The sequence below is a fragment of the Agelaius tricolor genome, unplaced genomic scaffold, assembly GCF_023055355.1.
Source record: "Agelaius tricolor isolate 1412-34295 unplaced genomic scaffold, bAgeTri1.0.p SCAF_16, whole genome shotgun sequence".
NCBI classification, from domain to species: domain Eukaryota; kingdom Metazoa; phylum Chordata; class Aves; order Passeriformes; family Icteridae; genus Agelaius; species Agelaius tricolor.
Genome location: NW_027269276.1, coordinates 20,105,437 through 20,350,283, shown reverse-complemented (window position 1 = coordinate 20,350,283; position 244,847 = coordinate 20,105,437). Strand labels below are relative to the sequence as shown.

At 40.7% G+C, this 244,847-nt stretch overlaps 4 protein-coding genes and 2 long non-coding RNA genes across 10 annotated transcripts; 3 read left to right on the top strand and 3 right to left on the bottom strand.

Moving 5' to 3' along the window:
• Positions 1-30,642: 30,642 nt before the first annotated feature.
• Positions 30,643-34,977, top strand: GCNT3 (glucosaminyl (N-acetyl) transferase 3, mucin type). Its single transcript, XM_071442032.1, has one exon. It carries the CDS (start codon positions 32,885-32,887, stop codon positions 34,166-34,168), a length of 1,284 nt encoding a protein of 427 aa, XP_071298133.1. The 5' UTR covers positions 30,643-32,884; the 3' UTR covers positions 34,169-34,977.
• A 4,263-nt stretch (positions 34,978-39,240) lies between these two features.
• Positions 39,241-43,782, bottom strand: GTF2A2 (general transcription factor IIA subunit 2). The gene is made up of 5 exons (XM_071442039.1): positions 43,650-43,782; positions 43,213-43,348; positions 42,637-42,741; positions 41,207-41,333; positions 39,241-39,549 (listed from the first exon to the last, which is right to left on the bottom strand). The coding sequence occupies exons 2-5, from the start codon at positions 43,282-43,284 to the stop codon at positions 39,524-39,526; spliced, it is 330 nt and encodes a 109-aa protein (XP_071298140.1). The 5' UTR covers positions 43,285-43,348; positions 43,650-43,782; the 3' UTR covers positions 39,241-39,523.
• LOC139597065 (uncharacterized) lies at positions 43,771-48,484 on the top strand. The gene is made up of 3 exons (XR_011681498.1): positions 43,771-43,895; positions 45,131-45,452; positions 46,755-48,484. It is a non-coding gene; the product is annotated as an uncharacterized lncRNA (long non-coding RNA).
• On the bottom strand, positions 45,982-62,395 carry BNIP2 (BCL2 interacting protein 2). Of its 5 annotated transcripts, XM_071442034.1 has the most exons (13): positions 60,855-62,395; positions 59,328-59,550; positions 58,130-58,267; positions 57,492-57,622; positions 56,719-56,786; positions 55,760-55,933; positions 53,773-53,949; positions 53,026-53,128; positions 52,777-52,908; positions 52,047-52,133; positions 51,817-51,915; positions 50,383-50,418; positions 45,982-48,482 (listed from the first exon to the last, which is right to left on the bottom strand). In XM_071442034.1, the coding sequence occupies exons 4-13, from the start codon at positions 57,539-57,541 to the stop codon at positions 48,434-48,436; spliced, it is 975 nt and encodes a 324-aa protein (XP_071298135.1). In that variant the 5' UTR covers positions 57,542-57,622; positions 58,130-58,267; positions 59,328-59,550; positions 60,855-62,395; the 3' UTR covers positions 45,982-48,433. The 5 variants fall into 5 exon arrangements, with proteins under 5 accessions (XP_071298135.1, XP_071298134.1, XP_071298136.1 ...); XM_071442033.1 differs by lacking the exon at positions 59,328-59,550; XM_071442035.1 differs by lacking the exons at positions 59,328-59,550; positions 60,855-62,395 and adding an exon at positions 58,858-59,297.
• A 19,461-nt stretch (positions 62,396-81,856) lies between these two features.
• LOC139596627 (uncharacterized) lies at positions 81,857-243,951 on the bottom strand. Its single transcript, XR_011681377.1, has 5 exons — positions 243,933-243,951; positions 169,665-169,765; positions 162,825-162,936; positions 83,327-83,443; positions 81,857-82,233 (listed from the first exon to the last, which is right to left on the bottom strand). It is a non-coding gene; the product is annotated as an uncharacterized lncRNA (long non-coding RNA).
• Positions 172,063-175,275, top strand: FOXB1 (forkhead box B1). Its single transcript, XM_071441005.1, has 2 exons — positions 172,063-172,363; positions 172,786-175,275. The coding sequence occupies exon 2, from the start codon at positions 172,810-172,812 to the stop codon at positions 173,770-173,772; it is 963 nt and encodes a 320-aa protein (XP_071297106.1). The 5' UTR covers positions 172,063-172,363; positions 172,786-172,809; the 3' UTR covers positions 173,773-175,275.
• Positions 243,952-244,847: the final 896 nt, after the last annotated feature.

Here is a 244,847-nt window from a genome sequence, read left to right as displayed (position 1 = left end):
GTCTCACTAGGTAAATCTACGTCCCCCACACCAAAGCGGTCCTTCGCTGTTACTCTTCCATAACATTAGAGTTGAAAAGGAAATGGATTAAGGAATATACCTCTAGAGCTAAGCACTCCATTTTTTCACTTACTATGACAAAACCAAAAACATGCAAGACTAAGAACAAGGCAAAATATGTGGGATAGAAGGAAAAAAAATAACAGGTGACAGGTGTACCTCTCCCTTATCTAGAAACACAAAGAATTCTCACCTAAAATCAGCCTACTACAGATTATGTGCAATCAGTGACATATATAGCAACCCCGAATCAGTAAGAAATGCCAGCTGTAAACAATGTAATACATTTTGCACCAACACACCCAAAGAAGTACATTTGGTAACACTTGAAGGCAGTTTTGCCGATATGCATTTTCATATAAGCAAGTAAAGGTTCATGGTAAGGGAAAAAAACCAGATCTAGTTCTCTGATGGAGCCTTAACATCAGTTTAGAATATTGTTGAAAGCCCCAAAAGAATCTCATCTTACCTTTGAAAAATATTTCCTTCTGCAGCTAATGTGAAAAAACAGGCCAGGAAAAAACCATTTGAAGAAGTTCCCAACAGTTGTACACATAAACTTTTGCTGTAAATGCACTGAACTATTAGCTTTTGGCAAACCATGACTGGCAAAAACCAAAACAGTTTTGTCCAATACTGTTTTGGGCCTGCACAAAATGAACTCTGATTTTCCTTAGAGAAATTCTTTATGCTCATGATTGAAGATTACTTCACCCCAAAACAAAAAAACCCCATGAGCAGAACAGTTCCTTGGTTTCTTCACGAGTGCAAAGTCCAGCATTCTTTAAATGAGGCAGAGAAAAATAAATTGTGAAGTGTATGGATAACACACCCAAAAAGAACCATAATTACAGAAAGACATACTTTTTTCCTTTAGGTGCCTGTCTGTACAGATTGTCCTACAGGCGATTGCCAGCCAGGAAGAGTTCTCTCTGTAAAAGAAAGAACAGTTTAGCAGAGTTTTGCCAAAATCTCTAGTCCGTTTGCCTTGCAAAGGAAATTAATTAGTGAATATGAGACCCTCAGGTGGCTGCTCTAGATCTCCCAGGACTGAAAATACTCTAAAAGTAGTCAGAGAAGCTATGTAGTGCCAGATATTCAAACAGAGAGAGATGTGAAGGCTCTAGCTAGCCCCACAGAGCCGGGGACTCATTTAGATGGTCACTGCACAGGAAGGGGCCAGTTGTCTGTCAAGCAAAGCCAGAGATGCCAGCAAAAGTCTGAAGGGATTAGCAAAGGAAAGGGTGGCCAGGTACATGCAAGAAGAGGCTATCCTTTGAGGCCTGGAAATTCCTCATTCTTCATCTTTTCTTCCTACAAGCAAAACTTTCTTTTACGCCACCATTATGGGAAAACAGACATGTTTCTAAGAAAGTCCCAGATGAAGTGTGAAAATGCAGAGATGCTGGATTTAGATCAAGTGTACTTTGGGGCTATTATATTCTACCTCCATGGAAGTGGTAGTATCTCACAGTATTTCACAGGAAAGAGTTATTTTGTAGAAAATTATAAAAACACAGAATTCATAACATTTAGCAGAAAAAATGAGCTTAAATGAAAATCTGCTGAATCCTCAGCTTGGGGAATGAGGTTTCCTCCATAGCATTTGCTGTATATCTCCTTGACATACTTTGATGTTTTCTTCAGCCATCATACTTTTTTCTTCAGCCTATCCACATTTCTACACCTAACTGAATGCAGGAAGTTCTTTAGAGGACCACAGATGTGCTGCAGCTAAAAAAATTATATAAATACATATATCTATGACCAAAAAAAAAGGTGGAATAAGGTACCTAATCAGGCTTCATTGGTCTGTAAGGTATTTTGCCTTTATAAAACAGCTTTGTTTCTATTCCATGTCTTTTGTCTTTAATATAATGAAGCATCCACTTTAATCTCCCCCTTCAGAACACACAGAAACTGGGACAAAGGTGTTAAAGACAAGGTATATAGTACAATTTAAACTATATCCAATAGAAATGCAAATTGGATCCCTTTCCATTGCAAGTGATACTAAATACAAATGGTAAGCACAACATACAGTCCTCTTATTTCTGCTAATACCTGTTGCAGCACACATCACAGCTGAGATGGCCACGATGCACAGAGTATCATCATAGAAGTTCAGAAAGCTTCAATCCACACAGAGTAGCACCACATCACTGCAGAAGGCTGCAAGTGTCTGCCTTTCTTATTCTTCAGCCCAACCTTTTACACCCCTCATGCTGATGCATTGCCCCTGGGTGCCCTCTGCTCCCTTTGGTGGTTGCTCAGTGCCCCTGGGCACTCCATGGCTCATTGCTGGCAGTGCTGCTCACCTGCTGCTCACAGCTGCACCCATTCCCAATTACCACAACCTGTGTGCCTACACATACCCATCTGCAAGACCATTAGAGACTAGATGCAAATGGACAGACAAAAGTTTCATCTTGCATACTAAGATAAAGAAATATCTATTATGCTTAGAGTCCAACAGAAAGTAGTTCAGAAACTGTAGCTCTGTCTAATGCAGCAAAGACACAGTCAACTATCCCCAAGAAGAGAAACTCCTCTAGTCATCTTTTATGGCTGCTACATGAGAAATAGCTCTTAGTGATGGTTGGTCTGTAGCACCTGGAAAGTTTCTAATGAAATACCTCTTAATAAGAAGTATTATTCTATTTTAACACACAATATCCACAGAAAAATATTTCCTTGAAGGTTTAAGAAGAATCTTCTTTAACTATAGGTATAAATTAAAGCTTTAAATAAATAAAACCACAGACACAAGGAGGCCAGTTAAAAAAGCAAGAAGAACATACGTTATGAATATTTAACTTGAACTAGAAAGGAGGGGTATAACTATTTTTTTAGCTGGTTTTGAGTAGTTGTAGCTAGTAGTGCATAAAATTAGGGTTACTATGAGTTGCTGCTTTCCCTCCTTATGTTTATAGAAATCAAATCATCAGAATCTTTGCTGCTCAGTCCTGCACTGCTTAAAGCACACTCTGCAGGCCAGGACAGAATAGGGCAGGACAAGAAATCAGACTGGTTACCTCTTCTTTCTTCTGACCTGTGAGACTGGGACCAAGAAGACGTTATTTCCTAATTAATTTGATTTTTAAATCTCATTATTATTGTCACTGAAATCAGCAGCATTTCTTGCCAGCCAATTGCTTTTACGACTTGTTGACTCTGTAAATATCTACTCAACAGGAACACATTTTTCTGTCAGGTCAGCTGGGAAGTTTATTTCTCCTGTCATTACATCAGATTACTATTTTACAGTTAAAGACAGATTGTTATCAGCCCTCAGAGACTTTAAAAATAATACAATATGGTTCCTGACACTCTCAAGCAGACTGATAAATGCCACCCACACAATTAGCAACACTTTTTATGCAGCATGCAAGAAGATTTGTTCTACAGATGTTTTGGAGTTAATTCTGCAGTGAAACCTGTTCTGGTACAGAACAGAACCACCATGGCATGACACTTCTCCACTGAAACTTGCAGCAAATCTTCAATGCCTTTGCAGTTTACTGTAGAGAAAAATAGATCTGGAAGTTGTTTGTCACAGACAAAGGTAGCATAACATTCCAATTGAAATTTTTTTATTTCTTATTTCTAAATCAAGTTGAGTAGCTAAAAGGTCAGCACTGCATGCATAAGGAACACAGTAAGCATTCCTGATTTATAAATAATATGGGAAAGTTTTGTTTTGTGAGAGTGACCAGACTTTTGGCTGATATTTCAGGGGTGGAGTAAACTTCCTAATCCACTGGATCTCCATGAACATAGAGGTCTTTCAGTACAAAATTTAGAACTTGTAGAAGATAACTGCCTATGTGCTATGACCGAGTACTTGGAACAGTCAATTCTGGATATGGACAATAATCCGGCAATGAAGATCATCTCACCTGTCTTTAATAGAGCATTACCATATTGCTGTGAAACAGGGGACTTGTTCATTTACCAGATAAACCAACAGTAGTGCAAGAACATCCCTGAGCATTCCCAACTCCTCCTGAATTGCAAGCTCCTAATATATTTTTCACATCTATGCAGATTGGCAGAGCAATACTGTTCCAAAAATCATAGAACCAATTAACAGACTTGTGGCAATTGGTTTGAAAAGAAAGAAACTACAAATTTTAGTAACTAAAAGTTTTTACAAAGTCCTAAGAATAAAAAGTGGGAGATAGATTCTGCTCAGTTTGCAGGAGCCTTGGAAAGAGCAAAGAAAACACCGTCTTTCAAAAGTAGTAGCAATGTCAAATATTTTACTACTGAAAGGTAAATTTTCTTTTGGATTATTGTGTTCAGCCTGAAAATGCTATCTAGGAGCAGAAACTGAAGAGAGTCAGAAAGACGTAAAGAAAGAACAGATTTCTATGTGAAGAGACAGTACAAACTAAATAGTTAATAGGACAACAGTAGTGGGCTTCTGTTATCCTCAGTGGGGAAATTCAAAGAAGGATGTTATTAAAATGAACCCCAGTGACTGAAATTACAATACTTCCTCTTCCCTTTTAACACCTTAATTGCATGGCTGTAAGAGTAACTTAATGGTCCAAAGACTGCTTCAGGCTTGAAGCAGAAATTATACATTGGTCACACTGAATTAGCAGTTGTCATAGGGATTTTGGAGACCATTATTCCCTGTATGTACCAACAGCTCCTACTACATTGATGTGGTTACAAACACTCTGAGAGGAAAGCTGGCCCATTATGTGAACATTGTTGCAAAAAGATTATCTGATTCCTCATCCTAGATGGATGAAATAGAAGTTTCCAACACTGATTGATTGAAGAACATGAGAGAACACACTGCTATTAAATCAAGGCATGGCACAGACCAAGGGGCTACAGAGAGCAATACCATTCCCTAGGAATCCTCTGCTTCAGAGCATGGACAGGACTGGCAATGAGGCCATATGGACTTCATTCATGCCATGGATGGATCCATGGTTAACCACACACACAACTTGATCTCTTCAGAGATCATTAGTGCTATCTAATACAAGAGCGGTCTAATACAGGTGTCCAAATTACAAGCCTGCACTCATTATAGTCATGGAGCCTTTAGAGGACTCCCAAACCAAAACCTACCACTCTCCATTGAGTGTTAAAGAAGGCCAGACTGCTGCTGCAAACACTTAAGTATAAATTATTATATTTCCACTAGCAGCAAAATACAGTGGGTTTTCTAAAAAACTCTGCAGGAGGGAAAAAGCCCTGTCTGAGGACCAAATGAAAAACCACAGAACACCTCACATTTGAGTAATGACACAATGACACAGTATATACCTGCATCAAGGCTTTATAGGCTCACCCTTCCTGATGAATACAACTGAAAATGAAAGAACAGCTCCCTGGAAACATTACCTGCAGGGATGTCTCATCACCAGATTCTACAGCAGACTTAAAACAAGGTCATGAGATTAAGAAGCGTGAAGGACAGAAAGCCAGAAGACATGGAAATGCTTTATCCCTTCCTGGAGCATCTGCCACCTATCTCACAAGGAGGAGAATGTGACATTTGGGAAGCACTGCAGCTCCATGGCAGAGCAGAGGAGCCCAAGAACACTCTGTGTGATGCATGTAGGTCAGTGGAGCATGGAAGAGAATGGGATTTCTGAAAGAGCCTTCTAAGCAACAGCTGAGGATCAGCGTAGAAACCAGTCCTGTGCAGGTTTGTGACAACACTAGTGACTGACAATTACTAATATATGTGCACTCAACAGCAATGAAATATCACAGCCCTGTGTCACATGAACAGTAGTGGTTTTTACAGGAACTATGAAAACAAGATAATAGGAAAACCCCTGATATTTTAAATAGAGTGGAAAATTTGCCCACAGAAAAATGAAAAAGTTAATTACCAACCATCACAATCAGAAATTAATCTACTGCAATAGCAGGTTTGCTCTTCTTCCCATCAGTTAGAGAAGGAAGGTAACCTAAGAAGTGCAAAATTAGGTGTTCATAGAGCTAGTTTTGCAACTGTTAGCTCAAGATCCAGAACCATGGCAGAGTGCTACACATTTCAAGACCAGCTCGTAAAAGAACGTTTCTTGCTTTACCCCACAAAACTCAAACCCACAGAAAAGAGTATTATTCAGATAAGAGATATTGTAAAACCCCTCTTCAGTGGTAACCAGTCCCTAAATCAGCCTTTATGTTCCTGCTCAGTTCTTTCCCCAAATAGAACGGAAAATAAAAATCATCACTTCCTTACTCCTCCCAGACATTTAAAAAAAGAAAATTAAAATATTGCAAACAAATGACTGAGTACTAACAGGCAGTTAATGACCAATACTTAGTTGCTAACACCTCCTTGATTACAAGTATGTGTTTACCCTTTGGCTCAGCACAGGGCTATTACTCGACCCTGGAGAGGAAAGGAAGGTTTTCTGGACAGAAACAGCAAGCAGGAAGTTCTTTATATCAAAGGAGACAAACCTGTTTGTTAAAAAAACCCTGATGCGCATCTCAAAACACAGAAGGGCAGGATGCTTTCTAAGGCCAGTCATTACTGTGGGGTTTACTCCAGGCTGAAAATGACTCATTTATCCAGTTCTCTGGTGAAGTTCAGAAACTGGACAGTAAGAGAGAAAATCCTGAGTCCTTATTGCTGCTCTTGCATTTCTCAGTTCTTATTCCCTTCTCCTCAAGCAGGAACAGGCCATATGCTGACTAAAAGCAATCAGAGAATACATTTGAGCAAAAGATTCTACAGCATTAGCCCCATCCCCTTTGTCAGGCCAGTTTTCCACACTGTCCAGCGCTGCCAAATCCAGTAGAGCTTAGCCCACATGTACAGACTATGAAAAGTGGGCAGCTTCTACCAACAGAATTTACTGGAAGTGTTACCTAGAAAAAAAAATCTCACCAAAAAAAATTCAGCTTTGGCTGAGAGTACAGAAGATCTAATTAAATAGTTGGGTTTTTTCCTTCTCTCCAGGAAAAGAGCTGAGTTAGGTCCCATCAGAGGTTTGCTGATAGAAGGGATGTTTAATGGCAACACCATCCAGTTTGCTCTTACACATAATGCAGACATTCTTAACTGAGAGAGGGTCTGTGAATCTGAGATAAGATTTATCCTCTGAAGAAGTGACTTTTCACAGTTACCCCATTTGTGCTGATTTTGAGTTGTGGGTTTTCAATTTGAAGGGAGCACAGAGCACACTGTATGGCTGGAGTTTACTTCAGGACACTTAGCTATGACTCACCACAGTAATTTTGTGACACTACTGAGCGAACAAGCACTCCCTGGGCAGATGGGTGGATGCCACACATCAGTACAGGATTTAATGACAGGAGGAATCCCTGGGCAGATGGGTGGACACCACACGTCACTCCAGGGTTTAATGACAGGAGAGGCTCACATGCAGCAGTTTCAGGGTTTGCAACATGCAGAACGTTGCCAAGCACATGTTCAGGAGGCTGGATGCTTCCTGGAGACACTGCTCTCAAAGCCAGAGGCTTTACTTGCACATGCACATTTGGTATGTGAGATACTCCCAAACAAGCCACAGCCCAGGCTCCAGCTCCAATCAGGGTGCTCAAGCAGAATGAAACAAGAGTACCAAGTCTTCACATTACACTGTTCCAATTTCTGGGAGAAACTCAGGATGTATTCAGGGTGTTTTAGAACCAGAAAGAAAAGAAGAGGCAGAAGGACAGTTACATATCCAAGTTTCTCTCCTGCTGCAGATCAACTTAAGCTGAAAGACTACATCTGATCTTCCCACAGCAGCCACTACAAACATTCCTGTGGCAAAACCAAAACTCATCTCTCTGCTTATGGGAGAGAAGAAAAGCAAGTAGCAGAAAGAGAGAAAAAAAATAAAAAGAAACATAGTGAAAAATTAATTTCCTAAAAGACAGCGTTCAAGATGGATTGCCCTCAAATAACAAGGCAGGACCTTTGAGACATGAGTCGCAGTTGTACGTGTGACTAAATGCAAGAGGCACATGGATAAGGCTGATACTGACTGTGGGGAAGTCAGCAGCAAAAGCCTCACATAACACAAGATTAAGTTCTCAAATGAATAGGATTCTTGTACATATAAAATTCAGGGATCTCTATGTATTACAGAAAAGCATACCTTATGCCTCTACAGATTTTCATGAAAATAGTTCTTGTGTAATTTAAGAGAGTTTTCTCTGAGACACCTCCTGATTGACACTGCTCTAACAGATGACACTTCATGGAAAGCAATTAGGCATGTATTCACTTTGGTAATTTCAGTCTGTCAACATCTGTTAAGACTGACTTCATTTAAAATTAAACTTTCTTAGGGCAAATATATTTTTGCCATCAACTAGAATTCTTTCATATAACTACAGCCAGAACTTGCACTGGCAAGCCTGAAAATTTTATAATTAAACCAAAATATGTATAGACACAGGGAGAACAGAGATAGCAGAGTGACAGCAATGTCTGTTGTGTGGGTTTTTTTTGGTTTTTTTTCCCCTCTATTGTCATGCAAGGATGTTATTTTCTGATACATATACATAGCAATGTACAGCTGTTCACCATGAGCCTGGATTCTACAGTTGCAATAAAATATGATAAGACTAATTTTCACCAATTTTAAATAGAGAGGAATTACTATCAACAAACATTAAACATTTCACATTACACATATGCTGGTTTGGCCCTGCACATATGGTGCACATATGGTGCAAGTGTATCACTGTGGTGCACACAGGTCTGGAGATGCAGGTTGGAGCTGTCCACAGGGACACAATTTATTTCCAGAGATCATTATTCTTCTACAATTAACATACAACAGAATAGAATGAAATCAGCTTGCTGAAGAGTTTGCCTTTCCTAATTTTGGCTTTTCTGTTTCTGGGACTGCTACTGTTACTCCTCTGAGATTTACCAGCCCATTGCTCACAGCCTGAAGAGCAGAAAGCACATGGCACAGGATAAACAGTCAAACACACTTCACACATTATTCCAGTAGATGGGTCAGAGGCACTCTCACCTTGATTTTAAACAAAGAAACATAACACAATGGGGCTTATACCTAGTTTTTACCACAATGTATATGTCATACCAAGTGGGAACCCTGCAGGAAGACTGAAATCAGCCCATGAGACATACCACTACCTTCAATAAGACTTCTATTTCTGAACCAGCATTCTTTCTTTCCCTGCACTCAGCAAAAAGATTAAGCCTTCATTGTAAGGAAAAAAATAGCCTTTTAAATTATAATATGCTCTCATTCTCACAATTGTCTACAGAAAGTGTTCCAGTGGCCTTTGGGACTGAGAAATTTGACCTGCAGTTACAGGTTCTTCTCTTACTTTGATCCAAAGTGCCTCAAATGGCCTAATTAAACGTATCCAGTAAGTGGCATGAAGGCTGTCTTGCTCTGCTGAACCTCAGAGGGTAAAAGAAAGCATGAACATCATCTTCTGCGGAAGGCAATCTACTCCATACAACTGATGCACTGGTCAGAAACTCTGTATTTCATTGTTTTGATGCTGGCAATTAAGTGCAAACTACTTATTATAAAAGAAATCTCTTAAGGTTACTAAGGTTAAGAACATCAGAATGTGAAAAAAATTTTGATCAATTTTGTCTATATTTTGATGTTTATATATAATATAATTATACCATTAAAGTATATTTAACAGACTTAGAATAGCTATTCCCCTAAATAAGAGAGTTATTTGGCTTAGGTGAACCATCTCTGTTAAAATGATCATCCTAAACCTACTCAAACACTCCCTAGAGTTGACTTGTATTGATTCTCCATTCTCCTGCCTCTAAAACAAATTCCAAAAGTCACACAAAAATTAAAACCTAACTGGACATAAATATAAATAACTGCTTCAGTCATCCTTAGTCCCTTTTACTCATGTCAGCTCACAGATAATACATTGGTATTTTATATTAAAATTACCAGGCAACTAAAGCATGTGCTTACACCCAGGCTTTTTATTTCTTGCACAAAATCACAAAATTAGAAATTTTCATTGGTAGTAATTCCTATGAAGTTTATAAGTAACTTCAGGTTTGGGAAAAGGGCTTAAATACAACTCCCTTCCTTCCCAATCCAAAATATTCCCAAATGATAGCTGTCTGTTCTGACTTGTGCAGCCTCACCTTGAGTCCTGTGAGCAGCTTTGGGTACCAGAGCATAAGAAAGACATTAAGCTATTTGAGAATGTCCAAAGGAGGCTACAAAGATGGTGGAAGGTCTGAGGAGGCCGTGCAAGGAGCGGCCGAGGGCACCTGGAGGAGACGGAGGGCAGCCCTCACTGCAGGTACAGCACTGACCTCTGCTCTGTGCTGACCTGACAGGGCCTGAGCAAAGGCCCTGAAGCTGGGTCAGGCAGGTTTAGGTTGGGCATTAGGGAAAGGTCCTTCCCCCCGGGGGTGCTGGGGCACTGGAGCAGCTCCCCAGGGCAGTGGTGACAGCAGCAGCCCCACAGAGCCCGGGGGTCTCGGGCACAGGGTGGGGCTCCGAGCAGAGCCAGGAGCTGCACTCGAGTGATTGCTGTGGGTCCCTCCAGCTCCAGAGAGTCTGTGACTCTATAAACTGGCACTCACTGTCAGGAATGCCGTGATCAAGATAGACTCAAACCCAGATATTATTTACAAAAGGAGGAGTAGCTTAAGACAGACATCCAAGAGAATGTACTCTTAAGAAAGAGAGGCATAAAGAATATATTCTTTGGGATGGGAAATAGAGCTATGAGCTTTCTCTGTTCTGAAAATACATTCAGTATTAAAACATCAAAAGCTTTTTCAAAACACATTTTAAACTTAGATAAAGTAGTGGGTAAATCTTAATTGACTAGATTTAGTTCTCTAGAATTTAATGATACTAAGAAGACAAAGTTGAAATGGCTGTAAAACACTTATCAGATGACAGTGAAGGTCAAAATAGTACATTTCACTCTCAGTTTTCATGGACATTATGTAACTTATCTGAAATTCTACTCTTAAAGCAAAAAGCGTTTTATAAAATTTTCCTCCTCCTCCTCTTTGACAGTTAGAAAAAGAGCAAGGGAGAAATCAGATTTGCATGGAATTGATTCTGACTCATTAAATGAAAGTTTTTAAGAGTCAGTGAAACAGTATTCACCTAATACTCATGAGCTAATACAGCTCCTCCTCTCAAAAAAAATCAACCTCCTAGGTATGGCAGCTGCACTGTTTCTCAAGAAGCTCCCTCTGCACTCACAGGGGTCATCACTCCTAACTCCAAGTCACATGTTTTATAAGCCTTCTTTCAGAGCAATTCATTAGGAAGAAACAGTATTTCATAGCAACCTGTTTCCTGCTATCCACATTACATTTCTCAATGTAACATGAATTTACCTGTCTGAATGAGGAAGACTGAACCTTTCATTAGTCAAATAACCTTCCTCACAATTATCAAGCAAAACAGAATCATCAGCTAGTTTAGTACCACAGATGAATTTGGGTAGAGAAAACAGATGCAGTAATTATCTCTAGCAGATCCCCTGTGAGCTTCCTATGGGCCACTGCCATTTGCTGTGTGTCTTATGCCCATAAACCAGAAGCAGTGCAATGTCCCTGCAGGGAGTTTGGTCTCTGCAGTAAATCATGAAGGAGTAGAATTTAGATAATAGTTCCTTTCATCACTATTCCAATCTGAAATAGAGCCTAATAATGAATTAATTCCAGCAATTTATGGTATTTTTATATTTTTAGACACAACTTGCCAGTGAGATATTCAAATCGTGGAAAGACAAACAGCTACTTCAGCAGGCCTACACTTGCACTGTGTGCAAAAAACCCTACAGATCATACTGAGGTCAGCATTATGCTTTAAAAAATCTGCAATTTCCTTCTTTTTTACAGTGGTAAAGGTAGAAATAGAAAAGAAACCTCATTCATCTACATATGTATATACACAATTAACCTACTGTTAAACCAAAGCCACTCATTTTGCAAGAACTGTACAGAAGCCAAAGTCCAGGTACAAAAATAACAACTCCAACATTTATCCATGTGAATCAGTAGTCTTAAAATTTCAATATAACACATTTATCCAATTCCCTGTTATCAGCAAAGGTGGCCACCTCTGTTTAAACTAAAGAAAAATAGGAGAAATCAGAAAGCTACCTCACCAAAATGTTTAAAAGCAGATAATTAGACCCATGTATATAACCATTAGAGAGACAAAACCCTGCCAATAGCAGGCAATTCAGATCAGATTTCAAAACAACTGCTTCAAGGTAAATTTCGTTATAAGCATCACCAAGAGGAAAGATATGCAATAACACAAAACCCCTTGTAAACATTCCAGAAAAAAGAATTCAGCTGAAGCCAAAGGAATTGAGCTGCCTGGAACTCATTTTAAATCAGAATTCCCCCTCATCCCTTTTCTGTTTTTATTTCTTAGGTGCAATTTAAAATAATAATAAAAAGAAAATATAGCCTTCAGATGTATACTGGCAGCTCTGCTTTGGACAGGTAGCACTTTATGGTCTCTTCAGCGTCTTTACTGAGATATTACTACAAACAAATGGCAGATTTCCAGACAGTAAATTGCTTTTATTTCCACTTACCTCATCAGCAATAGCATACTCTCTACTCTTCCTAGAAGATAGTTTTCTGCTGTTTATGTTGCTCTTTTTGCCCCTGGAGTGGGGGCCACCCAGGTCTCTTAACCTGAGAACTCTTTGTTGGGTCTTTGCAATGACTTGAATTTGGCACTGTCAAGTTCTTCCCCTGGCTCTTTAGCACTACAAATCCAACCCAAGCTTACCAGACCTGCAGCCTGATCACAGTCTCAATCTAGCATTTCAGAGATTTACTGTCACCTATGGAACAATTCCATAATTTGCTAAATCTTCAATTCTGTGATTAAGTAATCCTGACTTTGCAGGCCATCTTTAAGGAAGATCTCTAGTCAATACTTTTGAGGCAGCAGTCTTCAAACTCCTTTTTCCTATAATGTTCTAGGGGTGCACTGTGAGGCACCTCACAGAAATGGAACATTTCAGCCCAAAGTGTGTCAAAGGTATTTCCCAGTGGCAATCACAGCAGGGAAATTCTTCCTCTCCCACAGGCTGCAGTGCTGGATTTGTGCTGACTGCCACCAGCCCTGTCTGTGCTTAGTGAAATGAATTCAGGAGGACTTCACTGAAGTGACCTGAGGTAATGCTCTGATTGGGGAGGGTCTCACTGTAACAGCTGCCTTGACCAGGACCACAATCATAACAAACATGCACTTCTGAAGGGAGCAGAGGCCATTTTGTAGGGCTGTCAATGGAAGGAAACTATACTGGGCCATAAAGTAAGAAAACAGAAAGAAACAGACTCTTGGATTGGTTGTGTGCTTTCTCCCAGTATTATGTGGGGTAAGATTCAGCTCTCTGAAGCAGCACCATCCAGGATATTTTATGTTCCCCAAGGATAGTTACTAGGGCTGAGAATGACTTATCAGAGTTACAGCTCTCTGCCAGGATTAAGGAGTTCCATAAAGGAGAAGAAAGAAAGAAGGAAGAAAGGTGTTCTGTCAGTTTGGATTGCTTCAGGCACATGCTGCTCTAACAAGGCAGGAAATGTCCTGTGTAATCTCTAAGCATGGCTCAGCTGAAAACACTGTGAGGGAACCTAACAGCAGCAAATGCAAAGTAAACAAGCTACTGGTGTTGAAGAAAAATATTAAAATATTTTAAAAGGTAAGTGACCTGTGACTATTATATAGACCTTTCTGGGACACTATGCTAGCTGCTTAAGTACATTTTGTAAGAGTGTAACAACTGGCAAGTAAAACTGTATTTGAAGAAAAGTAGATGGAAGAGGACTTTATCCAAACCAAGTTGTTAAAATAGTCTTTTTCTTATTTCACGTGAAAAGCCTGTGTTAGAACTTCTAAGTCGATCTGAGGCAATCCATGATAGAATTTCTAAATTTTTAAATGTATTTTCCTTTTTTAAAAGTAGCTTGAAGTAGCAAAAAACCAAACCAAAACAAAAACCCCAAGACGTAGAGTCAACTATTTCAACATTGGGGATAGGGGGGAGGAATAAATCCATTTCTCAACTTAAAAGTTTACAGGTTTGATAGTTTTATTCCCCTCCCCCCAATTCTAGTTCCAATAATATTGCTAATAAATAGATAGTTGCTTATTTAAAAGCACTCTCAGATTATGACTGCATGAATCTCAACTATATAGCACAGTCTTTCTGTATAAACACCAGTCTTGTTTCTCTCTTAGGAAATTTTTCTCAAAATTATACTTTATTATTTAAATGAGAGGTATAAAAATGTGACACAAAATGTAAAATGGTATTGGGAAGTGGCTGGAGAACAGTTGCTTTGCTCTTTAGCTTCTACCTTCAGAATGGAAATCTGAAGCAAAGAAAGATTGACTAATAATAGCAGTTAATGAATATATAAGTAGGCTGCAATTAATTAAGTAGATATGCTGCTTTTTAAAACTTCCCTTCTGTATTACAGTCTTCCTTCTTATCTCAGTTTGCTCAGTCCAACTCTTCTGACAGCTATTGACAGCAACAGCCAAAAAATACCCCAGGTCTTCCTACAGAAACCCTACCAATACTGACTGCTAAATCCAGTGGTGCATGTCAATTTGATGACTCATGCCTCTTATTTCATTTTAATCCCCTTTCCTTTCATGTTGATGAACTGAAGTTGTACAGTTTCATTTCAGCCTTCTCCCCATGTACCTAAGACTAAGTAGGACAAGCAGAAAAGCCCCCACTGGCTGTCACTGGCAGCACTTGTGCTGTTGTGATAGCAGCCTTTAACAATTTATAGTCTCTAAAGCTTCAATAGAAGGAACAGAGACAGGAACAGCTCTCAGTAATGCCACTCTGCTTGCCACAGAGTAATAGGATTTAAGATAGAATTAACCTGTTTTCTCTTTCCTTTTGCTTTCTTCCCTACAATGCTGAAGTCTGTAGAAATGAGAAGAACGGCCACATTTCCATTTTGAGTAGTGCACTAAACAGAACCAAAATAGACATACAAATAGGACTGAAGAGCTTGATATTTGTGATATTTTTACTTTCCTGCTCGAACAGAGTAACTGCACTTGTGGCTATGATTAAGGCTGTTATTCTAGGTGACCATACCAGATTGTTTGTTCATTAATAATTTAAAGGTTATACCAGTTTGTCTTACCATGTGTTTTGGTAGAGACTGTGTTGTGGTGTGTTTTATGCTTGTTCAGTTTTCCCCCCATTGTTCTCTCAGAAGGTCCTGCCCTGTTACCAGTTTGTGTCAATCCCCAAACCCCTCCCCAGTTGTCTTGGTTACCAAATGTATCTTTCTTGTTCCCCCACCCTGGCAGCCTGCCTGTCACTCGACACCCCTGCCTCTTTTTCTAGAGAGTTCGGGCCAGGGTGTCGGGGGATTGGGTTAGGGGCCAGGGTCCCTCCCGCAACTGTGTTTGATGGGTTCTCCGATTATGCCAATCCTCAATGTATCCCTCTCTGATTTGCTATCTTTCACCCCTCCCACCCTCTGTAAAACCGAGGCTTTCCCTGCCTCGGGGCTCTCAGCTTCTTCCACCGAAAACTCCACGTTTCCCTACCACTAAAACCACCCCCGCCGAAGAAACTGAGGGTCGCCTCTTCATTTCATCCTGCGACTTCGGAGCTCTCTACTGCGGCCACACGTCCGCAAGGCTTGACATCGCCTTGGGCACAAGGCCCTGACTCCGGGTTGGGGAAGTGCCTGACTGGCTGGAGGTTGGCTGGACACTTATTTAGCCTGGGCGTTTCACTTTCCATCGGCCACCGCTCCAAGACTGGAACTGTGCTTGGACAGGTATTTCTATTACACATTTCTATTAAGCATCTGCAGCTGCCTCCAACTTAACTTGGGTTTGGATACTTAAACACGGGGATTTGAACTCTGTGTGCAAGCAGGCCTCTGAAATACACACTATTCTTAAAGAGGGAAAAAAAAAAAACCAAACAAAAAAGTAAACCCTAAAGGTCCTAGAAATTATGGTACCTCTTTCAGGACTAGTAGTGCTAAACCAACTCCTATACACAGCTCTAATTTAAGAAGTGGTGGGATCTAAAAATTTACTCTCATGCTGATTGATATTCCTTGACATTTGTGAACTTACACCTACAAATGGGCAAAGCTACAACAGTAACATGAACACAGTTCTCATTCATCCAAACAAACGTGAGAGGGTAAAACTGAGTCTGTGACATACTAGACTGTGGTACGTGTTTCCCAAAGCTAACCAAAGCTGGTCTAGGCACTTTGACATTTATGAATTTATACTTCCCACTCTCAGTCCTTACTCAATTATCTGGATATACAGCCACCTACACTAAGCAAGTCATGGGTGAATGGGTGAATGTGAGAGATAAGAGCATTTCTTCACAGAAAATTGGGGTATTTGGTTTTGTGAAATACTATTTACAATACAGTTAGTGTCTGAAAACCAAATTAATTCCAGTTTTGCTTTTTTACTATGCAGCAATGAAAAACAACTAAATTCTGAAAATGTCAGTTAATTGTCAAGTTATATTTAACTACCACGTTTCACTTGTAAGGAAACATCAATTTGAATAAACAGATGGTGTTGCTATGGGGTTGCCATCACAAGTAAAAGCACACATTTAACTCTGAAAATGGCAGATACAAAGGACAAGAAAATTATATGCAATGTTGGGCATTTCTAAAAGCAAACTATGGTTATTCTAAATCTTTGCTTCATTTCTGCACTCAATAACAGTGTCTTACTGTTATGATGACTTGATTCCTAAGAACTAAATAAGAATTAATAACATTAATAACATTAATAATATTAATCCTCAAATAATATCAGAAGTATTTGCAACTCTAGTTCCATTGCTCCCTGCCCTGAAATCCCTGGGAAAGGAAATCTACAATTTTGGTTACTTCCTCAAATCATTTAGGTAGCTGGGAGTCTATTGAAAATAGATTGTTGTGCTATTTCAGGATCAAGGATGCCATTGGCCAGCTAATGGACTTAGTCAATGTTACTTCAATGTTGGAAGAGAGATTTTTCAAAAGCTCTCAAAATAAAGAAATGTGTAGAGTATTTGAGTTCCTCCAAAGAAATGCAAAGGGAAGGCCTGTTTAGATATTTATGATGCCTGACATTACTTGTATCAGGAGTTGAACTTTACTAAAACTGGACATCATGTTAGGAGAGAGGCACTGTTTTATTTCCAATAATTGCTTTAAAACTACAACAACTAGGCATTTTTTCCAGACTACAATGGGACTTTCATCGGTTTAAACACTCAAATAACATGAAATTATATAATTTAAACATTCAAATAATTTCAACATTCAAATTCCAAGTTAGTACCAAGAGGAATGAAAAGGGAAGCATGGACAATTTTATCAGCTGCTTATGTAAGTTAATAATTGCTCAAGAATGCTGTAGATAATGTTGACACTATACTTGCGGATTACTTTGAGATTTAGAAAGTGGTTGGTTGTTAGATTTCATTTTGGCCTTGTTGGTATTTCACTCAAATACACATAGTAAAAAATTAAGTATAACCAATCTATTCAGCAATATATAATAGAGCGTTTCCACAAACTACTTCTGATATGTAGAAAGGACTGTGATTATTATTTATTTCATAATTTCCCACTGCACTAACACAAGGATAGGCCTGCAGGAAAAGTTTCTCCCTTGAAAATATTACCACCAGCATATCACTGCACTACTGTCTAGGAAAGAATAAAATATAGCAAACAGGAAAATTCCATTACTGACACAATGGCCTCTTCATATTTCAATGTCAGAATCTTAATGAAATTTAAGACAATTTATAGCATTTTATGTACAACCACAAACAAGTCAACAGAAGTGTGGAATCACTGAGCAAAATGAGAGCACAAAAGAAAACTGTAACAAATTAAACTGAATTCTAAAAAGACTACTGAAGTATTGATGGCGACCACATTTAAAGTGTGATACAGTAAGATCAAAATGCCATGTATTACACTGGACAGAGGTAAATATGCTTTCCCTGTTTACAACAAATATACAGCGAGAAAACTTACCTACCTTCCTACAGATACCACACAAATCACAATTCAAAAGCTAAAATTCTGGGTTTGTTCAGGAACAGAAGTTTCTATTGATTAAAACCAGAAAATTGTCTTTCTGCACTTAGTAAACATCCAGTGCTAATGGTAAAGATGGGACATTTTTCCTTCAGTACCAAGTATCACAAGCTTGGCAACAGCCATTCCCACTTTCAGGGGTATTTCCTTTCTAAGGTATAATTGTTAGATTCTTACTACCTGAGAGAGAAGGTACCATAAACCATTCCAATTCACAGGTAGAAAGGACCTGGCTCAGTCCTTAGTCTGTCTAAGGACCCTGGGCAGAACAAATCCCCAGAGCAAGTTGCCCATCACGTTTGTTTTCATTCCTCCTTTCACGCTCTTTTGTAGAATTATGAGCTGCCCTGTGGACTCCTTCCTTCAAAGTGAGATGTAATGCACTTTATTTGCATTACACCTGGCAGCAATTACAAAGCTTTTATATTTAAATGATAATTAAAAGAGTGTGAGCATAAATAGCTGCATGTAAGTAGAACCTTGTCAGATCCAGATTTATCTCTATGCAGAAGTACTAATGCAGCATCTTTTGAAGCCATAAGTATTACAATGGAGATCAAGCAGCACAATCACCAGTTCCAGTGAGTTCATTGTGCCCAGTATGTAATTATCTTTCCAACGTGCTGCAGATCATTACCACTAACCAGAGATTAGCACCCATAACATTTTATCCAAAAAAATTAAGCATGCACACAGCTTCAGTCTATCTGCAAAACCAAAGCTGTCCAGGAAATTATAAATAAACGGATTTATGTGCTGTATCTATGATACTGTAAATAGCATGTTATTGTAGTAGGTATAAACTACCTTAGAGCATTCAGCCAGGAGTTGGTTTGTGAAGTTTTTAAAATTCTTACAGCAAAGAAAGAAGCAGCACCCTAGAAAAAGCAGCTTAACTTCAGTCACCAAGTTAATGAATGCATGCAAATTGAGATTCCTCCCCACTCCTCTCAGAGGCAACACTTCCTGCTCTTGCAATTTTATCATGACTCTCACTATTTTTAGTGCTTTGCTTAGAGTCTGCTACTGGAATCATGTCTGAGACTCAGCATTAATTTTAAAATAAAACATTTCCACTCCCCTGCATCCTGAGAAAAGCTTGAAAGTGTGAAACGACTGCAGCCTACAGGCTAAAAAACTAGAAATAATACAAGAAATTCTGGGTGGGTTTTGTTTTGTTCTTTAAAAAGCTCACAATATCTAAACTGATTGCCTGAGTGGCAGGAGCTAGATAATGCATTGATTCCTCATGGCTGACTGTTCCTCAGAATCTTCCCAGAGCAGATGTAAGGCACATCAGCAATTTTACATGGAAGAAAATATTCGGTGCCACTGTCACTGCTCTTTCTATGCAGGGGATATTCTTACTCTTCAGAGTACCAATACAGCTTCTCTTAAAAGTCATACTTTGAAAGAGAACATTTGGCCTTTTGAACTAAAAAGAAATATTATTTTGTACACAAAGTGCTCTTGGTTTCTCTTCTCTGAAAGCTAACTCTTCTGCAACTAAGAGCATTTTGCTTAAGACAATAAACTAAACAGTTATCTGCAAGAAACATGTAAACACATGTTAAGGAATATAACATCAGGCCTCTTAGGGGAGAGATGATGCTTAATATTTGCTTTTACACATCAACTTGTTTTTAATTATACATGCAGTTTGCATCTAAAATAGAAAGTTAAACAGATTATCTGCTTTTATCTTAGGTGATTTAGAGGCTTTTTTGAAAAGGTACCGCTAGATGGTGCAAGAGTTTAAGTAATTCATAAATGCACAGCTAGTCCCCTGCCTCTTCCCCGCCCCAGCAACACCTAGAGACAACTTAGCACTGCCAAGCAAACAGAGCTTCTGTGATTTGTATTTGGCAAAATTGCTGACTTTAGCCCTAGAGGCAATAACTCACTCCCTTCTTTGGTATTTCTTTCAAAGAGGAGGAAGTATTTGGTCGTCTGAGGGAAAACTGGTCCCTAAATGGCTGTGACCTCCCTAAGGCTCTGGGACCTGGGAGCTCTGGGAGGAGGGAAGTGACCGACCACTGCAGATCAGAGTGGACAGAATGCTGCTCTTGATCTCGAGAAAAGGCAAATTCAGCTCCCTCATCTGCTGGACAGACTAACTCAGCAAACCCAAAAAACAAGTCTCAACCTCATTGCACCTCAGTTCTCATCTGGAAATAAGTTCATGGAGTGTTTGTTAGCACTTCCAACCTCAGAGGGATGCTGAGAGGAAAAATACATTTTTAAATTATGCCATGTTCCAAAACAGTGAAGTGTTATAGTATATATATGATGCCTTTACTGGTGGTGAAGAATGACTGGATTTTTATTTTAGTAATTTTGGTTAAACATTTAACAAGAGTAGCAGGAACCATTAATTACAAATTAAGTTAAACTGACACGTTGTCATCTTATTGCAGGGGTTCCATACTGTTGTCTCCTTATCACAAAAATTCCAAACCTTCCTGGTGTTTCTCATGGGCAGCTCCTCAGAGCACTGACTCTTCTTCACAAAGTAGCCACCTCACTTCAGTTCCCTTCTCAAGGGGCCACCCCACCCTTTTATAGCACTCTTCTTCTCATTGGTTCAGCTGTGGCCTGGTAAAGGCAGGCCTGCTCCTAATCTTTGATAATTGGCCCAGCTGCAACTCCTTAGGGGTAAGATTACTTTCTACACTATCATTATTTTCTTATATTCTGTCCCCCTACAGTGATATATAAAGCAAAATGTCTTCTCCAGTTCTACATGCACAGCATAGGAAGATGTGAGCTTACTTTGTTCATGACCAGCAGAACTAGAAACCTAATGTGTGCACTATTCCAAGAAATATTTTTTTAATGATCATCAGTAATGGGATTATAACCAAAGTTTTGCATAGTATACATAGAAGCCTATAAGAATAAGGAAGTGTTGGATAGGTAACACTGGGAGTAAGTCATGTAGACAAGGTAAATTTTCTATCAGGCAGTAGACGTCAAAGAGACTATTTAATTATCCAGGCCTGCGAGATAACACATGGAAAGCACACGCCTTCATTGCACAGGAAAGAAACCTCCACCCAGCCACAGCTACCCACCAGGTGAACCTAAAAACCCCCCAAAGCCAAACAAAAACCTGCTGAGTAACACACACCTACTGGGAGATTGTGACTAATACATTAATAACTAAGACCTGAAAACCAAGATAGCTGAGAAGATTCTTCTCGCTCTGAATACATTCATGGGATAAAATTTCCCAGGAGATGACAGGACTTGTGACTTTCATTATAGGAAAGAACATTTCTTGGATATGTGTTATACATTTAGCTGTCAAGCCTTTTACTGTTCTAAACAAAACCCCACAAAATCAGTCATCAAGTCTGTAACTCTGCCAGATTAGCAAAGAGAAACTGAACTGACAGTGTCAGAAAGGTATGACATGATTTACCAGGAATCCAACTGCCCAGAAGGGATACCAAATGTACCTTTTTCCCCTTGCACTGCACTGAACAGAATTGTGTAGTAAATATGCCAACAATTTAAAAACAAACATGAACAGAGCTGTTAAGAAATAGAGTGGAAGTCCTACAATAATCAAGAAATATGATTATTGATGGAAGAAAATGAAGAGCAATAATCCAGTTACAGTCAAATATTTTTCTCATACACCATATAAATTCTTTATACAATGGAATAAGGCAGCTATATAATAACTAAATAGCTTGAACAATGATGTAGCCTCTTTGGGTTGACAGTATTCCTACAGGAAGTAGAAGAAAATCTTTTCACCTGAGGATGAGCAGAAGCCACAAATCAATAATGAGGGCACATCTGCACTACAAGGCATTTCCCAGCACACCATGTGGTCTGTGGCACTGTGAAAGTCCTGTACCACCACACCAGCAGAGCTGCTGGCCTGTACTGAGAGCAGCTCATCCTGAAATGCCACCCCCTTAAGTGCCATAGGGAGAGCTGACCTAACCACATATTTCCATGCTGGCAAAATTATGTTTACAGTGGAGGGTTTGCTAAGACAGGTATTTTGCCAGGCCAAGTCTAAACTTAAATCCCCACAAATGCAACTACCCATTGGTTGTATGGCTATTGAAATGCCACCTTCAATATCTCCATCTCAGGGTACTGCCTTGGGCAACTCCCTAACTCAGCACACTTGACTTCTTCTGGAGGACGAAGCCATTTCAGCAAGATCTGTCCTTTGTAAGACTCCTCACATCTAAACTGGGTGAGAATCCTGTTCTATTCCCTTCCTTTTCCTTTCCTAACAAAGCTCTTCCACTTGGTTGCAAATTTGGCCTCCATCCTCTTTGTTCCAATGCTGCTGCAGACAGAGGCAGAGCAGGGGACAGGTTGAAGAGAAACAAGGAACAGGGCCTCCAACCCACTCTGAATCCCAGCATCAGCTAGCCCCAAAATCTGCTGTGGGAAAGTCACCTTGGTTGCCCTGTGAGCATGACTGCTGGCAGCTCTCTTTTGAAGCCAGGCTGTTAATTTCATTATCAGCCTCCAAGTGACAGAATTTTAGCTTAATTTCTCTGCCACAGGATGATGCTTGTGGCCATTCTGGACAACAGCAGGGATATAGGTGACCCAGCCTTGCAACCTTAGAGAAGCTGTGTCAGAGAGCATTGCATGACAAACTCCAGGTCAACCCACAAGGAATTACATACAGCACACTAAAACAAATAGAGGCCAGGCTGTGGCACTTATGCTTTTCCTGGATCCTCCCATCCTGAGAACAAACACAAGACAGCAGGGGAAAAAAAAAATCTGACAGATAAGCTGCTCTTGAGAAATCTGCTGGCTAAGGTGAAGCTGTCACAAAAGCAAACAAGGAAAGACTGAAGACAAGACACAATTTCCATGCCAGCTTTGCCCAAGGCTGAAAAGAACTGTGACAAGCCACAGAAGAAGAGAAAATGGCCCCAGGCTGCATCAGGGGAGGTTTAGACTGTGACAACCAAAAGTGTGGTCAAGCACAAGAACAGGCTCCCCTGGAAAGTGGTTGAGTGACCAGCCCTAGAGATAAAAGACTGAATGTGGACAGTAAAAGTGAGATGTGGCACTTTTGGACATGGTTTAGTGGTGGACTGAGCAGTACTGGGCTGACAGTTGGACCTAGTGGTCTCAAAGGCCTTTTCCAAGCTAAACAATTCTATGATTGTGCAATAGAGACTACACCAGCTTCTGTAGGAGGCAGATTTCCAAAGCATGTATTGTATATCCAGTGCTCTGATAAAGTTCATAGGTCCTAGTCAGGGAAGATACTAAGTGCACATTTTTCAGCAGATCTTATATATTCGCAGACTTGATCCCTCTGGGTGCCCAAGAACATTCATGAGCTAAAATGCCAATCTAAATGAGGAAGATTAGCTTTATGATTAAGGTTTATGTACTCACATGGCACCTCATACTGTAGAAGAGATTACATAGAGAAAATATTTAACTTAGGAAAAACCCTGTCAGACACGGAACATCACTTCCACAAAAGGAGTACAAAAATGAAGATCAAAAATTTACATTACATTGCTTTAAACCAAAGCAAAGTCTAAAAATGAAAACAAATCTTATTCCCAGGCTAGCACTCTGAACATCCTTGTCTTCTCTGAAGCAGGAACAGTCTCTCCTCTTTTTGCTTACATTATTTCTTTATTGTTAGAGTAATAGTGCTGAAAGAACACTGAAATATATGCCCAGATTCTATTCAAACTGCACCTTTTCTCAAAGTATTAAATTCTGCGAAATATGTAGGCTAATTGAAAGATGGCATGACCAAAATTTATGTCATTAACTAGGATGAAGCAAGGTCAGACAACATGGCTAAAGAAATTATCTGAAAAGCAGTTTTTCTTTTAATCAAAAAATTACAACTTCTAGATTGTCTAAAAGTTCAGATTTCATCTACATACAGGCACATTTGTGTTGTACTGGTCACTAATGTGAACTTGGAACAGTTATCTAAGTAAACATCAGAAGAGGCAACTGAAAGTGTTCCCTTTTCTCTCTCACACACACAAACACACTTTTTCCTTTTTAATCCAAAAGTTTTCTATTTTCTAATAAAAAGCATCACAAAGTATAAAAAAAAAAGCATGGAAAGAACTGAATGAATGCATAATTTGTCTGGAAAATTACTTCATTTTAGCTATTCTAGTAACTTTAAAAGAATTATTACCCAAGAATAGGCAAAAACTGATGAGCTCCCATTAAAAGAATTTCTAGTGTATTCCTTTCTGGAGTTTAGGTAAATTCTTGTGGAAGTAAGTATGAGGACTGCAGAGAAAAGACAGTCTGTTGTCCCTGTCTCACGCCTTTAAGAAAAGCTTATGTGACTCTGACTTCTAGGTCACTGAAATGATCTGATAGAGAGAAGAGAGTAAGTGGAAATCTTGACTCTTTTCTGATATGCCTGCTCTCATTACTCAGCCATCCTGCTAGCCGTGACAAGGGAGCTCAGAGCAAGCAGGGCCATCCCTCCTTTAACCACCAGGTGAGTGGGCTTATTGCATCCAAAAAGGTGCTAAGCTAAAAGCCATGGTGTTCTTTAGGAAGGAGACATTGAGTTATTCTTGCATTACTAAGCAGGCACTTGCCCAAGAACATTGTATTCACATATTTTAAAAACATAAAACTCATTCTGTAGTAATTTATGATTCTGCAAGGTGACAAAAACAACTTTGTTCATTTCATAAAATGAATTTAAAATCTACAGGAGAAAAGACAGCTGATATTGCTTGAACAACATACATGTTTGTATACAGCAAAACAAATAGTTTTTAACTTAAAAAGATTAAGTTAACTTTGTCACCATTACTTTGTGATTTGATTCAAAAACAGTGCTGCACAAACTAAATAAAACCACTCAGAACCTGTAATGTTTGAGGAGAGTTTTGACACAAAATTGTTCTTTCTTTCTAACCAGCAGTACTGGTCTTGGTGATTATTTTAGTCATGTTTATTTATTTTTCCTCTTGAGAAAAACAACTTCCTTTTCTTTTTGCTTCCAGTAGCACTAACCTATATATACCCATTAAAACACATTCTGTGTCTCAGCAGGATAGAGATTTGGACAGATGGGAGTATGTGTATATAGGAAACAGTAATTTCTAGCTGAGGGAGACGCTTCAAGGATATACAAAAGGTAACAGGCAATGTGCTATACATACCTTCGGTGTCAGAGGCAGTGTCTAGTCCCAACATTCACTGGGAGACAGAACAGGATTTGTTACTATGGATGAAAGTTCTCCCTCACAATGCCTTGGTGTTGATACTGCTCAGCTCCTCACTGGAAACCATTGACAAGCTATAAAGAAGCATAAGGAGTAATTAGTTGACATTTAACTAATAAGACATATACAGCTTTTTCACCATAATAGAGTGTAATTCTATCAACTATCACACGGGACACTGCTCAGAAGAGGCATATTATCTTTATATGTAAACAATATAAATATAATTAACTTGAAGTTCAGAATTAGTTACTGGCAGAATGTCTCACGCTCATTATTTGAATCATCTGCTGGAAACAATAGAAGAATTTGAAATACAGTTGAACTCTTCACCCAGAGTTGAAAAACAGGCCTAGTCAATGGAATTTAGCCAGTTCTCTGAGCTGTAAATTAACTTCAATTTTGTTAGAAACACAAGGTGAGAGTGGAAAAGTATTAGAGGCAGATCCTGCAATATACTGGATTTGCCAGATCCTCTGCCAGCTGTCAGAGAGAAGGTGTTGCTGATGCACCCAGTAATTTGGCAAGGCTATATCTGCTTCAAGTGCTTGTCTAATTTAGTCCCACTGTTAGGCCATTCAGTTGGTGATGAGGGTTTCAGAGTCCAGCACTGCACTCTGGCAATTTTTCATGGATTCTGAAGTTGAAAAGAAAAGCAAACAATGCTGAGATGACTCTGAAATACAGAGGAATTGCTTTTTACAAGTATGACATGCTTCAAGTGTTCTTTTTTAGGTGATTTGAAAGCAAAGAGTTGCTTGGGTTTGGTTGTTTTTCAGTTGTTTTTTTTTTCTTTTCCTGAAGACTTCTATCCTCCCTTCATCTTTACTCACCTTGCGCTAAAAATGCTGGAGTTGCAAAGTGGGACTTGTGCACTTTGCAGGTATTATTTACATCTGCAGCTGAAACTTGGCACTCCATCTAGAATGCTTTTGACCCCATTGGCAGTTTTAAGCATACACAAAGTATTAGTACTGAACAAAGTTGATGGCCTGAGATAATCCCAAATTAATCATTAATGGAAGCTCCAAACACAGCTGGAAACCAAAACATTGGACACACAATTTAAACCAATCCTCTTACGGAGAAAGGAAAGAAAAATGGACTTCTACCATCATCCTAGAAAAGATAATAATTTGTTCAGTCTTACTTAGAAAACTCTATGGACTACCAAGTATTTAGCATTTGTTCTGGGTTTTTAGTACCTTGTTTCAAACAAGAATTTTCCTAACCCAGTTTTCAGCTCACCACACCTGTTATGGAGGTAATAGAAGCATGGAATTCTTTGGGTTCAAAAGGCAAAACTACCCAGATAATAATGCCAAAACTACCCAGACTGTAGCACAGGGTATCCTCCTGTGTGTGAAGGTTTTCCCTCTTTTTTGGTGAAGAGAGTTTAATCTGTGATGTGTATTTTTTATTCAAATGAACACAACAATAAACATCACATTTCCTGACCCAATTCTTTTCTACGTGTTAAATATTCACACTAGTGAGTATATATGTGCCTGTCAAGTCTTAGCAGTAAAGAGACACAGCCATATTGCTGGTCAGATTTACAGTTCCAGTTACACTAACACTCATATAAGAAAAAAATATATCTTTAAAAAAGGAAACAAACCACCAAGCAGTTGATTGCCAATACTCTGCATTTCCTCCTGCCCATTAGCTTTAGCAATGGTAGCTAACACCTTGTGTCAGCAGCAGGTGGACAATGCCATCTGTATTCTAGGAATTCTGTCCCACACTGGCACAGCACAGGGTATCCTGCCACAGTATCAGTCAGGATTTACACATCAGTGCTGGGATCTCGCCATTTTAAATGTGGAACAGTGTAGCCCTTTTTGCTGTATCATTTCCAAGTGGTTTCCAGGAGATCCATGAACCATAACCTTCCTGAAATAAAGGAACATTAGTGCTCTTAAAGAACACTTTGTTTCAGTATGGAATCTATTGTTTGCTGAAATATACCCTTGCAAAGGGTGGTAGTTTTCTTGGCATTCTTTTTTTAGCTTTGTTTTTTGTAAGTTTGCCTGGGGAAGATGGGAGGGAAGAGCAGTTCCAACTCACTAGCTTGGTTGAATCCAGTCTTTATTGGATTGTCCAATAAGTGTTTATTGTCCAATAAGTGTTCCACAATTAGTCAAATACATATTTTACAAACATTCTAACTTTTTATGCACTAGCATTTGGCAAAATCTTTCTAGCCTAACCATTTTTATATATACACCTCAGGAGTCTGATATGGTTTTAGTGACAATTCCAGTGGTTTTTCTCTGAAACAACCCACAAAATTTCATCTCAGTTGTGACTAAGAAAAATGATCTGAATATTTTTTAACTGAAAATATATTTTATAGTACCACGTCACTCTTCTGCAAGTTGCCTAATAACTAGAGATGCAAATATTCAAATAGTTATTTCATAATCATAAAGACATTGGCTCTATGAATTTCAATTGCCAACAGAGATGAAGTGATTAATAGCTACTTGTGACAACAGCAAAATTGCTTTAAAAAGGTGGGTGAAATGTCCTGGAAACAGCTATTCACAACAGCAGCATTAGACAATACTGAAGTAATCTAAAGACCAGCAAATCACTGAAACACTCTCATTCAGGTATATGGGCTATTCCAACAAGAGAAGTTAAGACACTGCACATTTTTAGCTAATATCAGAGCAAAGTTGAGCTCAAAGGTTCAGGTAAAAACTATGAAATTATCTGTTTGAAGTAAAACACAAATACACTTCTCTTCTTCCTCTCCATCTGATTTCAGTGAGAGAGTGCATCAATTCACACACTCCCACTCAGATTTATTGTCATTGTTATATAAGCTGGACTTTTAAAACACCCTCACCGCTGAAACACAGAAGAAGTAGAAAAAAAGACTTCATCCAAATCTCGGACTGAAAATAACATGAAGAGAGGGACATGCCAGTGTTGTGTCTTTATAAGACTAAACTACTACTCCCCTCCCACTGTTAAATTTGTAATTAAGGTGTTTTACCATAGGCCTATATTTTGGTACTCCTTCAAAGTACACTATTTGCCTAAAACAAGTGCCAAAACCATGGAGAATGGCATCACTTTATAGGCAGAAAATGCATGCCAGAAGGTTAGAAACTATTGGGGGTTTCGGCTTGTTTTGGGGGTTTTTGTGTTGTATATTTTTTAGTAAGAATAGTAAGTAGAAATACATATGCCAATCTTTGATTTACTGACATCTAGCACTACACCATAACCAGCTTTGTTCACGAAGATAAGCTTAGTCATGCTCATTTGCACACACTGAGGAGCATGATCTTCAGTCAGCTAAATCAATATTTTAGTCTTTGGACAGTAAATGCTCCTCAAAACCCATCTCCTTCTTTGGCCCCCTCTGCAGGGGCAGGACACAACAGCACTTCATAGGTGCCCAAAGAAAGATGCAATTGCTGTCTGCTGCATCAGCACCACAGATGCAGCACAAAACTGTTCCAGAATACAGATCCACATACTGAGGTAGTGACTACTCGGAGGTGGGATGCTCAAATACCTCAGTGGTTCTAGACCTCAGCTGTTTAGCTGCTGTACAGAAAGCTTCTTTTTTGCTATTGCAAACTTTTTCCCTGGAGATAGTTACAGCAGTGTGAAAACATCACAGACAAGCTGTAGAGACATGTTATAAGCATGAAAAGAATGAAACAATAAGCAATAAAAACCTTCAGGATTTTCTCTGACATAAGTGCAGCTAGTGTTCCTTCTAGCTTTGTACTAGGAAGCAGAAGTGTCAAGTGTATAAGGGAATTCTAAAGGATGAAAATATGAAGCAAATAGATCACCTGAAATAAGGAAAAAATGGTACTACAATCCCCACAACAGCATTCTCCCCTAAAAAGTAATTACACATTGACTTTTGCTGTGAATGTATGGCAGAAAAAGTAGGGCGCTCAAACTATTATGAAATACTTGGGCTTCTTTACAGGATTGCAGCCAGAAGAAGGGCAGAACGTGGCAAGAACTTCAGACAGAACTGAATAGCCCACAACAACAGTTCCAGATGACAATCACCTTTCCCCAATTGATTCCTTGTCCTTCCCTTGTAATGCATTCTATGAGTGTGAAGGTAAGGAGTGCTCTGTGTGAACCCTCCAAGCATTGAAGGAAAATTTACTGAACTCAGCATTAACTATTCAGCAACTGGATCAAGTCCCAGTCCAAAGTATTCTTAGCCAGCTGTGGGACATTCAAGGGCGACTGTCACAGCACATGTCACCAGTACCTGTCACCAGCAGTTGAGAGGGCCATAATACACAGCATCCCCATACAATTCCAGAGAGCTTCGGCCCATACAGAGTAACATTGGAAGGCTTCAAGCATCTGCCCATAAAGAGTAACAGCATGTCACTTCAGAAGGCTGTCAGCATCTGCTCTTCAGCCCAACCTTTTACACCCCTCATGCTGATGCATTGCCCCTGGGTGCCCTCTGCTCCCTTTGGTGGTTGCTCAGTGCCCCTGGGCACTCCATGGCTCATTGCTGGCAGTGCTGCTCACCTGCTGCTCACAGCTGCACCCACTGGGGATGAGGCTGGGCCCCACTCCCAATCACCACAAACTGTGTGCCTACAGGCAACCAGACCAGCTGTAGGTCTAAACATATTCAAATATTTCTGGGCAGCCACAGAGACATGAAAGCAACAATCTCCATGATACAGAGGCTTTGGACATGATCTGTGTGTCAGCCATCACTCTGTGCATGTGTCTGTGTACTGTGGCAGACTCTCTACTTGTGACCAAATCGAACTGCACAGAACATTGAAAAATTGATAAAAGTTCTACCACAGCACAGAAACACCTAAAGTTCAGAATACTATTTAGACAGCTGAAAACAAGGCAAGAAACAAAACTAACATGCTTTTAAGGGTAAAAGACAAAAACCTTTCTCAGTAACATTTGTGTCTATTTCAGGAAGTTCCTTATCTCTTAAGAAATAACCTCTCAAATAGGACAGTTATGATGGGGTTTTCATTGTGGGAAATGCACAAAATCCATTCTTTTTGGTTCTTTATTCCTGCAGCCCTGACCTCCTCTATCATCTGTCTAAAAGAGTTTTGTTTTCTGTTTTGTTTATATTTCCCATGATGTATGAAGCAACCCTTTTGTAGAAACAATGCAGCATGAGCTAATGCATTTATGATCCCCAGTATCACTGTGTTTTCTTTGTGTTACGTTCTTCAAGAAAAAAACAGGTTTTCTTCCCCCAGGACACAGTTCAGCTCACAGTGCTGGCCACCACAGTCAGAAACAGTGCCCGTCTTAAGAGTGGTTTAAAGGAAATTCTTTTAAATATCTTTACCAGCATCATCCTATTTATTTGTCTGTCTCTTCAGCAATCTGTATAAGGTGAGTAATGCCTTGTCCCTATTTTGCTTTGTTATACAAAATGTAACTGAGGAAACTCATTATACCTTATGAGCAGTGTTCAGCTGTTGTGTAAAATTTCAAGTAGCCAATACTACCCTATAGACGATACGTCAATTATGATCATCTGCTTTGGCTTTTTTCTAAGCCATACTCACTTATGCTCTTAGTCCAACAATTTTGTCTTGGATCAAAGCAGAAATGCTCTGACTTCAGTAAAAGTGCACCAGAGGTCCAGAAAGAGCAAAGCAATGAGCCTGCAGCTGTAAGGTGAATAGCATCAGGCAGTGCTCAGTTAAATAACAGGAACTGGTATGCATGCTACAAAAAATATTGTGGCTTGATATTTTACTTACTGCTTTTTACTGGTACCTTTTCATGTCCTTTCTGAATCAAGTTTAGAGGTACTGCATGTACTGCTTTCAAACCATTTTTCACAAACCAGCAATGAAGTAGAACTCAGAAAGGAAAATTAACATCCAACAGTTTCTTCAAAGATGAACTTGACCTCTATCTTGTCATCAAACTGACCCAAGACTGCTTGTGGGCACGCAATCTCAGCAGCTTGTAAAGATAGTTTGAACTGTTAGACAGTACAGGACTGTGACACATAATTCAGTTGAAAGTAAATGGAAGCATACAGAAGAGGAAGTCTGTAATCAGACAGTTTCAAGTTTCAAAAAACAGAACCTCCACAAGGTTCATCATGTTAAAGTTTTACAGATAAAGTGTACATATACAATATACTTATATTTGTGTAAGGTTTATTTCTTTTGAAACCTCAATACTTCCTTGTTCACTTCCCATCTTTGCTTTGTTCACTTTCCCACTCTGGAGTATGTGCTAAATACTCCATATAAAAAGATCACTGAACTTCTGGTGTCTTAAGATTCATAATGAGAAAGCTATCACGAAATTTTCCAAATGTTTATTGGTAATTTTAAAATGATAAATCTCAAAACTATAAGCCAAACACAATCCCATGATTTTTAGATAAGTATCACAATACCAGCAGAGACAGTTAAAAAAAATCTGAACAGCCAAGAAGATGGAAATGTAATTTATTCTCCATTTCTGACATAGTTCAAAGGAAATTTTTAAAAGATTTTAAAAAGAACAGTTCTTTTGAAAAGAGCCATTACTATTAACACAAATAACATTCCGTATGTGAACACAAATGAAAAAAGTGGAATACAGTGTTTCACAAGAGGATACTGTATCTTACTAAAAGATGTACTTGATAGAAAATTACATACAAAGTATACCTAGGAAAAATTTTGCTTAAATAGCAGTCAGTGACACTATCACTAATTTTGCTTAATAATACTTTATTACATAACCAAAAATTAAAGGAAGATCAGAGCCAGCCCCAAGTATTTTTAGGTGTGGTCCTACAAACTAATTTTACAGGCCTCGAGTCAGGTTAGGTATTTCTCACATAACTAACTAATCCAAATAACTCCGGGGAGAGGCAGCAAGCTGATGGGTTTAGGTTACCTATTACCTATAAACCTGTATATAGGTTATAGTTGTATAGATATACACCTATATCTACATGTCTCTGACACCTCACTTATACCACAGAAGTTCAGGTTGTGCAGACCCTTATCTGTTTCAGGAGTCAAACTGTCTGGACTTTGTAACAAACCTGCTGCTTGAAGTTAGTAGAGCCGATAACACCCACCCCTTCTCCCATCAAAGTTTTCGTAAAGATATTAGCACACATCCTCCCTATCAATCAGAACACTGGAAAAGCAGGTTAGACACCAAAGTACTCTAGTAAATCTTTTTTAAAAGTGCTTTACAGAGCGTCGAATTCTAGAGGAATTTTCCTTGCGTTACGCGCTGGACGGGGGTAAGGTGAAATATCATCTTTTAAACAGACACAGAAGATATAGAACCACCCCCAGTGTTGATAAAACCCAACAGAGCCGAGCCACGCCACGGGGAGGGAGGGAGGGGACTGTTGTTCACCTGCGGTCACACCGGGATCGCCCGGGCACTGCTTCCCCACCTCCCGGAGGCAAGCAGGTGCCCAGCTGCCGGGCAGCTCCGTGCAGCAGCGCCTCGGGCTCCCTCTCGGCAGCGCAGCCCGGAGCGAGGGCAGACCCTGCGCGGGATGCCGATGCCGTGGTGGCAGCGGGCCCCGGCGGCGCGGCGGCGCTGGGCGCTGCTGCTCGGGCCGCTGGCGCTGCTCGCCGCCGCCTTGGCGCTGCGCGGCACCGTCCGCCCCGGCCCCGCCGACCACCCCCGCCTCTACCGGGCGCTGGAGCTCTCCCCCAGCCGCAGCATCAACTGCTCGGGGGTCGTCCGCGGGGACCAGACAGCCATCCAGGAGGCGCAGCTCTACAACCTGGAAGTGGCGAACAGAAGGGCTTCACCGACGCCCGGCGAGTACCTGAACATTACGAGGGACTGCAGAGCCTTCAAGGAGACCCGGCGCTACATCGAGTTCCCGCTCAGCCAGGAGGAGGAGGAGTTCCCCATCGCCTACTCCATGATCATCCACCACAAAATCGACATGTTTGAGCGACTCCTGCGGTCCGTCTACGCCCCCCAGAACGTTTACTGCGTCCATGTAGACAGCAAATCCCCGGCCGCCTTCCAGGAGGCCGTTAGGGCCATTGCTGCCTGCTTCCCCAATGTCTTCGTGGCCAGCCGCCTGGAAAGCGTGGTCTATGCCTCCTGGTCCCGGGTGCAGGCCGACCTCAACTGCATGCAGGATCTCCTGCAGAGCCCTGTGCCATGGCGCTACCTCATCAACACCTGCGGCACCGACTTCCCCATCAAGACCAACGCCGAGATAGTCCGGGCGCTGCAGCTGTTGCAGGGCCAGAACACCATGGAGTCCGAGAGGCCCTCGGCCGCCAAGAAGCAGCGCTGGGAGTATCACCACGAGGTGGGGGAGACCATCTCTCGCACTTCCCAGAAGAAACTGCCCCCACCCCACAGCTACCCCATATTCACGGGCAGCGCCTACAACGCCGTCACGCGGGACTTCGTGCGGTACATCTTCGAGAACCCCACCGCACAAAAGTTCCTTGAGTGGTCCAAGGACAGCTACAGCCCTGACGAGTACGTGTGGGCCACCCTGAACCGCATGCCGGGGGTGCCCGGGGGCACACCCCTCAGCGATAAGTTCCAGCTCTCGGACATGAACGCCCTTCCCCGCCTGGTCAAGTGGGAGTACCTGGAGGGGGACGTGAGCAAGGGCGCGCCCTACCCGCCCTGCACCGGCCGCCACCAGCGCTCCGTCTGCATCTACGGAGTGGGCGACGTGCCCTGGATGCTGCAGCAACACCATCTCCTGGCCAACAAGTTCGACCCCGAGGTGGACGATGTGGCCGTCCAGTGTCTCGAGGAGTACCTGCGCCACAAGGCCCTGTACGGCCGGGGGCTCTGAGAGGGAGCCGCGGAGACTCTGCCAGGGACTGCTGCCTTCCGTGGGCCACTCCAGCCGACGGCGCCTCGGGGACGGCGGGAGAGGATCCCCCGGGCCCTGAGGGGCCCACGCCTCGGCGCGGCCCCGAGGAGAAGCCTCGCGGGCGGGCGCGGGGCTACGGCCCCGCCGAGGGTCGGACGAACGGACAGACGGACGGGATGGCCCGGCGGAGGGAAGGCTCAATTCCGTCCTGCTCGGCTCCTGTCCCGCGGGGTCCCCTCACGGGGATTTTTTTTTTAAAAATCTATTCAAGTAACTTTCTTGTAAGTAAACACTCACCTTTACAAATTTAAGGTCTACAGTGGAGAATTAGCATTATACAACGAACATCTGAAGCAATCCCAAACACCAGGCTACATTTAGATGAAGTTATGACTGCAGTCACATGGATCTTTGAAACATTGATTTAAATAGGATGAGAAGATGAAGTAACTGACTGGAAAAGGTGTCATTGCAATTTTGTTAGACATTTTAAAGTGAACTTGGTTGCAAAATAGTGATTTTTAAAATGCCATGGTGATTTCACAGACAACAACAGCAGGTACTGGGAAGAAAAGGTCTCAAACATAAATACCCAATGTATCATTGGGCATTTGTTTAAGAAAAAAGAGCCAATGAATAAAATTACGGATCCAGGGGGGAGCTGTTTCCAACTTACCTAAGCAGGCATTTGCTAAAGAGATTAAAGCTTTATGCTAACCTGATGGTAACATACAAGTTTTTTTAATGGTTTCAGCAGCAAATTCAACATTAAATAGAAATTATCTCCATGTCTAGTTCATTCTTTTAGAATAAACAAAACTTCTCTGGTGACTTAGGGTAAGAACTCAAGTCTCCCACCATAGAAGACTGCATCAAACCACTGCTGCCTAACCTGATTTTGGTTCTTAAAACTCTTCTGCTTACTTTAAATTAATACATGTTAGTTCAAAATGGCAAACTAGTGCCAAGGGGTTCATTGGGGGGCTGCGATACGTTCAGGTTTCTGGACTGAAACAGGCAGAGAAGGGTCACCATGTTTCTAGCTGTGGCAAAGGGTTGTCTTTTTCCCTTAGAAAATGGAGGGAAAATGTGCATATTCCTGGAGATAAAAAAATCCCCATACTTATCAGTTTTAAGAAATTGCATCAAACCCAAATCCATCCATGAAATGGATGTTTGTAAAAACTAAATTATTTATTTCTTAAAGAACAAAGGTGTTTGGGGGGCTGGAAGGAATCCCAGCTTGAAATAGTGAAAGATTATTGAATGAGGGCATTCTCCAGTATTTTGCAAATATACCTGTAGAGAAAGAGACATACTTACAAGTTACTTACAGACTTGTAAGGAATTTTTGTCCCCTTTACTTTGTAAATATGTTTAACTTCTTCAGCTGTTCCTTCTCTCAGAAACATGAAGTATTGCTGGTACACACTGCAATAACAGTGTTTCATTTGTTGCCAGACACAAAAATGTTACAAACGGAGAGACAGAGACAAGAATTTACACTGCAAAGTGCCACTTCAAATCTGTTCCATGGTAAGCCTTTTAGCAAAGTCAAAGTATTTTTTTCTTTTAATGTTACTCACTGCAATTTTTGCCCTTCCTGGTTAGACGAGAATCTAAGCATTTATCCAGATTTGAAAGAGTTTGCTCATAGAATGTGAAGACATCAAGAGAAGTCAGCATACCATAAAGCCAGTTTGGTGACTCAGTAGGAGGGACAGCAGTTATCTAACACAGCCTAGGCAGCCCCTCCTGTTCAGAGATCACTGTTTTGGATGAAAATGACTGTTTTGGCATTATTACCTGCAGAGGCAAACAACTTGTAAACCTCAACATCCAATTTGCTTGATCCATGGGAAATTTCCTGTTTCTAATGGTGTTACTATCCAGAATTCCCCTCAGATGATTTGGTTGTATAAACAAAGGCTATCTTATGCAAATTTATTTTCAAATCACTTCTTTTAGTAGTGACCTAACTTCTTCTGAAAGAATGAGCCTACTCCCAAATGCTTAAGGTGAACTAAGACAAAAGGATTCTTACAAAGGCATGTTCTCAGCATATCCTCTTTCAAAGACATTAGGAATATCATATTTATGAGTGCAGTCATACATCAAAACAGTGATATGTCTCTGCCATTAGAAATGGCAGGAAAAACCACCACTCAACTCTAATACAGAACTTTGCCTTCCAGAGATGTCAAAGGATGTTAGAAATCAGATAGCTGGCATCTTAGAAAGTTGGCAACAGAGCACAGAGAAATCCTGTAACTTGCCAGTTAGTTGTAGAACTGAAAAAATAATGAATTTGGAATAGAGTAGGACCAGCCCAAAGTAATAGAATCATATCAGATTATAGGACCACCTCCAAAAATAGGTTAAACCCCATATGAAATTAATCAGTAAAATCATGGGCTGTCCAATTGGAAGCCATATCAGAAATATTAGCTTTGTGTAGTAAAAAATCTACTTCTGACACTTCTGTCTACAATTGTGAACTAAAAACTTGAACTCTAGATAAGCCACCACTTGTTTAAGGAGGTAATATGCTGCAAATTTACCTTTCAAGAAGTGCATGGGAGGCAGATGAAACTATAGTTCTGAGATTTAATAACAGATTTATTTTTCTGGTTTAAACCTGTCTTTATGTTTTATTTCCAACTGCCTTTTACTTTATTTTTACAAGAACAATGTGGTTTATTACATACTTACACAACAGGTCCATAACAGCTCTTTTTAGCTTTAGTTAGGGGGGTTTATTTCCTTCTTGCTTCACATTTGATAGTTTATATGATCACCTCTGAGATGCCCTATAATAAAGAGATGGGTCAATGAAAATTAATTTGGAGGAAAACAGGTAATAAATTCTAAAGGAACAAAAAGTAGACATGAACAATATGAACACAATAAAGGTATCTGCAGTCAAGAGTAAAACTGATTCTGGGAGCAGGGTTAGGTTGTTCTTTTACTTCTCACTGCAAGAGCAGTGACCATTAAATGTTAACTAGCCTCTGTGAACAATATTCCACTTCCTTAAACAATGCAGGTTCTCCTAGCACAAGATACAAACAAAACGTTAGTAATTTACAGATATATTATCTCCTAGTCCATAATGGGTAATCCTAACAAATGCCACTCTAGGTTACAGCAAAGACAAAGTTCACATCTCCCAGTACACTCTTACTAAGGTAGCATTCTCCTACTTTCCTCCCCACCCCAAGATTTCTGATTACAGAAAAGCAAACCCAGGTCAGCAGGACTTTGACTGAAATCCTACCCCCTAAGCTGCCAAGATCCTTAAACACAAGTATCTGTAACACTCTCCTCTATCTCACTGTGCCTAGTCATCATGCAGAGGTACATAATGTCCTGATTAAACTTGTCTTCTGGAAATTCATCATAAATTCTTCCTCCTCTGCACTTTAAATTTGTGCCTCTCTGATAACATTTGAAGTCAGGTATTGACATCCTTGACTGAGCAAACAGCTTACATCAGATAACATCCTGGTTTGCACACCTATGAAATTGGTAAAATCCTTTTTCTTGGAAACCATGTTTAAACAGGCAGTCATCCACAGCCAGTTCAGCACTGATATTTACTCTTCCCTTCAATTTCTTTAAGTTAATCTACTTCCTAAATAGAAACATCTATTCCAGTTCAATGTCAAGGTGCAAAGATATATTTTACTTTCTCTCTGCTGCTGAGATGTGGAAGCAATTGTGATCTTTCTAAATAAAATCGACAAATAAATAAATAAACAGAACACCACAGGCAAAGAAGAACCAAATAGGCAGCAGCAAGTGTGCTGATGCTCTAGCAAGTGAAATTATGTGTCTTCCACTGGATATTACAAGTTTAGTACAACAGAAGTGCGGTTGATACTTTTAGTTGTAAATTCAATCTTCCAAGACCACAAAGTACATTAATCACATGAACTTTGTAGGATTATCTGAAATTCAAACACAAAAAAATAGCAAGTGGCAAGAAAGTTATGGAGAAAAGCAACAAAATGCAGAAAGAACATTGGCACCAGACTACCTTAACTTCCCTTTGCTCCTTGCTCCTTCCATGAACTGAAACAACCTCCACAGAAGGAGTAGATCCAGCACCTGGACAAACACCATCCCGGAAAAATGGTTAAAGTCTGGAGCAACAGGACAAGGGGGAATGCCTTCAAACTGAGAGAATGTAGGTTTACATAATGGGAAGGAATTCTTCCTTGTGAGGGTGATGAGACAGTAGAAGAGGTTGCCCAGAGAAGCTGTGGCTGTCCCATTCCTGGAATTGCTCAAGGCCAAATTGGACAGGGCTTGGAGCAACCTGAGATAGCAGAAAGTGTCCCTGCCCATGGCAGGGGACTGGAATTGAGATCATCCTTAAGGTCCCTTCCAACCCTGGCCATTCTATGATTCTAATGCACACTTAAATGGAACAAAATAAAAGATAAAATTATTTGCATTAGGAGAGTCAAAAGGCTACAGAGAACTCAAAATGGAGAAGTTTGTCTAGAGACAGGAAGAGATTACAAGCAGTTGGAGGTCAGAAGAACAAATTTTTATACTTGTATGGGTTGAAATTCAGTTACCACATGATTATTAGAGAACAAAAAAAGTTTAAACCTAGGAGATTAACTCTGATGTAGAACAAGAGAAGACAGATACACATTTGCATCCCTTAAGTTAAAAACAGATACTTATTGTGCAATTGAAATAAGAGTAACTTGTCTGCTCTTTTAGTTTCAAAAATGGTTACTTACCAATTTGCAGTGCGCAGCCAAGGGCACGTAGCAGAACTATTTATAGACAGAAATCTGCAGTCACAAACACACAAACATGCTGCCCAGCAGGAGCTGCTAAGCTTTTGCTGATGTCCTCCTCCATCATTCTGTAACAGACATTTCTTGCAATACCTAGCAGTGCAACCGCAGTTACCCTGCAACTAAAAGACTTTTTAATTTGCAACATTTCTCTAAACACACTTAGAAAATGTTGGGGAATATGGTATGTTAATGCTAGTTTTAACCAAAGTTTTCCAATGATCACTCTTTCAAAAGTTTTTAAATAAAAGTTTATTACAGAAATTATTTTGAACAAAAGAAAAAGACAACAGTATCTCTTGTAATTAAAAAAAAGGTAACATTATATTCATGCCCTATAAGGTGAAATGAAGAAATGCTACAGGTATTTCTTCCGCTGTCATTCTGTGATGCTTTCTAGTATGGATTAATTCACATCTGCATCACAGGAATTGAGTATGATCAGTCCCTTTCCATGCTTCTCTCCAGAAAGTGCTGCATATTAACAGAAAATATTGCAGACAAACCACAGGTCTATTCATTCTGCAGTATTGGAACCAGTGTCTAGGAAAGAAAAGAGAAAGTGAGACAAATACACACCCCCACTGAAAACAGAGAAGCAAGAACTTTCTCTAGTATCTTCCCCAAGTTCTAAAGCATTCCCCAAGCATTTTAGAACATGTTCTGTACCTACCCTATTGTCTCTACTGCTCTCAATGCCATGCATGAACTGCTTGTGCTGTTTCACCTCACTTAGCAACACACACCAAGAAGAGCCAGCACAAAACTCCAGAGATGTATTAATATTAAAAATAATAAAAGCTTTGCTCTAACATGTAACAATACACAAACCCTTTACTGCAGTCGCCCACAAGCACATCTGGTTATCATCTACTAAGGAAAAATGTTTCTTCAAATCTGGCACCATAAGCTCTGGTGGAGTGTGGGCTGTAGCTTATCATGTATTTTGAAAGAGGTACATGAATGAGCATGATCTTCATAAAGCAACTCAAACCAATTCTCTGTTCTGACCTTTTGTCAGAATCACCAATTAACGCCAGTGTAGTTTTTGATACACTACCATTACTACTTTCTTGTTTTTAGAGTTGTGGAAAAAGTACGTAACTCAAATATGGAGAACAACAAGCCAGCGTTTAGTACTGTTCCTTCAACAAGTCAGCTTCTCATGGGAAAAAAAAAAGGTTGTAGTGTTAATAGCAACTTCAAGTCAGCCAATTGTTTAAATCTCATCTGCACAATTTATCAGGAATGAAAATGATTAATACTTGGAACGTAAGGTTTCCTCCACTAGCTATAATAAGCACACAAAAACCAAGCAGTAAGATTATATGCTTGGCTAATACTAGAAGTTGAGAAAACAATAAATCCTGTCAAATCTTTAGAACTACAATTTGAAGGGACTATTGTAAGCATGCCAGGGTCAGGAAGCCATGAAGAACCTGTTTCAGAGGTCTATGATGCATTTAAATAAAGGCTTTTCCATGCTCAGTTCCTGCTTTTAGCATCACTCTCTGAGGATGAAACAAGCAGCACCATTTCACACAGCTTTAGCAATACTCTGCCACATTGATAGTTTTAAAAGTTATAAAGCAGCTTGCCACAAAAGTAACTGAATTACTTTTTCCAGTAAAGAATCTCAAGGGACATGGACAAAAGTAATCCAGTCAAGCAGATATGGATTGCAAACTCCCACAAGCAGTGTACAAACAGAGGGTCTGTTAGGCAACAAATAAGTCTTATGACTTGCAAATGCATGCAAAAGCTTTCCATGGGTTTGTGTCTCCAGAGAATGACTGCTTAGACACTTTTCTCAGACAATTCCTTGCTCAGACAGTTGAAGCACTCTTCAGATTCAATAAAACATGGTGCTATCCCAACAAATAGGTTAGTACTAGAAAACTCACCAGACAGAAAATAAAGATTACTTCTGATTTTCTAATTGCTCAAGTATTATTATGTACTTCCCAGCCACAGGTGCACAGCAGTCCCTAACACGGCTCTACCTCAGTGCCTATGAGTCAGGGAAGCATTTAGCTGGCTTTTGTTTCATCTCTCATCAGACGTTGTAAAAGGGAATACAGAGCCCTACTTCCATCTAAGTCATACAGTCAACCTGGCTTTAGTAAGACACTCGGTCAAATCTCTCTAAAAACAATCAAGACTCATGTCTCAACCTATTTATATCATGTTTCATACTTACTTTTTCCATCACATGCTACAATTTTCACTTTATCCACTTTCACAAGTTCGGTGACCTCCCTAAATTCCACGTCATTCAGTACAAATGTCCATACATTGTCACAGAACCTGTATGTGTTCAGAGACCCCTAGAAAAAGACAAGAGACATTTGCTATAGGACACATCTCAAAGGCAACAGAAAATATGATGAGTATCTACTGAACCCTGTCCCTTCTAGAACAGATTGCTACAAAGCCAACAGTGGACCTGAATGCATACAAACTGGCAAGCAAGCAATTCTGAGGAAAACTGGAGTTTAAATGCCCTCCAGTGGCTGAAACTCTCAAAACCACAGAGTGACATTACAGAACATCCAAGGGGAGGCTCCTCAGGTAGGCAAAGAAGTTTTACAATATTTTCAATGTATACAAAGGATCAGTAGCAGGAAACATTTCTTAAAATATTGGACCATTAGAAAAATCAGATACAGCAGTGATCATAACAATGTGTGAATTCTGCAACTGGTTAAACAAAGTGGTAGCTTAAATAAAAAATCACTACAAAACTGACATATATGACATAAAGGGGTATCCCTCTTATTTGATGTATTACTGAGGATGTCAATATGGAAAACTTCTGACCTTCACTTTTACATATTTTAAATTGACATTTTTGAACTTCGAACTTAAGCTCCAGGTAACATTTTTTAAATTTACCCACTAAATACATGCTAAACTGTTTTTTATACCATGCTACATATGCAAAGCAATTTAAGTGTGCTAGAGAAATTATGCATTTTTAACATCTCTATATTGTTTAAAAATCTAGTCTTTTAGGAACCCACATTGTGAACGTGTTCTACATAGACTGTAGAGTAGTATCACAACAAGTTAACACGAAGCTGGGTTTTGTGTTTTTTTTTTTTCCTTAACATTACATTCAAGTTGACGTTTAACAACTTGCTGGCTATCTAACATTAATTAGGGTGGCTGAATGGGAACACCACCCAACTTATTTTTCTACGATACCTACAGAAAATAGCTACAAAATGATCCAGTGAAAGGGTGGATCTAAAACTCTCTAGTCTCTCTTCACATTACCCATGTGGCTGAAAATCTGGCCTCATCTCACTTTTGCTAGGGACAGCTGTGAGAAGCAGACGTCTCCCTCCTCATCTGCAAGACACTGAGGATGGCAACGTTATCCACCAAAAAAGCAATTCCCTCTTCCCTGTTTTCATCATCTGATTTCTGTATTTATTCAAAAGATCCCTGGCAGAACAAGGTAACAAGCCTTACAGCTGCATACAGAATACACATGTAAACAGTCATTATTAGAGCCAAAATGAACCCTCTTAAGTTCTTGCTAAGAGCACATGGCTTTAAATGCCATTCTGCATCAACACTTAGTTGCTGTATCTCATGTAAAAATTTAAGATATCATTTCCTTACCCTGAAATTGACTCTGTTCCTGACTCGCTGTGCCAGTGCTGAATTTATAGCTTTATCAAACTGAAGTAGCACCTGAAGGGCCAACTGAGGTGTGATTTGCTGTGACTGAAGTAGTTGAAAAGAAAACAAGTTTTGAGTTGTAAGTAAGCTCAAACATGCAGTAGAAGTTAAAAACATCAAAACAAAGTTCACTTCAATGAAGCAGATCTCTAGAAGAACACTCTACAAAAAATTATGTTCCTGTATTTATTTCCATTTTTATATTTCAATCCAGTATTACACAAAGATCTCTTATAATAAATATTTATTGGAAATAACTAGAGGAACAGCAAATTGACTCCAATGTTCCAGTTAATCTGGCTGTTAATTTACATAAGACTGTGCCACTTACATAAAGCACTTTCCTTTACCTAAAATACAAAGCAAAAAACATCACAAGTGAATGTAGCACCAAACCCTAACGATTTCAGTCAGGAAGTTTCCCAAACCTTGGCCATAAGTACCCTGACACAGGAACAACAAAGCCGTTTGGATAAAAACTTCTGTCTTTATTAAGCTACTCGCCCAGGCCCCGACCTGTATGAGCTCATCCAGACTCTCCTGAAGGCTGTTGCCCAGTGTGGTGTTCCTATACAGCTGGTACGCCATGGTTCCCTGCGAGGGCTGGACACGTCCTGTTCATCCACGGCTGCGCGCCTGGGCTGTCCTCGCTCTCATCGAAAACAAACAAAGGTAACAATAAAACCCTGCACGCCCCACGGCCCAGCCCGCCGGGCACGCACAGTATAGAGAGCACCCCGCAACACCGCCCGACCCTCGGGCGCGCTCCCGGCGCCGCACAACCGAGAGCCCGGCCCGGCTCCGGGAGCCATCCCGCCCGGAGCCATTCCGGGCGGGAGCCGGGCACCGCGCGGCCCCGCCGAGCCCCACCCGGTCCCGGCCCCGGCCCCGACCCCGCCGCCGCCCCCGGGGAAGCGGCCCCGGCCCGGCCCCGCGCCGCCATCGGCCCTCACCGCGCGCGGCCGGAAGCGCGGCCCCGCCCGGCCGGCACGGCCCGGAAGCGGAACGGGCCGGGGCCGGGCCCAGCGGCGCCCTCACGGCTCCGGCCGAGGCCTGCAGAGGGTACAGCTGCGGCTCGGTAAATACAGCCGGCAGTAAAGACCCACATCCACACACGTGCTCATCACATTACCCCGACACGCCTCGGAATGCAGAAAACAAGCTAATTTAAAAAGAAAGGATGGTAATATTCTTAAGAGGTAGGTGAAGTCTTCTACTTACATTTTTTCTAGTAGAGGGAGAAAGGAAAATAGTCACATCTGTGAAGAGTGCTACTAGCCCAATAAAGCCAGTTCTATTATCCATGACTCACAATCTGCTTTTGCATGATTACTACAGCTTCACTTTGTTAAACACTGCACGATTCCCATTATCACCCACAATAAAGTTTACAGACACTAATTGACAGTGTAATCATTCTAATGTACCGTTCAACCATTACAGCACCTACAGCTCAGGTCTTTCTTGTTAATAAATAGGTTTTGTTAATGAAAAGAAACATTGCAGAACTGCAGAACCACGGGTAAACTAAGCATCTGTTGTCCATGAATGTTTATTTGTAATTATTAACCTGCAATTCCATCTTACCAGTATTAACTAGCAGTTGAGCAAGCTAGAGTAAGGAATATGGTAAGATAAGGACGTTTGGAAAGCACTCTGATAGCTTCTCTGCAGATCATTTTCAATACTAAAAAAATTCATGTAAATCGGAGTAATCTGGGCAGTTCTAATTGCAAAACTGAAAAAAAAAATCTAGTTGAGCAAAGAATGGCTTTAATTTCACTGATTTCAGTCATGCATGAAGGGAATGATGAAAAACTAACATGACTGCACCCTCCTCACAAATGCTATTTTTTCCTGTTAGTTTAATATGGGTAATGGGATGTGATAAAAGAAACAGGGTAGTTTAACATAGAATTTTGAAGCCAGGAAAGCTGCAAGATGTCTTTCAGAAGATTAATATTTAAATATTCCTTACATTTCAGAGTGTTACTCTGACTAAAAGAAGGTGTCCTTAAGTATAATTAAAGCACTTGTTTCAAGTGTCTCTGACAAACATTAAGTGAAACAAATCCTCTTGAGAATGACCTGCATCCACAAGGACTGAGTGAGAATTTCAACTGCAAGATTTGTAAGGCTTCTGTGGTTACAATAAGCTTGCAAGCTGTTATCCCTCTCCTCTCCATTCCTCATATGAGGTTTTTGAGGGAGACTGGAATGACTTGAGAATTCAAGTCATTTCCAAAGACAACAGCTTTTGAGAGGACATGGATTTAAACCACCTTTCTAGATACTAAATACTGTATAAATCTGTAGGATACACTGACAAAAATTTGACACTGAAAGAAATACGCTTTTAACCAAGAAACTTTCTCCCTTGTGACAGTTTTAGTTGATAAAGTGCCTATTCACAACGTACTTCAATATTTTTCAGCCAATACAGACATTTCAGCAGACAGCATCAGTGAAGCTGACATCACCAAGCAACACCACCTTCTCCTGGCCCATGACACACCTGCAGGTCCTTCATAAAAGATTCCATTACTACCACGTGTAATCTAACCTCGAAGTATGACACAATTAACTGCTGGAAGTTTTAAACTCTCATTAGAGCATTCAGGGTATGATGCAACAAAGCTGCTGAAACAGACACAGGCTCTAATATCCTACTGGACTGCAGTTTGGAGTGTAGCTGCTGTCTCTCAGTACAACGTTCCTCACAGCAACTGGGGCTGTTCTTCATTTGTTTACTGAAGGTAAAGGAAAAAAACATACCAAAGTGTGTTGTTATGAACAAGGTTACAGATTATTCTAGCTAGTTCTACCCTTTTTGGAATAAAAGTTCTTCAGTCTGCTTCAGCTCTAAATCCTTTCCCATTACCCTCCAACAGAACATGGCTCTGCCATATTACACAGATCAAAAACATTCAAGCAAATCCAGAGTCTACTCACATCAGTTTTTAATGACACTTTCTCCAGAATCTCTTTCCCACTTCTGAATTTACCCCATTGCAGAAATCATCAGGAAATGTCACATCAAGAGGCCACTGGTCCCAACATCTCTATTTCAGCTGTGCACAGCAATAATGAGATACATAATGACTTATTACTACATATATAAATATATATAAACCAATGAGACCTCCAAATCAGAGGTAAATCAGTGACTTGTGAAATTTTTTCTTGACAGGGGTCAGCAAATTCTAGCAAAATTACTCTTACTTTTAGAAGGAAGTGCCATTGAAAGGTGAATTCCCTCCAAAACTGTATCTTATCACAAAGTGATTCAAGTTTTGAAATAATTTTTATTTAAGCATGACATTCCAACTTTTCAGGTTTTTAAATATTAAAATATATTACATTATATTATAAATTCCAAAAAAGTTAAGTTTGACAAAACATTATCCATAGCTTTGGGACCACTTTGCTTTTTGTAAACATCCACCTCACCACTAAATGATGAGCTGCAAGGAGGCAGAGGGGAATAATATTTTAATACACTTCTTTCTCAAGCTGCATATCTTTAGAGACAGAACAACTGCTGTGCTGTATACTCATTCACAACAACTTACACTAGAGAAATAAACCATTTATAAGCACATACACATTTCCAACAGAAACCATACTACTGCAGCATGAAACTGTAGAATCCTTGGCCACCAGGAAACACAATAACAATCCCATCGTTTGGTAAATGTGGCATATACAGAGGAATGGCTAGTCTGTACTGCACTATACACACAGGAAGCCACAGGACACAGAGAACTACAATCCCTCCATTAAAAATATAATTTTACTGAGACCAATGCTTTTATCAATTAGGAAAAAATGGAAATGAGATAATCAGAATGCTTCCTGTTTAGCTTAGGACACGTGCAAACCCAGAAAAAATCAGATTTGCACGGTCGTACAGACCCCACTGTGAAAGTATCAGAAGTAAACAAGGCTGCAAGAGCTCCATGTACTGACTTGAACTTTACAATAATCTGTGTCAACATCAAAACTGAAGCAGGAGATAAGACAGCCCCAAAGAAAGTGCATTTGTGTTCTGCTTTCAGAGCAAGATCCAAACCTGATGGCATGGAAGCAAGGTAACTTGGCATTGATATTATCTCTGTTGTGTGAATACATCCTGCCTATCAATCTCCTTGAAACTCTGATACAAAAACTACTGCAACAAAAGGACTTTGATCTTGAGATGAAAGTATCTGAACTGCAGACTTAAGTAAACCTCCAGAGACATGAGCAGTTTTCCCTCACCTGACATCCATATACTCTCAGAGTCTATGCAGGTATCACTGGAGACAGTGGATTAATTGTTACTTGGTAAGTCTTGACCACAGAATATCTCACAACTGCTATTTATCAGTGTCATGTAATAATCTGGTTGAACATAACTTCTTTTTTTATAAGATAACTGAGTAACATTAAATATAGTTAAAAATTATATTTTTTAGCATTAAGACAAAATTGTGAGCACAATAAACACCAAAAGCAAAGATTTAATATACTTGCTACAACATTATATTGCTCAACTCCTGAATGAATTTATTTGCGTACACTTGCCCTTACATGGAAAATGCAATGTTTATCAAAAGATGTTACAAACTTTTACAATGTATCAACCAGTGCATTACTGTTGTCCCAGTAAGCCTAGACACACTAGTTGTATGTCCAAGAAGACCTCTTGCAGACACAGATTTACCACCACTGTGGGGAGTGAAAACACCCCAACCTTTAAAACACTTCTTAAAAGATAAATTAGTGCTGGTATCATGTGCCTAACAACTTTAGAAATGCATGTTTCATCTACAAGAATGACACAGGTAGCATAAAACTTCTCATATTTCTGCCCAAGACATGGTATTGTGGCTAGGATACCTGTGTAGCTCCCAGGTTCTACTGAGCATGACCAGAGTTCCCATCAGTAACAATCAAGATTCACCCACAAAGAACTGCAATGAACCCATTTTCTACTGCTAGCTGAGACAGTCTTGACATACTGAAGCAGAATCTAAATTCACAACTTCAACTGAAAAAGGTCTGGTATCTCACCAGTCAGTTCAGCTTTTGTGGCTTAGGCTTAAACCTCCTGGCCAACAAACTGCCACCCACAGAACCGCAGTTCTGCATCCTGAATGATGCACTGAAAGACACCAAAGTTGAAGCTTACTCTGGTGAGGTAAAGGAGTGAGCTTGTGTAAGGGAAATGAACAAAAATAAGGATCTCTGTATTTGCGAATGCCAAGTTAATAATGATTGTTAATATCCGAACAGGTTTTCATGACAACAAAGAAATGCACTTGACCATTTACAGCAAAACAGATTTATACAATAAGAACAAGTAACTTAAGGCCTTGTCCACCTGCAAATGAATTCCTTCAGCAGGTACACACAATATACTGTTCAGTCATAAAAATATATATATTATCTCTTTCCTTTAACATTTAGGTATATAAATATTTTACTGAAGAACATGCATCATTTAGATAAACAGCTGCAAGAACATCCTCTGAAAACATAGGGTTCTTTGCTATTTAGCAGTACGAAATGATTACATATAACAGCAATTAAAGTCAAGACAAACCAATACAGCAGTAAGCAGTTCATGGTGTGCTAATCCAAAGCACCTTTTGCAACAGATTATATAATACATACACACAGAGAATGCACTGTAATGGAGCACAAACAGCATCCTTCCATCTGCGCATTCTTCAGTCTTGTTTGGACTCCAAACTTACTGTTCGCTTTTCTGCTCTTGTTTTCCATTCAGCTCTTGGTCAACTCTGCTTACCAAAGAAAGCAGTAAGATTAAACTATGTTAACATAGTTTGACAGCTCATATTATTAAGAAAAAAATATTAACCTTAACAGGAAAACACAAAGCTTTTATATGGGAAAAGTTTTAGTAAATAAATATTAAATTAAGGTTTTCATTTAATGTAGTCATGATGTTTGGGTTCTTTTCAATATCTATTTTCCTACCACCCCCTAAAAATTAATTAAAATTGTTAGCAAACCATTTAAGAAACTACAGCACTTGAGAGGAAGCATTTGAAAAGTGCAAGTCAAGTTTGACTACAGAGGAAAAAAGCATGGCCTGTGCTCAAAGTAACAAATGCAAACAAATACAGTACATGTAACATGACAATACTGGCAAGCACTACCACTCTGATGAATTCATAAGCACTGAATTAATTACCTTCTTGGCTTAATTACTCTAACTTTAAAGGTAACAGCACTAGTTGAATTAACAAAAGTGAAGAGGCTCCTTAACTGCAATAATTTTTCTATTATGTTCTAAGACTCTTGCAATTACCCTGGAAAAATTCACCATCATGCTGATAAAAGTGGCTTTGATTTTGTACCTTATTTCTTACTATCTGCCTTGGGACCAGCAAACAAAATGCTGCTTTGCAGAAACCAGGGGATGATTGGATTGGAACCCCTGCACGAATTGTACTTTTCCTCTTTACAGTAAGAACAAGCTACAGTCTTGATAACATTTTCTGGCAAATAAGTTGTGCATGGAGGTAAATTAATTTTAAAACCAACAGCAGTTCTAAAGTGAAAGATTAACAATCTGTCTAACATACCTATAACTATAACCAGCCAGTTTTTCAAAATGAGAGAAACAGTGACAGCTCCTCTGGGCCACAAACCCATGAAAAGGAGCTGCTTTCTACCTGATTGAAGGCTCAGTATCCAATTCTGCCTGTGATCTCTATATCTAATTTTCACTGAAGAACATATTACTTTTTACAAAAGTGGTGGTAGTATAGGTGAAGTTATCAACAGGGATACAAAAAAGTGCTTGTTCTACTGTAGATTTTTTACATTATCACTTAATTGGAGTAATTCCTGAAGAATGTTCAACACATGACTAGATTTACATGTGAGCTTCCAGAAATAATTTAAATTCCTTTTACTTCAATCTCAGTGTTCCTCTACCCAATTTAGACAATAAGCCTTCCTTAATAGTTAGGCACACAAAGGAAAAGTAATTTAAAAAACTCCAAAGTTAGTAGCAAAATCTTTCAGTCAATTTGTTAGTGAGTGAAAAAATAACATATCCATTCAAAAAATTCATCAGCTGTGAAATAGCTTGAATAGTTAGCAGGAGACTGGAAATTAACAAAGTGTTTATTGGGAAGGAACGTAGGCACTGCAAATACAAACAGCACTAAAATACTAATTTAGATTGCATCTATGCAAGTTAATAACTAAAAAGGTAGCAAATACCAAAAATACAAGATTAAGTATTAGAACTTCTTACAGAGTTGCATCTCTGCTAATGCATAGCTACAGCTTAGCACTAAGTACAGCTCATCTCCAGAGATCAATTCCTGTTAGAAACAATAACATTTGCTTTAATGGGTTCATACAGAAGCACTACTTTTGCCTCTTCAAGTTGAGAACCCATGTATCCCCTTAAAAGTGAGCATCTCACATAAAGGTGTAATAGAAACTATTTACAAATAGCTGTCTGAACACCCAGGGTGAGTTCTTACAGATCCCATACTGCCTGCAAGTACAGTATAGTTGCTGTCATGCAGAAACACTTGGGCACTAGTGCATGTTTATATTTACAAATGCTTATTCCTTTATGCAAGCCAATCAACTGGGAGTTAGTTGCAGTGCAAATTGTCTTATATAGATGCAACCCTAATCAAAAGATGAATATACCTTTTCTGTTTCTTTCTAAATTTTTCTTCTTCATACCTTGGTGAGGAAAAGTTTTATTTCAGTAAATATAACATATAAAAGCCAAAATCAACAGAAGCTGCAAACCAGTTTTAGCGTCAATGGTCTGCAGAAACTTAATTTTGAAACTGACATAATTAAGAAAAAACCACAGTGTACCTCCAACATTTATTAGCATTAAACAAAAACCATTAAGATTTACTTACTACAACATAACAAATGAATTCAATACGACCTCTTGTACAGTGTTAGCATTCATCAATAAAACTTAAAGCCTGTATCCATGACAGTTTGAAGCCAGATATAATCCTCCACAGAAATCTGAGAATTAACTCTTTAAGTTAACCATGTCTAGACTTTGCAGAACAGTTAAAGGTTCATCAATACAAAGAGAAATCTTTTAAAACTCAGAAAGACAGTCTGAATATTCATAAGACACCCATAAAACCCCAGAGAAAAAATTCTAAAGACAGCACAAGGCTGCCTCAGCTTTGTCACATGTTTCACTCCCACCCCATGAAAACTGTTTTTCTGTCTTACAGAGAGTTAAATTGTGGAGCTGACAGCAGCTGGATGTCTACTGAAATAAGCAGCCATCTGCAGGGGGCACGAGGCTTTGTCCAGCATGGCTGTGCCCTCAGTGCCACCTTCCCCCAGTTTGTGTCACCTATTACAATGCAGACAACACAGGGTTCGTGTGTCACACCCTCTAACAGGCTGTCATCAGGATTGTTAGTGTTTTCATCTGGTTTTCTTAAGACCCAAGTTTATGGTTTCTACTCTACTACTGCATTCACAAATGCTTTTGACAAAAGGATCATCATCTTGTTTGACAGCAGAATTGTGCTGATATTAAAATGGCTATCTTTATCTGGATGGGAAGGAAAAAAAAACTTGCACTGATGCTGTCTTCATTTCTTTACAAAGTAGTTTAGAACTGCAGGGAGTAGGGATTCAGCATTTTCCCCATCACTGCTTTTCTTTCAAATGAAAACCCAATCCAAGTGATATTTCAGCACTTAACTTGTTCCACATTTTAATTAAAACACTTTAGAAGACTTATAAATAACTTCAGCATCAACATGCCCACAATTTCTCACTCACAAGCCAGTTTAATACACCCACCAAGATGCAGAACAACTGGAATGAGACCTTCTCTAGAAGGCTTAATTTACACACAGCTCAGTAATTGCACAAAGCTCACTGTGAAAATGACTATACATGAACATTTTGGCTGTCCATGCTACTCCATTCCAAACTGCCTTTAGCAATGAGGTCTAGCATGGACACTCCTCCTAGACAGAGCAATAATCTCAGTTAAGTCATTATGTGCCAAGTGTTACATTCGAACCAAACACTGATTACAACATCCTAAACCATGATCAGTGTAGAAGATGTTGGAATAATAAAACGTACTGTTTTATGCATTCTGGGATGCCAACGTATTCCATGGGGATGAGTTCAGCTAGTTCTGCCAGGGTAAAGACATACCTAATTTTTTGGCTGAATTTTGAGCTGTGGAAGAACAAATGCAGGGTACAGTTACAACTCTAAACATTTTTCATTAGGTCAATATTAAAACAGTCTTTTAAGTTCAAAGCAAACAGTTGTCAGAATTATTTATGAAAAAGCTCCCAGAGCATTACCTTATAAAAGGTTTTGTGATGGCCAGGAGAGTTCTGATGAACCAGGAAGGATGAACTATGATCAACGATTTCAGATTTTTCCTTAACCTGAAGGATTTAAACAAGGGATAATTACTGGAACAAAAAGGCAGCATGACCAGGGGTTTTGGAATATGTAAGAAGTATGTTTTTAGAAGCACAGCTGTCACATAAACACATGTATTCTGTATAGAATAAACATGTATTCTGACATCCCATTATTAGAAGTCAACCTCCATCAGAGGAAAAAATAGTATACAACTGTAAAATAAAAACTAAAGATTCAGTATCAATTTGACAAGGAAGTAACATTCCAAGGAGAAGCTCCTCTGAATATCTTTGCAGATAAAGTAGTTCACAAAGGACCTCTCTTATTAATCATATCTAATACATTAAGTTGTAAGGATATTCTACAGGATAACAATATTCAGTATTCTAAGACTACTATTTTCACTAAAAAAAACACCCTGAGAACAACAGCCACAAAAAGCATACACAAAACCCCCAAGCAACAAAAAAATCCACCACACAACACTACCAGGCATGTTTGTAGCATCATCCCACATTGCCTAGCTTAGGATAAGGTTTTCAGTACACCAATTTCCTTCATCATCAAATCTTAACCAGAAGAAGCAGTTTTTCCTAAAAACTGCTATCTCTGTCTATCTCTGAGCATGTGAATATTATAAAAAAATATTGCAGAGCTTCTTACCTTCTATCAATTTGCTGGTAACATTTCCTAAGCCAGCCTAAACTTGGCATTTTTCTCCGTGTTGTTGCACCATTCAGGTACACTATCATATAGTTCTCTGCTACTAATAGCTCTAAAGTGCCAATTACATACCTGGAGAGACAAACAAAGAAAATTTCAATATCCACAATCTTCATCTGAAAGTAATTCCTAGTAGTGCTCAAATATATTAAAAATAACAAAAACCCAGAAAGGCAGAGGATGACTTACTTAAATAGATTGTCCATTAGGTATCTGTAGTTAGGCTGGCTGCTCTCAGGCATGAAGCAAACAGCAAACACAACAATGGCATTTAACCCATCACCATAATAACCTAAAAAGAAATAAGCAGCAGTAGTGACAAAGGTGACAATACAGTGACTACATTTACACAATCTTAAGCATAAGCTTTTTCATTATTTACCTTAAAGAGATGTACACACATCCATCTGGACACATTCATACAGTTACAGAAAACATCAAGGTCTCTTTTTCAAGTTTGTCTACTTCTAAAGCAACAGCTGAAGCTGATGTTAATCAAACACTGTATCTATAACCAACATTTCAGTGTACAACCTCAGTAGATTTGATAATATCTTATGTTCTTAAAGTTTAATCAACTTTTCTTCCAACCTAAACTTCACAGACTGTTGGGAAGAGCCATGACTTTATTTCTGCTTTACTAGATGGATAGTTAATGTTTTCAATAGTCTAGAAACCAAAAACTTAGGTAGCAGTGACACTGTAGGATAGAGTAAATATATCTTATTACATAGGTGCATTTTAGTACACGTGACCATGAGTACATTTTGGAACTTTAGTTTAATAGGGAAAAAATTATTTTATCAACCATGTCTTAACACTGCAACAAATTAATTACTACAAGTCTTCATGCCCAAAGCTCTTCCTGTGCCCCTCCAACTCATCTTAAAGAAGTAGTTGCATAACAGCTCCCCAGAGCACATCACCAATCCTTACCACCATGACTGATAACTTTTTTGTACGGTTCAATTGCCTTCATGTCCACCCTGTGGTCCTGCTCTCCGATCCGAAACATTCGCCAGCGGCGACCATCATCCTTCTCCTCTGCCACAGTGTACTCAGCCAGGGAGCCTTTCCTAATGACATCAGTAGTTTTTGGTTTTGGAAGATCATCTACCAAAATGAGAACATGTTGAAGACCCATTATGAATACCATGCATAGTGACAATCAGCTACAACACAAGTTAACCACTTTGCTATCTAATCTATTTTGGTATTCTTCAGCCAGTCAGACACACCCGCTGATATCGTGGATATTTTAATTAACACACTCATGTTCGCAGTTATCTGTTGACTGCAATTTTCTCTATTACAAGTATGTGAAAAATTTCCATTCATGGAGAAGCCTAATTAATTTAGGCTTTCAGAACACAGACCCCAATGAATTTCACCAAAATAAACAAAGTGGTTAACTCCAATGAGAATTACAGAGGTTGATCACAGATTTACATGAAGCATGATTCAAAACATTGAGGTACCTTGCAAGCAGACATGCAGACAAATCTATAGGAAATTAAATCTAATTCACATGTGCAATCAAAATAGATGAAATTTTTGCTGACAGGAATCTGTAAGACAATTTGCTCCAATGAAATTATGATTCTTGACTTTGTTGCATGGACCTTACCCAAAGCGAGAAAAACCTACTGCAAGTTAGTTGTCTGTTCCCGAAACAAAGCTGTTAATTGAAACTATCCTTCCAGGAAAATGAAGGCAGCAGCATTAAAGGAAGAAAAGACAGAAACCCTTTTCAGCCACTTTTAAAAACAAGACACATCCGGAACATTTCCTTTGCATCACTGCAAAAGCAACCATAAACACCAATTCTTCTTTAAAACAGTGAAAATCCTTTTACAAATTTAAACACACAGTCTCTGTTAAGAAAACTTCCACTGCAATATGCCTTTAGCTATTTAAAAACCAAAACCACCTCCTTATTCTAAAGAGTGTTTATTTCTCCACAGGTAGTGTTTCAAACATAACAGTGAACAGAGAACTTCAGGAATTTAAATTATTTTATTTTCAGGATGAGAAAATAATAATTAAGTTTACATATTTACTTATTAGGGACATTCCTAAACCATGAAGTTTACAGATGTTAGAGACTCCAACAATTTGCTCAACACAACTGTTCTTGGCTTCCATAAAGAGGGCCTTAAGACATCATTAAACTCAAAGTTTAAAATTTGTGCTTTAACTCCTACACAAAACACTTCTCTGAAAAAAAAAATTGTTAGAATCTCCAGGTTTTGTCTATAAGATGTAACACCTATTAATGTCTTAAAAACTGAGATCATTACTAGTGTGGCTATAGCTACTTTAAATTCCTATGAAGCAATTTCAGAATTTCTTGACATAAAATAGGGGCTCTTTTACTGCCTCTAGTCAATCTGGAAATATGCATACTCTAAGGCTACTGAGCTTCTGTCATTGTCACCACAGGAGATTTGAGATCAGGTGTTAGTTAGTATTTTTAAAAATACTATTCAGTCCTCCTTAAATTGAAATTCATCAATTTCTGAGTAGGTAATCTATATCCCTTTGTTTGGCTCCTTCCATTTAAAACTCATTTCTAACACATATAAAATACCTTGGGTACTTTTTTCTGTTGTGTGGTTCTTAAAAACTTACTGCAATAGAGGATTTTCCATAACTTCAGGGCTTATAGATGCATATGTAGATGATGTTCACCTAAGTTTACCTACAGTTACAGCTAGTAACTGCTTGCCTGTTTATTGATCAGATGAGGTCTGACTTGCTCTTTAAAAAGTCACTGCATCTATTTCTAATTCCTAATATAATCACTACCTTTGTATTTCTCCTCTTGTACTATTGAGTCACAGCTATTTCTTATCAGAGAAACAGTCAACCTGCACACAAGAAAATATTTTAGAACATCAGACAAAAGAACCAAAATACTCACCTTCCCATTCAAATTCATTGCTATTTTCTGAAGGAGTATCTAAATCATCCAAATCAATCTCTCCACTTTCATCCAAGTCATCAGAAAAAACAGATTCCTCACTGGGATCCAAATTTAAGCTAATATCTGGAGCCATTAGTTTCTTCCTCAATTTGGTTCCATTACCCTCTGTATCTAAAGAAAGCAAATTAATTTTTTTAAAATTATTTTATTATTTTTATTGCTAAAACAAGTTTAAATAAGCATATTACCAAGACAGAAGAGCACAGTTCTTTCTCATAATGCATTATAAATTAATGCCCATAATTTAAACAAGCTATCTTTGGAGTAAGACTTTAATAGGGGATGGAAAGAACAGCAGGTAAAAGTTCTCAAATTACCCATTGCACACACACAGTCTGAGCAGGGTGGCAGACACTACTACACCTGCCTGCTGCATGCAGGTGTCCCAGGAGTTGCTCCAGATATTACACTGAATAAATCTCACAAATAATACAACAGATTCATGTCCCTAGCACTTGCTTTTGTTAGGCTTCAGTGACATCATAACTATCTTTGATAAAATAGAAAATTATATACCAGCTGAAAAAAAAAAAGACTGACAGACAACAGTGAGGACATAAAATTAAAGAATCTGTTCTGTGAATACACAGAATGCTTTGAGGTAAAAGGCAAATATTAGCATGATTTAGACAGGAGTTGAAAGCAAGGAACAAAATCAGATTACCAATCTGGCACTGGAAATACTGTAAGTAAAGCAGAGAGACAAAATCCAAAAAAATTTTACATGTAAAAACCTCCAAAACTCCAATCAATGAAACAAAAACAAAAATCCAAAAAAAAGCAAAACCCCAAACCCCCAAAACAAAACAAGCAATAAAATCCCCCCACACCAAGGAGCTTTAAAGCAGCCATTTAAAGAGGAAGCAGTCAGCTGGACTGGAGTGGAATGTTCTTACCAGCTTCGTTTTCTGTTCCAGCTGCAGCCAATGCATCAGACTCAACAGGATCATCCTCTGGCAGGGGCCTGGGACACAAAGAAATTATTGTTACAAACCTGCTTTAACTTTTTTTTTAATGCCATATATTAAGACTTACACATTACTACAAAAACCCACTGTAAAGATAGTACTGAATTAACTTTACTTATGCAAGCCTAAATGCAAGATTTCAGTAAACAAACACCAAGGCAGCAGAAAATTCCTTTACAGCATTCAAGTGACCATCCCATCCTGTGACAAATACCAAAACACTGACTACTACCAGTGTGTCATCCTTAAGAAAACTTGTCATATTCTTGCTTGACAAAATTTGATGTGAAATAAATTACAGAAGTAGTTTAATCATGTTATCATAGAAAGCATCTAGAGCTAATTTTTTGTAGGCCCAAGCATCAGTAGCAGCATTAACTTTTAAAGCCTTTCCTCGGTATTTTGCTTAATGAAATATTTGGGTCATGAGGCACTGGGAGTAATATGCAAACAATGTAGTTGCAAAATATTTTCACAGGAAATAAACAAAGCCAAGCTTACAAATCTTCATTTAAAACCACTGGAAACGTCAACAGTGGCAATCCTGAAGAAATATGCCACAAAACCTTTTCAAAACTGCTCTATTAATGGAAATCACTGCAAGATTATTACTGAGTATTAGTTCACCAAGAAGACCAAGAGGTAGCTTATTGCTGATGTTATGTGTTTGATCCAAATTACTTTAAAAAAGAATTCAAAACCTTGGAAAATCTTCATCTTGCCACTCTTCCTTAAACTCAACCCCTTCCATTCTCCAGCTAACTTCAATTGCTAACAGAGACTGCTGATCAGGCAGAACCTCTGGTCTTCAGCACAACGGGTTAAAGAGGAGCTGCAGGAACATAACAGAAGGTGTTAGCTCAATACTGTGGTAATTCCCATACTTCCAACACATCCTTTAACTTATCATCAAGATGAGGTATTATGCAGAATAAAAAAAAAAACACCACAGGGAAAAGTTTTTTATTTGTTTCCATTTTACTTTTTTTTCCCCCCCCCACAAAACTGCTTGTGGGAATGGTTTATCATACAGTAATTTAGGTTGGAAGGGATTTAATGTAGTCAAGGAAGATCAACCCCTCAGTTAAAATTAAGACCTTGAGCAACCTGTTCTATCATTTATGATTACACCAGTTCACTCAGATTAACAAAATGTAAGAAACCAGATGTATATCTCTCTAGATTCTATAGGAGATAATTAATAAGTGTATATTTTGAGAAAAAGTCCAGATGATCAGATCTCAACTACAAGCCATTTAAAAAGAAAAGAAAAAAAAAAAAAAAGCAACCCAAACATTTTAAAGATAACTATTTAAGGCAGTGTTTTTGGAGAACTCACCCTATGATGTGCAAGTAAAGCTGTCGTTTTTCAGGCTCACCCATCACCAGCAACGAGGAATCCCCAATAATAGAACATGGTAGACCATTCTGCTGACATAGAAGTCCAAACCAGTTGAAGCTCTTGGCTATGTTGGCGCTAAAGATTGGCAGAAACAGGTAAAATTATCGGTGAAGGTATTAAGAAAACTAACATCCATCAAAATAAGAAACCATGATATTTTGCAAAGAACCAATCAACACAGAACAGCAGCAAGTACAAAGTTTGAATGCAACCAATACTGCTTATTAACCCAGAGATTGTGGCAGTGTTCACAGGGGTCTGAGGATGAGGGAAGAGACGGAGATCTGACTCCATGTTTCAGAAGGCCTGATTTATTATTTTATGATATATATTATATTAAAACTATACCAAATGAATAGAAGAAAGGATTTCATCAGAAGGCTAGCTAAGAATAGAAAAGGGATGAATAACAAAAGTTTGTGTCTCGGACAGAGAGTCTGAGCCAGCTGACTGTGATTGGCCATTAATTAGAAACAACCACATGAGACCAATCCCAGATCCACCCGTTGCATTCCACAGCAGCAGATAACCATTGTTTGCATTTTGCTCCTGAGGCCTCTCAGCTTTTCAGGAGAAAAAATCCTAAGGAAAGGATTTTTCATAAAATGTGTCTGTGACAAGAGATATAATTTTTTTTACATGGGTGAAAACCAAATTACACTTACTGTTCTGTAGGACCAGCTTTCCTTTCATGACAAATCCAATTTTTTCTTCTCCTGACCTGATTTTAAAATGTCCTGCAATGCTTAAAGCTACGCTATGCAAGTTGATTAATAAAGAAAAATTAAGTGATCTTTTCGTAAAACTGCAGTGCTATGAATTAAACACTAATGATCTCAAGTTAAGCCTGTTTTACTGACATTTCCCTGCTTCACTCACCCAGGAAATTTAAATAAAATTTTTAGAAGGTAGGAACCTAGTTCCTCTTCAGGGCCAGACTTCCCCTGTTTGAGACATTCAGTACCTGCACCTCTCAGCTGTTGTTCTTCAGCAGTGTGGAGAAGTTGCCCCATCCAGTGCCCTCCCAGCTCTCCCTGTTTGTCCTGACTAAAGCACTGCTTGGAAACAAGTCCTGCCTCTCACCAAGCTGATAATGTTCTCAGCATACAAGGTGTGGATACTCCTGGCCACCAACCTGCTGGCAGCTGCAACAGTGGGTTTGAAATATTTGCTCAGAGGGAAGGTCACATTTGGATCAGCAGTAACAGTGAATGTGTGCAGAGCTCTCTATGCATTTGTTTCAGGACAGAGATGAAGCCCAAGGAGTTTCCCCAGGGCCCTCAGCAGTCAGGAGAAGGCAGTGGTTACCAGCAGCATGGAATGAACCAGCTGGTGCAAATATGCAGGTGACTATAAACCTGAAAGAAAACCTTAACTCATGACTTCAGTCTTAAAGGACAAAAAATTGGCAGTCAAAACACCCAAATATCACCCTCCCCAAGACTGTCACTGTGCTGGTGGCTGTAAGATGCTCCCCTTGACCTGCACCTATCCAGTTCTCAGACACCTGAAAGCAGGGCTTTGCTCCAAGACTTGAACAGTTTTCTTCCCACACTTTTGAAGAATAGCAAACACCAAGTAACACCTGTTAATTCCAAATGGACAGCCTTTCAGTGCAGAAGCATTTCTAACTGCACTTACTTCATCACACTGGGATAAGCCTGTTGTACTAAGAAAAGAGTTTAAAAGCTACTGGTGCTGTTATCTAAACCTAAGGTGCTTTTATGGAACACTCCTCACACCACTTGCAGAATTCTCATCAGCAGCTTCTCATTGAGGTAGACTATAAAGCAATCATTTGCTAAGTACCACACAGGACACCTGAACGCAATTTACAAGGCAAGCTTGGAGTTCAACTTCAGATAAGTCTGAATTTAGGTTTTCAGCATCCTACCTAACACCCAGACTACTAAGTAGCTGGTTTGGATGTCTTGACTTTAAGTCTCACCAACAAAAGCACTATCATTTGTCAACTAGAAGAATGAGAAATTAAGAAGGAAGGGTAACCTTTTCAAGAAAGTTAGGAAAGTGATGACTTCTGAGTTATTTCACATCAACAAATATAAATGCTTACTAGCAGGCAAAAAAAAAAAACAAAACCTACTTCTGCTTATGCAAACTAAAGCTGAGTTTAGAATACTCCTTCTACTCTTGCTGTGGCATTGCTGACATGTTTTTAAAATGCCAAAGCCTTTTTAATTAAGCTGTAAATCTAAAATCTAAAAATGTAACTTGGAAAAATGTAAATTTTAATAATGCAAGTATTTATCAGTCATATAGAAAAAAAGCAAATCATTTCTACCTGACCCTAGCACACTTCATGGCCAGCTCAAAAAGGTTTGGTTTCTAAGAACAGCAAGCCTGATCTTATCCTCCATTGCTCATTACTTTCTATTTTGCATAAAGAAATGGAAGATGGAGAGTTATCTAAAGGTCAGAAACTTCAATACATCAAAGAATATCTGAATGTAGGGTTGCCAGGAGGTTCTGCTCTCTTACTGGAGCCACTAGACTTTAGGACTCTTCAATGCCTTTTATATTTTTAAGTATCTCAACAGGCAAGTTATGGTATTACAAAAAAGGAACACATCACTCAAACCCACTGCTCTTTCACTACAGCTAATGAACAAATTTCCATTCCAGAACAGCAGGTCAAACCTACTTAAGTTTGCATCTGAAGAATGTCACTGCTGGCACCAGAGGTCAAACATCAGTGTTTTCATCCTTTTTTCTTAGAAAATAGGTAGTTTTCAGAGTTCTCTCATTAATACCAAGCTGCCTTAGCTGGTTGGTTCTGGAATATCAAGTACAACAATGTTAAGAAGTCTGTTAAAAATTGCCATTTATAAAAATTTACAGTAGAGCTAAACAGAGACTTGGGTCTGTCCCAAATACCCAAAAAACTGGGTGGCAGCAGAGGTGGGACAGAAGGACAACAGAAAGCATGAGATCATTTTATTCATGAAGTTAAAGGCTGCTTGCAAAAATTGTTATTTAAGTTTTCACCTTTGAGTTCTCAAGCAAATAAACAAATAACTACAAGCCAGACATTTCCAAGGTCACATCTGCCTATCCAATACTAATACCTATATTCAGTACTTGATCAGCACCCTCGCATCTAAAATAGAATAAATACAAAGTTTTAACTTTGCAGGACAATTTCAATGTCATGCATTTTTACTAAAAATTTACATTTTTACCTTTTTTCAATGTACCTGATAAGCAAAGAACAGAAAACTGTTCCACCTCAAAATGTCAAAATCAACTTCAAAACAAGGTTAGCCTACATTCTACCCCCCACATTTCACCTTTATTGTATCAACAGAAACATTAACTGAGTGTCAAGTTAATTCCAGGTTTCAGGCGCTATTAATTCCAGGTTTAAGGCATTAAAGAGGTGCTTTTAAGAGTAATTTTCACATTTGATTTTAAAGCAAGCCTCAAGCAAGGAACAGACACATCTTCTGGTACACAAACCCACAGGATGCAGCTCACTGCAATTTCTAAATTCCAATGATCTTTAGAACGTGGCCTGATTGGCCATAAATCCAAGACAAGTTTCCCAAACCTGAAGATGGCCCTCCAGACTTCACCACTTGAAAGTTTGCAAAATGGGACCATGCAAGAACTATAGTTAATAACAGATCAATTGTCTCCTTTCCTCTCTCTCTCAGCATCAAAGCACAGAAAAGCCAGACAACTAAAAGAGAAGACTTCTGAAAAGTCTTGCTTTTCTCCTGAGGATACCACTTTTAACTCCACATCCAGAGCAACAGAAGGGTCTGTATTTATGCACCACTCAAACTTATTTAAAGGTAAACACTAACTTCTAAGAACTTATACCCTGCCCAGATATTCCTTTGTGGGACTTAAACACGCATACAAGTCAACCAGAAATAATCAACCACTATTTAGCGTATTGCATTAGCAGCAGGAAATCAGGAGGAACTAAGACAAAAGGCACTAGAAAGCAACTCTGACTTCCGTGACACGGCTCCGTACTGCGCGTTCGCTACGCCTGCAGCGGAACAGCCACGCTATGCGAAATCCTGCGGGGCGGAGCAGGGCAGGCGATTTTCCCCTCGCAGATTTACGCGTTCACAGCCCTTCCCTGTGCAGCGGCAGCGGGGCGGGGGAGCGGCGGGCGCGGCCGAGCGGGGCCGAGGAGCTGCCCGGCCGCGGGGTCTCTGCTCAGCGCCGCCGCCGCTGCCCCAGTTAGGCCACAGCGCTGAATCCGCCGCCCCCTGCGCACCTGCGGTCGGGCCGCGGCCCCACCTCGCCCCGCGCAGCCCGGCCCCGGCTCCTGGCCCGGCGCTCCCGCCCCTCCGCGGTCGTACCTGACGGGAGCGGGAGCGGCAGCGGGGCCGGGCCGCGCTCGGGGCCGCGCTGCGCTGCGCGCCCGCGCTCACCCGGAACCGCATCCGCCGCCCGAGTCACGTGACAGCCCGGGCCGCGCGCTGCTCGGACACTCGTGCGCATGCGTGAGCAGCGGGGACGGCGCTCGCGCCGCCGTGAGGGCGGGCGGGGGCGCAGCGGCACAGAGCGGCCGCCGTGAGGGCGGGACTAGAGCGACCCCGAGAGAGGCTCCCAGTCGCCGTAAGACTTACCTGGCGTGCCCGACTGCGTTGTCCAAACGCTCCTGGAGCTCTGTTAGCCTTGCTGCTGTGAGCACTGCTTGGCGAACCTCTTCAGTGCACTCTCCGAGTGAAAAGCCTTTTCCCGATACCCAGCCCTGCCCCAGGCGTTCCCTCAGGCCCTGTCCCCGGCCACAGAGCAGAGATCAGTCCGTGCCCCTGCGCTGCCCCTCGGGAGCGAGCTGCAGCCTGAAGTGAGCTCGTCCGTCAGTCTCCTCCAGGCTGAACTGGCCAAGTGCCCTCGGCCGGCCCTGCTGTGCCTGAGGGACGGCACCGGGCCGAGGAGCGCTGCCACCGCCCGGGAGCGCGGCGGGGACGGGCCGTGCACCGGGCAGTCCTCGGCTGGCCGCGATTAACGCTAATTAGCTGCTATCCCTGTGCTCGGTACCGCCCTCCCCCACTGCCCGTGCCGCAGTCGCAGGACTGACCCGAGAGCCCGAGTCCTGGGTCGCCCCTCGCGGGACAAGGGATGGAAAAGGTCAAATCCACTCGCGGAGTTGTTTGTGCAGGGCTGGAGTGCCGTGCCTGATGCTTCAGGAGCCCAAGAAGGTGTGAGATGAGTGTCAAAAGCACGAAGGAAACCTCCTGCATGAGGGAAAAGAGCATAGGTAATATCAGCACTAACACAGCGGTAGCCGAAGTACCGAGGAAAACCTCGGAATCGCCACACCATTTGCAGCTAACAATTTCACCTGTATAAACACAGCATCCGAAACACAGATCTTCATCACAGTAAAATCACGGAAAGGTAGATAAATCTTTTTTCTTTTATCTCTTTCACGTTCCAAATTGTAATAGTACTAAGTTTAAAGCTAGAATTAAAGCTCTGGCTGAGGTTTAGAACTTTCCACTAACACATAATATATAGACAGCTACTGACTTGATCACAGCTGATCTATTGCCCAATAGACACAACAATAGCAGCAAAGTTTCTTTTATTGTAGGGTACTAAATGAACTTGGAATTAATGTGACTGATATGCAGAAGTGTGGAAGGAATTAAAAAGGGATATAAGGGTGCAAAAAATGCATGGAGGAAAACATGAGAAAGAAAAATACCACTAAAGAAAACGCAAGCACCACCAACCAGCAAATAAAAAAAGTACAAATAACGGGAAAGAGCACAATTATGAAGGTATTTTAATTAGAATATTGAAAATACATTCATAAAGAACTAGTATCATGCACAGCAGATGGCCTGAGGGCTGTATACATTATCATGTAAAAGTTACAAATGTAAAGGAAGAACTAGCTTAAGTATAAAGAAATCACGTTTTAAGAGAAAAATTAATTTTCATCTTAAACACTTTCAATACTTTTTAAAATGTGCCTCAGTTGCTGATAAACTGAAAAGTGTATTCAAAGAGCACAAAACTCATCTGCAGGACTCCGCTGCCAAACTCGGGTCACAGTGGTCAGAAAGTTGTGTAATTTCCCATCTCTTACACGGGGTGGCACAAGATAGCTGGAAATCCATCAAGTGTTCAAATTGAACCGAGAAAATAAGCAAACAAAAGGTCGGAGCCAACTACTGGGGAATGTTGAATAATTATGTTTTTAAACATAAGATAATTGCAAATATAAGCAGTTTCTGACATGAAAGCATTACCAAAGAGAACAGGCTTGAAGGAATAAGGCTCTGTTTTATGCATTATGTCCTGTGCGTGGGGAAAATCAACTGTTACACAATTTTGGGGTCTGACATAATTGACAATTAACCTTTAAATAGAAATTAGTCATCAAAAGTAGCAGAATACAAAACATTCCCCTTTTTTATAGTCCTTTCACATTTTTCGTATTAGGAAAATATTTTCTAGTAATCTAAGAAAACCCCATCAACTGGGTGGAAATATCTCCCTTTAAAGTGGTTCAAGCAACAGCTCAGAAATTTTGGAACTTGAAAACATTAATTTGAAAGTCTGTCCCAGTGGGGGTGGATGTGGAGACTGCATTTGTACAGAATTCCTCCTTTCCATTTTCCCTATACAGGAAATCCAGATACTTTAGTGTGGGTTTGGTTTTTTTTTTTTTGTTTTTTTTTTTTAGCTTTATTTTGCCCTTTTTTGATGGTAAGTTTTTTGGGTTGTGGTTTACTTTGCTTTTGTAGTCCATAAAAATAATTTGGCTCCTGCCTTGGACAACAGTGATATGAAATGACAAGATCAACATGTTAGCAGCTTGCAGATACCTGGATAAGAGGTAGGTGCTGTATAATATTCTGCTTCACTTCTGATATTTCTATCATCTCCTCTTTAAAGCCACTGTGTTGCACTCAGTTGTCCTGCTGCAATGACAGCCGAGTTTCACAGTCTTTGCATATCATAAGCTAAGTTATTGATCCAAAAGTCTGTGTCCCTGTGTTCTTTCTTCCCAGGCTTCCTGAACTACTTCAGGTGCAGCTCACAATGCTGTAGTGGTTTCGTTTTTAAGCACACTCTCACTTCACATCCCCTAACACACCCCTCTGGTGTTTTGTATTTTCCATCTCTGGCCAAGTTCTAAGCCAGGTCTCCATGAAGAACTTGTGTTTGGAATTCAGCTGCAGAAGTACAAAAATACAATGTGCATCCTTCTAAGAGTCAAACAAAATCCCACACATTTGCTATTTCAAGGCCATAGCTATTACCTACATACAACCTACTGATCCTCTCTGTGTATTATTTTCAGAGGGTTTTATATCTTTTTCTCTATCAGAGAGCATCACAGAGTGTGGCTACAATCAGCCATACTGGTGTGAGAGGAAGAAAGAACCAGTTTGCTACCTAAGAGAAACTTTCTGTCTGTGTTTGGAAGGGAGGGGATGTATAATGATTGTTTTGTTTACAGAATTTGTTAATGTCTTTAAAAATTTGTTAATGTCTTTCTATATTGCAAGTGAAAGGTACTAAATACATGACTATTCATACCATATTTGCTAACTTCTATCCCCTCAAGAAAAGTGAGTATTAATCCTGAATTGCATTTTGGCTGAAAATTGGAGAACCTATTAATTGTGGGAATAAGGCATAAAAACAAAAGCAATAGATCTCTTGCATCTCCTTCCAGGTAGGTACCACTAGATAATTCCAGTACAGCAGTAGAATTGCAGAGCAATGTGTGGTTGTATACCATTAATTCAACATTCCTAAATTTGTACTGAGAAGTGTGCCTGTCTCAGAAAAGGGAAATAGTTAGATACAGATAACTTTTGTTTTCTGAGGTTATTTTCTGCATATTTATTTTTGACATGGTAAACATTCTTACCTTTCTGTGCCTTATAAAAATGTCTGATCTTTGCCATTTGCAGTATTAAAGTCTGCAATAATGCTGTGTTAATATAATTTTTATCATATTGTGGTCTAAATCCAGTATCAATTGTGGATGACTCACACCAGGAAAATGTTAAGCATAATCAAAAAAATCTGCAGCTTCCTTGATACGAAACAGTTGAGTTCTCAATTTGTGTTTCTGTGTGCTGCGATGGTCAGGCTGTAATTCCTACCTACGTGCAGGACGGATTCAGTTCAGCTCACTTCCAACAGCTCCTGCAAAAAACCACAAAACACATGAAGTGCCCTGTTACACGGACAGAAGATATCTTTGCTGCTTGAGCTTGAGGGGAAAGCTGGGTACAATTATATATTCTTTTAATTATTCATGACTTGGGTCTGAAGTGAATGTGTATACATTTTTCACTTATTCACTTTATAAAATTCAAAACTAAGCCCAGGAGCAGTTTTATTCTTGGCAGCATGACAAGTTTCCTTTCCTCAACGAACCAGTCAAAGGAATTGTTCCTCAGAGAGTTTGTCATTCTCACATATCCCAGAGAGGCAGGAGGGAAGCTGGCATTCATTACGCCCCTAGCCACACATGTGTGTGTGCTCTCTCTCCTTCTCTCTGACTGTGACAACAAGCCCATCTCAGAGGACTGTGTTTATCTCTAGCATGTGGTTTCATTTGTGCAGCTGATTTGCAGTTCATTAATCTAGAAGGCATTGCTCAGTTCTGGGAAGGACGATGCATCCATCCAGATTCTGCTTACTCCCCCCTCTACCCCTGATGCAGCTCAGTTCAGAGAGAGGGAATTTGTGCTGTTTTGCAGAGCAACTACAGCTAAAGCAGCTCAGAAGCCAAAAGCTGATGTAAACACACACCAGGAAATTGTTTTGATCTGGCCTATCAGGCTGCTGGCAATGCACCGTGCTTCCTTGGGAGACATGCAAATTTATGGGACACAACTTGACATGATTAAGGCAATGCATACAGAATAGGTAATTGCCCTTTGGCAAGAGAATGATGTCAAGAGCCAATGATTCTTTACATTCTTGGCAGAGCAGGTAGGATCATGAAATTAGGGGCCTCTTGGAGATTCATTGTAATTAAGGTGTTGGATTGGGTATTTTTTAAATGATGTTTTCCCAACTTTTATTTGGTCTTACTATTAATTGTTTGTCTTGCTGGGGAGCCTAAGAACAATAGTCAATTTGTAGCCTTCAAAACCTAAATCTGTATCTGCTGATATTATGACAGCGTATGATAGCTGTTGGGTTTGGAGACAATAACAACAACAGAGGAGTTAAAATAATGCCACAGGGAAACATCAACTTCTGCTGCTCACTTACAGCAGTGGGGTTCTTCACTTTGAAATTTAATTACTAGAGATACTGACACTCCTTGTTGGCAGACATGCACTCAGAACTCATCCACACGCCTGAATGGAGTCGGATTCAGCTTGTGTCAGGGTTAATGAGAAATTACTGATCACTACCTGGGAATTTGGGGGGAAGAATGGCTGAACTTAAGGTGAAAGACTCCATATACTATTACTACTCCCCTGAGCCTGCCTAGCAAATAGCTAACTGTAATGTCTTAATTAACCATGTGCTAGAATCAACCTTATTCTCCCTTGCAAGCTGTAGACATTGCTGATCACATTAAGTAGGCACACAGAAGCACAAGGCAAGCAGGTTGGGGCAGTTGTGCTTCCCACTGCATTGTAGAGCAAGGCAAGTCTGGTGGCACTGGGAAGATGCTGAAATGGCACCCTTTCATTTAATGCAAACAGGAGGAAGGAAATCACACTCTCTGTGTGCTGGAGAACATTTCCCTTCTGACCCCTGGACAAGGCAGGCCTGCCAAGGCTAAACTGAACAGGAGAAAGCATTGCAGGGGAACAAACTCATAGTAGGAGCACAGAGTATGGAGCTGTCACCTGTCACACATGTGCTACACAGAGAGCCTGTGACACACAGGTTCTGCTCACCAGCCCCAGTTCCAGCACAGCAAGGCTGTGAGAGAAGAGAGCAAGTGTGCTTGGAGTGTCTTGTGTTCTGCCTGTGAACAGCTGGCACATGATTCTTCAGGGACTTGTGCCATCTGGTACAGATGAGAATTTATCATGTTACACAGTGCCTTTAAACGAAATAGGAATTTGGAAGAACATCACAAAGCTGTGATTAGTTTGCTGGTACAAATTTGACTCTTGAACCAAAAAACTACTTCTAAAAAATCACATTCTCTGGTTTTTCCAATACACAGTTAATAAGTACTTGATTTACTAGGTTTTGCTGTTTGGATAACTAAACATGTGGAATTAAAAGTGTGTAATGTCTTGACGTTTTTTAGGTCTAAAAAATACAGTACCAAAGTTCTTTTTAGAGTTAAAATGCTCCAAATTTGGTTTTTGCCATCCTTCTCCATTGGTACACAACTTCGACTTTTCCTCCACTGATACCTGTCATGTTCTTCTTTAAATTAATTTTTAGCTGTCTGTTGCTTCATGTATTAGATGCAATTTTTGAGGTAATTTCTATCTAAGCTTTCTGCATCAGGCCCTTTGTGTCCAAGTTTTTATTCAGGTAGAATAGCTGCATTTTATCTTGGCCATTAATTTTAATTTTCCAACAGTATTTTTTGAAGATTAGCTAAATTAAATCATTTTTGCAATTAGTGTCAAATTAATCCATAATGGAAGGTAGATAACAGCAGAGATGAAGTCTCTTAGATTTTGACAGATACCCTCATTGAGTTTAATGTTTTGTATAATATCTCCTTAAGTGAGGAAAGAGCTTGCCTCGATGACTTCCCTCCTCATGCCCAGGCTGCTGGCCACAGAGAATAACTCTTTTTCCATTTCTGCATTCTAAGAGGGAGTGCTGTTAACCCTGATTATATTAAAAATCATTTTTGCCTTAATTAGGCCTTATCTCTGGCACTTGATAGCTGATGGTTGCTGAAGATTGTAACATACAAAGTCTACCACAAAATATAACAAAACCAAAAAAGAAAACCAAACCCACTCAAAAATCCCCCTCAAGCTTGATTTCATAGGGATAGGTGAAAAGAAGTCATATGATTAATCTGACCAGTGGAAAGAAAGAAGTAGTAATGTCCACTAGGCAAACTAGTGGAGAAAAGGAGGCTGGAAATAGATTAACAAGATCAGTCATCTTAGGATCAATTCTGGATCAACAAGAGTTAGATCTAAAAGAACCTGAAAATCCTAGGAGTTTGTCATTTAGACTGACCAAAATGAAAGCAAGTTAATACACTTGTACTTACATTGGGGTTATAGATCCAGCACTATACTGTGCCCAAAGTGCTGTAATTTGTGGTATCTGTTTCTGAGCAGCCCTTCTGCTCTGTCCTGGGATTGAACTCAGCTTCAGTTTCTCCAATGATTAAATGCTTACTCCTGGCTGCTCAGGGTCCTCAGACACTTTTTTGGATTTCTTAATAGGCAGGGACATTGATGTAATGGTTCATTTATTCTGGCTTCACTTAAATGATTGGTTAAAGTCAAAACTTCTTTTTGTGCCTGAGCTGTCCTCCCTGAATTCAGTGGCAGTTTTGTTTAAAGTAGTAGCATGTTTAAAATGACTAAAATTTGGGAAAAGATTAATAAGTTTTAGAAATTATCTGTTAAACTTGAGAAGACAAGCAGTTCTGCTGAGGTAAAATTAATTATCCTTTTTACTGCTTTTGGATGAACATTCTTTGTGTACTCTGTAAACATACTTTGGGCTTAGTCATACCCTACTAGTCTAGCAGAATTCCCAGAGTAGTAGAGCTGGTGACCAAAAACCAAACAAACCTCAAGAAAGCAGTCCATCCCCCCCAAAGCCCAAACATTACTTACTGACATCACAGGAAAACACCCAAGCTCTGAGGTGCTAGGGCTAAACATACAAGATACATGTTGGTAAAATCAAAGAACTGAAGTATTTATGCTGGGGGTTGGAAGACCTTCAACAAGCAAACAAGATTTTACCTTTCTGCAGTTGTGAAGGCCCCAATTCATGCTGCACCTCGGCTGTTGCAGCACTGGCTGTCAAAGTGCCCCAACCCAACTGCACCTTTCTGGCAGAGGTTGCCCTCCTGTGACACAGGGTGCAGAGCAGAAAGTTGGCTACTTCTCCTCTCCCACAGTTTCCAGCCTGACTTACCAGAACTAGCTCACAGCTGTGGCAATTTAAATTAAATGACTACATTATTAGGTTAATGAGTAAAAGCTGTTTTCGCTGCTTCTAGTATGGAAGCACTAACAGAAGAAGGGCTCCTCATAACCACCCCTGAATTGGAGATAATGAATCAAAACCTTTTGGATGCCTTTGAAATTGAGACTGACATGCAGAAAATCTCTGGGTACTTTTCAGTTCTGCTCCTTTCAAGGCCTTGGCCAAGGAAGATCAAAATCTACTCTGTGGTTCCTTATTACCTCAATTCACAAATAAACAGTGTAGGCTATAAATTCTTCTGTGTAGGATGATGTTAAGCTGTTACACAGTGAAGCCTTGGCTTTCTCTGGAGCTATTTAATGTTACTGTAGCTTCAACCAACAATGCCAAACTATTGATTTAGGGATCATAGGGATCATTTAAATTCAGTGTTAATAATATTTGTTCAGTTTTACTCTGTGTATGAACCCCACAAATGAGGAATACTTCCAAGTCCTTGAAATCCCTTCTGTGAATATCCTCTGGAATATTTAAGCCTTTCAATTTACTTTGTGTAGTGCTGAATGTGTGAGCTCTGCAGTTAATGAGATCTCTGAGAATGGGGGTGTCTCCATCAAATACTGTTTCTTGTAAGGTTTACACTTAAGTGCTTGCAGAGACCTGATTGTCACTTGTGGGTATCAGTTCTCTCACAGATATAGAATGGATCTCAAATTCTATAGAAGCAGGGGAGACAAGGAATGCTGTTAAAAGTGCAGCATTTTGCAGCCCAGTGTCCACATAGAACAGTCAATCACTTCTACTTATTGGCTAGAATATTTGGAAGGAGATTTTTCCTGAAAATCTTTTGCCTCACTGCTATTCACTCTAGGTAAGCAAAAATCAATACAGATTTGTCTGGCGGTGAATTTTGTTAAATTCATGGTCAAATGAAACGTGAAAAGCACTGTCACACAGGACAATGTTGGGGCATCATAAGTGCCATTAGGAAATAAAAACAGTAAGAGATGCATCTGTTGGGTACCACACTCTTCAGTTTATCCCTCAGGCATGCAAAAAAGTTGAGCAAACCAGAAAGAACCTCATGTAATGGAGCAATCTAGAATATTGGCCTCAATTTCCAGTGCATTTACAAACTGCTATTACTAACTATGACTCATCAAGATTAAAAAAGGAAAATAATTTAGTCAGGGCTGTTGTCAAGTCAGTACTTAATGTTACTTTTTGTATTTGCTGTGATAAGCAGTAAAATTTGCACGCTCCTTGATAAATCATTGTTTAGCAATGTCTGGAAGGTCCAGTAAATGGTTTGAAATTGCCACAATGTAATAAATGGTTATTTGATAATGAATGAAATTGTTTGAAAATACTGTTAAAGTGTCAAGTTTTAACATATAGAACATTAGTCAAAAGGAGTGCAAACATGGAAACCATAGTGACACTATAAATATACTGCAACAAATGCATTTATTTGTACAGGGCAAATAGTAGGTGCTGTATACAAACCAGTATAAATTGATATATGAAGTTAATTTCAATCTGTAAAAGTAATTGCATTGGTTTAACTTATTTAACTCTCCTTACAATAATATTTATAGCAGAGCAAGAAAGTAAAGAAATAAATTATGATAAATAGATAAAATACATAGGAAATGGGAATTGTTTTCCAGTTTAATTATGCTGTCACATTAAATTATCACAGAAATACACTATGCCAACAAGAAGAATACATTAAAATCCCATTATGCTGTGCAGAATTGGCTGGTTTGTGTTGCTGTTTATTCCAGAAACAGCTTTTCATCTTTTCAACTACCATGAAATTTACACTTTGTAAAAAAAATAAAGTGGTGCAAAAAGGACAATAAAGGCTGTGCCAGCTGATGATTGACCCTTAGAACAAAGGTGGGAAGCAAGAATGTCACATCTTTCTCTTCAAGAATAAATGTGACCACCAGCAAAATTTGAAGAAAAAAAATACCCACTCAAAACAAATCATTTTCATTCTTTTTTTCCTCAGACACAATTCCAGCTGGAGAGTTTTCCATGGCTATAGCCTCCATATAACATGCTCACACACTGTGGTGATTGGGCATTGTTATCTGTAGTAAGAGCAGGACCAACAAGCAGTCAAAACATTATAGCAAAAAACCATTTGTATTCTTCATCTACACCAGATATTTGTGGTTTCAAACTGAAGTTTATACTAGAATTTCTTTTCATGATGCATTATTATGTGTAGTATTTTTTATCTTTTTGCTTTCAAGCAACAAAATCACAGCCACATCGCAGCCAGAAAAATACATGGATTTCTTTGAAGGGAACTTGGTTTTTCCACTCTATTTTTTTTCCAGAACATTTGAAGCTTAGTTCAATTGAAAAAGCTATCTGCTATTTTGTAGGTTAAAAATACTATAATGCTGTAGTTAATGCTAATAATATGCTGCATTATTTTGACCTCTGAATGAGATAATAAATCTTGCTAATTTTTTTTAATTTGCAACTTCCAAATCTGAGTGACTAATTTGGAATTGGTGCTTGACTTAATTAAAAAAAAAAAAGTATTACTCTTTAGGATTCCAGTTAATATCTGGAAAATATATTATTCAAAGATTGCAAATTCAGAGGAAAGTTTTTAATAGATACTTCCTTAATTTTTTTAACCTTATTTTTTTTAAACATAAATCTTTAGCCTCTGATTGATGAGTTTGATCAATGAGGATAAGCAATACCCTAAGTAGAAAGGAAATCTCTAGAATATGAAATACCTGGGAAGAAAGTACTATGTGCAAAACCCAGAAGTTAAGGCAGCTTTCTGTGTAAGATGAGATTTAGGTCATCAAAGATACTCCTAATATTTGCCATACCTCTGTAAATTTAATGAATGGATTTACTCCAAAACTTTATGCCAGCTCCTTAAAATTATGTGTATGTGGCAAGAATGATTTTTTAAAGCTGTCTATTGCTATAAAAGAATGGCTATAACTAAAGTAAGCTATCATTAGGCTTTGGAAAGGATCATTTATTATACTTCAAAATGGCCTGTTATTTACAGTTCTTCTTATTAAAAAAAATTGAATGTGGAATGCATTCAAATTTCCACAAAGTTGTAATACTGTTAACTTGCCTTCTGACAGTAGCAAATTATATTTTGGCTCACAGGAATGATTTATAACCTTTACACTATCACATAAGCATTTCAAAAGGACAACATCAGTGCACTTTTACACACCTTTTTGGGATGAAGTGCAGTTCAAGCTAATAATTATTAGTAATGAACATTAGAAGTATCACAGTAATGAACAAATAACTGTTAGAAAGACACACACACAGAGTAAAAAGAAGTAATTATGTCCATCAGATTGAATTATCAACTATTTTGCTTTATGCAGGACAATATTTATCATCAAAACCATGCAGAAATATTCAACAATAATGTCCTAAATTCAGAGTGTTTCTCTCGGGTCCTTTGCACTTCCTCCTTAATTATGGCCTCTTGGATTCCAGTGTGTCCTCAGTGGGCTCAGTAGAAACACAACACAAGCAGAATTCAGCACCTTAGGCTGCACATGAAACTGAAAATCAGTAACTTCCAGGAGTAAATGGAAGTATGGAGGTTTCACTTGGAATTCCAGTAGTGGCAGTTCCGTTCCTCTTCAATGGCATAACAGAAGTAATGAATGACTTTAAAAGCATTTTCTAAGGTCTGGTATTTGTCACCTTCCTATGGCAGGCTGTTCATGCTACTTTCATCCTATGTTATATACTCATACCTTCAGCAGGAGCACCAAGGTCCTCTTGTCTCTGAACATACTCCTCAAAACACAAAGAGTTAAACAGAGGTAAAAAAACTATTTCACTTGCTAGTTTTTTTCATTTTCTAGAAAATTAAACTACCTGTGTAGAGAATCAAGAATTCTATAAAAGAAATTCACTGTGGTGGTTGTGGTGTTTTAGTTTTGAAAAATCAGGACATTTTAAAGTGGCAAGTGTTATAACAGAACAAACAACCCAAAATAAAACTATCTTCAGAAGTCAGGTACAGAACTGAATCTCCCAAACTGAGGAACTATTTATATTATTGAGCAGGTGACCACTCAGTGCTTAATAGGAACTAGCAATTAGTGTATGTAAATCAACTGAGACAGCAGCATCTCAATGGCTGTTCTGCATAGAGGAATAGTTAATTTGTAGGCATACACGTTTCCAGTGCAGATTTTAAAAAGTCACGTTTTCTACTGCTGAAAACCTTAATACCTATAACATTTGTTGTGCATTTTATGATTATTCTTAATGCCCTTGCAAACATATGTAATAAAATGCTAACAAACCATCATCTTCTACTTAATTATGTTTATCTAGATAGATAAAGTTGAGGTTGGGGAAGCCTGTGGTAAAAATATTGTTTCCCACTTGGCAAACAGAGACTACATTTACAACTTAATTATTCCTTGTAATGCTGTAAGAGAAATCTTCCTGTTAATCATACTCAGGAGCAGAGTTGATTAAAAACAGTTGTGGGTGGGGTTTTTCTGTTTGGTTTTTTTGGTGTTCTTTTTTTTGTGGTGAGGTTTAAAAAGTATGTTGACTCACAGTTAAATCCACCTCCCCTCCAGTAGGGGATTTAAATGTTTGTGAAGCTTCATTGGCAACTACACAGGGAGCTTCTCTGAGAATGATGAAACACCTTCTATAAGACAAGACAAATATCTCAAAAAATTAATGCTATATTGCCTTCAGAAACTGTGCCTATGGAAAATATCAGAATAATTTGTCTTAATTAAGAGAAATACTTCTATGTTTCAGCAACCAAGTACAAGAAAAATAGAGGTCAGTTCTAGAAAACCACTAAATTCCTACAGATTATTTGTGTGTGCAGTGATGGCCACGTGATTAAAGACTGCAGTTTACATTTACTTGTATTTTTCAGTTCTCCATTTGGAATGTTTTAGTAGTGTTTTTTCAAAGCCAAATCTATGCCAATTGCCACGGATCCCTAGACATTAAAAGCAAAAATCAGAAATTGTGTCTTGTGATACAGTTGACTCTCATTGCAAAGATATCCTAGGAAGTGATTGCGGAGAATCATCAACCAACCTTCATCATTTATTCTTCAACAGTGACAGCATTCAGTGCAGTGAATGTATTAAAACCAATCACACTTAATTTGTACAGTAACTCATGGAAATGCCTCCTTTTAGTGCTGCAGCTGATGATCTCCATAGGCATAAGATATATCAGCCACTGCATTTGCAATGGACAGCTTGGCAAAAGAGCATTGGCATATCTGTCTTGGCTCTAGCCAGCTGTGATTTGATTAATTTCTGTGTTAACTAGCTAACAAATTCCTATCTGCTGCGTGTTTGGAAGTAGAGACTATGAAAAGTTATTCCCAGAGTACTTTGGGGGAATCTTGGCATAAAGTCTGCCTTAGTTGCCTGAACACAAAAAAACATCACATCATTTTAAAGGGTGTCTGAATGCTGGATATGCAGTGCAGTAATAAAATACTTTTTCTTTCCCCCCCACCTCCCATATGGGAATAAGCTGTAGTTTGTTAAGCCCTGGTAAGAAAAATAAGAAAAATATACTTTATGTACAAGTGTTGGAAATCTGTTCAGTGAAGATATAAATAGAAAAAGCTTAATTCAGAATCCCATACACAATATTGCTAAAATATCATTTATCAGCCTAACTAAAATGCTGCAATAATAATTTTTGCATAGATTTGAACTTTTACTTCCACATCATTTATGTAAAATTAGTAATTTACTATGTGACCATTTGCTTTCAATTTTCTGGGCATTGGTGTAGTTCTTGGGTAGCCTATTATGAAATGTTAAACAATTACATTAGGAGGTTTAACAATTAGATTAGTAGTTACAGAATTATGTTAGTAGTTCTTGAGGATATATTTGGGTTGGAAAAGACTATACTTTGAGAAAACAGCTGGAAAAGTTTTTGGTTTTTTCTTGAAAAAGAAGTTGTGAGAAACAAATCAAATACTTATTTCCATGGCTCTCTACAGATCACTAGGCTGCAATGCAGAATCTTTAACAGAAAAGAAGTAATAATTGATACTGACCAGTCACACCAAGATCATTACACAAAAGGCTGTGACTTGTTTTCTGATATAATGGCAAAAAAGAATTTGGCATATATGAAAGTACAGTGATTTTAAAAGTGCTTGTAAAAACTTTGAAGGATTTGTGTTTCCTTCATAAGAATTTGTTTCATCAGTGTAAAACAATTCATACTGATCCCTATCCACATCAAGGAAACTTTTTACTTCTCATTAAATCATTATAAAGATGCAGAAGCTTTTAAATTTTTTTTTTCAGCTAGAGACATTCTAAATAAGACCTGCTTTGAATATCTGAATTATTTTAATGTGCTTTTAAAGAAATGACAGAAAAACAAGGAAAAAAAATGAAATTTGAAAAATGAGCTTTTAGGAGAACTGGTTATGGAACTGGGTGATAATATATATGTAAAAAAGGTAAATAAAAATAAATAATATAACACTGACGTTAACCTTGCACATAAGGACTTAAACCTTTTGTAACTCAATATAAGGTACAAGAGAGCCAACTCTCAGCAAGACAGGAAGTAGCAAACTCATTACTGATCATATGTTCCCTTCAGATCAGTGCCTTTCCACACACTGATCAAATATTAAGCAGAAGAACAGTCAGAACTAGCCAGTAAAATCTATAACCGAATATTCAGAGGCCTGGAACTTAATGTTTTTTAAACTTGACTCAGAGAGGAGAAGAATTCAAAAATAGTTTAAAATTATTTTCTTTCTCTGAAGGAACTTAATATGCTAAATGAGGAAAATAAAAAACCTTAATAAGTTAATTTGAAAAGCTAAGCCTATATTCCCCAAATTAAGTCGGTCTGCAGACATAGCCCACCTTATTTAAGACATGAGAATGATAATTAGAGTCACTCTCGAGGAAAGCTCTTAATCACAGCTTACAGTAGCTGATAGCTTGAAATACCTGCCTAAGCACTTCCCTGCAAGGGCCTTCCCCTTAACTGAAAGCTAACATGTGGTGATCACATGGAAAGTCTCTGGATAATTTCATGCCTAGTTATAGTTCAGACAACATGAACTCTCATTTCTTACTCAGTTTTCACATGTAAAGGATTTCATTGAACTATGGGATTCTGGTAATAGTGGGAATTTTTCAGCTGATGACATTTGTATCAAGAAGCTTATGAAGCATCATTCAGTGATGTCTGCAGTACCTGTTTAAAAAGAGCTGTGCAAGCCCAGAATATTAGAGCATCTTCTTTAAAAGAAATTCAGATATTAGGAAAGAAATTTTAAAATTTGTGAATATAGACTAGTTAATACCATCTAAGAGGAGAAAAAAGCTTTTTAATGTTTTGGAGTCTCATAAAAAGTCTCCTGGCAGATTTAAAAGGTAAAATCTGGTATGTTTATACTGACATTATGATAATTTTCTCTTAGGACTTGGATCAGCATTTAGCAAATATAAAGAACTATGAATATTACAGTTTCTGAGTTTAACTTACTCATTGACTGCAACAGCTTCAAAAAAACCTGGTGAAACAACATCAACAAAGGTTAAAATTGAAAGCCTGATATACATATACAATCAGCTTATCAACAGCATCTGCCTTCAGTTATAGACATTGCCTGTTGTTTTTCCACTTTTGTCTTTACCCAGACCAATTTTCCATTAACTTAATTAATTGTGTTTAAATTTAACAATTTAAACACAAAATAAAACTTTAGGATTAAGCCATTGCTCTGATAAATCCTACTAAATTAAACTAAAACAGTTTTGTTATTCTGGATCTGACACCAAAGGACAGCTTGACACTTCAGTTTAACCTTAGGCCTATAGCCATAATTTTGTTGAATTTAAAAATGGACACTGAATTTTACTCTAAAACCCAAAGGACATTTTACTTAGGGTGTAAGTACTACACATGGCTTTATCAAATTCTGGGCTAATTGCACTGCTGTTATTGAAATGCATGTAGGCTGTGTTTTTACATTTTCTTACTCTGGGTAGTGGTAATGCTGAATAATAGTAAGAGAGCAGAAGCTGGTATAATGGGAACCTTCTTCTTTTTATAACATGAATAAAACGTTATAAAACGTTTATTAAAAATGCTATGGGGAGTCTTGGCGAATTTAATGTCTAATATCAAGCTACAGGAATGAAAGGTATGATCCAATATTTGCAAATTATATGAAGTCCTTAGCAGTAAACTTAAGTGAAAATTTAAATATCATTATCAGAAAGAATATGGTCAAAATTTTTTGTCTAAGTCTATAGTAAAATTTTAGTTCACAGAGCTGTAAGTCTAGAATGTCTCTCTTGGCAAGGTCTTGTCTCAGTCCTTTGCTCTTGAGACAAAAGTTCCTGTTATCACCCAAACATGACTGATATTTCATTGGCAGAACGTAGACTGCTGAGATTTCCTTACCTTTGAAAGTGATTTATATGTGAGCAGGGTGAACAGAATATAGTGAACAGGGTGAACACAGTGTTGTTTATAAACTGGAGTTTTTGATCTTGACACAGCTCCACACTAAAGACCTAATGGAAATGGGCACTTCAGGTAGCAGCAAATTTAGAATCAAGGCGGGGGGGGAAAATATGCATTTGAGTGATTTGCACAAAACCTAACGGAGAAAAAATGCCCCATCACTGTTGAATGAATATTCTATCAAGAGTGCTGCCACATTCTGTTCTACTGAGATTAACTTTACCTGCTGAATGCTGTGAAATTTATTTCAGTGGCCTATGACCACCATATATCAGCATCCGACCCCTATCTATATAAAACAATAAGCATGATCTTAAGGCTGTCTTAAAGGCTGTCTGAGAGATGTATATTTACTGACATATAACCTGACTAAAGCCAAACATCATTACCCCTGTGACTGATTGGAGGGCAGTCATAACTTAACAGTTTTATTTCCCTTCTACAGCTGAGCTCCTTGACCACGCTGGCTGAGCTGACATGGAATTTCAAGTCTTGTTACCAGCTCAATGGTTCTCTTATTTAGAAAAAGAAAAGGAAGCAGGGGGAGGGGAGTTCAGGGAAGGTTGGAAAAGAAAAGGCACTTCTTCATTTAGGTTCTCCATCTTGATCATTGCTGATGGGCTATCAATAATTTCAACTTGGTTAAGCAGCTGGCTGAAGGTTAAATAAATTCTGCCTGTTGTTTGCATGAATCATACCTGAATTCAAAAATTTTAATTTGAAGCAAATTTCTTTTTGGTTGCTCCTTAGGAAGTTCTTATAGAGTCCAAAATAGGCTAGAAAAGTTATTGTTGTGGAGAAGAACAAGAACAATATTAAAGTCAGTGGGGCAAAGCAACTACACTTTGAAATCTCTAAAAGGAAATGTAAAGGTATGATCAAGGCCTTATATATGTATATACACATTCCCCAGTTCAGATGAGAACAACAAGACCAGAGGTCAGCAGTTATCTTCCAGTGAAAAGGAATCTGCCCAATGGCTTTAACAGATTGATAAAATCTAAGAGCTGTCTACTGATTCATGAATGGGCCATGATTTTAAGAGAAAATAAAGTGGCTCATGCCATTTTGCCTGCACTAGGTTCAATTGTCTTGTGCACTACTATTTTGACAGCCAGAGAGTTATTTACAGCATGCACAGCTATCTACATGTCTCAGCCAATGTGAGTACTAGTACTCTGTTCATAATGCATTCTCTAGACTCAGCATTCCTCTTATTTGCATCAGCATTATTGTTTATTTAAGTATTTACTTCTTGGGAGTATTCCTGTTCTGTTTCAGTAGCAAAGCTCAAAGCCCAGTATGAATCAAATACACATGCTCTCACATTTAGTTGTAGTAGGGTGATTTTAGAGCAAACACACTCCTTGTTACTGAGACACAAGAAAATGCACACTGAAATTTGTCTAAAATAATCAGAATAGTTAGTGACTTAAATAGCAGGTGGTGTCCTGTTAAAGGAGGAGGAGAATTATGTTTATAGCTGCTTTGCCTCATACTGGTTTATGTGTATAGTCTACTTTTACGCAAGAGTTGATTTTTTCTTAATCAAATTACCTGCATTTTCAGTAGTTTGCTACTGAAAGGCAGAGAAGTGATTTAGAGAGAGGAGTCAGATTTGGGTCACAAAAGGGCTGCCAGAGAAGGACTTTAGACAAAGACACGGAGAGAGAGGAAAAGGGAAATGGGTGCAAACTGAAAGTGGGCAGGGTTAGAGTAGATATTAGGAAGAAATTCTCCCTGTGAGGGTGGTGAGGCCCTGGCACAGGTTGCCCAGAGATTCTCCGTCCCTGGAAGTGTTCAAGGCCTTGTTGGATGGGACCCTGAGCAGCCTAGTCTGCTTTCCCTCCTCTGAACTACCATTCTAACTGTACCAATGGCATCATGCATGGAACTGTGTTTTTTCCAGCCTACATGTGCTTACTCACTGAAATCTAAAATGGCATCATTTCTGCCATTTGATTTGTCTTACAGTGAGAGAACAGAGATGGGATCCAGCCTTCTCTGGAAGCTTTCTATGGGGCTTCTCAAACCACCATCTGGATTGTTAACCTCCTGTTTCTTCTCTGGAGGGCAGCATCCCCATGTCACACCAGAGGAGCTTGGAGTCACCACTCCTCCTTTTGATCTTCAAGTGAAGGACTTGCAGGCATAATAGTCACCCTAACTCAGATGCAGATTGCTCCAAAACAGCATTTTATAGCACAGCTTGCCCTCTAGCTTAACATTTTGTAGCTCCTGCTTCCCAGTCCTACATAATGAAACATTTCAGGGATTACTGACTACATAGCTGGTGTGCTTCATTGGTTTTAAGACAAGAACACTTCTTTGGCTGTGCTTTGTCCTCACACTTCCAGGAACTTTAAGAAACAGAAGGAAGAGGATGCCCCTCCTCAAAGAGCTGTGTGAGTTAAACAAATAGAAACCCCAAAGTATTTATCTTACCCCTCCCTCTTTTACAAAAAGCTTAATATGGATATCTTCCTTCAAATTACTTATGGTGAGTTAGAGTCATAGAAGAGTTTGGGTTGGAGAGGACATTCATAGATCTAGCCCAATACCCCTCCAAGTGAACTGGTTTATCTTCTACCAGATCAGGTAGCTCAGAGCCCCATCCAACTTGACCTTGAATGTTTCCAGCAATGGGGCATCTACTGCCTCTCTGGAAAATGTGCTGTGGTTCTTCACCACCCTCATCATAAATAATTTCTTCCATATATCAGGCCTGAATCAACCCTCTTTTAATTTAAAAACATTATGCTTACTAAACTTTAAATTGGGAAAAAAATAATTTCCACTATAAAAATAGTTCATAAGTTCAATCTAAAACTGCTAGTTGTTCATCACTGTCATTTATGTATCTGTCAATAGCTAAGAAAATACTGTCCTAATAAAACAGTAGGCTGCAATCAGCTATTAATATAATTCAGTGACTTGGCAAAAGCCAAGTGAAAGTTGTTCATTAACTCACATATTTTTACAAGTTAGAGACCCATGGCAGCAATCTCACAACAAGGATATTAACTGGAATGAAGTTATAAAACATTTTATGGAAGCAAAAAGTACACACAATCATATTTTATTAACAAATTCTTAACCTTAGAAATTTCAGTGCTCATATTCAAATCCCCCGGTCAGCTTACCCCAGAGAGAAGGTACTCTTAGAGACTACCTTCTTACTTAGAGAAGGCCTTGTTCCTTCTCTAAGTCCAGTGGACTTTTGTGAGGAATGATTCAAGTAGAAGGATAGTCAAAACAATTGAAAATTTGGAATGTGAAATAGGTCTATTACCAATTGCCTCTGTTGGTTGCCATGAAGGGAGCAGGAAAAAAAGAAAAATGTTGTCACAGTCTTCAAAGTTTCATAAAGACACATCTGTGAGTTCGCAGTTCTTTGCAAAGCTTCTGCAAAAGCATCAGGTGTTGGTTTTTTAAAAACCCTTTAAGGAATTAAAAGCCAAGTATTGGTATCAGTTCCATACTGACTAAACATAAATTCATTGTATATGTTACAGAGATGCTGGAATTACTGTCAGTTTTGAGGACACTGTATGTGCATGTAAATATATGCACACTATATATACATATATATATCTATATATATATATATGCTATATATAGATATATAAATATACACACACACACACACAAATACACAAAGTGATTTTTAGTATCAGTATTGTCCCACGTAAGCAACTGACCATTGTGCCTGATTGGAAAAACTATCACTTCCAAAAGAAACCAGTACTGAGCAATGGAACACAAAGGGATCACCTCACTACAACTGCACAGCTTATCTAGTTTTTTGGATTTTCTCCTTTTGGGAAGGCTACTGTGGGGCATTCATGGATTTCGGACACATCAGCTTCTATCCTGAACTTTCTTATACTTCTATTACATCCTGAGTGATTTTCTTTCAAGAAATCTTGTTGATCATAGAATCACAGAATGTTTAAATGTTGGGAGGGACCACAGTGGGTTATCTGGTCCAACCTCTCTGCTCAAGCTGGATCATCCCAGAGCACATGGCACAGGATTGTGTCCAGAGGGTTCTGGAATATATCCCATGAGAGAGACACCACTCCCTCTCTGGGCAGCCTGTTCCAGTGCTCAGTCACTGCACAGTGAAGAAATTCTTCCTCATGTTGAGCTGGAACTTCCTGTGCATCAGTCCCTTCACCACCTTTGTGGCCTCCACTGAAGCCAGGTGCTCCACATCTCTGTGTCCTGAGGAGCCCAGAATGTGGTTCATATCTGTAATGAACCACAACTCTTGTGCCAGTGGGCACAGCACTCCAGAGTGGCCTCAGCAGGGCTGAGGAGAGGGGCAGGATCACCTGCCTGCCCTGCTGGCACTCCTTCCCGAGGCACCCAGGATCCCGTTGGCCCACAGGGCACTGCTGGCTCAGGGACAGCTCATTTTCCACCAGGAGCCCCGGGTCCTTCTCCACAGAGCTGCCTCCCTGCAGGTCAGCCCCAGCCTGTGCTGCTGCCTGGGGTTGTTCCTCCCCATGTGCAGGACTCTGCACTTACCCTTGATGAACTTCAGCCACCCTGTCTGTCTCTCCAGCCTGTCCAGGTCCCTCCCAAGGCTGCACAGCTCTCAGGGGGATCGGCTGCTCCTCCCAGCATTGTGTCATCAGCAAACTCCTGAAAACATGCAGAAAGATTATGTTAAATTAGAGAAATGTATTTCTCTAGTATCTTGACCACTTTAAATTTGATATGATAGTTTTGATTTGATATGATAGTTTTCAAAATTCTTTATTCATTACAGATATGAACCACAACTCTTTCTTTTTTATTTTTTAAACATAACATTTAAAAACTATTTAGCCATACAATTTATTGATATATCTGTAGACAATGTCTCTTTTCTGACTGAGTGCTATTTCTTTGGGTGTTCACACCATATAAAAACTTGTAAAGTCTATTAGCAGAAAAAATAAATACATTAAATACTTTTTTTATTTCCTCTGCCCAGAGGTTCTTTGCCAGGGAAGATGCTCTAATTCTCACCTACCTCAAAATTAGCAATGCATTCTACATGTAAAGAAAATTGTTAACCCAGGAGTCATAAATCAGATTTATTGCAAGAAAGAAAAAACCCTGTTTTTCCATCAAATTCCATTTTTCTGTAACAGTCTCTCAGCTGTTACTTTGATAATCTCTGCTTGATTCTGCAGTCACTTAATTGGGGATCTTCCAAGCCACATTATGTTCATCTGATGGTAGAATTTATCTCCTCAGGCAACAAATTTGGGGACCAGAATTTATCCACCAAGAGATTTAATTCCACTGAAGGGTAAATTAAGGTGGATTTGTAATGTCTTTGTTTATCCTAAAAAATTAAATATATTGAAAAAGTTGAAAGCAGATTTAATTTAAAAGAAAAGTAAGGCCATTATATAAACAGCAGCAGATCTCATCCAGAATATGTCACATAAATATCATACTATCAAACAAGAAATGTAAATTATCATACATACTCTATAATTGAAAAGTGTATTATACATTAGTGAAGTCACCCATTTATCTAATCATAATCAGTTCCAATAAAATCTCATTTAGGAAAGTTGAATGTAGTTCAGGGTGGATGGTTATGAGGATATCACTCATGTGAGTATGCACCGAAACAGTTTTGAAAGACAGTTTGTATACATAGAAATCCAATTATTGCCTACCTCATCTGAAAGGAACTTTCTCTGATAAGGGCTAAAACTGTGGCATTCAGAACTACCATAAAAGTAAAGCAAGTATACTGAGCAATGGCTTTAAATGTTTTTAAAAAAATTTGTACTCCAACAAGACATTTGCAAAAGTCAATACATTAAAACACCATGTTATTCTTGTAAGAGAGGCTTTAAAATCAGAGAAAAAACCTGATATGTCATTTGAAAGTTCTGATGATTTACAACAGACTGGATCCAAACCTCTCATGACTGGTTATAAATCCAACCTTTCAGCAGTAGAAGAATTTACCAAACATTTGCAAGTCTGTTGCAAAAGGTGCTGAAGTGCAACAATTTTCTACCGCTGCTACTCTTCTGCTGTAGCATTTTAGGTTAAAAAGTCTCCGGACAGGAGAAATAAGTGATTTTATTGAGCTTGTTGACATAAACCCCAACAAAACAGACTAATTTTCCTATTCATAAATTGCAAATGAAACATGGAAACATTTGCAATCTTGATTTCGATAACAATGCTGGTGACTTAATCCAGCAATAAATTAATCTGAATAGAATGTATGTCATGACTGCAGCAGAAGAAGCAGTTCATGGTGAATATGTGATTTGGTATCATGAGCACTTCTGAAGTTAGCATAATTGTTTCTTTAATTCTGTTTCTCTATTTGTTGTTCAAAGCTACTCATTTAATTACTTGCAATAATTTCTCTTAACCTATGGATTATTTATTATATACCTATCACTCTTCCATCATTGCTGCCTCAGCTATACTGAGGCATACTTTTGTCTCTTCTACATGCTCCAAAATTCAGACTTTCTAAAGAGCTGGTCTGCACTCCATTGTGAATACTCACATATGTACATATGGATGGCAATATTTACATGCAGATATATTCAAACTATTTGTGAATGGGCCAATAGCATAGAGAGTTACAACCCAAATATCTACATGTCTTTGCTAAATGGGTTACAAGAAGATAGAAAACAAACTTGAGAAAAAGAATAACCATATATCCTCTTGAATTTTTTGGTACTTACTATGCTCCAGGTATCAGTACCCACCAATATCCATCAAATACTGTGATTCCACCATATTTCTTATATTGTGATTTGTTTGTTTCTTCACAAAATCCAGTGGATTCTGAACAAGGGGCTTCTTCAGAAACCCATGGGGGAAGAAAAAGCTATTTTAACTACCCTGGTTTTGCAGCTGTAGCTAGCCCTGATTTGCTCAGCTAGATGCGTAACCATACATACATGCAATTTATCCAATTTTAACAATTTAGAACAGACTAGGGCACTTAGAACATAACCATGATGATCCACGGGAGTGATCAGGATACCTTATTCCCATTTCTGTGTTCTGTTGCAATATTTAAAAGTAGGAGAGGGCTAATTTACAAGTTTACAGTCTGTTTTTATAAGGGAATTACCAAGGAGTTTTCAACCACGTGTAGATGGAAACCAGACTGAACACTATACTAGCAAACATTTCCTGTTTAAATTGACTCTTGACTAGATATTGGCCATCTCCCACCTCTCTGCACCTCTTCAATTCGATGAAATGTGGACACCTCCAAAGTTCCATATGCAGCTCTGTAAGAATTCACTGTGGTATCACTCATTTCCATTTCTAAGTAGGCTTGATTGTGACTTGATTGACCTGATCCAAATTATCTGCTGTGCTCACTCTCCAGCCTTGAGACCATCTATGTTGTTGTGACACTGCTGGGAGATGTCCTCTGCAGTCACTCTCTGATCAAACCCAAGTGAAGCTGAAAAATGCTATGTGCCTTCATATATCTCACTTCACAGATCCCTCATCCACTTCTCTCTCCGTAATCCTGCTGTTCTTCCTGCTATTTTCTTCTCAAACTGTAGGAACACAGACCACAGGTGGAGGAATGCCCAGCATTTACAAATACTGCCAACAAACCCTCTGAATTAACAAGAGCCTGGGGCTGAGCATATGGAACTGCCCAGGGAAGTAAGGTGCACTCAGATTACACATACACCTGGGAGGATGATTCTTTCTCAGCTCCACTGCATTTAAACTCACCCACCATCACATAATTCTAATGACAAAACACAGCACAAAAAGGAGATCTAGCTCATCTCTCCAGAAGATTACTGTTCTAGAAAGGCCAAATAGCACCAAGAACTAGATGGGTTCCCAACACAAATTTAAAGAGAAGGTCAAATACTGCAAGCTCAAAGGCTTTTACAGCTGAAGAACTATGTCTAGTGAGATTCAGGAGGTGACAAGGTGCAGGAGGAATGCTACACCCAATATTTCTACTTAGAATTTCATTCCATTCTCCGACTGTCCCAACTGCTTTAAGAGATCATCTTCACCTCAGCCTGTAAAAAATAGTGTTATTAATGTACTGGTATGAAGACCAACTCTTGTAACAATATTTTAAAAATCCACTCCTTAATATTTTGGTATCAATCCTGTAAGATTCAGCTTGACAAATGGTATGAAAGGCCTCACTTGAAAAATCTCGTTCACTTTGAGAACTCTAACACCCATTCCCTAGAGAACTTATTTTTTTGCAGTCCCAACAGAATATGTGAACTTTAAATTATTTCATTTAAGAAAAATAAATCTACAGTAGAAAAAAAATCTGTAAAGTTATGCAGAAAGCTAAAACCTGCTTACTCTTCTCCTTCCCAGTTCATATCATCTAGCTTAAACCAGCAGTGAATTATTTTGAAATATGTTGGGCTTTAGCCAGCAGTTTAAATGAATATATGTGATTTAGTTCATATTTTCAGGCCTCTTTATTAAATACCTCCCAGTTCCATCTTGCCTAATATTTGATCCAGCAAGTTTAATGACCATTCCTTCATTAAACATTACAAGCTTTTTAAGACCCTGACAGTGCTGCATTTCATCCTATAACCTAGTGCTGCTACAAAGTCAACACTGTGTGCCAAGTTAATCCCTCGTGTCCACTAATTATGTCCAGTGCTGCAGCTTCTTGGGTGAGCCTGAATCAGTGGGGAAGTGCAGGATTTCCAGGCCAATGGATTCGGCACTCCAGCTATATCTCATGTCTTGACACTAGATGTCAGCGAAGGGTAATTGTTGTCTCAATTTAGAGGCCAGCCTAGGTAGCTGCTAGCAACCTCTGTTAATGTTTTATAGCAAAGGTGAAGTATAGCTTAATACAAGCATCTGACATATATTACAATAAAAAAGGATATAGTTGTCTAGTGTTTTTAAAGTCAGTCATAAAAGATGAATAATGATGCAGTTTAAAGCTAAAAGACAGCTGCCAAGCTGAATGGCTTTGATGGATGTCTAAACACCCAGTGTAGAGAAAACCTGTTCCCTAGAGACCACCATCCAAAAAATTAATTACTACAATTCAGCATCTTTAAATGTGCCACTTAATATACTGCCACCATAATTAAATTTCCAGCCCTGTGACCTTGAGACCATTTCCTGAGATAATAAATGAGATCAAGGTTTAATCAATGCAGATGCAAGTAGAAACTGTCCGAGGAAGCACAAAACCATCACAATGTAGTCAAGGTCAGGAAAGAAAAACCAAGTGAAGCTGCGAGTCAACACTAATTGCTTTCTTATGATAAAAGATGTTTATTTTAATTTGCTTTATTTGCAAACAGTTCCATTGTGTACTCTCTGACAGCAGCTTTTAAACTCTAGCCACAGACGAAGTCAGTAGAGGGCATATTTGTCTCCTTGTGTAGATAAGCACTTTCTGGAGCAAGTGAAGCCATATTTGGTTGCACACTGAGATCTGATAGCTCATCACACATCAAACAATACAGAGACAAGACACAACTGACTGCCTCAGGTACACTCCTTTCTCTCTGGTGCAAGAAACCAAACAAAAAAGAAGAGACTTTGGGTAGTGATATGGAGATGTGAGAGCTATTTTACGTCCTTTTGAAGTTGGAGTGACACAAAGGGTATGGCCTGACTTCTACTTTTGGACTGTATTAAAATGCGAAATCAGATGCTGTATATGCATGTACAATGTGTCTGGTAAATACAGAAGTAGCTGTGTTTATATATAAAACCACCAGAAACATGCAACACCACCCAGCAGAGGACCTATTATTTTGGCAGAGGTAAATATTATTGGGGCATTCAACTTAATGAGTTGAAGTGAAAGTCTCTGGAACTGAGCCAAATCTCCTTAATTGTATGCTCTTAGAGAAATTATAAGCAGCTGATTATGGGGGTGGGGAGTCATACACTAAACAAAAATAATGTAACTTTTTGAGACAGCCTTGTTTAGAGGTAGCCTTCCTTAATTCCAACAAGTCTAGAGTGGAAAAAAGTTTGTGTTCTGATATCTGAACCCTCAGAACCTGAAAAAGCATAGAAGTCATCAGTAAGAGAGAAGAGACTGTGAAACAATGCAGACAGTACATCTTTGAATAATAGTACTTAGACATACTGTTTTGTAAAATAGGTATTAAACAACAATATCAATCTTGTCAACATTAAATAGATTCAATTATGACCACTGTAAATTCCAAGGTGAAACTGTATCTGATATAATAGAAATAACCTCTATAAATACCTCAAGCAGATCAGGGGGCCTGGTGTGATATACAGAACCCCAGTAGCAACAGGGAGCTCTGAATTTACTCCATAGTGAGGCCAATTTTTGGTACAAAAATTTGTATCAAACCCTAAAAAGGACAAAACAAGACAGTCCAATAACCAAGAGTGAGTAGAGAGTTCCAGTCCCAGAGGAGCTCCATAGCCATGGGGACAGGGGAAGTAAGAGCCTGCTGCACTGCAGCTTTGACTTCACAGAAGGGTTCCAGGGATAACTCCTCAGGCCCTGTTCCCTGAGCACGCGAGTCACAGCACTGTGCTGTCCTGGGACTCCTCCTGTTCAAGGGGACATCCTGAAGGTGCACTGAGGGTGATTAACACAGTTATCTTCTGGTCAAAGCCTACCAACTACCCTGGAGAAAGGGAAAGTATTGGTAAAACTGTCAGGTCTACAATGTGATGCAACTAAATCACCTCTAGGACTCAATCCAGCCATAAGCCTAAAAGATAAGTAGTAGTAGCCTAGAAAAACAAACAAACAAATCAACCAAACCCCCAAGGTATTACTGTCTCAGAACAAGGTCTTCTGGGGGATGGAGATAGACAGTAGAATTTTACTTGACTGAGGCTGAGACAGTACTATACTGAAAAATCCAACATTTGTTGAAACTTGCGCTTGTTTCAACTTCAGTTGAATGCCTTTAAATTTGGATTCAAAATATCTGCTGAAGTTAACACTTTCAAAATTTCCATGGGCTTTTGTCTACATTCCTGTGTTGGTAGGTCAGCTGGGAAATGCCCTCTCCCCAACTTGAAACTTCCTCCTGTCATTCTGTAAGTACCAGTGAGACCTCTAGAGAATGAAAGTAAGGGGAAACAAAGCCTTAACTCTTAAGTGACAGGCTGGTGCTGTAAATAATGCACTGTTCTAACACATTCCCAGGAAATCTCATTGCATGACAGTCAGTCTGCCAACACTGGCAGTTCCCATCTTTTCTTATTGAAAGATCTATTTAGATGCATCAAGACAACCTGAAGGCTACTTCTGATAACAACAATGGGCAGTTTTAAAGGAGAACAGGCAACATTTCAATTACAAATTTCTATTTTTTTTTTTAGCCTAATTTGGGCTCTTTGTGATAAACAAGATGTTTTACATATGCCTAGTAGTAATAATTGATAGTTCATGCTTCTTTGTGTTATACTTGTTAAAATATTTGCATTTAAAAGCAAAGTTGGACTTCTAGCTCTAGGCTATGTATGTGTTTTTCCTAAGGAGTCTCACTAGAAGAAACATTTTGAATTATAATTGTCTTCCAAATCTGAAATTAAGAGAGACAGAAAACTGTTAACCCTTCACTTAGATCACTTATCTATGTGAAAACAAAATGTGATTTAGGAAAGTTTAGTAGAGACCTAGTAGATATTCTGGAATCACTTGACTCTCCCTGTATCCAATCACAAAGATTAGACATATGACTACAGATTACTTAGGCTGTGAGGGGTTGGAAGATCAGGCCTCAGGTAATTAGAGCATCAGAACATTGTACTTTATGAGGAGATCAGTTTTACACTTTAAAGCTTTATAGCCTGGTTCAGAGAAGCAATTTACTTGAAACTTTACAGAAAGTAGTAATAGATTATGAAAGAAAGATCCAATGTTCAAAACAGCTCTTGAACTACTCACACAAGCTTTCCTTACCTCCAAAAAGCTGTGTTGTATAGAATGCTTCCTATGTTGGACGTAGGGTGCTTTCCATTGTATGCATGACAGAAATATGGAATACAGGGATGCAAATACAATGTTTTTAACTGAGGCATCTATAAGAAAGGATATAACATTTGAACAACATTTTCAAAAGTGACTTGTTACTTTGGGATGTGCATAGGGAAACATTAAGAGTACTCTTCAAGAGGCTGAGGAGATAGAGACATCTGTCTCTGCTGCTCCTTCTCCTCAGGGGAACCACTGCTCACACTCTTCTCCCCTGCTCCAGCACAGGGTCCCTCCCCTAGAACACAGTCCTGCACAAAATTCTCCAACATGAGTCCAATCCCAAGGCTGCAGTTCTTCACATCCTGCTCAGAGTCCCCAGAGTCCCAAGTTCTGCCACCAAACCTGCTCCAGCGTGGGCTCTTCCCCATAGGTCCTGACAGGCTGGTCCTGATTTCCCACAGAGTCATGGCCTCCTTCAGGCACCCTGCTCTGACGTGGTCTCCCTCCAGGGGCTGCAGGTGGATTTCTGCTCCACCATGGACTTCCATGGGCTGCAGGAAAATCTGCTCTAGTGGCTTGAGCACCTCCACACTCCCCTTTTCCACTGAACTTGGTGTCAGCAGAATTTCTCTCCTGTATTCTCATTCACCTCCCCAACTGCAATGGCTGTTGTGCAAGTTCTCCCTGCTTCTGGAAGAAATTGTATCCCATCCCCTGTTGCTGACAGGCTCAGCCCTGGCCAGCAGTGGGTCTGTCCTGGAGCTGGCTGGCATTGGCTCTATCAGACACGGGGAAAGTTTCTGGTGCCTTCTGGCACCTTCTCTCAGACACCACTCCTGGAGCCTCCCACTACCAAAGCCTTGCCACACAAACCAAATCTGTTGCTAAACCTGACAGAACTCTACGGCTGCTGTAGAGCTGGGCCTCCCTCTTCCCTCCCACACTTATGCATTCTTTCAACAGATTTTGTGCCAAATCATACCTATTTTAATCTTTCCTGTTTTGCTCTTGGTCAGTAAAAATCATCTAGAAAAAAAATTTTAAATGTGTCTAGAAAAAGAAATGAGAATGAATTAACAACTTGACAGTGGCAAGTTGTGAACTACTTTCTTCTGTAGATACAGAAAATCATATTGTTTTGTAAGATCAATTTGAGGTAAAAAATAGTGTAGATTAAATAGTTTGCAATATTATTCTTTGGTCAAGAAGGACATCAGTGTATATACATCAGTCACTATATCCAGCTGAGGGCCTTGCCCACAGTGTCCCAATCAAAAAAATGAAGTTTTAATTGGCTTTGAAATACTTAATTGTCCTTGCCAAATATGGGCATCAACATGTTTTGCTGGAATAAGAGACTTTTTATTAATAGATTCCTTTTTCACGTCCTCCACTGAAGATGAGAGAACTAAGTGCTTACAGTGAAACAGTAGGGAGGCTTATTAAATCAATACACATCTGTTAGATAATGGGCTCTAAGTCAAGAATGTTATTCTGAAAACCTCTCAGCAAAATGCTGCTTGTTTGGCACTGTTTTCTTACAGCTATTCCCTCGTTGAAGAATCCCCTCCAGAGCTGACCATCTATTTTGTAATGTTCAGTTCCTAACAAGCGTGTCCAAACATCTCTGCCAAATGGAAAGGATTCTCCAAAAATCTCAGGCAATATTCTCAATTATGCCAGCAAGTGACAGCAAGAGGCTGTGAAGTTTAAATCTCTTCATCCCACAACAGAAGGTTAAGGCCTTAAGAACACTATGTTATCTAATAGGAACCAAAAAATCCCCTATACCAGTTGCAATATACTGAGAACAATTTGTAATGACATCTTGAAATATGACAAAATTAGACATAGATATATATCAATACACAAATATAAAATATATTAATGTATTAAATATATATTATATGATTCATGCTCCTCAATTAAAAATACTTCACTTGCATATCTGTTGGGACATGTGGGCCGTTCGTGTGTATGATCAGCATCTCTCAGCTCAGTCAGCAGACACTGTTCCTAAGCATTCCACCTCTCTCTTATAAAGCCTCTCTAAAAGAGTCACTTCCCAGGCTGTGTGTGCATTCTCATCTTTTTTCTGTCTTGCTTATTTTTGGTGCAAAACGTGTGAGGCAAAGATCGCCCCTTGCAGTACCTATGAACTGCTCAGCAATTTCATTCAGAGTCCCTGGGCATTATTGTAATAAATCGGAGTAAAATAATATTTACCTGGTTAGAGATGGGTAAACATTTTACCTTTACCATGCTAAAATAAGCACACCTCAATTCCTAGCTGGTGTGCTTGTATTACTTCAGAATGGAACAATAAAGAAACTTTAAAATTAACATATATTTAGTGATGTAATTGTAATGAAGAGAAGCCTGTGCAAATTGCAAAGCAAGATGCTCTGAAAAAAATGGCAGGGAATGCAGATACCAGCTTATGCTTGTGACACTTCACTCACCCATAGTATTTTATTCCCATGATAAGCACATATTTGGCTGCTTCTGTAATACTTGAATTTGTGTTTTGTGTGCAAATGTTTTTCCTGTAGCAGGAAAACATTAATGAAAAATGTACATGTAAGGCTGTCACCTACTGACTCACCATGGTAATTCCTCATACAGTGGCTTCAGTGACAGCATTGAGCATGGGCAGAAAAACATAAGGGATGGCTGATGTTTGCACACTAAACAGTGTGAATCATAACGTGATATCAATATTAAGCTATCCCTTATAAAATGTTAAGGCCTTTTCATTTAATGAATAAGATGCTGCACAACAATAATCTGTACCTTTCCAAATTAGCCACAAACCATCTGGTTTCTCTCCAATTACTTCATTTTATTTTCTATATCTCTAAATGTTACTGACCTAAAAAAGATTTCATCAAAGGCGGTAGGAATCCTAACCCCTCTAGCAACTATTAAATTGGTCCACTCTGTGTCCTGTGCTGACAAATCATTATACTCCAGAGCCTTACAATCCATGGTAGTATCTCAATTAGGGATAAAGATGAAGCAACAGCATTCCAAATTCATCCATCCATCTAAATTTATTCTTAAATAAAACAAAAAAAAAATCAATATACAGGGATCCCTAGTCGGTCATTGCTAAGTTCACCCATAACAAAACACTGTTTCTGCAGTAAACAAACCAAGTGGTTTCAAAACAACAGTTTAAAGTTATGTACAGTGTCCTGCCTAAGTTTAATGACATTGGAAACAGCACAGTCTTCCTTTTTGTTTTCTTCCATTTTGCATTGTACAAAAGCATAGATTTAAATTTAATTTAATTTTGATTTTTAACTTAATTTTTATTTTCATTTAGAGTTTACCTTGGCTATGCTTAATGAATGAGGTCAGAGGTAACACATTCTGAAATTCAGGGTATCCAGAAAACAATAGTGAATTACTGAAAAAAACATCTGCTAAATGATTCTATTGATTTCTTAATTTTTGTTAACTGACCAACCTAGTATAGAGAGAAGAGTCCAGCTTAGCCCTTCCATTTCCAATGCTAAAACTGTTCCCAAATGCATCATAAGGCCCACAAAATTTATTACCTTTGGCACTAAAACACTGATATCATGTGCCAACTGTTCAAGAGATTTCAAGTAAACTTGGAAGTGAAACGAGATTTTTTTTTTGTCTTTTAATAGGCAAATATACATGTGGCTGAGCCACGCTTTCTAATGCTGAACGAGAATGACCAAACAATAGTAACTATTCTGCTTTTGGTGGCTCTTTTAAAGCCTAAATTTCAGTATGCTGGAAGTAGGCTCTTGAGGCAGCAGAAGCCGTTGTGGAGAAATGGAGCATTATTTGTGCCATTTCCGTAATTCCAATTTCCTGATTTTAGAAATCCAGTCTATCAGAGGCAGCAGCCACTAAATGGCTGCAATTACAGAATCCTCAGTTAAGAAAAATAAGCAAGCCCATTTCTTCTCAGAACAGCATTTGAATTGACTCTAACTAAAACCTAACTAAAAGAAAAAGAAAGAAATGCAAAAAAAAAAAAAAAAAAAGGCACAAATGCAGTGGGACCTGTGCCATCTGAGCAGGGAGTCTCTGGAGGTATAATGAGCACTTCCAACCTACTGCAGGTTTTCTGGTATGTGGTGTCACCGGTACAATAGCACTTTTTTAATTGTGGAATGATTTAAAGGATCTTAAATACAGCTATGTCTCACTACTAAATCATTTGGCATCTGCTGGAACAGTCAGGAAAATATCTGGCAGTCTTTTTGCACTCCCTTTTATTAGAGCATGTGAACTTAGACTACAAGAAATTCTCCTTTAGGCAACAAACATTCTCATTTGTCTCAATATTTGGGATACTGGGAGCCAACCAGTAGAAACTACTTGCAGTGACAGCTTTTCCACATTGCTTTGGCATCATCATCCCCCACTTATCTAGGCTAAAACAATCAAGATTTTAAACACAAAGTCACTCCCTGGATGGGCTCCATAGGCAACTAGATCCCACAACTCCCTGGGTACTTTGAACTTGTTGCGATGCTCAATATAGTTACTGGACTTAGACTCTGTTTTAATGAATCTTGAGACAATGCTGAAGATACCTTAATGATTTTATAGCTTTAGATGCTTATAATAAAGTCTGTAATTTACCTATTTCTCCTTATCTTACAGGTGCCTCAATGAACACAACTATTGCAAATTAAATTTGAAACACTCATTCTGTCATCGAATAGTGGGAATTTTCTGCTTATGTTTTACCAGTATTTTCAATTTAGCCATCAATTTTTTTGTTTCAAAGAACTTAGCAGATCCCACACACACACTAACTTCAGTAGGAGACCAAGGGCTGATCTAATTACTAACTAATCTGATCTAATCACTGACAAGCTGTCAGTCTAGGAAGGTTAGGTGACTGTAGGTATAGTTATTTTCACTAGCTCTATCCTTTTGAAATAAAACAGAGGTTGAGAGAAAACATTATCTTTACATAATTCCAATATCAGGGTGCAGCTAGCTGCCCACCCCACCCAGTGGCATTTCATGCATTTCAAGCCATGACTACTTTAATGCACCACATGCCATTCTGTTAGCTTGGCACTCCTAAAAGGGGAGCACTAAAATTACAGGTCATGGTGGGCACAAAAGGAAAACAATCAGCTTCAGAAAAGGAGTACTCTAGTTGCTAGACAAAAATTAATTAATTCATTTTGCTTTTTCAAAATGAAGTACAAGCCAGGTGAACACATTAATGCTGACTGTTCATCCAGGTGGGGACCATGCAGCTTTAATGGTTTACCTGCAGTTTTACAGTTATCTTAAGATGTGGTTGCTGTCTGTTGCTATGTTGTTACTTGTTCACTTAAAAACAATAGTTCTAATACTAGAATTTTTATTCTGAATAACCTTTTTTTCAGTCATTGCAGTGTCATATGTATTGGTGGGTCAAAATTTATAGCAAATTTTAAGTTCTCTTCCTGTGGAACAGAAAGTCTTAAGGCAGTTCTTCTTTGGCTAAGTGGTTTTTTGATTCTAAGATCATTAAGCTGTTTTTTCCCCTCTGCAGTTCAGAACTAATTCTTCTAATTGTAACCCCACATTTTGCTATTAATATGGGAGCAGTGAATATTTACACTGTGGGTGTTATGTACTGTAAACACATCTCTGGCATAACACTCACCAGCTTCAAAGTCCTTTGAAGCAGCCTTGATTCTGACTACCCCAGTTCCATCTGAATTACATCACTGTCTGTAAGGGAACAGCCTGGTACCTACTGTGAAATGAATACTCCTGCTATATCAATCTTTCCTAAATTTAGTATTTTATTGTGACCCATGACTTAATTCACCTTTTGTACTGCTGTGTTTGGTTATAATTTTATCTATTAATCATGTTAATCCAATAGATTGTGACTTAATCAAATGCAAGTCAATTACTTAGTCAAATTATATTTTTAATGAAAGACATTTTTTAAGGTTGTATACCAATTAGGGATGTGTTTAGAAAAGTGTGGACAGCTTTAGAGCATGGGAACATTTGACTCTGCCCTGAGAAGGTAGTTTTCATATCCACTTCCAGGTCAAGTAGTTTGAAGAACACTTCTGAACAGCAGGCAGTTGTACCTGTGCACCCACCTAAAAAAATACCTGCATGGCTGCATGCTGTCAGATCCCAGGAAGGGATTAGGCTGGGTAGGCTTTGAAGAAGAGCCCATGACTTACCACATTAGCATTAAAATTAAGAGGAAGATTGCACTGTACAGCTCTAACTTTGAGAGGTTTGCTTGCATCTGATACATTAAGTTGCCTAACAGGTGTGTCCAATGTCACCAGTCCAACACCAAGATACCAAATGGCACCTTCAAGTTCCACAATGTACTCACCTTGGAAAGGAAAGGTTGTCCTTAATATCTGGAGACTGCCTCAGGTACCTGTGCTTGTGTCTCATTGGAAGGACAGGAATGTGAAAGTGCAGAGAACTGAGCAACTTAGGGATAAAATACTCTGACTTTATGGAGGGTAAAGTATTCAGCTCCTAGTCTTGTTTTTGTTTGATAATCCATTACACATTTTCTTCTAAATCTGACCAGTTTTCAGGTTCCCCCCCCCCTTTTTTTTTTTTTTTTAATTTCATTTTCCAGGTGAGGCACTTGATAAACTTCACTAGAGCTTGAATTAGACTGTGGCCAGTATCAAAGGCTCCAAAACAGTAACACGAGTGATTGCATGAGGCAGGCAGGAAGGAAGGCCCAGCTTCACACTTGTTCCTCTCTACTGTACACCTCATTTTTCTTTCTTACTGAGATGTGTCAAGCTGATCCTTGGTCCCATTTTAAAATATTCTGGTTTTCAATGCAAACATTTGATACATGATGCAATTATTCTGTTGTTAAAATGGAGGATGTCACTTAACTACCAAGCTCATTCCACACAGTGAGCTTTTAAAATGGCATTTTGTAGGTTCTAAGAAGTTTTCTTTCTAGGATGAAATTTAAATATTTTGGCTTCAATTTATGCTATGCAGCTGACCAGAAGGGACTCTAGTTGGAAAGTGGAACTTCTTATATCCTTCTTATATATATGCTTATGTATATAATTATATAGGGAAGACTTGGAAGGCAACAGCTTTCCAAACTTTGAATTTGCATAGTAAAACAAACATTAAGAATGCAGAAGACTTGGTCTAATACTGAGTGACATAAAACACAAAATACTTTTAGTCCGCAGATACACTGCATACAAAAGAGGAATATTTCAAGGAAACTAACCTTTATCACTTAAATTTGACCCTTTGCATTATTTTACTGACAAATACCTTACTGAAGAAGTAATCTCTAATTATATTACCAATATAATTGAAGTCTCCCCAAATGTCCAGTTTGAAGTAAATTAGCAATCTATACACATTGATTGGTATGACTTTCCAGCAGCAACTATGCCGTTTTTTTAAAACAACATGTCAATTTTATTACTGTGATTAGAATTAAAATAATTTGATTTACAAAACTGTTTTAATATTCTAAACTCTTTTCCATAAAAAATTGAATAGTTTTAATTTGCTGTTAATTGAATCTCAATAAATATTAAGCAACAGAGACACTTGGGGCTTTTAAAAGAAGTTATGCCAGTCAGCCAGAGCTCAAGTTTTCTCACAAAACTGATTGATGGCATGGAACATAGTAAACAATCTATTTTCTAGCTCCTAACAGCTACATGATGTCCTTGTTTCTTATAATAACAGGATTGCCAATCCAATATTGACAAAGCATCACCAGGCTGGAGCCAAGCTGAGCTCATGTCTCCATTTTTCTTTCTGGGCACATAAACCTTGTGCTGCAGCTCAGGAACAGCCAGCCCAGAGCAGTCCTGTCAGAAAGACAGAGCTCTTGGGGCACCTTAGAACACCAGACTTGCACTGACTGGATAAAAAAGCCACTCAAAAACGAAACTGGTTTGGGTCATTGTCCGGGTGTCAGGAGGACTGTGAAAGCCAGGTGTTTTCCTTACATCTGTACACACTCTTCTGCATTTGGACTGAAGTGCACAAGGTGTTGGTTATGCACAAGATACTGGTTACCCAAGCACTCCCAGGAACTGTTTGTCATCTGCTGGATGTTGTGAGTGTAACCCTAAAATCTAGCAAGGTTTGCAAAAGTTCCTTTCTTTAAGTTCCAAACAATCAAAAAATCCTTATGGCCCAGGACCAAATCATGGTTAACACAAAACAGGACAAAATAAAACTATCCAAAACATCTGCAATTAACTTCAGGATTCTATAAAATCTAAATGTCCTGAATGTCTTTTGTGGACGTTACACAAACTCATCATCTGCAAATACGCATATGAAAGAAATTAAGTAAAAAATGCTGTACATACAGTAAGTCACCGAATCACTATGTTTTGGAGAAGGGTGTTCTGTACAGCAAAGCTTCATGGAGCTTCCCTTCGAAGAAAACTAATCTGTAAATAATCTTCAGCTCAGTATCACAGCAATTTTTGTTTATTTTGTAAATGTACACCACATGACAGTGGCTCAGTCCTTTGCCAGAACTAATGACTGTTGAACCAGAATTAGATGCTTTATGAAGCAGTAACCACTGATTTAACTGCAGATTGCCATGCACTTATATTTTTACATGTAATATATGTAAAATATGTAAATATATTATATGTGTATATATATTAAATATATACACATATAATAATAAATTATATGGAATAGATTTATATAGAAAATAAAGACTATTACAGTTTGTACTAAACACAAAAATATTCTCAAGGCTTGACTGTCCAACACAACAACCAAACAATAAATTTATGTTTTACTTAGCCATGTAAGTGCTGTTAAAACTGGGGACAAATTCTGTTGGGTTGTCACATACCAAAATCCACACCAAATTCCAATTTTCTTAATAATTTTTAATTCTGACAAACATTCTACTCTACTCCCACCTCCCAAGATCTTAATGATCCTATTCTTCTTCCTGGAAGCCTTTTTGTCAGTTACAGTGACTGAAGAGTGTTGGCCTCTGTCTGGGATGGTGCAGTTTTAGCAGGTGTGGCATAAAGTAACTTTGATACTCAGTGCTGCAAAACTCACTTCTTCATCCTCCTCCATGCCATACTTCTTCATCCTCCTGTTCACCAATTATGCTGAATTTTTCACAGTTCTAAATTTGTTCTAGTTAATACAGCTCTAGGATTTTTCCCCATCTTTTCCCCTTACAACATCCTTTAATTTTAGGAATGTGCAGCCAGTTGATACTTCAGGTGATCGGTACACATGAAAAATGAAAAGTCTGCTTCAATATTGCCCATTAGTACTGCAGTACTTGAAGTCTCCCCAAATGATCCCTTCTCTCATTTACATGACCTAGATAATTTTCCCATCAACACTTTCCAACAGAAAGAAATCTCTAAACTTGAATGAAGCATCTCAAGCTCATCTCAGGCTGATTACTGGGCTTGCATTAATATCCCAAAGTAGTTTCCCTTCACAAGTAACAGCCACACAGCAAAACCTCTCCTGTGCTGGCTCCCTGGAGCTGGTCCTTGCTGCCCTTGCAAATGACATCTGGGTGGTTTTCTCTGGCACAAAAGGATACTTCCAGCCCTCTTTAACCCTGGCTGGAGATAATTAAACTGCACCATTCTCTTGAGCCCAAGTGATTTAGCACAAGAGTTTTGCATTCCCATCCGGACCTACTGGAGGAGCCAAGTGCCTGACTAATTTTGTGCATGTCAGTACACAAGTGTCTGAGCAGTTCCGTTTACAACAGCCACACTACTTACATGCTTAGGATTAATTAGACATTTAAGACAGATTTGCCAGTGATTACCATTAATTGTAACTGCAGTGACTTAGGTCCTTCCATGAGAGTTAGCATAACTGCAAACGTCTCCTTCTTTATAAAAGTTTTTGAAATATTACCAACCCCAAACATACTGAAAAATAACAAGTTAAAACAGTATTTTTTTTTATTCTTTATCTTCTATATTAAATTAAATCTAGGACTGTTCACAATATGACATTTTCCTTAATTTCTGCAAAGGGCCATCTTTATTCAGCAAATACATGTGGAGGCACAGGCACAAGGAAGAAAAGCCAGGTTAATAATGACAAAAAGAGATTTAGACTTTTAGGAGTCAAGTCAATTTTCATCCTGATTGATCATAATCAAATACAATAATTGCCAGTTAAAATACCACTCCAAGAGGACTTAGTGCTGTAAGGCAGCATCAGACAAGCTCAGCTTCAGCCAGCATCTGTTAACAGGGCTACTTGCACAAACTAAGGCTTTGTATGAAATGGTTCTAAACCATGGGCAAACAGGTATGGAAACAGTTACAGAGAGCAAGCCCGGCTGTTAGGGCCTGGCACTCCTGACAGTCCCATCACTGAGGGCCTGTGCACTGTAGGACAAGAAAAATACTGATGTGTCCTTTTAGGAAACCATTAGAACAAGGTGTTAGGGTTTCTTCACTCTTCCTTTGAGCCTGATTTTCTGTCACAGTACATCCATCCTGAATGTTACAAAACCTTACTGGCTGTACATTGATTGCTATTCAGGCAGTTTTTGTACTGGGATCCAAAAATTATCAAATAGGTAGCTCAAGGAAGGAAGGAGAATATTGTACCTGCTTCTGTGAGATTCTTTCCTTCTTTTTTTATTTTTAAATTTTTTTTGCTGCTAACCTGCTATCCCAAAGCGATGTAAAATGTTTTGAGTTAGTAATCGCTCATCAGGAAGAAGAAAACCTTCTCCAGTGCCTTATTCAAACTTAGGAGGGTTTTTTAAAACAGCAATGAAAATTATCAGTTCAGCACGTATGATAGCAAAGTAGTGAAGATACCTGTTTACATTATGACGTATATACATCTACCCAGTAAATACTGTCATAACTTGTCTCTGTTTGTTAGTGATTATCTAAAACTTAGATAATCTTCAGAACCTTATCTTCAGAACCACATTTTCTAAATTAAATTCCAATCAATATTTTTTATTTGCCTAATTTCTATTCAACTATCAGCTAGAACACTATTCAAAAATGTTCTATTTTTAAGTTTTGACAATGAGAATGCCTCTTTCTAATGAATAAATGAAAAATTAAAAATAATTACATATATTAATTTATAGCTATTTATCCATAATTAAATCTATATCTAAGTATCTCTGTGTATAGCTAAGAGACACAAGAAAATGAGAAATGTATAGTTTATCTATACACATAATAAAGGCAAAATAAATACAGGCTAGTCATTTTATATTATCCTTTTGATCTTAGGCTACCAGTGGAAGACATAATCTTTTATTTATATTATGTGAGGTAAAATTTTGAAACAGGATTTTCTGTGTCTATCTTCCTGCTCACTTCATAATTAAGCCTGTAGGGCTGCATGGTTTAGTTTTTAATGCTGCACTTGTCAATTTTTATTATCACTAATTTAAAGTTCACAGCTCCATATATCATAAAAATATGAGGGCTCAACAATTTATATATATTTAAAAAAACCCCAACCAACAACAACACAATGCTTTACATTGAGGGGGTGTCTAAGTTTTCCTGTGTGTTCACTTGATGATTTAATTTGAAACAGTGCTGATTTATAGACAGCACAAAGCTCTAATGATATGCACTTTCCTCCACACCTCCATATCTCTCCCTATATATATATATATATATATATATATATATTTTATATATATATATATATATGTATATGATTGAGAAAATAATATTGCCTTCATTAGTGTTAGCCTTTTAAATTTAACTCCAAACTTGCTAACAGTCAGTTCTACCAAGATCAACTATGACATTCACTATGAAGAAAAAGCATCTCCTATTTTACACAAAACATTACAAGGTCATATCTGTGCCTTTCATCTCTTCCCACCTTCACCAGACTGAACAATGGGCAGCAACAATCCTGTGATATCCACAACTAATTTATCCAACAAGAAGACAGGTAGCACTCTGAACAGCACTGCTGCCTGAATAGGTGCAGTAAATAAGCAGCTTAATGGTAGCCTTTCAGGCAGGAGGGCAACATATCACAGCATGGCATTTTTATAATCTTCTTGGCATGCCTACAGCCAGAGCACCGAGCTGAGCGTATGTTCCCTCTTCTGTCGGGCTGAGGATGCATGGAATCGTTAGATTGTGACACATTGTGCCTTTAAGCAAGTTTAACTGTTTTATATCCCCTCTGATCTACAGCTTTGTACATCTGTTAAGTTGTCTCTTAAACTTCAGTCAGCACATCTGTGGATCTGATCTTTCTGAAGCTCATTGCATGGCTTAGGTTTTGCTCAGTGTTTCTTTGTATCTGTCCCAGTGTTTATTTGCAAGGAATAGCCTTTGTATTAGTGCACAAGCTGAGCTAGAGCAAAAACCCACAGTTAAATCTATATGGGACATCTTCGTCTGGCAAAAAATGGATGGGACACTAGGAACTTATTCCAATAACTTGAATTATAAATTGGTGAAGTAAGTTCCCTTTTCCTTATTTCCTCTGTCTGATTAGGGGAAATGTCTTCTCCCTGCTCAAAATTCATTTTGCTGTAGAGGCATGAAGGAGGCAGTTATTGGACTTCTCCCACAGAGAATACTGATTCCCCAAGGAATACTGATGAAATGGTGCTGATTGTGGATGGATGCATTAATTTGCAGGAGCACTGACTACCCCCTTAACCTCTGAACGATGTTGGCAGGGTTTCAGCTGCTGGTACCTGCTGACCAGCCTTAGCATTCTGGCAGGAAGCAGCCCTGACCAGCCAGCATCCCCCAAAACTGCTGCAGGGAGCCTTATGCAAGGCATAGCAGACTGGGCCAGCAAAGCAGAAATCCCTTTGACTCCTAGGAATAGTTGCAGAATTCCTCTGCAAAGGAGTATAGGAGTATAGGAGTATATAAAGGCAGCCTGGAGATCTCTGCAGAAAGGCTCATGCTAGATGTATTTTACACCACTGTTTGATTGTGCTACAACTCTGCGTGGAGAGCCTTCATAGAAACTGCAGTCATATGGAATGGACATCTGAATGGTCCCCAGTACAGCAGGTCTGGATGATGCACAGACTGAGCAATGACATTTAAACATTCATGTATGCATCAACTCAAAGGTCAGAAGGGCCTCACAGCTTCTTCCACACAGCCACCAAAATGCAAACATGCTCCAGTAAACCTTAGGCTAGTACAGTTCTCTCTGCATGTACTTGTCAGCTTTCTGCATTTTTTTTTCTTGGGGAGCTTTTCCAAGTGTTGGAGGAAGTGCTGCAAATAAATAATGTAGAAGGTTATGAATCTTTAGGTTTATTCCTGCCCTGTGTTGAAAGGGATGAACTGTTATTTAGTCAGTGAAAATTTATAAACTGCCCCTTATAAGCTGCTGATAGAAGCCTGTATTGAGCCAACATCATCGGTGGATGTGTGCAAAAAGTTCTTGTCCTACCCAGCAGTCAGCACAGCTCAGTCCATGCGAGCAGATAGAGAGCAGAGCAAAGCTCTCACACCATGAGAGCCAGAGTCTGGCTTCTCCAGACAAAATTACTGTGGGCAAAACCATGCCTACACTGACCTCAGTGGCAGAACTCCCCATTACATATTTAAGTACAAAGAAAATTCGGGTGTTAGATATCTGCTTTACCACAGAATAAATTGTTTTGAGATACTACCCAGATATGGGTACAACTTTTAGTTACTATTCTGCCATGATAATGATGGACATAACCTAACTACTCACTTTAAAAAAAAAAAAAAAAATCTATATTAAGCTACAGAAACTGCTTTTTGATTATTCTCACAGTTGGGATTCAACTACTCTTGTAAAACTATCTCCACTTCAAACCTAGAGGCCCAAGATCTGAAATAGAACTAACTGTTCAGGTTAGACAAGATCAAGTGAGACCAAAAGCAAGTCTATGAGGAAGTGTGTGTTTCTCAGAATGACTCAGATGCAACAGTTCTTTATCTAAAAGTGGCATCTGCTGCTGAACAGAGCCAAAGGAAAAGAGAGACTCTGCCGAGGCTTCCTCACTGAGATCCTTTTGTACAGTTTGGCATCCTGGCAAACATGATCATTTGATTTACCAGGGCTGCCTAACTGCTAAGAGATGTCACAACTACATTTCCCAGCACAGACATTCAGGGCCAGGTTTGTCTCTTTCAGCAACTCTTGTGCAGTTATAGCTGCCCAGATGAGTTTTCTCTCTTTCTTCCCCTGTGACACCTTTCCTGCTCGCCCCAAAATGATCCCCTATGTTTATATATGATGAATTTTCCAGAACAGTGAGAACAGACTTCTTAGTGCAGCATCATTACCCCTTTGCTTGGCACAGAAGTAGAAAAGAGCTTGTCTGAGCTGGCAACCATCAAGCTTTACAGTCTAACAAGTTCCACTACTATAATGAAAATCCAAAGACCTGGAAACAATATACAGAGCTTCCCTGACTAATTTTATTACATAGACACACTTAATAGCTCCTGTTACAATCACATTTATAGCAGGAAAACAGTATTGGATTGTGACTATCACACTAAATCGACATGGATTATCAGTCATTAAAAAGGAACAAAATTAGCAGCAAGCAGCAATATTTTACACTTATCAAATCTACAGCTGGTCAAGGTTCATTACAATACTGTGCAATAAAGTCAGGAAGCATTGGCTCATTCTACAGAACATTTAAATCTCTATTGTATTTGTGTAGGATATAATTTCTGATAGTAATAAAGCCTAATAAAAGTTACACCCCGATGAATAAAGTGTTAATAAATTGACCCAAGACATTTAAATGGCTAATTATATTTGAGATAAAGGAGGATTCACTTGTTTCTATAGATTGTTTGAAGCTGTACTCTAACCAGCTAACTAACCAACTACAGAATTATTTTATATAAATATATCTGTGATATAAAATATTAATTTTTCTAGCTCCTTTTTAATAGATTAATAATTAATCAGAATTTCCTAACACATTTCCTATTCATCAAACGACTCATACCTCTCTTGAAAAATGTCCAAGCTTTGCATAACTTAACTATTCCCTAGATTTGATTTTATTTAAAAGTATTTATCCCAACTATGTTTTCCAATTTTCCATAGGCCATTCCAGTAATAAAAGGGGTATTTAATTATAAAATACCAGTACTCTACCACTGTATGTAATGCTTACATGGTATATAAAAACCAGGTCAAACAAGCACTGACGAGGTCTGGGTATTCCTGCAGGATAGTGACTGTGATTGGCCACCTAAAATCCTGAGCCTGACTAAAAAGCTGTCATCCTTAAAGTCTGAACCAAGAGTTAAGTAGACAATAATCCTACAATTGATTCCTTATAAAAAGTGACCTTATAAATTCAGAGTACCTCCTTCATCTCAGGGCATCACAGGAGCAGATGGTGACACACATCCATTACACACATCCACACCCGCTCGCCAGTGTTTGCGCAGGGCCAGGGCCCGGCTCCGCGGGTGACCCCAGCACCCAGAAAGCTGGAGGAGCAAGGATGAACTAGAGAGAGACACATTCATGGACAGAACTGAGGGAGCAGTGAGGACCTGGCTGAATCCTGACAAATACAAGGGACAAAACCAACCAGCAGCAGGTTCACAGAACAATGTCTTTGGTGTCATTCATTGCTTAAACTTCACCAGAGAGTTTTGGAAATCTTTGGTGATTTGCTTCTCCAAACCACTTCAGAGACAACAGTTAAAGTAGTAACAGCCTCTGACATGAATGGAATTGCCCACCAGTGTCACTGTTTTTCAGGGTGCTGGTTTCCAGATACTGGAGGAATAGGAACTTCTGTATGGAAAATGACTGGAGTGATAAAAAAGGAAGGCAAAATGAGTAACCTTGTCAAACCCTGTTAGCAGATACAAAATCTTTCATTAGTGATCAGGACAAAAAGTAGCTGATAATATTTACAGTTAAAAAGCCCTGTATATTTTTAAAAAGTATGAACACATGAATCACAGGTGGCTAAAATTTCATTTGCTACATTGCCGTTACACAAACGTGCAATGAAGTACAAACACTTCACAAAAGCATTTGGCACTCTAAGTCTAAATCAGTTTACTAGCTATTGATTGCAATAGCTTGAGCTCCCAGGTCATACATCTCTTGGGTAACTGAAGCTTTAAGATCAGGTACAGGAGAGGCAAAGACTCAAAAAGACTATCCTGCAATTGCATGCAAAAAGTCTGATTCTACATTCAAAAGCAAATCTTGCTCATCTTGCTAAGGAAATCACACTGTATGAAACATGCAATTGATATTGCTGTTGTTAAATAAAATTTGAAGTGTCAATAGCTGCAAAACCAGTATTTACTTTTCCCCCTTTGATGTTTTTTTCAAAATTCTGTATTAAAATCCCAAAAGCCTAAGGGTGTTTGTTCTTATTCAAAATAGCTTCAGTCTCATCAATGCACTACCTTAATTCTTTGCATGCTCAATTTCCTTCCTAAAAGATATCTGCATTGTATGTTTTTGAGATGAGTTTCCGAGCAGGTGTTTGCTTGGAAATGCAGTCCAAAGCAGAGAGCAGCAGGTGAACCTTCCTGGGAACTTCCTGCCTGCTGGGAACACTGGGCAGCATGAACCCCAGCAGTGGGTTCTTGCTGGAATCTGCAGGGTTGTCTTGGATGACTCTTCATCAGTGCTCAACACAAATAGAAGGTTTTAAGATAGGTGTCATTATTCTGCTTCCCACTGACCATCTGCCTGTGGACCTCAGTAACCCGCTCCTCATTTGTTTCATTAGAGTATAAATACTTAAGGATTTGGAGGGGTCACTAAGAGGGTTGGGAACTTTCTGAGTTACACATAACTATCTCCTATAGATAGAGTGGAAAAATATTTCCACTTCCCCCCAGGGCATGTGAACATGAAAACTGCACTGTGCTGAATGCCCTGAAATACCCAGCTCCTCTTGGAAGCCCGGGACAGGTTAAACTCTGCCTTCTGGAAAGTATCTCTAACTTCTCCAGCAGTATTAAACCATTTAACCTCCAAGCCAAATTACAGATGCTCTGGATTATCCAGGTTCATCCCACCTACACATTAAGTATCTCCATTTTCCCACAGGAGCCTCTGTAAATAAGCAGCATGAGATCTTACCAAAACTTATTTCAAATATTGCAGAGTTCCCTGCTTTTCTTAATCAACACTAGAGTTTCCCTAGTTATTCAGGAAAGGAATGCTATAAAGGTTTAGGTTGCTTCTGTCATATTGACTTGGCTCAAGACAGCTTAATTCCAGGACTATTAACAGCAGTTAAACCTGTCAAACTCTTGAAAAGGCAACTAATTGAAAGTCACTGAAATTATTCATAGCATTTGCAAAAAAAAGGTTGCACAATCTGTCCTTTCTCCAGCAAGCCATTTAATAGCCATCAGAGTAGAGCACTAGGGTAAACAAAAATCATGTTCTAGAAGCAGAGCCCACAAACATGAAGGGAGAATCCCACGAGAAGTGGAGGAATCATCTCAGGGAAGACAGATCAGTCCCTGAAAGGCAAAATGCAGTCACATTTATTCAAAGAAGACTTTGATCTTTTCAGCTGAAGTGTTGTGAAGCTTTAATTTTTTTCCTGAATATCAAAGTGTTTTCATTACAGCCTCATTCCTTGAACATGGAGACTGAGAACTTCAGCTTACAAAGACCTGTGGGTACTAGAATTTCAAACCATCCACTTGCACTTAAGTGAGTCCCTGGCAAATTCCAGGAGTTCTGAATGCTCAATTTATCCTCAGCCTTACTTATTTATTGTAGGTAGCTCTTCTCAGCAAGTGTACTACATATCCATACTGAAAATATAAAATTAAAGATGAATATTTATGAGGTGAATAAATCATCCAGAAATTTTCCTAAGTAACCACAGGGAGAGGGTGAAAAAAAGAAAAAAAATTAAAAGCATGTTCAAAACTATGGCAGCAGTACTACATGAAATACAGAGAGAGGCACAATTAGATGTGAGGAAACTCCTCTCAATGGAAAAGAGGAGCCAGCCTGCATTTCCTTCACACTTAACCTGCTCACAAGCATCTGCCTCATCTTCACTGGCTGCTGCTGCTGCCACCTCAGCAGAAAGCAGAAATCCTTGTCTCACTGGAAAACATCTCAATGCAATCTTTAGTCCAGTTTTGTATCTGTAACTGGGCCTGTGTAGCTTGCTTTATTTATTGCAAGAGGACATGTTCACAACCTTTCTTGAAGACAAAGGGAGTTGCAGGTGAATGTCAATTGGAAGAGAGCAGCTCTCTGATAACTTAAAAAGCGTGCTCAGCCATGCAAGGGTTTCGAATGACTTGTAAGAGAAAAAGCACAGACAGTCCTCAAAACTGAAATCCAGAAAAAAGGAAGAGAATTTCTTCCTGTGGAAATGCTGGCCTGCAGTACAGCAGGAAGATGGACCCAGTATAGAACCAAAGTACTAAGGCAAGTGCAGCACAAGTTTGTACAATGTTCTGAACCAGAAATCCTCAGCTGCAGTCAGCTGGAATAACTCCACTGTAGAAAACAAGGTATTTCCATGGTTTCTTCCAGAAAACTCCTAAAACCTAAACTGGCTAACTTCAGAGAGAACAGTTCATAGTAAGGAAGAGGCAGTGCTGTGGTGCTCAGCTCTAGCACCAGCACCAAGTCTCTTCTTCTGAAAGGCAGATGAACTGCACACAGCACCACCAGAATGGACCCTGCTCCTGAACAGTCAAAGTCATAAAACACCATGAACTACTTATGGGCCTTGGAACCACAGGATGTTAGCAAGGGCCACTACAAATAATTGGATGCCAGCTGCAACTGAAGACATGTCTTTTTTCTAACTTGCTTCAACTCTGTGGAATCATGGATCATAGCTAAGAAACATAGAATAGAAAACAAACAAACAAAAAGCAGGAACAAAGAGATTGGTGAAAAACAAAAGTAGAGGATAATGAATCAGAAAAAGGCATAACACCTAAGAGTTATGCATAACATCTAATGCTGACCTGGTGAAGAATCAAATGAGAACAGATAAAAAAAGACCACAAATCAAACATATACTAGGTAGGCAATAACCTCCTTCAAATTATAATGGAATTAGAGGAGAAAATAGGGGTCAAAGTAAAGGTTTTAATGGAAAAATGTTTATGCAGACATATGATTCCAACAAGCAGTTTCCATCAGTTCCACCCATCCCATCTCTCTGCCATGTTCCATCACATCATCCTGGGATCCAAATACTGACTTGCACAGATCTGTCATGGATGTAATGCTGGTGCACACTGCAAGAATATGCTATAACCTAGTGACAGTTTAGAGAGACATTATTCCTGCAAGTCACTGCTGGGAAATGAGCTGGAAGCACACTCTCTTTCTCATCAGTATGTTTCCAGGTAAAGGAACCCTTCAAATACTTACTTTCCCAATTAATCTAAATCTCAGTCATACCAAGGCTTAGCTTACTCTTTGGCATCTTTGGTTTCAGTTTTCTTTGGGTGTCTAAGTCAGAAAGACACAGAGATAATTTACTGAATTCTCAAGGACAGACAATTCTCCCAGATTAAACAACATTCACTCTCTGTCAGAAGCTCAGCTTCAAAATTGCCAAAGCATGAGGAGAATAAAGTACTGCTCAGACCTTTCTGTGCATGACAGGATAAAACACAAGACTTCTCTGCCTAAAGGAATGCACATAATGAAATAATCTTTAATCTTTGTCCCTTCAAGGCACTCTCAACACCTGTTATCCTTGATACTGTCACAGGCAAAAAAAAGTGTGTGGATTCATCTCAAGACTGGTAATTATTTTAGCTAATTGCTCATTTGGATGTGGGGCAATTACCAACACTCCTTCAGGTACAGCAGTAGCCACTTTTATTCTGGCTGATGCTTCACAAAGCAGGAGAGTTGCTGTTCCCTCATCGCTGTTCTTGCAGGAAGATGAACTCTCATGCTACTTAAAATAACTGCAGTGAAACAGCCTGGCCAACTGGTTAAACCCAAATCTTCAGCAATTCTTTTTACAGTCAAACACCACTGAATCATTCAAACTTATTACACACAGCAGCAGCTCAGTGTTCACTATCTTTCTAGATGAGTGTGTTTATCTGTACTGCATTTCCAAACCACTCTTCTAGTTCCTATAAACAGGAACTAGACCTCTGACAAATGTGTTTTAATTTGACTTTGTTTTTCTGAAATCAATGGTGGTTGCAAATCACAAACACTTGTGATGAACAGAAAGCAAACACAGTTTGGAATCAGGGATTTTGGTGCAGCTCTGCAAAGGCACAACATGGGAAAAGTTCAGTTTTATAAGCACAAAAATGCCAAGATAGTGCCCTTTCGTTGTAACTTCAAAACCATTTCAGACAAAAAAATCCTTTCCGGGCCCTTCTTGGGGCTAAACCCAACCCAAGTTGTTTTCTTGGTCTGCTGGAGAGCTCAGACTGCTTCTCCTCTACTGTGCCTTCAGTAAGTACTTTACCTCCACCTGCCTAGACAAAAGTCAAGCAAAAGCTTCTCAGCCTTCAGCCAGGGTAAAAGTATCCAGCTGTGTTTTGGTGTGGAGACTGCTCATTCCTCTCCGCTACTAATTTCTAATTTACAGCAGTTCAGCGCTGTGGAGACTCCAACACCACAGATATTCAAAACTGGGCTCGATACAGACATGAGCAACCCTATCCAGCCCTGTTTCCAAAGATTCCTCCCACCTTGAATTATTATGTGGGTTTTTTTGTGTTTATTGGAGGAATTGGTATCACTGAATTGGTATCACCTGCCTTTTTGCAAGTCACAGGTATAAATAAGCCAGTCGGTTGAAGGTCACAAGTGTTTTTCCAGAGTGTGACTGCTGTGGACAAGGGGGATTGGGCAGGAATACCCAGGGCCAGGCAGGGAAACCACTCACCAAGCAGCTGGGATTGGGTCAGAACACAGCTACCACTCAGCAAAGGAAAGGCACCGGCAATACTGGTTCTGCTCAGCATGAATTTCCATTCATGTGTCTGTACACACAGCAGCACAGGTCCTTCAGCACTGCTTTTCTCCACAGTTGGCCAAACCTTTTAAAATTTATGTCTCATAAAGAGAAATAAAGGAGTAGCATATTCCTGATTTCTGAGAGACATCTCCTTAAGGATTCCTTCAAAATAATAATAAAAACAAGTTTTTACTTGGAAATAAGAAAAAAATAGATTTTTTTATTTATTTAGCTGTCTTTAGTTTTCTAAATGTTAAATTACATAAAAATACAGTACCATATAAACCAATCATTTTAGTGCAGAACATAGCACATTGCTTTGATTTTTCTTTTTAGTACTCACCACTCAGAGACTGCTTCAGGTTCTTAAATAATTGGGAAGACAATTGTAGCCCCTCAGATTCCAGTGGTCATTAGCAGCTAAAGATCCTAAAGAGCTGCACTGCTCCAAGCAGCAGAGTGGTTTTATACTCTTAAAGAGGCAATTAATACCTCTGTATTGTTTTGTTCTCATCAGCTGGAGAACGGTCTGTGCCTTAGCAGAGGGCATTACTTATGGTCTAGTTTGCTACTGAGTGGGATTCTTTGCTGACCGATTGATGTCTTCTGACAGGTCTGACACAGGAGGGACACAATATTGGAAAGAGAAAAGTAGCAAATAGTCCATCCTTTGAGAGTCACCAATCAGCAGCACAATCCCTCATCATTAGCATCAGTGCCACGTTCTCTACAGTATCTAGTTTTGCCTGGAAGATAAATGTACAAGGGTGGGATTTTTTTTAATACTATATTTAGGCAATTAATATTATATCACCACATGTGTCTCTTCAGGACATGATCTAAAAAATGAACTTTGCTCTCTCCATACTTCCAGCACACATTCTGACAACATCACAGGAATTTCTCTTTTTTTCTGTTTACTGTCTACACTAAAGATTCACTGCCACTTTGTCCTCTGGCTATTCTTCCCATAATACTGAACACGGTAATATATAATACCGTAATGGTTCTGATCTTCTAATTGTTCTTTGTCTGTTAGCTGATCAAACTGGTGAATTGTGGCTGCTGCAATCCATATCTGACCCTTTTCTGTAGGAAATTTTCTCCCACCAACTAGTGCCTAGAGTGTTTCTAGGGAGCCTCAATCTCGTCCCTTAATTATGATCCTTACTCGGGTCCACTTTCTGCTCCTCTGCCCCTGAAGAAGTACCTTGAGCAAAGGGAAGCCCTATTTCTACCTTCCTTGGCAGGAGAGCTGCTTTCTCTTTTTTGAACTCACACGTACAGACATCACAGGCTCCCAGTTCCAGTGCCTTCCTTCCTGCTCCTTGCCTTCCATTTCTATTAGCCAGCTGGAAGGATTTTCTGGGATCCTATTTCCTAGCAGAATGCCTGTATCTCACCTCAGAAATTGTCCCTTTTGTCTTCTTCAGCTATCAAAGATTGGGTTGGTACCCTCAAGATTCTTCAGCCTGGTCTGTCTTTGGATATCACCTGACTCCTGTGTGCTCAGTGTGTTAATCAGGTACACTGACCAAGACAGTCCAGGAACAGAGACTGCAAGCAAATGCTACAACTTCTTTGCTCACCCAGCCAAGTGGTAACCAAGCACTCCTGGTTCCACAGGAAGGGTTTGAACAACAGATGTCCCACGTTCCAGCTCCCACTAGATCTGCAATGGACTCACAGATACCTTGTGATTGCGTAAATATATCAAAACTGTTTGTACCAACAATCACAGTAAGATGACTTAAGCAGATATTTTCAAAATTTCAGGGCTTTTATTTTACTTGAACTGTCACACTTTTGTAATTCAAACTTTCAGCTGGCTGAACTCAGGTACCTTTTTTCTTTTCATACAGCAATATGGTCTTTCTGTCCCTGGGTATATCTCTTTCCCTCACTATCTGTCACTTAAATCTTCTCTTCTTTTCTTGACCAGCATATAAACAAAAATCTAGAGCTACTGGATTAACAGTGAGATGGTCTATATTACTGTGCTGCATTCTATGGAAATATTAAATATGGAAATGAATCTAAGATCATAATTACATAGCAGCAACAGTAAAAGAGGCAGTGCTTGAACTGACTGCATTAATTGGACTTGATAAATAGTATTATCTAATTTGCTAATATTTTGAAACCAAAGTTTTCTGTTAGCCACTGCCAAACTCATAACCCAGAGGAAAACTGCCCATTTAAAAACATCTGTGTTGTACACCTCTGTAAATGAGAATACAGAAAACTTCATGCCCTGCAACTTGTTAACATGATACCCTGGCATTACAGAGTGAAAATACTTTGACAGCTTTAATGTGTCCTTTTCCAGTGTAATGACTTGGTGCTTAAAAATGAATGTTTTTCTACAACATGATCCCTCAGCTCCCAACAGAAGATTTCAGCTCATTTTACAACACATGATGAAGCATCTTCCTTGTTATAATGTGACAATGGCACTACTGAGCACAACAATTTGAGCCTGAATGTGCCACTGCAAGACAGAAAAAATCTGAAGAGGCAATTCCGCCTAGAACTATGCAGCAAATGCATAAGAAAGAGGAAGAAGAATGATTAAAGATGCATTAGCACAGTCTGACAAACAAGGCCCTCGACAAAAGAACCCTTGGTCCTCTGGTAAAAGGGGAGCAGCAGAGATTATCTGAGTGAGACACAGCCAAAGAATCTGATCATGTCTAACAAAGTCTCATGTTTTTAAATACTTGAGATGAAAATGTGTCTGCTCAGACAAAGTAAATTATAAACAATCTCACTGTAAAATATATCACTTCTAAAAAGCTTTCTAAGTCTAGAAAAAACCACTCTTTTCCTAATTACCCAGCCCAAGTATTAAATTTGACTTGTAGAATGGCCAGAAATATGTTACACATGACCTAGATACTTTAATTTCAAATAAATTAACATACAACAAACTGATTTAATGTCTCATGCCAGCTCATAACACACCACTTCTGCAACTTGTGTGTTTGGTCTCAGCTCCCGATCAGGAAAAATTCAACCACAAACACCAGCAGTTAGTGAGATTTTGATTCAGCCCAGGTCAGATTTGTAATAATTAGTGTGCCCTCAGAGAGGAACAGCTGCTTGGATATTTTCTTTTGGTATGGACTGATCTTGGCTTACAAAGTACCTTTAGAGAGACTGCCCCAAGGAAAATATAAGTAAAGCTATATCTGTATTTGACATTTTAAATCCCCTTTTTTTTATCTCAGTTCTCCCATACACTATTTTCAAAAAATAAACACCACATTGAATCTTCTCTGCTAAGCAGACTAAGTCATTTTCTGTTTTGCAAAATTGCAGAAGGACCCACATGTGGCCTCATAAAATGACTGGTCCCTTAACCTCTGTCTGTGTGATGGAGCATTACAACCTCCTATACACAGGTCTCTAACAAATCTGGTAGCAGCCTTATTACTGTTTGACAGCCTTCATTTAAGTCTGTATTTCCAGGAAGGAACACATCACTGATTGCTGAACCAAGTTAACCAGTTCTCCACAGTCTCAAAATCAAATTAAGACATTAATATTCAGATTGGAAAAGACACCTGCTTTAAAAACATAATCTGATGAGTCTCTACAAAGATCTAAACGACGATATTTTTAGAAAAATTCCTATGATTTTATATATGATTTGAGGTTTGCAAATTGCCACATTAAGCTATCACTTGCTTTTGCACAGTGCATGGATCCTTCAGAACAGTAAAAACTACTTGTGTACACAAGGATGGAATCATTCTATTTTCAACAGATGCAGTGTTCTTTCAGCTTTTGTAAATGTGAAAATCTTCTTGCCCCTTCAGTAAAACAGCACAAAGCTGCTCTGAGTGTCCCCCTTGGTACAGAGCAGCAGATCTGTGCAGATTGCCAGCCCCAGTTATTAGCAAGTCCTGCATTGTGTACTTGTGTTTCCTACAGAATTAGCTTGTGAAGAGTGTGGGGGATTTCAGGAGTGATGGACCACCACAGCTCCCCTGCTTCTGCTGTGGTGGATGAATGCCCAGCACCCTGGCATGTCTCACAGGGATGCATAACCAAACTGATCAGGATCTTCCTGAGGGAACTCTTCATTAAATCCTAGCCATTTATAACACTAACTCATTACAAGAAATAATTACCATAGCAACCACTGCACACCGTGCATTTGCTGGCACCAACAGTGAGTCTTCTGTGGGGAAGAAGTGGGAGGGAAACGAGTCAAAACAAAAACTTCTACAGAGCTTTGGCACAGTCAGGCACAACTAGATTATGTTTCCCTGTATTTTATTTATCAAAATACCATATCCTGTATTAAGGATAGTGTTTCAAATAAGCAGCAAACATTTTAGAATTTAGAAATACAACATAGTATGTCAACATTTCACACAGCATTGTACCAAAGCCCTTTGGTGCTTTTACATACAATATACAATAGCTTTACATACTCCAATTCTTCTGATCTCCCTTAGAATGCCAAGGTAAGCTGGGCTGCAGCTGAAGATGTGAGAAACCTGGGGTTGTTTGGTTTTTTTCTTTTCCTCTCTGTATCAGAAGGCCGATGTAATTCCCATTTAAACTCAGACACTCAAAAGACATTCAGCTGTGTTTCACCCCAGTTCCTCAGAGGACCCAATCACAGAACACAATTTCCCATCCATAAAAATGGAAGTGGCACTGCCCTAACTGCATTATTGCAAACACACTGTAGACTCTGACATCCTTAGATTCTCCAAGTGGAACCACACAACTAATGACAAAGATGGATGTGGAACCAGGGCCAAGAATGTCTCACAGAAGACAGACCAGGGGAGTTCAGATCTTCCCCAGCATGAAAAACAGAGATTCACTGGGGACAGCTCAGTTGCCTAAAGGTACCTGAGCCAGCATCATCAGAGAAGCCTTTATGCTCCTACAGAACTCACCAAGAGCTTTTTTCATTATCTCCTAAAGCCAAAATCTATTTCCACTGGTCAGGATTTCGATGACTACAAGACCAGCTGTGTAAGGCCAAATTCCAATACCTTGTGAGACACCTAAAATGTCCAGAGAGACAGAGACAACTTCAGCTAACCAGTTATGGTTCCATCTATTGTTTTTAATGCCTAGTTATCACAGGACAGTGAACAAGAGCTGGGACTTGTGAGGATGGTGTTTGTCATCTGCACAGAGGAGTGGAACTGCTCAGCTGAAGGGTGTCCAACCAGTTCAAACACATTCTTACAATTTGCAGTTGTGAGGCTTAGCAAAATAACTTTGGAGTTTCTGGCCTCTGAAGGCCTGGAAAAGTGTGTTTCATTGGGAAGTTTTACAATATCAATTACAGATTCCAAAGAGCAATAAGGCAAAAGCCCTTCTGAGCTCCTCCCATTTGTTAAGCTTTCCCTTCCTTTCTACAGGAAAAAAAAAATCACCATTATTTTACTTTACAGGATTAAAAAAAGCAAGAAAGTGAAACCCTGGGGGCTGGGAGACTTGGACTTTAAAGGACTCTGTAATGAACTGTTTCATGGTAGTTAATCACTTTAATCGTGCTTCCTTTCCTCAATAAAAGTTTCCCTGTCTCTACTCTCCAAGTGATCTCCAATCCCTCTCTAATACAATGCCCAGAGGGTTAGAGAATGATCCAGCTCTGGAACATTGGCCTGAGCAAAGGGCAAAAAATCTCTTATTCTTCTGGCTGATTGTTTTCTGAATTCATTCCAGAATTACCACCACATTTAACTCCAGTGCCATGCAGAACATGCTTGTATTATCAGTTACAACAGCTCTTACTGTATTGCTTTTCAGTCATTAGCTTTCCATTTTATATCTGGGTTTACACTTACATTTCACAAATGCATTATTTTTAAAAAATGTTGGATTTCTTTCATGATTGTAACTCTTTTTATTTTGGAAAAATAAGCTCGGAATTAAAAAAAAAAAAAAAAAAAAGAGAGAAATAAGGATTTGCGACCCACTGCAATGGTTTGGGGAAATGGGAGAAAGAAAGGAGAAGATGTCTTATGAGTTTTGATTTTCTGTCTTGTTGTCAAAGGAGAAGCGAGTCCCAGTAAACTGCTGTGTGCACCTACACAAACCTGATCATCAGTGCTTTTCTGCAACGGGAACAAAGGATTCCTGTTAGTAGTGGGGGCTCATGGAACCTCTTTTGGCATCTGCCTGACTCCCCTTCTGCAGTGCTTGCGTTGTACACAGTATAAAGCACAAGCTTCCAGGCATTCCTCAGTATTAACAAATTATTAACACTGTGTCTATTTAAGTCAATGGTTATCTGAGGGGTTCCTATTTTCAAAATAGTTTCTTTTAAGCTATGTCTGCCTTCAGTCCTATTTTGAATAGAACTTTTAGTTTATCATCCCAGTGGAATAAGCACATCTCTTTGTCCACATTGAAAAGAATCCGTTTCTCTCCACTGAAAAATTCTGTTCACATTGAAATAAACACTGAAACTTAGAGCAATGTCTTCACTTCCACAACCCCCTCCTCCCCCCACATTTGCTTCTTGACAACTACTAACAATAAATGTAAAAGTAATCCTAGTTTTTATTTGAAGCTATCTCAGCTTTAAAAGAACCTTCCAAATATGATTGAGGCTATGATTTAAACCCATAGGTAACCCCTGAAATCTGCTTTGAATAGCAACAAATGCCTAACAAGATCTTGAGCGCTTGCAGCAAAGAAATCTAATCTCTGAACTCCTAAAGGTCAAGATTTACTGCCTGGTAACATGGCTCAAGTGTAAATGCTCTGTAATGCTACAGCAGGTGATTGCTTTGCTCTCTAGACAGTGTCAATTTTGCCCAAGTAGCAGCAGATGTGTCTAGCATTAAGCCAGAATGGTGTCAAGGGCCCTTCTTGAACAGAACTGCTTCTCAGAGAAACTGGTCCTAAAGCCCTAGTCTATTAAGACCATACCCAAAAGACAGACATTTAAAACTTAAAGGATGCTGGAGAATCAAGGTGCTTTAGAGCCTTGATTCTAAATTTCAGAGTCAGATATCCTGGGAGAAGAAATTCTCTTGTGATACAAGCACACATCCTCAAATGTGCAAGCACACCCTCCCCTGCACAAGCCTGCCAGGACAGCTAAAGTAATTTACACCAGAATAGTATTTGGCTCTGAATATTCTTCCTGCCAAACTTCTTCCTCCTGAATTTTCTCAGTGAGGTGCTGCCATGCTGTCACAGTTAATGCCAGTGCTTGCACCAGGGGTGCTCCTGCATCCCCTGGCTCCCTTACCCAGGCCATTTATGCACAGTACCTAGGGCAGCTGGGAAATCCTAAATCTATTTTTTTAAATCATTCATCATTGCTCTGACGTCTCCAGGCTATAGAGACACAAAAATTAAAGATTTCATTACATTAAATACTACCTATTTTGATATGATACATTCTAAGTCAAAAAATAAGAATATAGGGAAAGCACATTCCATTTGCAAATAAAGACCTGTAATCAGTTTGCAGGGGATCCAGTGCACTTTAGTTCTATTTATGTGAAAGAAGCAGCACCAAATGATCCCAAAAGCAGCAGTGGAAGCTCCTCACACACTTTCCCATATCATACTCCAACACTTGGGCTGCAGGCTGAACCCTTTCCCAGCAGAGCTTTTATCCAGCTGTTGATAGCCCTTCCCACCTTGGTGCTGCTGGGCACAGATACTCCAAAGGTCTCAGGAAACACAAAACAGGCCCCTGGTGTTTTTCATGCCTGCAGTCTCTAAAGAATATTCATGAAGAAGTTTAGGACAGCTTGAGGGCCAGCTAAAACCAAGGACAGCATTGCCCAAGAGTCTGAATTTGGTCTCACTTGCATTTCAAAACAGGTCAGTGAAGACAAAGAAGGAATGCAGTTATGATTCTCAGGATGTTGCTGAGGACAAGTTTTCCTTCCATGCAGAAGATACTTCTGAAAGAGATGATTCCAAATACCCGGACCTGGGCTGAACAACATGGAAATAACTTGGCTGCCAAAATGGAACTTAGTCTGTTGAATAGGAATTTAAGTGGAATATTTTCTACTTGTTAGAGAGATTAAGTTGCCCTGGATAACTTGAGATTTTCTGGTTTTCCTCCAAGAATGTTTAGAAAAGGTTTTCATAGGATTTGGATATGATTAATAAATATTTTGACAAAAGTGCAATTACCCAATGTGTATTCCAACAAATTTTGCCCATTCTCTGATTTCATTCAGCTGAGAATTCTTTGCACTTAGGACAGTTCCTTGGATGTGGTTGCTTTGTGTTGCAATTCCTGTCTGAGGTGCTTTGTGCTGACTTGGCATACAGACACTTCACATCTGTAACTTACCTGTAGATATTTAAGATATCTAGTAGGCTTTTACACACCAGTTCTACATGAAAAACAATATTACAGTGACTGAGGTCTTTATGTAAACACTCTTTCTTCAAGTCTGAAACTTGATGTTGGGCTTCCCAAGAGCAGAAAATAATCTCTCCCTCAAATTAAAATTTTCATGGAGGGCAGTAAGCAGCCTCTTAGAAAAAGCTCTGACAGACTCTGTTTATGTGTAGAAGTCATACTGGGACAACTTTAAAAAATGAATGTAAAATCCTATTGCAATCAACAGAGTTTAAAATTAATTACATTGGCTGAGTCTCTGGCTTTAAATCATACAAGTAATTTCACTAGTGCTACCAGAGTAGGCATTCCTGCCAGACCTCACTGGGAGCTTGCTCACCTATATCATTTGAAGTAATCCTTTTGAGGTCTTATTTATGGATGCATGGCAAGCACGATGCCATCCAGCCGCACGCTGGGCATGCTGTCATTAAGCAGTGAATGGCAGCAAATGCAATTTAACTTCTCTGAATAGCATCATTTGGAATAGTCCCAGGAAAACCCAGCATAAAACTAATTTCTAGCTGCATCAGATATGTAAGTATTTACAGAGCTCTTTGTAAACATACTGCAATTAAAAACATTTAATAGAGAACAAACCCACTTTACCATATGGCAGGATAAGGCAAGAGAGCCTTAGTGTCTGACAAAGAGGGCAAGGGAGACAGACTGTAAATTCCAAAGACTTGACAGAAAAGGGGCCCCCAAAATAGCTTATCTGTGTTGGAATTATGAGGATGACATAGAAAAAGTAGCACCAGGCCTCAAATCTTTGCCATGGGATACAAAGACACCTGTAAAAATCCCTGAGTAGCACCAACACATCTTACATGAAAAATAATTGCTTCAAACAGCAGGAAGCGTAAGGTGCAGCATTATCCCAGAATATCCCAACCTGTTAGTGCTGTCAAGAACTGCATCAGGAGATTACTCTCTATCTATACAAGGCTTTCTCTCAACTTAAAAATTCACATACAAAGTTGGCATGAAGGGAAAAGGCTGACAGTGGAAGATATACCTGATTCCTGCAGCAAGACCCTTAGAGTCTTCTTTCAGGATACATTTGGTACAAGATAATAAAAAGGTCACTCAGAAGATTTAACCAAACTCTTGAAACTGCGCAGAAACACAGATTTTTCTAAACTAACTGCAGCTCCAGCAGCAACAGCTCTCTCTCTGTGCCATGGAAAGCAAAGGTCTGCTGTGCAGGAGGGGGTCACCAGGGTACCAGGATTCAGTCACCTTCCAGACCTCCCTGCAGGAGGAGTTCAGAGGATGACCTGGGTAAGACTCAAGCAGGAATGGCCAATGCTTTGCAGAAAGTGCTGTAAAATACACAGAGAGAGCAACAAGAACTGGAACAGGCAGGGCCTGAGCCAACAGAGGGAGAAGCTGCCTCACCTCCTCCCCATGCCAGCCTGCTCTCATGGAATTTGTGAATCTGTAGGGAAGCACATCTGAATGCACCCAGAATGAGCCTTGGCACAGCCAAGAACACCCCTCCAGAAGCCCAGCTTAGAACCTGCAGTGATCCTGGTGATCAGAAGAACTTGTACAAAGCCCATTTTTTATGTAACTTACAGGATGTCTGAGTTGTCAGATGGCTCAGAAACACCTGAGTAGTCTTCAGTGGATTAAATGCTTTAATAACAGGTTGAAGATGAGTGACATTTTTAAGCTCCTAAGTGAACCAATATGCAAAACTAATGAGATCATAAATTTTTCCTCCAGTTAATGTACTAGGTGGAGGATGAAGAGCAGAGAGAAGCAGGAAGATGAGAGGCTGCCCAAACACATGAGGTTGATTAAACTAATTTAATCTGCAACAAAGAATAAGACCCACAGAAGCAGAGCTATTATTCACTGGGCCACAGTATCCCCACTGAGGATACAGCCTTCAGCTGCTCTGCCTGCCCAGGGTCAAAACTAACCCAGTGCTTTTAAAGTTCCAGCAAGAAACTGAAACACAGAGTTGTTAAACAAGAAAGCCACATTCCTTTTTCTTTTAAGGTTCAGTAAAATCATGTGCTGCTGTGACAACCCAATAACTGCAATATTCTGTGCATCATCTTTGTAAAGCAATAGGGACAGTCTGGCAATGGCTGTCCCTGCAGGGGGGGCAGGTTACACACGTGCACCATCTGAATTGCTGCTCCTACAACTGCAGCAAACAAAATGCACAGAGTGTGTCACTGCAAAAGGCAACATAACCTTATACCTTGTCTCTGTTAGCAGATACCACACATCAACAGAGACAGACTGAAGAAAAACAACAGGTAGATCCAGAAGAAACCCACTCAGAGCAATGCTTCAGCTACTGTGTTAGTTACAGTAACCATCAGAACATGAGACCATCTCAGCCAAAATTCTGCTGTTTTTAGTCCTTACAACTCTCATTTGAGATGAATGATTGGTATTCTCCAACCAAAGGTACTCTTTTGGTTATATCTATATGTATACACAGACCAACTTACCAAAATTAAACCTATGCATATTAAATTGCTTATTATGAAAATGTTTTTAAAAAGAATAATATTTTATCTTAGTAAAAAATAGCTGCTTGCAAACTAATTGCTTCTTTCAAAATTCAAGTTCAGTAAGCCTGAACCTTGGCACACTTGTGAAAAAGCATCCATCAAAATCCTGTCTTTTCCTGGAGGCAGAAGTACCAAGCACTGCCACAAGACTCCTCATTGCCAGATGGGGATGAGGAGTCCCCTTGTGCAATGTCCATTGCAGCTGCTGGGAGACAGGAGCATGCAGGCACTTAAGGATCTCTGCCTTGTTTAGCTTGGAAACTAAGCAGTCCTTGGAAACCCTGAGTGTCCAAGTTGAGACTTGCTTTACTCATTTAGGGGTTCCTCCCTTCTCACCAGTCACAGAATAGAGCAAATCCTAAGCATGATGCAATTGTGGTGTTATTCATATGGCGCTTGGGGAAGATGATCAGGTTTTGGGTTCACCAGGACTTCAGACATGTGCAAGATAAACACGAGATGAGCAAACTCGATGTTTGTTTGAAAGTTAATCCCATTTCCCCAAATATTCCAGGATAGGCTCCTGCTAATTAAAGTGGAAACGGTCCCATTTACTCATTGCAGCATCATCTCTTTGTGCTTCTTCCTTAGGCACAGTCAAGGTAACAAGTCACAAGGAAGCTGGAATTCCCAACCAATCTGAATACTTAGACCTGTAAGTCTGATCACAAGAATTGCTTTTCTGAGTCCCTTTCAACAGATCTGTAACACTTCCTTTATTTCTTATATTTCCATACGAATTTCTTTCCTTTTCCCAGCGTAGTACTGAAAGCACACTACACAACACTCTGTCCAGCTGCTGCTTCTTCGCCTCTTACTTAACACTGGTTGGAGTTTCCCTACACAACAAGGTTTGTGTCTCAAATTCATGACTGAGACACAAAGGAAAGTCCACTGCCTTGCAGGCAATCCCAGAGCACAGGAAAACAGATCAGCCCCAAATTCTTTTGTGAATTCTGCTAAATGGGCTACAGCAAGGCTCTCAAATCTTAGCTCCAGCCTCTGTGTCTCAAATACTATTTTTTCCCAGCCTTGTGGGTGAAGTTCTTAAGAGACTAAGTTAAGGCAATAATGTTAAAGCCGGGGTAAAGCCAGACTATTATATACTCTGTTGATGGATGGTATTTGATAGCCTTCACTTCCCCCATCACCCAACAGTTAGGATTTCACATTAACCCTTAAACACACCTTTTTCCCTGATAATACCTAAATTCTTACATTGTTCACCTGCAAATCATCTCTTTGCCTTGTGCTGTGCACCGCTGGCTATTAAGGATTGAAAGGAGACCAGCCTATTTCTATTCTAGCCTTGGATTTGAATTACAGAAGTGTTAAAACTCCCAGCATGTGACCACAACTGAAATGAGCTAGGCCTTAATTAAACAGAGTTTGAAGCTCATTGTTTAATTAAACAGATGTAAGTACCTAATCATTCAACTATTCCAAGAATACGCTGCATATCTTTTCATCTCCCCACCCACACAATGAAGGCACAGCTCTAAGACTTCACTGCAATCAAACTATTTCAAATAACCCAGCCTATGCTTTCAACACAAAAAAAAAGAAATTTCCAATGACTGGATAAACATGTAAAAGAAGAGTGAATGTGAATTTACTGAGAGAGTAATTTCCAGTACAGTGTGTGTGAAATTAGAATCTCTCAATGGTGCAGCACACCCACACCTCTTGATTTTTCTGACTTACAGAAGCCACACTGTGAAAGGCCTTTCAACACCATGAATGCCTTTCAAACAACACTCCTGCAATGTGTAGGATACTGCATAGATCCTTGTTTGGGCAAAGAGGATACATTTTCCTCAGAACACTTCCAGAAAGCCTAGGTTGTGTGTGCACACATCCAGGCAGTGTCTCAAACCAGAGGAACTGACCTACAGCACTACAGACTCTGCTTGTGTGGTCCAGGGGAGAGGCCTGACAGCAGAGGAGGAAAATACTTTCTATAGATCCTTTTTGTGTAGCAGTCATAAGATTGCTGCTTTCTGGAGAAAAGAGTTTATCTGAAAGGAGTTTGCTGCATGGAGGGAAAATCAAAATTGATATGTTGGGCAGTCAGCTTTTTACTCCAACCTAACAGATCCAACTGTTTATGAGGAGAGAGCAGAGGGAAAGAGATTGACAGGTTTCTCCAGATTCCTCAAGCCAGCTGGCAAAACCAGGATGGATTCCAGAATGGATTAAAAAACATGGACAGGGAGTCTGAATTATAATATTTATCAGTGAAAGGAACCTAAGACATAGGCAGAGAAGCTGCATTCCATGTTTGACAGGAGAGGCACCACAAAAGGACCCTCCTGACATTGTGTCCAGCCACTTGTTTCCTTCCCTTGTGCCAGTGGCTGCTGTGGCATGCACTGAGGGTGGCAGTGTGACAGAAAGAGTAGTGCCTTGTCTCTCTTATCCAGTGACTTCAGTGTCAAACCTGTGGTGCCAGCTCACATCCCAGCAACAGAGCATTTCTCAGCTGGTTTAGGTTCGGCTGAAAATAAGTCATTGGCAGATGAGTAAAGCACAGGGAAAGTGAAAAGATGAGGAAGGTGCTAGGGAATGGGTTGGTTTTGTAAAACAAATCTTAAAACAAATCTTAAGCAGACTTAAAGTCTTAAGCAGACTTAAGAATGTACATCAGATTATTTCTATTGTTATCATTATTTCAAATGGCAGCTAATTTTTAATGATTTAAAAGTGAACAGTCAAGTTAATTTCTGCAGCGTTGTTCAGAGGACAGATGAGACAGCAGCCTCACCATAGCAGGAACAAGAGGCAAGAGCAGAAGAAAAAGAACTTTTCAGATGAGCTTTACCCAAAGGTTTCATAATGCAGACCTGGCTGTGCCCAGCAGTAGCACTTGACCTGAAGACTCAGGTACTTGCAGCCAGGAAAACTCTAAGTTTTAACAGTGAGATAAACATGTGGACTGTTCACTGCTTCCTTACAGGGGAGGCAGGATCAGACCTTTCCAAGGGAACAGAAGTCACTTATTCATAGTATCAAGCCAGTGGCCTGACACAGCCTGGATGTCTCAACGATCCAGTAGTGAGCAAAGCAGGCAATCCCACAGCAGAGAGAATGTGCAAGGATTTATCACACCTGGCAGGAGGGAGTCCTTTCTACTCTTATTGCCCAGATAAGCAGCCCAGACTTCAGCCCTCACAAGTGTCTGAAAATTGCCTGAACTTTTACAGATACCCAGCTATGAAGTCGATTACTGAAAAAGCACAAGACACACTTGCAGCAATTACTTTGCTGAAACCACACATCAGGTGGGAAATAAAAATATGGAAACTGTTACATGAGGGAGAATCAAAGACATTTGAAAACAAATTGTTCTAGCTCAGCTTTTCTGTTCCTCAGTGGTAACAGGGTCACACTTCCTGACATGAGTCTTTCCACCAGAGACCAAATAATTTTGGATGGGTTTCAAAGTGAATACTACAATGCAATCATATAGGGGTTTTCCCATATGTATTGCTTTTGTAGGGAAAAAATGTACCAGGAGAGAATTATTCCATATGGTAAATTTGCAGTCTTTGTGCTGGGTTTTTCTGCAGACCGTAAAGTAAAAAGAAAACCAGAAATTTAATCTTCATATCAGCCAGTGGTAACAAATGACCATGTGCTCCCAGTAATGCTGCAAAGTGACAGGATTCCTGTTGTTAAACTTGATGAGCAGCAGCATAGTGAGGAACACGTAACAACCGCTGAACTTTCCACAAAGACACTTTGCTTCCCATAGATCTCCATACATAACCTTTACTGGTCTCAGTAGGATCATTACATCCATTAGACTGTGGACTCAGCACTGCTTTAGCTCTTAAGTTAATACAACTGAGACTTTTTTTTTACTTTCCTATTGGGAAGTAGCATGTGCAATTTTAGTGATTTCTTAGATCATTCTATAAGTAAATCAAATATTCTTTCAAGCCTAGTTATCAAAATTGTCCTTTGATACTACATCCTCCATCAAACTGCAGTAATCCAGATCAACACATTTTAAACCTCCACTATCTCTCCTAATATCATTCTAGCAGATAGAGTAATTAAATTTGTACATTTTTTTAAGTCCTACTCAATAAATCTGAATAAATTAACAACGCATTACTAAGGCTGCTACATTAAATTTGCATAGTGCATTTAATGAATATGCAACTGCAAGTGAAAAGGTCTGCTACTGTGAACCTTCCACATTAGCATAACTACTTCCAGCATGTTTCTTAAATAATGCACTCATTTGCACATCACTGACTTGGCTAATTCTGACTTCAGTCAGGGTAGCCTTGTAATTAAGACTCTTGCTTTAATTTTTAATGAAGTTTATGTTACATCAATCCTGACAGTAATGAGGGGACATGGAAACAAAAAGGCTGCTAATAATTAAATTCACAAACCAGTTTGAGGGATAATAATTCCTGAGGAGAAATTACATGACTAATTATTAATTAAATATTCATACTATTGCAGGGCCATCTCCCTTAACTGCTCCTTCTTGTTGGTAATAATGCTGAGATGTGGATGCCTCCTGCAACCATTCTGATTTTAAGGTCTTTGGTTAATTTTAGTGCACCATTAATCAATATGACACAAAAAATAAAATTGCTTTAATTGGCATCACTTTATTGTTTCTAAATATTACTACAGTTGGTTTAGTTGTGTAGAATTAATCTAGTTAGTCGGTGCCCATTTTATGGCAACATAAATCCAGTTTATATCCATAAACTTCTAATGGCAGGACAACTTGACCTTTTTTTGTAACATTACTGTTTACAGATAATTACACCAACTCTTTAAAAGGTTGTTTAACAGCTTTGCATTCATCATAGTAAAATGAAAAACATGCATATTATTTAACTCCAGACTGTTCTAAGAAGGTCTCAAAGACCCTAATTTACCCCTGCTGAAAAGTAAGCAATATTAATTTGTGTATTTTTAAGAAATCTATGAGAACTTTTCCTCAAATGCATACAAACAGATCGAAAGTGTTTTTGTATGGATCTCTATTCATCTTTTAGACATTTCAGATGACACATAGAATAACAGCCCTTCAATTACATCTTTCACAGAAAGAAAGGTATCAGTATGTGGCTTTTCTATCACACAGGTCTTGAAATGGTAGTTTTCCAATCTTTCATATACAGATGCCATAAATTCACGTAGGAATTAGAATGATTAATCCTAATTTATGGGATTAAATAATCAACATTTCTATCAGACAGGATTCTGCTTACTGAAAGTGTCATAATAAACCTTTAGGATTACATGTTTACTAAAAGAAGTCCAGTTTGTAGGAAAGTTTAGCAGAAGGAAAGAAATTCCTCAAATGAAGCTTATTAGTCACCAAACTCAGTTGGACTATGAATTTGTTTTAAAGTGTATGTTAGTGCTTTAAAGAGAGAGTATTTTGCATAGCATAAAATTGATTCTCAAATTATTAAAAAGACATTAAGCATGTCCTTTTATCCTGAAGGGGCATTTGGAAATTCTGAACCAGGGCAAACATTTCATTTTTCTAATAATTCAAACCAGTTGATTCATCAAAGTGAAACAAGTCCATCACCATACATGGGGCAATGATTCCCTTTAGCAAGCACTTGTCACATTACTACAATCTGACAGGTTTGTAGGGCATTATTACTAGCTCTGATTTGTACCAATCTATCCCTTTTACTAAACCTTAAAAATCTTTTTAACTTTTCTTTCTTCATCTACTCTCTTAAACTAACACCTGAAGGCAATTTAAATATACCACTCCATAATGAAATAGCACTTTCATTCTCTCTAGAATTAAGATGTCATTATCAACCATCTGTTCCTGGTCCTGCTCTCTATTTCTTCCATCAAAGAAATAATTCCAGGCATGAAACACCTCATTGGAGCAACAATCACCTGAAACTGCTGGAGTGCTGCAATATGAGGGTGGGCCCAGATTGCAGGGGAAACAGCAATTGAAGAAACTTTTTCAGGTAATTTGGTGTCACTTTATGCAGCAGCTGAGGAGAATTCCTACTGGGTCTTTCTCCCCATTCCTTGTCTCTACAAGCAGCACCATTTCATTGCTACCTGTGCTCCTGAGAGTGCAATATATCTGGTACACAGAACAAAAGGCATCTGAAGAGTCCTCAGGTCAAAGCCCCAGTTTGAGGACCAAAGATACAGTGCTCATACTGAGCCATCTCCATGGAATTCTGTGGATTCTGAACTAGGATTTGATGGTAGCAGTCAGAAAAGCACAACTGCAGCTGTGTTTCTCTGAACATCACCAGCAGTATTACAGTTTTACACACACAAACTGTGTGTAGAATTCGACATTATTTGCTTTCACAAATCTGACATCCTTCTGCAATAGGATAACCACTCCATGGGAGGGAGAACCAAAAAGGAAATGCAAACTTCATGGTCTGAGATGAGAATGGTTTACTATAGAACCATTATTATTATTATTAGAGAACATAATAATCATAACAAAAAGGAGGGCTAGAGAGAAATAAAACCCAAGAGAAAGCAACTGTGAGCAACTGTTCTGATGTACAGAACAGTTGCTCACCACCCACTGACTGACACCCAGCCTGTCTCTGAGCAGCAATCAGCACTCCCCAGTTTGTGTGTAACATTCCACACCTTGGAGCATCCCTTTGGCCAGTTCAGGTAGTCTCTCCCAGCTGTGCACCCCACCCAATACATTGTGTACCTGCTCACTGGCAGGGCATGAGGCACTGGGAAGTCCTTGATTTAGTGTAGACATTACTCAGCAACAGCTAAACATCAGTGTGTTATCAACATTACTCTTGTACTGAATCCAAAGCACAGCACTGCAGCAGCTACTAAGAAGAAAACTCCCCTTCTATGAGCCAAAACCAGGACAAGAGTGAACTTTAAAACACGTAGAAAATCACCCTTGAGAGCAATTCCTGGTGTTCCAGTGTCAAACTCCACTGTGGGGTTGGGCTCTCCATGCTTCCCTCCTGCATTAGTATCAATCCATACTGTCACTACTGACTTGGACAACAAGACAGCATGCCTGTAAATCTACTGCAAGGTGGGAAGGACTGTGAATGCTCTCAAGGAAGAGAATTCAAAGTAATCTTACCAGATAGAAAACACATAGACTAAATGGAAATAGACCCAGAGGAAGACAACCAGATCTAACATGACATTAGAGCAAGCAGATCCTGTTGGGGAAAACTGAAACAACTGAGGTTCCATTTGTCCTGTAGAAGAGGTTTCTCACAGGAGAGAGCTAAAGGCCGATACTAAGGAAATTATTTTCCCCCACATCCATGATGATGGTAATAAGAAAAACTAGTCATGTACTTCAGCAGGAAAATTAAATATTAGCATTAGCACTGGAATATGTTGTGCATTTTAATTATCTAGGTTTAAAAACAGTATAGACAAAAATCCGTCAGGAATGACTTCTGTAGGACTGATCCAGACATAGGAGAGAGACAAGCCACATGTCTTCTTTGGGTATCCCAGTCCTGATTCTAGAATGAGCTCACTTTTATGCAAAAGCTGTGGTTGTGTATGTGCCTGTGCACTACAAATCCATCAGTGTGACTAAATAACTACTAACAAAAACTTGAGGTCAGTTTTGGGGATTCAGAGGAATTAAGGTGTTTAAATGAGGCCTTCAGCTCCCTAAGAAGATAAAATTATAGGTGCTGAATAGAAGAATATAGATCACTCCCATTAGACATGGCAGTGCAAAGGATGAGGAGTGAGTTGGAATCAAAGGAAGGGACTGAGGAAGGGCTAGGAAGAAAAAGCTTCCTTGTGAACAGAACACAAAGAGGGCCAAGGATTCCTTGGTGTCTGTGTTCCTCCTCTCTTCTTTTTGTGCTGTTCACCTCAGAAAGTGAATCTCTTCAGGGGAAGACAAAATAAAATTCCAAGCAGTTCCCCTCTTGCACTGCTGTGGGCTCTCTGGGACAGAAAGCATTGCTGCACAGGCACGAGATGCACCCGTAAATCCAGAGCTGATCTGTGCACCACAGCTCACATCCCAAGCCCGAGCCCAGCCTCTTTGCTGTGTTTGCCAACAGAAAAAGTGACTGAGGTGATTTTTTGGAGACTCGCCAGCACTTCCCTCCCTCTACTCCAAATATGTACATTTTCAAATATTCTTGGGATATTTTTGAAACAAGTTTGGCTTAAAGTGTGAAAAAAGAATGTTTCCACTGATTCTTTGTTCTCCAGATAATTCTATTTACATGAAAGGAAGTATTTTAAAATAAGATGCAAATATTCAATTTTGACAAGGTTTGCTTTGTTTGGTTTTGTGGCATTTGGTTTTTTTGGTTTTTAATTAGAGCTCTCTTCTCCCAAGCATATTGCCATTAAAAAGAGTACAGTTTTTGGAAGAAAAATTTCCACAAAAATGTCTTCCAACATAGCAAATATTTCCTAGAAGATTTTTACTATTCTGTACTAAGATTGGTGATACTTTATTTTGCACAAAAATTACTGTAACTGAAATCTATTATTAATGTACTATTGAAGCCATGATGAGTTCTCCCTGTGTGAGAAGATACTGACCTGATCCTATGTGAAAGCAACAACACATTGAATTAAGACAGCTGATAGGATCCTCTGAAAACTATTTGGCAAGTGAATAATTATTTCATTATATTGCTTTTAAACAACAATTCAGTAAGAATGATAGGCTGGAAATATTTGAATAGCAGGATGGTTTTTAAATTGAAAGACACTCTCTGAGCAACTTGTTTTAAGCACAAATCTGCACAGCTTTCAGAAAAAGTAGAAAATTCAGAATCCTACTAGCACTGAGGAGCACAAGTGGAGTGTTAACAGTATGAACTGCAGAGTGACACAGTAGGGTAATCACGTTTTTGTAAATCTGATTAAAGAAACGGTAGATGGTACAGAAAATCAGTATTCACACAATGCCACTTCGGCAATCAGCCCTCTAAACACCACCCTCTCATGAAGTAATTCTATGTAAAAAAAGATTTTTATATGATCATTTTTCAGCCACCATGTCAGATAAGCTGACATATTCACATTCAGTCCTGCAGGGTGTCAATATTTCCTAGAGGAAAGTGGCCTCAGCCACCTTCCAAGCCATCAACACCGACAGCATTCTGACCAATGTGGGAGCAAGGGCTCCAAGTCAGGAAGCCTAAGAGTGCCTGGCACAGGAAATCAGCTTGAATCTGAGTGTACCCTAATACATTTTCCTTCTACAAATTCTCAGTTTTGGTAGTACCATCAAAAGCACAGAAGAGGATGTGAGGGAACAACCATACTTGAAAATGTGTGCGCAGCTCTTTTAGGAACATACAGACTCAAATTTATCATATGGACAAAATAGTCTGAAGAAGTGAAACAGCATTTCAGCACATAGAATTCAATATGATTTCATAGCTAATAGGTTAGAGTGACCTTTCCATTCCTCATGTGATGTATACTGCAATGCCTGAATATTGTTTCATTACCCTTGACATTACACCTGCAAAAGCCTACAGCCCGCCAGACTGAGCATGCTGCCCAGTGGTTTAGTGTTTAAAGACACACAGATGATTTTGGAGGTACTTGGGCCATATCAATGCACATTGATTAATCAATGTTTAATCTGCAGGAAGAATATGCAATTTCCCTCCTAGACAGAAAATATTTAGGCAAAAATCCCTGTGCTGGTTTTCCTGCACTGTTCAGCAAAAGCTGAGTGCATTCAATAAGGTACAGAGGCTTTAATACAGATTTGAAGTTAGCATTGCTCTGTTTTTCAGTGGGTGTCAAGTGGGAGAAGATATCTAAGGTAAGTTGGGCAGCAACACTGCCAGGCATTCCCTCCATCCCACTGCCCAGCATAAACAAGAGGCAAAGCAAAGGGACTCTAACAATGCCAGACAGCACCAGCCATCATGTCCCCAAATCCCAGCTGGACTGGATTTGTCTGGAACAGAGTTAATTTTCTTCACAACAGCTGTGCAGTGCCATGCTTTGGATTTGTCACCAAGCAGTGCTGATACCACACACATGTTTTAGCTACTGCTGAGCAGGGCTCTCACAGTATCCAGGCTTTCTCCATTTCTCTCTCTGCCCCTGCAGTGAGGAGCCTGGGGGTGGGCAAGAGCCTGGGAGGGGACACAGCCAGGCCAGCTGACCCCAGGTGACTGAAGGCATATTCCATACTCTACAACATCATGCTCAGCAGCAAAACTGGGGCAAAGAAAGAGGGAGGGGGTGGTTCCAGAGTGATGGCACCTGTGTTCCCAAGTAAGTTACATGTGAGGACACCCTGCTTCCCTGGAATATGTGAATATGTGCCTGCTGACAGGAGGTAGTGAATGTATTCTTTACTTTGTGTTGCTTGCTTGGGCAGCTTTTGCTTGACCTATTAGATTATCTTTACCTCAACCCACAAATTCTCACACTTTTGTCCTTCCAATTGACTCTCCCACTCTACTGGGGGTGCAGTGGCTGTGGGTGCCAAGCTGCCTGCTGGGGCTAAGCCATGACACCAGTCAGCACAAATCTGGGTTTTGGCCATGCACAAACCTGCCTTTAGCCTGCTGGTGTCCATAGCTGTGCAGCACAGCTGGCTGATCAAGTTTTTTCAGTCTGCATTTACAAGAACTGCAGTCTATCCCTCCATGCAAAGCTGCCAAGACTTTTAACCCCCAAGAGACCAATTTCAGATGCCACTGCCCACTCCTCCCATGTGCTGACATAAAATCCCAATCTTGCAGCAGTTCACTTCCTCACTCTACAGAACAGTGTGAAAAGCACAGTGTGTGTCACAAACACCTCTTCTGCCAGAATTTGGGACCTTAGCAATAATAAAATAATACTCTCCAACAGTCTCTTTGCTCGCTGCAGACTCTGATACTGGAACAAAAAAATGATTCCAGGATCAAGTGCAATGAGAGCTGTAAACCCACGCAAGGAACACATGGTTTCCAGGGGGACCTACATTAGTAGAGAAACCTGTTTGTAACCTGCAAGATGCAGATGCTAGTTTATAAGTATAGTTTGAGTTTTACTTTTTCAATCAGCAAAGCAGAATTTTCATCATACTTTCTGTGAACTCAATTTGAGTTTTGTTTCTATAATTACAACAACAACATGATGATGGGAATTTCTTTTACCCTTCAACATCATGAACTAGTCAGATGAGAACTTTGTATTGCATAATACATGATGGCCTGCCTTACATGTGATATGCTTTACAAAAATATTAGACTAATTGTGAAAGACTACTGTTACAAAATATTCTCATCACTGGCGTGTTTAATTGAGCTCCTGAGAGGCAGTATCAGTAAGACTTAGGGATAAATAACTGGTAGTCCCATTGGTCTCACCAAGAATCCATTGATGTTTCATAAATCCTAGTCAGTACAAATCTAATTGAGTTACCATGCTGAATTAGCTTACATCTAAATGGCATTCATGTCTACAAATGGAATAATTAGAGGCTAGAAAATGGGATGTATGAAGTGCTATCCCAAGTGACAACAGCAAGACATTTGTATTCATTCAATCAACTGCTTTAAAAAAAGCAGATGCAATACTTGATTTGGGGTTGATGACAAGACAGTGTTATTGAGTCTAGCAATGATATTATACAGAGAATGTTAACTGCTTCTTCATATCCATCTATTTATATTTATTCTAAGAGATTCTTCACTTTGATTCTATCAGATTTTGCTTTAGGATACAAAGTCATTACATGACTACCATGACTACAGACTCCCTATTTTATATCTAGGGTAATGAAATCAGCTACACTCATTGGTTTTCTTCTTTCCACTACTAGAATTCTAATATGAATAGAAAATAAATCAATAAATAACAGAGCTTCAAACAGAACTTTCAAAGCTACAAATATTTTTAACCTCAGTGAAAAGGAGAAGTTTTCAACAGAATAAAGCAAATAGGACTGTTCATTTTGTCACCTTGCTTAGCCTCTTTGTTCTGTGCACTAAATTAAACAAGATACTGTTACAGTCACACTGGAGTCTGGTGTCACCCTGCCAGTGATACCCTGCATCACACACTGACATTTATCAGATGCCACTAGTTGGCTGGTTCGGGCGTAGTTAAATACCATCTAGTTTTTTCAGGACAAATATGAAACATGGCCATCTCAAACTGTATATAAAACCTATTAAATTAGGATGAATCTTTGCAATGCTGGATAACAGATTCCTTTAATTCAGAAAGTAGTCTAATTTGCATGCATATTTTATTTATTACACCAATTAAGTTTTGCAAATAGTTTGCAATGAGGTCCCTATGACCTAATAATTCACAATTACTCCTGGGATATCCTGCCCACTTTAGCATGTTTTGAATAATATTGCTATCTCCTTGAGAAAAATCATGCATTTTTTACATGATGAATTTATTAAGAGTGCACACACCTCTTTCTTAACCAATTTTACTCTAGACAGGGTTACTGGAGCTACTTCATAGACCTTTGTCATGTTGGTTAATGAATGCTTTCCTTCAGCTTCGTCTGTTTTCACATTCTTGTCCTAAGCTCTTGTGGAAATCCCACATATATACAGCCTAGATGAGCACTCCAGGTGGTAACACAATATAAATGAATAATAACCATTTGGAGCTCCCAGAAAGAGATTCTCTTTCTGCTCTAGCATTAAATAATGGGGAATAGTTGAAAATGGACATTGTGGGGCAAACTTATTGCAGTCTAACCTCCCCAAGACTAGCAAACTTGCTTCAGATTGATACTGTGGAATTCAACTTCTAAAAAACTGCATCAGAAAATACAAAGTTGATAGTTACATGAATCTATTCAAATAATGACAAGTTACATTGACTTCGTTTATAAAAACAAACTACCATTTAGATTGCTTTGCTTTAGAGAGCTTTATAAAGAATTTTTATGAGCACAGAGTATGAGAAAGTGCTGTATTTTGGTACAGTGTTCAATCAAGCATTGGCATTTCCTTGTACTTCACACATATGGCTTCTTCCCTTAAAGCATTCAGCTAGTAATCTGAATTTATGTATTTCAATTCCATTACAAATAAACAAAACAAATAAATAAATTACAAATAAACAAAACTCCTCTAAGAAAGAAAATTTGTAGCTTGCAATGGCAGTTATGGAAGATTATATATTTACTAAAAAAGAGGGGAAAAAATCCCCAGGCTTATTTTTCATGTGACTTTCACATGCAAACTTGGATATCTCACTGTTTTTAGAGAAGGTGATTTCTAAGGGAGTATGAATATGCTCAAGAAGGGAGTACCCTGCAAGAGAACTTAATTTTCTTTTTAAACTGTCTATACATAGTGATATGGATCATCAGGGTATTCCTACATCTCTTTTTAGAAAGTTTACTTGGACACACTCAGATAAAACCCTAATGCTGATATGTCATAGTGAAAAGCCCACCTTCCTGAGTCCTTTCAGTACTTTTGGTACCAGGTGCTTTCCAACACTTGAGAAGAGCACGAGAGGCCCCGAGCTCCCCCTGCCCACCAGCAGGAAGGCTGGAGCTGCCTGCCCACTGCCCCACTGCTTGGCTGGGCCTGAGGGAGCCCCCCTGGCCATCCCCTTTTCTTTGGTGTGACTGGACTCTGGACTGGACTCTGCTCCAGCACAACACTGAACACGCCCTGTTCTGTCCCCGTGCTAGGAGCCCCTAAACACTTGTGAGCACATCTCAGCTTCAGTCTCCACAGAGCAGCAGCCTTCAGCCAGAGCTCACAGAGCTCACCCCTTCATGGCAGGCGGCAGTTCTCTGCTGAGGAGTTCCCACCCCTCACTGCTCTCTCATCTCAAGCTCTCTGATGTGCTGAGCACTCTGCTCCTTGTAGAGCCAGGCCCTGCCTTCACATGGGGAAACCTCCTTTGGTGCTCTGTGCACACAGAGGGCAACATCTGCAGCTCTTACACTCCAGATCCAGTCAAAAATAGCCAACATCCTTCCCGCTGCTGCCTTCCATCGCTACTGGCTCATGCTGAGCCTTTGCAGTAGCCCACCAAGTTTCCTGTTCCATCCCTTAGCTGATCACCACCTTTTCCTCAGCCAGTCACAAAAGTGGTCTCAGTTCAGTTTACTTGCCCAGCAAAATGGCTTCATTGGCACCTTCTACCTTTTCTAACAGCTTTAGATTTAGATACTTTTCTTTATGTCTGAAGTTCCCCTTGATAAAATGCACCCAGCAATGTCAGCAGTAAAATGAACAATTCCCAATTAAGCAAACATATGGTATTGTAAAAGTACAGGTTGTATTTTTAATTTTTTTTTGTTTGTTTTAAGTAGCTATTTCCTTAAATCCAGCAAACAGTTTCTGAAGGGAATGCTGCAAAAGGCCTACATGTGGCCTTGCTTAGAGTGGGACATATCTTAGAGGACAACAAAATGAAGGAGTGAGATCCGCATTTTGGTCTACAGAAATTTGTTTTTGAACAAGTGGGACCCGTGTTCATGTGCATGAGAAAATAATCCAAACCTGCAAAAGCATACAGAATAAAAGCCTCTTATGCAGCATAACTTCAAGTGCCTGGATTCACTGGAGCAATGAGGACTGAAACTGAACCCCTCCCTGGATGAGGGATGTAATGAAAGATCCTACAAAACAAGCTTAAAACAAAGCATGTTTACAATAGTCATAAGTATAATAGACAATAAGCACAAACTACAAAATATTCCAGCTCTTTGAGGTCTTTTTATTTTAATTCTGTGCAATTTCATTAACCCCCTTGCAAGGAGAGGTGCTTGAAGGAACTCTATAGTATAGGTCATTTTTAGTAGACATTTATATTCTGTTGTTAATTGGCGAAGCAAGGAGGAATGAAATAGCCTGGGAAGTATCCTACAGGGAATAGCTGGCATTGGCAAACAAAATGAGCGAGTAATCTCCCAGATCTGTTTCATTTTCTAAAACCCTTCTACAGCACCACATTCCCAAGTATGAGCGTGAAATGCAACAAATTAGGATTAGTACAGATAATTTTGTGCTGTGCCAACTGTTAGGTGATGAGCAGGGCAAGAGAACCCAACCCCCATTTCTTCTGTGCACCAAGCCAACAGCTGGAGGTGGCAAACATGGGGTAAGACATCAACCCCAAAAATGCTGTGGCAACCATGTGAAGCCAGAATGGAACATTTGGTTCATGGTGATGGAGGAAGACTTGGTTGGACTACATTTCCCATCATGCACAGTGTAGGAGTATGATTGACAGTTTCAGTAACTTCATTTTCATAAAAACAGTCTTGTGACTCGGCTTCAAGAAAAAAATACTGTGTGAAATTGCTTGGTGTTATTTAAAAGGACACAGACTAAATGATTGTTTATCAGTACACAAAATACTGAGTGAAATTTTCACACAGGAGTAGCAGCCTGAATAGTATTAACAGTGCTTTAAACTGTAATGAATTCCCAGTCTAATTCACTATGAGGTTTCAATTTATACCACATTTAGAGTACTCCAGGTTCAAGTAATCACTGCAGTAATTAGCTTACTTCCAGTCCTCCAAAATAAACCCACTAATTTTTGCAATCAGCCTTCATTTGGTTAATCACCAGTTTAATTGATTTAATTAGTTTGATCTGCAAAATTAGTCAAGTGTAAATACTGTTTTGTAAACAGAGTTTAGCTCCAAGCTGTAATGTAGGGAATTCTAATTCAAAGCTAGAGTTAATAATAAAAACCAACACATACATGATTTTTGTTGCAGTATCCAGCAGTTTTAAGTCTGCAAGACACACATTTACACTTTTAATAGATAATGTGATTTTATATTCATGATAAAACTGAGGACATTGTCTCACAGAATTTTATTCCTGACTTATGATTTTTACACTCCAGCAATTGACACTAGAACAGTGTTCTTACTTTCTCTAGGTTAAGAGAGAAAATTTTCTTTTTTAACTTAGTTTTTGGTTTCAAAAGGTGATAAAAGGCATTTATTAATAAGCTAAACCAAAGGAAAATTTGTATATAAGGAGAGCTGCAGTTACTCCTAAACAAACATTTCCAAACATTAAAGAAGGCACAAGAGCAGAAGAAGCAAGCCAAGCTGCCAACATACCAGGCAGAGGCAATGTCTAAAGAAAAATAATGCCCTGAAATTGAAGACATTTAACCTCAAACACTTCAGGACTTTCTCCACTGTCTGATAAATTATCTCCTGACAGCAGTCCATTTTCCTAACTGCAGAGACATTACACTTTCAGAGGAAAAAAAGGAAAGAGGGAAGAAGGAAAGAAAAAACATGCAAAAACCCAGCTACCTTTTTCTTTTCAGTTCTCTTCACTGTATGAAATGGAATGTACCTGACAAAAGATATATTTAAGGAAAAAAAAAATCAACAATGAAAACAAGTTTGTGTTCATTGCAATTTGAATTTCTCTCTCAAAAAATGCCTGAAAATTCACATCAAGTGTTTTATTTGAAATAAGTAATTTTTTGTTTCTTTGATTAACTGCTTGAGGGGGGAAAGCCAGCAACAACAAATCCAAGAGCATCTCATTGGAGCCCTTCAAACTTTAGAAAAGCATTCATCCAGTTCTGGATAGGAGCAAAGCCAGCCAAGAAAGCTGCAGAGATTGCTGCCAGCCCTGTGCCTAAGCTCAGTGCCCAACTTCATTCCCCCACTGCATCACTGCTCAGCCCAAATTCCACCCTGGAAAGGCACTGCAAACTCACAAGGTCTGAACTGAGAAACCAACTGTGAATTCTGGTGTGTACATGTGTGGTTACCACTGGGGGGGTTCAGAGTCCCACGTGGTTTTATCTTCATGATTTGCATTAATCTCATATTTGTCAGTTCTAATTATCAAGCAAATTGACTGAATTAAGTCAACCACTCTGCAGAACACCTATTTATGCACACGATCAAAAGCAGAGCCATGGTACAAAACCTGAAGAGGTTCCCAAAGCCCTTCAGTGATGGGTCTCTTCATGGAAGACATAACCCTGCCCAGCCCCTGAGCAAACCCAGCCTGTGTAAACTCCTCAGTCTCTCTGCAGGACTTCTATGTGAATAAGGAACATTTGCTGCATGAAAACAAAACCTCTAATCACGAAGCCCTTGAAGAACAGCACCCTGTGGGATAGATTACAATATTTTAGCATGTTCACTTCATTTGGTGTTTCCACCAGTGCTGCTTTAACAGTGATACAAACTGCACATGGGGTACTCATTACACCACACTGGAGAGAGCAGGGATCTTGTAAATATGCATTAAACTGGGTTACATTTTCCTCCCCTGCACACTGTGTCTGAGCTATGGCACAAACTTATGTCCTTGAGAGCAGGAGTTGGGGCATATTCCTGGCACACTGCCACTGTCAGTGAAATATGTCCCTTTTACAGATGTTCCTTGTACTATTGGGAGCAAAGTGCTCATCCACATGCACAAAGACATACCTAGGTAGACAGAAGGTATGAAGAAGAAAAAAATTTATGTCTATATATTCCATGAAAAGTGGGTTTCAACAAACTCTGTTTGGAGAGCACTACCTGTGGACAACTCCCATTTTCTGGAACACAAATCAAAGATAAAAACCACACAAATTTCACAGGTGGGTGTAGGAATGTGCATCACTGGGTTTAACCAAATGCAAAGCAGAATTAAAACTTATTAGCTTTGTTGATGTATATGAACAACTTATTAACTAGTTTTACAAATAAACTCCAATTTGTCCCTTCACATCCTGTTGAAAGATGTCATATGGAAATGTCTGGAAATTTCCAGAGTTTCTGAAGCCAATTCCTGCTGAAGATACAGCACATTTTCCTTTGTTTTGAGAAGTGAAAGATGTCCCCAGATTGTTCAGATATGGAAAGAGCTGCTTGATGAATAAACTGGACAAGAACTTCAGAGTGCACAATGATCTGACGTCAAAGAACCCTGCAGGTAGGACACCTTTATTACCTTATGAGACTTTTTTTAAAAGATTTTAGCTTTTGCATACCTATAAAAAGAACACTTAAGGTTTAGAGGACGGGAATCTATTTAATTTCAGAGTCCAATGTCCACAATCACCAGGGCTGGATCTCTGCATTGACATTTTGGGAGGATCTCCATCTCCACAGTTCTGTCAAAGTTGCCAGAATATACGAGACAACGTTTAGACCAGATTCCTGCTCTGTTTTATGCTTTCTAAGAAAAATCCTGCATATGTCTGGAGGGGTGTGGATGCATGATATGTAGTCCAGAATAAACACTGCTAGTGCAAAGCCCTGACATCAATATTCTTTAAAAATTCAGTTCAGTAGAACAAACCTAATATTGGCTTAATAACATGTACTGTGTAGAGACAAAGTTGCTGCTTTAGTAGTTACAAACCCTAAGAGGCTTTGTCACTGAACTTCATCACTGAACTTGGGCTCCAAAATCCTATATACCCTCGCCACATCAACCATATTTTAACTAAACTGCAATTTACTTTATTTTATTTGCATAGCAAGTCCTTTTAGCTTTGCTCTCACAAGAGAAAGAAATTAAGGGCTTGAAATACATTCTGTATTCTTATTTATATGCGTTATTCATGTTTTGCACCAACTGATGGATTTTCTAATTTGCAAGATTTCTTAGGAAAGAGTAACTCTGAAACAATAATGAATGGATAATGAGCACACTTGCTATATTTGATTTAATGCATTTGCCCAGGGTGAACCTATTTGTGTTTGTTTCCTTCAACCATATGTTAGTAAAGTTTCATTAAAATGAAAAAGGATCGTACATATTCCTGCAAAGCATCCTGCATATTCTTCAGCAGGTTTCAGGCCAGGTAATTTCCTGTTTTGAAGGAACAAACAAGCCTCAACAGAAGCTTTAAAACTTATTTGAATTTTAACATTCACATCAACTTACGTTACTGATCACGAATGCTAAGAACTGATTAAGACTGGTCCATAAATACAACATTTATAAAGGAAAAACAGAGCTACACACAGTAAGCGATTCGTGTTGGAGTCACAACAGAGATGTCCCCTCACCACGCCAGTTCTGGTTTCCCTTTTCCTCATGGCCTGTGGCTTGTAATCTTGAAACGAGAGCACAGTGCAGAAAGCATACAGCATTACAGGCCACATGCATCAAGGAATAAAAGACAGTTCCTTCATAAACTTTCCAGGAGCTTTCTGAATTTCTAGCAGCAGATTTTAGGTAACTTTGAGCACAACATGGTCCTAGACAAATGCTTCATGACCACCCAGAAATATGCTCAGTCTCAGATACACACACGAGTTTCAGTCTTAATTCTAAAACGAAGTTACTCATCCTCTGCCTCCGATTAAGGCCTCAAAATTCCCTCAAAATAAATGTCTCCTCGGCCCTGAGGACTGCATCCATGCAAACATTCCCTGCTAGCTGTGAAGTGCTTCCCCCTGAGCCGAGGAGAGTTTCCCCCCACGCCCTTGCCCCGTGGCAGACAGATGCTGGCTCCAGGGGCTCGCAAGCTCCTGCTGCAGCTCCGAACTCCAGGCTGCCTCGGACCCTCACCTGCCAGCGAACCCAGGCCATCTCCCACCACATGTGTCCCGGAAAGGTGATTACACATTAGTGCCCTCTCCTTTCTCTCCCCTTAGCACCATCTCTAAACAGAGACTGCTCCAAGTCATTGCGCTGCTTAAGTGGATAGCTTCAGGGTAGAGAAAAGTTAAAACCCACCCCAGCCTAAAATGGGTGGCAAGAATAGAGCAAAAAAGGCTTTTACAAACCTCCTGGAATTTGTTTTGAATGCTAATTAAGACTACCTTTGTCTTCTGAATGCCTTTGAGGTCACACCCCCACAGCAATTTTCACAAATGCTGACAATTACTTGCGAATGCAATTAGCAGCCCCTTGAGCACCCTGAGCATCAGGTGACAGTCCTTATCTTTGAGACACCGACAAGGCAGCAGGAACCTGCACAGAACTTTTCCATGGCATATAAACAAGTTTTTAAAACAGTGATCATCATCTCAGTTTTTATAATCTGTAACATCCCTATAGCCATGCCTTATTTTCCTAATTTATTCCTCTAAATTATACATCATCTTCCAGGGATCGGTTTCTGCAGCTCTAAGATTGTTAATTTGCCCTGCAGCACGTGGCTGCATCCGGTACTGTAACAGCCAAAAGGAACTGAGAAAGCTTCTGAGGATACTGGGTGATACTTTGTATTTCAGACTTCAGTAGGAACTCATTGGTTTTAATGATGAATCCATTCCCGAGCCTCTCCCCTCAGGACTTTTTAATAAGTAGGTGATATCACATGACTGCCATCATCTTCAAATAGGAGTCATTATGCTGAGACCAATAAACCACAAGGAGCAAATACTGATATTTTTAAGATTATTAATGAAAATCAAGGCCTGAAAATTGCAAGAGTCAGGGAGACACTTGTAGGAATAATGTAATCCCAATTAACAGCAACAGGTTTATATAACTATATCTGAAGATAGCAAATGTCATCCATAAAGGAAAACGTTGTCAGAATAAATTTTTAAAGTAACGATAATAAATGAAGATATAAAATCTGCCTGGAGGTTGGCACTTCACCTATTCCCCCACCTTCTGTCTGCACCATACTGTGCAAGTCAGCTGAGCAGAGAAAGAGTTAATAAGTCCTCTTCATGCAGTTCTGTGCTTTCCTCTGATGTTTATTTGGCTATACTCTACTTGCCTTAAGAAATTATGTTTTCATAAACATAAACCAGTGCCTTTCTTGAAGCATATCAGCATTTTAAGGCATAGCCACAACTCTAACCCTGGGTTGAAAGCACAGATTGGAAAACATTGACCTGTCTTCAGAAGGAACAGCCTAATCTCCCACACATCTGTGTGTATGCACACAGCACATTGGCTACACCTGACAGAAGCTGCTAAGGCATTTCATGGCGTTTGACCCTTCCCATCAATCCCTCATCTTCCTGCAACAGAGTCCCGGGACAATTTGGCAGATGGTCTCACCCAGTTCCCCCAAGAGCTGCAGCTCTACATCCCTACAAGCCCTGCTGAGGTGTGTGTAGGCACAGATACCAAAAGTGCCTTTGTACTGACCCCAAATCTCTGCTGACAGCCCTGCTCCATTTGAATGCTCCCTGGGCTGGGTGCCTCTGCTGTTCCTGCTGCTGCCTCACCTTCAGGAGCCTTTCTGGTCACTGAAGGCTTCACAGTCTCTGGGAAGTTTTGCCCATTCTAAACTATAGCTTCACAGTCTCTCTAGTGAAGCAGCTGTGTCAAATAAATGTTTTGCAAACAGTGGTGTTCATCTGATGCTGAGGTACCACAACCACTCCAAACGCTAAACTCCAGTCAACCTTCATAATGCCTTTTCTTTTTTTTTCTTGGCAGCATTGCACACCCTTATGTAGCTACTGTGAATATTCAAATACTGTAATTGGAAATGATTTACTTTGTTTTGAATTAACTAAAATTCCATTGTTAAGCACAAATACTGCTTCACTAAATCATCAAGCTTTTAATAGGTCCACATGAGCAGGTTACTGAGCGTGTTAGGATTTATAATGCTCCTGGGGAGCTGACCACTGTATTATGCTTCCTGCTGCTAGGTAATATGCATGACACATTTCTGGACACTAATTCATTTATTTAATAGTAGCAGTATGCAAAAACACAGTTCAAAATGAGGCTGACAAAGAAGGTATAAAAGTTTTATTAATCCATAGCTAATCAAAGGCCAGAGGAAAGCATATAATGGTGGCATTTACAGACCATATCGAATGTGAATAAATTAAATTTTTGTTTCCTAAAATCTTACTAATAGGATGTATTCAGCTTGAAACATTTATACTTTTAATTACAGTGGCAGCCAATTTAGAATAGGTATCTGGTTGTACTGCACTTAAAACTTTGCATCAAGGATCTCCACAAATCCCCTCATCAGCTATTCTTTGAATCTGATTTGTTACTGTGTGCGCTGTGTCCATGCTCAGAAATAATAACATTATTTACTTTCCCATTTAATTATACAGTGACAGATTACTTGTAGGGGGAAAGGTCACTGAGGGAAAGTATTGTCTTCCTGTGAGAGAAATCCCCCTGAAAGACTCAGCATCATGTACATACAATCTAACATTGCACATCTATCCTGCATATGTTTCTATACAAGAATAAATCGATAGAACTACTCAGATGGAAACAGTCGTTGCTTCAGGCAAAAGTTTTCATAGGATCATAACCTCATTTCCAAAAAGTTATCAAACACTCAGATTCCACTGCAGATTTTGTTTGAAAAAATATCTAATAGTCATTTACTAATAAACAGAAATATTAGATGACTCATAAATAGAAAGAAAATAAAAAAGAAAATTAATAGAATAATGAGATCATACTAATTTGATCTGTGTTCTGAAGTACCCTTAAAATTTTAAGTACTTTGATCCAAACTTTTCAGAAAGCAATCCAGGGAGACAATGCTCCGATTAAGAAATAAGGGGAAGCACAATGTTTGTATGGAATATTTTGGATATCAGGATGAATTTCGATAACATTGTCATTGCTTCCGGTTCTGCCCCACCATTTGGAGCTGGGAAGATAAGACATTTTGCTGGAAATACAAAATTATCATCATTAGTTTACTTCAGAAGCAAGTGCACGTGTGAAATTTGTAGTTCCATGTATTTCCATGATGAGCCCTTAGCCAGCCAAGAGCTCTGGCATTTCCCGAACACAGCAATTCTATGCAAATGGGGGTGACTGTCAGCTGCTTACGTGAAGGCACATCCTCCAGTGCTCTGCTGAATCACACACTGAGGTTTTGCCGCACACACAGAACCTTTTTGCAGAGCTGGAAACAGAACTCGCAGTCTATTGACTGCCAGCTCAATATTTTAACTGTGGCTCTCCTGTAAGAATGATCTAAAGCTTTCCCAGAGAAGTAAAACTCTACAGAATTGTGGCATTAGATTTTAGTATCTAATAAGGATCACTTTGTAAAAATCTTTACTCTCGTCTTAAATGAGGTGTGCTTGCTGTCAACTGAAGTTCAGCCTTCATTTCTTATCAGATTTCTTCTTTAAATTTAATTAATCATTATTTTTGCCACCAAATAAGCACATGAAAATAACCTCTTCTAGCCTTCAGCTTTTATCAAGAGATAAAAGCTGAAGGCTAGAAGAGGTTATTTTCATTTTAAATTTTGGAGGCAAAGTAAAACTGGGTTAAGACAGCAATCTTAGTGTTCACATTATAAACACTATTGACTTGCATTCAGAGCACAAGGCTGTGACTGAGCAGCAGCAGTTGCTGCAGGCAGTGCCAGGGAAAGCTCAGCAGAATTCACAATGGATTTGTCCAACATCCACATGCAACAGCAGAGAACGTTTGAGAGATCAAGTTATCACTGCCTTAAATCCCCAGCCATGTTAGCATACACTTCATAAACCAACTGGACAAGCAGACAACATGGAAAACCTAAAGGTTAAGTACACATTATTGACCTCAAGGATGCTGTGTTCTACAGATCATTAAATAAATTGTGCCTTCCTCTTTCAGCCAGTCAGACTGAAAAGTGCCCTGGGAACATTATTTAGTTCTACCTACATTTGTATGACACAAAATCAATACCTTCCCCTAACCCCACTTGCTGAGATTATTCTCAGCTATTAGCTGCTGTTTAAACCACAATGAATCCATACTTTGCAGGCCCGTGTATGTGTGTATGTGGCCATTCCTACATTTTAATGGCAAATAGACACAGATTGGGAACTCCCCTTCCCTACAGCAGGTACAGCCTTCTCAACATGTGAAATAGAGCACAGGTTGGAACAATGCATTTTTTTTGTTTACTGTTTCGCAGAAGCAACTCTGCTTTTTATGTGGGAGGGATCCCACTCCCTGAGGCCATGCCAGTGGCACACAGCTCCCAACAGGTGCCCTGTCCCTGCTTCCTGCACTACTCCACTCTCTCTCATGGAATTCTAAACTTGGGTCAAGACTTATGCCATAGGATGCTCCTGGCACCCCAAAGCAGTGCACAACACTAACACTGACTAGGGACAAACACTGATAGCATCCCTCACTTTTCTTTTACATCAAAATATCCCTTTTCTACATTCTTTCTTTTCTTCTCACACAAGTCTGGGGTTTTTTCTTTATTCACTTTGTATTCCAAATTCCCTTTTGCAGTCCTTTCCTCGACCTTCCTCCCAAGTGACGCCATACAGTGTCTTGGAAATTCATGGGAGTTACAATTCAGCCATCTCCTGCTCCAGCCACAGGCTGCTTTCTGAGCACATGCTCTGGTGTCAGTCACCCCCCACTAACTGGGGGTCCCCATTTGTCAGAGCTCTCTTATGAGCAGGACAAAAAAAAAAGACTCTGCTACACATTGTGGGAGAAAAATCCCATCCAGTGAAGCACTGCTAGTGTTGGCATCACAGTCACAGCATCACCATCACAAGTCAGTATTGATTACCCTACCCACTTACAGATTAGATCTGAAATCCCACTACTGAAAAAAATGAAAATATTTTTCTCTTGTCCATGGAAAAAGCCAAAATATTAGAAAGGTTGTGACAAAAACTGCCATTTCAACCAATTCTACAAATAATCAACAAGACCAGAAACTATCAGTAACATTGAAAGTTGTTTCCATCCCAGGAATACCAGATGATCTAGTAAGTGTCTGTAGGGACTGTTTCCCTTCCTGCTGTTTTTAGGATTCACCAAAAAATAAATCCTAAAAGCCACTAAATAGTGATCTAAGAATGGTTATAAGTGTCACTCAGTGATCTGTGACCATTTATACAGATATTCTATCAGCATTGACAGCAAGATAAGTAATTTTATTGGTCTACTCAAAAAGATTGCACTTCAAATGAAGTTTTATTATTTTATATTAAAAGGCATTCCTTTGCTCAGCTCCAGCCACAGTGACACCTCTGCTAGGTGTCAGGTATAATTTTATATTTCCAAATGAAAATAGTTTCTTATGGCTAGTGACAGATTCCTGCCTTTACTTGGTGTTACAGTGCTCCAGATACACTCTCCCAGGTCATGTTTTGTTACACAGAACTGTGCAACTGAATTGCTTTGCAACATAGAAATCAATTAGTCTACATCTGTTATTATGAAGTAAAATCAGTGTTTGTACTTGCATACACACAAACAACAGAGGTGTGTCCCTGAAGGGTCCCCTCCTTGATTTTCTAAGGGGAGAGTAAGGTCCTCCCCACAGGTTCTGTAGGTGCATTTCTAAGGCTTGGGAGAGCACATCCAAAATCCTAGGACTTGTTTCTGTTGGTGATGGGTATCACTGCTAACTGAAGCTTCAATCGTGAAAATGCCATTTCACTGGATATTTATTTCTCATAGTAGTCATTAACTTTCAAAAGTGCACTGTGTCACCCTGCCAAGAAAATGCAGCCTTCCCTAAGGACTTCAGCATCTGAATAGAGACATGACAAAATGACAAAACAGATAGAGGAAGTGAAGTGCAAAATGCAAGATATAAATACAAGATTTTCAGTTCTCTTAAAGGAATTATGTTGGTCTGGTTTTCACATCCATTTCTGCTGTTGCTTCTGTCTAGATAAGCATGGAGAGGGGCTGTGCCCTTTGATGTCACATCAGTTGATCTGTGGACATTATATCAAAGTACAGAAATACTTGTACACACCTATGTACATATTTATATACCCACAAGTGCATATAATGGTATTTCCAGGAACCTGGTAAATGGCTTTTCTATCTAGATTGCTCAATACGTTCAGCTTTAGAGGACATCTGTGACCTCACTTTTGAAAAGTTCTCACACCTCCATTGTGTGTAGAAGGCCTTTGATAAGCAGCCCTGCAGGTGGTGAAGTGCCCTTCCTTTGTCTCATAAAATCCCATTCAGTTTTGGCAGAGAGGTAAAGAGGAGCATCATGGTTTCCCCCTTCTCGCTGGCTCTGCAAAAACAGTTTGGCAGCTTGCTCGAGCTCCTGGAGCTCCCAACACGGGTTTCCTATCCACCAAAGGAGCTGCAGCAGCCGATGCTGCAACTGAATAGAGCCCTGACCCACAAAGCAGGGAGCAAACACCGCTCCCTACTCGCGTTTACCACTCCCTTACCGTGGTCACAGATAAAGGCAGCAGCGTCCTCAGCTTGTCTGGGGAGAGGGAAGAAGATAAGCAGAGAAACTCCTGGTCCCACCAATTCACTTCCCCAAGCATCCTCACTCTTCCACTTCCACTCACTCCTCTTTGTCCCCTCTGCATTCTCTTTTCTGCCTTCCCTGGGCTCAGCTGCCCACGGCAGGAAGGCTTTGCTGTGTCTCAGTTACACTCTCTTAGTGAGGGTACCAAAGGCAGTGAAGTTCTGTTCAGCCCCATGCCCATTGCATTCTCTGGAAAATGACCAAGATTTCCAGACTGCTTCCAGATTTATTGTGCAGGAATTCCAACTAGGCTGCCAATTCCAGAAAAAAAAAAAAAAATTAAAAGGTCACCTTGGGGAAGTCAAAGAAAGTGGTGACACAGGCAAGAAAATCCAGAGGCACAACACTGCTAGCTGGGCATCGTTGGAGAGCACCTCTGCACAGCTGCAGGTCAGGTCAGGAGTCCTCAGCTCTCTGTTGCCAAAAAACAACTGTGAAACCCCAAGACAGTAATAATAACAAAGTTTCTTCTCCTACTGTGTTGGCCAGTTCATATGGAATATAAAAGACAACTATTGTTTTGCTAGTCTGAAAACTCAAGGTGTGCAGATCTATACAACAAATTTAAAGGAATTGCTACTGTCCAAATGAATATCAATTTAGTTTCACATGATTTTACCTTTGATTGTGGCTTATTTACTTGCATTTTAATTGGGAAATCTTTTAAAGCAGCTTAATTGCAAAGTTAAGCCCAGAAAAGCTGCCTTGACATCTCTAATTCAGCCCCTTGTGACTACACACCACAATGTAAAGAAAAAAGAGAGATCTGCAGAAATCACTCTGACTGCATTTCAATGCTGAAGCTTTGATTTCAGTAGATGTAACATTAGTGACCACAAAGCAAAGCAAAAATCCTTTTCTCAGCCCAACTGCAAACACACCTTCTGTGCCCACAAACATCTGATCCACTTTGTCAGAGCTGCTTCAATTAGAGCTGGCACTTGAGGAGCATCCCTGCTGGCCCGCCCAGGGCTGAGGCACAGCACAGCCTCACAGCTGGGTGCAGAGGCTCCCACTGCTGGGCTGCTCAGCCCGTGGCTGAGAGGCCTTTGCCTTCTGGTGCATGCAAGAGGACCATCACTCGTTTTTAACACTATTGCACACACTTCTATGGTCTGATCTCTGTGCTGTAGCAAGCTTTACTGACGGGGGATAAAGAACTGTAGATTATTAACAGGGTTTTGTCTTATTTCAGCCACTACCTGTACAGATACTTAAATTAACGGTTTAATGATAATGAAGCATTTCTAGGGAAATATCCACAGTATTGCAGCTGATGCACCATTAACACCACAAAATAACAGAAAACAAATATTAATCCATACCTCAACTTCAAAAGGACTTTGAATTGGGCAGCCCATGACATTCTATAGAAACACTACCTCATTTATCTTCATACTCCATCAAGTGGCAAGAAATTAGGCAGAAGACTGTGAAACAATTGCACACCTATCACAAAGTGAATGTGGGCAAATACCAGGTGATTATGTGCCCTGTATATTCTTACCTAAATATGATCAATGATGTTATTTTTGCTCATATATGTTAAAAGCATAGGGACACCAGCTTTGTGAAAGAAGGGTGCACATTAAAGGAATCTGCTCCCTTCTCACCATTTCCACCGCTCGCCTCAATTTGTTCCTCATTGAAACCCATGTCCTGCTCCCCTTGTGGTACCTCCAAACCACTGAGAGATCTGCTTAACCTCACCTCCTCAGGCTCCATCCTCATCTCTCAGACCATAATAACTCCTGGCCAAGTCTCTCACAGAAACCTGCTAAAACACTTGCATGTCTCTCTTCTCAGTTCATCTTTTCCTTTTCTTAATGGCTACTCATGGATATTCCTGACCTTTCAAAGAATCTGCTTTTTTGTTCTTCTTACCACCACTATAATCAGCTGGCTCTCATCTCTGTCTCATCAGAACCTGGGGCCGCTGCCTGCAGAGGCCAACAGCAAAGCCTACAAGGATTTCCCACCGAGTTCAGAGACACTGCTTAGGAGGTCAGGTGCTCTTTCACACAACAAGAAAAAACTCAACCTCAGTTTTGGAAAAAAAAAAAAAGTCAGTAAAAATGCACCAGGAAACATCTGGATGAAAAACATTCCCAAAAGCAATAGTACTAAATAGAAAATGTTATTATCCAGATATGGCTTTCCTGAGGCATCCTTCCCTTTCTGGGCAAATTCCATGGAAGTCTAAGCTCAGCAAGGTCACTGAAATGATTTGCCTGGCTCCTGTAAGAGGGTCAGTGAAGCAGCAACTGTTCTATGATGCTAGATTGAAATATATGCCTGCAACACCACACCTGGATGATTCAGAGACCTGCAATGCATGAATCCCCACAAAGATCCATCCTTAAGCATAACCTCTAAATTGTAATTTTATACCAGCCTCTTTTCCACCTGTTTTCTCTTTGCACTGAAATTCCTCTCCCTCAACTGTGAGCAGTGAATCTTCCTTTAGAACATAGCAATATTTATTGACTGTATTCTTTGTTCACATCTGTCAGACATGGGAAGTCACCACTGCTTTACAAGACTATCAGTTTTAAGTAATGCCATTCATCACAAAATGGAATAGTGTGAGCAACATTTCCTCAACTGCAATGAATTATACAAGGGTCAGCAAGCTGGAGTCGCGCTTGGCAACACAAACATTGGCCTCAGGTAGCAAACCCATCTTTGCAGCTGTTCCCATCCATATGGGTTCAATGAACTGCAGAGAGTACAGGCCTTTTCTTATTGAGAGTATCTGCTGGAACTATTTCATCTAACCAGCATCATAAAACAACTCTGAAGTAAGGTGAATGCTATTCATCTAAAGCTTGTCTGGTAGCCAACTGCTGACAGAGGGGGAAATAGAGATGGCAAAGCAGCAGAAATGGTCAGGAGATGCAGGAGTTCCTGGGTTTCAAAATGCAGAGATTAAAACCACAAGAAATTAAAACAATGCACCTGTAGTTCACAGGCATCTGGTCACCCCAACAGTGCTCATGTTCCTGACAAAATTTCCAGGATCCCTCAGTGCATTTCCTCACCAGCATAACGCCCTTTTAATGGACATGCTGTCAAGCAGATTTGTTTAGCCACACAATTAGCCCTATTTTGCTCTAAAACAGAAGATTTTGTTTATACACATGGCTTTGCGAATAAGATTATTCTGTGATTAAACACAGACATTTTCCCAGAAGCCTCATCACTTGTACACAGCACACACAAGGCTGGTGTCCCTAATGGTGTCTGTCTGCCTTCTGAATGCCCTAGCATTCACTAAGATTTTACTTCTAATAATGGGTCCTGCAATAAGTTCATTTTTCTAGAAGAGACTATTAACACCAGATCACTTTCCTCAGCTTTGTTTCCCTCTTCACTTCCATCAGTATAATCAGATCCTTGGCTGTTTTCTATTTAAAATTGTGAGTGTGTGAACAATTGACCAAGAATGCCAGAAGTCTTTATTGAATTGGTAACCATTAATTGCAAAAATACTACAAAGCTGTCTCAGACTAAAAAAGGAACAGATTCAAAAGACGAGGCCTTTAACAGAAATTGCTTCTCTATGCAAGAAGCCTAAAGATGCTTGAATTTTCTTTTCTAATGACATTCAACCTAATAAAATTAATTACAAGTTAAGCACTCCCAAGAAAAGAAGAAAAGATTGTAATAGAAATATCAAAGGCTTAAATGTCAGTTACTAACAGCAATAATTTTCGAGTAACACCATTGACTCAGTTTGCTTAGCCCAAAGCTGTAGCATTTTGAACTGTTCACTCAAAAAACCAGGATCTTTGAGAGGCACTGTTTCTCTAGTTCAGGGCTAGGCTAAGACTGCCAGGCAAGTATCCCATCTGAGGGATAACAGCCCCATAAATTGTCTCATTATCAGATAAAATAAGCAAATCCCCTCAAATATGGATCTAGTGTACTGATGGGTTGTAGAAGAAAATTATTGTATTAAAGGATGGCTTCATGACCACATGTGTATAAAATTTCACTCTTTTAGATGTTTCCTGAGATGAATTAAATTATGTAAATATATGTTAACAATAATTCATGATATTTTAATAAAATCTTTTTATTTCTCTTGGCTTCTTAGAAGTGCAGTCCCAGGTGTCCTTAGGGTGGTGGGTGTTTTGTTTTTACACTTTAAGGACACACAAGGTTATACACTTCATAAGCAAGGAAGCACAACTATTGATATATAATGCAGATAATGATGCTGGGCATCCTTTGTCTGGTATCATTCCTAGTTTTTGCTGGGAGCACTGTTCATCAACAAAGTGACTTGGTATCAAGAAAGGGGATTCACATTTTTCAAGTTTTCTGCCAGATAGCTATTCTGGGAAAGAAGAAAGTATTTTGATTTTCTTTTTTTTTTTTTTTCCCTCTAGTAGAAGATTAAACAGTGAAGGTGTCTTTACTGTTGACAGATTTTGTATTTGTAAATGCAATCAGATCTACCTAAGACTCCTGCCTCAAGTGAACTTACTCACTGAAAAGTACATCCTCAGAGACATTGCTCTCCACATGGTCCCCTGCTTGTTCAGGCTGTGAAAGTTCATCAAGTTTAAGGTGACCCTTTCTTTAAAATAAAAAATAATAATTTTAAAAATTGTAACTAAGTAGCTGCATAGGAGTTATATAAGAGATATTTTTCAGTGCTGCCAGTTTCCTCATCATCAGGATTCTGGTACAGGTGGGAGGTGATCCTGTGTCCTGGAATGCAAAAAGTTTCCCCACAGCAAAGCAGCTCAAAGCAGCCCATCTGTGCCACAACTCTCTGGTTTCCAGGCTGAGCAGAGCAGCCCCTCTGGAGCTTTTGGGCTCCTCCCTCAGTGCTGAACACACGCCATGACTCCACTCACTCCCGGATATCACAGGTGCCTCGAGGTCCCACCTTGAGATCAGATTTCCTTTGGGTACTTGCCCTGCGCCCTGGCTCCCTCCCTGTGCCATGGGCAGAGCTGGCTGCTCACTCTGCTGTCCCTGATGGTGCCTCTGGCAGGCAGGGACAGGGACAGAACAGCAGACATCAGGACAGAAAAGTGACATTTCCATGGTCATGGAGGTTAAGAGCTTGAACACCAATGGTGTCACAGTACACATCACTTTCAGTTCCTTGTTTCTACAGCCCTTGATCGGAAGCAGGTAATTAAAACTGAGTCTTTGACAAGTTCTGTCCAATCATCTGAATTTAGAGACATGGAGCAAGCATCAGAAACAGCCTGTATTTTCAGTTTTTCTTTCATCTCATTTGTTGCATCATTAGAACTCAACAGGAAATATCTGGAAATTATTTTTCTATTTAGATCCATATCTGGTCTTTGGGAAAGGGAAATAGATGAACTTTTTTCCCTTCCTTTAAACACTGTTGACATTTAAGGACTTGTGTATTGCTAATGCTTTCAGCTTCAGAGCGTGTTGACTTTACTGAGCACTCCTATTTCATTCTTTCCTGTCTTTCTATTAAGCAACTGTCTCAAAACAGTAACATCTGCAGTAATCATTAAAAAAAAAAAAAAACCAAACAAATCAGCAAACCTCTAAATATGTCTTCTTATATTTTTGTAAAATGTGCTTATTACAACTGCTACATTCATAAAGTTGGCTTACAAAATTCCCATAAATTAACGTTCAATGTGCTGTATTAAGAGCATGTGTGTTCCTGTGGAATCTGCACAGCAGGATCAGGGTCTGGATCTGCAGCACATTCACTGAAACACAGCCAGAGCACAGAACATGCACACAGGTCCTCGAACCACGCTCTGTGCCACAAACTTCCAGCCCATTTGAGACTCATCTTGTGCAAGTGCTGCAGCAGCAGTGCTGGGAGACCTGATCCTGAGCATGAACTTCCCCTTGAGATGTGCCCTGAGGCTGAACTCCAAGCTCCATGAGTCAAATAGTCAGGGAATTAATCCCAAGCACCTTTTTCCTCACCCCAACTGCCCTGTGCCCAGCTCCTTTCAATAAAGGGGTGACAGTCAGCAGAGCTCTCTGCTAGCACAGTGTTTGGGAGCACTGAACACGGCTAAACCCTGTTTATCCCAGTGCAAACCCTCCACACAAAGCCAGCCACAAATCACCCAGGGAGCCTCTGCACCCTGAATGGGACCAGACATACACCAAGCCTGCCTACACCCACAAATACTGACAAGCCTAAAAGCAGCATTAGAGTGGCAAGTTGCATTGCTTAAAGCACTCAGGATCAGCTGGAATATTAGAAAACAATGTAATTTTCTCATTTTTTCAAACTCTTTGGACCACTTGGCACAGGACTGGTTTAGACAAACTGACTCTTCCTCAACATGACAACTTCCCAAAGCTAATGTAATGAGCAATATTATTTTCCAAGTGTTGACATGCTAATGTGCTGAGTACAGAAATATAAAAAGAACCCATAATTTACAGGGAATTATTGTGGGACTAAAACCAGCTACATTTTCCATTGATACCACAGAGTCCAATTAAGTTACAACCCCCACCTACAAATCTTGTCCTACCACAGTTCTCAGATCTGTACAGCTACAGCCAAACTTTTTGTTTCTGATGACATTTTTATTATTTTTCTCTTACTGCAGAAAAAGGAAGCTCCTAAGCAATGTGAAAATGTGTCACAGCATATATTGCAGTTGAGTCAGCCACAATATACAGAGTATCCCCATACAATTTGAGAAGGCTTTAAGCATTCACCCACACACAGTAACACCACACCTCATCACAGGGCCTCAGGAGTCTGCCCACCCAGAGGAACACCTCACCACCGCACAAGGCTGCCAGCATCTGCTCCTCTTGCTCTTCAGCCCAACCTTTTACACCCCTCATGCTGATGCATTGCCCCTGGGTGCCCTCTGCTCCCTTTGGTGGTTGCTCAGTGCCCCTGGGCACTCCATGGCTCATTGCTGGCAGTGCTGCTCACCTGCTGCTCACAGCTGCACCCATTGGGGATGAGGCTGGGCCCCACTCCCAATCACCACAAACTGTGTGCCTACAACAATGCACAAAGAACATTTAAAAACTTAACTCCATTTAGGACAGTATTTACCAATGTTTTCATCTTCAGGATTAAATCTAAGCATGTGTTTGCCAGTCATTGGATAAGCCCAATTCAAGTTCCTTTAGTGACTTAGGACTCAAGTAAGATAGGCTTTAGCAGATTTACATTACTTTTGATCCCTTGACTTTTAGGGCTACATAAACTTCTGTCAGAACATGACAGTGGTCCCAGCCCCAGCCCCTTTGCTGGATGAACCAGCCATGTGCTGAAGAAAGGCCTTGCAGCTTCCCAGGTAACAGGACACAGAACAGAAAGTACATGGTTGGGGTGAAGGGCTGAAGAGAAGGATACACAGCTTTTCATATGCCATGAAATCCACACCAAACATGACAGTCTAGAAAATGGCACTGGGAAGACTGTAGACTCTTCAGCCCACTCAGCTGATTGACTCCTGCTGCTCAGGGCCCTTGGGGCTGAACTGGGGATATAAAGAGAATTGAAGAGTCCAGGATTCTGGCCACTGAACAACCCCAGTGGTCACAAAGCTTTGCAGAGAGCAACCCCTGACTGACTGATTCCACACTCACAAATTAATAATTCTCACTCTAAACCCGACCATAGAGGAAATACACTTGATTAACATAATTCCCTAATATCAGACCAGACATAATTAAGTCAATTAATTTTAGTGTTGCTATATGTTAATATATCCCAAGGTCCCTTCTCCTCTGCCTGTTTACTCTGTCCTCCTCTCTTTTGCTAGAGGTTCTCATGATAAAGCACTTTTCATTCTAACAAGGTCTCTCTTTAGAATAGCATCCTTAAATTATTTAAATACTCATCTGGTAAACAACACAGTATTTTTAGCAATAAAGTAAAAATCATGTTGCTTTCTGAACCAATCCCAAGGGAAATGTTGGATTATACAAACTGGTTTATTTCTTAGTCGATAGAAAGTGTGCTCAAGGAACTCTGAGCATCAGAGTATGATTAAGACCAAACTGTTAAATTTCTAATTTTGTGAGAAAAGAAATGCCTAAAAAAGCCCCCTGCAGTAACTGTTACACACACACAAAGTTGATGAGAAATGCAGAATGCTCTTGCCAAAAATAAGGACCATAGCTTTAGTATCTGCAGAATATTCCTTTACATTCTGCAGAATAAGAGAGAAAAAAGCCTAACCCCTTAAAAAAGTAACCAAGAACCTTTCCCATTTTTACCAGTGTTACCAAAAACTGCCACTGTTCAGCTGCCACATACCTCACCCACCTCCGGAGTAGGATGCACCTCTAGAGGTTCCTGGGATGCCACAGGACAGCATCCTATGGTGAAGGTCCATCCCCCCACAAACACCAGCCCAGCAGATGTAAGGCTGTCATTATAAGGAAAAGGGGAAGACAGAAAATAATCAGCCTGTGCATAAATCCTTGCCAGGACTGCTCATAAATGATTAACATCCCATGTTGCAGCAGTGACCCTGCTGCAATCCTGTGATCCCTGAGCTGGAGGATGTGGCTCTCCAAGTGGCACCTCCAGTCAGTATCAAAGCTGAGCAGCACTGAGGCTTCCCTGCTCTGCTCCTGTGGATCCAGCCCTGTCTGCCTGATTCCCCACATCCTCCGTATGCAATCCTCATTCCCTGCCCTTCTGTCCCACTGAAGCCTGCAGGAAACTTTTGAGTGAAGAAGAGAAGTTTTATCTTTTTCCCCCGAAAGTATCTTCTGACTGGACACAGAATATCTCAGAGGTTGCAGAAATTAGACATGGGAGGGCAGGTACACATGAAGAGAAAAAAGGGCCATTTACCAGTTTACTACTGCCATAAAAACCTCACAAAGACACTATTTCTGCATGAAAAGAAATCTGTTCCTGCTCTCTGAGTCAGTAGGCTCAGTGTAGGCATAAGTTCACTGCTGATGTAGTTGATTTAAGACCCTTTGCTGTGATGGCAGTGTTGGTAAAAGCTTTAACCATAGTTTTTACGATGCTATTAAGTTTTAGTCATTTGTGGGTTTTGCAGTATATGAATACTATAGATGCCACCTTAATTAAAAGGTCTTGTCATCTTGTGCAATTAAAAAGAGAAAATGTACTCTCCTATGAATAGCCAGGAACAAATTGAGCAAGCTGCATTATACACGCTAAGTACACAGCAATTCTGTGCCCCTTCCTGTAACACATCCATTCTCCAGCATTCAGTACTCTTTAATAATCCTGTTACAATGTTTTATGTTTCATTGACTTCTGAAGCACCAGTGCCATGGCATCTCTGACCATTAATGACAACCAAGTTAAACAAAGTTCTACTTTGCAAATCCATACAAACTTACATACACATCACAGAACTGCTGCATCTCCGGATTTTTGTGTACAACCACTCAATAAAAGAGGCATTCTTTTTTTCAGAAGAAAATATATAATGGATAATCAGACAGTCTCTTCCCTAAGAGCACATAATCAGACAAATATCACTTTAAATAGCTTTAATACCCATGCAAGTATTTAGTTGGACAGCATATGCGCATAAAGTAAATCACACACATGGCATTCACAGCCTAAACATGAAAGTGCACTTCCACAGCTACCTGCAAGGGATCCCAGCAGATGGTTACCAGCATGTGTCCACTCCTGTCAGCTGCAAATGCATTCACCTTCATCAATCTGGCTCATTATTTCAATTTTGACTCCAACTCAAGGTCTTTCAAGATAATGAAGCAGCAAGTGATTTGAGTTTTGTGCCCAGAGCAGGTCTTCTCTCAGGATCCACCAGTAACTTTTGACCATGAGAAAAGTATATCCTACATCTATCTGCAGCCTACACCCTGAATGCTCCAGGGCATTATATTGACAGGGCAGCAAGAAATCCAGGCATATCTCCCTGGACCACTTAGACAGAAGCATTCTCAGGATTTGCTCTAGGCTACAGAGTCAATAATATTTATGGTGATTTTTGACAGACATTCCTATAGTTCCATGTATACATATAGGACACAGCTCTTGTGTCTGGATCATAAAGAAACTGAACATTCAGAAGTCACATACAATTCAGTTGTTCATTACCATCTGCAAAATACACCAATTCCACTGATGTCAAATGTAGCAGAACCTCCTGTCCTTAGGCCTATTTTTAAAGTTCTATAACTCCACTGGAAAATTTGTCCTTAAAAGGTGCTAGATAAGTTAGGCTCAGAAGGATGCTATCTCCAAAGTCTTTACCATTAGACATCATTCAGATGAAAAGTAAACTTAAAATAAGTATGGACACAATTTTTTCCCTTCTGCCTTGCAAATAAAGTAGGGCCTTCTGTTTTGGAGAGCCGACACCTACCACCATCCAAACAAGCAACACAGTGGTCTTCAGATTGGTACAAGACAGCCATAACTTGGGGGCTGAGAGCTTACCCACAGCTGAACAGCCCATGCTCTCACCTCTCCACCAGGGAAACAATTCTCCTCCCCAGCACGCTCCCCCTGGGTGCTTTGACTCGCACAGGAGCTCCCCACACAGCTGCTCTAGCTTCTGGGAAGATCTTCACAATCTGCATCAAGGATCCTGGCTTGCTGCCTTGTCTCTGAAGTGCCCAGTGCTCCCCTACAGAAGGAAACTCAAAAGCTGCTCCTTGAAAGGAGCTTTTCCTCTTACATCCATGCCAGCAGCCACCTTTGGGGCTCTGAGGCCCACAGGCTCCTGTTTTCTGGCTGCTCTGAGCCTGCAGCTTCTCCTTTGAAGTGCAGCAGCCTTTGGGGAGCATCCTGGGGCGCTTCTGAGTTGCACAGGCAAGCAACAACTGCTGCAGCTTAGACAAGCATATGCTCCAGAGGAAGAGGCACATTCTAGATGAGGGATGAGCAAAGGTTTGATCACAGATAAAATAAAGGAGAAAGCTTTTCAAAGGAATTGGAGAAATACTAAGGATACAGGAGGCTTCAAGGCAAAAAACTGCAATCATCTTGGCTGTGATAGTGTAAACTAAGTATAAACTAATCAATAATCCAACTGACAAGCTACTGATGATCAGAATAAATACCCTTAGGCATGGCTCCAAGACCCACAGTCCCACATGGACAGGAGCCCAGCAGCCAGTACCAGAAACATCCCAGCTACTGAGCAAGGGTGATGGAGCCACATCACAACACTCACTGCTCTGGAGCACCCTCGGGGACAGTGACACCTCTGGACAGGAGGCTGATGGCATGACTGGCCCTCAGAGTGTGAAACAATAACCTAAGGTTACTTGTGTTGAAATGACAGATAAATGTGTATTACTATGCAAACTCTTTCAATTCCTGACAGTCTTCTCCTCCCTCGAAGCAGATACAGCTGTAATAAATGAGTAGCACCCAATCACTGCTCAAGGACAATTTGGAATACAGCCACCAAGAACTGTGGGCATGAGACTGAGCATGATTCTCATGCTCCTTGGAAGCTGGCACTGTTGAAATCAATGACAGCAAGAAAGAGTACAAAAGACAAAAACCACCCCCAAACTTGCAAGCTGCAATAAACTGGCTTGAGAAGAAATACACAACAGTCATCAGTAAGAGAGCTTGCCCCTCCTTCAGCGCTGATGGGGCAAGCACATCTCATTCACAGGCTGGAGTGGCTGCAGAGTTCTTCCAGCTGTTTGAATGCCCACTGACAACAGACAGACAGGCTGCCCTTAAACCTCCAGTCACCTGAGGACAGGACCAAGGCGGAAAGTTTGAATACAGATTAACAGGCTCATAACTTTACCTATGAGTGTGCTGCACATGGGGGAGGCTGAACCAGCTGCTGCAACAGTGTCTTACTAGGGCTCCTGTCCATTAAAGAAAGAATAATTCACAGGAAGTGGCTGCAGAGGGGAGCAAAGCACAAAGAAGAGAGAAAATTATAATTTTGAAAAAGATATGCACAAAATGCACATTTGGGCAACTGTAGATTGGTAAATTCTATTTCCTCTCCACCTTCCAATTGAGCTGCAGCATCTGTCTAGTCTGAGCAGCATGAATACCACTTAGATACTAACTATGCCACCTTCTGTACAAGTCTGGGTAAATATACACTGCTACATGAGATACAAATAGAAACATATCTTAATTATATAAAAAAAGAAAACCAAACCAGCAACAACCCACAAAAATGCAGAGTATTCCTGGATTTTACTGACCATCACTACTAATTTGTGCCACTCACTACTGGACTAAAGCATGAAATATTCTATAACAACCTTTAAGTTACAATGTGGGAAGAAAGACTGCTGCATCACTTCCTGTTTTACTGTTGATTAAGTATTCTAGACCACTTTTGTCCCATCATTTTACCTGAGTAAACTATATCCAGCATTGGGATGCACAACCCTTTCTTTTGAATTAGTGTGTGATCTGTAATCCTTTGTGGATCCAGCCATGTAAGCCAAAATTGAAGGGGGAAAAAAGAAAAACAAACAAAAAAAGAAAATAAAAGAAACCAACAGAAAGAAAAAGTAAGCAGGAAACTACTTGGTTTGAAATCTAGAGGGTGACGCCCAAGCTGTTCTCATTACCAAACTCTGTTACTGTGCACAGGAGCAGGTTCAGTGCCTTCCTTTCTGGAGTAAGCTGCCTGCTTGTGAACTTGAGATGCTGAGAGACTTCATGAACAGAGCTGTTGTTTTATTTACTCTCAATTAATCATGCTCAACTGTAAACAAAGTGTCTGTTTTCGTTCTGTTGACAATTATCCACTTGTCAACATCTCCCTCAAGTACCTTCAGCATCTGGCAACAGCACAAAACTGCTACATCAAAATGAACATTTTGTCTCAATAAAAAGATAGACATGTGGCAGGGTTTCATCTGTTTTCTAGCCCATCAACAGTAAGGCTGTATTGTCACCAATGTAACCAGACAGTGGTCAAATTTTGTTCCTATTAGTAAGGCAGAAGAAACAAGAACCTCCACCCTTCCCCACAAAGGCAGAAGGCAGCCCTCCCTGCAGCCTCCTGTTCTGCTGGGGCCGGTCCAGTCCCAGCTCCACCAGTCACCCTACCAAAAGCTGTAGAGTAGGACTTGTTTATTTTGTGGTGTTCAGCAAATCCCAGTGTAAATGGAGATCACTTACTGGTGCCTCCCCAAATACTCTTAGTGTGATAGTTTTCCACTACCCGCTACATGACCTGGGCTATTTTCAGACCCTGAGCCTCCCATGCTGATTTGAATTTTGCCATTTTAGCTTGGAAGATATAATTATTCCCATCAGCTGAAAAAAATCCTTCCTGCATTTTAACACAGCCTCCCCCGTGCTTAAACTGAAAGCTTCAAAGTAAATGCAGACAGTCTGGCCCCTTTTTGGGTACAGTCAGGTACAAACTGGACACTCCTTTTATTCTGAGGGGGAGAAAAGAATCTTGTCAGGTAGCCTCTCTAACAGGTGACGAGGCTCCAGGGTGCTGGACCTATAGAGAACATCCCCTCACACCTCCAAGGTACTGTGTGCCATGGCTCTGGCTACCTAAAATTGTTAATATTATTTGAAACTTGCTCCCAATGTAGCAAAGTAATAGGAAAATCTGAATAACTCCACTGGAAAACACCCCAACCCAGTGCCTGAAAAATCACAGAACTGTTTTTTCCTCCCAGAATAAAATACTGAGGGGGGCGGGGGAGGGCAGGATGCTCCACGGAACGGAGCGGTCAGCGCACAGAGCGCATCCCAATCCCGGTCCCGGGCCGTGCTCTGGGCGGCTCCAGGCTGGTCTCCCTGACACGCGCTAATCAATCTCCGCGCTGTAATTGATTCTAATGAGCGCGGCCGGCCGGCTCCCCGCGCCAACGACCGCCCCAAGTCGGCGGCGGCTCCGGCCGCGCTCCGCGCCCGCAGCGCCCGGCCCGGCCGGACCGCCAGCTCCCCTTTAACCTCCTCCTTCGCTCTCCACAATTAATTGAGATATCTTTTATACTTGATGTGTTGTAAAATTAATGCCTAATTTATGTAATTAGTCAATTAACTGTAATTCTAGCATATGGTGCCAAATGCCCAGAAGGTGTTCTTGTTTCCCAGGTACTTATTTTGATGTCATGAAATGCAGCTAATTAATTTTACATGCATATTAATTTCGGATCTATTTAGCGGCTCCCTTTGTGAAGGCAGATTTAATATTTGTCTTTCTAACCTTTTTGGGCAAATTCGGCGCTCGGTGCTGAAATAGAGGTGACTTTTAAAACACATTTCCATCGGTCTCCCTTTCCTCTGCGGAGCCTTCGCTGACACCGGGTCGATCCCTCCTGTGTGAAGATGCACAAGGGCTGATTATCTATAGCTTCCCGCACATCTATAACTGTCGCAGGATACGGCTATTGAATTTAAATCCGATTAATATTTAATATTAAACATTTCTGAGGGAATTTTTGTTTGTTTTTTGCAAAGCACAATATCCCACGGACATTTTTTTTTTAATAGCTGCTCTTAATACAATGCTCCTTGGAAAAATGAGAATTGAATTATTGCCTAATTAGAAAATAAGCGTAATCCTGATCACTGGCTTCTGATGTTCGCAGTTCTGACTGCGCTGAGAAACTGCGAACCCGCAGCCAGCGCACCCCGCGCTTGGCTGCTCCTGGCCCCGGGAAGCATTCGCGCTCCTCCCCAGCACAGCGTTCAGGTTACGCTTCTGTCTCTGCCGGAAAGCGATCGCATCCGATTTTGTCCATAGTTCTAAGAAAGATGAGATTATGCCTCCTCTTTCTGCAGCTTTTTGCCTGCGCAGAGATTAAGGGGTAAATCGCATCGTGGGCTTTCCCGCTCCCCAGATGCTGAGAAAAGATTTAAGTAGAAAAAGAGATGAAACTCGAAGTCTACGCTTCAAATTCCCAAAGATACCTTTTTCCCTTTGCTGCAGCAGCACTAATTGCCGCATTACACTTATCTCTGCGGTGAGGGGAGATAAAAATGCACCTGGCTGAGGGGCGCGGGACGGGTGCGCTGCCGCTGCCCGGCCTCCCGTCGGCCCTGGGGAAACGCTTTCCTGCGGAGCGCCGGGGCGGCACTTCGCTCTTTGGGGCGGCTACGCGAGTGCTGTGGCGTCATAAAACTTTTTACCCCCCTTTCTGGATAAATTAATGAGCAATTTAATTAATAAAATCAGAGAGTAGCGTAAGTGCTATGATAATGAAGTTAAATGAGCGCGCAGTAAAATATTCACTAATCCAGCACATTGGCAAATGCCCCCTTAATTCTGCTTAGCACTAAAAGGGTTTTGAGCACCATAATGAGATTCCTCTGTCTGCTAATTAATTGACACTCTCCTGAATATTCATATGTGCTAGCACCAATACGTTCTTAATTGCACCGTGGAATGGATCTCAGAGGAAAGTAAATCGCCATAGACTTAATTAAAATAATGTATGCCAGATCCAGCTCGCTGAAGACGAGACATTTGCCATCAAGCGGTGTAAGAAAGTGGCACCTGGTTTGTAGCGAAAAATGAGGAGAAAATCTTTATCCCTCCCAAGGTGAAGTCAGCAGGGGCTTAGAAAAGCCAGACTTTTCAGCCTGAAGATCTGAAAGCGAGAGCTTCGCCTTCAAGCACCGCTGCCAGTGCGCGACCCGTGAGGGCGGCGCGGAGCCCGTTCGCGGGCGGCGGAGCCGCGCACGGAGCTCCGCAGTTCAGAGCGGGGGGAGCGGGCTGCGCACGGCGAGGTGGGAGAAATCTGGTCAGGGATGCCCTCTACAGAAACGTTCGGGGAAAACCGTTTGTCTCCAGCGAGGGAGGGGAGGAGGGGGAGGCAGGGAAGGAGGGAGGGAGCAGCCACATTTGTAAACTTTTCCTTGAGGGGAATCCGGTGCCTTTGAAGCTCGGTCTCTGAATGGATTGTTCTTTGCACCTCCAGACTAATACTGTGAGCTAATATTGTACATTTAAATTGTTCTGCTGTTAAAAGCGTGGCAAGTTGCGCTGAGAAATGAGTGCCTGCCGCTGCCTGGCCGCGGCCTCCATCCCGCGCCGGGGGAGCGGGCGGTGGCTGCGGCCGGCGCGCCCCGGGACGCGCTGCGGCGGGCAGGCAGAGCCCGGGCCCGCGCATCCCCCGCCGTCGCTGAAAAGCAGATGTGAAGCGCTTTGCTAGGTCTTTTCCATCCCTACCAGCTCAGGAAACGAAAAGGAAAATTGGTTTCTTGGAAAAGACAGCTTTTAAAAAAATCACCACAGGTTAGAAACTAAAAAGAGTTTATTTGAAGACATACAAATGCATATTTATTATACACATGTAGGCATTAACAATGTAAATTACACCGCCAGCACTTGCTGGTTGTTTATTCATTAGATCTTTAGAAAATCTACATTGCCTGCAGATAGCGGGATGATAATGTGAAATACACAAGCAGTTTACCCAGGCAGCTCCGCCCGGCTCCGCGCAGCTCCACGCGGGGCTGCCAACAGGTCCGCGGGGCTCAGCGCCGGCCCCGGGTCCCTTCCGCTACCGGGGGCGCTTCTTACAAGTGCAATTCTACCTTGACGAGAAAACGGCCGTGCCGGCTGAAACTGCCGTCACCCAAAATACAGAGCAAGGCTTTTACAGGTCGCGGCTCAAGAGAGAGCAAACTTGGACGGAAATACTACCTCGTAGAAGAAATACGAAAGGGCTCTCCTCTGAATGACAGCGCAGACATCTCGCTCTCAGAGCTCAAAAAGCTTTGCCATTCCCAATGTCTTTTATTCCCATGTAAAATCTTTGCTCGCCAAAAGGGGAAAAAATACTTTATCAAATTCTATCCTTTTTAGCTGGTTGGATGCTGTATGACTACCATTTCTCTCGATAATAAATACGGATAAAAAAATACATGGGTAGAAATCGCTGCGGGGAAGTCTTTTCTAAAGTTAGATCCAAAGAATTTCCTCCAGGAATGAAATATTAAAGAAGGTTAATATGGTTTTTGCTGCAGAGCTGAGGGTTGATGGGAAGACGGGAGCTTCGCTCGCATCGTGAGTATAGCGGGCGAGAGCGGAGGATGTCAACAGATACAAGGGAACGATGGAAGCCGCTGGACTCGGGAAGCGCAATGAGCGCTTCGCCTGCAGCCACCGTCCCGCCCTGCCCTCCCGCCCCGCTGCACCGCCGGCCCCGCGGATCCCCCTCGTCGCGGGGTGGGCGCTGAAGCCGGCCCAGAGCACGGGGAGGGGCGAGCAGCCCCTCTGCCTTTGCGGCCACAGGCGCGGCCGAGGAAGCGCTGTCGCTTCCCCGCGGGACGCAGGTGCGAGCGCCGGGGGGGCTCCGGCGGGCGGTGCTGCCCCGTCCCACCGAGGAGCGGGGCCCGGCGGGGGCGGGGAGCCCCGGCTCGGGAATTGTGTTCCCTGGCCCCGGGCAGCTTGGTGGGTGGCGGCCGGGCGGGGGCGGCGCGGGGAGGGGGCGCTGCGGCAGGAAGGGAAAGTGCAGAGCCCCGGCGCCCACACAGCCGCACCGCACCCCCCCACCGCGCTGCGCCTTCGCGGCGGCAACTTGAGGATCTGTTTGCAAACATGCCCCCCGCCAACAGAGAGAAAAACACAAGCATTCAAAGTTCTGACCCTAATTAAAGCCCGGCTCGTTAAAGACTTCACACAATGCGGGAAAAAGTTTGTCCGAGCCTGAATTCCTCAAGCGGTTATTACCTTTGCTTATAAAGAGGGGAAACAACCGTAACGTGCGCGCCATTATTCTTGTGGATATGCAATTTAAAATCATCGTCAATTGTCATAAAAACCATTTCACAATGTTTGGCTAAGAAATAACTTAGTAATTTAAAGGTGTTTTTTGCCGAGTGACACGCACATGCAATTCAAGGAAGAATTACATTGCTTACGGATTTTGAACCGCCGCTCTGACTGCAGCAAGAACGGGACTCAGCCTAACATTTTTTGTTTTCTGGTTTTGAACAGAACACCAAGGCAAGAGCAGACTGTAGGAGAAAGTGTGAATGGGATGAGTATGTTATGTTAAAAAAGGCTCATGATAAAAAATAAAGTTTATGAAACGGATGGATCTGGAAAGAAGAGTCCTTGGAAAAAAAAAAAACACAAAAAAACAAAACAACAACAAAAAAGGAGATAGAAAAGAAAGAAAGAAAAGAAAGAAAAAGGAAAATCAAGTTTGCTCCACCCAGCTATTAACCAAAACACAATACCTTTTTCTGGGTGGTACTGCACAGAAGTTGATTCAGTTTTGACAATGTTGTTTAGCTATCATTTGCTATTTTGAATGAATGGGAGCAATCCCCCTTTTTACAACAGTTGTTTCCTATTATGGAGAGGTGCAGCAGTTGAGGGCAGACATGTGAAAGTGGCTGTTTGATTCCCTTTTTCATCCCCCTGACCCTGCCTTTGTCCCTCCTCACCCTGGGAATGTCACGCCTCACTACTTCACTTTGAGATGCTCTAGAAAGTGGCTTTGTTATTCCCTTTTAGACATACACGAAATTGTTCTCATTCCCCCTGCTGTAAAAGATACTTCAAATTGGGACTCGGTTCACAAGTGCAATGCAATTTGGCTTAGCTCAACCTTTGTTCTGCTTGTACAAATGACCAAACAGTGCACACATTATACAGTTGATCTACTGCTCCCTTTACACCAGAGTTAGCGGCTGGGAGAAAAGCAAGTTAATCCCTTCAATACTAAGGTGGCATTTTCAATATTTCCTACAATGTGAAAAGGAGAAGAGAGGGCAGCTTGAAATGCGACATTTGTTTAAAAGGGAAGATTAAAAAGAAAAAGTTTGCGAGGCCTCCCCTGATACTTCTCCAAATAAATAAATAAACAAACCAATAAATCCCAAACGTGTAGATAAATACTCCAGCATCTCCGGGAAGGCGAGGGAAGTTTACCACAAAGACAGACACTCAGGGCAATGACGTCGAGACTCAAGCTGCAATCCGCGCTACCAGCTCGGAATTTAACAAACGCTGCGGAGTCCCGGCCGCCCGAGCCCGCGGCCCCGCGCGCACCTGCGCGCTCCCGCGGGGGGGCCGGGCCCGCAGCCCGGCCGGGGGCAGCTGCTGCCAACGAGGGGCGCGGAGAGCGGCGCGGGCAGCGCTGCGCGCCCGGCCCGGCCTCACGCACTCACAGGATGTGACCCTGGCACCCCTCGGAGCCGGCCCAGGGAGCTCCCGGCCCTGTGGAGGGAGGGGAGGCGGAGGTGCTGCGTTTACCGGCGCGGCAGAGGGGAAAGAGCTCTCCGGGAAACCGGCTCCGATCAGGAGCCAGGTGCTCCGGAGCAGCGCCGAGAGCCACGAGCGGGAACAACAGCCTCCTCTCAGGGTTAAGGAATTCGGGTGGTCCCAGCGCGGGCTCTCTGAGCGCTGGAAAAGTGCGGAACGGCTGTCCGGGGCCGAGGCCCGACAGCGATGGGCTCGGGACACGGGGGACGCTCCGTCCTGGGGTGCGCCCCGGCAGTGCCGCAGCGGGGCCGAGGGCCGGCTCGGGCTGGCGGCGCTTGAAATCCCCGACGGGACAGCCGAGGGCAGCGCATACAGGCAGCCGGCTCTCGGGAGGGCGACAGCGGCGAGAAGAGAGCGGGGGCGGTGGCAGGGCCGGCCTAGCGCGGTGCCCAGAGCCAGGAGCCCCCAGCGGCGCGGCTTGGCCCGGCCTCCCCGGGCACAAAGCACATCCCAAGCTATCGGGAATACGGGTTTGGGGAACAGTTCTCAATCCGGCCCTTGACAGGCAGGGGGAGTTTGTTTAGTGCTCATTGGGAAAGGAACAAAATCCTTTTGAAAGGGCGCTAAGTAGTTTCACGCCAAAGTGGCAGATTTGGTGAAGAATGTGGGGTGGGACAAAGCCCAGCCGTTCCCAGAGCGGCCGGAGCTATTCGGGAAACCGCACCGAGAATTCAAGCACACAGAAAAGCAGGAGACCCCAAGTACCTTGGCCTCCATCTCCTCAGCCCCTGAGAAGCAGAAGAAGCAGAACCATTACAAAAAAAAAAAAAAAACCAAAAAACAGGGCAAGGCTTAGCCGAAACGCAGCCGCAACCAACAGCCTGCAGTTGACTTTCCAAAACGGGGGAAGCTTGCTCAGACACTGGCATTGTGTTTCGCAGCCTAGGAAACCCTAAGAAGCTGGTACTTCCCCCCTCCTCTTTTCTCCCAACTGGTTTGTAAATATTAACAAGGTTGTGAGTATTCTCTCACACAGAGTGGGTTTTTTTATCCTTGGAAAACTTCTTGGCTTCCCTCCACAGCCCCTCTCCCACTCCTCCCCTCTGCAAAGCTACACACCTGCTTGCAGCCACAAGGATTCAAAATCAATATTGTATTTGTCACTTTTCTGTCTCCTTTTCCTCTCTCAACAGCCCTGCTTGCCACTGAGGCGAATTGTGGATTTATGGAGGAAAATTAGCATAAATTATTACCAAATCTGTAAACGTGTGTGGTCTTGCTTGTGGGAAAGAGGGCTATTGCAAACCTTCCATGCAGAAAGGTGGTCCATGATGGGCTCCATGCAAGGCCTGAATGGCTCTTGTATGAAATAGATTTCCATTGGGTTTGAACATTGATATAATTGACTTATGTGTATTTTATATAGTTTTCCCAACACTTCCTCTGAGCCCCTTATTTGAATTAGACTTCAGAAAAACGTCTATTTGTTTTGGTTTTCCACACAATGGATTTGGATTCACTTCTCCTTCTCCTCCTCCCTAATGTTGGCTTTCAAAGTAAAAGGGAAATGCTACAATTACCTTTAAATGCTATATTGCCCAAGTCTATCATCTGTTGCTTGCTTAGCATGAGATGAAACTTTGGGTATCAATTACTGGGAGGACTTCGGCTGCCCTACCCTTCCAATCGCACATTCCTTGCAATGGAAAAAAAACCCCAAAAACAAAACAAACAAACAAAACCCCAAAAAACCAAAACAAAACAACAAAAAAAACCAACCAACCAAACAAACAAACAAAAACCCCAAAAAACCAAAAAAAAACCCCGAAAACCACAACCAAAAACACAAACCAGGAAAAAACATCGGACGCCTCACAGCCATACCTCGTCTGCACTCGGAGTAGCAAATGACAACGGAAGTCGACTTTCCTTTAACTTTACAGCTTTGGGTTCCTTTTTGCATCAGCTGGTTTGTTTTTTTCTTTCTTCGAAAAGAAAAGGTACCGGCAAAGAGAAGAGGAAAAGTATTTGTCAGTTTGTGGATTTTCTGAGCTGTCTTTTAGATAGGCATCCCAGGAGTGAACTTGGGCCGAGAGACAAAACCTGAACTGGGAGTGTTAGAAGTTGGGGATGGAGGAGCTGGGTGTGTGGTGTGTGTGGGAGGGCAGTATCCCTTACACCCTCTTATTTGGGGGCTCTCAACACAAAAACAGAAGCCTTCTGTCCGGTGTTAGGGGAAGCTGGGAGGAATCCCTCTTAATTTCAGAGTATTGTCTTTCCTACCCTCTAACAAATATCATCGTCCCACCACCTCTTACCCACCACCCCACCCCCCTCAAAAAAAAAAAAAATTTGGAGGCTGCCTTCCTGCCCTGCCCGACTGGATGAAGCATCTCAGAGCCGATTAACTGCAACTCCCGGGCTCTGAGCAGCACAAACACTCCCGGGCCCTCTCTGCAAGGGGCAGAGGGTAGCATGTGGCAGGTCTAGCTCCTCAAAAGGGCTCCTTAGCTCGGCAGCGCGGGGCCGGTCTGCTTCTCGGATTCCTAGAAACACAATTATTTACTTATTATTCTCTAAACGACATCCTGCCCCGAGAGAGAGGGATTAGATGGGACCGAGGGCAGCCGGGCTGGGGCAAAGGGAGCACGGTTTAACACCCACGAGGTCGGCGCTGGTGGCGATGTGAAAATGCGTTTTGAGGCTCCCTGCCAGGTTTGAGGGAGCCCTGCTTGATGGGGACCGTCCCTCCGAGAGGACTCCAAGGCTCTCGCAGAGCCCGTGTCAGCAGCCGCGCTGCACAGAGCCGCCGCCGCCGCTCTCCCTCCCCCAGCCCGGCTATTTTTGCTGAATTAAGAAGGTGACATTATTCTTCTTTTCAAGTACTTCTGTTAATATTGAAAAACGTGTGCTTGCATTTCAAGCGCGCGCGCTCAGCCTCAGCCATTTCAATATTAATGAAATTGTTTAATCTCCTAAATTCATCGTGTTTAAGTTACGTTTTGGTGAGTTATTGACCGACTCCGAAAATATTGTTAATGGAGTTGATGTGTATTCACCACAAAGGCTCTTCCTCCCCGGGCTCGCAGCTCCCGAGACAATCTTCAGTTCTGGCTCTAGGGTGACAGGATGCACAGCAGCCTCAGGAATACACATCATGCAAACTTCCCTCCTGTGCCAGGACAAGCCTGGCACCTTCCGGGCCTGATCCTCCCCCCAGGACGGACACAGGCTGGCAGCGAGCTGCTCGTCTGGGCTGCGGTTGCAGGATCGGGCCTTGGCTCCCGGGGAGGAGGGAGCACCGTGCACCAGAACGAGCCGCAACTCGGCTGCTCCAGTCCTGCCTGCTCCCACACACACAAGTGCGCACCGAGAAGCACACGGGCAGGCGAGCAGTCTGACACACATCACGCAAAGCCCGCAGAAGGCGTCAAGATGACGATGTTTAGCAGGGTGGCGCTGGCACGGACCCGTTAGCCCCGAGCAGCTCTGCGGGACCCCCAGCCTCGAGGGCGGCCGGACAGTCCCCGGTCCCGCGAGCAGAGCGGCGGCGCGAAGGCAGCTGGTTACCGAGCACACCGGGACCGTGTGTCCGCTCATGAGCCCTTCGCTTGGTATTGAGAGCAACTCCCGCGTCTTTACACCAACAGGTCCGCGGAACCAGAGCAGCGGTCCTGCAGGGGCTGGGGCGGGCTGCGAGGATGGGGGGGGGACGGGACTGACTTCCCGGGGCGCTACCGAGGAGCCCCGATCTTACCGCTCGAAAAAACCTTCGCTCGGGGAGAGCGGATTTGGCAAAGAGAAAGTCCCTCGTTACAGGGGAAACAGTCGCCTTAAGTTAGCCAATAATACAAATCAGATAACAATGCAGAACAAACAGAATACCACAGCCAAGCAATTTCCATGTCAAACATCCCACTGCTCAGTACTTCCATTTGTAAGTGTGAATTGCAGACTAAGCTTCCTGCAAAGTCCACATAGAGGTTAGTGCATACCTTCCCCCCACCCCCAGCCACCGGGTACCATCGCACTGCAATTCCGCTGGCGGAGCCTTTTCACCCCTCGCCTTGTCTTCAAATGGAAATGATTCCCATTGGCCCAAGGTGTCCATGTAAATAGGTGTAAATGAAACCAGATTATGCCTTTCTCTCCAGCCCCCTCCTCCCTGCTCCCCTCCCCCTGCTCCCAAGGCGATTGTCATATGATAGCAAAGAAGTGGCACATTAATGAAGCGCCTCTACAGGGGTCTTTTCTGCTCATGTCACCACATAAAACTATCAGATGGTTAGAGGAAGGACATGGAGGCAACTAGTTAGCTCATCGCCGCTGCAGAGAAGCAAACAAGCCTCTGCTACAGAGCAGCTGCCGGTGGTGTAAAAGAAGCTGATTCAGCCCGCGAAGGCGAAGGGAGGGGTGTACAGGAGGATTCCCAAAACCAAGCCAGCTCGCTGCCTCCTCAGGACTAAACTGCAGCAGCGTGGCCGCGGAAGGAGCGAGAGACACGCCGGAGGAGACGGGTGGGAAAGAGTCCGGACTCCCAGCTGCGTCCCGGATGCGGACTGTCAACTTCCAGCAACTTTAAGGTGGGCACATGCAGGGGCTGGCATGGAGTTGGGTGGGAGTCGAGGGGAGGGGATGGGGTCCCCTTCATCCTCGCAGAGCCCAGAAGACAGGGCTATCACAAGAGTAACTTCACGGACGTGGGCTCCTGCGGGAAGGCCAGGCTGAGGGAGGCCGGAGCTGGGAGAAGCACATCGCTTTTCCCCCTGCGGCGGCACAGAGCTCTGGGCTGTTTTCTCCTGCCCTCATCTGCGCCCCACTCCCCCACCCCCGCGTCCCCCGTTTCGAGGGCTGAGATCCACCGTGCCCCTTCCCCGTGCCCTGCTTTCTCCAGCCTGGCCCCAGAGCCACCGGCTGACCCGGCTGGGTGTCCGTGCAAATCCTCTCGGACTCACCTCTCTACCCCCTCCTCCCGCCCCCTCCCCTTGTCGCTGCCCTTCTGCAGATCTCCGCGGGTCGCCTAGCGAAGATGCCTCGCCCGGGCAGAAACACTTATAGCGATCAGAAGCCTCCCTACTCCTACATCTCGCTGACCGCCATGGCGATCCAGAGCTCCCCGGAGAAGATGCTGCCCCTGAGCGAGATCTACAAGTTCATCATGGACCGCTTCCCCTACTACCGGGAGAACACTCAGCGCTGGCAGAACTCCCTCCGCCACAACCTCTCCTTCAACGACTGCTTCATCAAGATCCCGCGCCGCCCCGACCAGCCGGGCAAGGGCAGCTTCTGGGCGCTGCACCCCAGCTGCGGGGACATGTTCGAGAACGGCAGCTTCCTGCGCCGCCGCAAGCGCTTCAAGGTGGTCAAGTCGGACCACCTGGCGCCCAGCAAGCCGGCGGACGCGGCGCAGTACCTGCAGCAGCAAGCCAAGCTGCGGCTCAGCGCCCTCGCGGCCACCGGCACCCACCTGCCCCAGATGTCCACGTACAATCTCGGCGTGTCCCAGCCCTCCAGCTTCAAGCACCCCTTCGCCATCGAGAACATCATCGCCAGAGAGTACAAGATGCCCGGGGGCCTCGCCTTTTCCACGATGCAGCCCATGCCGGCCGCCTACCCCCTCCCCAATCAATTGACTACGGTGGGCAGCTCCATTGGCACGGGCTGGCCCCACATGTACAGCTCCGGCATGATCGACACCGCCACCCCCATCTCCATGGCCAGCAGCGAGTACGGCGCCTACGGCGTGCCCATCAAACCGCTCTGCCATGGGGGGCAGACTTTGCCGGCCATCCCCGTCCCCATCAAGCCTACCCCCGCCGCGGTGCCAGCCCTGCCCGCCCTGCCCGCGCCCATCCCCACCATCCTCTCGAACTCGCCGCCCTCCCTCAGCCCCACGTCCTCGCAGACGGCCACCAGCCAAAGCAGCCCGGCCACCCCCAGCGAGACTCTCACCAGCCCGGCGCCCGCCCTGCACTCCGTAGCTGTGCACTGACCCGGGCCGCCTGCACGGACGCTGCCTTCCCCATTCTCCCAAAGTTTCCTCGGAGCTCTCCTCCCTCCCCTTCTCTCCCTCCTTTCGCTTCTTTCCCCTCTCTACTCTTTTCCTCGAAAGCAGAGACACCTCCCCGCGGGAAGCTGAGATCTGCGGTTCGCCCGAGCTCCCTTTCCGCCTCGCCCCTTCAGCCGAGCCCTCCCCTCGCGGCTCGGTTTCTCCCCTGGTTCTGAACTTTGTTTTCCGTTCTTCTGAGGCGAAAGGAACCGGCCCGGCCCGCCCCCTCCCGCCCGGTAGGAGCTGCCGCTGGCATTGCTAGTTTTCCAAAAGTACTTCAGGCATCCTCGATTTGTCGGCGACCAGGCAAGCCTGGCTCGGCGATGCCTCTTTCCCTTCTTTTGTCTGGGGAAAAGCAGGGGTTTATACAGGACCAATCTCTAGTACCACAAACATGGATGGCTGCTGTGTCACCGCGTGAGAGCAGCGACGTTTCCAGCCTCCAAGCAGCAAAGGCTTGGATCTTGGAAACGCCGGGAAGCGCTCGGTGTCCTTTGTTGGGTGCGTTTCGGCGGGGCAGGGCCGCGGCCCCGCGGGCTGAGCGGCCCCGAGCGGGAGCGGCCGCAGGTGAGGGAGCGGCGGGGGCGGCGCGGAGCGGGACCCGCGGGGGAACCGCGCCGGCCGCTCCGCCGGCCACACCGATCATGTTTACAAAGCGCCTGTGTTAATGTAAATACTGAACTTGCATCTGTACTGTAAATCAGATGAGGTCCCTTTTGCAGTACCTGTTGTAACGTGGATGTTTACCGTAGTTTTCAGGTGAAAGAGAAGGAGGAGTTGACTTGTCTGTTAACTTCGGGTTAACCCGAAGGTTTGGGGGAGCTGAGGTTTTCTTTGTTGTTGGTTTTTTTGGTTGTTGTTGTTATTTTTAAATTTTTATAGCTATTTACTTCATAGCTTAAAACCAAACAACCACCATAATCATAATAAAAATAAACCTGTTACCAAGCACACGACCCGACATAGCTTAAAGAAAAGCTGTAGAAGTCACTGATAAAATGTGGAAAAGTAATACAACAGCAGGTACAAACTCTGGAGGTCATCCTGATTTCTGCTGGAGCTTTGCAGACGAGAGGGGGCTAGGGAAACTGTAAATGTTTGTGCATATGAATGATTATAAAATGTGTAAAATGCACTTTTGTTTGATATACTCCTTTCTAGTTTTAGGTAGTTTGCTGGAAACCGAACTGTTGTTCTGTTGTGAACTGCTTAAGTTAAGAGAAAAAAAAAAAAAAGAACACGCCCTCTAAACAGCATTCGTGTCTATTGAAACTGTAAGGACATTTCTTTTAAACTTTTTTTTTCCTGTACAGAATAAGCATGGCATTTAAAATATTGGTGTTCTTGTTCCCAGCATGTGTGTTTTAAGACAAAGGTTAAAAAGTGTCTACGTTAAATTATGAACCTAGTCCAAATAATATTTTCTCATTAAAATATGTAAATTCAGATTTAGTTTCTTATTTGTCTTTTTAAAGAGTTAACACGAGAAAAGTAAAAACACTAGTTCATGATGAAGGAATGGTGTTATTCCAATATTTAGATAATCTAAACAGCCTTTTCACGCAAGGTTAGTATAAATATAGTTATTAATATAGCACAACTTCTTAGCTAGAATTGTCATTATCACCAGTTTAGCAAAGGGAGAACATGTTCTGTGGGGTTTATATCTAACATTTATTTATATCTGTACATCTGTGCATACACACACACCTGCATTTGTGCCCTATACACTTATACTGAATATAACCACATATTACATTCATGCCTGTGTCTATGTATACTCATCACCTACTTACTCCCAGCTGCATTTTCTCTAAAAAGTGTAAAAATTAGTAACCTTCTGCAATATAGAGCAAACATAAAAAAATCTTTAAAGAATTAGTTACTTTTTTTGGACTGAGAGCACTGATTTTTTTTCAGTAGTGGTTTTTTTACAATTGGCATTGCAAAATTTTTTTTGAGTTAAAGTGAGCTGTTGTAGCCTTTTACCTGGCGTTTAAACCTGCTCAAGCACAAGTTAGTCCAACCACTGCTAGAATTTCTCCATCCTTATTGATCAACACTTTCCCAAACCGGTAGTTTGCAAAGTGGAACACAATCGTACCAGTTTTTCTGTAATTCAACATACAGTCCATTTTAAAAAGTAAGGGCAAAGTATTTACAATGAAAACTGGATTCTGAACACTTCTGAACACAGATTCCCCAAATCTGCCAGGGATTTTGCAAGGATTCTGCAACTGTTGAAAATCAGAGAAGCCATCTAGTGAATGAGTAAATAGATGCCTTTGAGATGAGGCATTCTGCGAGCAGAGTTACAAGACAACTGAAGTGCTAACTAGCAAGAAAACGACATTGTATTCTAATGAAGCGGCAGGATTCACGAATTCTACGGCAATGATGTTACAGAGGTTTTGTCTCCGACTGATCTCACTGAATTTCTGGACCATAAACACGGTAAGTGACATCCCCATTTCCTTACTACACACCACAAGATCCTTGCAAAAGTTTTAAGATTAATGTAGAGGGCAATTAATCCAGTTGGGATCTTTTTTTTTTTTTAAATAACGGATCCCACACACAGAAAAAAGGTGGAAAATACATGAATCATTGGGCTGATTAAAATGCATGAAGCTGCTAAAGCTTGTCGGATGGGGGACAACTGAACTCATTCATCAAGTCCAACCCACGATTATATCAACACGATCAGTTGAAGAAAGCATTCAAAACTTATCACCAGATCAATGGACACATAACTCGACAAACTTTCCTAAACAAGCGATGACCTACATTTTTAGACAACGAGGAAGCTTTTTCTCCTTCCCTTTTTTCCTTAAAGATCTAGCAGTCAGAACAAATCCTCAAAGATGAAATCCGAGCCCGACTAACAAGATGAAGCTGCACTTTCAGAGTATTTTTTTAAAACCATATAGTAACGGCGGAGATAAAGATCTGAAACGATCATACCCCAAAGCAAAATACTTTCAAAAGGTGCGATAGGTTTCTCGCTGCACAAGGCGAGTGTGTGACTCGCCACCGTACGTTTAAAGTGCCATTTTCGCCTTTATCTCTGCGATTGCCCGAGACTGCCCCAGCCCGGGGACCCTCTGCTCTCCGCGCCCTCTCCCTCCCGCGGCCCCCAGCCCGCGGAGCGGCCGCGCAGCTCCGCGCATCTCCGCCCGCTTCCCCAAATGTTGCGATGCTGATTTCAAACAAATACGCGGCTCAGCGCGTCGCTTGAATTTACTGCTTTGACTTGTTAAATCTCCCTAATGGCTCAAGTCCAATGTCAATAAACACAGATCTGAAATAGAGCAGCAACAGAAAACAGCGCGGAGGGAAGGGGCGGATGGGGGGGCGAGGGAAGCAGCCGCGGCCGAGCCCTCCGTCCTGTTTGGACATTTCCTGGGGGGTCGGGGGGATTCTTATTTTTTTTGAATATATATTTTATTTGCCAGCGAGACATTATAAGCTAGGCGTACTTAATGCAAAGACACCGTTCATTTCAGACAAAAGCTCTTTTCTTCCGGAGGATGGGTTGGAGCCCGGCGGTGCAAGGTAAGCCCGAGAACCCAGCCGGGCTTGGCGGCTCGGGGGTTTGCTTCATGTCAGCGCATGGTATGTGAATCCTTTCTCGGCTGCGGTTCTTTTTTCCTTTTTTTATTTTTTATTTTATTTTTTTTTTTTTTTTGTGGTCTTGTTTTGTTTTGTTTTCTCTCTCCTCGACATGTGACAAGACACCACCCCACAGGACTGAATCCTCTATTGAAGACAGCCAGCTCCTTCTCACTCAGAATATTTATTTTCTCTCGAACCGCGCCTTGCAGGGAAGGGCGGTCTGTGCCAGGTAGGGAGAAAAGAACTCCCCGGCGACCCCTGAGAGGGAGTTTTATGAGCCAGACTTTTTTCAAAAGTGGTCCTTGGGAAAGGGAGAAAAAACTTAGCAGCTTCATCAACTTCAGTGCCGAATTATCTCGGAATCTTAATATAAATGTCACTTTGTGGGTTGGTTGTAGGTTTTTTTGTTTTGTTTTTGTTAACAAAAAGAAACCGAGGCTGTGAAGCCTTGGAGGGGCTGTATTTGTTTCTTTTAAACTAACAACAAATTATCTAATTAATATGTTTCAATTACAGCATGAAAAAGAGAGGCTTTGGACCGCCTGCAGTGGGTTTACAATAGCCCCAGAGCCCACTATAAGAATTTACAATAACTTCACATCTGTTTCTTTATTTCCCACTTTTCGAGTCTAAAACTCCTCTTGAAATCACTTCAAACCGTAGCCCAAGTTATGAAATATGGTCTCTCTGCCAGGAAAAAAAAAAGGTAGAAAGAAAAAAAGGACAAAACTTTGCAGATCGAGGCTTCATTTGCAAGCTAGAAAGTGAAAGCCCCATTGAAGAGCATTAAACAAATATATTAGAATTCTGTCACTTTATGCAATTGAGTAGATCAAATAAAGGGTCCCAGGCCACTTCATTCACTCTCATTCACTTGAATAGAAAATGCAAAGAATAGCAAACCTAGACTGGGCCACCGATGTAGATTTAGCCCTTTTTTCTGAGAGACAAAAAGGCTGAATTTTCACAAACACATTGCTGACTCGGGGACTAGGAAACCAGCACTGAAACCCCTTTGGAATTTAAATTCATTTTATCTTCTCTCTTTCTGGGTCCCTTTGCGCTACGGGGCGAGTTGCACTGGCACCCTTGCTTGGAAAAAAATACAATACAACAACAACAACAAGGAAAAAAAAAAAGTTCCAGATTTTTCCAGCGGAGTCGCAGTACAGTTTGGAAGGTGACGTTTATATTTGCAAAGAGAAAAGAGGGAAGAGCTGCCCTTTGCCCTAAGGATCGCAGCCCCTTCAGCCTCTTCTCGAAACGCCTGGGCAGAGACTCCTGCCCGGCTGCTCTGCGCGGCTCTGCGCGGCTCTGCGCACACTCGGGGCACACCGGGAGTGCCACACCCGGGGCTGCCACACTCGGGGCACACCGGGAGTGCCGCACTCGGGGCTGCCACACTCGGGGCACACCGGGAGTGCCACACCCGGGGCTGCCACACTCGGGGCACACCGGGAGTGCCGCACTCGGGGCTGCCGCACTCGGGGCACACCGGGAGTGCCGCACTCGGGGCTGCCACACTCGGGGCACACCGGGAGTGCCGCACTCGGGGCTGCCGCACTCGGGGCACACCGGGAGTGCCGCACCCGGGGCTGCCACACTCGGGGCACACCAGGAGTGCCGCACCCGGGGCTGCCACACTCGGGGCACACCGGGGCTGCGGCCGGGGCAGTGCGGGGAGCTCCTCCCCTCTAACCAGGGCTGGCCTTGCCCTGGCTATGCCCGCAGGCGAGGCCGGGCACTGTGCCCGTGCTGCACATCACAGGGCATGGCAGCACAGCCGTGTCCATCTGTGCCACTGGGAGCAAGCAATGGGCAGCAGAGACATGGCCACTCTTCTCACAGGGGTGCACCAGAGGGTGCCAGCTGCTGTATCAGGACCAGGCGACCCTGCCCTTGCTTCTGCAGGTTTTATGTGTGAAGTTGCCTTATCTGCCATCTTCTCTCCGCTGGGGCCCTCAGCACTGAGGCAACCAAAGCAGGGCACAGCACCTTGGCATCCAAGGTGGGCCTCGGACCTCCTCCCTTACATATCCCTAACATGGCCACACCAACGTGTCCGACAGGTTCACTCACACCACAACTACAGGCACTACTAAATAAAGGCTCTTGATTTTGCACTATTTTGTAGGGCCTCAGTATTAATTAAGTAGTAAGTAGAGTATTTTGCATTAATTAGAGCAGCTCCTCAGAGAGATATTACAGCCAAGACTAATCTTATACCACAGGAAAATGCTCAGCATTTCCACTGCCCCCAATTACCACAGACAGCACAGACCACCTGCATGTGTTGGGCTTGTTTGCACTAACCTGTAGACATTTTTCCCAGGGATGACATCAAGGAACTTTGAGGTTTACTGCTTCCATCCTCCTTGCTGGCTTTAATGACTACTAGATAGACAATAAATAAGTAGGGATTGAGTCCAAAACCCAGACCTGGTTCTACTCCTAGGTGGGCTCACCAGCCACAGCCTTGACAGCTTAAGGTGCCTTCTCAGACTTAAAAACCTCTAGTACAACTGCTGCCTGCCAGAGGATCTGGGAACTCTTGCTCCCAAGGCTGTTCTCCTGAGTCCATGTTAGTTCCATATTTTAACAGCCTAAGCTACTAATTAGGGGGCACATTTATTCCTATTACCAGCAGTGCCACTGCATTACAAATTAAACATGAACAAATACAAACTCAAATGAAACAAGGAAAAAGTAACCAGAGCCTGTCTTCTGGAATACCTGAACATAAAAGCACATGAAGTCATCCAGCTTTTGGCCAAAAAGAGCTGCTTTAAAGGTTAGGTCATACCAGAAATTCTGCTGCAGAATATCAAGGTGGACAAAGCATCCATTTCAGAGCAGGGAATTCTCCACTGCTAGCCACAGATTGGCAACCATTTCTTCACACAGTTGCAAGCCCACCTCTTCCACACCACAAAAGTGCAATTTTTTAGCAACTTGAGCAATATCACCGTCAGATTCTCTCTGAGCTCTTCCTGTATTTCTCTCCTGCATGGGCATTCTCTCTGTGGCTCTGACTCCCAGATTTTCATCCCAGCCTAATGATGTGTGCTGCTGGGAGCAGAATACTGAGAAGCTGAAAGGTGCTGTCTGCATCCCGGGGTCTTTAAAACATTTTTGCTTTGTGCCTTGGAGACATCCCTCCCTGAAGGCTAATGGGGCATGAACAGCTCCCCCAGGTCTTTCCCACTGGAGTGCTGGACCCACTGAAACACAGCTTGAGTCTGGTCTCCCTGTGCTCCTGCCTCTCCTCAGCTTTTCACTGAGCTGGGCTATTCACACCAGTAATGAGCCTGCCCACACACACAGGGATGGGAATAGGCCTGCACAGATCTGCTGAAGGACACCACAAACTGTTTGTGTTTCTTCTCAATTTGTGCTGAATGCACTTGAGCTCTTGTTGAACATAATTTCATAATTAACTCACATAATTTTCAGGTTAAGGAGGTTCTCTGGAGAACAGGGAAGAGGATCAAGCGAGGGCTGATCCCTGTTACACATAATTTGGTTCCAAATTGCTGTTTTGTTTGCATCTGTGAGAACTCTGAGAGAGAGAGGAATTCTAACAGACATGAAAGCAGATTTGAATGATTTCTACACACCTGCAGAAGCTGTTAATAGTAATGCTCATTTCCTTATTGAGCTAGAGCTTCCTCATCTTTGCTGGATCTAGAAGGGTTGGGTATCTCTGGTGGCTCAGGGAAGCAGACACACTCCTGAATGTAAATGGGCATGGGGACAAGCTGGACCACCCTGAGCTGCTCTCCTCACCAGCCAAAGGATGTTTTACAGTACCTTGTATTCAGCCATTCATGATTTGCAAGACTGGCTCAGGAGTTTCTCCCTAAAAATGCCAAGTACTGTGTATGGCAGAGGAAGACACACAAGTCCCTTGACAGACCATTCCCCAGGAGGGGAGCTTGTCCCTTGCTTGCCCTATCACTGCTGAGTTTTCTCATCTCTCAGGCCTAGAGTCCTGTAGTTACAGCACAGCTCACCCAATTCATGCTTGCAAATGCCTTATACACTAAGGGTGAGGCTCAGGGTAAAAATTTAACTGCATAAAAATCCACAGAAAATTCCCAGTGAATTAAATAGAGTTCCACTATCAAGGTTTTTTCAGAGCATTCAGATGATTTTCTGATTAGGTAAGTAATTGATATTTCTCTCAGTTTGGGGTCACATTCAGTGGATATGGAAGGTCACATGCAGCTGTACACAGCTGCCCTAATGCTGCATGGCCATGGGCAACTCTGAAAGCTGTGGAAAATGTCTACATTCTTTGTCATTTTTTCTTCACCTGTTAGTCCAATGCTTTCAGACCATAAGCCAGAAGCCATTTTTTTTTGCCTCACATGCAGAAGAACTTGCCAAAGAAGGGCCAAACCCAGACCAAACCATGTTCCACTCTGCCTATAAGGTTTGGATGTTTTTGTGTTATTGATGTCGCTGGTTTGGTTTTGGTGGTTTTTTTGGTTTTTTTTTAGTTAGTTGGTTAGTTTTTGAGTCCTTGGAGGAAGAAATGACAGCTCATCATCCATTTTTAGGATGCTAGGGTACTTTTCAAGATGTGGACTCATCTACCTGAACATTACTAAAATAACCGTCCTAAATATTTTTGGCAAAACTCTAGAAAGTTTAAAGTAATTATCTTTTCAATGTTTTGACTCCACCTTCTCAATGGTGAGGAATTTTTCAAATCCTTTTGCATCAAAACCACATGATCTGCTTCTCATCAGTAATACCTGAAATGGATTTCTTCCCTCCTTTTCTAACAACAAACAGATCATTGGAAATTCTCCAGCATTCAGGTTCTCCAGGATTGGTGAGCAAAGCATCAGGCACTGTAAAACCTTTGATAAGATCTTACTAATAGTGGGTTTTCTTCTGAAAGCATGACTAAAAGAGCTGGTAGAGGAATTCCTGTGAGGACTCCAGGGAGGGCTTAGCTAAATCAGAGCCACAGAACTGGTCATGTCCACACAGGGAGACAGCAGGGCCAGAGAGGAGCAGCGAGAGCACGAGAGGGTGAAACTCCTGCTCTGCCCCCACACAGCCAGCACTGCCCAGCACAGTCTGCAGAATGGACACCACCAGCTGCAGGCAGCCTGAAATTACCTTGTTCTCTTCCTCACTCCTTCAGTGAACAAAAGGAGGGACAATTAACAGTAAATTCCATTGTCTGTACATAGTTAGATACTACAATTTCTCTTACTGCCTATATATACTTATATATTATAAATCCCTTTATGGTAAGATGGTTTGTGATAAGTCTTTTGAAGGCAGAGGCTCATCTTGCAGAGCCTTGCTTTTGAGGAATTTGGGTTAGGGGTTTGTTTCTTTTTTTTTTTTTTTTTTCCTGTTTCCCTGTCAGAAGACATACAAAGATATGTCTTTTTATCAGCTTGGCATTACTCTGAGATTTTTCCATAAGCTCAAGATCAGGCTCTTTTGAAGTCACTGCACAGGAATCACCAGGGGCACCTATTGCATGTTCAAATGAAGGCTCTCCATTGGAAAATCAACCCAGTGCTGCCTGTAGCACTCCAATTCTATCAAAGTGCTCCTCTTTCTCTATCTGCATTGATGTGTCCGAGTTGTATTTCGGAGAACAGCATTTTCCTCCTAACTGGTCACAGGCATAAATTATAAAACAAAATACATTTCTAAAGAGAAGTAAAGCCTTGTCAGACCACGGAGAGTCTGACAGCCATCAGATCACACAGCCACCCAGAACATGAGAAAAGAAGAAAGCACATGAGACATCTAGCACTCTGGATCCCTCGTTAGCCCTCCCTTTGCACTGAGGACTGTGTATATCTAAGTGCTGCTTTTTCTTTTGTTCAGAATATCAAAAGTCCCTCGACATTATTCTATTTTCCTGAGCATTCTCCTTTGTCAGTTCCTGCAACTAAATAAAACAAGCCAAACCCCAAACTGTTTCTCCATGCTCAAACTCTGATTTTTTTCTTTCCAAGTAAAGATATACTGCTTAAAAGGACAATTTTGGGGTCAAATGCCACTGCAAAGGAACTCAATGGGATGAATTTGGGTCAGTAACAATGCGTTCCTTAGTTCTCAATGCAAGTCAGGGAGGTTATGGTTCTGTCAATGTGGATGTGGCACAGTTGGGTAGGAGGTCAACAGCACAGAGTTAAGTACTATTTTCAGCATTGTCTTCTCCTTCATCCTTTTGAGGATACAAAGCAGAAGCTGTCAGTATTCATCCACTTCAGTGCTGGAAATACCTCTTAGGAAAGCTGGGAACTGATCTTGCAGAAAAACAGCAAGCATCATTATATAAGCCTGGATCCTTGGAGTATCCTGGCATAAGGTGGAATTGCTTGTATCTCTCAGAACAGCAATGGTAAATCCTTTCTCTCTGGATCCGGGGATGCAAATCAAGCCTGTCCATTTCTTCACAGTGTCAGACAAGAGGAAAGGCTGTCCCTTGTCCCCTGTCCCTTGAGGCAGTGGGTTTGGTAATTTGTTTTGTGTCAGCTCAGGTAATTCATGTACCAGTAGCAGCATGAGGCTTCAGAGAGGCTGATTCACCTCTCAGAAGCTCCAAACCACAGCCTCTCACTGGGCCTTAGAAAATGTTTCACTCTTCCAAGCATGCTACATCATGCACTGTAACCTACCTTTCTCTCTTTGCATTAGTAAATGGTAAATGTTAATTTGAAAAGAGAAAACTTCTTTGTTACAAATATTTTTTCATTCTGCCTAAAGCTTCTCTTTACTCTGATGGAATTATGATTGACTCATATTGTCTGTATGGAGGCAAACCCTCCTAATACACTGCTTTAGCTAGAGTAAATGGACTGAACAAATCTCTATAGCAAGCTACCAAAGCCTGCTTTGTGTGCTCCTTATTTCTGCCCAGCAGAGCTGGTGTCATTTCAGCTGTGCAGAGCAAGACTATCAAACACAAATTCATGTACAAAGTTCCTGTGCTGCCAAGGTGTGTATGCAAGTACCCACTATGTGCACAGAAAGCATCAAGCCCATTAGGCTCAAGCAAATGGGCATGAAAATGCCACCAATTTTGGTTTTGCTTCAAAATAAAACCATATTTCTCAATCCTTGTGGACAGTTCAAAACTTTGGTGCCATCTATTTATTTGTTCCTTGCAAGGCAGCCAGCAATGCAATGAAGCATATACAATTGTGTAAACCAAAGGATTCAGACTATCCTTGGATGTTTCCATTTAATCTTTCACTTGCTGGCATTGAGTAAATAACAGAAAATCACTGGAAAAATGAACAGTTTGAAAAAGATCTGCTAAAATATTGATTTTAATTGTTTTCTCAACTAGTGGCAGCATCCAGACCAAGACACAAAGAAAACTTTATTTTTTTCTTACAGGCCCTCTCCATGACCTTGTTGGGAACAGCACAAGGATTTCATTCTGGAAGTTCTGTAAGGAGCTCTTAGTACTGGCACTCAGGGATCTTTCTCTGGACACAGAAGCTTTTCAAGATTGTACATTCCCATTCTTTATGCTGTTATCCTTTCAGTCCACAATACATCTCCCATTGATCTCAGTGGGGATGGCTGACAGACAGCAGTACTGAAAAGCACACTGTAGTGTAAGCACTGGAATAAATTTACCTGATACCCTACAGATAATGGTCTTTGTTCCCTAAACTACACCTGCCTGAAGAGCCCTCCTCCCTTATTTCTGTATGATAACCTACCCAACAAGAGCAGAGGGAACAGAGCTGCCTGCTGACTTGTCAGAGGAGGCTCCACTGATGGCTGGCTTGTTACTGCCATACACAGTGAACAGTGCTTGGGTTCAGACTACTTTCCCTCTGGGACTAATTTGAGCCTATCTTTTCTATCTAGTCAACCTTTTAAGAAGTCATTTAAGAGAACACTTTAAAAAAAACTAAGGAACTCAATTAGTAGAAAGAGAAGTTTCACTCCTCTCAATTTTGACTGAAGCTGGGCAAAACATTCAGCATTGCTTGGGTTGAGAGAACAGGCATAAAATATATTCTCTTAAGCCTCACTCCTTCAGCAAACCAGGATAAAACTTCCAAATTTAGTTAATACCACCAAATCCCATGTAGTCACTAGGATTGCCTGGGAAATATTCTCTACCTCCACAACCATGTAAAAAAATCAAAGTAACACATCAATCTCATCACCAAATTGAAGCAATTCTCTTCAGCCTCTAGTTTGTGATCTGAATGATGCAATTTTCAAATGTATTTTCTCCTTGTCCTACTCTTTGTCTTAACTCCTTTGAACTCCTTGTTCAATACCAGCAGATTAATATTGCATCTTACAAAGAGGAATTAGGATGGATTTCATTAATGCTAACAACTTGGCTATGATCTCACCATATGAATATACCATAAGTAAAACATTTTTTATGCCAAATCTTGGGCTTATGAAACACTGAATTATTTTGCTCAAAATCCCTGTCAAGTTTCCATTAATTACTGATAAATGCTAAAATGGTGCAGCAAATAATCTCCTCCCATTTGGAACATGTGTACTCCCTTTGGGACTGGCCTATTTACAACAGCTATGATGTTCCACAGGCTTGGAAAGAACATGGGATTTCTTTCCTTCATGCTCTGAAAGCATTCAGACTTTTTTTTAAGGGTGGGTTTGTTTTTTTTTCAAATTTCAGTTTTCCTACATTTCCCATCACAAGTTTTTTCTCCTTTGATCTGAGAACAGACCAACCCTCTACAGGCAAAGAATCACCTCTCCTCCATGTGTGCATGGATATTTTAACTTGGCCCCCAGTTGTTATAGGTTTATCAGGTTCAGATATCTAATCTCTGGGAGACTCTGCTCTCTGCATCAACACTCATTCCACTGGTAACATGATTCATTATTTATTTAGAGGGCAGGAAAATCTGAATTTGTGGCCTAAACCTGAGTCTGAACATTTGCGATTAGAGACAGAACTATTCCACTTAGAAAGAGGAATGCCCTGCTTTTAAGGAGCAACAAATATTAATTTATTGTTGCTGAGATCCCAATTATTGTTCAGTACCTGTGAGGAATTGGCAAAGAAAACAGATGTCAGGCTACAGGTTGTGCTCTGTGCTATGCCCAAAGAAAATGTGGTCTACTGAATATTTCCTGGTAAAGGCCTGCCTCTTTCAATCCCTTCTCTTCTACCAGGAGATCCCAGGATCAATTCTAACTTACAGCTGGACTTGTGGCCATCATATCTACAATCACATCTACATTTCTGTTACATGATCCTAACTGCTAATTCTGCCTGGCTGAACAGACACAGCCATGTAAATACACTGAACAACATCTTAATTCAAACAGAAAAGGAGGCTGCAGAACTTGATACATTTTCCATGGAAAACAGGGGAAAATCCCTTCTACCAGTTCAATGTGAAAAAATAAATAAGAGTGAATCAAAACAAAAATGTTTGGAATTGATTCTAAAGTATCTGAAGACATGAAAGTCATTAATATTTATGACATCAAATATTAGTTATATTTGATGTCTAACAAAGACTTATGTTTCATTGGAAATAGCTTTCTTATTTTGTCATGAATACAGAGGCAGCCTTATTAATAAAACAAAATACCATAAAAGAAAACAAGCAGAGACTGAAGGTTCTGCTAGTTTTTAAGGGTTTGTATTCTGCTATGTTATGTACTTATTTTTGATGGTTTTCCCCTTAAATTATGAGCTTGGGGAAAGAGAAGAAAATAACTTGAGTGTAAAGTTTAAACTGCTTATAAATAAGACAGATATGTTTGAAGCTGCATTTCCTTGTCTGGGGAAAAAAAAGAGCTACTACACAACACACTTGAGGATCATAAATCAGTTCACACACACAATCTCTGAAGTCACCAAGTGCAGCATTGCCCCAGCTGTGGATCCAGTCCTGGGTATTGGAGCACGTGTGCTCCCAGAGCCTGAGCAGGACTGGCTGCTGGGGAGCCAAAGCACAGCTGTGTTGGCAAAAACGTGTCTGCTCACAGCTACCACATCTTTGGCTTTTGTGGCTCAGAGACAGGACAATCAAAACAGAAATGCACTTCCTAAAACTTAGGAAAAATAGGTTAATACTCCAACTCATTCATGGACTCCTGAAGTGCCCGTAAGGTCTTACATGGAAAAAAAATATTAGAGCAGATGGAATCTCAGGACACAGTAGAATCATTTAGGTTGGAAAATAACTCTAAGATGGAGTCTAGACTTAACAGAGCACTGCCAAACCCATCTCTAAACCCTGTCCCTCAGTGTCACACCTACGCATCTTCCAATGCATGCAGGAATTTTGACTCCACCACAGGCATATTTGTGGGGCTCCCAGACGAAGGGAGGAAGGATGCATCTGACTCCATGTTCTTATAAGGCTAATTTATTATTTTATGGTACTATATTATATACAAGAATACTGTACTAAACTATACTAAAGAATACAGAAAGGATACTTAGAGAAGGCTAGAAAGACACTAAAGAAAACTTGTGACTCTTTCCAGAGCCTTGACACAGCTTGGCCGTGATTGGCCAACAAGTCAAAACACCTCACACCAGAAACCAACAAAACAATCACCTGTTGGAAAACAATGTCCAAACACATTCCAAAGCAGCACAACACAGGAGAAGCAAATCAGATAATTATTGTTTTCATTTTTCATTTTTGGAGGCTTCTCAGCTTCCCAGGAGAAAATCCTGGGCAAAGAGATTTTTCAGAAAATACAATGGTGACACACCACTTCCCCTGAGGGGCCAATTCCAGTGCTTGACAATGCTGTTAATGAAGAAAATTTTCCCAGTATCCCAACATCCAATCAAAATCTCCCCTGGCACAATTTGAGTCCATTTCCTTTCATCCTATCACCCGTTACTTGGGAGATGAGGCCAGCCCCCATCTGGCTACAACCTCCTGTCAGGGAGTTGTAGAGAACAAGAAGATTCCCCCTGAATCTCCTTTTCTCCAGGCTAAACTGCCCAACTCCCTCAGCTACTCCTCATAGGACTTTGATCCAGACCTTCCCCTGGCCTCTGGGGAGTGCTGCCCTTCTCTGGACATGCTCCAGCACCTCAGAGTCCTTCTTTTCCTGAGAGCCCAGAACAGGACACAGCACTTGCGGTGTGGCCTCAGCAGTGGCCAGCGCAGGGAGATGGTCGGTGCCTGGCTCCTGCTGGACACACCATGGCTGCCACAGGCCAGGTGCCATTGCTCTTCTTGGCCACCTGGGCACACCTGCTCATGTTCAGCTGCTGTTGACCAGCACCCCCAGGGCTTTCAGAGCTTTCCAGCCCCTCTGCCCCAGCCTGTGGCACTGCAGGGGTTGGAGTGAGCCAAGGGCAGGACCCAGCCCGGGCCTTGCTGAAACTCACACAGTTGGCCTCAGCCCACTGATCCAGCCTGTCCATACAATCATTTTCCTGTACCAGACAGCCTGAAACAGGCCTGGACTGCCTTGAAAGTACTTGTATATTCTCTTCTCTAAACTTACAAAGGGTTTACAACACCCTACAATGCTCCAGTATCTTTGTAGCTGGTATTTGGACATGACCTATATATTCTTTGCTGCAAATATTCTATGTTGGGCCCCTTTGTGCCTCTTCTCCATAAAGAATCCAGTGCCATTTGCCAGACTCACAGTAATACTGTGCAATTGTGCACAAATGTTTGTGCACAAATGTTTGTGAAGGATTTGAATCCTATGTTAGGAGGAATCACAGAAGTATCTAAAACTTTGAACATAAGGAGCCTCTGAGAAATGTGAACCTCAGCTGCAGGAAGCCTCAGGCTCAGAGCACAGCACAGAGCTGATGAGCTTTGGATGTAATTCTCTTATCACAGAGGGCCTGTACAAAGACCAGCACCTGGAAGAAGTGAAACAGAAGTGGAGTAACTTGCTCTGAGTACCTGCCTGTACCCTGGAAAGCTCAGTTAAAGAAGGTGCAAGTAAAGGCAGTATAAAAGCTCTGCACAGGACAGTTCAATACATCAGACCCACACTTTCCTGCAACCTCAGAAAAGAGGACAGAAAGCTCTCTGGCAGTACTCAGTTTATTCCAGCCCCAACTCCCACTGCTGAGCCAGCCAGGGCCAGAGGCTCCCAGCTATAGCAACAGTGCCCTCACCAGCCAGAATTGCTCTTTTTGTGCCCTGGCTGCCACTTAGATTTATCTATGTATTTTATGTCTTCTCTCTGGGTAGGCAGAAAGGTTTTTTGGGTAGGTAACCTATGTAAATTAGAATACATGAATAAATTGGAAAGCTTATTTAATTATCTATGGACAAAGGAAGCATGACAGTTGTTTTGAATAGATAAATAATTTTGTGAATGAATCAAATTCTAGTGAAAAAAGATGTTGCACCTGCAGTACACTTAGTCTGATGACTTCACTAAGTTTGCTGCCCATTAACCATATTATAATCTTTAAAATATAATAAATTGGTCAGTTGCATAATTCCAACAGCATAGTAGGAGCACGATACATCTCCTTTCTGAGGTCAAGTGCAGTAAGCTGGATTTTTGCCAGGACAGGGAATGTCATGGTGTAGATGAAAATAATCTGTGCTTTAAGGGCTGAATTTGACTCTGTGTTTTGAAGATATGGGTTAGACCTGCATGACTGAGGAAAAAGAAGCCACAAAATTCCTGTTTGTTGGTTACACCATGAGAAAGTGAACCAGGACACATGGCAGGTGTCACTCCAGTGGGGGACATTGCAGCAGCAGAAATTAGTACCTAGGCCAAAACCTGGGTCCACTTCTTTTCTGTGGTTGAAAGGCTTCTGGGTACAGCACTGATGGCTGTGCATCATGGAAGATCTTCTAGGGCTATCCAACATTATAGAAATGCTGATAGATACTTAAAACTCATGGAAAATCCTGCATTATTTCTCAATACAGTGAGTATGCTCTGGTGAAGAAACAGGGTCCAAAACTACTGCTACATAAATCTGCTATGGGGGGACCATCAGGAAATCAGAAAAGTCCTTCTGTAAGCTGAATCCTACATGTCCTAGCAGAGCTGCAGCACAGTAGCTGTGTAAACTCCTTTCATCTAGCAGTGATTTTCATCTCTGTTGCTGAGGAAAAGCGATGCTGTAAGTGCTTTTAGGACTTTAAGGATCTAAGTCATATTCGCTAGGCTTATTTATTTATTTACCATTGTTTTTTTTTAAGTGTGTGGATTTCCTATCTGGTGCACACATGCAGACACAAGCAGAGGGAAAAAAAAGGAAGACAGAGCTTCTCTGTTGAACCAGCAGATGTTTGCAGTTGAATTTCCAGTGTTTCACTGGTCTGAAACCAGCCCTGTGCCAGCCAGGTTTGTCACTGTTTGCACAGCAAGTGCAGTCTCACTGCAAGTGCAGTCTCACTGCAGTCACCAGGTGCAAGGAACACAGGACTCTGCTCTCTCAAAACCTGGAGGGAGCAAACATTTATGGGAGGACTTTGAGAAAACTGGAAGATCTAAAAAGAATATAGGAAAAAGGAAGAATGTGATACCCCTGCAGGATTTTGAGGGCTCAGACTTAAACCAGACCAACAACAGGCGGCAGAATTCTGCATACCAGAAGAAACTCAACTTGAGGCTTGGGTTTACACATCTCCCTGTCCAGATGGCAAGGTCAAGTGCAGAAAATAGATAACTGTTCAAAAAAACCTATATAGCTTTTTTTTGTTTTGTTGCTTTTTGTTTGTTTATGTAATGAAAACTAAACTCTGATTCCATGTTTCTCAATAAAACTTGAAAAGAAAAATTCTGAAATAACTTAAAAACGGCTTAGTATAACTTTGTCAATCTCTGTCCTAAGTGACAACCAGCTTTTACCTGGACACTGATATGGGCAGTACTGCTGGGCTTCTCCCAACAATGAGAGCTGTGACTGAGGTGTTGCTTCAGTGCTGCAGCAGTGCCCTTACATGCAGGATAAACTTGTCAGGGAGTTCAACTGGCACAGTTTTACCCCCATCAAAATTGTACCCAAATGGTACCAGATGTCACACTCTCTTGAGCCCTTCATGAAGATCATCATGCCTCAACTTCACATTTCTATCCACAGTGAAACCAATTAGAAATTTATCTATCCACCATTTGGGACTGAGCCCAAAGCCTCCTTTGCTTTGGCCTGCTCTGGGATGGAACAAGGAGCTGGAAGAGCCCCTTATATGTGTTTCCATGAGCCTTTTGCAAGGCAGGGGAGAAGATACTCACTGGAAATGTCCCTAATTCTAACCTAACTGGCCTGAGAAAGAACTGGCAGGTTGCACACAATGTTTCTGCTGCACATCAGAAATTGTAAGGCCAAATACTGGCTGTATATTTTGGGTGTAAGAATATGTGCAAATGAATGTCTGTGTGTGTGTGCAGGGATATTCCTAGAATTTGTTTTGTTTTTAAGATGTCCTAGAAATTTAACTGAACTCTCACATGGAATCAATTTAATATAGAAGACCAGGCATGGCTTTACTGGTTTATCTTTCTTATGCATTTGTCCAATCAAAATGATAATGTAGACAAACTGTGGACTGCAAAGCATATTATCCAGCAATATCTCATTATTATGCAAAAAATCAGATATTCACAGCAACTGTCTCATCTATTTATTGTTTGGTTACTCATCTGGAAATTTTAATACTTTCTTCAGGGGCAGGGGCTGGCAATAAAAAAATAGATCTATATATCAAACCTTTAACTTCCAGCCATCATTGTGTGCCATAATACAGATGGAGTAGCTATCAGCTCTCTTTACCTTGTTGGTTTATTTACTTCAACTAAGAATAGAGATTTAGAGAGAATACAATAACAAAGTCCACTGCAAGCTAAATTTTCATGCTCCAGTGTGGAAAAAAACCTTGACAAACAACAAAAATAATAAAGAGTAATTGATATACGTCTATGACTAATTAATTTATGAAAACTATAGACCCAACCTTAACAACCTTCAAGCTTCCCTGTTTTTCCCAAGTACCTCAGTGGGTCTGCTGAACCACATCACCAGGCCTGCAGCTCTGTCTGTGTAAGTCACATCTTGGCTGCAGCAGTATGATACAAACATTTTGCTCCTTAGTTTAGTGAAACACTGAATGAATTGCTTGTCTCCCTCTAAGCACCTGACTGGTCCTATTGAAGTCTCCAGCAGGATTACACATTATCTTCAAAAGGGTATTAGCCCCAAAACAGGGAGTTCAATACACAAGAACACACAACTGTTGGGAAGCTCTTCAGTCTGGCCACCAAATTCAGCATCTGCAATTGCAACAGTGAGAAATTGGCTTTTGAGCCTGAGCTTGTGAAAGCATTTGAACTGCCACCAGGTCAGTACAGCTTCATACACCACATACTAATGATATAAGAAAAAGATTCTACCTTCTGAAAATTAGTAAAGCTTGATTTTAAGGGTATAGCAGGATTTTCTGCAGTCATATACAAGAAATGTATGATTCAGGAAGATCAGCCAGACTAAATTAGAGAGGTAGGTGGGAAACTGCTGCCACACACACTGGTTTTTAGCCCCCTTGCCATAAAGAATCTTTTACCTGCAGTGGGGCAGGCCTGAAAGAAACCAGTAAAACTCCAAGAGTAGTTCCCCCAGGTACAAGTATACAGTTAAGATGATTGTCACTTCACATCCACAAACCAGGCTGACTTGGGATTGCCATATACCTACAGAAGAATGGAAATTTGAGGAGACATGGAAAAGTTTCAAGGAATTGTACGAGTACTAACCTATTTCAATGTAATTCAGAATTTTCCTGGTTATGTATTTGGAGCAAAAGAAAATCTAGTTTCTATTTACTGCTTTGTTTTGCAAATTAATTGGTGTAGAACTTGGAACCTGAATAAAATAATAGTCAATATTATGTACTTACTCCTTGCACCTTCAAGTGTTACAAAATTAAATGATCCCTATGCTTTAGCAGATTCCTGTTGAAATTAAATTCTGTGTTGCTACAGGCATTTAAACACAGCAAATAATTTACAGGATCTTCACTTTACTTTTTAAAATGAAACTTGTTTTATATGTTGCTTTCTGCTGGAAAAACTGCAGACAGATTGGCATGCTGGTACAACCTAAACAAAGCATACAATGTCAGAGTATTCAAGGCTCTGTTCACCCATTGCACACACATTTCTGTCTCCAAGCATGCATTTTCCTCAAATCTTCATTTTCTTTAGACTGCAATAAAATACCAAAGGGCTTTTCATTTCCATAAACTACTTTTGGTTGTAGTGAGCACACAATAATCACTGAAATGTAACATTTAAAAGCCAGTCCTTCCAAGCTAATTCACAGCTCTCCTATTTGTTCCTGATGCTCTTTGATAGAAGTGATCAGTCAAGAAAGGATGCACTTGCCTTGGTGGGGGTTACTTAGTCTGGCAGCCAGGAGCTCTGGAAACTTGTTCTATGTCTTAAAAAAGAATCTAATGGTATTGCTTCAAACTGATTGTGAAACAGCAAGTGATTGATGGGGTTATTACCATCTAATGCTTCTGTTTACCCCAAATTAATCTCAAGTAGACTTCCTTGTAAATAATCTAGCTGTAGATACTCAGTATCCTCAGTGAAACCAGGAGTGAAGTTCCCCTCTCTGGCAAGAAGGGAAGGGTGGGAGAAGGTTCTTTAAGATTTAGTTTTATTTCTCACTCGGACAAAGCAGAAACTGTTTGATATGACAACTTTACATTAATCTTCTTACTATATCAATGCAAGTCAAAGAATAGTCCAACTAATTTATGGTCAGAAGAGGGTTAGAAATTTAAAAATTGAAAGAAGAATGCAAAATCATCTCTTTCATCCAGAGGATATGCTCAAGAGTATATTCACAGCACGTGAGGTGATCCAAAGTACAGCCCTGTTTTAGGATATGTTACAGCAGGCAGATGTGAATAGCATTTCTATGCTTTCAACTCATGTAAAGACCAGTAATTAATGTAATTTTACCATGTTGCAATGGAGAAAGCAGAGGAACATCCCCCCAATACCATTTTCCCATACAAACTGCTGAAGATATGCAATAATGGCTGAAGTCAATCTTTTATTATCTCAAAATAACTTTGTATGTAACAATACCTTTTTATTTCTGCTTATGGATCCTGATCTTTGGATTACCTCAGTAACTATTTTGTCACCTAGCAGTACAACCTTTTAGCTGATTCCCCATGACACTTAGAGGGAAGGGAGCATTGGGTTGCTATTTTCTCGATTCTGCTAATTCTGTTCTTTTGTGGGAGTTTAAAAAGCTGCAGGAGTGGTGAGTAATGATGATGATTAGATGTGCAAGTGTTAAGATACACAGCTGTTGAATTCACCCCTTGGAGCAATGCTGTCTTCAAACACCTTTGATATACATGTGTGCATGGGTTCTTGGTTACTGGTGCTGAGAACCTTCTGGTGTGGCACGGTGCCCAGCCAGAAGGCAGCTAAACCCATTTCACTCACCCCTGCGTGTCAGACTGGGGCATCCACAGGAGTTTGGCTGGGTCCTCTGGTTTCAGTCCCTTTCCCTGCACCAATAAAGTCCTGTTGGTTCTATAAGCTGCTTCTTTATTTATCCTAAGGGATAACGCTTCCACGCGAAAATAACAATCTCTGATCCATGCAGAAAGGACAGGCAGAGGGTTTGTAGGCACTGGTGGCTGCCAAAAAGACAGGCTGTGAGAAGGCAGGCACTTGGGAAACCTATTGAAACCAGATGGCTTGTCAAAACATATGCTATATAAGAGCACAGCCTGCAGGCACCGAGAGGAAGACAAGCCCATGGCAGACAATGGCATCAAGGAATGACTGAAATCACACAGGAATCGCTGCAATGAGGAGCAAAGCCTAAACTGCAGATTCACCCAAGGAACTGCAGATGAGATTAAATCTGTTCCAAAGTGCATATTCAAATTCATTCCCCAAACAGGAGATAAAGAGAGATGCAACATTTGCATGCCAGCTAGTTTTCAGCTTTCTAAAATCTGGCTCTTTCTATGTGCAATAAACTGGTCACATACTATGAGCACAAGCCTTTTAACTCATTTTCACTGTAACTGAAGACTTTGCTTTCAATTACAAAATGTGAAATTCAGGTGCTGCCATAAAAGACCTCAGGAAAAAACCTAAGAATAGAGTCAAGCACCAAATATTTAAACAAACCTTAAAAGTTAGCTTGATGCCACATACACAATACGTTTTTCATTTCATAACATACCTTAGATTCAATAGTGTGCAAACATGTAAAGTAGTTTGGACGCACTGAATACATGGGAGCATAATGATTCCTACTGCCATGGAATTATTGAATGGTTTGGATTGGAAGGGCCTTTACCAAGTCTTTTCCTGTATCACTGAAAGTGGTTTCTGTGGTAGGAGATAACCACACTAACAGCTGCATGGGACAGCTATTCCTTTCAAACAAAGCAACAGCAATGAAACAACACCAAAGAAACAATAAGGGACCAAAGGACCAGCATCAGAGGGATGGAACTATCTACAAACAGTGAATTTAAACAAGAAAATTCCCATTTACTTGAGTGGACGGGCACTTTGGGCAGGGCACAAGCAGCAAAGAACCAAACAGGGAGCTGTGAAGAAATGGGCAGGACACCATATTTGATCAACAGGGAAAGAGGAGGACACAAATGTGCCAGCATGACTGGCCAGGAGCACACCTTGCTGTTACATGGACTGTGAAGGAAGGTGACCTGGATAGATGGGAGAGAAGAGATGTCAAGATGGGCAACCTTTGCTATTTTCCTTCTTAAATACACTCTTGTCAGCCACAACACCCCTTTTTGACCCAGCAGTTACTTGATTGGCAGTTGAAGCACATCCAATGAACGGTTTCTTTATTGGGATTCTGGGAAGCCACAGAGGCCTCAAAACTGCCAAGAACAGGTAAACAAGAACAAAATAGTAAACTTCAACAAAAGGGAAAAGAGAGAGGGCACATACATGATTTGCCATTAAGAATCAGAATCAAACAAAGCATTTTGTCTCTGCTGCTATTCCTGCTATTGAGCTACTGGTGCTGCCACTGTGGACAAATCCTTTGCAGGGAACAGTGTAACTGAATTGTTGTGCCCTGATCATTTTTGAGAAGCCAAAGCCACCAGGGACTCAGATAATTCTGCTGGTTTACCACTAATATAAAATGCCAAGTAAATAAGAAGTCCTGGGAAATTATTTACTTGTGTTTGTTTTGGAAATTACCAATACTACACCACTCTTTAGCTTCATTCCTTCAAGAATGCCTATCCTTTCCCTGCATGTTGGCCCTTGCCTTCCTGACACAATCATAGCTTTTCATTGAAGAATCTCATTTCTTAGCTCTGCAACAGAACATGAACATTTTTCAAATTTCCCAGTGATAGCAAGGGTAGGTTGCTCTTTGTATTTACTACTTAAGCGAATTAAACCAACTCAAATGTGTGATCTCTCCAGACAAAGATGAAGGTTACATAGTTTAAGGATGAAATATAGACCATCCTCTACAAAACCACTGTGTTGCAGTTTAATTAAAAGAATTCATTAAAGTCATGCCCCATCCAAGGTAATTAGTATGCATAATTTATGCTTTGCCTAATACACAGGGGCAGTAGTCTGAATAATAAACTCAAGTTAACCTTAAGTGGAAGAGATTGAATGGTCAGATGTTTATTTAGCTCAGGTTTGCTCAAGAGCTAAGGTTAAAGAGGTGAAATTTTATTATAGTTAATTAATTTCTTAAATTTTCTTCATAAAATTCTGCCTACCCAGTAGGATGAAAGGTTTTTTTCTCTTTTCTTAAGGAAGGAACCTAGTAAGTGTCTCTGGTTCCCATCAGCTACCAGAGCACTGAGTGCACTTATCACATATGTGTAGTTCACAAGGATGTGACTTGAAGGAAGGTTCCCGTGAAAATTTTCACCAAGGAGCAAATGAAACAAAAGTCCCCAAAAGAGCAATCCTCAAAGCATAAATTCACAATCAAAAGTCAGTGGCTTCCATGGCACCCTGACAGTGCCTTTCCACGCCCTACTTATTCAAGCTCCTGACTCCCTGTCAGTGGCACAGCCTCACTGCTCGTCAAATCAGCAACATGATGTGACCAAACCCCCACACCCCACTCTGGTCTCTTCTCAGTGGATTCTGGTCACTGAGCCCCCATGTGCCATCATCACTGAGGTGCCCACCAGAGGATCCTCAGTGCCTTGAGCTGCTGTTGCTACTGGAGACTTCACCTTGCTACCATGCCTGAGCATGGAGCAGCTAGAAGTCTCTCTTCCCCAGAGCAAAGTCAATCTGCCCCCCTGCATACATACTGTATTGGAGCTGTGCTGCTATTCATGAGTGACACCCCTGCTGAGCCACAGGGACATGAAGTTCAAGTCCTGAGCTCCTGTCACAGAGTTCTGCTCTGTATGAGCAAAGCCAGAGGTGTCAGGCAGATTTTGGTAACAGGATCTCAGTGTTTGGGGCAAGAGATATGAGGCTGGCAAGACTGTCAGATGCCAGATTTGTTCACTCCAGTGGAGGAATTAGAAAGTTTAGTGCTGGAAAAGAAGGCCCCAAAGTCTTCTGGTAAGAGCAAGGAAACAAGCTTGACCAAAGACCTTTTCAGCTACATATCCTCTTTCAGCCAACAGCCAGTTAAGCTTACTCAGGACAAGCTGCATGCTATATGGCTTAAGGCAGGATAGGGGCACCACAGGAACCACCTGCACATCTGCACTGACTTGCAGCACAAGCTCAGCTTTAAGGCACAGGGGTGAGGGCATGTGGGTTGGTGAAGTGGAAAGATCTTGTGGGGTGACAGGAGGCAGAAGTAAAGCTGCAGGCCTCTGCAAGATTTGCAATCGATGGAAAATGCTCTGTGTGCTACTTTTTTTCCCCTGATCATTTTGTTTCCAGGTGCAGAAGGGTTGGCTATGATCTATTCATTACTGGAAAGCATAAGAAATGTCCATCCTTGTCAAAGGCCAGTTGAATTAATGTGCCTGAAATACAAATTTCACTTAGATGCAGAAAGTTCTGTTAATCAGAAACTCATTAGCTGTTACACAGGTAGATTATTTCCCCCAACTGCCTTTGTCTTGTCAACATATTTGACTTGTTTGCTTTTGCATTCCCCTTAGTCTCTACCCACACTAAGAAGTCTTCATAATTCCAGCAATTCCAGCATTCAAAAAGATTGCTGGATTTGGTCATGTCTTCTGTTGCCTGAGTGGGGAAAGTCCTTGAAGTACATGGGGTTTGGATTAGGCCTAATACTGAATGTGTGTTTTCTTTTCTTTGAACTTACATTTGATTTTTGCTGTCTGTTGCAGAACAGCTCAGAAGCTACAGGCATTAGTCTGAGGTAACACAGGAACTCTGCAGCTGGAAGTGAATCCAGGTCTTTGTGCATTGTCCTGCCCTCCTGTCACCTTCTTTCCTGGACAGACAAGTGCGACGCTTGGTGTAGTAGATCATGCAATAACCTCCAGATGCTTTTTTTTGAGTAATTCTGAAGTATTATCTGCAGCAGGATTTTTACTCCAAAACACAGGTACGATACAAATCAGATGCTTATTATGGAGTTTGTATCACCAAATGATCCTCATTTGCTTCCTCTCTGATTTATTTGTATCAATAGCCAAATGCAAACTTTCTGTAAAGGGATTAGCTCTTATTTAGGGATCCCACTCCATGGCTTTAAACAACAACCCAAGTATTGGCTTAAACTTCTCCCACTCCCACATTCCCAGTAGGAAGAGGATTTAATAGGAGTTGTACTGTACAACAATACTGGAGGCCAGGTCTCAATCTTCCTGAAAGTGCTGGCAAAAGACAGCTTATAATTTGCTCTTAAGAAAATTGAATCTATGTGGATTGAAACGAACTCTTAGAGCCAACAAAAATCTACTTTCCTTTGGATCAGAATCCTCCGTTCACATGGGAATCCTTTAGCTTCTGCCAGTATCTCTCAGCTAAGGCTTGGTTCCACAATCACTAAAAAAACAATCTGCAGAAATCTGTGTATATTAAGATTTTTTTCAAGTCTTCTGGAATATGTAGTAATAGAGAAATGCCAGCTAGAGAATTACTGCAAATTAATGTATTATTTGTGCTACATATTTCTGACTTTTATCCTCTTTTCTGTCAACATTCAGATAACTCAGACTAACTAAATTTTAATGAGGACAAAATGGTGGAAGAAAATAGTTCTCAGTCACAAATGCACATACTTGTATAAATTCAATTGCATGAATTTTTGCCACACAAAAAAGAAACCAAAACTTAGAAGAGTCTAACTTCTAAAACCAATAACCATCACCTAACAAAACTCACATTGCTAAGACTAAGTAGTGATCAAGAGATACAAATGTATTTTAGAATAATTATCCCACTTTTTTTCCCCCCAAAAGTGAAAATTCTCGAGTGTATTTCCTTGGAAATATATTTGTGAAAATTTGTCTTGGGGAAAAAGAAAAAAAAGAGGTCAGTGAGCAAGCAAATTTTATTAAAGAAGAGTCTAGTTTGCTGCTGTTAAACTGGAGTCCTGCTCAATCCATCAAATTATGCAAAGAGATCACAGCATTACAGAGAGAAATTAATTTCACTAGAGCTGAGGTTCAAACTGCAGATGTTCCAATTTCATAAAATAAGATTAAAACTAAAGACAAATTTAAATAAACTTTCTTGTCTTTCCATATAATAAAAGAAGACCATTTGAATTGGATACTACTCAGCAATCCCCAAACTCAGAGCACGATCCAAAGTTAACTGTTCAGACTTTCAGGTTCTGGGGAAGCACCTAACGGATTTCAGTCAGGAAAATCATCAACCACAGAACAAAAGCAGAGGAACAGGTTTTCTATAATTCATCAGCATGGATATAATTGTACTATTGAACTTGATTATGAACTACAAGACATAAAATCATGACAGATTTTATTAGTTTTACTATTAAAGGGTTTTTATTTTTTTTAGATTTCTAGTCAGACTTACTCCTGAAAAATCACAATAATTTCATTAACTTAGTTGTTTTCAACCTATTTTTTTTAAATGCTTGTTTTTCTGAGGTTCCTTATGCCCTTAAAAGAGCATAAGGCTCTTTTAAAGAGCTGGCCAACCCCTCCTCCTCCCCACAGCTCTGCCATCCAGCTCAGTGCCATTACTTTTAATAATGTGGCACATGTCCAAAGCTTTATCAGCGTCAATTCACTGGGCACCTCAGCGAGTCAAAAGGTGCTCAATGCATGAAGCCATTTACTTCTCTTTCTTGGACTCTATTTTTAATTTTAATTAGAAAAGGATGCACAAATAGAAGCAGCTATGAATATAGTACTTATCCAACAGATACCTTCAAGGCAGAGATTTAACAGCAGACACAGCTTCATTAAACTTACTAAATTACACTTCATCCTCTGATTGTTTAGAATTCAAGTACAATTATTGAAGTGCCTATCAGCAGGTCAGTAAACAGAGTATACGGATATGATGCTCAGAGTGAAACTCCTGTAATGCTCTTTTAGTATCTGGAGCAAAGCTATTTACCAATCCTGGCTGGAGTGAGTGTGCAAGACACTTACATCAATCTTTATCCATTTCAATTACCAACAAAGGTAATATCACAGCCAGCACACATTTAACATTAGATGGCACATATCTGGGCAGACCTGAGAAGCTGCAGAATAAATATTGATATATTAAAACAGAGTGTATTACTCACCTTCTGAATAAACCACTGATTTTAATTTACCTACAATTTTGCAATAGCATCTTTCCAAGGAGGAAATTAGATTTCTACATATCATAGCAAATCACAAAGCCAAAATGTCAATTTAATATATCAAGCAATTACTTGTACTGTTTATTTTTGGGGAAAATTTTAACATATATTTACTTAGAAAGCCACATGGGTCCCTCCAAAATAAATAGGGGCTATAATTCTTGCCAAAAAAATCCACAGTTCCAGAGATCCCCTCATCAATTTCCTGCAGCATTAATGAGGAAAGGCGCTGAGACAGTCATTCATACTGTCTTTATGATAAGACTAACCTACAGGGCAAATCAAGATTAAGGACAAAGGGAAGACAAATGGATAGAATCCAGAACGAGGGGTTTTTTAATGCCTTGCTTGAAATTTTTGTTTGCCATCTTAAATGTAAGTACTACACTCAAAGCACACGTGAAAATGAAAGATATTCGCCCAACAGGAAACTACATAAGAGGAGAGATGGAGTTATTTTTACCTAAAGATTTATTTGGCTAGGGTTGGGAGGAGGGGGAAGAGGCTGCATTATTCATTCCTTAGAAAGCACCTGTGAAATTGCTATGAGTTACCTTTATAAGAAGAATTAAGTTTCAGTTAAGCAACACAAGATCTGGAGCCACAGTGATCTGGCTCTCCAAGGACATTGCCACTATCGAAGGCATGTGAAGCTGCTCAAATCTCAGGAAATTCCTTTCAGAAATATTTGCACTCATACTCTAAACTACACCAGAACTACATTTCCATCTGAATATTTCGGGGGTTTTGGCTTCATGCTACTTGGAAAAGAACCAGTGACAGCCTATTTTAATGCACAAGAAGGTCTTGAGGAATCTTACACTCTTAAGAAAAAAGGATTAGAAAGCATGTAGTAAATTCACCCTCAGGCATTTGAGAATACAAATCCTTGCATAAACCACCCTCAAAGTAGGCATGGTTAATAAAATATGCAAGCCCACTGGCATAAAGGACAGTGCCAAACATTACCCTCTGTCATATGCTCACTTTTCCTCTGCTATGATCTCCATGTAATTCACACTGAGATCCAGACACTCATTTTAAAAACCTTGTGACATTTTAATTTTTTGTAGTAGTTCCTCTGTACATCCTTGCCAGGCTGAGACAGTCTCTATTTCTGCAAGAGATGCAGCAGCATTAGGAAATCACCAGCTTGCTGGGCTTGGGCTATGGACTGTAGGCTGTAGACACTGGAGATAGTTCTGCCAGTGCTAACCTTGGCACCCAAAGTTTGGGGGGATCAGTCCTGATGCATTTGAGCTGGCTCTCTGTGACTCAGCTAAATCCCAAAAATAGAGCTGCAGTGTGGATGCTGGCTGAGCCAACAAGCCTACCAAGGGCATTTATCACTTCCCATCACTGCAAACCTGCCCTTAGCAGCTCACAACTCAGCAAACATGACCTGGCTTCTGCTCCTGACAGGAGGGGCACAGTCACATAGAACTTTCTGAAGCAAGAAGCAAGGATTTTTCATTTCAGTCATGGCACAAACTGTCTCACACAATAAAACAGCCCACCCAGCATTCCATGAAGGGAGGTGACAATATTCTTACCCAAATTTTAAAGAAATAGAGGTAAATAAATGATATTCAAATTGCTTCTAGTGACATAAGCATTCATGAGTGAGATAGCCAAATAATATCACTGTGTGTTTTTATTCTCAGACGTGTTTTTCTTATTTTCTCTACCTTCTTTTTCACTGCCTTTTTCCTTTCCGTGCTTTTTCCTTCTCTATAGACACCACCTTAGTTACTCTCACATTAGCTACTGCCACTTCAGTGGAAATAACAAGACAGAATTTATCACTAAGCCCCTCTAAATGTGCTACTAAGCCCTTCAAGTCCTAATTGATTTAGGAGGCTGGCCCAGCTGATAATGTTCTCTAATCCAGACACTATATGTTTGACCTGATGGAATAAAGAAACCTTTGGAGAGATTTGAAATGCTTTAATCAACTCTGAGGCTTCATATGCTCTTGGTGTCTGTGCCTGCATCCCCGTGGCCCTGGGGACACGATGACACCCAGAGCCATCCCCAGGCCCCCGCAGGCTCCTCCACAGCCTGCTGAGCTCTGCTTGTGCCTGCACAGCAATATCACTACAGAGCACATTATTTAACCCTCTTTTCTCTCTGTTTACCTTACCTAAGCAGGCAGAAAAGCTGCAAGTTACAGTCTGGCTTTCTGAAGGAATTTTAAAGTTCAGTCTAAAACTCATGTATCATTATTTTGGTTGCAATTTGGTAAGACACCAGCCAGCATCAGGAGCTACACAGCCAAGTGCCAGCTGATCAGGCTTCTTCTCTGTGAGATGCTTAAATAGCTCCACTGCCAGGTTCTCATTATACAAAAATATCTAAACCAAAAAATTCTTCCTTCCAGCTCTCTCCTTCTGGACTAACCAGATGGCTGAAAACAAACAAACAAATAAATAAAACACTGAGAAAGAAAAGCAAAACCAAATCAAAATAAATCCTGACCACTTTTTGCTTAATAGCCAGTTGATAGAATCTCCTGCAAGGCCAAGGGGGCAGGTGCAGGCACAGACCACATTTGACACCTGCCAGCCCTGAACAGGCAGGAGGAGATTCCTGCCTGCTGGCATGTAGGGAAGAGGAGTGGGTCTCTTCCATATCTTGTTTCTTTATTTGGGAAAAGGAAGAGCTGAGGGCAAGCCAGAGGGCTCTTTCAAAGCATAGGGGAGACTCCAGGGAGGCCAAAAAAACTCGTTAATGCCTCTTGGGAGAAATACAAATGCTGACACATTGTCCTGCAGAGTATCAACATTATTAACCTGTGGGGTTTTTTTCTGCCATGAAATACATATGAATTGCAAGGACATTGGGAAATTGTAGGTTGTCATAAAAACATCCAACATGCCCAGAATCTGAAATACAATGGCAGAAAGCTGATAAAGAATACAGTAATTTATCAGTCTCATTTATCAGTCTCAATTTATCAGACTCATTGTACCATCCACATCCAATTTGTTTCCTTTTTCTGTCATATGATTATTTTCCTCTAACTGCTAATAGCAAATCTTGGCAGATTTTTGAAACTTGTTGTAGCAGGATGTTCTGCCTAGTGGGGTAAGATAACTTGAACAATGCCTGATGAGCAAAGCTCAGTGGTGAATGGAGCAGGGGGTGTCTGCTTTTGGTGCTGAAGAATGCAGAAACCAGCCTGAATCATCAATCCCAAAGTTAAACATTCTGAGCCAAAACAAAGTACCTGATAAAAGGTACTAACAAGTGATAGTACTGACAACTTATCTAAAGATGCTGAGCTGACTCAGCCAGCCTGAGGACTGGCATTTGATCACTTCATACTATCAAAGCCCAGCCCCACGTTTTAATGGCAGGGTTTTCTAATATAGCCTTCTTGGACAGTGTGTGGAGATTCCTCCCTTGTGTGGGGATGCCCCTCAAGGTTATTTTTTGAGGATGAGTGAAGATTTGCCCAGGGTTTTTCGTGTGGGTGAGTAACCTCAGTCTCTACTTGAAAATTTGTTCTGCTAGCTTTAATATAATTGTTTCAATATTGCTTCAGCAGGCTTCCAGTCTGAAATGTTCACATGTCCCTGAAAGAGCACATCTGACACTGGCAAGGTTTGGTCAGCTCTCCATCCTTCTGAAGGAAATAAATTTGCTTCTGCACAGTTTACTGAGTGTCATTCTTCTGGACTAAAACCCCCCCAAGTTCCTTTTTATGCTGAATGAACTTTAAAGATCTGTCACATCTCAGACACAGGGACTTGTCCAAGTGTCTCAACTGAAATCTCTTCTCTTTGCACTGCTGCAGTGCTGCCCATGCCAGCTAGGTCCTGTCTTCCAGCCCAGTGCAGAGAGCCTGTTAATGGGCTGTGCATGCAGAGTCTGGAATCCTTCCAGAGGACAGGAGATCTGTATCTGTTCCTGTCCTCACACACTTCACTCATGGCACTCCTGTCATATCCAGGGATGCCAAAGCTGCAGCACTGGATCACAGCCACAGGCAGCTCTGGAGCACAGTGAATTAAAACAGTGGAATGTCACATGGCTCATGAGTACCTATTATTCTCATCAGTACTTGATAAAAATCCAGACCTTTCAGAGCTCCCAAACTCACACAACACTGGGAAAGCAGCAGGCAGGTATTTTTAGGTTTGACAGTTTGCTCTGTTCAATGATTAGGTGCCACCAAACCCCACAGCAACTCCTTGGCATCCTTGTCAGCAATTCCACTATGGAGCTCTGAGAATGTTTCTGCCATGTGCCATTGGAAAGTGCCTCTGGATCTGTGAATAACTATTCAAAGTTCTTTTGGCTTTGCCGTGACTTTTGGGTGCCTTTCAAGAAAAACAAAAGACTTTCTTCAAAGCAAAATAAATCTGCTCTTTCACCACAATTAACTGCACTTTGCACGGAACCGAAACCAAACTACAAAATGGAGACAGAAAAATCCACAGTGTTCATACTTGCAAGCTTTCCCTGTATGTGTAGTGAAAAGCTACATTTCTGAGGCTGACTTTGCCATGATTATCCCAAGAAACCTCAGGATTGCACTTGACACTAACTGAAATGGGAAGCAGCTCTCTTCAGAGAGAGCAGCTGGCAAAGTTGTCCATTCCATGGCACAGCAGACAGCCCGGGCTGTCCCCAGGGCAGCCCACTCTGGCCAGACAAGAGCCACAAGAAGCCAGGCTTTTTGCTGGGGCAGAGCACAGCCCATGGGAGGCAGCAGTCCCTGTCAGGAACTTCCCTGGCCAACCCCACAGCTCACCACACTCTGTGCCAGCTGCACTTCTCTCCCTTGCTGTGGCAAAGGCAGCTCAGCCCCAGCCATGCCACATCCTTTCTCCCTCTTCATGATGACAGCCTTGCACTACTCCCAGGGACAGAGTTATGGGACTAAAAGGAGAAGAATATTTGAGCCTTATGGCCTCTGACCAGTGTCTGGCAAGTGGGTGTCTGAATGTGGCTGTGGTTTTCTCTCTGGCCAGTGTGCTCAAAGATTAGGTGCATATAGAGGCTGAATTTCATTTTAGCTCCAGTGGTGGCTGCTTGGAGTGAGAGCTTTGGTGAAACATCTTTGCAACAATCATTAATGTATATCAGTCCCCAGGAACAAAATTGTGACATCTTTCAACTTTAAGCCAGTTAGAAATAGTTAAACAGTTTCGAGAATAAACCCATCTATTTCATACAGGAATTATGAGAAAAATCTGTTAAACACACTAAAAAGAAAAATAATCAAACAACAAAACAACTAATTGCTAGTTTTCCTGTAAAGATGCCTGACCAGCTCCTAGTACAGTGACAGCAGTGTGAGCTCCTGGGCACAGGCAGGGCTGTGCAGCTTTTTCCAGCCCCAGACTTTGCTGGAAGGTAGGAACTTCCCTTTGGGCAGCTGTGAAAAGGCCTTGTCTCCCTGATTTACACAGGTATGGGGTGAATGGCTGAGAGGCTGAGGCCTGCTCAGCCAAACACCCATGTGTGCATGAAATTAGAATGTCAACATTTGATTCATGCTGCCAGGCTGTGACTGTGAAACAAATTATGTCAGTGGGTGGCAATTGCAATATTAGTCTAAGCAGATAACATTTAGCTAAAAGGAGGGGCTCAGTTCACATTCTTCTCTCTACCATTTTAATATGTCAACATCATTAGACTTAGAAGGCCTGGAATTTTGTCAGAATGGAAAAAATATGGAGACAAACAAAGATATTATAGGTTGAGAGAGGGTTTATGATAAAGCACAAGCAGCACAATCCACATACAGGTTCAGCAGTTTCATTACTGCTCCTTTACCACATACCTTCATTATGAATAGTTCAGTCTTTGAATTTTGTCACCCCCCCTCCGCCCTAACCCACCCCTGTTTGAAGATTTTAAGAACAGTGACTGACCAGAGTAGAATGGAATGGCAAACAACATCACTTACAGTATGTTAAAAATTGACTCTTTAAGGAAGAAATGCCATTTACTAATTGATTTATTTTTTTTTAAGACTTGGAAATGTTTGGTTTGAGCAACCGAACTTTTGAACACATGAAAATAAGGCTCTAAGTCTGGCTTCTTTTCAATACAAAGAAATACAAATAAGTTTTTTAGAAGACAGAAAAAACCCCAGGTTTGTTTAAGTTGCTCCTAGCATTTTCAAGTGCATTCCTATGAAATCAACAGTTTTTGAGATGTGAAGTCAACATTTTGTAGTAAAATCCATTTAAAAAAAAAAAACCCAAAACATATTTGAAAGCAATACAGGATACTTAAAAGTAACCACCTTTACACAAAACTCATCATGCTGTAAAGGTGGAAGATATCCTAAGAAAAAAAGAGTAGTTATTTCCTTCTGGCCCTCATTTAATTATAAAAAGTGTCTGAATCAGAAGACAATATTACCATAGAAGATTTCATAATCTTAACTTCATTTTTTTTCCCTTGTTTTAACTGGCAAAATGGCAGAACATCAATTTAAGCTTTTATTCCATAGCAAACACACATGTAGTTAAAGTTAATACTGTGAAAAATCTTACTTGTAACAGTGAAATGTTTATAGAAGCAGCCACTCATTTAGTTGCAGAACTAAGGATCAGCAATCACCTTTCTAGGTGATGTACAGAAATACAGAGTTTTTAGGTGATTCTACCAAAAATTAATTTATCAGCTTGATCTTCCGGCTTACAAAAACTAGCTTTATACAAAAGTAATTAAGAGGGAAATGGATTGTAGGCACCTCCAGTGGCCATCACCTGTGCTGTGTATTCCAGAGCAGTCACACACCTGCCCCTGTGCCCCATTCCAGAGCCATGCCCAGCTCAGCCTGGCTCTCACTGGGACAAATTCCCACTGGCCGAGAAATTTTCACCTCAGAAATTCCACTGAAGGTGATGTGCCAGATTAATCACTGCTGTACTTCCATGGGCTCCACCAAAGACCAGTTTGATTCCATAGGAATTTCCAATATGCCAGGACTGGATGTATGGAATTCAATGGGACTTAGATGGGGAACATAATGAAAACCCAGATCATTTATCTGCCAGACTTTGCAAAGATTGATTTAAACTGACTTTGGAAAACACACATTGCAGTAACACACACACACAAGTGTGTGGCCCAGCTATCAATTTACAAGCTCAAACTGTGCTGCCAGTGCAGTTACTATGTGGTGTAAGAGGGATTTCCAGAGCCTTACAAGGTAAAGTCCTTGTCGTGTTTCTCCAGCAGAGTCTTTAAAAAAATAGGTTTATGTGAAGGGACTATAAAGACTCAGACTATATTATTTAACTACTTGGAAAAAACCCAACAGAAAATGCAGCTATAACTGACTCCTTTAATACAATTAAGGGAGATTGTATTTTTATTGTATTTTTAACAGATGTTACAGTGTGACCTTTACAAATAACAACATCAGGGAAAAATTCATAGTAGGAGGTTGCAATTTTCCTATTGCTTCACCTACTCCAGGGTACATGGTTTTGGAATCTTTTCAAAAGGGAGGATTTCTCATTCAAATCTTTCACAATTGTCCAAATTGGCAGAAGAAAGCTTCAAAAGTGCTGATTTTTCTCTCTTTTATATAAACTGTTGAGTTCCCAAAGCCTTCATTAAAAAAAAAATCTGCTTGCATTAGAAGTTACATCTCTGTCAACAAACAAACAAAACAATGGAAATGTCTCTCTCCAGTTCAGCACACCTCCTCTCCATCCCCCTACCCAGTAATTAATGAGGATATAATAAGCCAAATAAAATGGAAGGAAAAAAGTACACAAAAACTGGGGAATTGAAAACTATTGTTATCTCTTTGGACTATTTGATGTCGAGGACAAATGTCTGGAGAGAACACTGCAGCTCATTTTAAAAGCTCAGCTATTGCCCCCGTATAGAAAAATAAGTGTAAACAATCAAACTTCTCCAAAGGTAATTTGGTAACAGCATTTACAAAGAGGAAAGCAGAAAAGACAGCAGTAAGAGTGCAGGAAAGATTCTTTCTTTATGGTGCAGTGACAGCCTTGTAACTTCTCCATTATGATGGGAACCCCAGCATAAAGATTGCATTATCATCTGTGGTTAACTGTCAAATGCATTTTAATGCTTTATTTGGGGAGCTAAGTTAAAGACAAAACAATTCCTCTTTTCTTAATCTGTCCATCTCTGAGAATGTAAATACAGCTCATAGTTGTGTGTCAGAGTGTGGGGAGTTAACTGCATTCTTTCAGCTTCGTGTAGATTCCTGAAGATCAGAGAGCTGAGTAAACAATATTTTGATGTAAACAGATTATCAACATGAGAGGAATGACCGTCTGGTCACCTGTGGGGGTTTATTCACTTAACACTTCCACCCCATAAAGACAATTGTGTGCAATCAATGCATATAGGGCCTTTCACTGGGTTGCTAAGTGATATGTAGTGTCAACAGAAAAATGCATGATGTACAGAAGGGCTGCTCAACAGCCAGGAGAAAACAACACACATGGATGATATTTTAAACTTAATTCAGTGGGTTATGAAGATTGTGACAGGCACAGTGGCTGACCAGAAAGCACTTGAAAAATTTGACTTTATAAAGTTGGATCTCCCACGTGTGTAAAGAGTTTAATTTGGTAACAAGTGAATCACAGCGCAGAGCTGTAGCTGGTTCAAATAGGAAAAGCCAACCCAGCAGGGAAGCACTGAATATTCATTCACTGGAAGGCACAGCAGTCATTTTACAATCCAGACTTCAATATATGAGCAGATCATTTGTCTAAGATTGTATATGCATTCTCTCATTTTCCTCATCTCTGGAAACTATTTTAGTAAAAGCCCAGAAGCTGTTTTTCAACAGTTTCTTCAGAATTTCTAAAGAAAGGAAAGAAAGTTGAATGGCTTCACATTGCCCCATACAACCATGAAAACCTGTTTTGTGGGACATTCTTGAAACCAACCCAGAAAGAAACCCTTAAGAGGTTTTGTATTTATTTACCCATTCTCTGCCCACCACCCACTTGATAGGTTATATATTCAAATGCAAAATACATCTGCTTTTGTTCTAAGGATTCAGTCTGATTTTGGTCTGATTTACAGAACAAATCCTGAGAAATTCTGTCTTTTGCCAAATTTTATTTTTGTAATAGCTTCACACAGCAAACAAAAAACATGCAAGCCCCTAAGCTTCTCTAAATCACTTGCAATGATAGTTCAGCCTACTGTCATATTCAAAGGTTCCTCAGAGACCACAAAGCTTTGACCAAACATGTTGCTTGCTGGATCATTAGTGCTATTTTCTGCAGAATACAATTCCCAAACTCACAATTTTTTTTACAAGATATCAGAGACCTCTGTGTTCACCAGGCTGCTCCTGACAGTACATGGGCAAAGTGAGGATCTGTGGTGACAAAAGGGGTAACTCAGATGTATCAGACAGGTCTAGATAGTTTGTAAATCTCTGAACTTTCAAAAGAATAATTTTTATTAATATAAAGAGGTCTCTTCTTTGAAGGGAGTTGTATTTAGCATATTTCAGATGATTTTTCATAAACAGGAAAACATTTTATTGAAGGAACCTCTTCTGAAATGCTACCTAGGTCCAGGTCAATGAAGGTTGTTACTAATGTTTCTGAGCTACACGCAACCAGATGGGATCTACTCAGAAGACTCAGCTTCCCAAAAGCACTTGCAGGCTTCAGCCTAGGACACAAAGCAAAGAAATTCAGAGAAGTCCTTCCACTGGAAGGCAGAAAAGTACTGAGTAGAAAGGAATCAACATGTTCAAGGAAAAAAGGATAATTAGGTTTTGAATTGTGTCACTAATAATTTCCTAAACAAGTCAGGTTGCTGGATTTCTAAATTGAAAATATACCGAGTCAATAAAGAGAAGTTTGGAATTCTAATTTTGGCAATATACTTGGGTACAACACAATTTTGAGGACAGTAGAAATTAAGGTCCTTATACAGTCAGCTTGCAACTGAATTTGAATTAATAAGTTAGATCTGATTCCTAATAAAATGAACTGAGAAGATTATTTCTTATAATAATAATGTGTAATTACTAGAATCAAAATATTCCATTAGTTTATCAATATTAATAAAATTAAGCTACTGAGTCAGGAACAGAATTTTATGTTCATCTTCAATGAACTATCAGATTGCCTGGAAAATAACTACAAAAAGATTTATCTACCCTGTAGAGAACTCCCACTCTATTTGGAAAAGCTTTCTATAAAAACTAAAATTAGAATATCCACCTTATGTACTGGTAAAAATATTACCCAGTCAACCCCTCCTCTCCTCCCATATGCTGTGCTATTTTTTGTAACAATTTCAAGAAGGAAAAAAGAGAAAAAGGCACAAGCCAGAAGTGTAGCAAAGCTTTGATGCCATTCACAGCAGTCAGTGCAGGGTAGCAAACACAGCACTGCTCCAGTGAAAGAATGGAGGAAATGAGGCTGAGCACAGATCCTGCTTCTGAGCCACACACAGTCTGTGGAAGCCCCTCACATGCTGGCAGCATTTGGGGAAAAGGGGGCTTGAGGGGGATCTTATCACCAGGGGGGAGGTTGGCTTCTTCTCCCAAGTACCAAGAAGAGAGGAAGTGGACTCAAATTGTGCAAGGGCGGGTTTGAGTTGAAATAAAGCACAGTCAAGCACTGTAAAGGGCTGCCCAGGAAGCAGAGTAGATTGGAGTGCCCACATGGAGTCCAATCCCCTGGAGACACTGAAAGAGGTAGGGTGGCAGTGAGGACATGATTACATGATTTTGTGGTGGGCTTGTCTGTGCTCTGTTAAAGCTTGGACTTGATCTCAGAGGTCTTTTTGCACCTAAATGATTCTGTAATTCCAAGGACTTGGTTATGCCTTTATAAGTAGATGTTTTGCTTTTGGTTAATGCAAAACTAAAATGGGTCTAAAGTTAAAAATTTATTTGGTCTTTTATTTCCTGAGTCAGCATATTTGCTTTGAACATCTAAGTGTGCAATAGCACAGTCAAGTATCAGTCCAGACAGGTTCTGTTTAACTGTGAGACTGCCCCATATTCAAGGTAGCCCCAGCAACACCAATTCTAAACTGTCTTCCTGCCCCCAGTTTGAGCAGGGGAAAATAATTTCTCCTTAACAGGAGAAATATTCTTCTATGAATCTCTAGAGGTTTGTTCCAAGCAGCTTGTTCTTTCTCACACAGAACATGTCTGGTACAGCCCCAGTATGCCCAAGACTCAAAGAGCAAAGGCTGTGAGTCTCACAGAGCTTGTTCACCTAGAAAGGTCTGTCAAGAAGAACTGGCTGCTGCTGGGACTGGGGCAGCAAGTCTCCTCCTGCACTGTCATGTACACAGGGTCTCACCAGAACCTGGACCACTGCTCTTTCCAGTTTGGTTTTTAGGTAAATTTGGACAAGGCTGCTCACAGAGTGGAGGATGCCCTCAGCACCACTGCATTCAGGCAGTTCTGCTTTAGAAGGCAACATTAAAGCTTCTAAGTCCTCCACTCAATTCCCCCCATCCTCTTAACACTGGAGGCCAAAGGGTTCCTGTAGCTGTGAGGAGCATCCCCCAGCCCACATGGAGGGATGGGAACTTTAGTACCCCAGCTGCTTGGAGGAAATTTCCTCAGAAGAGAATGAAGAGTTTTGATCTGTTTCCATTTCACAGGAATACAGCAATAAGATGCTCTTTTAGCTTAAAGCACTGATGCAATTAAGTTCAGAGTAGCTGAAATACCAGGCCAAAGTCAGCAACATTGCTGGACAATACTGCTAGACAATAGAGGATACTGAACTTGTCCTAAATGAACAGGTAGCCTAAAAGCTGGAGTAGAAATCTTGGCCACTGTAACCATTGTCAGGACTGACTGCAGCTGGTGAATACTGGAAAGTCAGCAACAAGGGCAGATGGGGAGGTATCTTGGGGGAACACTCACCAGCACTAGATTACAGCAACCAGTCTTGGGGAAATCTATCCTCAAAACATTCTCCAACCCCTTGTCATTGGAAACAAAGGAAATGTTTGCTTCTGAGTCTATGGACAGATGAAAGGACTGTACAAGTGTGTTTCAACAGTACCAAAAAGCTTTTCCATATAAAGTAGCCAATTTACTGTTATGGTTACACTTAAGTCAATTAAAATGTTTTATTTGCAAGGATTTGAATCTCTTACCTTCATTAACATTTAGCAGTAAATGGGAGAAAAAAGGTAAATAAAATATTATCTGGCTTTTTAAAGGTCATTCCAGCTTGATCATTATGAAAAACCAGATAGGAACACAGAATGTGCCCCTTTGTGTGGATTTAATACAAGCAGCCAGTGCAGTACCAGTAGAAGACAGCAAACACCAAGTCACTGGCTGAGAGTCTGTAGTGCTCTTTAATACATGCTTAATTACAGCCATCCTTTGTTCATCTGACTTGAGATCATTTTCCTTTTTTTGCTCAAGCCTCCCATCATAAATCACCCTCATCACAGAGCATTTAACTGATGCACCTATTCTTAGCACCTGCTTTTAAACAACCCTAGGCTAGCAATCCAAACTGATGAAGTGACATACCTAATACTTTGCATGCCTTTACCAAAGGAATACTCAGCAAGGTTCTGGAATCTGGGTCCTACCTAGGCTGGAGGGTGTGTAGGAGGGCAACTCCTCCACTGCAATTATGCAGTGATTGCAGTGTCTTACTTCAAGAGCTTTTATATTCTTGCTAATTGAAAAGAATAACATGGTTTTCAAAATTCATTACCACAAACCTCTTTCAAATGAAGATTTTTGTTGTTTGTAAATAGATATAAAACTAATGATGCAGGAAGACCCTGAGTTTTGAATATAAAAAAAAAATAGACCAGAAAAGTAAGAAATATTTGTGCTCCTGTCGGCAAACATTTATTCAAAAACACAGTTTATATTAAGCTTGCTTCTTTCCCTTTTACTACATCCCTCACTGCTGATATTAATAGGAAAAGAGAAATTCCCCACAAACCACAGAATATCCACAGCAAAATGCCACCTAGTACAATATACAGTTATTTTCCATCATATCACTGTTCTTGGTAAACAAATTGTCCTCAATACAAAACTACAAATAAAAGCTCTCTACAAATGTTTAACATGAGGCTTCAAATGCTGCAAATCTCCACTCACTGCACACTGAAAACTAAACCCCTGCTCCCAAGGCCAGAGGAAAAGAGACCCTTAAAAACCTTAAAACCACCGCATCTGAGAGACTTTCCCAACGAGCTGACATCATCAGTCAGGAGTCCTGCAAACAAGTGAACAGCTCAAATCTCATCACCCTCATCAAAGAGCACAAGCTGCAATGAAATCCCCAGAGCTCCAAGGCAAGTGCAGACTGAATTTACACATGGGTGTACACTAAAGTTTTAATGAGTATTTAGCTAGTGACAAATTGCTCTGTCTAAATTAAATTTTCATAACCACGACATTTTCAAGAGGATTTCTTTCCTTTTCGAGAAAATGAAGACTCCCAGCAAATATTAAATGCCTTAGGATTTGGCAGGGGATACTTCAAATGGTTTTGCTGGGTAGTGATTCAGTGATTAAAATCAAAAGATGATTTGTTTCTTTGTTATTTCTTCTCCTTGGCTACCGATTCTTCACACAGGTGCTTCAACCACTTGGTATTTCCTGTGGAGGAACCAAGTGGTTCCTCTTGTCCAAAGAAAATAATTAAATGCTTGCTCTTGTTTCCATAGGAGTTGTATGTGTGAAAAGCCAGTAATTCAAGAAGCAGGATTAACAGACATGGGATTAAAAATATAACCCAAACCTCTCAATCAAATCTTAAGCCTTCCAGTTAAAACCTTCCTCTATCTAAACTAGTGGACAGCACAGATTGCACTATTAAAATAAATAAATCTCCATAGCACCCTAGCAAAACACACAACAAAATGTGATGAAATGTCACCCTCTCATTCAAAGTGGGCCCATCAGTGGTGAAAGCTGCAGCAGTGCCAGACCCACCTGGTGGATGCAGAGCAATGCCCAAGCTCCCACATCCCGCTGGGTCAGGATGAGCTCTCCCATGGTCAGAGAGGGGCACCTGCCCCAAGAGCTGCCACCAGCAGCAGGCTGGGTGCGCAGGCTTGGCCCAACATAAATTGCTTTAATAAAGAGCAAGACCTGGATGTTTCAGTCAAGTTGAAGGTCACTTGCTAGAACCAAGTAATAAGAGGGTCAGAAGTACCACAAAATTGTTGCTGAGGTGAAAAATAAGATACAAGTTACCATGATTGAGACACAGACTTAATCTGATTCTACAATGATTGTCACCACCACAGCACACACTGAAATGTGACAAGTGAGGCACAAAGGCTCTTGGCTACTTCCACAGAAAGCCATTCTGAAACTATTTCACAAGCAGCTGGTAGGAAGTGCCTAGCCAGGAGTACTGTAAGAACTGCTTCAGGCAAGGGTGACCATTACATTGTACCCACTTTCTTGGCAGGGTGGGGAGCAGAAATAAAATATTTTATTCCTTTTTGCAGCTACTTACAGAAAGTTAAACATAGAAAATCTGGAGGTGAGATTTTAATTGCTGGTTTAGGAATAGCTGATAATTAACTTACATTCTCTTCAAAATGTAGCTTTCTCTATGACCCTGTAACCAAGCAACAGGAAAAGTAACAATAGAAAAGTGTGATAAAAAAACCTTCTTTTATAAAATACAGAAATTATATTTTCAAGCTAATCATTATTTCTTATTCTATGTGTAAATTTATTTCTGTCTCATACTGAAAGGGCCTGGACCAAAAGAGAAAATGCACTTAACATTAAATAAGTGGAATATTTGGGAACAGCATTAGGCTACATCTTAATGTTGCCTGCTGTTCAGTACTCGACAGCAACATCTTGCCTATGTTTTGCCAGGATGGAATACACTCACAGAGGAGAAACACTATGAGCTACATTACTCCTTTCCTAACAGAGATAACCAGGACCAAGTGCCAAAAAGTTTGAATTCAAGTCATACACACTAATAGACACTTAAGGGGAAAGCATGTACAGCAATATTTTTCAGTGTAGCTATTAAGACTCTGATCTAGTCTGTTTTGCCAGCCTGTGTCCATGCCCTGCATCAGCACTCAGAGCACCCACAATCGCCCTTTGCTTCAGGACGCAGACAGGGGTGTGCAGGTTGCCTCAGTGAACAACTCCTCGACAGCCAAATCCAGAATTCTGAGCACCACTGAAAGACTGGGGAAGAAACCCCATTCTGACACAGAAACATCTGCAGATACATTTCACACTGAGTGTGGGAAGGTTTACACAGCCCTTGGGAGGTGTTTTCTACTCTTTAATTTGAGGAGTTCTTTCTCAAGAGCTTTGCTATTTAAGGACCCAATTCCCAGCTTTCATGTGCTATGTCTTTAACAAGATGGGCCTAATCAAGTCTTCAAACATAAGAAAGATCAAAGCTTATATCTGTAATAAAACAAACGATGTGTGTCTGGCATGTATTGACAAGGCTACATGGCTTCAGCCATTCAGCCTCATTATCACTGACATTCATCACACAAAAATTGGGATGACATACTAGGAGTTCCCTAACTTTCTAGCAAAAATGATGTCAAACAGCAATAACACTAGACTTGACCTCAGTTTTACCTCCTTAATACCTGCAGTGATTTGCAAGCTCAAACAACGCAGCAGCACTTCGAAAAAAATTAAACCTGTCATTATCACACAGTAAATTTGAAGAACAATAATTTTATGGTAAAAACTTTAACTATTCATTGACACAAACACAACACAGAAGGGCTCCCTGATGGAGCCTTTAAAGTGCTTGCTGGACATCAGTTAAGCCTGACTCCATGCCTTGGGGTAGGTTGCAGTTACTGGGGCATTTTCTAGATAGGCCTGTCTGGGGCGTGAACTTCATTGAGCAGAATATTAACTCAGAGATCTGATTCTCCTCTGCTCTGACTAATAAACAATGCTGTGCCCCAATTAAAGGACTGAGCACAATCTCTTGCATTCCCTGGCACGTTCAGTCACAATTTTATTCTTTCCATTTCTTCTTGTATCTTCTCAGTCTGTGTTTGTGCAACAGTTCTTTGGACTTGTAGCACATAGAGTGGAAGCACCAAACATAATTTTTTTTTAACTTTTAAATAATGGCTATAATAGATCAGATTTTTAAAATCCTTTATCAAATTGAAAACTGACAAAATCAAAATCTATCTACTTCAAAATATTTGCCTTTTAAGTCACAAAATAAAAACAAAATCTATACAAAATTTTTAAGAATCACACTTTCACATCACAATAATTTGAAAACTTGAGTCTCAATTTGACATAATTGCATTTTAGTTTTAAGGTCATCCTAGAGGACCTAAGTTATTTCCAGAAGTCTTTCACTGAAAATATGTCACTGCTTTTCCTCCAAACATGATACAAACTAAGACCTACTACATTTATGTGACTAAAGGACAACCTGCTTTGTGCACCCTTCCTCTGGATGCACAAGAAACATGAAAAATAAAATCACTCCCTCCTGAAACACTGTCTCTGATACTACAAGAAAGCCCTGCAGAGCCGAAGTGACTCTGCTGATGGCTCGAGGTGAGCACAGCAGCCGGGTTCCAGTTACTGGCATTCAGCAAAGCTCCCACACTTGTGTCTCTCACTGAAGACGGTCTCTAAAGACAGAAATTTGTTGACTCAGGATTGTGAATCACAGCATTTGTGCTGGTTTTTGTCTACCACAGATCACAACATTAGTGTCAGACAAAAAAGAAAGTAAATTAAGAAAATGCATTCAAGATAAAAGCTACCAGCAAATGATTCCCCAGATCTAGCATTTAAGAATCTTTTAAGCTTCGCTGAAGGAAACAAACACTTCAATACGAGGTTTACTGGTGCTTTGCATTTCAATTGTGTCACCCTCTCCTAATTGTTCTAATGTCAACAATGTCCTGTGCCGCTTCTGAATAGTCAGTCTTTTCTCAGATAAAATAACAAGGTTACCACTTCATCCCACACACTGTACAACTGCATAGCCATTTGTTAGGTCCTGCCTTAAAGCCAATTCAACCTTTTCCTATGATCTCTTTTCAGAAGTGTCAAAGTTCTAGCAATCTAACTTTTTGCAGTTTCTTTTAACAGCATAATCTGGCTTTTATGGCAAACTAGCTGTCCACGGGTTATAAGAGCCTTTGCTCCTCAAATGTACTGTATCTGCCCTGCTAATTATCTGTCAAAATCCATATGGAGTGGACAGAAGCCAGACTGTCAAAGGGAATTGATGCAATCTATTTTTTTCAAATTTCTTACTGTGTGTCATACATCAAGACATAGCTTATTCTGGGACATCAAAAAGTGCTGGCACAGGAGCAATCCAGTGCAATGCCTCAGAAAGGCTTTGAAAGATTTTTATGCTGGCCAGCCACCTATTTAGCCAGTGAGTGAGAATAATTCAATAGGAATTTTTGGGAATATCTCTATAGAAAGTGTTTCCACATGTCCCAGTATATCTGCATTACTGATTACTCCATTGTTTGTCTATTTGCTTTTCTCTTCACACCACAGTTCCTTTTCAACTCTCAGGAAGAAGAGTTGTCCAGACAAGGCTCAGTCATTTCTTACTTAGTAACAAAGCCAGACAGAAACAAGGGATAGCAGCCCTCATTTAGTGCAGTCACCATTTCCAGGGATCAATAGGGAAGGAAAAATGGAACAGAAAAATTAAACATGTATTTTATCACAGATGAATTAAGTGTAATTTCCAACCAAGTTTTTTTGTCACTTTTTAGTAGCAGATAAGAGAATCCTGCCAGCACTGCAGACTCAAGGAAGAGAGGGAGGAGAGCAAACTTGGGTTACAAGGCAATTGTGAATTTTTATACAATTTCCTTCACACTACCTAAACAGAGGATTCCAGTGTGCCCTCTCTCTGGCTCTTTGCAGACTGAGCATTGTGCACTTCACAAAAATTGTGCACAACACAAAAAAAAAGCCCCAAACCCCACCTGCAAGGTTGTCCTAAATTCTGTTTTGGCCTAAGACAGGAATATAATTGAATTGATTTATATTAATAGCCAACTATAAATATTTACAAATAATTACAGATATATATATGAATACAAGTTAAGTAAATCTAGCATAAAATAAAAATACTATGATTAAGAGATGATGCAGTTTCATTTTCTCTTGAAGGAATCCCTTTGTGCTATGCTACAGACAAGTGCATCTAAGTATATTTAACAATCTAATGTAGAATCACAACTGCCCAGGGAAGTTCAGATCATGAGGGACAGCCAGTATGAAATTCAAGTGCTCAAAAGGCTGTGGGTCTCTGTGTCTGTTTTTGAACTCTGGAATTCTCTAGTGAAGCAGACAGGAGTCAAATTATTTTTGAGGTAATAAAATAATAATTACATATCTAAAGAGGGCTTCGAAAATAAAATAACTGGCAACTTTTAAAAGCAATAAATCATAGGGAATGAGGTCTTCCTGAGAAAGCTGGCACACAGACCAGAGCAGAAATAAGGCAGCCATGGTACAAATCCCACAGGCATCATGATGATGACAATTTTCAGCCTCCCTCTCACAGAAGTCCTTATTTTCTAAGGGAAGCAGTTGTGCGGTTTTTGTTGGTGGGTTTTTTTTTTTTTGGTGCTTTTCTTTTGTCAGAGATACTTCCCTGTAGCATCTATATAATAGAGGATAAACTATTTTAAGCATCCTTCCTTAATACAAGAACCCTACCTGCTTTACACTCTGAACACAAACTCCTTTTTTGCTTGAGTTCAGTAAAGCAGAAGAGTATCAAGGACTGCCATCAATTTCAAACAGACCTCTTGACTGTGGAGTGCCTTGCTACCTGACTTGGAGCTTCACTGAGGAGCAGATCAGGTCTCTGCTCTCCCTAAAGCAGGCAATCTTCAGATCTGGCCCACTCATGCAGATCTGAAATATGTATTCACTACTTCTCCTGCCTCCTTTCCCTGTTTACTCTCACATCCTGAGAAGGTCTGGAAAAGGCATTTGGCATTTCAAAATGCTTTTGTTTTTAAGAAGAAACAGCAGCAAATTAAACAAATGTTACTTCAAGCAAATAAAGATCCTCATTTTCTTTGGCCTCAGGATATTGATGGTCACCTGGCCTCAAGACTCCTTTTAAGAGCAATGATGAGAATTTGCTATAGGTATGTAATTTGCTGCTCTTGCTAGAAGACTTTACACAAACAACTTTCAAAGCTTGACTGGAGAACTGGTCAGCATATTATTCTGGTCAATTATTTGCCGTGCTAGAAATGCATCAGGATAATGACACAGGGAGGGACCGTATGGCAATATTGTTCCCCAGAAGCCTTTGTCTAACAAGGTAATTTATGACCTGTTCTGGAATCCAGTCTTTACAAAACCATTAATTCACACTTGTATTCAACTTCAAAGGGACCATTATCAGTAAAGGTGGCAGAAGGCATCAGACTGCTGCAAGCTAGATAAACAGATAAGTGAGACTTTCATGGTTTTCTCCTCTAGGTCTGCTCGCAGGACAAAGGTACCTAAAGGTGCAGCTGCCCCTCGGCATTTGGCCCTGTTATTTGCAAAGTTCACCACTGAATGTGCTACTTCCCTTTTACAAGGTGAGGAAAACCTTACTCACTCAAGTGCAAAAACTCACAGCACTAGCAGAGCTTTGGAAGCTCTTCAAGAACCTGTCAATGCTCACCTGGGAGCTGGTGCTTTCCAATGAACACAGTGTCATGTAGAGCACAAACAAAGAAACAACAAAACCCCCAAGAATCAATACTTTGCAGCCAGAATAAAAATAAAATGAAGGCCTTACAGAGCAGCAAGGTTTAACTGATGGGTGTGTCCACAGCTGGAAAACTTCCTGGGGCTCTTGCAGTGGGCCCTCCCTGTTGCACTGGATGAGCAGCACATGTATTTGCATTGGTGCTCCCAAGCTGGGCTGAACCCTTTCCCTGAAGGTGGGAGATCAGGGCTTCTCAGGACAGTGCTGCATGTGAAAAAACTGATTCATACTCACTGCCTTTCAAACAAAAGCCTACCAATTTTGTACAGTTATTCTTGTCACACTGTAAATTCACAGCCCAATACAATCGAAATAAATCCTTGAATAATCCCATTTTACTGGGGGAACCAGAGGGTGATAGGGAAAGCAGGCAGCTGCCCCAGGTGATGAACTGTGCTAGTGCAACCAATGTGCCTGATTAGGCACCCAGACAGCAGGGCCAAGAGCCACTGACAGAGAGCAGCACCTTAGAAACACTCCCTTGCTGGCAGTGAAATCTTCCACCTACCCTTCCATCTCTTCTGGAGAGATTAATTAGTTAATGTTTGCAGTGTTATGAAGATCTAATGAGTGAAGTGTGAGCATGGGTGCTGACCAGAATGACTTCTAACTGATGTGCTGCAATAGAACATGGCATTGCTATGGAAAGGTGTGAGGGGACAGAACAAATGGCCTTTTTCTGGCCCAACTCTCCCACAGTGGCAGTGACTGCTCTCCAGCAGAGGACCTGGGACAGGGAACAGAAGGCAGGCAGTGCAGCCAGCAGAGGAGGTGAAGCACAGCACAAAGGGAGGGATTCAAATGAAGGCTTCCAACCCAGAGAACACAAACAAACCCAGGCAGATGACTGCAGCTACTCTCCTGCTGAGGCATTAATCTACTAACTGCTTTTCAATACAGCTTCATGCAGAACTGTCTTTTGATTAAAATTTAGCCCTGTCTGGGATAAGATAGGAGTTGTGCCCATGTGCCCATTTAAGTTTTATGTACAAAAAAAAGAGTAGGCTACTAATTTTGTATCGCTGGCAGGTAAAAATGCCTGGCAGAAATGCAATATGTAATAATACTATTGATGGATCCTACCTGAAGTTCTACATGACAAGCAGTACAAGAAGCATTAGCTAAGCTCTGTGCTCTAGAAACAAGTCCTTAACTCCATTATTGCCCATGCTATAACTTGGTCTGAAGTTATTAAGACATCAGTGGCAGAATTAGCTGGTGTCCTCCAGACATTTCACTGGCCAGTGTCAAGGTTTAACCCCTGCCAGCAGCCCAGCCCCACACAGCCACTTGCTCACTCCCCACCAGCTGGATGGGGCACAGAATCAGAGGGGGAAAAGCTGCAAAACTCTTGGGTGGAGATAGAGTTTAATAGGGAAAGCAAAAGCCATGCACACAAGGAATCAATTCACTGCTTCCATGGCTGGGCACTGGTTCAGCCATCCCCAGGACAGCAGGGACCTGTCACAGGTGACTTGACAGACACCATCACTCCAGACATGTCCCTCCTTCATTGTTGCCCAAGATAAAATGATGTCTTCAGGGACTCAAAGTTTTCTGCAAAAGCAGCAATAGCACTGATGTTTGACACAGTTATTGAACAAAGAGAGAATTTGAAAAACGTGCACATGCAGGACCTGGTACTGTCCACAGTTGATCACTAGCCTGTGTGTCTGAATTTACTCTTTTCTAACTCGGTGACACACTTCCCACTTGATAATTAATTAAATAAGTTAGCCAAAAAACCTCTAGCATTAAGGAAAACACAAAGCTGGGTAGCTGAGAATGCTGTTCAGCACAAGTATTCCAGCAAAAATTAGTAATTCCCTCCATCACAAATAATGGCTAACTTTGGTTTCCCTCCACGACTTCTGTCTGTTTTTAAACATAGAGAATTGAGGAGGAAATCACTGCTGTTCTCAGCAGTATCCAAGAAGTTTTAATACTTCCACAGTAGCCAGTCTAAGCAAAACATAGTGACCTCACTCCTTCATTTCCAGCAAAAATCCCTGATTCATGAATCTAGGAATTGCTGGCTAATTAACTGGGGGGGGAACTACAATCCAAAAGCAAATTAAAAAAAAAAAAAAAAAGAAAGCCCAACCCAACAAAGCCAGGACCCCAAACATAGTCACATCCTCAGGGTAAGGAATGTTTTCTGTCCCATCTCACTGTGTGCCTCACACTGCTCTTTATTGCAGGGCAAACTCCCCACCTGAGCCAACACTGATGCAGTGAGACACCCCCGCTCCCAAAGCAAAGAATGGGCAGAGACAGCAGCAGCACTCACTCTGCCTTGGCTACCCCTCTGCAGCCCTGCTCTTCCTTTCCTTTCCCTCTGCTTTCTCTACTCCAGAACCCCAAGCAGCAGAATAAACTTTATCACTCAGCCTTAAGAGTAGCAAACCTTGTTTGCTTGTGGTACTCTCAGTTCCCACTCCAGCAATGCAGAACACACACTACAGGGTCACAAAAAATAGGCTATTAGATAATAATCATCAAATCCCAGACAAGCTCAATGACAATTGAATTTGCATGTCATAGCACAAGCCCTGTGGTCTTTGCTTTTCTGACAGTAATTAGTTAACCTGATGTTTTCTTTTGCAGTTCAATACCCAGATGTGTTTTTAAAAATTAATACAGGTTAGCACCTTTAACTACACAAGCCAAAACTCTGCAGCAGTTTGCTCTTCTTTGCATCAAAAAGGTTACCATTAAAAATGGTTCCCTGACAGACACTACTATCAAATGCTTTCAAGTTGTGACTTCTGAGCAAAAAATGTAGGGGAAAAAAACCCAACAAAACCCCCCAGTCACCTTGGAAAACCCCCAAACTGCAAGTTCTAAATGCAAACAACCAGTATTGCAAATGGCATTAGTGAGGAAAAGCCCAACCCTGGGCAGTAGTGTTCTCCTGAAAGGAGTAACTTCACAGAACTAAAGTTTGTTTCTCATGGCTAAAGAGAAAGAAGTTTGTCCTTTCCCTGGGAGCAGCTGGGAGCTGATCCCCAGCAGCAGATAGAGCAGCACCACCCACAGAACTCTGTTAACAGGCCAACACATCCCTGCTCCCACATCTTGTCCGCTTATCCAGCACAGAGGCTGCAGTCTCAGTGCCACAAATCATCAGCTAAAATAGTTCTGCCTCTTCAAAGGGCAAGGGAAGGAGATTCGGGGGGTGGTGGGTGTGTGTGTTGGGTGTTTAAATAAGAGGGAGAGATGCTCAAAGTGATTTACAACCCCCCTTTGAGAACAAGCCAGACCTGGGGAAAGTACTTTTTTTGCACCTGGACCATTATGAGGCAAAAAGGATGATCTCTCAAGGAGCAAAAGACATTCAAATGTACAAGTCAAAGAGCAGGATGATTCAATCTTTCCTAGGATCAGCCTGGCTTAAAAAGAAAAATTCTGGGAAAAATATACATCTCTCTCTTCCACAGAGTAAAAGGGAAAGGAGATTAGGAAACAAGAGGTCTTGAGTATTCAAAGTGCTAATTCAGAACTTCTCTCTCTAAAGCACTCATGAAACATTTTAATTGTCTGACTTTGCATTCAAAAACCTTGTTTGCAACTCTTAATTGCAGACAGCTTTGAACAAATAATTGAAATGCATGACTTGTGGGGCCAGCTTAAACAATTATAATGTGTTTTGCCAATAGGTACTTTGTCCCATTCTCCTCCCCCCACCTTTTTCATAATGAAAATGAGCTAGCATGATATTTGGAGCAAAGTTAAAACCTTGCTAATTTGCAGCACTGAGATCTGGGACTGTGACAGTGGTCGTACCTGTACAACTGCTTATATCAGCAAAAAATACACTAATAGTTCAACTGAATGCAAAAAAGACCTTTTCATTTTCTGCTGAGAACAACCCACTGGGAGATTCTTTTCTAAATACAAATCCTTCATCAGTCTGTTAGTTTTGCATTTCTTAAGATTTATGTAGCTATTTTCCTGAAAATTCCCTTCGTATGATTTAAGCAGAGCCTCCCATAAATATAAACATTATTTTCACATAGAGTTCAGAAAATAAGTTAAATAAAACCATATCCTTCTCAAAAAGACACAAATTATTTTGGCATGGTGTAGTCAAAACCATTCTAGGCAACTTATTGTGCTCCTCAAGCTGTAATAAACTGAAAAACAGAGAGCATTTTATCCTCATTCAGAAAACAGTCAGCAGTTTATGCTAATTCCTGAAGGTAAAAGTGCCCTTGTGAGAGAAGTGAACTTGGTTCAGGTCCGCTTATTCAAAGCCCTCTCTTCAAATGGTCTCCTTTTACCCTGCTCTGCTCTTAGTCTGTTGGGAAGGATCTTCCCTGCTGATATCTGGATGTGGAATGTGATTCCTGTTCTGATGGCTGACATTTAACCCAAGTCTGGGGATGATTCAAGCATATTTCAAACACCATCTTACCTCAGACATTTGGTGCTGGGTGCAAACAGGACAGAGGCTCTACAGCAGTTCCTAGAATGTTGTTTGCACTTCAGTCTGTTGAATTGTTGGTGTGCTGATAAGCAGTGCTGAGTAACTCACTCAGCAATCAGGATTACCAGGATTGCCTGTGTTTCAAGGAGGGAGGAGAGCAACTAATGAGGGACTCACTTCCTGCTAACCCAATTTCCTCACTGCACATTCCCTCAGCTGGGCACAGGCAGCTTGGACACCTGATAATCACTGTCACTCAGCCTCCTCCATCTCCAGCACAGGTTTCCGCTCCCTTGAGCAAACAGATCTGCAAACTCAAGGATTTAAGAACATAAAATCTAATTTAATGAAGAAATAAAACTGTAAGTCAAATTTAATCAAGATCTCAAAGACAATCAAATGAGGCTAGTAAGAGCTTTTCTAGATGAACTCTAGAAGCTGGAAAAGCTGCAGGAATTTTAAACAATACAGAGAGGTAGCATCCAACCATCTGCCACTACAAGGTAAAGACCTTCTGTTGCTATTGCTCCTGGCTAACATGCTAAGAAAACAGGAGAGTAGTTTCCTGTAGGCCCAGTTTTGTATTTCTTGCTTTACGATCCACTGTGCGAGTTGATGAGTATTTTGTTTTTCCAGTGGTACAAAAAGCATGAAAATGATCCAAAGCCCTGCAGGATTAGACCAATACTATTTTTGTAGGTAAATTTACAGGTAAATTTCACCAAGACTTTAGAAATGTAAACAAGCTAGTTTGGGTTTTATTTCCAGAGCCATGTTTCAGTTTAAATAAATATCTTCTGAATATAGAAACCAACCCTATATATAGGAAGCATAGGTTTAACTTCCTTCATAGGAGTAAAAAAAATCGCATATATGCATTAGCAAAATTTAAGCCTAAGTTTATAAATCACCATGCAAGTTTATGGGGCCACATAACAGTTTTGTGATAATTATAATAAATGCAATCTCTGGCAGGAGTTTAATAACTCATTCTGAAAATGCTTCCCATGTTCACTACCCATTTCATTGGCTACTCCCATCAATAACCCCACTAACATAAAAACAAGGTCAGCCAAGCAATGGAAAGACTGAAAAGAATGTTGAGAAGATAAGATTCTTACAAGCACACCAGGCCTGATAATGCAGAGAGCAGATAATAACAAAACCAGAAAATGGCACAACTGGAATGCAGTATGGCCTGTCCATGTAGCATTTCATTTGGGGGTTCAGTCAGCCAATGTGGGCACACCATCCACAAAGCAGCAATCATCCCCCTTCCCAGGAAGTTCTGTCATGGCATAATTCCACTATTGGTTTCTCTGGGTCTGGACTGAAGACACTTGAGACAATAGTTCATGTTCAGACTCAAGTGTTTATTATTTCTTATCAGTAAAACAGTCTCACTACTGTGAGTTCAGCAGCTTTTCATTAGAAGGCACAAAATGGCCAACAATCTCTTGTTGCAAGGTCTTTTAAGACTAAACTCTCCAATTAAGAACTGACACCTGGATTATTTTCCCTTTTAACCCAATAACTGATCCCAAAGAGCTCACAATGGGACTTTTATGCCCAATTACATAATGCCACCCAAACCCAAGAAGAAGGAAGAAGCAGCATGAAGAAGAAACCCAGGACAACACCCTGTGCCCTCCATCTTGCTTCCATCCACAACTTATTAAAAATACCAAAACCCAAATTTCTCACCAAGTGATCCACCTACACTACTCTCTATAATCTGTTTCACACTTTTGTGGATTCCAGTCTATCTTGAAGCCTAAGAAACTTTCTCCATGAATGAGGGTCAAAGTCAGTGCTGGCCTGGGGGTCAGGACACCCCAGAGCAGACAGAGAAATATTCCCAGTGCCCCGGGTTTCCATACCCACAAAAAACTCATCCTCCACCAGCAGGAGTTTGAGTTCCCTCTCCACTCACAGCCAGTGCTCAGAGCCAGCTCCATGCATGGGCACCTGTACAGCAAGAGAGACAGGACAGACACTTGCTCAGAATTGTGCCCTTAGTTCAGAGGCAAAGGCTTGTGACCACTCCATTCAGAGTTGTGGTGGGAGGCAGGCAGGCTGCATCGCTCAGTGAAAGCTGTCACTCAGAAAAAGAAGATTTAACAGACACTTTCTGGGTGGTGTAAGTCTGTTGAGATAAACAGAGTAAATGCTAGTAGAGGTCTTCTCTCCATGTACTCAGTAAGGGAGTCTTGCTAGTTTTACTCCCTGTATTTTAGTATGTTGCATTTAGATTGTATTTTCGTATGGACAAACTAAAATGGGAACTTCTCTGTCCCAAGACACCAGGACAGCCACACATACTAAGATAATAAATAGAAAATGAATTTCCATGGTAGAAGAAAAGCTCACCAGTGAACTGGGCAAGTAAAGGATTATATTACAGAACTATGATAGAAAACTACTGTGTGGTATTGTATATTTTATGGGAAAAATTGTGGCAATAATTGGTACTTTCAGATGCTCTTCCAAGGTCAGTCCCTGATCCCATGAATCAACCCCTCCTGCTGACACCAAGAGCTCTGCATTCACAAAGTACAGGCTATATAGTCCCATGAACAGACAAGAATTTTTTCACTTAATAAAAGAATTGTTTAAACATTAAGCTGGCTAAATGTACTAAGGTGAAAGCCCAAAGGGATTTATCATATGAATTGCTTGGTACAGACCCAAATTTTGAAAATTGTTCAGCAGACAATTTCCCATGAAATTAGCCCAATTCCACACAGGTAATTTAGTCTCACAGTTATGTCTGTGCACACAGATTTGAGTATTTGGGCTTTCTGTTTCCTTTTCACTTCCTCCAAGCATTGATAAAGCACCTCTGCAAAAATTGAGAAGCATAACAAGTGAAAGAGGGGATTACACCTGGGCAGACTTTACTGGCTTCTTTTATGCAGGAAAAAATAAACAAAAAAACCCCTGAGAGGTGAGAAAGAAGAAAGGAAGGAACAGAATTCTATCCTGCAGCTGCTCAATGATGCAAAGTGGCTGAGCTCAGAAGACAACAAGTCCTGGAAAAGCTCTTCTCCATCAGGATGCACCCTCCATCCTCATTCTGCAGTCTCATTCCTGTAACCCAAGGTTGGCATCTCAGTGGAAATCTTTGGCCTGACACAAATGCAACAAGCCCCCCCTTGCAACCAGCAAGGCTTCTCTCCCAGGTGACAGCTTGGGCCATCACTGCATTCAAAGCATTTTTCAGTAGGATTACCTTGATTTAGGTTCAATAAATGTAGAACAAAATTAGTTATTCCGAGAGAATCTGCATTTCTAATAAAACAACCACTTCACTGATCTCTAATTACAATAAGACTCAAGAGCCTTCCTTTTGATTTATAAGCTGCACATCAACAATACTTTTCTGTGCAAATATTTCACTTACACTTTGTGTTTTATCTACTATTCCAGCTACCTAGTAGCCAAAATAGTTCCTCTGAGAAATGTCTGAAACCCTTAAAAGCTGGTAATTACAAATAAATTTTAAAAAAAGAAGTCTCTTTATGGCATTGATGAAACATTGATCTAAAATAAATACAAAATATTGGAAGATTTTTAAGGTCACCCAATATCTTAGAAGAAGAAATAATAATAAAATTTGTTCTATTTAAGAATTTAAATAAAGTTCTCTTTCAAGTGAAATTTTCCATGTCACACCAACAAAATTTTAGATGGTGAAACAAATATAGACATCTTCAGAGCAAGCTGTTTCAGCTAGAAATTTTCAGGAAGAAAAGTGGAGTGAGTTCACCCTGAGATTCATATTGCTGAACAGTGAATTTCAGTAGGACCAGTTATAGTACTGATTTATTTTATTTATCTCCAAACAACAAGAAAAATTCATTTGTTGATTTGGATTTGGGCTTGTAGTGGGACACAACACATTCAGCCAAAGCAGTATTCTAGAAGAATTTTATGTATGTAGCTGAGAAAACACCTCCCTGTATCCTCCAAAATTACAGTAACAGAGCAGGGAAGAGAAGCAGGATGAAAAGTGCAGGAAGAAAGCAAACACTGGGCAGCTGACAGCCTAATTGCCTGCTCTGTCCCATTCATGCACACTATGGTTGTTTCAAAATGGCATGAATTGACACTGCTTTTTAAATTTCTCCAAAAAAAGAAAGGTTTGGAGTGAAAATGCCAACATTTATTACAGCTCAGGTGCCTGAAGCAAGAGAATTATTGCTGAGGTGTTTAAGTGGCGTGTGATTTTCTATTTTATTTTCATAGAGAAGTGTGATTTTTGAAGTAACTGCTGCAATTGATGTGCAAATTTTGACACATTTTGTATGACAAGTGACTAGCCCAGTGGTACCTCTGCAGATCAATAATAGCACATCTCAGTTACCTGACTAGTGGGTGTTTGGGAGGAAAAGGGAAAGGTTTGCAATCATGCCCAGCAGCAAAATGATTCCCAGAGGCTTTTGCTCTCTACATAACTGAACACCTGAGCTGTTTTTATGGAACAAACTCAGACAGCATTGCTAATTCCCTGGTGTGAAAGGTTTGGATTCATAGAAGCAGAAGTCAGAAATATGTGGCTTCACTGATGTTAAAACATTCACAGATGACCTAATAGTTGACATATTCCAATGGGACATGAATTTCAATTTAATTTAATATGCAACCCAAAGTAAATCAGCAAAGTTCCACCAGAATTCTCTGGAGATGTAAAGGCACTCACCTCAAACTGATTTTTCAAAGAACTGGCTACTGTAATACAAAGGAATAGGTACCTCAAGGCTCCTTGGGCTTATCAGGAAATAAAGTGCTGAAAAAATACACCACAAGCAAGTGTAGTAAGACACACCAATCTTCTGACATGAATGCAAATAGCTCCTATCAGGAATAGTTCCTATTCCAGAGAAGCTTTCTGGAATATTGGAAGCTCAAAGAATGCTTGCTATTTTGCATTGAACAGTTCCTTGTTTTTTAGGGGCATCTTCCCCTAAAAGGCCAAAGAGAATGTAGAAACTTTTAAAAAATTCTTCATCTCAAATGTTTTGTTTTGTATTTTTAAAAAAATTTCCTCTCCAAAGGGAAGGAGGTACAACTCTATGAAGATTGCAATGGGCTTCCTATGTAAAATGCTATGCAATTGTTGCTGCTAACGTTTTTTAAACACAGAAATTTACTGAAAAATCTTGGCATGCCTCTATGAAAAACAGATATACATGACAAATGCAATGCATTTGTCATAAAAAACACCACATATAGTGTGATTTTCACAGAAATGTTCCCTTTCAAAATATAAGTTTAATAAAAGGGATGCATTTAAAAGAAATATATTCACCTCAACAATATCTTTTATGAAACTCAGTCTAATTATGTTGTTAAAATGAGAAACAGTACAAAATATCAGCAGAATAAAATATTTCTTTCTTACTTAATAATTTACTGCAATTTCATCTCACTCACAAGAAGAAAAAACCAGGTGAATCAGGTCAGCTGGTGAGGAAGGCTTGAATATGTGCAAGAGGTGACCTCTGCAAAGCTCATCAGCGATGCCAAGTGCAAGGGCCTGGGCAGGGCAGTCCTGAGCACAAACAGAGGCTGGGCAGGGAATGCATGAGAGCAGCCCCAAGGAGGACTCAGGGCTCTTGGTGGATGAGAACCTTGTCTTGACCCAGCAGCAGCAAGACAGCAGCTGTGTCCTGGGCTGCATCCACAGGAGCGTGGCCAGCAGGTCAGGGGAGGGAGGGCATCATTCCCATCTGATCCATCCCCTTTGTCAGAGCCCACCTGCAGGGCTGCACCCAGCTCTGGGACACCCAGCACAGCAAGGACATGGACTGCAGCCACTCCAGAGGAGCCCATGAAGATGATCAGACAGCTGGAGCAGCTCTGCTATGAACACAGGGTGAGAGAGCTGGAGCTGTTCAGCCTGGAGAAGTAAAGGCTCTGAGGAGACCTTTGGGGCCCCTTTCAGTGTCTAAAAGGGCTTCAAAAGTGGGGCCCAGAGAGGCTGTAGCTGCCCCAGCCCTGGAAGTGTCCAAGGCTGGGTTGGTGGGGCTTGGAGCAACCTGGTCTGGTGGGAGGTGTCCCTGCCTGTGGCAGAGGGGTTGGAAAGAGATGATCTTTAAGGTTCCTTCCAACTGTTATAAATGATCAAATCGGGAGCCAAATTTATAAGAAAATTTAACAATAGCAATGATTTATTAGATTGTCAGCGAAACAGAGTTTTGATCAAAACAAAAACCACCACAGCCAAGGCAGCATCAACCCCAGGATCGGCGCTGGGTGAACCTGGATCTGACCACCAAAATGTCAGTCTCCCCCTCGGTTCACACCGACTGCTTCGCGCAGCGAGCTTTTATACAGTTTATTCTGCCTGGGGCAGAAATGACCGAATGTTCCTTTGTGTCCCTTCACATGCAGAACTGGGGCCGTACATGTGCAGGGTTAGACAAAGTCCAGTTCCAGGTGTCTGGATGGTGTCAGAGCACTCCGGAGAAGTCGGCATTCACATGTAACAGGGTGGTGCCGGTAATCAGTGTAGTAGATGCAATCTTCGAGGTGCAGATCACTCTTACATTCCAGGGAAGTCGGTGATCACCGCTCAGGAAGGTTCCATTCATACGTTAACAAACTCGGTATTATCTAAACGTAGTCCGGGAACTAATTGAATAAAAATAAGACTCTGCTCCCGGCTGGGGTGGTCAAAAGACATAGCTTGGATTTTACAATATTTTATACATTAATAGCATGAATTATCTATACCATATACTACACAACCCAACTCATTCTACGATTTAGGGGGACTGGAACTGCTAAGTCATGAGAGAAACAGGGACCTGGTGCTGTAGTCAAGGTTATGGCACGAGAGAGATAAAGAGAGTCCATTGACTTCTAACTTCAGCAATACAGTGTTCATTAACTTAGAGATTACCACAAACACAGTGGAATCACATCTTTTAATTGACCATGATACCTCTGGCAAACAGAGGCAGGGACAGAGCTGAGCTGAAGGACAACTGGAGGAACTTAAATGTCAGAAGTCAAAATTTATTTGTCCCTAACTATAGTTCTATCCTACCTGGAAGCAGCTCAGTAAATTCTCTTACCTTCTATTCAATAAAATGCTTTGTAAAAGGGTTTTATAACATCACCTTCTAAACCTGTTCATTTTTGTTCCTCCTGTCTTCTCAGCTTTTCCAGTACAACCTTTCTATATAAATTTATTAGAAAACAATTTATAGTATTACCATCAATGATTCTTCCTGCAGCATTGTAAACATGCATAAAGGTTTACATGACTGATAAGGCATGTTCCTGCCCCAAGGGCCTGTGTTAGTTATTAAATTAAGTCTTTATACTTTTTACATTAATATACTTCAATGCAAATTTTAAAAGGCATTATTAAGAAAAAGCAAAGTGGAACAATGACAAGCAAACTACCAAGAATCACCTACTCACAGATTCTAAATAAGAATAACAGTATTTTGACAATAGAGTCCAGAAGTTCTTAATGTTCAAGGAATATCTAAAATACTATTGCCTTCAATTCAGTTACAATTTACTGATATCAAACTTCACAGCACCCGAAGCAACAGGTGCTACATACACCTGTAGCACAACTAAACTCAAAGAGTACAACTAAAAAAAGAGTTTCAAGCTATTCACACTGAGAACTGGCCTTCAGTTATTTCAGCACTGAAAAGAAAGAAAAAGTGTTTCTCAATTTCACTGCTATGAATAAGCCTGTCTTATCCCCCTGCAATTCTTTAGCTCCTTGTATGCAAGCAACACTCTGGGCCAGCACATGAAAAACAGCAGGCTGGCACACCCTTCATGCTCCCTCTCTTCAATTTACCATTTCACTTAAAAGCAAAGTCATGACAGTTGATGTGAAAGCCTCAAAAACCCGAGCCAAGAGCAGAAGTAAGATCTGCCAGCCTCTGGCAAAGCCTGGCACATGGCTCTGAGTGCACAGTCTCTCTCTAAGGGTGGAAAAATTGAACATGAAAGACAAAGAGGAAGATCCACACCACAGAAAATTCCACAGGAGAGCCTGAGCAAATGCACTAATGCTTCAAATCTGCAGTCACCCCATTTAACTGGAATGTAATGAGTAGAGTTCATCTTGTGGGAGAAAAATGAGAAGGAAGCCTTGGGATGGGATGGGATGGGACAGACAGCAAATGAATCTGGGCAAAAGGAGCTAAGGAGGCAGTGACAGGGACAGACCAGAGAGGCCAGAAAGCAGGAGCAATCCACAAGATGTGGGCAAAAGAAAACCAGAATTTTCACCATTCCACAGCCCTGCCATGGAATCCAAGGTTCCTCAAACATTCTCACTGCTCTGCTTTGGCAGCAGTGCCTCCCACCCACCTGCCACAGGGACAAAATTTGCTCTCACATCAGCTGCAGTGATAGAAGTCAGCACAGTCCTGGGTCATGGGCACAAACATGACAAGGAGATGACAGCAGGACCATGGTGGAGTAGGCTGAAAGTATTTCTGTTACCAGGATGCCACCAGAGAAAGAGAAGTAAAATCAGAGAGGACATACAAATATGGTGCTGGGGAAATCTTTTAGGCTTACAAACCTTCAGAGGTTGTTTAGCATTGGGAATCTATCCCAAATCACCAGAGTTCCTTATCAAAGTAAGAGTGAACCAAACTTTGCAAATTTTTCATAGCACATCCTTAATTTCTAGATTCATAATTTGGTATCTCATTTGATGAAATCTTAATTTGTGCCCCAAATCAAGAGGCATCATGTCTGAATACAAACATGGCATTTAATGCTAAGAGGATAAAAAATGTTGCATCTTGAAAAAATGTTGCACACAGATTTAGAGATTACTTTTTAACATGGTACCTCAACTAGTAATCCCTATAATGGGAATAATACTATTCAATTCATTCACTTCATAAAGGTGAAAACAATTTCATTAATGTCTGAAAAAGTGAATAGACCCCCAGGTAAATTAATCATTTGCTCTTCAAAGCAAAGTTTGAAAAGCATGTATTAAATAAATGCATCATGTTTGAATAAGGACAACAAACCTACTAAAAGGCAAACATATGTTCTGGGCCCTGGAAATGGTCAGGATCTTGTAGGGAAAAAAATACTGCCTTAATATTCATGCTGCTATATAGCTGGCACTACCTGTCATACAGGTAGGGAAAGTCAGCATTCAGGGTTTGACTTGGTAGGCTTGGTCATGGGCTTCTAATGTGGCTTCCTGAGTGTAAGATACAGAGCAAAAACATTTTGCTAATCATGGTTCTACCAATTTTCCTTCTGTATTCTCAGAAGTTTAGAAAAGAGAGTAATGCCTTGTGAGCTAGCAAAAAATCATCTGTGTGACAAAGCTCTTTCTTCCACCTCTATGTGATACAAGTTCCTGTTTGGTCAGCATCCTTTAAACCCATTCTCTGTGGGTGTCCATAAAATGCTGTGGTATCTTAATCTCATATACACCAACTACTTGCCTGTGCTTCTGAACTCCTCCCCTGGCATTTACCACTCTGCACTACACAGTTCCTCCTGAATCCTGCACATATTTCATGGCATCCTTTCAGACATCCTTAACCTTAAACTTTTATTCAAAAGGAGCACTCAATACCTCAGAGTTTCTCATGCTCTGTGGCTGTTAGCTCTATCCACCTAACCCAAGCTCACTGAAAATTCTCAAGCCCCCCCCAAAAAGAAAGAAAAGAAAGAAAAATATGTGACTCGATAGGGTTAGTAAAACCCTGCATGTCTACAAGTTTTGTTCAAGTTTCTTTCTAAGAGACACATAAAACAAATCAGGGGAAAATTTACATTAGTAAAGTTATTTTTATTATCTCATCAAGGTTGGGATGTAGATGGCAGAAGCCTCAGCTTCCATCTGTCACACCAAGGGGCACCACAGCAGCAGTCAGAGCACACAGGGTTCATCTCTTGGCACACAGAACAGCTTGTCCTGCCCCTTTGAGATTTCCTTCTTGGGGGAAGGAAATTAATTAGCACTAATAAGTTAGGTCAGAAGGCAACAATGATTTCCAAGCTATGCGCTGCAGGAGCAGCACACATGGACTTGCACACACTGACACAGAGGCTGCCCCACTTTGTGTCCTTCTGAAGGACAGAGAGCAGCCCCAGTGACTGTGCTGTACATGAGGCTGTGCTGCTTTGTACATTCTCACAAGGGAATTGTCCAGCTCCAGTGGGACTCACTGGTGTCAAACACCTCCCCATTTACACTTCCCTAGCCAGGAATGGCCTTGATCTAGATGTGGCAATGACAACCTAAATAGATACCGGGGAAATACTAAATTCAGCAAGTAATGTTGAGATAAACATGAAAGGCCTTATTAAAAGCTACCACAAATCCTTCTGCAGATTCCAGCAAGCTTTGAATCAGGCCCTGTTAGAGCAGCTCCCAAGCTCTGACGTTGCTGACCAGATTCAAGGCTCCTGCCCTTCATTTTACCAGTTCCATTTTCCTCTGGCTCATGACCTCATGGCCAAAGGCCAAGGTCCCCATGTGAGACCTTCCGCTTCCTCAGAAACACAGGATGAGACTAATGCAGAGTGATGAGCAAAACACAAGAGCCAAGTTGTAACAGTCACACTTAGCACCATGTAAGCCAGTGCATTTAAAAATGAGCATAAAGCTAAGTGCAGACAAGAATAATTTTCACATCAGAAGACAAATATCACTGGTATAATAATAATGTAAAATTAAAATATTAGAATCAGCTAAACTTAGAAGATAGATAGCAAAATGAATAATATATGCAAGTACAATCCAGAGTTCTGTTTTATGCATACAAGGGGAATAATTAACTGATCTGGAAACATGTAAATGAGGGCTTAAAAGCATTTTCAAAACAGCACATCCAATTCCAGTTACACACGCAGAAGTTGCTACATTATAATAATTAGATTTTTTTTCACAAAAGATTTATTTATTTTGAATAGGAGTATTAAATATTATACTAATTACTAGTTATTTTACTTTGTACCCAGGGAAAAGGAATGAATATTCATTAATTCCTCAAGCTACCAAACCCCAACAGACCAGATGATTCCAGCATTGCTACTGATAAGTAAGGAAAAATTTTGGTACAAAATCAGTCTCATCTCCCTCTCTCCACAAATTGCAGCTCTGTCTTTTTTACATGTTAAGTGCACTACAAGAAGCAACAGACAACAAATAAAATCACAATATATCGGTGTTTTTCCTTTAATTGGTAAGTCTTTTTGTATAATGCCCCCAAGTAAGCTTTTTACTAGTATTATTTTGGGAGTATTATATCGACTTTGCTGGGGTAGCAAAGGTAAAACTCAGTGGATTCTAGAAGTAAATAATAATCAAAACTTCATACATATATTCATCTGTCCATTATTTTTTAAGCTGCAGAAGCTCTGCTGGTTCTCTGCCATGGTTATAGGAAGTGTGGGAACGCCCCTTGTCCCTGAGACCCCAAGTGGCCCAGAAGAGCCCCACCCTTGGGGAGCTCATCCCTGGACACCTCAGAGACCAGATGTGGGCACCAGTCATGGAGCGCCTCAGGCTCAGTCCCTGCACAGCTTCAGCCAGGGGCTGCAGGCTCCAGCTGGGCATGGAGAACCTGCCCAGGCTCCTTGGAAGACCAGCCCTGACTGTCTAAAGATCTTAAATGGTCAGAGACAGAGAGGAGCTATCTGCCTGTAAGTTAATTTGATATTTATGTTATAATTCCCATTTGTGACATTTCATTCAAATCCAGAATGGTTGCAGACCAACTAAATTTATTTCTCAAAACAGACCTAAATCTTACTGGAATTAGGTGGACTCTCTTGACAGAGTCTTAGTGGAAGGCATGAATTCTGTATGAGCCTGGATGCTTTCTGTTGCACGGTTTCACTCTTCATTTTAAACTGTCTTTATTTTACAGTTAGAGACAGTGCAAGATGAATTTTAACAAGCAAGTTCAGAATCTAATCACTGATATAGTAGCCAACTCATTACTTTATAATTTGTTTTATTAAAACATTACTGTTTATTAAAACATCATTGCAAAAAACCCCTCAAAATTCATGAATTGCTTCCACATACTTCTAAGAGGCCAAAATTTAAAAAATAAATAAAATAAGCCTTAAGAGAATTTTTACTTTAGCTGAAATTTAAGTATTTACACTTTGCACTTTGAAATCAGTCTACAGTTTCACACTTAGATGTTCTCAAAGAAGGTTAAAATCTCTTATTTGGACACTCAATCCAAACAGACATGTAAGAAACCCCCTCTACTCCCTATAAGCAGGATCTACATGTGATCTAGTGATGGAGATGCAAGATTCCCATGGCTCTGAAGAGTGTTTAATAATACACGTAAAATATTTCTTTTGAGCAGCACAAATCTCCTCTTGATTCTCTCATTTTACAATAACCCAAACTCTGTTCTCTCTTAAAGAGCCCTCTCAGGGCTCATGTCTTGGAGTGGCAGTGTAAAACAGCTTTTTTTGGATTGACTGTTTGCACCTTGTTTTCCTTGCACAGGCAAGTAAGGTCACCTCTCCTGAGCCCAAAGGATGAACTCCGATCATCTGCTGACGAACTCATCCATGTCACTCCGTACATCCCACGGAAAAAGGGCACTTTAGAAGAAAGTATGCACTAAAGCTAAAGTGACATCAAGTCCCTTGCCAACCCCCCAGCACTCTGAGAACTGAATATGCCTCTTTTGAGTGCAGAACTGGACTAACTCTTAGCACAACAGGAAGAATAAGGAGGGTTCTTTTGTTTGTTTGCCTTGCCTCAGCTAAAATCCAGAAATACAAACACACGAAGTCCCAGGCACTCCTCTCACATTTCACATGCAGTTTCCAAGACATTGTAATGCAGAGTAGCTCTGAGCAAAGCATGGAAACACACAGTGTGGTGTCAGAAAGTGTGCCAGGGCCTGAGCACGATGTGCGGGAACAGTACGTCAACTGAAACCAAACTCTTTTCAGCTTGGCACCAAGTCCTCAAAGACTAACACTAAGTCAGGGAACATGCTCTAGCCCTAAATATCTGAATGAATGCTCAAGTTCTTTCCCGAACAAGAGGATATGTGAAGAATTGTTTTCAGAATTTGAGCAACTACATGAATTTTTCTATTACTCTTTTTGTTTTAAACTTCCCTTTTTCTTTTATACTCATGAGGACAATTTATAGCATCCATGATTGGTACAAAACAATACAGTGACATGAAGCATGTCACTGCTTTTTAAAGATCCTGCATAGACAAATAACATAAAAGAAACCAACTAAAACAAAGACATTGATGTATAAATAATATAAAAACCATCATTTAAGAAGCTACTGAAATAAACTAGTAGTTTAGGTATTTACTATCTGTCTAACGCAATGCAGTCAGAATCAGGTTAAGTGAGTTGTGTGCACGCAGGGGTGATACATTGGTCAGAATTATTCTTTGCTAATTTGATATGCTACTATAAAACATGCAGTGAAATATTTCAAAGAAAATGTATTATATTAAATGTTACCTTTTTTCCGCTTTTCAAGTAATTAATTACTCAAACTGTTACGAGAAAGAGTCTAGATTCACACACTTGTAATGACTAGGAGGATATTTAAAATTCATTACAGTACATTAAACTTTCACTGATTAGTTAGCATCACTGCAAAATAAATAAATAGCCAATTTGCTTTGATCAGCAGAAATTCTGATAAAATCAGCAAAACACCAATTAAAATGTGAAAAATGCCACCTACTGCTATTATTCTAATGGAACTAAGACATATAGAAGAAACTGATTCAATGTTTATTTTCATATCAGCTGCATCTTCAAACTGTAAATCATTACAGCTTTTACTTGCATCTCTTCCTCACAAGCCCAGAATTAATTCTGTAGATGGATTTACTATGGACTGCATCGTACTGGAATATACCATCCTATCATAAACAGAATAATAAGGTCTTGCTGCACTTCTGTGAACTCCTGTTGGGAGGGGCAGTGGGGAGCAGCAATTCACTCAGAAATATGGTAAGAGAGATGAAACTTGACATGAGGGATTTTTGCCTGAAACTTTCTTCTTTGGAAGCAGGTGGAAGGGAATGAAATGATTAAGTAGCGGTGCTATATTTAGTTATACACATTTCTTATTTATTGGGTTCCTCGGCTTTGAGGCCCTGAGCCTGCAAATAACCATGCAGTTGCCTGTAAATTGGCTGGAATGTTCTGAAGACATGGAAGGTAAAATCTCAGTAGCTGGCCTGCAGTTTTTAGCAACTTTAACTTCTATGAAATAAAGGGATTTCATAGAATGAACAATTCTTATACCTACACCTACCTACAAAATTTCTGACAATACCAGTGCCTCTTATTTCACATATATAATCTTCAGCTGGAGTGATTGCTGGGTATCCAATTAACACAATCTGAGTAAACTCCTGGAGCTCCTGGCTGCTTCAACTGAACACAGACTGAACCTTTTGAGCACAGCTCCACATTATGGGGGGACAAAATTGCAGCCTTCCAGCTCCTGCAGAGAACCTCCAGGGAGGATGGAGAGGGACTATTTACAAGAGCATGGAGTGACAGGATAAGAGAGAATGGCTTCAAACTGACACAGGTTTAGATTGGATATTAGGAAGAAATTGTTGCCTGTGAGAGTGGTGAGCCCCTGGCACAGGCTGCCCTGAGAAGCTGTGTCTGCCCCATTGCTGTCAGTGTTCAAGGCCAGGTTGGGTGAGGCTTGGAGCACCCTGGGAAGGTGCCCCTGCCTGGCAGGGGGTGGACCTAGATGATCTGTAATGTCCCTGCCAGCCCAGGTCAGACTGTAATTCTATGAGGACTATGGTTGATTTGAGCTACTGCATTCTCCTGATCATCTCAGAAGTCTTGCCAGCTCTCAGAAAAGAGAACCACACCATGTATCTAACGTACCAGTTGCCTGTAGTGCAGCCAGACACAAATAATTAGTGTTTACTCTTTCCCTATGGGAAGTTGTTTTGGTCAGATATCCTCTACATGAACCACTGCCCACCATGAAGTGTTTATGTACACAAGCCAGCTTCCTTATGGTTTATTTGCCCATTTAAACTCCAAAATGGAAAATTTTCATAATACCTGGAATGGAAACTGACCAAAGACTTTAGTACTTGATCCACTGTGGTCACCCAGTCCCTTACGGACTGTCAGCAGCAGCTGGCACTTGTTTAGAGATAAATCATGGACTTGCAACCACAGGGAGACATAGTTCTGGAATAAAATACCAGCTAACAGGGAATTAAAAAGCTTAATCACAAGCACATTCTTCTCTTGGAGTAGAGTTCCTGTGAGAGATTAACTCTCAGTGCCCCTGCAAAACAGGATTTGATATCAGAAGGACTTCAGTGGAGGGAAACTAATGATCTGGCACACAGGAGGAAAAGAACCCCAAACTATCACAGGTTTGGAGAAGTCAGCACAAAGATAAGAAGAGCTGGTGTGTCAGCTTGAGACATGAAGAGAGAAAAGCCAGAGTGTCTGTGCTCCAATGCAAAAGAACGCGGAGTGCACAGCACCTTGAAAAAAAAAGGAAAAACTAACCTTGATGTCAATGAAGGAATTAAACAGTAAAGACCTGTCAGTTATCGGGTAAAGCTCTTGAAACAAATTCACCAGGTAACATGTCTTTTCCCAGCTCTCATTACCCTTCCCTTGCTGACAAAATTTGCTCAGATGGCAGAGCAGCAAAAAAAACCACCACACATCTCCCTAAACAAGTAGACTTTAGCCCAAGGCTTGTTTTCTCTCACCACCTGCAGTTGTGGCAGCAAAAATGTGAGCAAGCTGACTAAATGGATGGCTAAACAGATACAAAGTGCCTGCTGCAGTCAGTATCAGGCTGCCCTGAGACTCTTAAAAAGTTCATTCATTTCACTCTCATGAAAAACCAATAGATGCCATAAGAGTTTACTCTAATTGGAATTTTGATTTCTAATGAGGAATCATAGCCTAAGAATAGACAGCCTGTACTCATGCTGCAAACCCAGCTGCTGACCAGAAACAATAGCAATCGAGTAGATCTTTTTGTTTAATTTTTTTTTTCTGTTTAAGCAGCAAGGGAAGTAGGGCTTATTTGCTCAAATGCCTATTAACCAACACATTGTAAGTCCAAACTAGCTCTTCATGAGGGCCCAGGTCTATTTGAAAACAAGGGCACAAGAGCACATAAAAAATAAAATAAAAGAGAAACATGAATATATCAATCTGTTTTTCTCCCTGTCACAGTCCCCATGCTCAGTTTCAAGCCATAAGGCTGGTAAAGTACAGACACTCTCTAAAATGCGCAGCACATCAGAGTCCTGCCCCCAGCACACGAGGGAGCTTTGAGGCACATGCACCTCCTTATTAAGAGATTTTGGGTACAGTCAGGAAAACATGGGAAAGATTACACAGTTTTTGCTACCCACTTTTTCAGTGTCCAGCACCCACAAGCTACATGACATAAACAGGCTTATGCCATCTCTCTCCAGCCCAGGCTAGTATGAAATTTTGTAAATTATTATGTTACCAACAAGGAAGGAACTCCATGTGTAGTCTCAGCCATCAAAAGAGAGCACCAGTCTATGAGAAGAAGACAAAATTTCATGCCAGATCCACAGTGCAGGTAACAAAACTATTCAGAATGTGAGACCTGGCCTTACATTTCCCCCCGTGCCTGCACACAGGATGTGCAAAGACATTGAAGTTGATGGTTCTGGGCAATCAAGGAGCCCTCACAGGATCTCTGGTTTCTCCAAGAAAGTGCTGTTTCAGGATAAGAGTGCAAGATGCAGCACAGACTCCCAGTTATCTTATTGTCCTTGGGTTTAAGTCAGCTTTTCACACAATTTCCCTGCAGAACCAGCACTATATTAATTCACATCCTCTGCTGTTCATTGTTTATGAAACCTGCATCTTTCACTTCTTTTTCAACTATTGTAGCACTTTCTAATACACAGGAAAAATAGATACTCAAAATGAAATGTTACTTTGAAGTTCAGTAATTTGGAAGGAAAGTTACAGATACACATACACCAGCAATCGTAAATGGTCTGAGGTTTGAAGGATTTTTCCACTTCAGTTAAATATATTGAGAAGTATCTTCAAATAATTAAAAAGTGCTGGAAATAAGCAGTATTTGGAATTAATGGAAGCTATATATTCACCCTGTTGCATTCATTATTTTTAAATTATAGTTCCCACAGATTAAGAAACGCATCGAAGTTAAAATGAAGCAATTTTGTTGCTAAATATTGTCATTTAGATTAAAATATATGTGTCTGTTGAATCCAAAAGCTAAACAGTACTACTGCAGCTGCTTTTATATTTGCAAAATCTAAAATAAACTGCCAACAAGCAATGAACAACAAATGGGAAAACATTTAAAAAGAATAAAAGCCTCAATATCCCCATCTCCCTGGGTAACTATTTTCTTACATGGTATGGGTTGTCAATCATATTATGCAGACATCAAGAAAGTCATGTTATATTAATTGCACATTTCTAAATAGTCTAATAACGGATACATACCTCATAGATGCTGAAACATATGGTTGAGTCCAAAAGGTTGTTCATAACCCTCTCTTATCCAGTTATTGGCTGGCACTCTGCATTGAAGTACCACCTTCACCATATTGGTAACACAGAAAGTAATTAAAAGCCTTTGATAAGCCATTTTTAAATGAATATGACTCATTGGAAGCAACAGTAAAAGAAAGAATGGAAATTCTTATCCTCCTGCCAAGAGTCTCACAGGAGCTGGCTCACACAATTACAAACTCAAATATCATTCTTCCAAATCATCAAATCTCTATGGATTTCTGAACTTTTCAAGTTGGATCCTTCATCTGGGGAGCACTCATTTGAAGCAAACTACCAGACAATTTTACACCCAATCTTCCAGGGTATTGGTAAGACCTTGGATGCTAGCAGCCTGTGTTCACACTAAACATGGAAGAAACGACCTTCGACACCACAGTTGCAAAAAAAATTAAATACATCATCACCACACAAATCAACACATAAATAAATCCACATTAATGGCTCAATTTTTATTTACATTAATGACCCTACTGGTAACCTTTGAGGCACAATTTTATCCCAACAACTCAAGAGAGAAGGTAAAGTCTTGTTGTAACCCATTTTCTATTTCAAAAACTTCAGTGTATTTTAAAGGGAAACATATAAAATGCATTTTACATTTACTCCTTCACACTAGTATAGAACTTACAGAAATGTCACCAACCAATATTTCTATGGTTCCATAGAGACTTTAGCAATTAATTTTTTTTCCCATTCCATTCAATAAATTATGACACTTCATATCAGATCTAAACAAACCAGCTAAGGCAAATGGGGACGGGATGTATTTCCTCAATGATTTTACTAAATAGGTCACTGTTATTACATTTCCTACACCCTTTCCATGCAGTCCTTTATAGGCATAATCATCAGCAGAAGTAACACAAAAATACTTTAGAATAAACTCTCTTCTCTGCTGCTTTGATGCAAAAAGTGAACATGAAATTCTAGAAGCTCCTTGAGACTGTGTTCCAAGGACCTCACCAGTGGTGCAATGTGAAATGACAACAGAAGAATTCAGCTATGAGGAAATTGAGGTGCTTACCTGGCTCAAGGCTTCTGGGCTAACCTGTAGCTGCAGTATTTCCCATTAATTGCTACTCCTTGTTCTCCTCACAGCAGCTCCAAAATCAATAGGCCATTCACTAGCTGGAAAAGAGAAAACATAACTAAACAAAAATTAGAAAGAAAGAAAGAACGAACAAAAGATAGAAAATGAGAAAAATTGCCTATGTGTTTTAGAAGTGAGAAGAGTTCATTATAGCACTTAAAAAGAAATAATTTCCTGTAAGTATACACTCAGAACACTATGAAATCTTTAGGGGTATATGACTAACCAGTCAAGGAAACAAGTTTTGTCTTTACACTACTTGGTTATCCTGTTTATTTCCTAATAGTTCTACATCCATAAAAGGCCAAAGGACTCTGACCTTGGCAAGCTAACTAAGCAAGAAAAGGCAATCATGTGTGCAAGGTTGTCACCTACACTACAAATTATGATAAAATATATCTCAGTATTGGAAAAAATAGCTGTATGTCTTCAGTGACATCCACTGTAGTACATTTAAGAATTTGAATAGGACAGCAATTTATTTTGCACTAAAATGTTTTATGGTTATCATAAAGCATTATGTCTTCAGAGACTGAAAGGAGATGTTTTTATGGACTGTTGCTTCTTGTTGCATTATCTTTGTAGATCAAAAAATATTCCTCTGGTTTTTTTTTCCTTTTTTTTTCAAGTGGCCCCCATTGCCCCACTAATAATAGATGTCGCACAGTGGTTCAGTCTGATAAAAAGGAAACTGCTAAACAAAGTGTACAAGGAACATATTTCTAACACTAAAGCGTTTTACAATGAATGATTATCCAGCTAATTAGTGAAATAAATAATAATAATTGCCTGTCCCTTCTCATTAGACTCTTAGAAAGAAAATGGAGCCCCCAAGCAGAGTTCTAGCTT

Coding starts and splice junctions, on each gene's coding strand:
- FOXB1 (XM_071441005.1), top strand. CDS start 172,810: ATGCCTCGCCCGGGCAGAAACACTTATAGCGATCAGAAGCCTCCCTAC.
- BNIP2 (XM_071442034.1), bottom strand. CDS start 57,541: ATGGAAGGGGTTGAGTTTAAGGAAGAGTGGCAAGATGAAGATTTTCCA. Junction 52,134..52,776: donor TACCAGCAAATTGATAGAAG/GTAAGAAGCTCT, acceptor TAAATCCTTCAG/GTTAAGGAAAAATCTGAAAT. Junction 51,916..52,046: donor ATCACAAAACCTTTTATAAG/GTAATGCTCTGG, acceptor GTTCTTCCACAG/CTCAAAATTCAGCCAAAAAA.
- GTF2A2 (XM_071442039.1), bottom strand. CDS start 43,284: ATGGCGTACCAGCTGTATAGGAACACCACACTGGGCAACAGCCTTCAG. Junction 42,742..43,212: donor GTCTGGATGAGCTCATACAG/GTCGGGGCCTGG, acceptor CAACTACTTCAG/TCACAGCAAATCACACCTCA. Junction 39,550..41,206: donor TGTAGCATGTGATGGAAAAA/GTAAGTATGAAA, acceptor TTTCTTTCCTAG/ACACTGGTTCCAATACTGCA.
- GCNT3 (XM_071442032.1), top strand. CDS start 32,885: ATGCCGATGCCGTGGTGGCAGCGGGCCCCGGCGGCGCGGCGGCGCTGG.